This window comes from Aythya marila (assembly GCF_965140915.1).
Source record: "Aythya marila genome assembly, chromosome: 1".
NCBI lineage: Eukaryota > Metazoa > Chordata > Aves > Anseriformes > Anatidae > Aythya > Aythya marila.
The window spans coordinates 201106450-201313895 of NC_139042.1; the positions used below are offsets into that span (position 1 = coordinate 201106450).

The 207446-nt window shown below is 41.4% G+C and overlaps 3 protein-coding genes across 14 annotated transcripts; 1 reads left to right on the forward strand and 2 right to left on the reverse strand.

The window, feature by feature from the left end:
* Nucleotides 1-5341: 5341 nt before the first annotated feature.
* On the reverse strand, nucleotides 5342-30796 carry PROSER2 (proline and serine rich 2). 2 transcript variants are annotated; one of them, XM_082759952.1, is made up of 5 exons: nucleotides 30532-30796; nucleotides 25735-25885; nucleotides 20639-20855; nucleotides 9788-10040; nucleotides 5342-8938 (listed from the first exon to the last, which is right to left on the reverse strand). In XM_082759952.1, exons 3-5 carry the CDS (start codon nucleotides 20771-20773, stop codon nucleotides 7953-7955), a joined length of 1374 nt encoding a protein of 457 aa, XP_082616078.1. In that variant the 5' UTR covers nucleotides 20774-20855; nucleotides 25735-25885; nucleotides 30532-30796; the 3' UTR covers nucleotides 5342-7952. The 2 variants fall into 2 exon arrangements, with proteins under 2 accessions (XP_082616078.1, XP_082616077.1); XM_082759951.1 differs by lacking the exon at nucleotides 25735-25885.
* An 8978-nt stretch (nucleotides 30797-39774) lies between these two features.
* Nucleotides 39775-196269, forward strand: USP6NL (USP6 N-terminal like). 11 transcript variants are annotated; one of them, XM_082771968.1, is made up of 22 exons: nucleotides 39775-39976; nucleotides 40055-40200; nucleotides 42619-42688; nucleotides 43515-43578; nucleotides 44073-44141; nucleotides 46620-46820; nucleotides 64665-64777; nucleotides 67195-67287; nucleotides 82821-82910; nucleotides 134028-134101; nucleotides 135129-135211; nucleotides 152405-152444; nucleotides 156857-156937; nucleotides 165472-165579; nucleotides 168128-168237; nucleotides 170940-170988; nucleotides 172832-172952; nucleotides 178566-178660; nucleotides 179768-179833; nucleotides 179926-180025; nucleotides 182184-182336; nucleotides 192605-196269. In XM_082771968.1, the coding sequence occupies exons 9-22, from the start codon at nucleotides 82907-82909 to the stop codon at nucleotides 194044-194046; spliced, it is 2526 nt and encodes an 841-aa protein (XP_082628094.1). In that variant the 5' UTR covers nucleotides 39775-39976; nucleotides 40055-40200; nucleotides 42619-42688; nucleotides 43515-43578; nucleotides 44073-44141; nucleotides 46620-46820; nucleotides 64665-64777; nucleotides 67195-67287; nucleotides 82821-82906; the 3' UTR covers nucleotides 194047-196269. The 11 variants fall into 11 exon arrangements, with proteins under 11 accessions (XP_082628094.1, XP_082628095.1, XP_082628096.1 ...); XM_082771969.1 differs by lacking the exon at nucleotides 44073-44141; XM_082771970.1 differs by lacking the exon at nucleotides 44073-44141 and having other exon boundaries at nucleotides 43515-43574.
* Nucleotides 49075-56594, reverse strand: ECHDC3 (enoyl-CoA hydratase domain containing 3). Its single transcript, XM_082772057.1, has 5 exons — nucleotides 56304-56594; nucleotides 55926-56047; nucleotides 53565-53662; nucleotides 51974-52174; nucleotides 49075-50442 (listed from the first exon to the last, which is right to left on the reverse strand). Exons 1-5 carry the CDS (start codon nucleotides 56432-56434, stop codon nucleotides 50113-50115), a joined length of 882 nt encoding a protein of 293 aa, XP_082628183.1. The 5' UTR covers nucleotides 56435-56594; the 3' UTR covers nucleotides 49075-50112.
* Nucleotides 196270-207446: the final 11177 nt, after the last annotated feature.

A 207446-nucleotide genomic window follows, 5' to 3' on the forward strand; every position in this document is an offset into this window, starting at 1 on the left:
AACTGAGGTCTTCTGTAACATAACTTCTGTTGTCATACGCAGACGGCGGCTTTGAAAGAGATGGCTCCACTGCTGGCTCACCTACAGCAGCCAGTTGTTGCCCTCTTGGGGTCCTGCAGCTCCACTGTGAACCAGAGCAGAAGACTGACCCGTGTTAGATCAAGGTGCTGTTGGGATTGTGAGGAAGGTGAGTTCTCTCTTGGCTTCTTGCATCGCTTCTCAGTCCGTGGGCTAGCCCCTGACAGGGTGAAACGCTGGTGGACCATACGTGGACTGACACGAGGGAAGCAGAACTCCCTTTGGTGGTAAATTCATTTGAAGTGTCAGTGAAATTGTGCACTGATGGCGTTTGTTGCCATCACCTGATGGGTCTAAAATAAAGACAGCATCTTCAGTTTTGCCTAGTTATGCTGTTAGCTCAGTGAGTTTTAAAACACATAAGGTTCCTGATGATGCTTTGGAGAGAAGAATTCAAGGTTTTGAAAATACACCTACTTAAATGGTCTTTAATCATGGAATTGAGCACTTAAAGTAGGGAAAAAACTAATTGTCAGAGCAATTTTAGGTCTCCTCCTTTGCCTGCATGTGCTGTAACAGCATTTGGGGATGGGGAAGCACTGGAATGGTCTGTGCACAATTTCCCTGAGGACCTGGCTGGACAGCATAATGGGATGCCATTACACAGCTTCCAGTTTGTGGAACATCACCTGAAGTTTAATTTAGAGCATCCCACACAGATGTATTTCTCTAGATTTCTGCCAGGTTTAGATCTCATTTGCTAAGCAGGCAGGTATTCTGAATATGCACAGTCACCTCCAAAAAATCCGTTCAAAAGTGTCTCCAGCTGCTGTTGTCTCTGCACTCAGAGAAAGTAACTTCCACATTGTAGCTGTGGGAAGTGAAGTGCCCCGCAGGGAGATGGAGTCTTGGTTTCAATTTTGGTGTAAGAACAGCATGTGGAACTATTTTCATACCATTTTTTTGCACTTTCATTTGTGCATTTACTAACCACGTTTATAACTGAGCAATATGACCATAGAAAGATTTCCCCAATGGATAATTTCCACTTCTTTGATGTAGGATGCCTACCAGTTCCTAATAGTAAACTCAGCTTCTTGTCTTGGATTCTTTGGACTGATGGCAACATTTTTTAAAACTACTTGCTGACAACAGCGTGAGGTCAGCTGGAGGTTTCCTTGACTTCAGGCTGAAATGAAGTAAAACAAAAGCATCTCAGTGAAACCTTTTGTAAATGAATTTCAGAATAAATTCTTCTGTAGTTCTTGGGGAAAAAAATCTCCCTTTGATTGTTTCACTTGCAATGATTTCAGTGTTGAACTTGTTCTCATAGGGTGCAAGGATGTTCAGATGTTGTTTGTTGTTTGCTTTCCAGTTTCCTGGCCCTCCACCAGGCTGGCTTCCTGCTTCTTGAGAAAGTTTGGCTCCCAGGTTCACGTGCAGGCTGTTGCTGCAGGGTTTGTAAGGCTGCCTTTAACTCTACACCATTAGAAGGGTTTGTCTGCCTTTCCAGGTTATCTGATCACCACGGTCAGGTGTGCAGTCTGGTTTTGGTATGGGATCAGGGGATAACCTGTACCAGTAACCTGCTCTAGTTGTGCCCCAAACCAAGCACAGAAAAGCGGGTTTGTATCTGCGGCTCGTGATGCTGGAACTGCGTGACTCCCAGCGTGAGGCAAGGCACCGACTGCTTTTTGTTAGATTATGGCATAAAGCAGGACCTGTCAGCATGGGGAATGGAAAAAGCAAGTTGCTCCAACCATTAGGTAATGGGGATCGAAGATGCTCCTCAGCAAGCAATGCTGAGGTCTGCTCGGGGGGGTCTGCAGAGTGCAATTAAACAGAATAATTTGAGTACCTTAAGAGTGAATTTCTGAGTATTTTAATAGTGTTTTCAGTAAGGTCATGTCTAATACAATCGATCATCTCTTGCTACAGCACGGTGACCTCCAGGGGCTCCACAATGTCACCAAGGACTCAGTGACAAATTCTCACCCCGGCGTTGCGTGACGGGGGCAAAGACGTTCCCCTGGGAGTGCTCCTTGAGGGACGCTGGCTGCGGGTGTCCCCACGAAGAGGATTTCTAAGCAAGCATCCCTTAACCTGCACGGAGGTAGCTGAACGCAGAGCACTTTCCCATCCGGGAAAGCACACGTAGATAAGCGAGAAATTGTTTCCCGTCCTTGATTGCGTAAGGGATTTCTCTGCTATCTTATCTGTCTCCGGAAAGAATTTGGAAAGAACTTAGGTCCGGGCATTTGAAGCTGAGGCTTCACCATGGTCAGGCTCGTTGAGCTGGCGTGCTGACAAGCAGAAAATGTGCTGCATGATTTATGGCACGCTGGCTCAAAGCCTATTTGAGCCGTGGTGCTGTGTTACTCCTGGCTCCTAAGTGGAGCCAAAATCTGCAAGTGCAAGGTTTGCTTGGGAGCATAACTGTGGGCAGCACCTTGAGCCTCAGCTGGTGGTGTTTGCCCCCTTTTTCTACCTTTCAATGAAATAATGTGTTAAAAATGGTATGAATCCTTTTTGGTGCATTGCTGGGTTTTCAGACTTGCTACAATTTTATTAACTGTGCAGTCATTCCGGGTAAGCAGTCAGTTCTGTTTGCCATGTAAAGGGAATTACTGCATGAGAAGCGTTTGTGCATGTACACCGATGCACACAAGGTGACTTGATCTATAGGAAGGCTTAGAAAACCAGTCCTGCCTTGCAAAGACAGCCTGCTTTGCTGGAATTTTCAGGTTTTTTCATTGCACTTGGCCCCTTCCTTGAAGCAGCAGCCCTGAACTTGGCAGCAACCCCCCTGGGAGTTGCAAGGAGCGGCTGCTTTAGGCTCTGGCAACTTGCTGGGACAGTGTTCAGATGGGAGCAAATCTGCCTTGAGGAAACGTGGTGCTGGTGACCAAACACTGATCTCCCTGCTTGTTTCTGAATACAGACTCCGCATGCTGGTGGTGTGGCGTTTCCCAGCCCTCCCGCCTGCCTGGCATGGGCACAGGGGCCCAATGTATCCAAAAATATAAATAAGTGAAAAAATTGGCCAAGGGGCTTGCTGATCCCTCACTATTGCCCACCAGAGGTGGCACTGTGGCCTCAAGACTCCACCTCCCAGCCAGGTAAGTGAAAATTTCCAAAATAAACACACTGCCACCACCACCACCAGCCTGCTATTGCCCTCAGGAAAGAAAGACTCGGTCGTTTTGCCTTTTCTTTTGAGCTCCAGAAGGTGTTTTTTCCCCAGTGATGTTTTTTCTCCCCTCCCATGCCCTTCTCCCTGCTGAAGACGTTGGGCCCAGGTGGCGCTTCGCTGCCGCGCCTCACCCCCAGCTATAAATAGGGCTTTCTAACCACGGCTAAGTGGTTCCAGGCGGGCTGCGAATAGGAAACTATTTGGGCAAGAATCAAACAAATGCGTCAATGTCAAAACATTTACTTGTATTGTTTGAATTATAAACTCTGCTTTCAAGTTGTTATTGCTGGGGTGTGAGCGGGACACTAAAACACGCGGTGTTCGTGGCCCTCGTTGGAAGAACAAACGCTGGTTTGTTAAAGACTCCTTCCTTCCTTCCTTTCTCCCTTCCTTCCCTACATTTCCTGGATCCGAGCTCTCAGGCAAGTAAAATCCAACAAAAAGGTTGTAAAACTTAAAAAGGAGGAGACTTAGGCTTTACGAACATTTATTTATTCTTTGGTATTTGCCTGTCAAAGCGTGTGGGGAAAAGGGGAACCACTTTTTTTTTTCTTCTGGAGGTGATGGTTGGCAGCCCAGGAGCTTGAGAACTTTGTCATGCTTTTCCCTTAACTTTCTGCAGTGTTTTTGGTAGCACCTCAGGGCTGCTGTGGTAAAGTCTCCCCTGCTGCACGCCTGTGCCTGCATTTCACAGTGGCTGTGCTCCCGACGTGGGAGCGGGGACGTTCGATGGGATGCGCCAGGCACACAGCGCCCAGTGCCTGGGCTTGAACGCACCAGAAAAATCACGTTGCAAATAAAAATGAAACCTAATCAGGCGCACTAAATCCATTTAGGAAGGCAGGAAATGTTCCCTAGTAATGAAGTCTGTCTGGGTCGTGAAGCTTTAAGCCCCTGGTGATTCTCTACCCCTGCGCTGCTTTGTGCGGTGGAAATAGAGGCGCGGTGACAGCCGCTTCCTAGTAGAGGTTTAAATATGAAAAATAATCCCCCTGCTGCTGCCTACCAGCTTGTATGAATGCTGCTTTCCTTCAGGTGTCATTCCAGGCCCTGGGCATCAGTACAAGGGAGTCGGAGCTTTGTTAGTCAGTCTGAACAACTCCTCGCATATCTGAGGCCGTCTAAAGGGGACCATGGGACACTCAGAGAGGAACAGGGACTTGGGGTTAGTGCATGAGCGTTACTGAGGGAGCTTCTGCCAAAGTTATGGGAAAAATAAATACAGCAGGGGTGTTGGTGTGACCTCCCGGGCACTCTGAGGGCAGTGACTTGCACAGGAAGGTGCGGGGGGTGATGCTGGAGCACTGCGCTGGTCACTGTCAGGAATTAGTGCCCTGTGCGTCTGTAACAGCTGGGGGCTGTGAGGCTGATGCGTCTTCACTGACTGCCACAACCTCCAAAAAGGATTTTGTCTTTATTTTGCTGGTTGCAAGCAGCAGGAGGTAGTTGTGACCCAGTGGGCAACCTGCAGGCTGCAAGGTAAGGGCTGGCCCTACAAACAAAACCGATAAAACCGATCTTTCCTTCCATCTCCCTTGAAGCCTGGGTCACAGCCGAGCATCCAGGGGAGGTGTCAGGGATGCAGCAGCAGCTCTTTGAGCAAGGCATTGCCTCATGTGGGAGAGGTCACTGCGCAGGGCAAGAGAAAGCCCTGGTCTGGGGGGAAAAATTGAAAATTAAAAAAACTTAGCCAAAGAGAAGGGCGTTCCCTTGGAAAGGGTTTGGCTCCATCCCGTCTGAGGACCCTCCTTACCTCAGGGGAAAGATATTTATAGCTGGGGAGGCGCCTCCTAAGGAAATGCTCAGCCCTACGTGAGGGAAGGAGTTCTTTGAAAGCGAGACCCTGGGCAGGTGAAGGTTGGGGCAGAAGCAGTTAAAGGATTAAATGGGACAGGCCCCTGGTGAGGGCCAAGGCCAAAGCTGTTGGTTTTGGTTCTGGCCCATTCCCTGGTTGAAACAAGACAGGACCAGCTCTGCTTTGCACCTCCCCAGCTACAAGAAAAGTTCCTACATCTCATCGTGAAAATCCTGTAGTGAGTTTCCTGCGAGCCATTCAGAAATGGAGCATTCCTCTAGGAGCGATGCGCGGTACAGGGTGACAAAGAACGACATTCCACTTCCCATCAGCCATCGTCTCTTTGGTTTTATCCCACTTTAATAGAAGACTGATCAGCTTTGTGCAAGACAGGTGCTTCTAACAGAGAAAAATGAAGTCACAGTAGCGTAGACACAGAACGAGACGCAGCAGAGCGAGGGTTACATACAGGCTGCTAGCAGCCGCATGGAAGCAGTACATGGCTTTACTTACAGCTTTAGGCACAGAGAAGAATTCGCCAACAGGACAGTTGCTATTACAAAGGACTACAATAAATACCTCGTCCGAGTCCTCCCTGGGCAAAATTGGTTTAATTTAAGAAGCTCCAAGTCTCCTTTCCCAGCAGCTGAGAACAGTGCCCTACACGAAGAGTGAAAGAACAGGCTCCAGCTAATCCAGCGTACTGCAACTTTATACTTTGGATATTACGCTTTTATTATTTATTAGGGTTACATTAGAGAGTTAGCAAATGGGGCTGAATTTCAGCGAAACGATGTGTGGCAGGTGGCCCCCTCCTCGCTTCCCGTGGCCGCTCAGCTGTCAGCAACTGGTGAAGAGCTGGAAGGAAGCACTTCGCTGTGAAGACTGCTCTGTGTGCACGTCCCATTTCTAACAAGATTTTCTTTAACAGGATTTAAAAGCACAGAGGCCACAAAACATTTCAGTTTCCTCAGCAAGTGAAATTAATAAATCATGATGCATTGGCACCACGTCACCCACGCGCGGGACTTCACAGCAGGTGCTGCGCTGTATTTATGTGCTTGGGTTTCCCTCTGATTTACCGCTACAGCCTCAAAATAAGGCTGTGATTTACTTTCAGCATCCAGGCAGCTTTTGTTGTTCCAGGAGTGCTTCTCACACTCGATTATGCACGCTGAAGTGCTCTGCCAGACCGAGGCACGGCCGCATTTTTAATTACTGGTTGCTTGTGTGTAGTGTGCCTGGCACAGGGAGGAACATGATCCCAGTAAAAAGGCTGAAAAAGAATAACTCCGTAACAGAACCCAGAGACCATAACACAATTAAAAATTTAAAGCAGGAAGCAGATAATTTAAAAACAAAAACAAACAAACAAAAAAATACCCTTTAACTTATGAGGCAGGTTAATAGCTATGAAAAGATTTTTTCCTTCACGCCGGCTTCGTTTACAAGTACAGCTCAGCAAGTTTGAAATACTTTATCACAAGGAATACAAACGTGTTTATCACAGTTATGTCAGAGCTCCTCTCTGGAGGGTGGGGCAGTTTCTATTATCGCCACTCCCCTCCTCCCTGCCAAGGTTTAGTACTCAGCTCCTTAGGGAAACGAGGGGGTTGCTCGAGGCTTTAGAAAGTGCAGAGAATAAAGGAGATTTCTCTCTTTAGAAAAAAAGTCTGAGAACTCTTAAATGTGCAGGGGTAACAACGAGGAACGGGGAGGGGCTGGGTTTTGGCATTTTGGTTTAAGATGGCTGGTTTTGATGGTGGCAGGTGTACAAAAAGGGAGGGAGCTTTACAACAGAGCAGCAGCTTCGCCATACGCACAAAAACATCAGCCCAAGACAGACATTTGGGGATTGTCATGAAAAGCGTGGCTGTTAACTAAGGCAAAATACACCGCCAGGGAGCCTTCAGGAAGGACGTGCCCTTACACACTGCTCTTGCCTGCAACTCCACTTCGCCTGCAAGACTTTTGGCTGTAGCTTCTGTTCGGTGTTGGCAGGGTGGGATTGAATAAGGCTCTGAGCAGAGGAGGAGGAAGTCTGTCAAACCAGGAGTTAGAAGTAACAGCACCTGGACCCAGCCAGTGCAGCACAGCGATTGTTTGAGGACTAACAGCTTCTTCACAGGAACATTACGGTAAGAGGCAAGACTTTTGAGTAAGGTTCTCACATTTGGTACGGAGTGGGCTTGTTCCTATGGCTTCTCTGCTCTACCACCCCCCGGTACAGAACAGCGGGTTTCAGATTGTCAGGAGACTTTTTGGCTGTCGGCACAGAGACCAGCACGCCGCGCACACCCTCGAGGCCCCTCTGGGGCCTCTCACTGGACGTGGAGCTTCCTAGGAGAAAGGTCAGAACCCAAACCAACCCTGTGCAGGCTGAAGTGGAGTGGGCACAGAGCAAGGAAGCAGCAGCCTTCACCACGGGTGAGGGAATAAAGCAAAGCCGGATAATACAGACAACAAAACAACACAGAAGTGCATCACCGAGATCAGAAACATCAGTTCTGACCCATCTCGAGCTCCCCTGGACAGACAGACACGTGTGCAAAACAGAGCTCTCGGTTTTGGCTTTAGAAAAAGAGCAAAAAGGAGGCTCCTCCGTTCAGCGTGCCCCGTACAACGCTGCACTGGGCACTTCCCTAATGCAGTGCCCACTGCTGCAGGCCAGCATGACTGAAATACATCTCTCAGTCACAAGGAGTAACAGATGAGCATCTCTGCAGGATGGCGGGCTGAAACCCGCCCCTGTAGGCAGCATTTTGTGCTGCCAGTCTCTGAGCTAAACGCCAGCAGTCAGTCCAGTCCCAGTACCTCCTGAGCTCGCCCGAAGCTGAGAACTTCCCCTTTCTTCTTCCCATCCGTCTGATCCCAAGCCTGTTGGGATTGCTCTAGCGCAAAGCCAAGCTTGGATTCCCCTCCGATGCCACAATGCCCCCCTCCCCGTTACGCCGTCTCTTTCAGCAGTCCCAGTTTGCGGAGTGCCTCTCTCCTGGCTTCTTCTGTTGAGCCACGTCCAGCAAACTTGACGGTGATCCCTTGCGAGCGAAATCCCGAGGGTCTGGGCAGCGAACCCGACCTCCTCCTCATATCCAGGCTGAGGTTAGGGGGCTTGTAATCATTAAAGCCCTTCGCTGTGTTCTGCTGAGCGGCCTTGTTAGCAGCAAGAGCTCCCTCTGGTTTGATTGTCACAGTTTTGCCCAGAGGAAGGAAAGGGCTGGGCTCGCTTTTTAAGACCTCGTGGATGTTTTGGTACCCGTTGGGAACGGCGTCTGCCTGCTTGGGCTGCGCATCAAGACGCTGAGTGCTCGGGGCATGATCCACTTGGTCCTGAGCTGGCTTTCCCTTAACGAGACCCAGCTTTGTCAGGGCCTCATAGCGCGCTTGCTCGGAGGAGAGATCCCGTAAGGAAGAGCTCCTGTTGCGTGACAAGAAGTCGTTCTTCTGCAGCTTCTCCTCCAGCTCGGCTGCCAGAAAGGCTCCGCCGTTGATGTTGGCCAGCACCTGAGCTCTCCGCTCCTGCACGTTAACGGCTGCCTTGGAGATGGTCTCGTTGAATTCCTTGCCGCTGACGTTGGTTATGTTGATGTTGCTGGGAAAGCGGTGCAGTTTGGGGGCGGGTGCAGGGGGGTGTTTTGGAGCTGCAAAACAATCACCGTTGGCTACGGGGGTCTTCTTCCTGTCCAAGCTCCCTTCCTTGAGGGCACTGGGGAAGCGCACCCTGCTCTCCGCTTGCTGCTCGGATATCTTCTGGGCCATGATGAGCGGGGTGGGGATCGAGCGAAGCAATTTTGGATGCTGCACGGCAGGAGGGGGTGGAGGAGGAAGAGGAGGAGTCTCACAGCTCAGCAGCTGCGACACCGAGGGATGCGAGGGAACGTCAGCAGGTGCAGCTGGCTTAGGGCTCTCTGCTCGCCAGGTAGCATCCAACACTAAGAAGAAAAGCCAACAATAACCTCGTTAAGTCTTTGCACAGAGCACAATACAAGGCTTTCTCTCACCTAGGATTAGCAAGCATCAGTATTACCATTCCCAAAACTTTCTAGCCCAGACTCAGCCCACTGTGCCCATAGCTAACAATAAGCAATGACACCTTGAGGGCATGCTCTAGTTCAAAGCACCATATTTATCAGTCACTAGCAGCCTCCTTTCTGCCATTCATTCACAATCTGGACATTGGCTTTATTATGTTTAAAGGCTTCTTCTGTAGGTTTTGCATGTTCTTATTTTTTATTAGAACAGACAGGAGAGGACACGTCACATCACAACCTATGTACTAGCGATAAATCTTCTCCAGAAGCAGGGAGAGCAAACCATGGGATGAAGAAATCATTCCGTATGCTGTATTGTCCCAACTTTTTGTTAGAAGTATGTGCCTTGGTCCCACCAAGTGACACTATAACTAATTTGCCATCTTAAAACTCTTAGAGAGCCTCAAGAGGTTTCAGAGAACCAGAACGTGAGCACACTACTGTGCACCAGTCTGCCTTGCCGTGATGACTCTGTTATACTCAGTTCTGTTACAATTTAATTACAGTAAGGGACTGAGACAGCAGTCCAACAACTTAATCATGAGAAAAAAAAAAAAAAAAAGAAAAAAAAAACAGCTTTAGGAACAGCAATTTCAGCAACCCCTCAATTCCACATCAAGTTACAATCATGATCCTCACGGCTCCTGATGTGTAACAGATTGATCTTGGGGTAGCAAGGCAGGCACAGAATTTCTTTAGCTGTCATGGCTGAGTCAAAAGGAAAACCACACTTCCAAGAAATCCTGCTACCTGGTTCTGCATCTTTGCTAGGAGGGCCTTCGTGGTCGCTGCTCTCGGGTGTTGACTGCACTAAGTCAATGATATCCTCGGTCTCCGAATGGCTGGACACGTTCTCTTCTGTTGACCTTGAAGATTGACAGTGGATGCCACTGTCGTGTAGGACTGGTTCCTCCAAGTCATCTTCTAAGGCATCTATAGTTTCCTCGAAGAACATGAGAACGTCCTGCTCTTCGTGGGTTAAGTACTTCATACTCTCATCGTCCTACGTGGGGGAAAAAAGCCACAAAGATTAACGCCCTATAGATCAGTATGGAGAAGTACACTGACAGCAAACACAGCACCCTCTTTTTAGAGAAAGAAAGAAGCACGATGTAGCTGGCAGCATTCACATCAGAAGCATCTCCTTGCTGTTTCATACCTTCCCAAAGAGGCATTCATTTACTATAAAACAATAAAAGCCGGGAGTTTACAGCACACTACTTTTGACTGAAACACAGCAACTGGTATTTCATCCTTAGAAATACTTTAATTCAGCAATGTCCATTTGAGTTGGAGTAAATTGGTAAAAATATTATCAGAAAAAGATGAAAAAAAACAACAACAAAACCCACCCTACAGCCCTGTGCCTGTAGAAGAGCTGTGATAGCTTCTTCAAGCTCAAAACTGGCATTAGCTGCTTCAGGTGTGTGTCAGGTTCAGGGATGAGGCTCAGGAGCAGCATATGGACAGGGGGTATTCAAGACAGGCCAACAGGTGGCTTGGCTCCGTTTTTGCTCTGGACCACAGGGGGACTTCGTTATCAGAAAGGCAGAGCTGGAACTGAAATACAGCTCCCTGTATTTCCACAACCCCCCTCAGCCTGAATTCCCTCACAGCTTAAAGGAATAATAAGGGGGGAGAAGGTTTCTGAAAATTTTACCTCTGAGTTACGGAAAGAAAAGAGTTAGAACACACACAAAGATGTGTTCCCCAGCAGTAAAAGGCCTCGGGCTATTTTCTCCGGCAGGAAACGCTCCTGTAGAGCACAGGAGTGATAAATAATCGCTGGGATCATCTAGTCTTCATTTTCTGTGAGTCACTGCTCTTGATTAACTTGATTAGCACAACATCACTGTGAGAGCCTAGGCAGCAACGTGCAAACTCTTTTCCCTCCACCTCCACCCTGGGAAACACTCACTTTTCCAGAAGCTCAGAGATGACAAAGAACAATTAGGAAAGGCACCGCAGTAAGACCATGGATCCAGGAAGGACGTTTCCCAAGAGAGCTATATAAGTTCTGGAATGTAATTAAGTGTTGTCGAGAAGTGAGGTTTTCCCTTTTCTGGATTCAGTTTCTCCCCTACCGTGGACCTCCGCAGAACAGTGGTGCCTACAGATTTAGAGCTCTGAAGCACTGCCTCGTACCAAGTGGCAATTAGTGCCTAAGCACTTAAGAACACTGCAGACGAGAAAAATCTGTGCTTTAGGGCTCTTAGTTGCCTTCTCAGTGGTCAGGGGAACGTTTCATTCATTTATCTACAGGGAAATGAAAGAAGAGAATCACACAGCCTCTCAGCCACTCTCAGCTCTCCCACTCCTCAGGACAGGTTTGCTGATTTGGGGCTGTGATGATATAGATGCTGCAGACGTCAGCCACAGCTGGCAGCTCCCTGTTAAAAGAGAAGACTGAAACCTCCCAGGGAAATACAAAGGTGGTTCAGCAGCTCACGGTGCAGCTTCTTGTCTAGAGATTCGCATTCCTTGTCTTCAAGGTGAAAGTGGCTGGGAGAGGAGTACAGAGGTGAGGATGTTTGTGTTTTAATCTTCCCACCCGAAATGCACTGTCAGAACGTGTAACAGTCCAGCTTCCAGCAAGGCTGCTCCAAAAGCCCGGAGTTGGATGCCATTTGCACTTGCCTGTTTCAAGCACTGACTTCAAAGGCTGACGCACTGCACGGCTCGTACCCACCGCACGGCAGAGCTCAGCCTTCAAAGTCTGAGAAAAGTTTTACAGCTGCGCTTGAAAAGCCAGAGACAGACAAGGCTTCTTTTTTTCCCATTAATGGATGTTGCAATCTCCTTCCTTCCCCACCCAAATACTCACTCGGCTGCTATGTCTAGTGAGGGAGAGAATGACAGGAAAAGAGCTGTTGTGAGGTAGGTCCTCGCTCCAGCTGAGCAGGACTCCGGGCAGCTTTTGTTGTGGGTGAGCTCACGGCGAGGACCAGACTTCCGCAGGCAGAGAAAGGGCTTTTTGTTTAAGGGCTTCGTGGTGGCAGCAGACCCAGCAGCCCTGCAGTAACTGCATCACACTCCTCGTTTAAAAGAGCTGCTCCCACGTGAGCTCTGCTCATTTGGCTGGACAAAACAGTACGTGAATTGAAGCAGAGGCTTCCAGAAGCCCAGAAAACTTCCAGAAGCTCTGTGCTAGCAGACTGAGTGCTTCTCCATGCCCGGTTGGATTTGTATGGCCAGAGCTCTGCCAAGGTTACCACCCCTCACTGCTCCTGCTGAACTGAGCAGCTTCCTTTTTTCCAGGGAGGATCTGAGACCAGTAGCCACCCCTTTATAAATACACCTGGGGTGAACGGCGTAGCGGGGTCTGAGAGGACAAACTCAGCTCAGTTAGCTCTTCGGTTTCCTTCCTCGTTTCCTTTCCAGATGAGCAATGTCACACCTCAAAGACGTGCTCTAGGGGACCCTGCCGGGCAGGGGCTGGGCTAGGAGCAGTGTTACAGAGCTCCCACTCGTACTGCTTGTAGCAGAGCTCCCAGAAAGATGCGAGGAATCTTGTTGTGGTTAAGCGGTGCCAGTTATAGCTAAGGTTACCAAGCCTATTTCAAATACTTGAAATATGTGGAAAATGAACTCATCTGAGCAGTTCCTGTTCGTTCTGGGATGGTGTCCCAGCATCATTTCTCCTTGAAGAATCTGGGTTTTTAGCAGCCCAAGCGGAATCTCTGCAGTTACTCAAGCTACTCCCTTCCTTCCACCAACTCTCCTCATAAACACACCTCCCAAGCCAAGCCTACACACGCACAACACTGCCCACCTTAAAAGCCACTGGCAAAAGACAGCCTCCATTTGAAACCTGAAAACTGTGCCTGAGCTGGGATTAAAAGAACTTCTTGACCAGAAGAAGTTTAGGATGCAAACAGCTGTAATAACTAAGTCTGCTCAGCTGCCATTAATATTTTAGAGTCCTGCGCAGCCAAATGTTTCCTCCTCATGCCAAACAAGAAAGGCTGTGAAGGAGGATGGCTTTTTTCTTTTGTTTCATAGAAAAGATCACTGTCATGCCTGCTCATTACAGCTACTGAATATCAAGGGGCCACAGAAAGCTTCACAACACCGATTCAGCTGCTCCTACCAAGCACGTGCAGTACAAGGTGCTGTCTCTGCCACGCTGAGTTTTGTTTAGTAAGAGGCAGTTCAGCCCCGGTGCTCCTTTGGGGGAGGAAGAGTCAGGAGATCCTGAAGCAGCCTGATGGTCACACTCAATTAATCTGGAGTCCATCCATCACTGAGCCCAGCAGCCTAACGCTAGCACAGCTTTAACAGAAAACAGAGGGGGAAAATCCCAAGCCATCTGCAATGGTTAAAACATTAATAATTAATTATTCTGGGAACTGCTAGGGAACCGAGCAGCATTACCCGTGTCAGAGAGCTACATCTCAACCAGCAAAATCCCACAGAGGTGGGTTCAACTGACTCATCTGTCACTTCCCAGTGCCACAGAATGAATGGGCACAGCTCCACGGGAGAGAGAGAAGTGCCTGGGTGCTTCTTAGACAACACAAAGGGAGCAAGCTATTGAAATATGTGAGAAGAGACCCGTGTAGTACCACTGGAGCCCCAGCCTGCTAATAACACGGCAGAGAGGTCTACTAGTAAAAAGAAATGGGGGAAATAAGACAGCGCTGCATGTAGGAACAGCGTCAGAACAGGTACAAAAGCTTCAGTGCAGAAGAAAAAGGAAATTACTTCTGGTGTATTAATAGAAAGGGGAAGCAGGAGTGTACAGCTCCACTGTTTAGGCTGGAAGTGAGTGAATAAGAACAAGAAATGCCATTCAGAATCAGACCAGAAGGTCCATTTAGCTCGGTAGCCTGCCCAGAGCCACCCCTGTTGATGCCCAAGGCAGAGGAAGGGGGTGAGGAAAATAGCACTGGGGTGCACTGGACGGACTGATCTTTTTCCTCCCTACATCCTCCCAGCTTCCAGCAATACACAGCTCGAGGAGTTCCCATCTACGTGCTTAACAGACCATAATAAGCCTTTCTAGCCCGAATTCATCTTATTGTTTAAGCTTGTTTAAACGAGCGACATTCACAGCATTCTGGGGCAGTGAGTTCCATACTTTAATTGGGTGCTGTGTCAAAAAGCACTTCCTTTACAAGCCGCCAGCTGCTTATTTTGATAATACCATCCCATTTGGTGAAGGGCTGTAATACTGCCTGTGCTTTTCTGCACTTTGTTAACGTAATTGTACCCGTGTGCTCCATGGTTAGCAAGGCGCGTAATCGGTTGTAGGTGGGGAAACAACCGATCCAGAAGCATTACAGAAATAAACTAGATGAACTAAAATCATGAACTAGCACGATAAAGGTTGAACCGGGTGATCTGAGAGGTCTTTTTTCCAAGCTAACTGATTCTGTGATTACTGACTACATTAGACCCAATCCACTTTTAGAAAGGCAATGACATATCTACTTCAGCTTCGAAGATCTCTCTCTGGTTATCAAACACAGATTGATCGGCTTATAATTTCCTCTTCCCTTTAATTTGTTTTAGAATACCATTCAAAAAGTTTGGAGGAACTTTCAGGCCAAAGCCACTAACTGTTTTCACAGCAATCAAATCATTTCACACCCATCTAATTTCTCCTGAGAGAGCTACTGACTTGGCCAAGGGATATAAGCACAAGATGTGATACACACTGATTCGAAGTCCCAGAAAAGTACAGCAATAGATGAATAAGGAATCCTAGATGAATGAGGAAACCTAGATCAAATTAGCGGAAGGTGCCTCTGTAACTGGGGTTGGGGAGGGAATTATGTTTGAGAAGTCTTGTTTCATTATGCAGTTTGGGATACAAGCCCTGAACAAGCTCCTCTACACCTCTGTTATCTGATAGTTCACTACCTGAACACAATGAACTTGCTATCTGTTGATAGAAGATGTAGCTGCAAGAAGCAGGCAGGACAGAAGACTTTCATGAGCCATATAAATGTGCTAGTAGTCCACAGGATGAATTTTGACTGGAGAAAAAAAAAAAAAAAGCCACAATTACAGAGTGATGAAAAAGCGGTGATATAAAACAGAAGGACCTGCAGGTCAGTTTGAGCGCTGTAAAGAGGAAGTGGAAAAAAAAGAGTGCTGCTCAGGTATGTAAGTGTCATCCTGGGCTATAACAACCAGGGTGATGAAATCACTGCACATCCTCACTCAGAACACAGAGTTCAGATCCACTCGCTGAACTTTCAAAAGGATGCAGCCAAGCTGGACTGGCTCCAGAACAAAGCCAGGAGTGACGAAAGTTTCGCTGCACAGGAAGCTTGGAAGAATGGAGTGTGCTAGGTTTTAAAACACTGAAGAGTGGGAGGCAGGCAGACACAGCCCTGTGTGTATGCCAGGATGTAAGAAGTTGGCCACGTTACGTCATTACAACAAATCTCTTCTATATCCACCGAAGGCAAGACGTGGAAATCAGATCTCACATTTCAGAAACTTGAATTCAAGTATCCATGGAATGAGAAAGGAACAGAGTACAAGAAAGACTGCTCTGGAAGCCCAGGAATGCCCATCAGGGAGGGTTAAAGAGCAGATTTACCCACCTGCTAGAGTAATCATCTGCTAGGTTCTGCTTTAGTTTGAAGAGAAGGCTCAGGGCAGACCTTATTGCTGTGCAACTGCCTGAAAGGAAGGGGTGGGGAGCTGGGGGTCGGCCCCTTCTCACAGGTAACCAGTGACAGGACCAGAGGGAATGGCCTCAAGTTGTGCCGGGGGAGGTTCAGGTTGGCAATGAGGAGACATTTCTGCTCAGAAAGAGCAGTCAGGCACTGGGACGGGTTGCCCAGGGAGGTGGTGGAGTCACCGTCCCTGGGGTGTTCAAGGAGAGGCTGGACGTGGTGCTTGGGGATATGGTTTGGTGGTGACAGTGGTGGTTGGACCAGGTGATCTTGGAGGGCTTTTCCAACCCTAACGATTCTGTGCTTTGAAGCAGAGAAATGCAGTTTATTGATCATGAAAGTAACAGGCACTGTGTGTGCCCCAGGAGAGGCATTCTCCCCAGCACATTTTACAGCAAGGCCACTCTTTACCCTCCTTCTACACCCACAGTCTGAAGCAAGCAGTTCTCAAGCTCCTCATCCTCTCCAACTGCTCACTCCACTGGTAGGAACAATGACTTTTTTTCCCTCCCCAAGGCCTACTCCCTCCAAGTCACGCTAATATCAACCTGAAGCAGATGAAGCTCAGCACAGCTCTCCATGCCCCACAAGGAACAGCTGCCACCCACCCAAATGCAGCCATGGGGGTTGGGGAAACACAATCTCCCTCTTACCGGGATGTCCTAAAGGCACATTGGAATCCCAGGATGACAGAATCAAACCAAGTCTGCCGAGTCTGTTGCATTTGAATGATCTGGACTGATCCAAAAAGGGTAAGGTCATAGCAATTATTTTTTGGGTATTAAATCCTGGTAGAGCCACAGAGGAAGCTTGTTCAAAGAAGTAAAGAGTAACATATATTTAAGAATCATGACCATCTGCCAAATCAATGACCACCCACCACCCGCCAATTAATTTAAGCCACTTGATTAGCGAAAGAGTCACTTATCAAACTCTGGGGGTCACCACCACCCCAAAAGAGCAGCAATTAACTGTGGCATTCACCAGGGATCTATCTGAAACAAATGGGAAAATTAGAAAAAGCAGAGCAAGGCCCGTTGGGAGCAACAGGAAACCCACTAGCCCTCAACAAGACATGTTGGGATACAAAAAGTACTGAAGTCACATCAACACATCCAAGATACCCGTAGAGTTTGTCACTAGTGCAGTTCCAGGTCAGCAGAGGCCACCTAAGGAACACCCAGCACCTCCTGGTATGATCTTAGCAGGTGATACCATTGTCCTAGCACGTAATTCACACCTAGAAACTAAAGCAGTTGCTCATGGCTGAGAACAGACACAGCACAACTGCAGGAATGAAGCAGTCAAAGAGACTGATCTTTAATAAGTCAGCCTGCACACATCTGTTCTAAGAGAAGGGAAATTATTTCAAAAAAAGCTAAGACCTAGTATTATCTCCAGAGTAAACAGTTACAGCAGCTTAAGGACATATTTCATTGCAGGTTAATTCTTACACCACCTATTCAAGAATGGCTTTTGGGATTTAAAATTGCCGAGCAGAACAGAATGTGCTTGTTCACCCTTCCTCTTGCGCAGGGTAACTGATCCCCTGCATTGAGGAGGTACACCTGTCTCATCCCTTTGCCAAGGATATGTTTTAATACCATCCTCAATACAAAGAGGTCAGAATATACCTGCAGATTCAGATCCTCATAGCTTTTACGGCTATAAGATGCAGCGAAGTTGGCGGTAGGAAAGAGGTTTAGATGATGGTGGGATATGGAAATATCAAGGCAAACATTCCACCCATCTGAACGTAGGCTCTTGTACTTGTCTTCAGCTGCTGTGATAAATCTGGCAGCATAAATCCAGACCTGAACATCTGATTTCTACAGAAAATCCTACTGCAGTTGAGACAGAACAGACACCAACACCTTGTTTTCCCATTCAAAAATGTGTCTTCAAGGACTGCAATTGTCAAAGATTAACTCAGAGCACCATTGCATAGATAAGGGGGTGAGAAATGTGTTGAAATTAAACTCATCAGCCAACAGCTGACTTCAGAGTCACGCTGACTTTGTTTTAAGCACATTTGGGCACCTGGAAATTCGTGTCCATCTCCTAGCCGTCGCTAACCCGGTGACGGGTTCCACGAGGAGCAATGCCAGCGCAGACACGCAGGGTGCAACAGCAGCCAACAGTCAGCCAAACCAGCTCAAAGCTGTCAGCATAGGCTAAAGCCAGCCCAGGATGCCGTCTGCATTATCACATCCCCAGGTTTGTTTGAATTCCACAGAGGCAATACAAAGGTTATGTTTAGTGACTAATGTGGTTTGACACTGGGAAGCTGAAGAGCCTCTTTTTCGTAATCAAGTACGAAGAAACCTGTACAACGCTGTCGTAAAAACAGGGCTACGTTTTTTTGTGAGGCCGTCAGAAGAAGTCCAAGTCAACCCTAAACTTCTGTGCTGTGTCCCCAGTTGAACAGATCCAGGAAAGAGATAAATGAAGAGTCAAGTAAGTTCTAGCTGCTTCTGTTTCAGAACTAAGAATGTCCGGTGTTCCTGGAAGTCTGACCCTCCCTTCCTCTCTCGAGATTGGCCCGGTAAGAAATTATTTATCTTCAAAGTTCACTATCCTCTCCTTCCCTTTAGGCCCCCAGAAGTTTGCTCCCATTTGCTCCTCACAAGAAGGAGCAAAGCTACAGCAGGAAGAAGGTAAGGTTGGAGCACTTTCCCAACAACTAGTTTTTCCTCTTATGAATCCCCTGATCTACTTAGTGGAGCGTAAAAATCTTGCTTCTAATACACAGTTACACAAGAGCACAGAAAGAGAAGTATCTGATGAATACCACTCTTTATCCTGAGGATTTCTAAAGCCTGTTTCAGCAATGAAAATGCACAAGGTGCAAGACAGTAGAATATTGTTTTCTTACATCAGATCACACACAAAAAAAAAAATTAAAAAAAAATCTGAGGAGCACTGAAAACCCCAGTCCTAGTTCCAGGGTTACAAGTGGCAGAATTCTATTGCTGTTAGTTCACAGACCCCCTCTCAAACTCAAACTGTGATTATGCCTTTACTCCTGACATTCTGCTCTCAGTAATCTCTCTACTTTTACTGAAATGTGGACAATGAACTGTTCTCTACATCCAAAGAAACCTAAGGGCTATACCTATTCCCCTCCCCTCCAAGTGAAGGGGAACACCCATGCCCCAGATCTGTCCTTCCAAACACCCCAGTCAGCAGCCTTATTTACCGGCCACGCCACCCACTCACTGCTAGAACTTCCACCACTTGCCATAGAAGGGTATCTGTAGCACCAAAATTAACTCTCAGCCTATACTTCACTTCCCTCATGCACAAGCTCGTACCAAGTAAAGGACTAGAGGCTTTAGGAACTTCTCCAGCTGATGCATGAGTCTGATGGGAACTGCCTCACCCCGCAGTCAGGTTGTACTCCTATAAACGACTCCAGCACAGACTGAAGGGATTCTAATTCTAGCTGATGCATCATCATACGGGTTATCACATGGTAAGATCTAGTTAGATTAAGGTAATCTATGTCATTTCCTGACACAGCACACTCAGGATGAGGCTGTACAAACACACCAATTTATATATAGCCTCGTTGTTCAATACCGATTTTCTCAAACGACCAGGCTTGTGCTTGCTGCCACAGCCAGGAATAAAACCCAGGGAAACATGACTTGCTACTAGTTGACACACCGGGAAAAAATGCAGTCAAACTATTGCATAAAATTAACTTGTAATTCGTTATTAAAGCACAACTCCCACTGTCATTCTCTGAGATCCAATCAGTTTCCATAGAATAAGCAACATACGCTAAATATCCCAGCCCAAATGGCATACCTGGCTCTTGTCTCATCTCTCTCACCCTGATGCTTCCTTTTTTTTTTTTTTTCCCCTAGAGCAGATCAGAAACAGTTAAGGGACTAAATGTAGTACTGTTTGTTTTGCCTTTTTACTAGCAATACAAGCTGAAGGACAAAGCAGAATATTAACTAAACTGTGGTATTTTTGTTAGAAACAACCAAGAACAAACACCTTTAGGATTACCTCCAGCTGCCAACAAGCTCATGAAGGAGCACGAAACAGAGCATTTCTGAATTATACAGAAAAACACAGGTACCAACTTGCCAACTTATTCTTTCACAACAAGCTACTTCCCTAAAAGAAAGCTGGCAGGGAGGGCAGAGGGGAAAAGATGGAAAGCTTAATCTCATGTTTAATGCAAGAGCGAGATTTAGGATCCCATTTGGGGAAAGCATGTTTAGCAGAGTGCTCTCTCCCCAATTAAAAGCGGACGCTTTCCAAACAGCTGTGATAATGAAGAAAACGCACAGGGAACTGTACCTGCTTTCGAGGCTTCGCATGGCACGGTACAAACCATCCTGCTGAGTTCACTGCCTGAATCATCCTGCTCATTAGAAAAAATGCAGACCTGCATCCTACTCCCTCAATTACTCACGCGCTATTTAAATGGCCGCACACTCATATTCGCTAATGCGAGGACAGCTTTGTTTGTGGTGAGCTCTTTGTTACTCACCTAATTACACGAAGGAATAAGCTGAGAGCTTCGTTCAGTAGTGTCAACAAAGACCTTCAGCAAGGAACAGCATATTGAGCCGAGCACCATCCTTGGGCTCCTTTACCCTCGCTTTAAGTCATTCCTAGAGCTACACCGAACCACGCACCACATGAAGGTAGTGGAACAAAGCTACCCAGTGCAATGCACATCCTAAATGCTGCTCCCAGTTCCCTGGAAGGGATGGCCAAGCAAAGGCGCTCTGCAGGCTCTCTGAGACAATCAGACCAGAATTTCAAGCTGTGGTACCAGACCAGAACACTTCTAGCCTTCCAGCTGGTTAACAACCAAGACCACAGCCAGCCATTTAGTGCTGGAACTCGCAAAGATCAATGCTTAAAAAAAAAATAAATCTTGTGATGTGAACAAAGCTACTCGTGTGGTTTTTATCGCTAAGCAGAAGGCTCATTAAGCACTTACCATAGCAAGATTTTTGCACCTCGCTTGGTTGCCACGGTTCTCCACGCTGCTGCCCCTCTCCATGCTCCCAACCGCGTGCTTTGGAGAGATTTCAGATGTTGCTTCAGGAAAATCTGAGAGGAGATTTCTAGGCATCACACCCTCCTGGACTTCCTGACCCCAGCGCAGCGCAGGATGCCATCAGCACGTTACGTGTGGTTGCTAGCTGTGCTCATTTCTGAAAACAGAGAAAAGCATGTTATATTCAAACCTGTTCTTAAAATAAAAGGAGGAGAATAAGTGGTAAGAAGATCCTAGCGAGTTAAAATAAGGCTCGTCTTTAATGCTCTGGAACACAGCTACCACTGATGGTCATCTTTTTTAAAAAAAAGATAAACCAGTAATAAAATCCCAGAGGTTGAGACCAACAGCCCCAGTTCAAACACCATCTTTTATAAGCTTTTAAACAGTAATTTATCAGACAGTGTTTACTTATAAGAGAAACAGAATCCAGTTCATTTCCTAACACAGTTGAAGTTAACTCACTTGTTCCTCAAGCTGCTTTATGCTGACTACTTCTATTTAAAGATCTAGGAAGAGAACGTAGTGCCATTTTTACACCATCACATTACATAGCAAAATTGCATTTTAAAGTTTACAGAGCTTTTATTTCACTCAGCCATGAAGAAACAGTGCTTGCACATTTGGGAGGTGCTCACTGGAACAGACACACACCAGCACTTACCAGAGCAAAAAGTCCTCTGCTCTTTAAAGCATTCTAGAACCTGTTCTGTTATATCATAGGATCCCAGAACGGTTTGGGTTGGAAGGGACCTCAAAGCCCCCCCAGTGCCACCCCCTGCCATGGGCAGGGACACCTCCCAGCAGCCCAGGCTGCCCAAAGCCCCATCCAGCCTGGCCTTGGGCACTGCCAGGGATGGGGCAGCCACAGCTCCTCTGGGCAGCCTGGGACAGGGCCTCACCACCCTCAGAGTAAAGAATTTCCTCCTAATATCTAATCTAAACCTCCCCTCTTTTAGTTTAAAGCCATTCATCATGTCCTATCATTATCTGCCTGAGTGAAAAGTTGCTCTCCATCTTTTTATAAGCCCCCTTTCAAGTATTAAAAAGCTGCAGTGAGGTCTCCCCGGAGCCTTCTCTTCTCCAGGCTGAACACCCCCAGCTTCCTCAGCTTGGCTCCACAGCAGAGGGGCTCCAGCCTCTGAGCATCCTCGTGGCCTCCTCTGGACCTGCTAACATCCTTCTTGTGCTGGAGCCCCAGAGCTGAACGCAGGCTCCAGGTGGGGCCTCACAAGGGCAGAGCAGAGGGGCACAATCCCCTCTCTCCCCTGCTGTTGCAGCCCAGGGCCCAGTTGCCCTTTTGGGCTGCAAGCACACACTGCTGGCTCGTGTCAAGTTTTTTGCCCAGCAGAACCCCCAGGTCCTTCTCTGCAGGGCTGCTCTCAAGGAGTTCTCTACTCATTCATGTCTGGGATTGCCCTGGCCCAAGTACAGCACCTCACACTTGGGCTTGTTGAACCTCATTAGGTTCACATGGGCCCACTTTTCTAGCCTTGTCTCCCAAAAACACTCCAGCAGAACTTCCTTCTTCGTTTTCCAAAGTACCACAAAGACAGAAGTCATCCTTTTGCACTGATAGCACAAGCAGGAAAGGGGCAGGAAGGAAAGAAACTGAGCTCATCTTTCTCCAATAGCTTAAAACCATCATTCACAACAAGAAAGAGCATTGTGCTGAGGATTGAGCCACCTTGCTCTTCACCAGCCCATCCTTCCAGGCACCCTGCAGGTGGCTAGGAATTAGCAGCGATGCATTCCTCAAAGCAGCTGGTGCCGAGGTACCACGTTACACGCAACCGCTGGGCAACCAGACACCGTTTCAGTTGCGTGGTATCAGGGTAACGAGATGGTCCCACTTCCCAAGTGCTTCTCCCTTTATTCTGGTTCACGAGGTGACACGAGAAGCAAAGCCCAGTCCGCATTTCCAATTCAATTGGATTGCTTCTCCTGCCTCCCTACCCCTGCCAGCCCCGCACTGAGAAACCCAAGCCTGCCGGTCAGCCGATTAGCATCTCGTGGTGGTGAGATAACATCTGCTGATACCGAGCAACAATTCCATCCCGCCGGTCGCTTCCTCTCAGGAGAGAGCTATGACATTACCAGAGGCACAGCCGAGCACTCCCTCCTCTGTTCTGCAGCACCGACGAGTGTCCCGCGGGAAGGCGCCCGCACAATGTCTTGGAAGCACAGCCCTGCACTGCCACAACTCGAGTGGCTGGTAACTGTCAGCCCTAATGTTCAAAAAAAGGGTGAGATTTAACCTTGGTTTCACCTACACGTTCTTCCTTTTCTCCTATTAATATTGTTAAATATAAATAGTCACAGTGCATCCTCAAGGTCCTTCGGTGATACCACAGAAGCAGAAGCACGCTCTCGGTCCTGGGTTTTGGAATCACACAAGGCAGGTGCACACGGGAGCCCTGCAGCAGCTGCTGCACCTCCGGCTGCCACGTGCCAAGAAGTTATGCCGCAGAAAGCTAAACCTGAAAAGAACACCCTGAGAATAAAACATTTCCTGCAAGAGGGGCTCCACCTCCAACATAAAGCCTGCAGCACCCAGAGGAAAAACAGAGACAGTTTTTAGAAGGCATCTTGGTGTCCTGTATAGGCTGGACACGCCACATCTGGTCCATCCCTTGGTGAGGCATTACAGACGACTCCTAAATTTCTAGAGTTCCACTCAAAACTCTTTGTAAGCTTTTTATAGACTAGGCTACCAGGAGAGGTCAGAGCTCACTGCTTCAGGCTACAGTCAATAGCATAACTGAGACTGAAATTTAAAGACTAATGTAATGAAAATACTCATCCAAGTTACTGAGAAACCAACTAGCCAGCCAAAACTTTGGGGAAAGGAAGTATTTAGGAGCACTGCTCTACTTCCTTCAACAGCAAGACCTTAGCAAAAATGGGTCCAAGCTTTGTCCAGTGCAATAGAAGTAGCCAGACTCAGTAAAGAAATAAATGTCAAAGCCACAAGCTGTAAATACTCCTGTTATTCATCCTGGAGTCCAGGCTCTGAGGTTTCACAAAGCTCCTGAACAATGAATAAAGGCAGCAAGTGCAACTGGTTAGGAGAGCCTCCCCCACAAGATCAAGTAGCAAGCATTACAGGATTGGCTCTGCCACTGTGTCGCAAGGCTTTGGAGGTTTCACTCGTTTCAGAAAGTCTCTTGCACTGCTCCTGAGCTGTGAGCCTGCAGAAAGGAGGTGATGGAGAAAAAAATAAGAGCCAAAACCACAAAGCGAAAGGAAAACACACTTCCTTCTTCAGTCCTTCACATCACCTCTAACACATCAGAGGTCATTATGATCATAAGCTGTTCACAAACATTATTCCTTCTCCCCTTTCTGTTTGTGTGCTTTAAGGGAGAAGCTACTCCTACGTGTTTGTACAATGCTTAGCACAGCTACAGCTGCGTGCTGCTGTACACACACGTTTTACAGGCAAATTCCCTTCCTAACCACAGCTGACACAGGAGACTGCACTCTTTTTATGCCCCCTTTTAGGTGAAAAACTTTATGGATTCGAGATGGGTAGAGCCAAGTCTAATGAACTTCTCTTGCTGAACTGATAGCTTGTTTCACTAGGATTGCCAAGGTAACCAGCAAAGGTTCAAAAAAAATACAGTAGCCATCATCAGAGCAAGTGAGAGCAGCAGGGCCACAGGCAGCTGCTCCTCCTGCCCTTCAGAAACACAGCAAAAAGGAAAGTTGCTTACAAGAGGATTAATTTCTTACTCTATTCAACATATTAGGTTTCTTATTGCTTTGTTTTTCAGGTGTACCCCCGTCCTGTTATGGATTAAAAGTCAACTAATCAGACCGTGACACAAGAGCACAGAAACGTGACAGGAGCAGTACTGCCTGGGGAGAAAACCCCAGATGTTAAAACAAAAGGCATCTTAGGGCAGCTGCGATTCTGTCAGTGGAAACGATCAGTTACACTAGCACTAGCTTTCACAAGGTATTTAGAAGAACACAATTCAAGTATCATGCATATTTGGCAGAAGGTAGTGGGAAAAAAAATGAAATATATTAAAGTTAATATTGAATTTTTACCTCCAAAGATTTGATTTTACTTTGACAGAAGTACACAGTTCAGAGAGACTGCATGAAGCTGCCAAAGATTTTTTTTTTTAAATACACTATTTTTTTTTTTTATTTTTACTGACTGAGATTACTTCTAAATACTAGAACAGAACTTCAGTCAGAAGTAATTGTTTCTGTAGTAGGGGATTGAAAAAAAAGTGTTTGTTAATAATCCTGTTTGAAAAATACCTTAATGAACTAAAGATCAATTCCACAAAAATGGAAGATACCAGGAGGCCAAAAGTCAACAGCTGTATCAGCCAGGAGCTGAGAGCCAGCAAGCAGGCAGCAGCATCCTATTTCCTGCACCATACATTCACAGTAAATAGAGCCAACAATTTCAGGAAGCTATCGCATGTTCCTAAAAGGGCACAGCATCAGTCTTTTCCTCCCTTCACTACACATACAATTTCTAGAACGCACTTCATGAGAACAGTTTCTAAAGCCAGATTCCTAAGCCTAGACTCAGCACCACACATGCTTTGCCAGGTTCGAGCAGTTATTTCACAGGGAAACAAACTGGCCAGTGAACTTCAAGGTTTGTTTCATCCCCCAGCTGTACACAGACATATGAACACACACACAAAGTGTACAATGTGCAGTGTCATCTTCTACTAAGTGGCACTGCTTGAGTTGAAAGCTATGGATCTAAAAAAAAAAAAAACAAACAAAAAAAAAAAACATCTGAAAGTACTCTGAGGTCATTCAGAGAGCCACTGTGGGGTAGGTTTTATTAAAAATAATGGTACAGGGGCAGACCAGAGACCTTGTATCACAATTAGCCTCTGACAACAGCCACCAGATGCTGAGGGAAGGGCATATAAAACAAGGCAAGCAGAGCAGGAACTCAGCCCATCTCCTGCACGTTGTGGTCAGGGCCTTCCAAAACCAGAGCAGGTATCTAACACCCTGATTAGGTTTTCCCTGCATTAAGTGCTCCTGCTACATACCTTTGAGCCAGCTGTACAAGATCACAGGTAAACAAAACAGACTGGCCCACGACACGTTTTCATTGTGCTGCTGTTGTTACAGACTGCTCAAAGTTGGCTGATCCGGTACGGTGGATTCATTTCCTCCTTATGAACAGCCCTCCTTCACTACCTGAAACACAGAGCAAATTCTGGAGCTTTAGAGGTTATTTATTTCCTACTTCTGTGATACTCAGTGCATTTTAACCTTTCTGAGTGGAAGAACAGACTACGTGACAGTGCTGCCCAGAAGGGACATATCCCAGGCCAGTTGGCTCACCAGGAGCACGCGGGATGGCCTGAGGCATCGCTCAGCCCTTTGTGCTGGCACAGAAAAGCCCTAGGATCAGGCAGAAAATGTAAAAGCCTTTCTCATAGAAGGAGCCAACAAAACTGAAGTAACAACCAACAAGGCTAGTGTTCAGGAGCCAAGGTCAGTTGAAATTGGCCAACGCGGTTAAACTCAAATTTCTCCTCCAGATCAGAAGCACAGATGCTACGATGCATGCTCCTCAACTGCACGCACAAAATCCAGGCTGTCCAAACCTGAGTTACAGCAGCAGCAACATTTCCTGCCCTTGTTTAGAGAGGGACTGTCATCACAGCACAGCTGGCCAAACAGAAATGCTGACCCCTAAACAGGGCAGCGCGGCTCTCTAAACAAGGGGCAGAGGAAAAGCACTTTGAAAGACACTTGGATCTCAATCCTGATGACAATTTTCAGAGTAGGTGGAGAATAAATTCAAACATGCTTCACAAACTGGGAACTCGGGATGCTCTCGTGGTACTGCAGCAGCCTGAGACACGTGTGACTCCCCCCCAAATAATTTCAGTGCTAACAGCCATGTGACACTCCCAGAATTGAAGGGACTTCGAGGCAAGCAACCCAAATATTTCGATTTAATCTTCCTGCATTTCTACAGTGCACTCTAACAAACTTTCAAACTTTCCTCCAAAGCTACAAAATCCGTTAGCTGTAGGACTAAAAACAAAGATTCCCTCAGTCTTCTGAACCTGGAGCCTCAAGAAACACACTGAACGTCATTCATACAACTTGCACTAGAATCTGCGAGAGCTGCCAGCAGTGAAATAATTAATCCTGTGTACAGAGGTTTTGAAAGAACGAGATGGGCAAGGCACCAACTCAGAGAACTCAAATCCAGCTATTTCATCACAGACTTAAATAGTTCACCAAAGTAGATCTCAAACTGAATGTAGTAGCCCGCTTAAAATGATCACAAACCAACATTTTCACTGGTTCCTAAGCGATAATTCAATTATTACACTTTTTCTGAGCACAATATGATTTAGAAAATTCAGTGCACTAGGTGACACCTCTGACTATGTTAATCCAACCCTCAAGTTAGCAGAAAGAGAGGGTTCAATAGTGTCCTTCATTCTTACCCAGTCCTTCTCAATACTCAAGAACAGCCTTTCTATTTTATATTTTTTTTAATAATAATATACTTTGGAAATTTTGTTAAGTGAGACAAGAAACCTTTTGAAAAAGCCTAGATCATCATCATCTCATCGTTCTCTCTCCACTGTCTGGGACATGCGACTTTTAAAACAGACAGCAGAGCATCACTACCAGATTTGACAATGCTACACACATTCATCCAGCCTGAAGACAGAATTTATCTGGGAGGAGACTGTAAAACAGATTCTTCTGCATCTTAGCCTCATCCCTTGCAAGCAAGCTTTGTTCCAGCGCATGGCATCAAGAGCAGCTCCAGCTGAATCCCATTGCCTAAAGGTAAGGCAGCCACTGGCATGGGTTTGGATATAACACTGCAGGTTAAGCTACCAGAGAAACATCCCTGAAGTGCTCTCAACCCTCCCCCCCTCAACTAAAAATAAAACTGGTCAGTGACAGGTAGTTACTTTTCTTTAGATTAACATCTTAGGGGAGGATAAGGCTCTCACTGGCAGCCTATGGTTGAGATTTGATGATCGGTATCTGCTTAGTGAGAAAACTGCATACGATACCCATGGCTATGTAGGGCAATATTAGCTGGGGCTTTAAACACATCGAGGTGATGCCTGAGGTCTCCGCTGACTTCAAATGTTCTTATGGAAATTTCTGCAAAGAAAGCATCCGATTCTTTTAAAGTTACTCGCTTTAAGTCTCCCCTCTTAAAGTCAGGGTGGTGCTCTCCATGAGAGCCACCACTTTGGAAACATGAAATCTACATAAACAATTTTGGGCGCAGACTCCTCTGTAATTAGTCAACTTCTGCCTTGTTACACAATGGAGCCCTAACCCCAGCGATGCTACACCTGTAACAACTGCTACAGTCAGAGCAAGGGTGAACCAAATCCTGTTTTACAGCGCACTTAAGAGGACAAGATAATTTTCAGCCCCAGTGCTTCTGTGTCACTTCGCACACCGGGATTTCAAGTTCCTTGCCTGCATCTGCCTGTGACTGCTGTGATGGCATTGGGAAGAGGGCAGAAGCCATCTGAAGCACAAAGCAGAGATGTTTACTTTAAAATGGAGCTAATTTAATGCACATTTCATTCCTCTGCGAGTACATAAAGGTCTGCCTGCCCAAGGCAAATTGAGCTGAAAAGAGCAGAGGCAAACCAGAGCAGTAAATTCTTACCCTGTACGTTCATTGGTATAGCAATAATCAATACATACCTAACTGAGAGGGAGATCTTTAAGCAGCTAGCGACACTGGAAATTAAAATTCCTCGCTTTTATTTTTTAATTAAGGAAGGGGAGGGAGGTGGTAACAGTATTTGACGCAGCCTGTCTGGCTGGCTTTGAAAGCTACATTCCTATCATCATTTATTTTCACGCTCCAGTATTTTCGAAGGTCAGCCAGCTTGTGACTTGTCAACTGCTAAGGAGTGAAGTCGCTGCAGTTACTACATCCAGCCAGCAAGCCCCTCCACCGACACTCTGGGTTAATATTTCTCTCAGAGGCATGCATATAAACAAGGAAAAGCAACTGTGGCTGACAGAAAAAGAGTTTTAGGTACACAAAGTAAAGAGATGTAACATAGCATCTCCCTCATTCTATTTCAGACACTATTAACACTTTATCGTAAAACTTTGTTTTATTTATTCACTGCTGTAAGTAGTCTAAGCAAACCTTCAGTGAGGAAAACACCTCTGAAGCAAATCTATTCCACTTCTGAGAAATACTTAGTATCTTTGTTTCTCTGAGACATGAGTGATATGATGTTTTTCTTTAGTGCTTTAACACCAGCTTTTCCCTTATACGGGGATATTCATTGCAAAGGAAGGAAAAAAAAAACCACAATCATTGTTCTGAACTATGGTAGCTGTACAATAAAGCACATCTGCAATGCTGCATTAGTCAAAGGACCCACAGAAGAGTCTTAAAATAATACCTTTTTATTAGCCTAAACCAGAAATTGCAAAAGCTTTTAAGACATGCTTTAGGGTTTGGAAAGAAGGTCTTCCTTCTGTTCCCTTCAGAAAAGGGAGGGCACAAGAAAACAATTGTTACATTTATGGTACTTCATTTTTTATAGTTTAAAATCCCAGCAATTAAAAAAAAAAAAAAAAAAAAAAGTAGACAGCCTCCCTCCAAATTTCTTGCCTATTTCATCTGCGTACTTCTTACAGCAGGCATCATCATACACCCACATACAGGACCGAGCACAACAGAGCTCCATTTTCAGCTGCCATCCCAAACCCAAAACTACTCAGGAAACATGCCCTTAAGAGCCTCGATTACTGAAAATCCAGAATCCGGAGTGTTTTAAGGGCTGTGGTTTCTTGCACACACGCTAAGCCTCGCCTGAACTACCTGAGATCCCAACCTGACGAAGCAGCAGCCATCTCACACATCACCAGATGGCACAGGCACCTGACAGAAGGGAGGCAAAATATTTGCAGCTAGGATCTGCTACTGTTTAAGCCAACAGTTTTTATTTTTTCCCCCCAAGTGTAAAATTAAATTGTGGAGAGTCAGGAAGCTACGAGGAAGAAAAAACCAGCTCCTTGCCATCACCCTTAATCAGTAATGCCACACATCCAAAGCCAAATAATGCAGTATGAGACCTTTTATAAACGCTTTCCCCATACATTTTTTTTTTTCTGAAGTTGCCTGTTTTTACATGCAGCAGCAAGTTGTTTTTAACCAGAAGGGGCTGGGGAAGAAAAATGCAAAGAAAAGAGAAAAATAACCCTTAACGCAGCTCGGCTAAGGCTCGCATCAGGTAGCAAAGAGGCTGGCAAGAAGTTTTTCCTCCTCTCCTTCGGGCACAAAACTGCGTGGAGCCCAGAAACACCTCTCCTGGGCTCTGAAGCCTCTTTCCTCGGCTGTTAATGTTACACATGCTGCAAATAGGAGCTCAGAGCCGCGTTTTGGCAGCTCTCAGAGCATCGCACAAACCTGCCTGAGGGAACTTTAGGGGCCAAAACCCCAAGGGAGCAGCCGCCGTCCCGAGTGCTGCTTCTGGAACCGCAAAAGCTGACGTGAGAAGGGAAATATCCCATTAGTGAGTAACAAAACCCACGCCGGATCGCTCCCACCGAGGGCTGAGGGCTGACAGGAGTGAGGGGAGCCCCGGGGCTTCTCCCCAAGGGGTCGCTGAGGAAAAGGGAGCGGGGAGAGGCGAAGCTAAGCCGGGCTCGCTGCCCTCAGGGGAGAACCCCTCGAGGAAACCCACTGCAGGCGCTTCCCGAGCCCCAGAGCTCCACACAGCGCTAGAAATCCGCCTCGGTAGCTGGTAAAAAGCCGATAGAAAGCCGGTCCCCACGGGCAGAGGAGATTCCCTCAGGGGGAGCCCCGCGCTCACCTGCTCCGGGCAGAAGTCCGCGCCTCTCCTGGCTGAGGCAGCGAGGGGACAAAAGCGGGGTGCGGGAAGGACACCAGACGAAGGACAGCCGGTTCCCGGAGTAACCTCAAAACCCAAAGCGAGCTCTGCTGAGGAGCCGACCCCGCTCTCAAGCGCACTGCGCCCGGCCAACACCCACGGCGGGCGGTTAAAGCGCCGGGCGGGCAGGGGCGGCTCGTCCCGGGTGGGGAGCGGCGCTTGGGCACGGCTCCGCCTAGCCCGGGCGGGACGGCTGTGGCGGTAGAAACGCAGCCGCCTTTGTCCTGAGCCCGCTGGGCAGGGCATAGAGCCGATACTCCTCCCTCCCACACGGCCAAGTGCGGCAGGCTGCAGCGAAATGGGGTCCGGGAGCGAAAAGGGCGGAGAGGGAGGCGAGGGGGGGAGCGCCGTGGGGCCGCCATGAGGGCCCGCTGTGGGGTGGGGGTAGGGGTGCCCGCTTCTCCTGGAAATCCTGAGGTAAATTTCTGCCCAGACTGAGCACTCGGGGCTGTGAGGGCTGTTTTATGTTCTCTGGAGGGTTCTGGGGGTCTCCCAACTACTTTTCATTCAGCACTGGAGGTTGTGGGGGAAGTGGGGAAGGAGCTCAGTTCACAGTGGCTTCGTGTCTGTGGGGCTGTCTCTCCACTGAACTACAGGGGAATGTTAAGGGAAAAAGAGGTGAAAACAGCCAAAAGTTACTAGCCTGACCCCCTGCCTCCTCACCTGGCTGCATACTCCTTTCCTGAGCCTCTGTCCTGAATGAGGTAAGGGTTTTGTGTGCCTCGTTACATGGTGCCACCCATAACAGCTCCATTACACACACGCTCTATCTGTACTCTTATTACTAATATATCATCATGCTGGCAGGAATTTATTTATAGAAGGTAGTCATTTGTGCAAGGCCACGACAGCCATCAGATTAACAATTCGATTCACATTCCACACCATTGTAAAAAATTCAAGCCACTATCAGGAGGGGACTTTGAACAGCTCTTGCAGAAATCATTATTTCTTGCTCATGCTGTGGTGGCAGAATTATTTCTAGAGCCAAAAGTCCTTTGAAGTACGGAAGAAGGAAGTGTTTCAAAGAGAGGTGACCCTAACAAAAATAAGTGGTGTGACAGAAGTGGAAAGGGGGAGCTGTGTGATTTAGGGCAGTGCGGGTTGGGAAATGGTGGCACCATGGCCAGTCTGCAGCTCTGTATTGAGCGTCATCCAGGGCCACAGGAGTGGTGTCTGGGAGAACAGCAGGTGGTTGGGATCCCAGAAAGAGATTCCCCTTACGTAATTTTGGTTAAGTTAAAGTTGGCATCTCTAATCTAAACTGTTCTTTCTACAGTCAAGAGAGATGGTGTGTCTCCAGTGGTCTACGACAGGCTGGACAAACCACATTGTGAGGAAACATCTCCAGTGGACAGAGTAATGGCAAAGCTTGACCAAAGTCCTACCTGTCCTTCTTGACCGGAGGACTACTTTATAGCTTGCTAATGTTAGGTTAGATGAATCCCAGCTCTATTTTTTATTGATTCTGCCAATGACTTGGTATGGGATCATAGGCTATGACTATCCCCTGCAACATTTGTTACACAACATGACAGGGGAGGAAAGTGCTTCATTTTGTAAAGGAGTGATGTGGGAGTTGTGTCTACTCCATATAGCATGTAGACCCTGGTTAACGAAAACATCTTTGGGAAACGCATTTAATTGGACAATGTACTTAAATGCAAGCATGTACTTTACTGATTTCCTGTGTGGGAACATCAATGAACAGATGCAAAGTGCTTTACTATTCATCAGTGTGGGATGTTAGATAACGTCAGTGTGTTATTCTGACAGCATTATGTGTAAGTACATGCTAACTCTCCCTGCTAAAGAGCTAAAGCTCTCTTTGCTGAGTAGGAGATCACCTTGAGGATGATCACCGAGTCCCAGAGCTTTGCCAGTTCCACAATGTTATTTTCTCTATTTCTTGATTTACCCTCAGCACCTTTTGATAGCAGGTCTAGCCTCACATTAAAAATGTGCTCTGTCTACATTTTTCTACCCCAGGTGTGTCCGAAAGACTTTTTTGTCCTTTTGATCATCGTTTGTATGTTTTTTCTTCTTTCCTCGTTCTTCAGTGTTATTGACTACTAATCCTGGAACTAACTTTATTCTGGGGAGCAGCTGTGTGTTGACACATTCTGTCCTGAAGGTGGGGAAATTTATTGTGCACAGTTCCAAGTACACAGCCTATTACTGTGTATTATGGAGAACTTCCCTCCTCTGCAGTACGGAAACTTGTTATACCAGTTTAAAGATATGTCAAGTATGCATCTCCTTCCTCAAACATTAATCATTAATTAGCATGTGATACTGACATTTCTGGTTGCTACTTAATAAAGCAAGACAGTATTTTATGTGCATTTCTAAATTATATCTTACTCCAGCATCAACAGCACAGCACCCAACTGCCAGTGTCAGGACAATCCTATGTATGAGAAGCCCATTTGACAGCCCGTCTGGAAATGTTGCCAGAACCAGAGCCACTGGATCAAGCTAATGTTTGCAAAACTCCTCTTGGCAATTGAGCTCCTTTTCCTTGTGTTATGGATCAAAATTCAAGTTTGGCTTTTTTTTTTTTTTTTTTCTCACACAGAATGTGCTTTGTTATGTTTATTACTGCAAATAGCTGAGACTGGACACACTGAACTAAGGAACTGTGGTCAAAGAGGATCTTATTCACCTGTTTTGGATTTTCTTCACAAATAGTTTTAATCTTGGGTCTTTGTTTTCCTCTACAAATGACCTGGATTTAAAGAGCAGGACTGAGCAGTCAGAAAGAAAATGTAAAAAGGTGAAAAACTATTTGTTATTTATTTGAATTTATGTAGGCTTAGGAAGCTCTACAGTTAAAATTCAGGGCTCCATTATGCTAAGCATGGGATATAAAGTCAAAAACATCCCTGCTTTAGAAAGCTGGTAATTTAAATTTTGACTGCAAGGCAACACAAAACAAAAATAGGGAATAAATATGTAGTGGGATATAACTATTAAGTAAACCAGGTTTAGCTGAAGTAAAGTTTGAGTTACTTTTATGGTCATTGCAGTTGAGTTTCTGTTTGTGGTAACTGTGGTATTGTGGTTTGTTATTTGTACAGATTGGCAATTAGAAACCTCAGGACAAGATAGTGGCTTATCATACAAAGTAACAATACAAATACCATCTAGTTAGCATTCCTTGTTACTCATGTTTACAATCACTGATCCCACAGGAGATAAGCTTCACAACTCTTTTATACAACTTTTCCTAATGATTGGCCATGTCCTTGATTTCGGCAAGGCATTCCTGGCTAGTGCCCGGATTTGGTGCCCCAGCACACTTTCTTTTTCAGTGCCTAGCTGCCAGGATGGAATCCAAACAGCAAGATAAATTTACAGTGGTAAATTTGGGGATTTGTCTGTGAATCAGCAGCAGACTGACATCCCAGCCCAGATGTCACTGCTGCCTCAGTCGTGCCAGCTCAGTGGCTTTTGTGCACTTTTGTGGTCAGGTCTGGGTAGTGATCCAGATTAAAATTTTATTTTATTTTTTATTTGGGTAGGTGGGGAATCATTAAAAAAATATATATAATTTTGCATTTGGTTTAGAGCATAATTGGACAAAAATCCTTCAGGTTTAGGGAGACAAACAGCAACCTCTGAAACCAGATCCTCTGCCATGGGGATTGGGATGCGGAACTCCAGAAATGTTGATCCAGGGTGCAAAAGGACGAAAAAGCATGAACTTTCTCAAAAGATGGAAAGTCTGAAGTCCCATCCTTCTCTGAGCTGCAGAGAGCAACTCCCGTTCCTTCCCCAGGTGATCGGGGTATGTGTGTGTAAAGTGAGAGATGAGTTTGAATGGTCTGAAGGTTCAGGGACAACTGAGCCTCTTAGCCTGATGCTTCCTAGACAAGGATCTGAGATACCATCACTAGCTGTAAAAATGGCCAAGATAGGATCTGGGAGAGCAGAGGCAGTCAGCATTTATTAGGCGTTCTCTAGGAATGCCTTTAGCAGTTAAAGGCATTCTTCTGGGAGTAAGCCAGAAGAATACCTGATTTTTGAGGGATGCTCTAGCTTAACTGGGAAAAAAACCTGAAGCTGCAGTGGCCAGTGCCATTCTGTACCTGCACAGAAGCAGAACTGGAGGCATTGAGAGTGTCCACAGGCCATTTCTTCTGCCTCTTCCATGTCACCCCCACTCCACCCCTGCTTCTTGACCCACTGTTTTTCTCCAGAGCTCCCTGTGCTGCCTTCTGGCTCCATCAAGCCATTCCCTTCTTGTCCCTCTTCCGTGCTGCTGGCTCCAGATACATTGAGCCTGATCTGATAGGCACACTAGTAAGTTGTCTAGTAAGTTGCACTTAATTTCTTTCCTTAGCTTCCTTTTGATGTTGGTGCATCACACTGGTGAGACGAGATTTGCAGGTATGAGGAGAAGTCGACGGAGGAAGGAGCTCCCCAGGGAGCTGTGCCATTCTTGGGGTTTGTTTGTAGTTCAGTGGGAGGGGAGAGAAAGGGGAGCTGGGGGTATTTTGGGAGTTCAGTACCCCGGTTGCACTTAAACTTCAATTTAGGCACTTAAATCCTTTATTGGTGTAGTTGTTAATCCTTCCCTTCAGCAGATCCTGCTCTTTGAGCAAATTCTTCCCTTTCCTATAGGCTTCTATTGCATTCATGCTGTAGAACAACCTGACAGCTGTTCTTTGATTTCTGATATTTAAAAAAATCTGTTTTCTGACATTTTCTGGTAGTTTGTTCTCCCATACCTCCCAATGAGGACAGACAGCTAGATATTTTCCAGAATCAGCAGATCTGAAATGGATGTGACTTACATTGGGGAATGGAAGAATATGCCACTGACCTGAGCTTAATATTAATCATGTTATTTCCAAAGGGGAGGAATGCAAATAAAATCAAAGAAATACATAGAATGATTTATTCTAAAAGAGCATAAAATGCATACACTCAGAAAAAAAAAAAAACTATATTTATTTATTTTTTTTTTAGATTCCTGTTCGGACTGCAAGTTAATTCTTCTAATGGCCCTCCATTGGCCCATAACACAAGTCTGGATGATCTTAATTCCAGTTCCCAAGGACAGAGTGTCCTGTGGCACGGTGAGCTGTGCTTTGCACTTGAGCTGTATTTTCTGTTTCAGCAGAACTGAATGATTTGTGGAGAAGGGCAGCACGGAGGGATTTCTCATGTTTGAGAGAAGTGCTTGTCATTGTTATCTGGGATGTTCTCTGACTGTTCTGGAAAGGGATTCTGACTGTTTTTTTTTTGGTAGGGCTGTGGGCTCTCCCCAGAGTTGACTTCAAAGTCAGGGGAGCAAATCCTGGTAATTTCATTAGGAGCTGAACTGGGCCTTTACTAGATCAAGAAAAGGGTTTAAATCTCTGTAACGGAATGTAAGTGGACTTTAGACATTTAAATTTCTTCTGCAATCCAAACAATCTCTACTTATCAGCCAACTAAACCTGCATCTGCCTTATCTCTGTAGGTGCCTGTCTGTTTGATCTGAAAGTTTGCTGGTTGCACATTCTGTCTGAGGTGAACAGAAAGTGTCAGCACAAACTTCACCTTGTTCAACATCATGGCTTGCAGGTTTTCCCTCCTCGGTGTAACTCAGGCTCAAAGTGCCCAAAATGTGTTCAGGGGTACGTGGTGTTATTTACTTCTGAACGGGGTTTCAACACACTGCACCTTCACAGAAATCAGGCTGGTGGATAACCTTTGTGGGTCAGAAAGTGAGAGCACAGATAAAAGCTTGTAATCAATACGTTACAGTAAGATGAAAGGAAGAAAGAGGGATGGAAATCCTCATCCCTAGACCTTCAAGGACAAATCGTGTGTTTTACATCACCATCAATGGATTAAAAAAAAAATTCCCCATCGTGGCAGTCCTCTAATACCTTGGGACAAGGCTATTAGGGGATAATCCTAGCCTAAAACACAACCCTCTGCTCAAGCATTGGTTCTCCTAATGCTGCAGGATACAATTACAGAACAAGGCCTGGAAACCACAGCCTTTGTTCTGCCTTATTGCTTAATTGTTTAATGAAGTATTCACTTCATCTAAGTGAGTGCTTTGTAATTTGGAAGTTGCATGCAGCTGGCAGTCGCAAGAAGCAAAGAACTGGCTTTTTTACAGAATAATTTGTTCTCTTGGTAAAAGAAGGAACCATTAAAGATATCTGGCTCTGATAGTAAATAACCTGAGAGATCTCCCCATAAAAGGGAAATCTCTTCCTTAAAAGTGAGGAAGGAAAGCATAATTCTTACTTTTTTTTTTTTTTTTTTCCTTTCCTCTTGCCCTTGTTGCTGTGCAAGGACAGATGGAAGCAGTGGTTTTACCATTAGGAACTGATCATGCCTAGCAGCTCAGTTCTTAAGGTCAAGACACTGCTGGGACTTGAACCTCTAACACTGGAATGGGAGAGACATTTCTGATCAAAAAAAAATCACAGGTAGGCATATCAAGATGGTTGCAATATTCAGGCCTGTATCAGTCACCATAAATAAACACAAAATAACATTTTTAAAAGTGTATTTTAAACTCTTTTATGTGTTTTAAAAGAAAAGCAGTAGCACAGTTCTGCTCTTGAAGATATCCCTATGCTCCAGCTCCCAAGGTCAGCAAAGACTTCATTTCCCTACTGGCTACTGCTAAGCACCTCCCAACACTTCAGGTGTTTTAGATCACTCTTTTGAAGCATTTATTTCTCTTTATGAACTGCAGAAGGAGCTTAGACCCTTAGCTCTGGGGTTGGATTCCATTTTCGGCCAAACACCAGATACCAGGAGTCTATTTGCAATAGACTACTGAGAGAATGTGACTCTGGGAACAGGAGAAAAACATTTGAATTCTGAAGCTTTCTTGTAATCCAGCAATGCAGGGTCTCTTGCAAATGCTCATTACCAGTCTTTAATATAGAATTTTTCTTTAATAGCTAAAAAAGTGTTTTGTGAATAAGATTAATACACAGAACAGGTGAGGTCACCTGTGCATGAATTCCTTCTCCTGCCACTTCTGACTTTTGGGAGGTCGTGTCTGTGAATATTTTGCTAGTTCTCACAAGGAAGAACGCTTCTTCACTGAAATCACATTTCTAGGGGAAAATAGCAATGGAAGGGGCAAATTACAAGTTGTTCTCTTGTTGCTTTCCATGCAGACTCTGCTGTATGTGCCGTTGTGAAATCCACAGATGACGGGAAGGAAGCCACTGTGCAGCGTCCCTGGGAGCATCAACAAGCAGTGTGGTGCAGGGCACCTGCATGCACATGGTAGATACATGTGGGTATAGCTTACACACTGCTCTTGGCCCAAAAGGGGTGACAAGTGCATGACTTCTAGTGACTGGTTCAATTTAAAGAGAAGTACAGTGCAAACCTTTTGTTTGTCTGGACGCTTTGTAACTTGTTTTCACGAATCTTCTCTTTTCAATATCATTTAACAAACTATTCCACGCCTCTTAATAAATTATAGTCATTAACCTTGCCGAGGGCAGGATTTTAATTCAGACAGTAAAGAATCTGTCCTCCAGGCATGAATGTTCAAGAGCACAAGAGCGTCAGAGCTAACATCAATTCAAGGACCAGCAGGACCCAAACTGGCTTACAGCCATCTTTTGTACCTTTGCAGTGCTGACCGGTTCCTGCCTGTGCCAGCATCCACAGCCTCCCCATCCTGCTTTTATTTGCGCTCTCTTCAAGCTGCCCCTGTAGTCTGTTCGTGCAGCTGGAAGAGGTAAGGCATAGGAAGCCCCTTTTTACATTGCTTTGCCTTTAAGGATGTACCTGCCAGCTCTTCTGCAGGGAGTTTCCTACAGAAGGAGCTGCACAGAGGCAAGGCACTGACTCATGCCTGAGAGAGACACCTCCTGGAAGGGCTGGCATGGAATAGCCACAGGCCCTTCGTGAATCAGTCCTGAGCAGTCTCATTAGCACCTGATTTCTTAATCGTATCCCTAATATACTTCTGCTAGCAGCTATTTTTGTATCCTCTGTGCAACTACCACGTTAACAGGGACTCTCTGTCCACATGAAAGAATGTATTTTTAACCTGTATGGGAATGTTGGCATATACTGTTGTATAAACCCTTAAAGATGAAAGTTTTTGAGAGAAAAAAGTCTGCTAAAATCAGATGTTCAGTACCTTTTTCCAAAAACAAACAAACAAACAAAAAAACTAGATTTTACCTTCTTTGAAGAGAAGATTTTGAAAAGGTTGCAAACAACTTTTTGGATTAAAATACTATCTTGCCAGGTGTGGTTATTATAGCTGCTTATCACTCTTACATAACAGCTGTGGGTTTTTCTTTCAAAGTTTCAATTGCTTGCTTTTAGTGTTACTGCTGGCTGTGGCTCAATTTCTGTGGTTATGGCTTGCCATAATCTGAAATGGTTTCTGCCTGGCGTACGCTGCCACGCTGAGTCAGAGAAGGCTCAGAAGTGGCAGGGAGGAAATCGAAAGAGGGCACAGATCGCTTCTGTCTCAGCTGGGTAGAAGCACAGTTGTACGACAGGGCTGAAGGTTGTCCAGTGGAAAAGGCATTGAATCACGACTGGCAGAGATGACTCTGCTCTGAGTGGAGTCTTGGCAGCAAAATAGTGACGAAGCAGCATCTCGATTACATCTTCCACCTGGTCTGCTGCTGAGAATTATCCAGAAGCTGCCTGGCACAAAGCTAACATAACCTCTACCCGGTTGCCACTGGCTGCTGGAGGTTTAGGCTGGGTTGGATCCCACTTGTCGCCCTGTACTCTTATCAGTGCGCTTGTTGACCTGGCTGTGTTCACTGCATTCCACAGCTGATCATTCAATATTGTTTATTTGAATTCCTCTGCAGGTTCAGCATGGCCTGATACACTCACTGTTTTGTGCTTTAAGCAGTTACAGGCTTCCCTCACTGGGGTGGCTTTGAACAACGTAATTGCTCCCCATCCTTTTCCTATGGTGTGGGAATCAAGGGAGGACTGGTTAATTCATGCTGATAAGCAGTGTTCCCTGAAATTCCAAGTATTATAAATGCTATCAGTGTGGTTGGTCATGCTTTCTTGCTTTTCATGAGGTCAGACATAAAACTGAAGCTCAGATAAAGAGACATTTGGCATTCCTATTCTGTAATATTTACTACAGTCTAATGATTGCCATTACAGATTCTTGCAAAGCATTCAGCAGCCCTGAGGGGTGGAATAACTCGGCAGGATATCTGCATTACAACTGGAATATTGTTCCTGCTGGGAGAGGACCTGAGGGAGTATTTTTACTTTTCAGCAGCTCCTGCCGTACCTCGGTGTGCACAGTCCACCTGGACTAACTCCTTCAGCACTTCTCCTCTCCTGCCTGGCAGACTGGCGCGGCGGTGTGACAAGCCTTGTAGTTCATCACGGAGCCGTGAGTAACACAGCTGATTGTTTTTTATCATTCACTCTTCCCAGTGTGTCACAGACCAGTCCGTAACTTCCTTTACAGGTGGGGAAGTTGAGTCACGGAGAGGTGACGTCCTGTAGGTCACCTGGTAAGCAGGGTGGAAGAGGTGAGAAGGAGAAGCTGGCTGGCTGAGCTCAGGCTGGGAGATCCGTGTTCTGATTGCTGCTACCTCTTACTGAAAATCTGAGGTATGGTGGTCACATTCTGCTTGCCTCGTCTGCCTGGCTTGCAGGTCCAGTCTGCTGGAAGGTCTTTGCAAGTCTCTTGTTCCCTCCAGAACCTCCTAACAATCTCCAGAACTTGATTTGTATCTAAAATAATTGTCCAGAAAGCCAGAAGCCAGGCCTTCAGAAACTGTGCTCTGCTGAACGGTCCAGCTCCCCAATCACATCTGTATCTCTCACGCGTGTATTTGTTAGAACAGAACAAGGTGTCCTCCTGCTTCCAAAAATCTGAGAATTTGGTTTCAAGAAGCACATCTTGACTATCAGATCACAATTGGTCCTCCAGCATAATCGATGTGGGTTCAAAGATGGGGGCTGCAGTGAAAGTGGAACAGAAGAGAACTTAGAGCTGTGGCTGGCATGACTTTGGGAGCGCTTTCTCACACGTGTTACAACTCCGAGAGCTGCGTGATTGAACCAAGGGCTCATTCCCCTTGAGCAGTCAAGTAGAAACACCACATTGGCAGCTTGGTAACAGAATAACCAGGAATTGCTTCAAGATTTGAGCTGTTATTGCCCTCTGCTGACCGTTTGCTATATAGTGCCAGCACTTTATTTTCTGCTAAGGTGCAAAGATGTCTGAGAATCTGTAGTAAACTGAAGGAGCCTCTCTTGGACAGAGAATTATTATTTAATTGTTTCATATTTGGCTTCTCAGTGTTGTAACTGGGTGCACAGCACTCATTCCTCATCACAGGTGAGTTCAATCTGGGCAGTTGTGCCATGGCCCTGGCTGCACACATAGCGACAACCAATTTTCCCCTGCAGAGCTTGCAGTCTGCAGAGACAAGACGGGAAAAGGACAGGAAAAAAAGAATGATCAGCCCCGTTCCGTATAGTTGCTGAGGTGCTGAAAGATCTAGCTGAGCTCATGAAAAGGGGCAGCTCTCTTACCTTGCTTGGAAGCTGTTGTCAGATGAATTCAAAGCAGAAATAAACTACGAGTTCTGACTACAAGGAGAATGGATCACACTGTTGGCATCCTTCTCCTTCTTTTTCTTTTTCTTTTTTTAAATTTTCCTTCTTCCTTTTTTTTTTTTTTTTTAATTTAAATTTTATTTTTTTCCCTCTGTACAAGGTTAGATATTTCCTTAGCTCAACCAAAGTTGCGATTGAGGCAAGTACCAGTTAGAGGTAAGCAGGCCAAGAAGCAATAAATAGGAGGTTGGACCAGACAGTCACATTTCTTGGGCATTAGCTTGCTGAAGGTCACATTGGAGTTTTGTGAGAAAGCCAGGAAGTGAATCTTTTTTTTTTTTTTTTTTTTTTTTTTCTCTCTTGTCCAGGGCTGTAAAAACATTTTTTCCTCTTCTTTATGTTTCAGAATAATCTAACAAATGGCTTGTAAAAAATGTATTTAAGTGTTACAGTGATGAACAGGGCAGAAAGATCTTGGACTTTTTTAAAAGATTGCTTTAGCCAATGAATTGCTACTGAGCTGTTCACTGGGACTTTTGCTGTGGTAAATTTACTCTTTGGATTTTGCTTCTTTAGTGGTTACGAGTGGGTAACTGAATAAATTGGTGCTGTATTTCAGCCATCAAGCACATCAGACAGGTTTCTGGCTTTCCATTGAAATATTACTAGACTGTCTACTCTGAATAAATGCTGACATGAAAAACCACTAAAAGCATACAGCTTCCCACAGACAGCACACAAAGAGGACTGTTATCTTCCACAACTTCCATTTTACCACACTAAATACGTTGTTTATTTGTTTTTACGGTCTACATTAGAGGATAAGTCTACTCTTGCTGCCAAGCAAATGCTATTCCCTAACTCACACTGGAGAGGCTTCTAATTTCAGCAATTAAGACCACAGTTTCCAAGCCCAAATATGGAGAGGAGACATTAAAATTTCAGTTTCTGAACTGTAGTGGTGTTACAATAGGTTATAGCAATAATAATAGCAATGATAATAATAATAATAGTAACAATAATTAATAGTAACATTGGGCCAACGAACAAGGGGCTGATTGTCCTTGATTGGATATTCTTGCTGGTTCCATCGAAAAAGGGGTAAATTAGGTTAGTTTTCCAGTCCTCTGCATTGGTTAAGTGTTATAATATGGAAATAGCACAGACACTCAGTAAAAAATCTTTACAAGCAGTACTGAATGGGAAATGTAGCAAGATCCACCTGTTCAAATGGAAGGATGATTGTACAAAAAGAATTGTAGGGGCTAGGGAAAACATGATAGGAAGAAAAACCTCGGGGAATGGGAAGTGGAGACAGGAAAAGAAAGGTACTATGGAGGCAAACTGCAAGGTAAGTGGCAGAGAGTGCTCACCAGGAAGTGAAGGTGATGAATTCACCTGGTCATTAACACAGCCTAATGTGTTAATGCCGTTATGTTTTGCACTGTGCACTCTCCACACTAGGAAAAATCCATGATGAAGCTTGGAAAAGTCTGCTGGTGCTAGATGGGAGAGAATGGGCAGGATGTATGTGGTGAGTACCTTGCTGTGCAGATGATCATGCATTTGCAGTACATCCCAATGCCCTGAGCCTGTGTTGTGAATACAGTCCAGTTGTGAATATAGTCCAGTTGGTAAAATTGTTTTTTACCAACCATATCCATCCAGTTGAGTAAACTCTGGTGTAGAAATCCAGAGTCGTTTCCCTGCCCCTCAGCATTTCTCCTGCATGGCCTTCTTTCAGAGAACCAAATTCTCTCATAACTCTGCTCTGTCATCTGTTATGCCTTTCTTTTTTTTTTTTTTTTTTTACAGAGTTTCCGTTAAAACCACTCCCCCACTCCAGTATTTATGGCATTGTCACCAGTTGTTAAACTGCGACATGTGGTATTTTGTAAAGCTTTCCAGATTTGTGTACTTATATAAGAGTCTTGGCATTCATTAAAAAAGTTATCCAGCTAAAGGGGGAGGGAAAAAAAGGAAAAATTGTTTTGACTTTGCACTAAGGACTCAAAACCAAAAAAGCAAGAAAAAGCACACTCATTTAAAAATATTTTTAATCTCATCTAGTGAGGTCTTGAGAAGGAAGGGAGACTAACCCATAAATATTGGCCATGATTGTTTATACTGTATCCTAACACTCAGAATAGACTTTTGTTATAGGCTTGACTCCCTTAAACAACAGATGATAATTTTTTTATGTCATGAAATATATGTTTCATTAAAAAGGTATAAGAATCAAAACACTCATATTTAGACTGAAGGCCACATTAGGAGAATGATTTCATGTATTCAGTTGCTTTCTCCTTTCCCCCATGTTCTTTATATCTCTTACCAATTTCTTCATTGCTTCTTTACAGAAGTATCATTCAACGTCCATATGGAGAGTGATTTTGGGCCAGGAAGTGGAGAAGACCGGAGTAGGTATATAGCACATTATCCTTGATGGGGGAGAGTTGACAAAGAAAACACTCATCTTTCCAAAAATGATTTCATCTGCTGTAATTGTTTATAGGAGGACAGGTCTGGAACAAAACCTGAGTGCCACTTTGGAAGACCCTAATGCCTCCTCAGTAATCAGCAGCTGAGGCAGCCCAAACGTCTCCTGTTGCAGTTAATTTGTCCTTAAAAACTCCTTCAGAAAGCAGACGATGGCTGGAGCTTCTGTTCTCTTAAACATGACCCATTACATCAGACCCCACTGACATACTGCTCTAATGAGCCAAGCTGCAGATAGTCTGAGGTGTTGCCATCCATACCTGTCCTGCCTTTTCCAGAGGTGACTTTCCTTCAGCAGAGTTGGCAAAGAGATCAATACCTACCAAGGTCCAACAGGTTAACTTGCACTGCTGTGGAAGTTAGTTTAAAACTTGTGGTTACGATTTAACCTAGGCTACAGGAATGTTTCTTATTTTCAGATAACTTCAGGGCATTGCAAGTTGCAGTCTAGACAGCCTGAAAACTCTGTCCTACCTAAGGGGGAAAAGGTAGGCTCCCTTTTACTAAATAGCTACAACAAAACTATGTTAAAATATCCAGGTGTCAGTTGCTGGCCTGCACAACAGTCGTGAATCAGGATTCCAAAACCCATAAAGCTGGCTTAAATGTTAGTAGTAGATATTCAGTTTGCTACATCATCTGGTTTTGGTTTCCATTTTTTCTCTTTCACAACCATAATCAATAAAAAAAACACAGTAGCCCTGTGATGCTCCCATTATCCTGACTTCAGAATGCAAATATTTAATAGTCGTATTCACGTTTTAAAAGTCATAGAATGAAAATTATTACAGTTGGTTCATGGATGGTTGTCCCCTTTTTAAATACGCTGTGGTATTAGGGGTACAGTTCTACAGTTTTCTTTTTATGAAAGCTATAGGATTGACCAAAAGGAAAAAAAAAAACAAACTCAAAACAAAACAAACAAACAAAAAAACTAATACTGTCAGCAAACAGCCAGGAAACAGTAGGCCAGTGGAGAGCTCTAATGCCTTTGTGCCCTTTGTGAGTCTCCTTCAAAAATGTGTAAAACAGGATGGGGACGCATTACTCTGTGGCTAAATTCAGAATTAGTATGATCGAGGTGCAATGCCATTCAAATCAAGACAAATGAATCCTACTCATTGCAGTATGAGTTTTGTCCTGTGGCTTGAGGTCTTCATGGAAATCTAACCATTTGTCTATTGCCCTTATTGCTTAGAGGAGGCAGCCAGCATTTCCATGAAATTATTTTAATGTAGAATTATTAAAACATTTTGCAGCTACAGAGATAGATGGGTTTTACATAAAATCTCTGCTCTTTGTAGCAACCCGATGTGATATTGAGCAAGATAATGGTCAGAAAGAACACTGCCAGGCTCCTAATGAGAAACTGTTGACAGTAAAATTACCCCAACATTCATCAAAAAGCCAATAAATGTCAAGCATAGGGCCTTTGATGCAGTAGCTCATAATTCCTGTTCAGAAGCCTTTGCAGGCTTTTCAGGGCACGTGACCGTCCTGCATTTCTGCTGATTTTACTGAAACCTTTGTTGCTGAAGAAGTACAAGGAGCAGCTGTTCACATTCTGGATGCCATTGTTACAGTGCCCCTGGCTTACTGTGGGACCTCAAACAGAGCAGGTTTGGCCTCAATTTCCCCATCTGGAATATGGGAATCACCATACAGGAATTACCCACAGGCAATTCTGTACAGGACACGGTGTTGCCATCCAAATGCTCAGAAATCATGAGCTGGACCACAAAAATTATGATCCCAGCTTTTGCCAATGAGTCAGTCATCCAGGTTTTCGTGCCGTTGTAGTACATGTTCTCAAGCTCTCTCCTCCACAGAAACAGAAGGTTTCTTCAAACCAACACCAAACCAATTCTCAGTCAGTTGAATTCCAGGCTGGGCTGCCTTGAGAAAACCATGTGAAGCTCATACAAAATGCCCAAATGAGACCGTCTCCCATTCTGTTCTTTGGCTCTGTTGAACATGAAAGTCATAAACACCTTGTCCAACTCCTGAGTCCTCTGTCCAACTGCATCTTCAGCATACATCCCCAAAATGAGGTGATGAGGGACAATATTGACTAGTCCATGAATTAGGAACAACCTTGTGCTGTGTTTATTCTACCTATCTCTGCACCCTGGCTTGTCCATCTTGTTCATGAGGGGATCGCATCCTCCAGATTTTGCCTGTGAATCTTTTCTAAAATTTCCACCTAAAGACTGAAAGGACTCTTTATAAGGCCTCTGCTTCACTGACACTTTGAGGTCAGTGTCTGGATGGTTCATTACATTCATCCAGGCAATTCCTCGCTTGCATTTACTCTACATTTCCATACTAGCTGCTCCCAGAAAACCTGTACCTTTCTGTCATTTGCAGGGATGAGCTGCATCCCAGCGGCTCTGCGCAGATGGAGGCATACTTAGTTTACAGAGAAGCCTGAGTGCATGCCACATGCTATTAGGGTCACTTGAAACTAGGCTAATTACCTGGCAGACCGCTGCAGAGCAGACTTTAATAAAAAAGAGTGGGTGACAAGGGCTAGACTCCTTGCTATTTTAGGATAGACTCTCCCTCAGGCAGCAGATAGCCACAGCGGTAAGGCTCCCAATCTATCATTTGGTTTGTTGTTTCTTGGCTATGGAACATAATTAACAATTCTGGAACCGTTCTGTTTCCCAGGACTGGCCTGTAAATCTGTTAAATTAAACAGTAAAGGCAGATGTGGGAAAAAAAAAAATTACAAGTCAGAAATGAAAAATGATGTTGCTTTGTCAATCCATAGGGGCCAGTGCAGGAATATTCTAAAGCCTTCTGAAGCTCTTCTCTGTCTAGCAGTTCAAGCAAGAGGGAAATATTCCTGCCATTTTTGGAACTGATGATCGCTAATTACATAATTACTTTATTGCACAAAATAGTACAAACAAATACTGTGGAAGCTGAGTTAAAATGCACTAATAAATATTTTTCTCTTAAAGGTCAGGAAGATACAACACAACCATTTGTTGTATCTCATAATATGCCAGTGAATTAGACTGGAAAAGACCACGACCCTACAAAAGCGGTGTTCTTAAGGACCTGACCTCAGCCATCTCCAGCTCTGTGCTTCCTGAATGTCCATGGATTTGACTCGTGGAGGAACTTGAGGCATTGTTTGTTTTTTTTACATGGAAAATAAGGTAACACTGCTACCCTCTGCGTATCCTCTAAACAACCAGTCCACCATTTCTGATAGTTAACTTCTCTCCCATCACCATTTTGTCTCGTTAAAGCATGCCTGTTCTTAACTTCACAGAGCACTGCTCACTTCGAATAACACTAAGGATACCTACATGCCTTTGTAACACTAGAGTCTCATGAGGCCATTCAAATCCAACAAATCAATGCACAGGAATAACAAGACCAGATTCAATTCCATTTCAGTAAAAAATATTTCAAATAAAGCAATTATTCTTTTAAAATGCAGAAATTTTCCTCAAAACTTGTAACTGTCAATTAACAGGAACGAAAACCCTGCCTTTTGTGGATGGCAATCGATTGCAGGAGAATTTCTAAATATCTGAAAGAATGTGCTCATCTAAACTGTCATTCATGTTTTAAGATGGCCAGTGAAACCATTTTATTACTGCATTTAGTTGAAAAGAGCACTGTTCTGCAAAAATCAGATAATGTACTTATTCCTAAAAGCCTGGAACAAAAGAGCCAGTAGAGATTTGCTGAGTAGTTGCAAGGTAGCCATTAAATATAAATATTTTTAAAAACAATTTACTCTTTCCTAATGCTTTTAGAGCAGCATGGGGGAGCACAGTCTAAGTGCAACATCTTACTGTATTGAAAAGGACATGATGAAGGTTACTGGGCTCCAGATTTAACCCTTCTGTCTCTTAACTGTTGTGGTTTATTGCGGCAGGCAGATAAGCACCACACCAGGGTGCTGACACCAGGACAACTGTTCATAACGTTTTCTTACCAATATAAACTGGGATCTTATATAAAACATATTCAACTTTCTTACTGATTACAATGGAATTTTATATTTTTAAAATGACTGTTCCCAACAATCTGCATTTTTCATATTCCCATGGAAATGAACTATTTGTAACAGTGAATTGAAGTTTACGTTTCTCAAATTAAAAATAGCAGCAGGATTGGAAATTGCTTTCTTTTCATCCTGACCATCCATTGGGGACAGCAGAGAGAAGTGCTTTGTGGGGGTGTATACACAGAAGTGATGCATGTTTATACCAGCAGTTTGAATAAAAATGTGTGGGTCAGTTAGAAAAGAGGTATCTTTGGTAACCAAACTAGCCAGGTATGGTTCCCTAGTGTAAGGACAAACAGAATTTCACTCTTAGGAAGCAAAGTGTCATTCAACCCACAGATCCCAGCAGTGCAGCTGGTAGGAGTACAGCCCGTTGCTGCTCTATGGGAGGCAGATTGGCTGAACTATGAGACCTCTTCCAGAAGCAGGGAGATGCTACCAGAAATGCCCTTTGCAACAAGATCCTCATGCTTAGGTCATCCTGAAGCAGACTGGCTACAGCTACATTGTATAGCACTTCACCTGGGTTTCCTCTAGCTCCGTTTGGCAACTTTGTGGCCCAAACCCCAAATTGCTGACTTTCCGTTGTGGCAGTGTTTCAGTTTAAAGCGCCTGGAGAAACAGGCAGGCCTGCCAGGAGGACTTTTTTAGCCTGATGCTGGGGATGCTCAGGAGTGCTGGGCAAGGCTTACAGGGTCAGCATCAGGGCAGTGGGAAGGGCAGAGGCAGCCAAAGCTGCTGTGGACTCATCCATGCTGGCTTGGAGGAATGATCAGCCCCTGGAAAGAACCATCCCAGAACTTTACTGGGTAAGTCACTCACTGCAGAGAACTGAGAAACAAACTGACACGTGCACCAGCAGGGAACCACGCACTAAGGAGTAAACACACCTGAGTGATGTCCCTATTGATTCATACTCCCCCATCACTAACACACCCTCAGCAAATTTGCAGGTGATCCTGAGCTGGGGAAACAGGTGACATACTGAGTGGCTCGTCTTCAATCCAGAAAGGCCATGAGAAGGATTGCACCCAGGGAAGAGTGACACCAAGCACCAGAGCCAGCTAGGAACTGCCAGGCAGAGCAGCAGCCTGCTGAAACCCAGCTTATCGTGGATGCCCAGCTGAGTATGAGCCAGCAGTGCACTCTCATCACAAATAAGACAAAATGCACGGTGAGCAATAGCAACTGGCTCAAAGTGGCCAGCAGATGGAAGGAATATTTTATTCCCCTCTGCTCAGCACCGGTGAGGCCATATTTGGACCATAGTACTCTTTTGGCACAGCCAGTGCAAAAGGGATGTTGAGAAACTGGAACTCATCCACCAGAGAGTCAATTATCTAGAGAACGTGACCTACAAGGAGAGCTGAGGAAGCTGGACTTGTTTAGTCTGGCACAGAGGAGCCTAGTGTGATCTAAGTGCAACCTGTGACTGCTTGAAGAGGCATACAGAGATGCTGGAGCTGAAGTTTTCTTAGTAATGTCACATAGTGCAATGGGACAACGTTTGAAAAGTGATGCTTTGAGGCTCAGACTGGAGCCTCAAAGTTAAAGATTTTTTTTTTTCCACCAGGAATGTTGGACAGACTACCCAGAAGAGGAGCTGAATCCCTGTTGTTGGAAGATTTCAAGACCTTAAATCCAAGGCTGACCTCTTCCAGTGCTGGTAAAGACCAGCTCCAAGCACAAAGTCAGGCTTACGTGCACAAGATTCTGTGATAAACTGAAGACACATAGCCTAAAGATTATGACTGGGTCAGAACATTGCCAGGTGAATCTCTGCTGAAGCCCGTAGGGAGTGCTTTTTGCAGCGTGCCCTTTGTGGAAACCAAACACCTCAAGCCAGGCTTAGCCTCCCTGGAGTCAATAGCAAAATCCTCTAGATTTTGCAAGTGCTAATTTGGACTGATGGTGAAACAACAGGATTTGTTGAGGGAGACAAACTAATAACACACACAGTTCATAGGCAGGTGTATTTATAACAATGAATGGGTTAGTGTTACTGGCTTCTGCCTGTAACACGCTGAACTGCATTGGAATATAAGTACTCCATCACCTCTGGAATGTGTCCAAACCCTTTAATTCTCTATTAATAACAACCAGAACTAGGGAGACAGGTACTAAACGGGGTGATCCGAGTTCTCTCCCAGTCCATGTGATTCCATGTATAATCTGGGACATGTCAAACTGATTTTTGTAGCACTGTGTTCCTTCTGAAACCACAGAAAAGATTCATTGCTGAAAAAAAAATAAATATTTGGTTTGATTTTTCTTAAAATTTATTATATATATACTTAGAAATAATTTATTGTGGCTTTGGCATAGGTATGATAAGAAATTTAACTTTCAGAAAGAAGAGAAATATAGTTCCCAAAGGCAACTGCGTGAAGAATTACGAAGCACAGCTAAGCTTAGCTTAGAAACAGTATTCATTTCTTCTCATCCTGAGAATGTGACCAGACAGGCTTCCGTTTCTGAATAAAGGCTTCAATGCCTTCCTGCCCATCCCTCAAAGTCAGATTGTCTACCATGACCTGAGAGGTTATTTTGTAAGCAGTATCAAGGTCCTGTGCCATCTGTCTGTAGAAAGTGGCTTTCCCCAGTGCCAGGACGGATTTGCTGCTTTCGCATATCTTGCGAGAGATTCTCATGGTCTCTTCTTCTAGCTTGTCTTCTGGTACCACCTTGCTGACAAGGCCATGCATTAATGCTTCGTGGGCAGAAAGAGGTTCACCCGTGAAAAGCATCTCTAATGCCACCTGAACAAGAAAAGATACCACATTAAGTCAATTCCACTGCTGTACTGCTTCTGTTTGGGGAATTTCAGTCTCCTCATTCAAGTATGAATTACTCTTTTGGCAAATTTGAGATTTAAATCTGGCTTCTTAAACAGCCAAGGAAATATTAAGAGGTTTCTACAACGAAAAGTGGGTCTAGAGCTGGCCTTTTTTCAGACCTGCCCATTGACTGCAGCTTTTTTCGCCTCCAAAAGCCCAGAATCTCTGGTGTTTGCAGTAGAAATCAAGAAAGATGTGGATGGTCCACAAAGTCAAATATCTGAACTCCATATTTTAAGCTGAGCATGGAATAATAAACAAACTAACACCTAATAAGTCAATGTGCAGTTTTTGAAAATACCTGAGTTTAAGTTTGGTCTGGGTGTTTTTAAATGTGTCCTTCTTACAGCTCCATCTACTTCAGTCTCCTGTTGCACTCAGCATCTTGTGTTTGAGGTTTCAAATTAAAATATCCCCCAAGTGCTCACTGACCATTCTGTGTTATTTCTCAATAAGATTTTTTTTCCATGACTCTTCATGCAATTGACTGATACCCAGAATCATAAGAGCTGATTATCCTTTTGGTATCTTTGCTTTGGTAGCTACAAACAGTGGCAACATTTCATTTGATAAAAGGTAAAATCAGCGATCCTGAGCACTGTAGGGAACACACCTGCTACTTTGAAGAGTGGCACAGAGAAAATTATGTTCCACAAAATTTAAAATGGTAATTGTAAAAATCATAAATACTAATTTAGAAACAGTTATAACTGTACACTATAGCACAGTTAAAAACCAAACAACGACAAAACACACAAATTGTATTTGAACTTGATGGTCATACAAGATAGGAAATTTAAATTTGAAGGTTTTACCCAGCAACTGGACTTGTCCTTAAACCTCAGGAGAACCCTGCTGGGCTTGGAGAGCCTGTCCACATGAATCTAACGGGATCACAACTTAACATTCATTTTCTCAGTTCTGGAGGCTTTACAGGTCATACTACTGCTTATGCAGTGAGAAATGTATAGTAACAATCAGTAGGAAATAAACCAGGAAAAAGGTACGGAAGGGTTTTAGATGCTATTTAAAGCATCTTGATCTAAATGCAGGCGGATCATGCTGGTAGTGAAATGTCACTGCCTGGCCAGAATTGATAGCTCAGTGGAGTTGATATCCTGAACTTGCAGGGGTTTCTCATCAGGGGGAGGACGTCACTGTCTAAAGCACAGAGCTGTCTGTTGGGAAGCAGAGGGCTCACTGAGCTGGCGTGCTGCTGATACGAGTTCCTACTGATTGGAATCAGATCAGTAGGAAGCTGCTTTCCCTAAGCAGAGGTCATCCCTTTATTACTTTTCCCCCAGTCCAAAGTGTTACGAAGACGTCTTTGGCAATGAAATATTTTGAATGTTGTACTGCAGGAAGATGAAGTTAAGGCAATGGAACTAAAACTCCTAGCAAGGGGAACCTACTAATTGCAAAATTAAAAAGAGTGCCTGCAAAGGAAGCCTACCTTTCTTGGAAGAGATCTGCCCAAGGCCACAGCTGGTGTGGAGCAAAACAATCCAATGTTTACTCCAGGAGTAGCAAATTGAGATTTCTCACTCGCCACCGCAATGTCGCAGCTTGCCACTAGCTGACAGCCTGCTGCTGTAGCCAAGCCATTTACTTGGGCAATCACCGGTACTGGAAGCTTCTGGATTAAAGTCATAACCTGCCCAGGAGAAAGCGGTCAGTCAGTCCCTGAAGTTACGTCGTGGCTGTTCTAAAACTTGCACGTGCTTCACAGACCTGGTATCACGGTGTGCACTTTCCACTTCCATAGACTGGAGTTTAAGTCCTCGCTGCAGAACCTGCTTTAGTGCTTTAATGCACAAAACCACTGCTGTTCCATTCACTGCTCAGCTGTGTAGCCAATTACGTAGGTTTATGTAGCTAATTTTTCCTGTTTGTGTTAGACTTAGGATGGGTAAACACTCTTGTGCTTTCACTCTTTCAGAGGTGGGACATCCAACTTTAGATAGGTGAAGTTAAGAAAGACAAATTTGTCTAGCTCTTCTAACTCAGGTTCTCTTTAAATACAGTAGGGATCATCAAACTAATCTAATTTTAATACTTGCAGATAGAGAATGCTATTTAACTGATTACTGTCATCATCTAGATTTTAAAAATTGTCACATCAGCACAGTGTAGCAAGATAACAAATTTTAATTTTCTACTTAAATTTCTCCAATAGATGAAGTCAAGAAAATGTTACATCACTTAGGTGAAGTTACATAAATTCAGTTTTGAATTTCAGTCTTTGTCTCATCTTGACTCCTTTCTGATGCAGGGGCTAACTTGTCATTGAATCGTATTTGTGCTTACCTCTTTGTGGACAGCATACCAAGATGAAATACAGACAAAGCTGCAAGGATGATTGCTATGTCTCATACCAATGGGCCTTCAGTAGTAACCTTCAAACCATGGCTTTTACAGCATTTGTTAAATATGAGTAATGTTAGCTTGACAATGTGTATAGAGATCATTATTTCTTCTGGAGGAACTAGAACAAAAGGTTTCAAATTTTTTGTGATCACTCTCAGCAGGATTAGGGGGTCAAATTCTAATGCCATTAAAATCAAAGGGGTTTTTGACCATTCTCTCCAAAGGCTCCAGGATCTACTTTAACATCCCAACCTTCAGGTCTATGCTTCTGCAATAAGAAGATCTTGTATGGTCTGCTGACTGGGTACCAGAGTCAGAGATGTATTCAGATTTTACTTTAACATTGTCTACTCGATGTTTAAGCCTGTCTTGAGTTATTAGCTAGATGCCAGGAAAGATCCTTTGAGCACAAGTGCTATGAAGTTGGTTATGCCTGGATTTCTGGGAAAGGTATTGCCCAAATATTCAGCTGCAAGAAGAACTGGATAAAATAAGGAACGCACCATGACTTCACCCAGTAGCAAGCATGCACACTGGCATTCTAGGATTTTTATTTGCACATAGAGAAATCCAGGGAAAATAGAAGTTCACCAGGATCAGGTGTTAACTTAAACCAGTATCACTGCTAGCTCTTAAAACCAGGCAAAAGGGGGTGGCACTTATGAAGAACTGCTTACCTCTGCACATATTGCAAATACTTGGGAATGATGCTTCACATCATCTTCACTTGTCAGTTCCTTTAAATCATGGCCAGAACAAAACACAGGGCCTTCAGCTGCAAAAAAAAAATTAATGAAATTCTGTCAGTCTGAACTAATCGAGAAGCCAAGTGGTGTATCAATACCCCATTTAAAGGTATAAACGTGTCAATGATCAAAAAAGAAGTAGATTAGTAGAGGGAATTTTACACTCAGTTCCTAAATATTGCCTTCTGAGCTCTGTAATACCTTTGAATTGCTGCAATAAATGATTTAACCACACTAATGCCAATAAATATTTTAAAGGCTTAGTTTTACTTCCACTCCAAGTTAACTCAGTTAAAAATAAGGCTCTTTACACCTCTCAGCCCAGTCTTTAAAAGAGATACAGTACTGAACTGCTCTTTGGTACAGTGTAAACTAGTTAGCTGGAGTGACAATGGACTGCTCTGCTCTCAGACTAACAAATACTGTTATTCCCTGTTTATTGTACGCTAATGATTAACTTTTATGAAATAAGCATCAAGAATTTAGTTATGGTGTTTAAGGCAACAATGGAAAAAGAGGTTCTTCTGCTAGAGAAGGTTTTTCTGCTGTTATGGCCTCTGTTCCTCCGCTGCTAACACTCATCTAAGGAATCCCAAAAAGTTTCTCCAGGGTTTGGGTAGAAAAAGAGCAAGATTCTGGAGGTGTAAGTTTTAGATTTGCTTTCCTCAAGTGGCAGCTATGATCAAAACAACCTCTACTTACACACTACACTCTACAACAGTTTTCCTTCCTCGGGAGACACCTGCCATAAAAATAAACTAATCTGAAGCTTTTTAATCCTTCAGATCTCCTCAGATATTTGCATGGATGCAACATTTCCATCTACAGCTATGAAGCCACCACGTTAGCTATGCATTTGCTTCTTATGAATCAGCTTATTGTTAACAGTCTGTCTAGCAATAACCACACACCAGCAATCAGCTCACTGGATCAGTGATACATTATCTGGAAATTTAATCAGATCTGCATTTGTGCCTCATTAAAGAAGAATCCACTGTAAAGTCTGTGTTAAAGACTCAAAGACAAGTCTGTTTCCTGAGATTTCTTGTTTTGCATTCCATTCAGCAATGGAATTGGAAATCAGCAGGAACATGCAATTTATTTTTAAACTGAAAAACAAATAGGCAAGAAAAATAAAACAACCAAACTGTACTCACAAACTCCCAGAGCACCATATTCTCAAAAAGTAACCTGAAGCATCTTACAAAATGTGTAACTGCTGTTTGAAATACTGAATACATATATTTGTCACTGCTGTGAAGTTAATTTATTTCCACTCTCATGTGCATGCACACTTACACATGAGCAATGTTCTCCTCTCAGTACAGGAAATCCCAGCTTTCTAAATTAGTAAAATTAGTAAATCTATTTCTCCAAGATGTTTGGAAGGAGAACAGGGGAAGATTATCTTAAAAGGACAGAGGAAAAAAACGGCTTAAGAACATCTCAACTTTTATTATCTTTAAGAACTCTACAGGTTAATATCTAAATGGAAGAGAGGCTCTGAGAGATAAAATTTTACACTTGCAGGTTGCAGGTGACTGCAGTATCAATACTATGGTCTCTTCTTCATTGAAGAGTTTTAGAAAGAGTTTTGACAAATCAGTGGCAAAAATAACAAAGTCTGATCCTGGCTTAGAGCAGGCAGAACAGAGCACAAGAAACCCTTTGAACCCTGTTTACTACCTGTAAACATTTACATTTACATTAAACATTTACAAATCTGTACCTGCCACTGAAGGCAACAGAAGCTATGCAAGCTCAGCCTGCTTCTGCACGAAAACCATTACCTAGGAGTGTTTGTTCTTCAGCGTAATGACTATCAGGACCTGAATTTATTGTTTGAGCTACTGTTCATATGTAGCTTTAAAAACAATCATTTCACTTGCTGCTTACTTTTACAAAAGGAAAACGAAAGCTTATCAACTCTGCAAACACACCAGGCAACCTGACTGAAATACTAACATTTTGAATACTGTTTCAACAGCGTTTCTTTTTAGATGTGTTAATTATCAACAGAAATATAATAGAACCTAGTCAATTATTAAGGCTGGCTTCAAGAATGAGGAATTAAGTGTATGAAAGTGGAAAGCAGAATGAATATAGAAGGGCAGCGAGGTCTGAGTGGGAAGGCTCACATGTGGTACTGTTTATATTCTGGCAGGCTGTAAGAAACCAGCTTGCAAGTTCCTTCCTGCCCCGTTTTCTATAGTTCAGTGATATTCTGAGCTTTAAGCTCCAAATTAGCCTGTTTCTTTTTATTCTCTCAGCCATTCCTCTTCTGTGGAGTACCTGAAATGACGATAACGCGGAGCTCTTTGCTTTTGGCGTCGTGCAGCAGGTCCTCCTTCAGAGCCTGCAGCATGGAGAGGGACAGGGCGTTTCGCTTCTTGGGGTTGTTCAGGACAATGCTTCTGCAAAAAGCCGTTAAATACAGAAGGTTAGCACAAGGCAAACAAACAAACAAACAGAAAACGAGCAAATTTTCAAAACGACTGATGAACCCCACACGCCCCAAGCGTGCACACAGAAACTCCGTGAGGCTCCGCGCTGCGCCCACAGCCCCTAACCCTTCCCCCCCGAGTCCCCGCTGTCAGAGCCGCCCCAATTCCCACCCACCCGCCCTCAGAGCCCCCCATTTTCTCCCGATTCCGTCTCTCCGCAGCTCACCGGACCCCCTCCGCCTGCCGCCTCAGGGTGAGCTTCTCCGGCGGCGCTGCGCTGCTGCTGCTGCTGCGGGCTGCGGCCACAGGCCCGGCCAGGCGCCGCCTCAGCCTCCACAGCCTGGCGGCCGCCGCCATCTCGCTGCCCGGCTCGCTACTGACCCCTAGCCCGGCTCCTGCCCGGCCTGGAGCTCAGCCCCGGGGGGCTGAGGGAGGGCTGGCAGCTTGAGGGAAGCCGGCCCTGGTTGCTTATCCCTCGGGGAAGCCGCTTGACCCGGCTCGGGGCGAGCGCCCCCCACCCCGCTGGGCTGGGCTTGGCTTGGCCGGGCTGGTTGGTGAAAAAGGAGTGAAATGTCTGACTGGAATGTGTCCGCCCGGAGCCTCAGAAAAGGGAGATGTGCCCTGCTTTGGGGTTTCACCCCGCTGGGAGGCTGTGGGCTGCTCAGGAGGGGATGAGCAGTGTCCCCTCCTGAGGCGTGAGGGGACAGAGTAAAACCCTGCGCACCTTCCCCCACCGTCCTCGCCCGTTCTGTTCTCCAGCCAAAAAAAACCAGATTTGCCCAAAATGTTGACTCCGAGATGAATAAAAAGGGTGAAAAAAAAAGAAAGAAACGTGGGAAATTAAGAATAAATAAATGCAGTGCGTGTGGAAGGGACCAAATAAATGCTGTGGTTCCACCAAGGAACAGACTGATGTGTGTTAACAATACACAGCTCATCAGTTCTTCTGCCTCTTTCATGTAAAGATTTGGAAGACATACATTGTACTGTGCTCTTCTACACTGCAGACCTGAATCTTTGAAATTGAGGACTGCAAGAAAAAAAGAAGTGAAATGTCTTCTCCAAGATTAGCTGGCACATTGCTAATGCAGTCAGGAGAATGCTCCACTTCCTTGCTTCACATAACCCACTAGATATATTCTCCTGAACGAAGTGGCAGGTATGGGATTGAGAGCGGACTGGGGTTATCAATGTGTGATAAAACCACTGGGGCTTCCTTGGATACTCTTGTATTAGAAGACCTGGGTGGGAAGGTGGCATTCATTAATGGGTATACTGGGGGTGTTGGAGGGCTGGGAGGACTTAAAAATATTGACATTTCCACTACATTTTCTATGTTTGCATGTATGGCCATGGGAAGAAGATTAGGACTGTGCTGAGAAAACTGGTGACACTTAACCTGGGATGTATCATTGACACTAAAGACAGTTGTGTTGTACAGAAAGAATGAGATTGCTTTGAGGCCTAGAGTAATTGGCACAGGATGAAATTCAGTGCTACAGGGTTTGGGGTCGTATACTTGGGAACTAGTAAGATCATCTTTCATCCAGTGGTTGTGGAGAAGCACTCAGGTGTCCTAATTGGTTCCACAGAGTCATTCTGCAATCTGTACATACAAAGCATCCAAGAAACAAAAAGGGAAATGAGATTTTATGATGATTCAAAGCATTTTAGGGACATATAGGTAAAGGTATATTCACAGCTTGTCTTGATTATTGCATATGCTTCGCTCTTCCATGTAAAAGAAGCCAAACAGTAAGAGGGGCAGAGAGAATAGAGTTGAATCGAGACCCTCTGTTATGAAGGATGAGAACAGTGTTATTTCTTATGTCCAACAAAACAACTCAAGGGACATAGGACTGCTCTCTCCACAGGGTGGGGATTTTGCAATCTGAGAATTCAAGAAGCTATGCAAGATGGAGAACTATGCTGGCACTGTAGGAAGTGGCAGTAAACTGAACATTAACATATTCGAGACCTTTTTTTCTTTTCTTTCTTTTTTTTTTTTTTTTTTTTTTTTCCTAAGATGGAGCTGAGCAGGCTTCTGAAAAAGGTTTAGGATGTGCTTGCTTAGGTTACCAGGGAGATGGATTTGGGGAGGTGGACCCCTTTCTATCTGTCTTTCTGCTGAACCCCAAAGCTCTCCTTTGCCACTTCTTAGTGCTATGCATAGTAAATCTTTCTAGTCTGAGAAATGTGCAACTCTCTGCAGACCCTGATTACTTAAAATAGTTCTTCAAAAAATTGTTGCTTTGCAATATAACCTCTCACATTTCTTTCATGTTGCTGTTCTCTGTTTACTCGCGGGAATGATGACCTCTCTTTCTTCACACCTGGCTTAGGCAGTCCTCCTGGGAAAGAAGCAGCTGTGTGGATGAGGCAGCTAGCAAACAATCTCATCTGCCATGGGATGCTGACAAGCCTGAGGACTGAGCAGCACTGTTCAAGGAGATGCAGGGTGCCCCAGTCATGATTCCCTTGTCCTACTTCCTTATCACATCTTCTCATCACGTATCCTTTCCTAAATGCTAGTGGAAGGTATTAGTAATTCAAATGTTTTCTGCACAAGTGAATCTTCATTGTTTGTGCTCCATTTTCTGTCAGAGCCATAGGTACTCTAAAATCAAATAAATATATGCCCAGCAGAAGTTCTCTGTAAATGTAGATCTGTGTTTTTGCTTCCTCATCTCCCCGTTGATGGGCTTTGTGGCCCTACTGTAGTAGAAATAGTGGTATGTACATTTTATAAATGTTGAAGGACAGTGGTATGTACATTTTATAAATGTTGAGGACTCTGAGAGCTAGGTCTGGACTTGACTTTCCCCAGTTGCCTATTTATGTTTTGATATGGTTGGTGCTTCATGATCATTCACTGAAAAGTTCTTCCAAATATTACTTTTAATATATGATAGGAATCTGTGGCAAAAAAAACGCTCGTTTAAAAGAACACCAGATCATTCTAAATTGATCACAGCAGTTCTCAGAATCCTTGCTTGGCATGGCAAAGGCCAGCACACAGAGAACATGACGTGTTCCAGCTCTGGGAGGAGTTCACATTCCCCTGCAACACTGGCCAGCAACTTCTTTCAATCCCTATGTCTTCAAAGTTGGTATTGTAAGTTGCAGTCTTTTTTTTTTAATTTTCTTCCAGTTCCCTCTCTTACTACATATTGTTGTTCTCTCCATTTCCAATTAAATATATTTTTCGGTCTTCTCAAAATAGCTTGTTTTTAATATAGCATTTCCAGCTCCCTGGAAATTCTGTTCTTTCTCACTTTGATTGACAGCCTCATGTTTCCTTTCACACCCTCCTCCATCACAGATTTTTTTTTGGCTGCAGCTTCCCCAATGTATTAAACAGACCTGCTGCTGCCTTCTCTGAGAAAGTGTTGAAAAAAACTTTTCCAATTTCAGACAGCTTTCCTTTTTATAGCATTTGCTAGCAGCATTGCGGTTTTGGCTGAGTTCACACTTCCAACTGGAGACAATTAGGAGCCAGGATTGCAAGTACCAGGCAGGGCTTTTCTAACCTTTATCTTTATTGATCTTTCATATAAAATAAAAAGGGAGATGATAAGGGACTTAATGCAACTTTATTTTTAGATCATTACAGAAACTTCTCAGGGTTTCACAGGGTGCTAGGAAAAGACGTTTCAAAATTCAAGTGTGTTTAGTTGTCACAATGCACTCTTGGGTCCCCATCCTAATTTTGTTAGGTAAAATGCACAGACAGCAAAGATAGCATACAGAATCCCCTTTTTATGCGGCACAACTATTTATTTATATCTTTATTTCCTTGGCTTTCAGTGAGCCCAGATGTGACATCTACCTTTTAGGAGTGCCTGTTTCACCTCAGTGGCCAGTGGTGGCCAGTCTAAATAGCAGCTCATCCAAGAGTAAAGGCAGACTTTGTGGAGATGAGGCTGAAATGTAAAACTGCTAACGGGAAGCTGTGTATGCCTACACATATATGAACAGGAGTAAATACATGCATAAAGACACTTCTACCTATTAATTGGGTTGCTGTGATGGAAACATGGGACTAGTCTATGGAACATAAGGCAGGCCTGTTCCCTGCTGAATTTCATGCAAATTATTTATCTTGAAACGTACCAACCTGCTATTCCCAGGGGATCCTGTGACCTGATTTTCAACACTTCTGAGGGCATTCAAATCCCACTGGGAGCCAGTTCAGCACCTTTAAATCTCAAGGACTGCTTAAATTCTGGGCAGGTGTGTAGCAGCTCCACAACAACAGGGAGAGGAAGGCCCTGTTTGTACACCCAGGAGAAGGAAAATAATTTGTTTTCCTGCTTTGTGTATTCTGCTAGCAAGGAGATAGATTAGTGCATAATGGTTTCTCTGATGTGGAATCCTGCGGGATTACCTAAAGAAAAGATCAAAAAAGGTTTTGCATACTCATGCCTTTTAGCCAAAGGTCTCCCAGCTGAGACTTCCATGATTGTGCTGTCCATGAAACATGTTTTACTGTATTCTTAGACAATTGGCTACGTTGGTATTAAGACAGAAACAGTACAGAAACTTCAGGACAGTACTTGCTTGGACTGGGATTTTCTAAAGACATGATGCATTTCCTCTGCCCACTGCTGGAATTTATATGACATTACTACCTAACCTTATCTGGATCCTAGAATTATTATTTTTTCTTTTTTTTTTTTTTCCCCTTTGAAAATACATTCTAATTTTGTTAGTCACAGAAAGACATGCCATGTATTCATCTTCTAACTGAGGACTAGCTTCTTTCTAATAATTCAAAATCAGTTACAGAATTACTGTATAGCATACATAAAAGCTTAGTCTGTACTCTAAGAGAAAATGATTTTTTTTTTCTTTTTTTTTTTTGGTTATTGATCATTCTGCTAAAAGAAAGGGCTTGAATCCAGTTTTAACTCTGTAACTACTATTGATGTTTTGTAATAAACTGAACCAGGGTGACTAGCTCAACACCTGTCGCTCCAGCCAGGCTCAGAGTAGGTATTTATAACATTGCCTCGAGTAATTACATTTTGCATTCTTTCAGCAGACGAGGCAGTGTCCTGTTAGGCTCTGGCATTAAACAAAGCTCCCGGTGTCATCACTGCTGCGAAGCTCAGAGCTTTTTCCCTGTCACTGTGTGGCAGCACTGCTCCACATAACGCATGCTGCCTATTTCCCTTCAGCTTCAAGACCAGGTGAATGATCAAAGCCCTTTTGTTACTCGACCTCTCCCTCTTCATCTTTATTTGCTGGTTTTCTCTTATCCTCCCCATACTCGTTTTTCATCCTTCATTGTCCTCAGAGGTTTCAAAGTGATTCATATTCCCCTGGCTTTCGCATTGGATTTTTCTTAGGTGCCTTCCAATTATGAGATTCTTAAGATGTGAACAAGGATCATCATTATGAAATAACATTGGATGCTATGAGAGACGATATAAAGAAGGCATTCATTCCTGTCCTGTGAGTATGTATCTTGAGGTCCCTGATGTAAATACTTAACCTTGCAAGGCTGCCTACACAATCGATAGAGACGCGCGCTCCTCTGGAGGGCTGGTCAGAGCATCTCCACGAGATGCCTGCTCCAAATGCCTCTCAAGGCTGCCTGCTTCTCTCTACTGATAGCGTAGGGAACCAGGGGAACGCAGTCAGATGCCTCTGGCAGATGGTGCCAACGCTCCCCTTGCCCCCACAACAGGGTACAAATCCTGGTCTCATCCAGGCACCTCGTGGAAGAAGGGAGCAGGAGAATCCTCTGAGCCCGGCTGTCCTCTAACCTGGTGTCTCAGAGCTCACTTCCAGATGTCAGCGACTCTCTGCTGTAGGATTTTTATCCAATACGAATACGAATCTTTCAAATGAGTGTGATTTTTATAGGGAAATGGGAGAAGCAGCAGAATCCTAATAGATAGCAGCTCCTACAGGCAGTACCAGCAAAGCCAAAATTTTAGTGGGGATAACACCAATGAAATTCACCTTGGCTAGAAGAGTTAGTGCAGTAACTGAATTAATTTGGTGAGAAGCTGCAGCCTGGCACATCAACACTAGATGGGGGCTGCAGGAGGAATGGGTCCTCAAGTGAAGCGTTTCTTGCTAGGGGCTTGATCCAGAGCAGTGCTCACTAATGGGTTATCAGTGACTTTATCTTCATGTTGACCATCTTTGTGCTGTGTCTGATGTATCAGCCAGGAGGCAGGACAAGGAACCACCAGAGAAGCTGCTCACTGTGTCTTTTCTTCTCTTGGGCATGAGGAACAGCAGGCAGGACTTTAGTCTCAGACTATAAATCGGCACAGGACCCCGATGGGGACTGCAATACGTGGTCTTCTGGGCACAGGTGACACAACCCCAGCAGCAGCAAAGCATAAACCGTTCCTCCTGCTGAAACCTGTAATCTATAACCCATTGATCTTATCGATGTTTGATCTTATCAATGTGTACAAATACCCGAAGTGTGGGAGACAGAGGGATTTGGCCAACCTCTTTTTAGTGCTCTGTGGGGACAGGACAAGGGGCGGTGGCCACAAAATGGAGCCCAGGCAGTTCCGCACCAACACGCGAAAGAACTTCTTCACGGGGAGGGTGATGGAGCACTGGGACAGGCTGCCCAGGGAGGTTGTGGGGTCTCCTTCTCTGGAGATATTCAAGGCCCGTCTGGATGCCTACCTGGGCAGCCTGCTGGAGGGAACCTGCTTTGGCAGGGGGGTTGGACCCGGTGGTATCTGGAGGTCCCTTCCAACCCCTTCAATTCTGTGATTGTGTAAAAAAACCAAACTCTTCCCGCTGTGGGAGGATGGGGATGGGGACCACCAGCCTACAGTGCTGAGACACAGCTCCTGCTGGAGCCAGAGCTGTATGAATCTGGCATGTGAGGACTGAAAAGCTCCAGTTGGAGCAATGTGGCCCGATCTGCTGGCTCTAGTACCATCAGGGTCAGGAACTGCGGCACTGTTTTATCTTCTCAAGGCCACACGTGTAAATTCACAGTGCGCTGGCACTAAGGAAGGGGCGATGGCTCGATACAACACAGCTGTCTGATATTGTGGAGAAACATCCTGTAACTCTCTGTGTCAAAGTGCTCGTGTTCCTGTTTCCAGGCAGAGGAAGTATTAATACATAATGAGCGAAGAAAATTGTTCTGTATTTAGAGGATACTAGCCCACAAATTAAAAGGGACTTTTAAATTTAATAATAAAAGATTATTTTCATTTTATTTATAAGGAAAAGAGGCTTCAGGGAATTATGCTATCTGCCAGTCACCCAGTTCTATCAAGGAGGTGGAAAGAAAAATGTAAAGGCTTCAGGAAAAGTTTGCTGAGTGGAACAAAAAGGCAGAAATTAATGCTTGCTCCGAGGAAAAGGTAGCAGTGTGAGTTCAGTGGCCACCTATCTCGTGATGTACCAGCCAATTTGCCAGCGTGCACGTGCCAATCGATTGGCATAGCTCAGAGCCAGACACAGCCCTACCTCTCATGTGTCAAGTAGAAATACTTTGGGAGAGGGGATTTTATACAAGGGGAGACTTGTGTTGGGACAGCGTGGTGCTGAATTTGTAGAAAATAATCTTTACCTGTTCTGCTGTCAAAAAAATAGCTTGTCCCTGACACTTTGATTCACCTACCCTCTTACTGCCCCCCAAACCTCCAGATCTCCCCATCGCCCGTCCATTAATTGAGCAAGACGTGCCGTGATGTGGAAGGTGCAGGCTGGTGGCAGGTCAAACCCAGCAGATGATTGCTGAGTGAACTCCGCAGCTTTTCTCTTATTAGGGGCAATAATTTGGGTCTGTATCTGGCCATCAGTGCTCTTAAGGCAAGTGGATACTGAAGCTCACTGAGAACCCTAATCTGCTGTCCGATGTAGTAGGAGACAAATTGTATGATCACCTTTTCAAAGGAAACCAAGTTAAGGTAACCTCCACAGTAACACCAGTCTCCTGCATTTAAAATGATGCTGCTGTTTTCATGAAGAATGAAAACTCCTGCACTACAGTAACACTGCAGTAAACCAGTGATGTTCATTACGAGGTAACTGTTTTATTGAGAGCTGAGCTTATTAGTCCTGGAAGATTCTCAATACGGCAATGGACTTATCAATTATCAATGCCCGTTGTAATGAACTAACCACATTAGTGATTTTTTAGAGTTCCATTTATTTTAAGCAGCCGACTGGCTAATTTATCTTTGTTTTCATTTTCACTTTTTCATTCTGCTTGTGTGAGAAACTTTTGCTTGGGTTTTGCAAGGCAGCAGGAAAGAATGTGTGCACACTGAATTTCCCCTCAATTCTCATCAGAGGCAAGGAAATCAAGTGTTTTCCTGATTTACAGCCTACTTAATCCCACTGACATTAATTTACTTAAATCTGGGTACATCACTTTTCCAATGAGATCTGTACAATGTGCAAAATCGGAGGGTTTGGTTAGGTGCCTTTGAAATAATGGAGTTTAATGTATCACTAATTTTAAAACATGGCTACCTACATCTCTCCTTCATCAATATTGATGCACTTAGTTCTGGAGGTAGACAGAAAAAGTCATTTCTACCTCTAATATTATTTAAATTCCACTTTCTTTCTTTTTTTCTTGTTTTAGTAGTACCTTGGTGCATAGCTTTCGTGCTATGATTCTTGACACATTCAGCCCTTGGAACCTGGGCACCTCAAGAGCTTTCACGGAGATGAACAGCATATATTTGGACATCTGAGGTAAAACAAATATGTTTATATGAATTAATTGTGGCTGTGAAGTTTTTCAGGTTCTTCATGTTTTTCATGAAAATACAAATTTGGCTGTTGACAGCGGCACAAATTTTCATTTGAATTGCTGAGGACGTAGCAGAGTCTGACTTGCAGGCCAGCTTAATCTCAGTCCTGTTTCAAGTTGATGGCTGGATTCTTACTGACTGCATTGGCACAGCGACTCTCAAGCACTGAGACTGGTGACAACTTATGACAGTCCATGAAGGCTTTCATGGACTTCCAGCTTTTGGATGGACAACTCTAATAAAACCGTGCAGGTTCAGGGCCACAACAATACAAAATGGAATTCAGACACCATCTTTGCTCCCCAGTGCTCCCAAAATTGCAGAGCAGTGTAAATACATAACTGCACATCTTTAGTATCTTTGATACTAAAAGACCAAGTACTTTCATCATTCAGTTCATATTAACATTGCTCCGTAGTCTAGGTCTGGATCAATCCATATAAGTGAAATTACAGGGACATTAGGAAGATAAATCATGTTTATTACACGAATGCACAAGGCTGAGAAAGTAATAGGATCCCCCATGCAAGACACTACACTCTCTGCTCTAAAAAAGCTCAGAGCTGGAGAAAAGCAGCTTAATTTACATATACAAAGTGAAGGTGGCAATGTGATAATAGTAGACATGTAGGCTATGTAAGCATGTTGGTGATGTGAGACAAGTTGTGAGAATACAAATGGAAAGAAAGGAGGATTGTTGGAGTAACAGTATCAGGAGGGGAGCAACAGCCAGTGAGCAGGGCTGAAAGCTGAGCCAAAACTAGAATGGTTCTGGGGGTGGCTGTCACTCCTGCCTCTGCAGCTGCTCTGAACGGTTGCTTTTTTCACTTCTCAGACTCCGTTCCCCCAGAAATGGGGTCTGCTGCCATTTTAGATGTGACCCAGAACATCTCTTGTTTGTTTATTTTTTCTTTCTGAGGTTTCTTTTTAGGTTGATTAAATGCATATTACATTTCCAGTAATATATTGAAAATACTGCCCCAGATCTTTAAATTTAGGAACCCAAGTTAGGTATCTACAAGTTAATTAGAGCAAACCTAATGCTAGTTAAATCAAATGTGGCTGCCCACAACCTCGTGGATAATGTGACACAAAAAAAAAGAGACGTTTTGATGCCCCCTTGTTTCTTCACTACATCAGCTCTATGCCACCTCAGGATTTATCCTACACTGTGGGAGTTCTCATGTAACACATTGAGCTGTCTGTTTGTTTCTTCCATCTGCTCATATCTGCTAGAGGAGGGATTAGAATTCATCTTGAGGAATCCCCATTTTCTTTTTATAGCTCCACACTGATTTGCCATGGTTAGGGGTTCAGGTATGAGAAACATTACAGGCTGTGAACCACCTCCTGCTCAGCTTTACACCTACAGCTCCTTCTCATTCCCAACAGACTGACGTGCATCCAAGAGGACAGTTTGCTCCTGTTCAGGATATTAGATCTGCACAGCTTGATATTGCTCAGAAATAGTTCTGTACATTTTGGATGCCTGTTATTATGTTTAGGAGTCTCTTAGTAGGAAGACAGGCTTTTGACAAAATAATAATTCTCCTCTTCATACCCTCAAGCCTACAGTTCTCCTTTCAGTTATGTCCAAACTTGACAGCTGGAACAAAAGAGCTCATCTATTTTCTTTGTATGGAGAGGTAATTTGTAGCTGCATTTTGCCCAAGATGCAGAATAAACCAAAAGGTGGTGCATTTTTTTTTATTTATTTCTTGGATCAGAAAAAAATCTGTCCCACAAAAGGAAATAAAACAATGTCTGATCCTGCGAAGAAAACTGTAAGAGATAAGATATTATTTTAATAAATTTTTAAAAAAAGATCCCATTGCTTAGAAACTTTAGGTATAGCTGATCCAGCTGGGGGTAGGAGAATGCCATAGATGAGCCCATCTCAGTGTCCCTTCCAGCTATGTTTTCTATGATAATATGATTGGGAAGAGGATAATTATCAGCAATATCCAGTGTGAACACAGGAGCAGATTTGGAGTGCTGCCTGATTACAAGGTATTTGTCTAACACTCATCGTCATTGTATGAGAATGCCTTAATTAGCACTGAAAACATTTAGTTACATAGACTATCTCTGGTAAAAATAGATTGTGCTGCTGATGTTTTTTACAGTGCATTAAATGCTAAGTATTTAAACCCACACAGGCACACTCAGGTGTCATCACCTGAGAACATTAGAATCTATAAATCCCTGATTTTCATTTGCAACTGAAATACTAAGAATCATTAAGATGAATTGTTAATTTAAGCTATCAACCATACAACAGATTTCAACACAAGGTAAACACCTTTTTCTCGGTAAGAACAAATGATCACAAAGTGTGTTTTATCTACTCAAAAACAGATAATCAGCTTATAACCATTAAGAGGACAAATGATCCTGATCTATTTCTACAAAGGCAGATCCTGTTCTGGCTTCTGAGCAACTGAGTAGGAGGTATGTATATAAAGATATAAAAAAAAAAAAACAGGAGACTAGATACCGGACATACAGAACAGATTCCTGTTTGGCTCATATGCTGATTTATATTCAGTTCTCAGTGTAGTTGAGATTATATTTTCCAAACCCTTTGCTTCTCTTCAGTTCATCAAAGTCATTCAAATCCAGATTTTAAACCTGTGTTTCTACAAACCTGACTGGGAGCAGATTCATTTACCTAATGTGAAGGTTAGGCTCAGCACGCAGATTAGGACACCTAAATTTAGGTGTCTGCACGTAGGTGTCTATGTGTGAGGTAGCTGTTGCGGCTCCCATCGCAGTCAGTGGAGGTACCTGCATTTGGATAGCACTCAAGATTCATTGAGCATCTAGATGCTGATTTGAAGGTACGTTATCAGGTGTCTCAAACTAGAAACTGAACTCAAGGTCGGGTATTTATAAAATAGACATCTAAACCTGAGCAGGTATTTATCAAGTGGCTTCCCAGTATAATCAATGAAAAAATGGTCAGTAGAGCTTAGGGTGTGATTAATCTGATCAAATATAAGTGTCTATTTTATAATGAGGTGAATCGTGACCTAAACTCATTTGACTAGCTCTCCAGCTACTCTAATGGGAGCCTAGACACCTGGCTTGCATATAGGCACATACATTGCAAACTAAACTTACATTTGTGTGATCAGTCTGATCCACGTGGCTATGAAATGATCAGATCATCTCATCTGACTTCCTGTGGAACTGTGGAACTGAGTTAAGAGGTCTCACAAAAATGTGACCCCCCTTACCTAGGGCTTATCCAGAGACTTGGCATGTACCAGGCATTTCCAAGCTCTTCTACAAACTCTGTGCAGGGAAGAAAAAAGATTCCTGTCTGCACAGCACGTGGGGTTACCCAACATTACCTCCTTCCCATGGGAAGGGGTTGGGGGGTAAGAGATGCAGGGCACAACATAATTAAGCCTTTGCACTTCAATGCAAATGTTCCAGAACAAAATTATCAACAACAACAACAACAAAAAGATGCAGCCTGTGTGAGAGATTTTCATGATTGTACAGAAAATCCAGGATGTATTTTAAGTGTCAAATTGTGTGTCATTCAATTAACTAATAGAATGGATGCACTGATCATGTCTGGGGATATTTCTAAGCACTTTTTATCAACTAATTTTAGTGGAGAGACAGTACAATGAACGAACTCAATTTTCTGTGTTTTCCCAAATGCGTTTTCACCCTTTATCCTAAGTGGGAGCAGCACTTTGTATTTCCCATCACCTCCCCTGCTTCTAATTAAAATTCAGCTATGGGTCAAATCTTTGTCTGGAAAGAGTGTATGCAGACCAGGCTCTGCCTTGTGGTAGAAAGTTACAAAAACAGGATGTATTTTATTTGACTGGAGTGAACTTAGTGGTCAGGGGTCATTTTCATTTAAGAAATATTTTTTTTCTCATGGTTTTCAAATGCATTCTGTCTCTTAAAAGGCAGTGAAAATAAAATGCATTTTTCTCAGCATTTTTTCTTAATGATCTCAAGGCACTTTACTGGCAGTAGTTTGCTCAATCTTGCAGTAGCCCTACACAGTGCACATATCACAGCTTGTTTGATCTTTCACAGGCTTCAGTTTTATTTTCTTCCAGTGTGAGGTAAGCACCTAAGTGCTTCCCAACCTGTAACTATTAAGAGGGCACAAACACCATATGTTATAATGTACTAGATATTTTTTTATGTTACTTTTGTTTTTTCTTTGTACCTCTTCCCAAACTGAGACTTGGTAATGGGTTCTTCCTTTATTTGAGTGGCATGCCACACTTTTCCCTTGTTTTTAGCAACTCCCCAGTGAGTCTCCGGTTTGCCCCATTCCATTGATTCCCTCTGAAGTTTTGAAAATTCACTTCAGGAAGATTTCATAATACGAACTTAAGGAAAATAATATAATCTTGCTTTAAAACACTTCCTTCCTCTGTTTTGCTGATGAATTGCAACAATTCACAATACCATCTGGCTAGCAACTGGTACAGGACTTATTTCATTGTTTTAAATGTATGTGTTTCTTTTGGTTGTAGAGCACATAAAATGAGGATTCCCTAACTGTGATCAGAGAGGTCCATGCTGTAATGTTAGATCAAGATGTCCCCAGACTACTGGAAGTGGGCTACAAATAGCTTTGGAAATCATCTGTCATGTCATAGTGAATTGGAATGTGAGTCCTGTGGTGGAGTATGAAATCGAGGTCTGAATTTTGCAGCTTGAGGCATTTTCTAAAATCACAGAAAAATGTACAGAGAAATCTAATGTTATCCCACCTAAGTGGACAATATAGAAACTTCTTAAGCTCATAAATCAAACTCAAAATGAGAAAGGAAACTGTTGAATCCAGCTTTGTTGTAACTCAGAATAATGGAAATATAGCTAGTCTAGAAGCTTTTATGAACTTTCTATGACCACAGCTTTGAGGAGTCTCACTGAACAGGGTGGGAAGTTGGGTGGTGCTGAGTAAGATATCCACCATTCCAAAATCCAAGTGACAAAGTAAGCGTGGTACAGTTCTGAATTTGACCACGCATAGTCCAGGAGCCTTGTTGATGATATGATGGGGAAGCGCAGCACCTGAACTTCTCATGAGATCATTTGAAGCACTTCATGCACAAGGTGAGTGAGACTACAAGGTTTTCTAGGTCTCCTTTCAAGCATATTTGGTGTACTTGTGAATAACAGAGATTTAGTACGTAATTTGAGACCTGATTCAGTGTGGATCCTAAGGTGGTGCAATTCCAGTGAAATTACATCTCCTTACCTTACACCAAAAATTCATTTAATTCATTTAATTCATTTGTGTGTTGTTGTCACAGGAAAATGAAGTAACAGTCGAAACAGTCTCTAGTGATTATGAGTTTCCCTACAGCCCTTACTCTAAAGTGCATGTTGTCCTCTAAATTTACAAACTACTTAGCAAGAGAAATTCGCTGTCTGTCTCATGAACAGACACTAATCTTCAGCGTCAGTGCTGCTCCAGCCAAAACCTTGCAAACTGATGTCATGTTTGGTTTGATTTTTTGATACAGATCTTTTGATCGTCAGCTTTTTCTAATAAGCTGTGGCTTATAATAAGAGACAAAGGCGAGCTTCACATTAATGACATGGCAGGTAAAGTTCTTACAATTTATTTTTAGTCCCCCAAACCATCCTAGTCCTCAGATTTAGATCCTTTAAAGCAACTGTTGCTCAACACATGATCTTTTCTTTCATGTTGCTTCATTTATACATGCTCATACAATTTCTGTCTGAACTAGAGCATATCATAAAGCTGTGTCATATTATTTTAATTTTTATACCGAAGGGTTTCAAATGGAACCTAACATAATTAGATTACGTCTAATCTCTTCCCATTTTGATCCTATTCTCAAGAGTGTTTGCAAAGAAGCTTACTTGAGTCTTAAATGCACAACTTTAAATCGTGCTGACGGTGATAAGGGAAGCACACTCTTATGAAAACATACTGACGTGTAGGACAAGACCTCATGACTTTATGAAATGAAATGGGTATCTCCATTGGCAGTGTCTGTTTAGAGAAGCTTTAAAATCCTTGATAATTTTTTTTTAAACTTCCGCAGAAAACCTGTAACAAGTTGATTCAGAGCCCTTCCCTGTTCAGTCCTCCCCTGAATCCCCACTAACCCTTATTAATATCTGCTTGTAACAGGGGTCCCAAGGAGATGGCATAGCTTCTACTAAGGTGTCAGCCTTCAAGATAAAGTGCAGTTTAGAAGTATTTTCAAAGAGCTATCACCTTCCTGGTAGTATATTAAAAGAGATTATGCGTTGCCAGAGACAGCAAGCCTTGTCAGGTCAGGGCAAAACAACATTTTAAGCCGATTGGCTCATATATTTCAAGGTACGTGTGTCCTTGCACAAATTCACTTTCCCCTCAGCCCAGTATTTAAGAAAATCCACTTTTAATGATGTTGATTGATCCGAAGAATGGTCATATTGAACCCCACATATTATTTTGAGGTTAGGGAAGGAGAAAAAAATCCAAGTGTGATAGTAAATTATTGGATTATAAGAAATCTTTGAGGAAAAAAAGCTTTATCTTTGGTGTCTGGTGCCTCATCTTTCCTAAAACTCTGCTTTGCATGATAATTTTGTGATGGGATAAAGCTTGTTTACACTCCACGGGTATTTGCCAAATATTTGGGAAGATTTGAGCTGCTTTACAGCCTAAAGCTGGCTTTGTTTGCCAGAGCTGAGGGGTGCCTTTAGTAATGACAGTCTCCCCCTCTAAAGGGTCCTGTGGCTTCTTTACGGGATGAAATTGGGCAACTAGTAAGACCTGGTGTAAACACCAGCCCCAGCAGGATCTGTAAGTGCATTTCCTTCATCAGCCAGGAATCTGAGTTACCCAACAGTCCCCAGATTTGGGCAGTCTTACTGCCAACCATGTGATGGCCCTACCTCTGGAAATGAGCTCAGTTGCTTACGGGTGGGAAACATCCTGCAAGAGCTCAGCCAGACAGCAGTCAGCCTGTTTTGTTCTACTGTTGCCATATGGGCTTGGTCTGGGAAAAGATAAATGGATAAGACTTCCATTTTCCCTGGCAAGCTATTTCTCCTGTTAGAGCTTTGTAGGTAAGCTTCACGCAGCTTTAACCTGAACAGGAGACCAACTGAACACGGAGTAGCTCAAGGCAACGGTGGAAGAATGTGCTTCAAAGCCTAACCTGCATCCCTCACTTCGTGCTGTGCTATATCAATTCCATATTACATGCAGCCTGGGAAAAGACTGCAAATACCATGCTGCTGGGAAAAAAAAAAAAAAAATCTTTTATAAAGAGCTTTACCTGAACAAACTGAAAATATTTCTTTTCCATCAGTAATTTACACTTCTTTGTCTGCTAGTTTCAGCAGCAAATGGAAAAGGTCATAAAGATTTAACTTTTGCACTACCTTAGACAAGTAATTACACCTTTGTCAGGATCCACTATTACAGCTTAGAGCATCTTCACATTTTATGACATGATCCTGTTTTCATTTGCTTGTAACTTGATGAAAATGTATCTCTTTGAAGTTTTTGAACTTGTTGGTATCTAATAAGTTATACTATTTCTGTTAACTTTGGGTTACTTCTGACATTCTGGTAGTTACAGGTGAATGATAATAAGTTTTACTCGAATAGTGACTGTGCTCTGAAAACTGTCTATAAAAGTGTCATGAGATTGCAGGTTCCTTATTGTAACTCTATGTCAGATCTTCAGGGTTTACAAAAACATTATCTTCCAATCATTGTCTTCCAACTGCTGTCCTGGAAAACCACACTAAGGCAGACAAAAAAAAATTGAGCTAATGTTTTGTTCTGTTGTGCATTGTTGCCAATAACAGTTAATCTTCTGTCTTATTTGTTTCTTTTCCTTCTTCCTTCTGACTGTATTCTATGTTTCCTTGGTTTGAAAGGTAAATGATTTGATTATAGATTTTCTTCTCTTTCATCTGATCTCTTCTGCTCTGGGATCAGGCTCAAATCTGGCTAGAAAAACACCCCAAATTCATGTTTCAAGCACTCCAGTTTTCGTACAACCACACACATCTTCCTCAGCCAGGTTTTCTAATTTTTGTATTTTCTATTGTGACGGTTTTCAATTCATTGAAAAACTGCTTAGTGTTAACAAGACATTTTAAAATGTAGTGTATCGAGGTATTATGCTTTGTTCTGTGTGTAGTTTTCATAGTTAACAAAAGAATGCTGGAAGCTAAATCAACATTTAAAAGAAGAGAGAAAGAAATGAGACAATTATTGAAGTAACAGAAGGAATAAGACAGAAGGAGGCTAATGGAAAAAGCCAATAAAGTGCTAGAGGAGACAGAAAATTGGGGGGAAATAAAGGAAGGAGATGAAGAAAATCTGTCCTGACAGACAGAGGGGACAGAAATAGCCAGCGACAGAAAGCACTGTGTACTTTCCAACCTGATTCACATGGCAGGAGCCACCAGCAGCAGGAAGAGAGACTCGAATCTATGAAATCCTCAAAATCAGAGCTGGGAGACAATAGGACTGGGTGAGGACAAGTGAACAATCAGAGCCAAAAGGAATGGAAAACAGTATATTAGGCAGCCAGAAGAATTACAGCTAAGGGCTAACTCCCCTGCTTAGAATCAGAACTTCCACTCCTGATTTAATACGTCTCTTTCTCAGGATTTTCAGTACAAGATGGTGGGCTGATGCTGCCACACACGTACAGACAAACCTCTGCCTCCTCGCACATCACTGCTGCAGAGCGGGCTGGTGCTAAGCTCCTGTAAACATCTACGATGTGATCAAGCAAGTGATGGACCGAAAGTAACACCTGCAGCACAGACACCACAACTTTCATTTGGGGGAAAACAAACAAAAGCAAAAGCAGCAGGTGGCATAACAGCTGAGTACGTTTAATCTTATAAAATATTGATGCACTTTACTGCATGATACTGGGAAGAATAGCCATCTGGCACCTATTGTTCATAGGCCTATAAGCACTTCATATCAAATCAGATATTTTGAGTGATATCCTTTGTAATGATGAGAGTAGGTTGTAAAAAGTGACGAGCCTCAAAGGTTGAACAGGGAACTGTTTGAATTTGAGACTAATAGACAGGTTTGGGTTTGTTTGGATACCTGCGGGAGCTTCTGAGCCACTCACTCTCTGGGGTACATGGCTGTGCATAAATCGTTTATATTTTGACTGACACAGAAAAAATATCAACTCATGCCTTAAAAATGATCTGTAGGCAGGAGTGGAAATGCCATATGCTACAGAAAATATGTTGAGTTCCTGAACCACAGAAGCTAAGCCAAACCTATACAGCACAAACACAAATTGAATAGGAACAGTCCCACACCAGGTTTTAACATTATTTTAGGACCAACCTACTACCTGCTGTCTTTTGAGTCTGCAGAATACCTAATTTTGTGAAGTAAAAGCCATTCTCTTCAGGGCAGCACTCATGTCCTTATATGAACTTGTAACTTTAGCCCAAAGGTGGTTAGGGACAGGCCGTCATAGCAAAGTACTATCCTCCAAAACGTTCATGGACTTTTACACTACAGTTGCCAATTTAAAGCCTACATCTTTATTTTCAAAGCCATCAGCATTCTGAACACTTGGTCTGTCGGGGATTAAAGCTCCATCAATGAATTGTCGAGGCAGTTGACAGCAAAAGATGTAGTGCTATCTGGAGTCTGATCGCTACCCAGACACACTGCGAGAACTTAAATAGTTTCTCACCTGAAGTGGCACCAATACGCACGCTGCCTGCAGAGCCGAGCATGTTCTGACGACTTGTGAAGCCCAGGAAGGAATTTGGATGGGTCACCAAATTCATTCCCTTATCCCAAGGCAAGATTTGAATCTTGCAAGGCTGATTTAGCCAGGAATCCATTGATATAGCAAAGGGAGGCTGCAGACATAACTAACAGAGAGAAATTTATCTCAATGAGATGTTGCAGTTGGTTCCTATCATTCCGCACATATGCTTTGTGTTACGCTTAATTTTTGTAAATGGTGTTTTATGGAAGAGAATGGGTTTCATAAGCTTCGTAGCTAAAAAAACAAAAAACAAAGGGCATGGTACATTGAGAAATAATTGCTGATGAAAATCTCGTATTTTTTACATTATGAATTCTTGTATTCCTTTGAAGTTCAGTAGGAAGGATTGCGATGTTACAAGGAATAGGATACTTTATAAGGGAATGCCACTATTCTGTTCTTTTATCTATGGCTTTATGGTATTGCTGCCAAATAATGTCAGTGGCCATGCAGAGTGCTTGGCATCTTACGCCCTATGTCTTAAGTGCGGTCTTGACAAGATGAATCATTAATTTGTGGGGGGTAATTTGTGAGTATCTTTATTTCTGTGACTCCAGTCACGAATGTAGGTGGCTAGTACAGCATCTGAACTTAAACACAGAGCAGGTCAGCTTTTCAGGTAAGTAACTGGACGTTCCCTGACATGAACAGATACCTCAGCTCAGAATGTAATTCAATGGAGACATCCAGACTGTATCATAGATGGCAGTCTGCAAAGACAGCAGAGACACAGGCGATGCCTCTTGCATGTCCATGAAAAGCCCCATAGACTTTTCAGCATTATAAATAATAACGATTGCATATACCTTCACAAAGAACCCTAATAAAAATGGAGCATTGCTGGAAACGCTATCACAGGATTCGTATGTGGGAGTAGTGATAAAACAAGTATGATATCACTGTCAGCCGCTTGGAAAGCTGTGATTTTAGAACCGTTCCACAGCCTAGTTGTAGTATTACAACAGGAAACAATGAGCATATGGGAAACAAAACCGATGATATATAGTTTGAAAATGTATGAAAGAGAGGAGATAGTTTCGATGAAGTAGAGAGCTCCCTGTTGAAGACATTTATCTTAACTAATTAGCCATTTGGGGAGGAAACAAATCCCTAGCTTGAAGAAAGCTAAGCGTGTTTTTATATTCCAACAGCTTCTAAAGTTTTAAAAAAGACAATTAAGACTTTAAATTGAAAGGACTCATATCCAACCACAGTGTCCCTCTTGGGATTTATGGATGCTGACAGGCTAGTTAATCGCTATTACTTTCTGAAATGTACTGCAAAGCAATAAATGATTCATATTTTCTACTATTACACTTCCTCAGCACAAGAAGAGAGGAAACATTTAGACAAAAGTGATCCAACCTGCTACTGTCTTGCTACTGTCTTACTACTTTTAGACGTTTTCTTCTACATAAAATGAATGTCAAATGCACATACACAGCTCTGTACATTTGCTAGATTCTCAGAGACCATGATGTGTTGGCATGGGTATTTGCCATTTCAGGGGATCCTGCTTTCATTGTTCAGGCTATTTTTCCTCCAGAATGAGAGAGAACTCTGAGGACAGAGAGTCTATTAAAAATGTTAATATCTGTGGAAAAGATTTAGTGATCTCAGGCTAGCCAGTCAATAATTATTCAGCTCATCTAATCTACCTCGGAATAATGGAGCACTGCTTTCTCCAGCTTGTCATGAAATATTCTTGGATTACATATTTTAGTAAAAATTAATGTCAGAAGGTGCCAGCCCCCACAACTCATAGTGCAAGTTGTCTGGAACTGCTTATTTTAAAGAGTTTGTCTTTAGTAGATTATGCTAAATTCCTTGGTTAGTATTTGAATAGAAAGCATTTAAATGTAATTATTACACAAACACTGGTTTGTTTAAAACACTCAAAATATTTACCGAGCGTCACTTTTGTTTGTACCATTACTGGATGTCTTTTAGTACTACATTTTAATTACTGTTTATTTAATCTGTATTTTTAATGTGAAATCATATTTTATTGCTACTTCAAATTCCCTCTTCACTGCAATGCTTTCTTTTTGCTCCAAACCAGCCTCTTTCCGGTAACCACTTCACTGTGGCATTTGAGACGTCTCAGAGCATAAAGCAGCTGTCACATTTCTCTGCTTCTTCCCGTCAGGTTTTGTTTGTAACTCAGCTGAGCGCCCCATGCAAAGCACGGCATGCATACGCATATGGTGCCTGCACACCCTGAGTGGGAGGACTCCGGCATGGGAAGCTGCTTAAGGAAGGGGTTGGGTTGGCAATGAGGAGCCATTTCTGCTCAGAAAGAGCAGTCAGGCACCGGGACGGGTTGCCCAGGGAGGTGGTGGAGTCACCGTCCCTGGGGGTGTTCAAGGAGAGGTTGGATGTGGTGCTTGGGGACACGGTTTGTGGGTGACATTGGTGTAGGGGGGGTGGGTGGACCAGGTGATCTTGGAGGGCTTTTCCAACCTTAATGATTCTGGGATTCTATGATCAAAGCCATCTCTCTTTTGATCCGAGGTGGAATGTGCAATCAGGTTATCCATTTTTTTTGTACTTTTATGCATGGGCTTGTGGAGTTCACCCATAAAGTTGCGTTTCCTATCAGTATCCCATGGTGGTGGCTTATCAGACAGAACCAAAAAAAGGATGGAGTTTTAAAAATGAGCGTCTTGGTAGCTCAGGCAGCACAGCCTAATAGGTATGACGGAAAGGTGGTAGTCCTGCTTTGTGTTTTCCACCTTTATTTCTGAGATTCCTCCTCACGCCCAGTGACACACCAAGGCAGCGGCGCTGGCAGAGCAGGTACTGGCTTGACCCTGGAGCCAAACCCCACAACCCCACCACCTTTCCCACCCTGAAACCCACACATAACCCAGCCGAGGGCCACCCCAATTCACCACCCGACCTCCCCGACCCCTCTGCTTCCAGGGGGGCCTCGCTGAGGACCCCAAAACGGCTGCGGAGGGAGCAGGGAGCGCGGCCGGGGCCGGGCAGCTCCGCGCCTCGTTGCGAGCACAAAATGGCGGCGGCGGCTCCGGCTCTGCCCTGAGGGGACGGCGCCGGCCGGGGAGGAGAGGGGAGGGGCGGGGGCGGGCAGGGTTTCCATAGCGGCGGCCGCCGGTGTCACACCGGGGCGCTTCCTGGTCGGAGGCCGCCGAGCTCCGGGGCAGCGGAGCGGGTAGAAGGAAGGAGGAGGAGGAGGAGGCAAGGACGGAGGCCCCCGGGAGGAGAAGGAGAAGGAGAAGGAAGGCGGCGAGCAAAGGTAAGGGAGAGGAAAGGTAGGGGCGAGCCGGCCATTGCGCGCCCACCCCCATTTCCCGAAGTGGACCCGGCGGGGTCGCTGGGCGGACGCTTCCATTCGCGGGGCGGCGGGGGGGGAAAAACTGCGGACCTCGCCGTTGAGGCGAGCGGGGTGGGACTGAAGTTCCTCGAGAGCCCGGGGGGGGGAGGTGGGCGCTACCATCCTCCCCCGCAGGGGGACCGCGCTGAGCGCACCCCCCTCCCCCCGGCGGGGTCGGGAGGTGGAAGAGGCGGGAGCTGGCTCCCGTAGGGTACTGAGGTGCTGCGGGCTGTTCCATTCCCAAAGCGGGGGGGGCCGTGTGAGGAAGGACCCTCCTATTCCTGCCCGGGGGGGCGGTGGGCATCGTGAGGGGAGCCCTGTGGGGTGGGCGCCGTGAGGGGGGTGGCTGAGGGAGCCCCACCTGGAGGTGTCCCGGGGGCTTTTTGTGAGCTTTTAGTGAGGCTCCGGGGCTGTGCAGGGGGAGGAGACCCCCTAAAGTGACCCTTCAGTTTGGTGAGGGGCGCGCAGCCCTGTGAGGGGCTGTGGTGGTCGCCTCAGCCGTCACTGTGGGGTCGGAGGGGGGGCTGTGAGGGCAGCCTGAGGGGTGTGGGGGCACCACACGGGGTGTGGGGGCAGCCTGAGGGGTGTGGGGGCACTAAAGGGGGTCGGGCAGCCCCTTGGGGCTGTCACCACACGGGGACTGACTCCCTGAGGGCCTCCGTCCTGTCAGGGTGTCAGGGCCTGGGTGCGCTGCGAGGCCGTGCCGCCACCCAGGGCAGGAGCGGGGAGGTTTGGGGTGGGTGAAGTTTGGGTGTAATGGGACTTCTCGGCACTGCTGCTCATGTACCTGCTGCCTCGGCTGCTTTTCGTAACGCCTCAGGTATGTGGAGAAGAGCGCCAGCCTCAGAGCTTTCCACCAAACTTTGGGCTCCGCGACCCTCGGTCTGTGCTGGGACTACCAGCGAAAGGAGGAATTTATCAGATGTTTGGCGTCTCTGGGCAATGTGGGTGGTTGTCGGCTGCAGGAAACCACCGCAGTGATTGAATGGCAATGGGAGCGAGACTCAGGTGGTGGCTGAAAAAGCTGTTGCTGAACTCCTGTACCAGCCCTGAGCCTCTACACACCAAGAGTAACTTTCTCTGTGCAGCTTTCTGCTCGGAGCAGGGGGTTGTGCAGAGAGCTGTCTATTAGTACAAAGCTCATTTTTAGCTTTCACTGAGTCAAAGTGGAACAAAAGTGTGAGTCTGCCTTGCTCACGCTGAGCGTATTTTGTGGAGGCTCAGTTCAACGAGAACACTTCTATTAACTCATTTCTCTGTGTGGTTATTTAGTTTGATGCGGAGCCTGCAATCTAGGGCTGCTGCGTGACAGTCGAAACTCAAACTCTCGCAGGCGTGTGTGTTAGGCACGGCGGCCAATCAGCAGTGCCTGAAACCAAAAGCAATTCGCTTGGACGCTTTGTAGTGTAAATATTCCTGCAATGAACAAAGGGGAGGGTGTGCCCTTGTGCTTGTTTCGTTTGTGTTTCTCGGTGCTTCCTCATTTGTGGCCAGTCAATGATTTGGTGAAGGTTCTGAGACAGCAGCAGCCCGACTTTGTTGGGAACGTTGCATTCTGGCTGTAATGGGCATTTTACTCAGCTAGGATGCTCAGAAGCAAGGTGCGATGATCAGAATTTTTATTGTCTTATTTTGCTAATAGCCGTGCTGTTAAATGGCTTAGTCTTGCTTCTTTGTAGCTTCTCTTGTTACTGATTATAACTTTGAAATTAACTCAGCTGGGATGCAGTGGAAAGTCAGCATTTAGCAGAACTGCCTTTTAACCAGCTGTTCATTTGCCCTCAGTATAAGCACGGACACCAATCATTTCGGACTTAACGTTTTGCCAACCAGCTAGCTCTAAAGCTTTAAAACACGTGCTTCTGAAATCTCTGGATCTGTTTTCTTTGAGGGGCACTAACGTCTTGGTTTAAAGAAGAAAGTAAATGACAGTAAAATGCTGCTTTGTGCAGGCAGGCTCCATGTAGATTGTTTTGTCTCTTGTGCGTGCACGTGTGCTGTAAAAGCAGTGCAGTCGCATGCTGTTCCTTCAGTTTCTGGGTCTTGGGAACCAGGGATATAAATGTTTAGTGTTAACTCCTTTAGTATCTAAGTTAAATTGCTGCTACAGCAATGCACTCACAGACTTGACTTGAATCTTTCGCTGATAAATTAAAGGGAATCTCTTTCTCTGGATAGAGTCACTATACGTGGGCTTATAATATGCTGTAACTTCCTTTTACTCTGGTTTTACTCGTCATGCTGAGAATATTGGGTAAAACGGGGACCTGGAATCAGGTGTAGAAACAGATAATTGAACGTGTTATTAAGTATGCTCAAACTTGAAATTATAGGGAACTTTTCCCAATTCTCATATCCCATTGCACTTTTAATCAAAATGCCAGTAGTTTTGCAACTATTGAAGCTGAATACCACGGAGGGCTAGGCAATGTGGTGTTAGTAGGGGAAGTACTGGGTTGGATGCAAGGGTTGCTCTTCAGGAACAGAGAAGGTTCAAAGGTTGGTGCGTGGGTTTTTTATGGGCTTGTTAATGGCAAGAGGATGTCAGCTACTGTCTTGAATAAAAATACAGTTTTTCAAGATGGTATCTGTAAGCAGGACGTTCAGCAGGAGCATTCTTTCTTTCTCCTGTTGCATAATATTTGGTAGTGTTTGTGCACAGGAGAGAACACCACGAGCATTGAAAGCAATCAGGTGGTTGGTTGAGAAAGCGAAGTGACAGCAGTTTGCTTTCCTAACACGCATCCTTAGGAAAAACTTCAATGTTGTATTGCAATAGAAGGTACAGACTTTCTGGTGCTTGGCAGTGCTGACTTTTCCTGACTTTCCAGTACTGCTTGCCGTGTTCCAAATTGCAGATAAAAAAGGAAGCTTTCCTTTTTGGGGAAGTGGGCGCTTTCAAATGGTCTAAGAAAAAAGCCTGCAGGAAAGTGCTCAAGTTAGGAACAAGGGAAACACAAAGCACTTAAGCAGCGATATTTCAAATAAAAAATAAATGTAACTGGAAACCTTTATTGGCTAGTGAACAGGTATTAGCAATAGCTAAACAAAAGATTTAGAGGCAGAAGGCAAAATTGCAAGAACGTTTTATGTATGGAGGTCTGAGTTCAAGTCACCGCAGTATATTGAAACGTTCACTTCTCATAGTTATGGCACAGTTTTGGGTAGCATATAGCTGCTAGATTCTTCACCGCTCGTTTCCTTAGTTTTACGTGACTAGGTTTTATGATAAGATTAATTATGCTATTATTATCACGAAGTGTTTTTCAGAACTGATGCTTTGTTTTTTCCTTATGAGTAGCCTTTTCCTGTAGATACAGACAATAAACCGTCACCTAATGAGATGTCTCTGAGGCCAGGTCGTACTTACAAAATAAGGTGAGGCTGTACTGTAGGAAAATCAGGTTGAATTGGAGAAACCAGTCTTCCGGTTGACTCTGCATAAGGCTGAAGAACAATTTGGGCTCAAAAGCCGTGTGGAGCTCCAACCAAAAGTGCTTTGGACCTGGGTGGCGTGCCATCTGTAAGGCTCGTTTGATGTTCTTAACATAATAACTGTAATTAGGCTGGTAAATGGTTAAATGTCCTGGAAGTTATATTTGCTAATTTTGACATCAGCTGTCAAAAGAAAACTGACAAGGCTGCACTTCTAATGATACGCTTTAACCAGCCACTTGATTTTCGATTAGGCTGCGCATACTTAACCGTTTAATTTAGCAGCCGCTCAGGGAGAATTGACAGAACCTGCAATTCAAACTGTTGCTCTTCAGTGATTGCACCATCTAATGGCTTTGTTCCTCTTTTTTATAATGTTTGCATACATGTTTCTGCAGCACGATACCGTTTTCTTCCCCTATTAAGCCTCTTCCCTCCATTACTTTTAAAAACGTTTGTTGTAAGTTTCAGTGAGTTCTGAAACAGCTTCCTTTTGGCTGTCAGAACATTTTTTTTAAAACTGTTTTTAGCAATTGATATTATCATCTTCTTGTGATGTCAGCCCAGTCCTATGAAAAGTCATCAGCTTCTTGGCACGTGCTGTAAATCTGTCTTATTGTTGTTATTATTTTTAAGCCTTAGGAGATCAGGAGTGTTGAGACTTGAAATCTGAGTCAGCACGAGATATGATCTGCCTGGCTGAACACAGGTGGTCAGGTTCGGCAAGTTCTCATTGGTTTGAAAAGAGGAAATAAATCAGGCTATTCCTTAACTCTGTGCAGGTATTAGAGGAAAACTTCATGGTTTCATAGATACGTTTGTCTTTCTTTTCCTAATCTCAACTGTGAGGTGAAGTTATTTCAGATTAAGTGTTCTATCAGATTGCTTTTAGCAGCAGGATACAGATTATGCAATATTTTGTAAAAAATGTTCTTGCTGTGCTGTCGTTGTAGAAGATTAAGTCCTGCATGTTTCGCTCCAGGGGAAGCCAGGCCTATTGTTAGCGAATCCATAGCTGCCCTACTTCGGTGCCTTTTCCTCAGTTCAATTAGACTGAATGATCCCATGGCTTACAGTTACTAGAAATTGTAACTTTTGCAGGTTTTGTTTCTGACGAAGTGCAGGATGCTAGTGCCAACTCAGGTTTATTTAGTAAATTTCTTTGTAGCTCTTGTGTTTCAAAGAGTATCTCTTTTATTGCATCTTCTTGTTAGCTGAGGGCCTTGAGGGAAAATACCACTTTGATAGTGTTTTTAGTTACTACGTCTATATCATAGTCTTTTATTTTCTTGAGAATGTTTCTTATCTTTTGTGTTACTTTTTTTTACCAAGAAAGATTGAAAATATAGTAGGAGAGAGTTTATGTATAACATTTATTTAAAGCTGAAAAATTATTTCTCTCTTTATTTTCCTGCCATCATCAGGACATGTATACCTCTGAGAAACCTTCTCCAACAAGATACCTTGCTTCAAGACCTGCCTTGGATTATATGCAAAGAAGTTTCCAGTCATGAGTGAGTAGATTCCTTTATTAAAAACAAAGATTTTGCTTTTAGTTGAGAAGAAATTTTCTTCTGTAATGAGTTTTGGAAGGTGGTCCTTCCTTCAGAATATTCTACTGAATTTTGCTTCTTCAGTCCTTTGATAATGATGCCAAGATTGGCAGATACTCTTCTTAACCTGCAAAGTTTTGATCAATGTGTGCTCTGTAAGGCTTCTGTGTTGGTAGCCTGGTGTTGTTCTCAAGAAGGTGAGTGCTGAAACAAGCTGACCTTTGTTTCTTTTTTTCAGCGTAAATAAAATACCCAAATGTGAGGGGAAAATGTCTTGGGTTTGCTTAAAAACTCCAAAATATGTGAATGTCCAGTAAATTCAAATAGCTGGTAAAGATCCAAAGTAAAATGAATGGACTTCATTTTATGGGGAAAATAAATTTATTACTCAAATGCCAGTATAGAGGTCTGATCCCAAAGGAATTTTGGCATGTGTTAGAAAGATATAAGCCGCAGAAAACTGTGACTTAGGATCTGTTTTGGTGGGGAAAAGAACTTGAAAACAGAAGTTCTGTTTCAGACCACAGCTGATGGTTAAGATAATCTCTTCTTAGCAAACTGTTTTGAGTGAATGTCTTTCATAAGTTTTTGTAGATGTGAGGCTACTTAATATAAATTGTGGCAGCAATGTTACCTAGCCTTGCATCGCACAGGAGTAATGATATAACTTCCTGAACATGTGAGCTGTGCTTATAGTACAGCTTAGTTTCAATACAACTAAATCTGTTAGAGAATAAGCATCTAATTCATGGGATAATCATATCCTGTGTTAGTAAAATGAGTCTGTTTGATTTTCTGGCAGGAAGTAACTAGAAGAAAATTGTTGGTTGAATTTCTTGTCAGGGACAGTCTTTGTTTTTTTTTAGCTTGACATCTGAAAAAAAAAAAAAAAAGATGGATGAAATGTTTGGTAATTACAGCAAAGAAAAAATACACCAAAAAATGACCGAAAGAAGTGGTGAATTTCAGGGTCCATGCTTAGAGCAGTTAGCACTGTTTTAGTACTTTAGTAGCATTATATCTGTTTCCCTTCATATTGCTGTTCACACTTGTTTATTTCCTGATGTTTAAAGTATTTGAAGTTGGGCATAAATGACGACTTTACGAGCAGTAATTCACGTACCTGAATATCCTGACTTGTCAGACGCTGCTATGTTAATCATCATTCATTTTTAGAGCATCTCATGCTGTCATCGCCTAATGGATAGTCTTAAATATATTTGTCTTTTTACCTTTTGAATAATAGCTGCTGTGTTGTGTGACTCACCACGGTTTTGCTGTGGTTTGAGTATAACAAATGATGTCATTACTTGAGCAAAACACCATTGATTTTGATGAGATTTTGACATGATTTTAGATTGGAAAGTCTGCTCTGTATTAGGAAGAATACCTGTGTTCAAACAAAAGGTAACACTTCAGCAGTGCTTTTTGTGGTGGTTAATGATAATGTTAAGCAAAACGCAGTCTCCTGTTTGTGGGAAGAGCACCATGTTCCTGAGCTAGATGAGCCGCTGAAGTCTGTGCTGAGTGATGGGCTTCAAGGACACTACTTGAAAATGCTGCTTTTTTTTAAACATTTGAATTAGAAGAGATTCAATATTTACATTCAGCTGTTCTTGGACTTCTTAGCTTACTGTTTATTTCAGAGAAACTTAAACTACAAGCTCAGTATTTGTAGTTTTGTGCTTCTTTCTACTAAACACGTTATTGTACAAGGTATTTATCATCTTAAGAACATACATTTGTCTGCATACGTGCAGACATGAAAACTTATACATAAAAAATGTGGCAGCTAGAACAGCTAGAAGTGTTAAAGTGATGAGAGTCTCTAACACTCCTGTAAGTCATCTAGTGTAATTCAAAATGAAAATCTATCTAAAAGGAAAACCTAAAATGTCAGGACATCAAACCTAAGAAGTTTAATGTTGTGCTGTTCAGAAAATTCAGACTACTGTTGTGTACAGACTACGTTATAGAATCCTACTTGTTATTTTCTTGTGGTAGAATCACAGGGTGGTTTGGGTTGGAAGGGGCCTGAAAGATAATTTAGTCCCAGCCCCCTGCCATGGGCAGAGATACCTCCGACTAGCCCAGGCTGCCCAAAGCCCCATCCAGCCTGGCCTTGGGCACTGCCAGGGATGGGGCAGCCACAAGTCCAACTCTTCTAGTTTAAAGCCATCCCCCCTTGTCCTACCACCACACCCCCTGATACAGAGTCCCTCTCCAGCTTTCCTTCAGCCCCTTCAGGCCCTGGCAGGCTGCTGTGAGGTCTCCCCGGAGCCTTCCCTTCTCCAGGCTGAGCACCCCCAGCTCCCTCAGCCTGGCTCCACAGCAGAGGGGCTCCAGCCTCTGAGCATCCTTGTGGCCTCCTCTGGACTCGCTCTGGTCCATCCCTGTCCTTGTGCTGGGCCCAGAGCTGAACGCAGGCTCCAGGTGGGGGCTGAGGAGAGCAGAGCAGAGGGGGACAATCCCCTCCCTGCCCTGCTGCCCACGCTGTGTTGGTGCAGCCTAACACACGGTTGGCTTTCTGGGCTGCAGGCACACATTGCTGGCTTGTGTTTGGCTTCTCATCCACTAGCAACCCCAGGTCCTTCTCCTCTGGGCTGCTCTCCATCCATTCCCCACCAAGCCTGGATTAGTGCTTGGGATTGCCCTGTCATTGAGTGTGACCATCCAGCTAGTTCCTTACCTGCTGACTGGTCCATCTGTCAAATCTGTGCCTCTCTAAGTTAGAAACAAGGATATCATGAGGAACAGCATCAAATGCTTTGCACAAGTCCAGGTAGCTGATGTCAGTTGCTCTTTCCCTACCTCCCAGTGCTGTAACCCATTGTAGAAGGCCACCAGATATGTCAGGCACCTGCCCTTAGTGAAGCCCTGCTGGCTGTCCCCAGTCACCTCCTTATTTTCCATGTGCCTTAGCATTGTTTCCAGGAGGATCTGCTCCATGATCTTGCTGGGCACAGAAGTAAAACTGGCTGTCCTGTAGTTCCCTGGTTCTTCCTTTTTTCCCTTTTTAAAAATGGGGGTTCTGTTTCCCCTCTTCCAGTCAGTGGGAACTTCACCAGGTGGCCACAATTTCCCAAATGTGGTGGAGAGTGGCTTAGCAACATCATCCACCAGTTCCCTCAGGACACATGAATGCATCTCATCAGGGCCCATGGACTCGTGCACCTTCAGGTTCTGTAGCTGCTCTTAAACCTGATTTTTCCTATACCGGGCAGTTCTTCGTTTTCCCAGTCCCTGCCTTCCCCTTCTGGGGCTTGGGCTGTGTGGCTGGAGCTCTTGCTGGTAAGACTGAGGCAAAAAAATGTCACTGAATACCTCAGCCTTCTCCACATCCTGGGTAACTAGGTCTCCTGTCTCCTTCACTTGATGCGATGTGTATTTCCACTGCTGCTTGGGAAGGACTGGTCTAGAATCTCGGTCCTAAAATGAATCCTAAAAATCACTTCTCTATTATCTGCCCTAAATTTATTCACAGGCAGTTCGCAACCGTTTGATTTTCTGCCAATCTTAATTATTTGCTTGAAGATCTACTTCTACCTTGCATCAAATTTGTTGTTCTTGTGGTTTGTTAAAAAAAACACAGTATTTTATTGAAGCAGCTTCTAGAAGCAACCTGTGCTATCTTGGTACTTAAGAAACACATCTTAACTAGTCATTTGCTTAAAAATAAGCTTAAATTTATTCAGAAAGTGAGTAGGGGAACTCTTGCTGTTGTGTAACTTCGAATAGTTACCAGGTGCCTGGGTAAGTGCCTTGGATCCTGCTGTATTTGATCATCTGCAGGACTGGAGAAGAGCGCTGGTAGAATTGCCAAGCCCAGCATCCATGGCAGCTGGCTTTTGTTCATGGGCAGTACAGAGAAACTGAAAAGGTGCTAAAATGGACGGGCTCTCTTAAAGCTTTTATTTCTGTGGAATGCCTTTATAAATGTCTGTTTTCATAAATAAGGCGAAGATTAATCCACATTTCAAATTACACTGTGGCTTTGTGACCTCATTATCCTATGGGGCACAGTGTACCCAGGCTAGATCTTGATTTATTTTATGCTTAAAGATAGCCAGGATTTCTCTGAGAAGCTGTATCTAACCTGCCAGAAGTGTCACACCACAGGCAGAGTTGGTTTAATCTCTTACATTTTCTCCAGTTGTTGACATTTGGCTGCCAGAAAATGTGTAGTGTCATGATGAAAATTCTTAGGCTTATAAACAGTGCTCTTCATGTTTGGGAGTTTTCCTGTGCTTTCTCCTTTGAAGAAAGGTCAGTGCGATGAACTTGCTTGAGCTGCCTGCAATGAACTTGGTTTGCAAACAATTAAACTAAATGTTAGTATATACTGTTGCAACAAGCTGCTGACATCTTCATTTTTTTCCCTTAAATGTATAGGATAGAGTGCCAAGTTTTTTTCTGTATTTTATTCTGCTGTCATAATAAATTCTACAGAATAATTCCTTCCTGACTTTCTTTCTTCTAGTTTTGTTTCCCACACCCTTAAAACTTACACTGCGTGCAGTTGGGAAGTGAACCTGCTACTCTTCGTGTTTCAGTATAATCTGTTTAGGTTTTCCTTGTGACTGACTGAGCACAGGAGCACGTTTTGTGTGTTTGGAGAGACGCTGTGCAGCGTAACCTTATATTTGGGAATTGGTCAGTGTGGTCTGGTAATGAGGTGGGAAACCTTTTGCTCTACCAGTTCAAATCAAGACCGTATTGGTGTGATTAAAGGCTGCCTCTCTTTGATGGTTGCTTATTTTCTTGACCTCTCATTACAGCTGGCTTTCTAGCTTGTGTTTATGGAGAAACCTTAGCTTTTGTGATTTTGAAAAACAAAAACACTCCAAAACCCACATTTCCCTCCCTTTCTGAGTCCCTGTGGCGTGTGTAAAGAAATATATTTGGCTGTCAGCTTCTGTGTTCGTGAGTAATAAATTTGGGAATTAAAACAAATGACCTGTTCAGGTCAACCTTAAACATGTAATGCTTTAGCAAGTATGCATTATTATATCTCTGTTTGCAACTCAGAAAAGAGTCTTTTGGGTTTATGCACTCCTAAAACTCCTAGGCTAAGAAAAGTGCTTGGTTGAGGCTGCCTCAATTTCCTACCACCCCCTTCAATCTGCCCTCCTTTTATGCCAGAATGAATTGATAATGAGCTGAGGAGCAAGTCAAACGCTTGATAAAGTAAATGCTGAGAAATGGACAATGACCTGTACCTCAAAGTGTAAGGTTGTTACATGTTTTGGATAGTCTGGAAAAGTTGTTGCCAATAATGTTAAGGTTGATTCATGCAGCTTAAGAGGCCTTTTAGTCATCGGTTGTTTTCAATAAGCCGAGATTGAAAGAAGGGAGAAGACTTTGTGATTCATGGACAAAATTGCCTGCTGGAGGAGGAAAATGCAAAAGTAAGCTAAAAGATGTTTCTAATGAATAGCTACGGGATGTCGGATTATTTTCTTATATTGCAAGCTAAGGTTTTATTTTTTTGAACTGAGAACCCTGAGCACCCATTTTCAAAATACAAGCTTGAAGATGCAGAGTGTGAAGTGTTTTCTGTAGCAATTGTTCTGATTTCACAGGAATTATATTCTAATCTCTCGAAATACTGTCATTTGAGAAATAGTGAAGAAGCTATCGCCTCCTGGGTCATCTTTACTGGAATTTGCAGTAGTAATGCTTTATGAAAACCCTATTCAAGGTCTGAATGATAAAGAGCCATAATGCACGTTTCAAAAAGCTTAATTTGAAGACTCAGGACGCTTGAAAAAATATCTTTAAGAGTTAAACAGTTGAATCGCAGGGCTTTTTTATTGGTACCTGGAAGAGAATGAAATCCACAAAATACTTCTGTGAACCAGGAGTCTCTTGCATGTTGCTGACTCCTAAAAATTACCTCACTGATAACATTACTGTTTTTCTTATATGTGCTCTGCGTTTTCTTGAAGCTATCGGGGTAACTTGGCAGTTTGTATAACTGTAACGACATGTGTGAGTTCTTGGATTGGAAGAAGCAGTGGTGTAGTAACTTGTTTGTAGTGGGAGGATGAAGCATGAAAAACACACGTGTACTAAGGTGTCTAGCTCTTGAATCTAGCAGTCAGGAGAAATGCTTACCATTCTTGATCTTGATTCATTGATACTCTTCTGTTTTATCTATCTATATTTTCCACTTTTATTTTCTTCAATTACAGGTAGCTAATGCTATGTGTATGCTGGGTGCACTCCTTATTGTGCAGCTAGTCCTCAGGGAGGCCATCATCAAGCGTGCAGGAGATGAGTTTTCTGGCTCGAAATTGATCTAGAGGTAACGGTTAATGAGTTACAGAAACTTCTGGGAACTTGCAGGAAAACTTCTGATGAAGTCAGATTTCATTTGAAAGGTATGGCTTGGAGAGAAAGCCAGGACTGAACTGAGGGGCTTCAATATTTCATGACCCCTTTGCGATGTTGCCATAGCCAGTAGAGATGGTGTTTCCCTGTCTCAATTCCTGCGTTCTTCCTTATTGTGCAAGCATTCATGAGGTTGAGTTGAATTGGGTGGGCTCCCTAACCTGTGTACTACAAAGTTGCAGCAGTACAAACCATTCATGCAGCTCACTGAGCAAAGCACAGGGGTGAGAGTAAGTGGTCAGTGGGTGAGACAGTTCTCTCCAGTGTAAGGCTGTCTTTACCTTGCTTGTTGTGTGCGTGGAACCATCGTAACGTGGAACAATGCTCCAGTTCCACCATGGAGTCATCTCAGGCTTCCTCAACACTAAGAGAGGAGAGGCATCTCCAGAGGGCTAATCAGATCTTAGATGACCCAATTTCTCACCAGTGCTGTAATTAAACCTCTCCTCTAAATACAGAGGGCTTGTTAGTCAGAATAAAATATAAACCACAATACTTCGCATGCACAGCGCAGATGCATCACACTGAGGAAATGTAGGCATGTTAGTAAAAACTTGCTTGTTTTCTTAATATTAACATTTTATGATATTGGATTTCTTGTTGCGTTGTTATGTCAATTTATTTATCTTTTGAGACCCTGTTACTCTTTTTGGCTGATAGATTTAAATAACTGTACAATCAGAACACAAATGGAAAAAGCTTTTTGAAATCTGCCTGCATTTAAACTGACTTTTTAGATTAACTTTTTCGTAATCCTTCCTTTTACTTTTGATCATTTCAGGGTATTTAGGATTGCTAAGTTGCGGCTTTCCTTGCATTTAGTCTTTATTTTTAGGTTGGGATAGACAAACGTTTTTGGGTTTGTGGGATTCTTTTGTTCTGTCACTTGTTTTTTTTAACTAAATGAAATAAATCATCAATCTCCATAGACTGGAGTGAAGTCAGTTTCTTTTCTTAAGTCTTGCAGGAGGCTGCAGATACCAAAACAACAACAACAAAACATTTATCATATTCAGAAGCTGTGCTTCCAGGTGGTATATTTAAGTTCCACAGTCTGACTTTTTATAAGACCTTGTCAACAAATAGTTATTGCTTAGTGTTTTCTGTTTTATTTAAATTAATGTATTATAAAGCTAATTGTTTTAAAATCCATTGCATAGATTTCCTTTTTTTTTTTTTAATTTTAAAATATTAAAACAGTCATTTTATTTATATGTGGCTGTCATAAAGAGAACTTTCGATATTCTTTCAGCTGTGGATTTAATTTGATGGTTGATGGGGTTTGTTTAAATAAGTTAGTGCAATATAACACCTACATTTAAACTAACATAATTTCTGTTTGTAAACCAAGATGTTGGCAGGAGCAGGAAGCTATTGTTATCTTTAAACTGATAGGAGAGCTGTGGCAGAAAAGTTACCGTTGTGAATACTCCTGGAGAAAGCCCACTTATTGTACACCAACTTATTGGTCCCTTTTTGGATACTTTCACTTCACATATATTCTGTGTTTGCAAGGAGAACTAAGGTTGGGTTATTTAGAAATTATTTATTTTAAAAAAAGTAACTCTTTTTGTGTGTGCACCCCCATAATGGCAAAATTGACTTATGCATTATGACAAATTATAATATGTATGTTTGTAAACATATTTAATAACATTCATTACATTTTATATACTTTTGTATTATTTTCTGTTTATAAATCACATTACACAGACGCTTCCCTTTATTTATATCTATATATAAAGGGAGAGTGTCTTTTTTCTTCTAAATTTGTCTTGCAGTTTTCATTGATGGCCAGTAAGGACTACTGAACTGAGAGTTATGACAAATTGGTGTACACAGACGTACATGCCTTTGGCAAGATAATACTCTTCTGTTACATTTTTTTCATTTTAAAATGAAAAAAATCTTAGTCTCTGGGCCTATGTCTGTACTCCCTTATATAGAGCATTGCACAATGATGCCTTTATTGTGGATCTTTGGTATTCCTGCAGCAGAAGGAGCGAGTAGCAAGGAACACTGTAACCTTGTTCTCTGGAGTGAGTATCAAGTATCCAGCGCTATGTAAGCAATTCATACTTCTCGGATCCTATTCATTCCTGCGATAAGTTGAGTGTGGTGGTCAAGTCCGTTCCAAAGGAAAGGATGCAGAAACTCTTTACTAAAATATGGCCAAAAACCAAGAGCTGGAGATGTCTGGGCAGGCACCCACCCCTCGCACAAGGCACCGTGCAGACACAGAACAATGTTGTTCTGGTTGCTGCAGGGAGGACTTTGCGGAGGCTCCGTACTAAGCACCATACTGTTGTAATTTCCTATTGAATTAGAGGATTTGCAAAAGAACAGCTTAGTCAGATGAAGGGTTTGAAACGGGCTGAAAAGGAATTCTTCCAGCAGCAGTGCTGAGAGGTATTTAAAAGACTTTCCTCGCCTGTTGTGAGTCACGGCGTTTTCCCTTTCCATACAATTGATGGAATAATATGCACTGCCATGTTGGAAAAATGAAGCCATTGCTGCTCAGTAGTGTAACTTTATCACAGTTGAGAAAAATGTGAGCTGTTGCCTCATTTTGGACTATTTCTCCTATATTCAAGGAAAAAAAAATCCTTGATTTATAGGGCATGCGGTTATTTTAAGATAAATTGACCATGTTTCAAGAAAAACTACTCTGACATTATTTATGCACTTTCTGATAGGAAACAACTTTGATTTGTAGCATGGATTGAAAATACTTGGGGTTGTTATTATAAGTGAGGTAATACAAGTAATCCCAGCAGGGTTACTGGCTCTGGGAGTAGCTCTGTATTTGTTTAAATTTGAGATTTTTTTTTTTCCTTCACTTAAACTGTCCAATCTGTTGTCACTTCAACAGTTAAAGGATATTTGCAAATGTTTGTGTAAACAAAGGAGCTGCACTTAGGTGATATCCTATCAAGCAGCTGTTTATAAGGTTCATTTAATCTCTGGATGCAAAAGAACCCTACTATAATTAAGAGATTTTCATTCTTAAAATGATGTGGGAGTCTGACAAGATAGCAGTGGATTTTTCTTGAGGCTATAGGTATCCCTGTACCTATCCTGCTCAAGATTTCTGAAGTAAGCACCCTCCCCCTGGCCATATTTTATGTTGCATAACACAATCAATTATTGTCTGGGGTAGAAGGCATACCAGCGTGCTATAAAATCTGCAGTGCTTTTGGCCAACGCAGTCATTAATCTAATAGAACATTAATATAAAAGGGCACTTTGTTTTAATAAAGCACTTCGCTTTGCCATATGAAAGTATTCTTGAATGCAGTCTTTCTCTTTTACCATTGAAAAGGTCTTTGAACATCTGTCTAATTCCATGGCAGAGTGCTGAAAGGCTCACTCAGAGCTTGTTCTCGGAGCGGGAGTTAACTTCCCAGAATTTTTAGAGATGTAGGGGAGTAAGTCTCCCACCAGGATGTGTTTTGCTGCATTCAATATAAAGCTTTTTCCTTCTCTTTAGTTTGTAGCAGAACTTCTTTCAGCCTTTTACGAGGACTATTGTTTTGTGGTGCTACTGTTTGAGTTGTGCAAACACTGTAATGACACAGCCCTCCTTCCCTGCCCTCACCCAAACTTACTTTTTGGAAGTGATGCTTGCCAGGTGCAGCACTCTGTTCTTATCAGGGATGCTATGTTATAGCCATACTTTGTCTGCTCTACAGACCCTGATTGCCTTGCATTCTTAGGAGAATATTTCATATTTCCTATATTTTATATTTCTCTACGTCTGGTTGTAAAAACTATATAAACTTGTAGCATCTCTCTTTCTCTTTTTATTTTTTAAACATAGTTACCATAAAAGTTTTTGAAAGAAGTAGAGCTTGGTCTTGGGGGATGAGAGAGGAAAAATTAGGTTTATAGTTAGCCCTTAAAAGATGAGGTACAAACTGAGAATTGTCACTTCTGCTTTTTATTTCTCCCCTTGCTTCCTCCCCCTGCCATATTCCTTTCTATGCCAGGAACAGTGACAAAAACGGCCACAGATTTCCCTTTAGCTATGTGGTAGGAAAATGTTTCTTAGAGCAAAGGCTAATGAGTCACTTCTAGTGACGTTTCAAGATTTATTTATTCCCCAAGCATTAAAATAAACATAAAGAAATAATATTTATGTGAAACTCTCTGAGACTTTTTTTTTTCCTTAATTACATCAGTCATAAAGTGTGACATCCATTTGGAGAGCTAACTCCTAATCTGTGTTCTTGTACAGTACTTGAAACTCAGTGATCCTGCTAAACAGTATGCCAAGGCCTGCCTAATGGAGCAGCTTAAAGGCTAGTCTGCAGCAAACAGGATGATGGCACTGCTTTTTGTGTACCTCTAGCCCTGGTACAGAGGTACAGTGCCTGACTAACTGGGTAGAGTGTTGCAGTTCTGTCCCTCATTCAGACCATGGACAATGCTCGACTGAAACTTGTTGGCATGAGTTTAAATTTTCTATGGAGAGAGCATGGAGAACATTACATGCACTACAGTCTGCTAAAGTTGGGACTGAGGCACTTCAGCCTGTACAATTCCTCTACTTTTGCTCTTCTAACAGGTAGTAAGATGCTCTTCAGTTCAATAATGTGGTTGTCTTAAAATAAAGCTGAGCCAAGAAGCCTGTTTCACACTGCTGCTTCCTGCCTCTGCCTAGCACTGGTGCAGTTTGTCTGCAAGTGGTGGGGCTGAGAAGCCCAGGTGTTTCCACCAGGTTTTTCCATTGGTGGGGGAGTAGAGGAACTCTTTGGTAACAGCTGTCATGTGTGTAAATTACAGGAAATAGGACGGGATTCAAAGCAAGTGTAACATGCTACTTAGAGTGCTCTACGACGTTAATTCCATTCCTAAGAACAAAAGCAAAGCAGGGAGATCCCTAGAGATAGCCACAGCTGGCCACTGTCATACATATCAGCCATAACTCCAGGATTAGCTTTAAGTAGTCATGGTTAACATACTTGTCATTTTCGACTCTAATTACTAAGCCTGGCTTTTTAAATACATCAGTTAAGTATATTTTAAAGACATGTTTTCTGAGTGAATGTACAAGGAGAGATTTAAAACATGGCTGCAGTAAACAAATAGATCTAGGCACACTTCCTTACGGAGGGTGGATCGTTTCTGATACGTGTGACCCTCAGGATAATTTCCTTCAGTTACTTTTGAAGTACTGAAGTCTTTCAGTTTCTGTTTACAGCAGTATTTTCATCAGTAGTACAGCTGTTTTTGTGTGAAAAGATATTTTGTTATTGCTAGACTAGCCCAAAAGCGTTCAAAAACTTGTAAAAAGTGTGAGTTTATTACAGAGAGCCAGTCCTACTGTAGAATATTTGGTACACAAAGTGACTATGCAGGCTTAATAAAAATACTGTGTATTTATGCAGTGGACTAACAAGGTCTGCTATTTTTCCTGGCGGCCATAAACAGCTGCATTTTTTTATTTCTTAAATACCAAGATGGAAATGTTGGTAAGGATTTAGTCCTGTTAACAAAGTGATGCACAGAGTTTGTTGGTTTTCTTTGCTTCAGTGAGACGGGATTATTTACCTCGTTTATATATTTTTCAACAGAATACTGGAAAGGGATTTAAATTAAAAGCAAAGGTTTTTTTGGTTTTTGTTTCTCTTGAATTAAACATACACTCAATTTCCTTAATTTTTACCAGATTAAATTATTATGTGTGTCAATAGTCAGTATGATAGTAATAGTTTTGTTTTTTAATATTGTAAAATGACAAAACATCTCTTTTTAATGACTAATGTGGCTTCTTTCCATTTGCTGAGGTTTAGGTGAATAATTTCAATAACATTACTTAGCTTGAAGATAAATGTCAATTGATACTACAGCTATGACCCAAATCCAGGAAATGCAAAATTGAGGAAATGCTGCATCTTCTGTTTGGGAAAATCTTTTAAAATGTTTCTGTTGGTTGTAATTACAATTTCACATACGTGTAATTTCTATTTGAGAGCTCTAGCATGGCTTTTGTCTGCAAAATAAATATGTAGCTAAAAACACATAAAGATTAGGACTATAATATTAGAGAGACTGAGAAATTCTGTGGATGGTGTACATTTGCTGCGATGAGAGCTTGTACTGACTTTTTTCTCCTGCATTTTAGAAAATATTTCATCACATAATTGAAATGAGGTCCTTAGATATAATTTTTGCTGGGGGAAAAACACCACTTGCTTTGTTGGCACTTTCTTTATTTACTCAATGACTCTACATTACGTGGTGGCCTTTTGTCTTTTGAAGGACAACATAGGCACGAGGAAGAGGAGAAAGCAATATGACAAATGTTTTGAAGGCTCATAAAAAGAATCTGAGGTTCTGTGGTTGCTCTTCATCAGGACATCTGTGTTGCTTGCTTAACACAGCCCTACTCACGTAGTTGCAACACTTCATTTTGGATCTGAGGAGTTCTGCACTGTGCGCTACCCTTTTTAACAAGTTAAAAATGTAACAGGTTAAATACCCAAGAGCTTTTGAAAGCCTTTTGAACTCTTGCTGAACCGTGTAGCTTAGTTCAATAAAGATGTTGAAAGTACTTAAACACATGTGTATGTCTAGATTTGATGGTACAATTTTTATGGGAAATACGTGCTCGTAGACTAAGCAGCGTCCTTATTTTGCTGGTAGACGTGATACGTGTAAAACACACCTGTCGGGAGGAAAAAACAGAATATACCTGATTTCATATTTTTTGAAACAGTTAATTGAGAAATACTTGAACACAAAGATCTGATGCTGTTCTCCATTAGTGCGTGATGTCTGTTTGCCAGGGTGACTCTTGTGGCTCTGGGAAAGTCGCTGTCTGTCATGATACCACCTAGATCCACTTGCTGAATGCGTTGTAGCAAGAGTTACAGGGTAAAAAGAACATGAATTGAGTAACAGGCAGAACAGTCAGGGTGTTGTGCAGTTGCAGGATTTTGCAATGTGTAGTTTCTTTCCTTAAAACTTCAAACCCTGCAATAATGGCTGCTGAACTTCACTTACGCTTCTTCTTCCTCCTTAACTTTCATTTTTTTCTTCTTTTTTTTTTTTTTTGGTTTGATATAGATATATGTACTTATATTTGCCTGCAATAGGTAGAATTAATCTTTTGGACCCTTTAATAAAGTTCTGAATGTAATGAACAGTTTTCTTATATGTTTAAGTCGAAAGAAAAAGACATAAAAGATGTGAACAAATGCCTCTTCCTTAATCAGAATGCACTTCTAGCTTACTGTTACAATTATTTATTACTTCTCCAGCCTCTATCTAGACCAAGCTTCTTTCTGCTCCCAAGATGACTTCTTGTAAAAGAGGATCATCCGTTGACCTCAGTTTGTTTAAAAACTGTAGCCATGCTTTCATGCTTTGAAAATGGGGGCAGAACTGCCAAAAAAGGGGAAAAAAAAAAAAAAAAAAAAAAAAGAATCTAACTGAATGCAAATTCCATTGAATTAAGCAGTTAATGACTGCAGAATCATACCAACTGAGGCGGAATTGTTGGTCTGCTAGGCAGGAGCATCGATCTGCTTGAGGGTAGGAAGGCTCTGCAGAGGGATCTGGATGGGCTGGATCGATGGGTTGGGTCCAACCACAGGACATTCAACAAGGCCAAGTGCTGGGTGCTGCGCTTGGGGCACAACACCCCCAGGCTGATGCAGGCTGGGGGAAGAGAGGCTGGAAAGCTGCCCGGTAGAAAAGGACCTGGGGGTGCTGATCAACAGGAGCAGGGAACTGATCGGCTCCTTGTGCACCTCAAATGTTGTGTTCAGGTTCGGGGCCCTCGCTACAAGGATGTGGAGTTGCTGGAGTGTGTGCAGAGAAGAGCAACAAAGCTGGTGAAGGGACGAGAAAACGAGTTATGGGGAGCGAGTGAGGGAATCAGGGCTCTTTGGACTGGAAAGGAGGAGGCTGAGGGGAGAACTCATCCCTTGGGGGTGTTTAGGACGTGTGGATGTGGCAGTAAGGGAGGTGGTTTAGTGGTGGGACTCAGTAGGTCAGGTTGACAGTTGGACTGGTGATGGAGGTGGTCTTTCCCAGCCTAGATGATCCTACTATTTAGAAGACTGTGAGCATATTTTATTTATTTTTATGCAAAATGCATAGCCAAAAGCAGTCATCCTTGAAAAATGAATGCCTTGAATAACAAGCAGGGTTTCTGTCACTAGCGCAAACGGTTTCCCAGGAAGGGCTACCAGAATGCCAGAAATGATGTCTTGAGAACATTTGGTTTTCTTTGCTTCCCTTTTCATGGTTCCCTTTATTACTGTCCGAGAATACTCTTTGGAAAATAATGAAGATTCAGACATTCGGTGGGGGTGGGGGTTAGTTATTGATGTGTGGAACTCCAAAATTCTCCTGTGCCAACTGGACCTGACTATTGATTACCTAACGAATGAAAACTGTAGGCTTCAGGTTATGGATTGGAAAATTAATTCAAAATATTAGTGAGAAAGGATGGATAGCCTGCTTTACAGCTGCTCTAGGAGTAATTTGTATCATGATACAGTGCCTGTCTTAGAGCTCAATGCTTATTTATTTTGAGATATTCATTTGAAGACCAATTGTGACAGGGAAAGTCAGAGAGGAGTATTGTAAAACAAATTGTTTCTGTTGATATTTAAGGTATTGCTGTGACTTAATTCTTGGGTAGGTTGTACCTGATTTTATCACTGTTCTCAAGAAAGTATGTACTGGGAAATTGCCATGCAAATATTTTTAGAATACGTTTTTCCTTTTTTCTGGTATTTAAAGAATCTTTTTCCAACTACCGTACCTTACTTGCATTTCCTTAATCCTTTTAAGCTACTCTAATTCCGAGAAACTTTTTTCTTGCTTATAAAACTTTTGTTGCTCCCTGTAAGAAAATCTGCTTCATTTTCCAAGCTGCTGTGTTAAGATAGGAGGGGAGATGAAGCAGTTCGGCCGTGTGTGGCTTCTGAAACTGCAGCTTCTAAAGCAAACATTCAAATTGGTCATTAAGAACATCTGCCTTCGCTGCTGCTGGTACCTGGCTTTTTATAGCCCTTGTTATGAATAGTCCTACTGACTCTGAAGTGTTTAAGCTTTTTTTTTTTTTTTTTTTTTTCAGATGTAGAAAGAGGGGTTCAAAAGGCAGATGGACCTTGACTTTTGTAAATTCACATCTATAACATCAGGCTTTTCTCTTTTGCAGAACTAAAGAGATGTCAGATGAAATCTTTGATGTATACAATTATTTAATTTCTAGATGGTGATGGCAAGCCTTCAAGCTTGATTCTGTATTTGTTGAAACGGGTAGCGACAGGACTGGATCTCAGGCTGATACCTTGCCATGGCTGCTTCCCCCAAATTTCTCTCTGCCCGTTATGAACTGTCTGTTTCTTTGGGTTTGTCAGCCTGTAGATATCTTAACCATGTTTAGAGTCTAGCAGATAAGGAAAAGGACATGAATAATTCTGGTCTGCTCCATAGGGAACACAAGGTAGGATTATGAAGACAGAATTGCATAGGTTTCTGTGGAGATGTGGCATGTAAACTGAATTCTAGCCCGGTCAGACTGATGTGAAATGGAAAAAGAATGGTCAAGATAACTTTGCATCTCAAATAAAAATGTGTACAGGCCTACTGCTCGTATGAATGAATTCCCTCAAGCCATTTTAGTGGTGGGTGTTGGTGTTGCTTTTTCTAAGTAGCTTGTACATCCTCCTTTCTGCAAACCAGGGCACAACAAATGGGTGTGTTTTGGGGTAGTTTAGCTGCAGTGCTGTCTGGGATTACCCTGAGGGTTCACAATGTGTGTGTGTGTGTGTGTGCGTTTTATTCATGGCATTCTGTCTAGGCTTTATAACAACTTCAGATTATAAAAAGAGAGCGATGGGGGGGAAAAAGTTTTGCTTAAACTTAAATTCTGATTTTTTTCCCCCTAATTGTTGTTTGACAAATATCCACTGAGCCATAACTTTGCAGCATCCTTTGTGCTGTAAACTCGTTAGCTCCTGGCAGTATGCTTTATGAAAAAACTCCTTTCAAAGACCAGCTAACTATAATTACATTAATAGAAACATTGCTTATTTTGGCAGCCAGCTAATCAGGATGCAGATCTTTCTTTTCTGTATAGTTAGGAGAGGTGAAGAGGTAACCACCGTGATCCATAAAATCCAGTCCTGGTTAACTGCTCCTTCTCATACAAAAGTATTTTGTCAGGGTTATAACGTGTGTGGTTCCTTTATTTCCTAAAGTTTTGAAGTTAAGGAAGAAAGGCAAAATGCAAGAACAGTAACAAGCCCATATTGCTCAGCTAACTAGCTGTTGAAAATGCAAGTGATGAGTGGGAATTCACGTGATATGCACCAAGATGTAACTTTACTTTTCTTCCTCAAGCAGAGCCTGCTTAAATTCTTACGCTAAGGTTATGACACTTGGTTTCGTTTTGGTTTATCTTGTGTATCCATCTCTTCTTGCAAACAGGATGTTTAGTAAACTTGATTACAGTTTCTTAAGTTCATTTTAAAGCTTTTTTTTCTTGTTATAAATTACAATTTCTCAAATAGGACAAGAAGGAAACTACTATGTATGCCATCCTTTCAGACTGTTTCATGCTGAGGGAGGCAGGTGTATATGAAAATGATTGCTAGTCCTGAAGTGCTTGTGAACCTCCCTTTAGGAGAGAGAGACACTGGTGAACACGGGATAAAAGCCTTTTTCATGACTGTTCTGCAGACTTTTGTAGGTGCTAGTTTTGTATTTTTGTCATAGTCCAAAAGACCTGAAAATCACAGAATCACAGAATTTTCTAGGTTGGAAGAGACCTCAAGATCATCGAGTCCAACCTCTGACCTAACGCTAACAGTCCCCACTAAACCATTTCCCTAAGCTCTACATCTAATCATCTAAGAAACCTTCTCCGGTTAATCATCTGGGGGAAGAAATCGTTTTGAAGAAAATGGAGCAACTTCTGTTTTCCCAGTAGGGAACAGCTGTAATCCTTTTTTGGGTGTTAAATGCAGCACTTCAGTAGCTGTGATTTCTCTTTTTACTATTGATATCGCTCCCTTCCTGAATCGTGAAAATAATGGTGGCATGAAAGCAAGCAGAAAATATACCTTCTATTCCCTTCTCTCTTGCTACATTCCCTCTTCTCTACTGTTGCTCTTTGTCAGCCCACCGTTCTCTTGTTTCTCCAACACTTCAGAACCTTGCTGTAGATTAATCTAGTTCAGTTATAAATCACCTTCAGGATCTGTAAGGTATACTCACGTGTTAGTTGGTTAAACATTTATTCAGTTATTACTGGGGATTTTATTGTACGGTGCTCCTCTTCATTTTTTCTGTCTTTAATATGTGTCTGTTAAAGACAGAAATAATTCATAGTGCTGTAAAGATGGTTGTATGCTTATGCAAACCATAAACGTGGTCAGCTTTTCAGAGTAAATTTACAATGTCATTTAGCTGTAAGCAATGATATTCCTTTGAGTTTATATCTGTAACTTGCAGACAAGTTGGTCGATAACCCAACTAAATTAAGAACAAACACATCATGGAAATATAACAGTGGGAAAGTTCTTACAGCAGAAATGTAGAGGTCCATATTATTAACAAGCAAACTTTATCAGGCAACCCTGTATATTGCATCTTTAAATAAATGTTTTGAAATTAAACTTTTTTTTTGTTTCTTCTGGAAACATCTATTTATATATTTTTTTTCCTTCCCTCTCTACGTATAAAGTAATTTGTCTGAAACCTGGAATTTAAGTTTATGTATAGGAGTTGGAAATTATTCTCTATGTGAAGAGCTAGACATTTCATTTCAGAGAGCTTGAAGAGTCCTCTCTTGGGAAGAGAGAAATTCTAGCTGCACAGTAATAGTCTCCAAGCTTCCCATTGAGTGGACATATTTGCAGGGTGGGAAAAGAAATTGGATGGCTTGTCAGAGATAATGATTTTAGTTGTCTTTGTTTTGCCAAACCAAATATGATAGTACTCGGGAATGTTATTACTTCTGGCAGGGGTGGATTAACGGGCAGAATGTAAATGAGCCTACCAGAAGAGAAACAGTTTGTTGTGCCTACACTGTGCGTGTTTCAACAGACCAACGTGCATGTGGGTAAATACGCCAGCAAATCTTAAATCTGACATGCGTGTGATCAGCAGCTGGAAATGGAAAGAGATGACCTCTCCTCCCAACTCGTAACACTTAAGCAATGGGAACAGAAGGTCTAAAGGCCAGAGAATGCATCTCGTGCCTTGGTTGGTTGTGGCCTGGGTTTGTTCTGATGTTATGGTTTACAGAAAACGAAGTTGGCTTTCTAAATTGCTCTCTTTGTGCAGATGAGGCCCTATGATGCTGTGTAGGAATTCAGTTTCCAAAAGCATTCACAGAGGCTCTTCGGGGCTGACAGTTATTTAATGCAACCGTATAAAACATGATTTCTCATGATTCTTTTCTTTCTTAGCCCTGTAAAATCTTTGACAGGAAGGATTTCTGAAGTGCCTTTGTACGTTTTCCAAATGGCATTAAAAATGTTGTGGGACACACACTGCCATTTGTCTGCTTAAAATTACCTGCCAAAAGTAATGATGGTACCTGAGCTGCAACTGTTCTCTGGGCCTCTGGTGGTGAGAGAGAGAACTCCTGAAATGCTCCCTGGATTTCCAGCTTGTTTCCTGGTGTGCAAGGATTCCAGTCACGTCGGAGGGTGTCAGAGGTGTGTGTTCGGGGGGAGGAAGGGGAGCCAAGTGCCTCTTTTTAGCAGGTGCTTGCTTATGCCTGCTGGAGTTTAGCAAGCTAGATTCAATTTGAGTTCTGTTAGTAGGTCTGACGCTGTCTCTACCCTGCACCAGTAGCTCTCTTAAAACATGATGTGAAATTTCATGAATCGATTCAGACTTGAAAAGAGGATGCAGCCCCACTTCTTAGGTGGGTATGCCTGGGGGAGCACGTTGCTGCAACTGGCATTCGTTTCAAGAGGTGTTTTCTTTACTTCCTGGTGTGAACGTTTCCTTTGAACTTTATTTAGAGAAATCGGTATGCATTCTCTTCAGTAAGTAATTTTTAAAATGTTCTGCAGAAATACGTTTAGGACTGCTTGCAGTTTTTTGTTTCCTTGTGCTGAAGTCACTTTAAATCCATCACCCCAGCCTGGAGAGTCGTCAGGCAGAAATCTTGCTCTGAAGGTAGCTGAGTTTTTCCTGCATCAGTTTTGCCTGAGCATTCAGAAGACAGCCATGTAATACTGTGTAGGGATGAAACCTGTTGGAATTTCGGAGGCGCATCCAGTCTCTTTTGATCCTACTAAGGAGCAATGATTCAGGTGCTACAGATTGTAAAGGATCTGGTGTCGCCAGCAAGACGGAGAACAGATGCTGCTAAGAAAGGTAAGCGCAGCACTGGGTTGTATTCAGTGTTCCGAGTAATTTACTATAAATCTGAAATATGCTGGAGCTTGGTTATAGTTGAATATTTACTTAATTTTCTGTGGCATGTACAGCTCCCATAATCTAGCTTTGAACTATATTAAGCCTAATTATGATCGCTTTGCAACTGCAGCTTTCCCAAAGAGAATCCCGATGACGTTTATTATGCTGAAGATGGAGTTTGTCAGCATTTGTAACTGCTACTGTTGTTCTGAAGATCTTTTCCTTATTTTTCTGGGCTAAAGAAATGTTTTTCTTGTCTGGGTAGCTCAGGCTGTGAAAATAGCAACTATATTCTATATAATCCCATCAGAATAGTTTTTAGAAGCTTAAGTATTCTAAATGAGAATAAGAGCAAAAATAGGCTTCTTCAGTGCTTATGGAAATGAGAGAGACTGAACATACACAGCTGCACTGCTGTTTAGGTTTCAAAATTAGATTATTTCTAGACTTCAGCTAACTTCAAAATCTGAAATGGCTCTTGCAAGTGTGCAAAACATTACTTGAAATAATTATTGTTTGAAATTAATTGATGTTAAATGCTTTTTTCTTTGTTCTCTTCAGTGTGTTGGATGTTTGTTTCTATTTTTTTTTTTTCCTCCTTGAAACTAGTTCCATCCTTTGCACTATCTGGCATACTTATCTAATTAAGGACTAATTAAACACTTTTTTCCCCCCTCCTACTGTTCATTGTTACTTTTACATCTTAATTATTTGCAATTGCTGAATATACGTTTTGTAGAGGAACAAAATAATTCATAAAGCTGTCTTAAAAATTGCACTCCTTTATTACCAGAATTAATTTTCTGGGAGCACTTTATTTCCTGCTGAATAGGTCATGAATAATATACAGCCCATAGCGTCTGCGTCTGCCTGTTACTGTGGCATTGTTCTCTTCTGCCGTTACATGTAATCTGTGGCTAAAGGCAAGTATCCTTAATTCAGAGCACTTATCTAATCATATCAGGCTGCTGTAATTCAAAGGAATTAGTTAACAAAACACCACTGTAAGAAAACAACATGAGTGGAGGTAGAATTGGGACCCACTTCTATCATCTCTATTCTGGGGAAAAGAAAAAAAAAAAGGGTGTGCATTTCAAGAAACCAAACTTCCTAATTAATTCCTTAGATTTTGTAATGACTGTCTGAACGTCCCACCCAGCAGTTGTATAATATCATCACAGTGAATTACTCGGTATCAGTTCTCCGTTCATCTTCAGGTTTGGATTTGTTTCCTTACGCTCCACTTGTTAGAAGGATGAAGGGGACGGGAGTTCGTGTCTGTTCCGAGTGTAGCTAACTAGTCAGGCTTGCTTTTCAGAGAAGAGCTATAAGAACTTACAAAGGTAACACAAAAAAAATATAAAAACTTGTTTATTGGAACTGATTCAACTGAATTGGAAGTGCAAGCCTTGAAAAACATGAAGAGATGCTCAGAATATGAGTTGCAAAGCTTTGATTCCTCCCCCATGCCCCCCACCAGCCACCCCCATTTGTTTCAGACCCCTTTTGGCCATTGTTTGGACAGTGTTCTCAGGGTGCTAGCAGCTGAGCTAATTAGATATTAGCTCTTGGAGAACTTGGTAGCAATTTTTTTTATGAGCAATGTTAAGATCTTAACATTAAAAAAAAAAAAAAAACAAACTGAAACATTCTGAAGGAAACGATGCAAAATGCTGGCAGACTTCTGTAATAAATACAGCAATCTGAGTAGGCATTAGTTTCCTCGTCTTCTTTCCTCACAGCATGCAACATTAGGCATCTGGTGTATGTGAGGGGCTGTATTCTACAGAAATGACTCATTCTCAGCATTGTTTTCAGTAAATGGAAAAATGTATTTGTAAAGGAAGAGTTGCTAGGAAGCCCAGTGTGAATGCGAGGTGAATTCACTGAGACAGGAGGGCTGGTGTGTGAAAGGTTTACAAATGTGCTTTCAAATTAGTGTTGGTAAACATCCGATGTTTTTAATTGCATTCCTCAGGTGAGCCCTCTATTTCTTCTTAAAAAGTGCGTTCATCCTTAAAATATGTTTTTGGGTAGAGTTTAAAGTTCATTGGTCTCATGTTGCATGAATAAAATTTACTGTAAGAACCTGTCCTTTTGTCGTGAAAATCAGGAACCCAGGAAAATGACACTGAAAATACCTGGGCTGATACTTGCAGGGAGCACTGGACCTGTGGAGGGGAGGAAAAGTGTAGGAAGAGTGTCTCCCTCAGTAGGTCCTTAACTGATGTGGGGGAGACATTTCAAAGTAGGGTAATGTATTGCATATTTCTTCTGCCGCATCTAGTTTAAAACCTTGTCTTTGAAATTGAGTGTCCTAACTTTATAATTACTTTCCTAAATAGTGTGCAAGGTTATGGGGGAAAGGATTCCCCCAGCCTTCAACTTCCCCAAAGCTCACTTTCAGCTGAGACCTAGAAACATGGTTATTAGCCAAGAACACGTCCTTTTTGCATTTGTGGTTTCACAACAGAAGCTTATTATAAGTCCTGCGGTAGCGGCTGTGGAGAGGAAAATTCAATCCCTGCTGAAGAAAGTCTTGAGGAATGTTATTTAAAAGGAACCGTTCTTAATGTTTCACGGGTTGAGATGTGAATTTAATCGGGTAGTTGAGCAGCTTGCCAAAGCTGCTGAGTCTAATTGTTTGTTATAGGCCAGAGTTTGTTTTCATTGTGGCTGTGACTCACGCCTCTAGTTAAATTAGATTTCACTTTCTATATCATAAGAGGGTGATTAAATGGTTTACAAATACAAGGCTAACTTCCGCAAATAGAGTGCTCGTCTCCCAGTTGCAAGTCCTTTAGTTATGATTTTGTCTTTACTCTTTGGCTGTTGAAAAGGCTCACATCCCCCAAATTTTTCCCTAGCCCTGTGAGGTTCTTGCTTAGTGATGGATATAATGAGCTAAACAGTAAGTTTTGCTTTATAATGTCTAACAGCTGTTTTCATATATATTTTTTTGTAATGCACTGATTAGAACTTGAGTCCCAAGAGTTGTATTTATTTTTAAAGTAAAAAACCAAAACCATTTATTTGTGTCCAGCAATCTTCCAATTGCTGTGAAAGCTGAGTGTGTGTTTTTTGGGGGGGTGGTAGTGGTGGTTGCTTTGTGTGTGTGTGTGTTTTGTTTGCTTGTTTTTAATTGGAAAATCCAGACCCTTACTGTATTTAGATAACATCAGGTTAGTTAAAAAAAAAAAAAAAAGTTCCTAATCCATTTATTGGAGCAAGGCTAACACTTTAGCTTTTTACCATTTTCTGTAACTTTGAAGGTGAATAAGAAGTTGCAAATAAATAAAGAGGTTGTCACTATTTTATTTCATAAGGCTTTAAAAATATATGTATATAACCTTGAAACCTTGGCTTTGGATAAAGTCCAAAATCATGTCAGGATGAAATTCTCTTGATAAGTGTTCTCATTCAAGGCCATGTATTTCACGAGATCTGAAACCTGTCTGTATTCAAACAAATAGTTCTAATGTTATTTCTCCTGGAGAAATCAATGTAGGGTATACATGTATGGTTTATTTTCTTTTTTTTTTCTGTGTCTGAAATCCAGGTTGAAATCAAAATTGTTTAAAATAAAAAATATTCTTGGTTTACCTCTTCCCCCCTCTTCCTTCTTACAGATGGCTGCAGCAGAGCATAACTGGCAGCATCACCTTGATGTTAGAATAGAAAAACGACGTTGCATTGAAATATGTTCATCAGATAAGACAACCGAATTACAAAGTGTGCAAAGTTCAGTGTAAAAGATGACTAATGGAAAACTTAAGTCTGAGGTTGTTTTTAGAGATTGCAAGAGGGAGCATATGCTTGGCCACTGCAGTATTTGGGCTGTAAGCCACCGGTACTGCTCCTTCAGGAATCCCCTATATTTCTTTGGGGTACATACCGTATCTCAGCCATCTAGGTTGCAGACAAAGCTAATAAATATCTTCAGTTTCAAAGTTAATTTTCATTCTGGAAATATCCCAGTAATAGCTCACACTCGTGAAGATGCTGCCTGAATTTGCTTGCAGATGGTTCTCTGGGAGAACCTTATCTCCCAGACTTTGCAAGAAATCTGTGGTCCTCCTTCTGGTGTATTTCTTTTGAAATAGGTTGTTTATTTTATTTTCTCCATCTTGCATCTAAAGGTCCTGCAGCAAGTTATTAGCGTTTGCTTTCGAGTTATCTTCCACGGGAATGCACGTGAGCTGGTTGAATGCAGCGTGCAGCCTAAAGCTTGAACAGTTCTAGAGGAATTTGGGGGCAAATATTTGACTATCATTGCCCAACATTTCATTTAATAATTGTGGAATCACAGAATAACAGAGTTGGAAGGGACTCACAAAGACCGTGGAGTCTAATTCCTGGCTCCACAGAGGACCACCCAAAAACCAGCCCATGTGTCTGAGGGCGGCGTCCAAACACTCGTTGAACACCGTCAGGCCCAGGGCCGTGACCACATCCTTGGGGGGCCTGTCCCAGTGCCCGACCACCTCTGGGTGCAGAACCTTTCCCTAACCCCCAGCCTGACCCTCCCCTGTCCCAGCTCCATGCCGTTCCCTCGGGTCCTGTCGCTGTCCCCAGAGAGCAGAGCTCAGCACCTGCCCCTCCACTCCCCTCGTGAAGGAGCTGCAGGCCGCCATGAGGCCTCCCCTCGGCCTGCTGTGCTCAGGGCTGAACAAACTCAGCCACCCCTCATACGTCCTCCCGTCTAGACCCTGCACCATCTTTGTAGCCCTCCTTTGGACACTCTCTAACAGTGTTATGTCCTTTTTATACTGTGGCACCCAAAACCACACACAGAGCTGGAGGTGAGGCCACCCCAGTGCAGAGCAGAGCAGGACAATCCCCCCCCATCACCCAGCTAGCAGTGCTGTGCTTGAAAAGGTGATGTGAGAAGTCACTTGCTTACCATGGTCTTCTCTACCCTTTAATCTAGTTTGACCTCTTGCTTGAAGGCAGTCTGACTCCAGCAGTTGTCCTTATAGCCAGTGGTAGTGCAGTTCACGTGAAATAAAGCTGTGCAGTCAAGTATTTTATTGATGAAAGAACAGTTATTACCCAGGCTGGGGATTTTAACTTGAGAAACGCTGTATAGAAGGAAAGGCTTTCTTCTATACCTGTACACCTATTTTTTAAATCAGTTTGTTTTTTAGAGCTGGAATGGACAGGGGAGAAAGTAGTGATCTTTATTTTCTAGAATAAAAATGATCTTGGCAATTGTTCAATGACAATTTTTTTTTTGTCATTAAAGAAGAAATTATGGTCACATCAGTCAGGATCATTGATTGTATTATGTAGCTCATCAATATGTACATACACAGCTTTAATTATTATCTACCATAGCTAAGGTTGTATTAGGGTGATAAAATTGAGCTGTATTTGCGCAGGCTCTACTGATATTATTGTATTTTGGTTAAAGTTAGGCGTTTTGGCAGTGGTTTTACAGGCAACTAGCACTAGCATAAGTGTCTCTTAAAGATGCCATCCTGCCTTGTTTCAGCTGCTTGTTTTGTCTCCTCATCCCGATTCAAATCACTCTTACAGCTTCATGGGCACTTGTATAGTCATGTGGTGATTCAAAGCAGGAAACTGATTTAAACTAAATTCTAATCTTATTTCTGATTGCGGTAGTCTTAATCTTGATCTGCTTTTACCAGATTGCAATGCATGCCAGCTCCAGGGAGGACACAGCACTGGCATGTAAATAAATCATACAACCATTAGGGTTGCAAAAGCCCTCCAAGGTCATCTGGTCCAGCCACCCCCCTACCACCACATGTCCCCAAGCATCACATCCAACCTCTCCTTGAACACCCCCAGGGACGGTGACTCCACCACCTCCCTGGGCAACCCGTCCCAGTGCCTGACTGCTCTTTCTGAGCAGAAATGGCTCCTCATTGCCAACCTGAACCTCCCATGATACAGCTTGAGGCCATTCCCTCTGGTCCTATCACTGGTTACCTGTGAGAAGAGGCCGACCCCCAGCTCCCCACCCCTTCCTTTTGGGTAGTTGCAGAGAGCAATGAGGTCTGCCCTGAGCCTCCTCTTCTCCAGACCAAACACCCCCAGTTCCCTCAGCTGCTCCTCACAGGACTCGTGGTCCAGGCCCTTCACCAGCTTCATAGCCCTGCTCTGGATGCGCTCCAGGGCCTCCCTGTCCTTCTGGTACTGAGGGGCCCAAAGCTGAACGTGGTATTCAAATGTGGGGCTGGGCTTCCTTCCTGGCTGAGCCAGTGCAAAGAGCCAGGTGAGCGCAAGAGTCCAAGTTGTTCTGCCTCAGGGTGATGCATACACAAGTACTAACACAGTTGGATTGTTGAACAACTTAAAAATATTTTTCCTCATTTGTGTAGTGTCAGATGCAGTGATTAAGAAGGGTCGTAGTGCTGCTTAGCCATACGTAGCTGTTGATGGCTGACTTTGCTGGCTGCTGATTTAGGCCCTGACTGGTAGGTAGGTAGCACCGTTTAACAAAATATTTAGATGTTGTGTCTTGGAAATTGACCTACGACTTAGCAAAATGAATTCAGATCACTTGAATTTGATTTAGCTGTAGGAGGAACTACAGAAAAATGAGGTACTTCTGTTCCTTTATGCAGTAATGTTAGTTAACTGAAATGAGCTGGTTTACAAGAAGGACAGTGCAGTAAAGGAAACAGCTCTCCAGCTTGGTGCTGTGATCTGATATTCTAATTTGTAGTGTTTTTTTGGGGGGGGTGGGTGGAAGGATGGGACGACAGAGCAGGTACCTGAATCCATGAATGGTCAACTGACAAATTACAAATACTCCTGAAAAATGCAACCTTACCTCTCTTTCTGTAGCAGTATAGGCAATATAATAGCTTAACATAATGCTCCTGTTGAGTAAAGAACAGTGCAGCAATGAGAAAAACACAACAGGTTCAGTGTTGTTTCTGCTAGATGGGACAGAAATTCAGTGTGGTATCAATCAGCACAGCTGTGTTGGCATCAAGAAACTGATCTGACTTGGTGCAGTGCTTTTTTCCTCTCTTTTTAAAAAAGAAAAATGTATTGTTTCTTTTGAGTGTGCCTGTAGGTAGCTGAGAGTTCACAGTTGTAATCCAGTAGATAAAATAGCACATTAAAAAAAAAAAAAGGGAGTTTAAAGAAGAAAAAGAAACTCTGTTAATAATCATAGTTTAGTGCTTCTGACAAGATGTTTGACATTGTCATTAGAAAGCTTTAGAACCAGGCATATTACAAATAATTGTTCATGGCTTCAGCCACTAGCTACAGCTGCTGTTTGCACAGCCTGCGTGGCTGTGTCCCCTTTTCTTCCTTTGCTCTCCCCGAAGATGTGTGAAGGCTGTTTGAGGGTGGTGAAGTCCCACAAGTTCTGATGCCCATGAAGTAAAATAGTCTTTTTGTAGCTGTAAGGCCGCAGGGGTGGGCGGGGATAAAACCAACCTACCAAAACCAACAAAAAACCCCACCAAAGCACAACATCAACAGAACCTCTGCTATTTCCCTGACAGGCAGTGCTATAATCTTGCTTCTTTGATTCCAGCCTTCTTCTGGCATGCACTGTACTTCTCTGGTTGCACTGACCACTTCGTCTTGGAGCAACTTTCAGCAGTGATAAAAACCGAATATAGGTTGTCTGCCTGTAACTATAGTCAGAGCTTGATGTTTCATTCACTTGCTGGAATTACTGACTGCTGTGATATTTTTTCCCCAATCTGATGTTCTGCAGTGTGTCTGGGGTAGTCAAATGTGAAGCAACAGTGAGCTGCAAGCCCCAGACTGTCTTCATTTATGTAGCAAATCGAAACAAACTTTTTTTCTTCAGCTAAAGTCCATCTCTAGTGTAAGTATAGTTTTGGTTAAAGCTTTTATTGACACAAAATAGTGAAAAAGTAGAAGCAACCACCTGTAAGCTTTAAGGCTGCACGATTATATATTGTTGTAAGTTGCTGTTTATCCTCTTCTGGTAATAGGCTGTCTTGTGGTTTTAAATCAGGCAGACAGTGGGATGCCTCTGTGGCCTTCAGAGCTTTTTTACAGTTGATACCCGTTGGTTTGGTCCTAGCTGCTGTGCTTGAGTTGCAGGGAAGGGAAACAAAGCCTCCTATTAAATCCCTTGGAAATATTCTGGCGTTGGGGACCAGCTTCATCTTTTCCAGCTGCAGCATGCTGCTGTGTGCTGCTAAGTCCAGCTGGGCTCAGTCCATCTGACCTGGAGTAGCAGTGCTTGAGGAAACTCTCCTGCCTGATTTTACCCCAGCAGAGGAAACACAGAAGCTGGGAGTGAGACCTGCTGAAAACAAGGTGGCTTTCTTGGGTTTCTTGAAAGAAGAGGGCAGCTGTGTGTGGGGAGGTGGTGATGTATCCAAGTGTTTGCTTAGCACTGCAGAAGGTTAATGGGTTACATAGTTTTGAGCTTGAGCTGGCGGGATGAAATGTTTTTGGTTTTCTGGTTTTAGTGATACTGCAAGCGAAACTGCAGCTCTGTTTGCCCTGAGGCATTTGTCCAGTAAGTTCGGAGCAGAGACAAGGGCTTGGCCTGGACCTGAACATTGGGGGAAGGCTTTTTGTGTACCTTTCCTTCTGTAGCAGCTCTTTTCTCTATTTATTGTGACGTGAATTTCACAACTAAGTGCATGCATCTGATTTGTGGAGACTCTTGAGAAAGGGCTGTGAAACCTGGGTTTGATATTTATTCTGTATGCAGGATCTAGAAAAACAAACCTTGTTCCAGCTTGTATTTTCATAGTTCAAGGGAACAGATTTTTCTGACCTTGATTTCAGTAAGATCATGGCAATCGTGCATATGTTATTTTAAAATGTGTACAGCTTTTTTCTTCTTCTGGGCTCTTAAAGTATAATGTCAACTTTATTTGACACTGAAAAGCATACTTTTTTCATAAACCTGTGCTCTGAAGATGTGCACCCTTAATGCAATGAAGAATGACCTATTTTTTTTTTGCCTTAAATTGTTCAGTTTCCAGTATTTTATCCTCATACTTATGAAACTTGGAATCTAATGTTAAATATGGATGTTAGCTTCCATGTTCATTGGTTGTAAAACTTGCACAGAACTTATTTAATACATTGAGAGCTTAAGAAGGTGACAGTTCTGTTTGTTAAATTGCAGTGGATGGGGATAAGTGACAGTGCAGAGATGGATGCTAACCAGTTTGCCTGTTTAATAACTTTAAATGTGGTGAATGTTTCAAAGTGACAGGGTCTCAGCTGGACATTTTCTGTAACAGATAATGATGGCAGTCTGGTAGCTTAGATAATGTTTTGGTGTATATCCACAGCTCACAGATTTCCTGGACATTTTATCTGGCTTTTCTGAGGTATTTTTGTGTCTTCTTGAGCTTGTGGATCTTTAGGTATAGCTTATAAGCAAAACATCCAAACTTCTCAACTCAGATAACATATCCAGCTTTTTTAAAAAAGCTGTATCTAACAGCAAATAAAAATATTTGTTTCCAAGTGGAATAGCTTCCCTTGTTTTGTCCCTCTCATTGCATGTACAAGCAGCTAACAGGAATTATCTGCCAGTGTTGGTATTAAACTACCCATAAAAATGTTAATTTGAGCTGAATTTCCAGATCAAACAGAAAACTTAATTAATGTCAGTTAATTAAATTCTTGGTGGAAATGAGAAAATAAGTACACAGATGCCCAAGACTGCTGCTCTTTGCTAATAAAGCAGCTAACAAAACAGTTTCTAGCAGTACCTGGAGGAAGGAAGTCCTTGGTGGGACCAGTTCCTCGAGGAACAAGCGCCGCCCCCTCCTGCGTCAAGTCCCAGGTGATGCAAGTTTCTCTCTGCTGCTGTTATCTCCTGTAGCATTACTGTATGGCAACAAACTCAAACAAACAGAGAGCCATGTAAGTACAATCACATACTTGATTGCACGCAGTCCTTTCCAGAAGAGCGACGCCCGTATCAGATGGCACAGTTGTTAGTCACGGTCACTTAACTCCTCACCGCAGGCCGCAGAGATGAGCACAATATAAATCTTGCAGCCTGTCAGCTACGAGGGCTCTCTGCACGCACGTGGGCTTCATTTTAAGACAAGAAGAGGCTCACTAACTGCAGCCCTTGTGAACAGACTCCGTCCATATGGAGAAGCTCATTGATATTCAGAGTGTGGAGTCCTTCTATATTCCTGTTTGCCAAATATTACTGCAGTAACTCTGCTGGATTGCAGGTGTTTTCTGCTGCCACTTGGAAGTGGCTCAAGTGTATGCTTTTTGATGAATTTGCAGCTTAAGCAATAAATTTACAAGAGTTACTTAAGACTTGTATAGGATTAATTTTGCTTTCACAGTGTTGTGTCGGCTTTGGGGGTTGTGTAGCTCTTAAAGGAGGTATGATCGTGATGCAGGAAGCTGAATCCAGTTGTCCCTGGGGAGATAAAGCTGTGTGCTATAGCGGGTATTTCTCCTTCCCTTCTCTTCCCACTCTGTTTTTTAACCATAACCCTTTCTCATTCTTCACAGGGCATCGTTTTGCTTTCAGAATGCTACATTATTAAAATGTAGATGCTCCATCCCTACTACACAGCAGCAGAGAATCTCCACTCTGTGACAGTAGTCTAATGCATGTTTTAATTAAATATAAATGGGGTGGTAGAAAAGGAAATATTTGTTTTGATTCTTCATTGTAAAATAGATTTCTATTTAAGAATATCAAAATCATCTTTTTTTTCTCATCATTCCTATCTTAGAGATATCTCTGATAAATGATATCTGCATCATCTTCTTCTTGCACTGTTGCAGCCACCAGTTGTAGCTGAACATGAGGTGCTTAAAATGGCATCTTTCTCTCCATAATTTCTTCAGAAGCAAGTGGTGGAGGCCTGTAACCTATCGATTAATCAGCTTGCACAAAATTTGTTGCATTTATTGACTGGCAAATATTTTTATTCCCTGGAAATTCATGGGAGCATTGTGTTTTTTCCCCTCATTGTTCTTATATTATTTTTAAAAATAAGAGTCTCATCCAATGTACCAGGCAAAATATGTAAGCACTAGGAGAGGAGGATCTAAACATATGAATAGGCAAATTTCACTCTGTCTGCTAGTCTACCCTATGTGTTAGATGTTCCCCCAAACATTCTGACTGAAGAATACTCATTTCCATGCCATTTCCCTTTTATCAGTGGTATTTTCCAGAGGTTAAGGCTAAATTTTAGGATTTTTTTTTTTTTTTTTTTTTTTTTTTAAGAAGTATATCCTTTAAAATTTTAACTTTAATAATTCTGGTTCGTGGATTCATATCACAACTAAAATGAAAGTATACCTCTTTTGATAAATCTCCGTTCTGGGTTGGAAAAAGCAGTAGTCTGAAGGAAATATTTATAGTGCAGTTCATAGGTCTCAAGTGGAATGTTGAGGAGCAGCCTCAATCCGAGACCTTATTTTTTTGATAGAAAGGAAATACTGTTTGTACTAACGAAAGGGCTTTGGTAACATGAAGATGCTGTGATCTTTCATAGATAAATATTTTCTATTTCATTTGAAGCCATCGTTATTTGGATTAGTGAAACAATTCATCATTCAGAATGAGCTTTTCAAATGTTGAGCTTTTTTTGGGATGCTCCCAGAGCTCCCCGGTGTGTGATGTGCTGTTGGTTTCAGGTGTTGTACTGCACTGTGTGAGAGGGAAAATGGCAGCACTGTTGCTTTGCATCCTAATTTTTCTCCTTGAGAAAAAAACAAACAAAAAAAACCAAACACAGAAAACCACCAATTCTCCCCTTTTTGTCACAACAGCTGTACATTGAAAAGACTTCAACGTGTTTTGCAAAATTTCCTCCTCTCTGCTGCAGCTGCATCAAGTCCTGGAGCCGTGCCTCATCTCAGTGAAAGGAAAACGTTACGTTCGCAGACAGTTGTGTGGAGCCTCTTCTACAAATCAAAGGAACGTGGATCATTAAAGATGTTTCTGTCACCGCTGTGCTGTGAATTAGTACCGTGGTTAGGTTTAAAAACAGGTGGAATGAAGGCTAGTTTGGAGCTGGCCAAATCCATACACAAAACTTTGCAGAAGCTCCCCGGATTGACGTTTGCATTGCTATTTAGCTTATGGGCATGGGAATGACCTTCTAAACTGTGCCGTGATAATTGCCTGTTTTACATTATGTATTAAGCTTCAGAGAAGAATATCCATGGTGATGGAAAGTATTAAAAATCATTGTCTGGGAACTAATAAGAATGTAAAGCCCTTCTATAAATAGCCCAGATAGGCTCTAAAGGGAAAAATGAGCAAATACGCTTAGGCAAATCGAAGGGAGAGGGGCTGTGCTGGGATCGGGCTGTGTTTAACACAACAGTGGCCTGCAGTCTGTGTTAGCAAGTGGCACGGCCCAGTGCTGATGGACCTGGAGAGGAACAGGGATGGTGGCCTGACATCCCACTGTGTTTCAGTTGTTTTTCCTGGCCAGCTCAAACCTTGTCCTTGCTCTTTGGGCACAGCATGAGGTAGTTAGGAGTGTGTCTTGCAGATTAGTTTAATTTGGAAGAAGCCCAGTTTGCACGCTCCCTTGCTGCTTCCCAGCCCAAACTGAAGAACAGTAAATAAAGATAGAGGTGAGCTGGAGGTTTCTTCAAAAAGTACCCTTCTGGTCTAAACCAAAATTCATTTATATAGTTGTGGGAGACAAAGGGATTTGGCCAACCTCTTTTCAGTGCTCTGTAGGGACAGGACAAGGGGCAATGGCCACAAAATGGAGCCCAGGCAGTTCCGCACCAACATGTGAAAGAACTTCTTCACGGGGAGGGTGACGGAGCACTGGGACAGGCTGCCCAGGGAGGTTGTGGGGTCTCCTTCTCTGGAGATATTCAAGGCCCGTCTGGATGCCTACCTGGGCAGCCTGCTGTAGGGAACCTGCTTTGGCAGGGGGGTTGGACCTGGTGGTATCTGGAGGTCCCTTCCAACCCCTTCAATTCTGTGATTCTATGAATTCCACAGAACATCAGTTGCCTTCTACCCCAGATTTATGATCTTGACAGTGGGTAGACTATTGTAACGAGTGTTTTAGGAAGACGCAGAACAGGGCTGATGTCTCACAGGCAGAAAGGGGATCTAGAAATCGTGCAGTCAAATATTAAAGACTGATGTGTATGACTCATGGTTGCATACTCTCTGACTCTCAAGTGCTAAATTCATGGGAAAATGTCCAGTTGGGTTTGTGTGGCAAGGTTTTGAGAGTGGCAGTCTGCAAGGGTGGCATCTGTGAGAAGAGACCAGGGGCTGCCCCATGTCAGACATGGCCAATTTCAGCCAGCCCCAAAACATGTCCCATGGGTGCTGCAGCTGGGTCCATCAGCAACACTGTTGGTGTCTCTGTGGTGAAGTATTTAGGAAAAGGGTAAAAAAAAATAAAATGCTGTGTGGCAGCTGAGAGAGGAGTGAGAATAATGTGTCCACAAGGTTGTGTCTCACCAAGGTGGTGCAGAAAGAGGGCAGGGGCTGCTCCGGGTGCTGAAGCTGAAGTTTGCCTGTGGAGAGGCCCCTGGTGGAGCAGGCTGTCCCCCTGCAGCCCATGGGTCCCACATGGAGCAGATCTCCACGCTGCAGCCCGTGGAGGAGCCCCTGGTGGAGCAGGTGGATGTGGCCTGGAGGAGGCTGCGGCCCATGGAGAGCCCCCGCAGGAGCAGGCCCCGGGCTGGAGCTGCAGCCCGTGGACAGGAGCCATGCGGGAGCAGTTCTTGAAGAGCTGCTGCCTGTGGGAAGGACCCACCCTGGAGCAGGGGAAGGGTGTGAGGAGGAAGGAGCAGCAGAGAGGAACTGCTATGGGCTTACCACAACCTCCCACCTCCATCTCTGCTGCTCTGCTTGGGGTGGCAGAAGAGAGAAGACCAAGGGAGTGAAGTTGAGCCTGGCAGAAAGGCAGGCTGGCGCAACCTGTCCCAGTTTTATCTGCTTCTCACCATCCTACTCTATTCTTAATTGGCAATAAATTAAATCAGTCTTCCCCCAGTTCATTCTGTTTCGCCCATGACAGCAGTTGGTGAGTGACCCCCCTGTCATTATCCCAGCCCAGGAGGTTTCTCATCTCATTTTCTCCCCTGTCCTGCTGAGTGGGAGTGAGACAGTGGCTGTCTGGCAACAAGCTGAGGTTAACCCACACCTGACATGGACAAACTCAGGCATTGGAAATGTGTTCCTGCAAGATCCCTCCAAGTTCTATTAAACTGCCCATGATGCTAGCGTGAACTCATCTGCCAGTCCTGTTTTTTCTTGTGGATCACACTGCCTGCACACGATCCTGTTCATAAGCACAACCCAGCGCAGTAACTTCCAGCAGAGCCGAAGAAAAAAGAGCGTTGACACGTTCAACAAGCACTGTAAATACAGGACAGGAGGCCTGAGTGATGCCCTCCTAAATAATTTTTCCTTTGTGCTCCCTTTATGCCCTACCCCATATAATCTTTTCACATTTAAATAAATGAAAAGGCTTTTCCGACAAACTTCTGAACATTTCGACTACAGCTTGGTAGTTGGGAATAGTATTTATTGGCGTGCCAGCTGATACTGAATGATTTGAGTTGGTAAGTGGTAGGACTGTTGAAGTCATTAGTGACAGTAAGAAAATTGAACTGCAGTTCAATTGCATCCTAACTAGGGGAAGGACACAATTCGGGAAGGTTTCAGAAGAGATGGTTGAGTAGGAATTAATGGAGATAACACTTTTGGAATACGTGGTGTTTGTTTTTTTTTTTTTTGGGAGGGGAGCAGTCACGGATGGACACAGGAAGCAATATTTATTTGACGTACCTTAAACACTACTCCTGCTGCAGGGTTGTTATTTAATAGCTATTAGATTTGGGTGTTGTATTTTGCCTAAGCTGCCATTCTTGGCGGTTTCTGATCCCCTCTTAATTTCACACAACTTTGCTGCAGTATTTTGCATGAGCTTCCCCTCCTTAACCTCTTTTTGCCTGCCTTTTATCTGTCAGGCAGCTTTCAGCACTTGAGTTTATAGCTTTCTTAGTAGAAGGAAAACATTTGGTTCCAATTAAAACTTTAAAAAAAGGCAAAGAGAAGAATTTATTTTAATACGATGTTACAGAGTTACTACTATGAATTCAAACAATTTCTATTCTCTTGTATTAATTTGAGTGATCTTTTCCACAGTTGAAACAACTGCAGAGGAGTGTTTCCAAAGCAGCATGAGACATTCATAATTCTTCGTTATGACACAAATCTGAGAGCTGCTTCAGTTAAAGTTTGTACTAAATCCTGGATGCCCATGTGAAAACAAGCTCATGTGTCCTGCTTCTTTTCATTCTAAACCCCTGCAGTTATTTTGCCTCTGTAGTCACAGAAAGGAAATTTCAACGAGTTTCCTTTTAGGCTTTTGATTTTTTTTTTTCCCCATTTCAGCGCTCTTTTCAACAGGGAGCTGTAAAATACTGCTGATCTAATGTACAGATGTGAAGGAGGAAAACAAATGCAGGGTAATAGGAAAATTGCCACTCAGATGTGATGGAATTCCTTGCGTAACAAGATAGCAGAAACCTGGAACAACTCTGTCATTTGTTCATTTATTTACTGTAATTTTGGGGTTGCTTACCTGTAGTTTTGTGCATTAAAATACCTGCGATGCACAGCATAGTTTTAAAATCCCTTTCTGTTAGCTTTAATTCCCTTATCCCTTAGTGACGATGACCCCTGCGTACCTCAGCCTGACAGCTCAGCGCGTTCTGTACCTCATCCTCTTACACTGCCCTTCCCTAAAGCCTGCGTCACGCTTCCTCCCCCACCCCTTCCGCATCCTCCTGTCGCCGCGGTCACGTTTGGGCTTCTCGTTAGGCACGGCTTTGACATTGTCACTCTTCTGCTTTTCCAGCCTCAGGAGGTGTGACGGTGCTGGAGAGCAGCTGCACGGGGTCGTCATCGCCTGGCTGCTCTGGGTCGGCGTGCAGGTTGTGGTGGCCCAGCTGAGCTGCAGCGGTTAGCCTGTGCTTCCCCCAGCTCTGAAATTCTGCCTCATGTGGCTGTCATGCAGCTTTCACTTGCATCTGCAGCTTCAGAGTAGATTTGGACTGCTCAGAACAGCAGTAGCGTTTTATTAAGCTCCCATTGCAGACTTCTGACTTAGCAAAACCTGATTAAGTAGGTGACAAATCCACACATTCATCTTGCGCCTCCTCAGGGACAGGTTTACCTACCTGAAAAAAACATCGCTCAGTTTGTATTTGAGTCTGCGATCCAGTGAGCCACCACCTGGGCTCAGCAGCACCCGGAGAACACCAGCTGGTTGTGGTGCTGCTTTAGGAAGGGAGAACTTCCTCAGGATGAGCATCTCATTCATTTCTCAGAAAAACCTGCCTACAATGCGTGAGCTGGCTTGAATGCTACCTTGGGATTAGCCAACTGTTTGTACCTTTTGGTACAAAGTGTTCTTGGATGCTTTTATTTTTTCTATATTTTTATAGTACATAACAAAATAATGGGAACTGTTGGTCCTTGTGTCAAGTTTTAGGTTTGTGCTCTTTCAAAACAGCTGCTGATGGCAAATAGGGTGTGTGTGGTATCCCTGCAGTGGGCAGGGTTTTCTGCTATCACAGAATCACAGAATCACAGAATTTTCTAGGTTGGAAGAGACCTCAAGGTATGCCACAGAAGAAACTGAGGCACAGACGGCGAAGCTGAGCTAAATTTTGAAACCCTAAATAAAGTTGGTGTTTGTCGATGGCACACACCAAAAGTTGTTGTCTTTTGTGTGGTTTCCATTAAAATAAATTCAAGTTAAAATTTTTCTCTCTCTCTTCCCAGCCTGAAGTTAGGCTGCGTTCTTTGTAAATTCCTCTAGGAACTTGCTACAATAGCAAAAAGTTTGACGTTGGATTTAACAATTTCTCCTCTTTTAGAATATTTAATGTTAATTTTCCCTAATTCTGACTTCTTTACATGATGGCAAATGATAACTGTACTTCTGCTGAAGGGGAAACAATTGATGAAAGGCTGTTGGATTTTCATCTAGGTTGAAGGCCCAGGAGTGATAACTCAATCCTTCCAAAATGCCGTAACTAAAACAACATTTGTTATGTTCAACCTCTATGTTTTTTACCCTACACCTAGATTTTTGGGAATACCTTTACAGAGTTAATGCCTTGGCTTTTTGTATTACAGTGCCGTGTTTTAAGGGGGCACATCACCTGTCTTTAGAGTAACATCGGAAATAAATTTTAGATTTTCACGTGTACTAAAGAAGTGCCTTTATTGGTAAAGAAATAAGTAACCAAAATCTGGAATAAATATATTTTTTAACCATGCACTGACAAGTTATTTTAAATATAACTTTGCTAGTGAAAATTGAAGCATGAACTTGTTGAACTTTGGTGTGAAGTCGATGAGCTTTAGGATGAGGGAAGTGTCCTGGTGTGACTTCTGTGGTGAAGACGGTGTCAAAATGAGAACTTTGAAGGCAGTTTAGGCATACAATGTGCTCTGACCAATTTGTTTTCTTATCTGCAGCTTCTGGCTGTAGTTAGACCTCAAAGCTATCATGGATATGGTTGAGTTGATGTCCGGGTCAGCACTCAGCCCTCTTGTTCTGGTCTTTCCATGTTCTGGTCTGCCCTTCTTGGGGAGGATTTTGCCTGGTAACAATTTACTGTGGATTTTGGTTCTGTGAGGGGTAAGAAATTTGTCGAGGTTGAAAGCAATCAGTTTGGAATGAAGTAGGTTACTGAGCAGGGCTGAAAGCTGCATAAGGCTTTGTTTATATCTTGTCACAGAACCGATCCTTGCCAATTGCAAGAGGTATTGCCCAAGTGTTGGTGTCAGTGCTGGGATTGCACAAAGCAGGCTTTCTGCTCTGTACTGAGTTCAAAAATCCTTTTAACTCTCTGCTAAGATATGAGAGGCTATGACAAATGGTCAGATTTTTGTGCTTGTTTTTTTTTTTTAACAAAGCATACTGGTAAGAAGTGGATCTTCATTAGTAGGTTTACTGCATCATTGACTTGAGCATTAACAGATAAATCGATTCTGAGCTTAATGCCTGTGTGCCAGGCCTAGCCTAGAATTAATCTCATGTGGTTTTGCATTATAACACAAACTTCTTAAGGTTTTTGCAGCGTGTTTGTCGCTCTTCATCTTGCATTAGTCCTGAAATAAAAATGCTGACTCTGAGAGAAGTAGCACTGAAAAGTTGTTGGTAAGCTTACAAGTGCCGTTAAGGTACATCATGGTTATCTTCCTATAAACTAGTATTAACGTATACCTGCTGGTGTTCTGGTTACTGAAGTCACTGTTGCTGTCCTGCAGCAGAATACATTAATAATTGGCTTCTTAAGTGAACACGGGATATTTGTAAACTATTTTCAGAACATCCGAAGAACGATCCAAGTGGTACGTCTCTCGGGGATCCGTGCTACTTATTAGGCATAGGAGTGAGGAGTGTAACCTCCGGAGATTCTGTTCAAATTAACCTGTGTTGTTCTTTAAAATCAAATATTCAAATAAGCATTTTCACCTCTGTTTTGTGTTCCTTTACTACTGCAGCTTTGTGCTTGCCTCTCAGTGACCGTGCACTGGCACGGGACCTCAGCATCGTCTGTGCTTTACTGACCTGTCCCATCTCCCCACACTGAGGCTGGGGGAAAAACCCAACGCTGCTTTGCTAGACTGTGCTAATGTACAGGGATAAAAGCTAATTAGTTGTTTCCTCTAGCAAAAAAAACTCAACACTGAATTGGAATAAAAGTGATGGATGGGATGTGTCCAGAAAGTTTATTTTACTGGCACAGCATTTTGTGGATAAACAGCTACGAAGTTTGAGAGATTAATCTCTTTCCCTTAGTGCTGATTTAACCAAACTGAAGTGGTTTAATAAATATTTTAGCTGATGCAAACTAAATGGATCCAAACAAACTTGTACTAGTGTTGCCAAATATCGGTGTAATCTGATTTATATCTGTTAGGTGTGCAGCTTGGGCTTTATCACGACTGCTCCACTGCGTTTCCCAGAGCTGGAGGCCAGGACACGGAGTACAGGGCAGCCTTCGAGCCTTCGTTCCGGCCTCGAAAGGGAAATTCCATGACTCTTTAGTTTGTTTTGTTTACCAGTCCTCGAGAAGTGAAACTAAAAACAAGAGAAACTGGCTGCCTATTGCCGACTTCCTTTTCTCACAGTGGGGATGAAGAAAAAGCTGGTGTTTTCTTCCCCAGTTACTGCTGGTGCTGAACAAACTAATTTACCCTTCAACTGAGTCTCTTATTCCTCTGGTCCTTCCTATACCACTTTATAAACATCAAAACCCACAACCAAGCACTTTACTTAAGGTGATTTCAAATGTTCAGAAGGGATGCTAGTCCTTCCTCTACCAAGTTGCCACTTCATTTTTAATAAAGCAAATGAGAGATATGTTGAGTAGCTGATCTGATTTTTCCAAGTCTCCTTTGGGCTGTGTAGACATGACTGCTGTTGTAAGCAAGCAGGTATCAAATGGGGGGTTGGACCCGATGATCTCTTGAGGTCCCTTCCAACCCCCTACAATTCTGTGATTCACTGAAATTTGCCTTGATGTCCTCCTGTAGTCTTAGTCAAACTTAGAGTCATTAAGAGTAGGTTTAATGTCGCAGAAGCTTCTTTGTGCCGTTCGGACTTCTTGTAGGATTTCCTTAGAGGATGATGATTGTAGCTGTAGGGTGTTCACACAGTTGAAGTGTTTATCTGCTCGAAGATGGACCAGTATGCAGGAGGCTGAAGTTCAAGGGTTGCCAGAGGCTGAAGGCTTGGTTTCGCCTGCTTTTGGGGAAGGACTGATGGCTGGGTGCCCTCTGATCTCTGCTTCAGCAGAAGGGGGAAAAAGACTTTTTTATGTACGCTTGGTAAGAGGAAGCTGGGATGCAATCCTATCAGTAGTATAATAACTTCTCATTTTTTCTGAATCCATTCAAATATTCCCTATGTAGACAAACAAAACTTCATATTTTAGATGGCAAAATGATACAAATACAGATCACTGCCCCCAGTTACAGTTACAAAAGCCAAGGAACACGGCTTCCCTGCAAACAAAGAGCTGCTTCTGAACATTTCTTCCCCTCTACGCCTGAGCATGGCTTTGGTGATGCTTTAAGCTGGGAATAGACACCACATCGTTAAGGATGAATTTTAAAACAGCATTTTTGTTTGCTCCATTAATTTTGACTAATGTTGAGATAAAAATGATTAATCAAGAGACAACATAATTAGTGCAGTATGGCATCTGACTACTTATATTTAAGTCTGCTAATGTGGTAAGCATAACTCTTGGTAGGAAATGTTCTGGCTCGTGTCAGAATCTAAAATATTACGACCATTTTTCTCTTTAAATTGATACTGCAAATCTTAGCGCTGTTAAAATGTTCACGGTCTGCTACTGATTGAAATGTACAATACAGGAAATTCGAGATTATGTTGGAAATTGTCAGAAAATTTCAGCTAATTTTTTAAAAAAGTGTTATTTTGATTTATGTTACTGGGAAAAATGACTTTTACTTGTCACCCTGATGTATGGCATTGGGAAAATGAAGAGGAAACTGTTTGTGGGGAACTGTTCCATTGAATCGTGCTGAAAGATCATTTAGCTTCTGTATTTACTAACCTGTAGGGGTTGAAGGAGCTGTGAACAGGTTTGCAGAACAGTTTTTAGCTTGGAAAACCTCTGAGGATTGGAAACTTGTGCCTGCACTAATAACATACTTCTATCTTAAGGTACGAGGGATCCAAAAATTGTCATTTTTTGGTGAACTTGCTTACAAAGTCATAACTGATACCTGGAAAAGTGCTTGTGTGGAAAGGATGGCTTGACTTACAGTGAGCAGTAGGTAAAATTCCTGAAATACTCCTGGTTTTCCGTCCAACAATACTGCTCCTGTGGTCGTGTGTCTCATCTTTCCATCTAATACAGCAGCTGCTTTGCAGAATATTATGTTTAGACATTAATTATGAAGACTTGGACTGGTGCTGGGAAAGGTCATGAATTTGTAGGGGAACGTGGGCGTAATGTGCACGGGTTGTAGATGAAACAGCTGACATGTTCTAGCAGCGTCGGCTGGAGCCACAGGAGGAGTTCCAGGAAATGTAATCTTTGGAAGTCTGTAAAATGCCTTCTGTGTAGTAGCAAACCTCCTGGTATTTCATGAAGATGGGATCTTTCTAGTTGCTTTTTTGGTGTTTGCATTTCCTTTAAGAATAATGTATAAGTGATTGACCACTTCTTAATGGTCGTAGTGCTGCCTTTTCTTAGCAGCAAGGAAAGAGAAAAATACTAATAAACTCCTGAAAAGGCCAGGCACCAGCTACACCCTTGGGAAGAGGAACAAAAGCTGACTCAAGCAGAGCCATCAGACGTTAGCTAGTTGTTGCACAAGTCAGACCAGTCTTCACATACTGGCAAACCCCAAATTATACCCAGCCCAAGCCTTTAAAATGATGTCTATTAAAAGCTGCCATAAAATATTTGGGATTGTATTGGCAAGAGTCCTGGGCAGGAGTGTGGCTGGTGTTGGTTTTGTACCCACCCTGCCTTCCAAGAGAGGAGCATCGTGCAAAATTGGCTGTACTCTTTTCAGCGGAGCTTGTCAGAAATTAGTGATTATGCTTTCTTCTGGCTTTGCACCCTATTGTTCACCTCCCATAAATTAATCAGCCTGTGGCTTGTGACTGCACGCACAGCACTCGGTGAAGTGGAATTGCCACAGATCCCTGCCAGCTCCTGATGCTCCACTTCGTAACCCTCGCGATAACGTCTGTACGATCGAGGTGCCAACATGAGCCTTCAGACTTCAAACATCCAGCTGGGTTGGTTGTGGGCATGGCTGGTGACGATGACTTAATTTTAAGGTGTGTTTGTTTTTGTGAAACACGTACAAATAATTGTGAATAAGCAGATGGCTGAGATGTGTTTTATTAGATTATATTTTTATTTCATTTTCTTGCCGGTTTATTTTGAATTTTGTTCTGTCAGTGCTCTTATTAACTAGTAAGTATTAGTAAGGCTGTATTATTTCACAGAATCACCTAGGTTGGAGGAGACCTCCAAGATCACCGAGTCCAACCTCTGACCTAACACTAATCAGTCCTCCACTAAACCATATCCCTAAGCTCTACATCTCAACTTCTTTTAAAGACCTCCAGGGATGGTGACTCCACCACTTCCCTGGGCAGCCCATTCCAGTGCCTCACAACCCTTTCGGTAAAGAAGTTCTTCCTAATATCCAACCTAAACCTTATTATTTAAAAAACATATAAAAAATAATATGTCCCTAGACATATTGTAGTAGTTAATTAAAATGAGTAGAATTCCCGTAAGTCCTTTCCTCTAAGTCAATTGCTGCTTGAAGATGGCAGATAGTAAGAGTGGGTGTTTCAGTTCTTTGAGATACGTATCGGACTCCTAAATTCTAATTTCATTTTTTGACACAAGCTTCCTCTGCGGCATATAACTTAGCAGGCCTGCCTTGGTTTCCTTGCTCTTGCTTTGAGTCCCTTGGGGATTGCTTTCAAATGGCTTTGAGGCAGCTTTTCGTGGCAGTTAACTCAGCTAATTTCCAAAGTGGCCATTTTCCGTCGGTGACTGCTGCAGCTCGTAGGGGATCCTACAGACCTGCAAGCATTCTGCTGTAAGGAAACGTGAGTTTTCATTAAGGTGAGAGTTCAATAATGTTTCTTCAGGCAAGTTCAGTCTTTGCTTTCATATCTTCTACCTCTCCTCCTCATACAGTATAACTACAACTGGTTGGACTCTGAAGAAATACTGATAAAATACTGACTTTTAACAGTGGGAAGGGGAGAATGGTTTTTGTAGTTGGATTTGTAGTTTGTTAGTTGTATTATGAGAAAAATTGAAGACAATTCTTACATAGCAAGAAGATCACCACTGTGTAAGAATGTCAACAACAAGAAAATGTCACATTAGAGGGAAATGTGCTTAGAGGCAGGGCAGTGCACTCACATTGTATCGGCAGCCTAAATTATTGATGCTTGGGTTTGGGTAGGGTCTGTAAGGAGTAAATGGTGATGAAGGACAAAGGAGCTGTTGCTCATTTCCAGGCTTAGTGCTCTGCGAGGCAATATGAGGAAGAAGATTGAAACAATTGAAGGAACTTCTTTTTTTCCAGTCCCTTGGGGAAAAAAGAATGGTTTTCTGCACTTGATCAGATCTGTTCCTGGCATTTTAATGCTTCTCAGAAGTCAGAGTCCCAGGATGGCTGAGGTGGGAGGGCACCTCTGGGTCCATCTGGTCCCACCCCTGCTCCAGGAGGGCCACCCAGAGCAGGGTGCCCAGCACCACATCCAAGTGGATCCAAGATCTCGAAGGAGGAGACCCCACAGCCTCTCTGGGCAGCCCGTGCCACTGCTCCGTCACCCCCACAGCACAGAAGTGCTGCCTGGTGGTCAGATGGATCCTCCTGAGTTCCAGTTTGTGCCCACTGCCTCTTGTCCTGGCACTGGGCACCACTGAACAGAGCCTGGCTCCGTCCTCTTTGCACCATTCCTTCAGGTATCTCAGAGAATAAGATCCCCCTGAGCCTTCTCTGGGTGAAACAGCCCAGAGATTGTCTTTCTGTTGGCTTCACGGAGAGCTGGAAGCCCACACAAGACTTTCAAGCCTGGTTTGGCGGTTTTACCCCCTGACTTTAGGTTAAGAAATGAAATTGGTTGTTCTAGGCAGGTTCCTGGCTGTAACCACGGCACAGCAGCTGACGTTTTGCTTGAGAGAGACAGTCTCTGGGTAAGACTAAAAATTATGTAGGAGAGGGGCTTGATCTGTGTGAATATTTGACACGGAGATTTGTTTGTCAGATGTTGAGGGTGCTGACCGCACAGCAGCTGTCAGAGAGCAGAGCAATTCTGACAATGTTAAATCTCGAATTTCATCGAGGAAAACATTCTTAGCAGCTCCTAACGTCCTCGATATTTCAGGTCCCCAAGTTCTCCTCAACAATAAAGTAGCTCTAAAAAAAAAAAAACAACCCAAAAAGCCAGATTCCATCCACTGAGCAGGGAATGCCAAACACTTCCAGAAATCTCAACTATGTTTTTACAAGCTTTCATTTCATGGTTTCTTAAGAAATAAGCCAGGAACGGGATACTTTAAGTCCCGTTTCTAGTAAGTTATTCAAATAAGATGCTTTTCATGCAGCTCTGGGTAAATACCAGGGAGAATTCTTCCCCACGAGCATAACAGGGATGTGTTAGAGGAGCAGCGGCCTGTGAGGCCGTTTGTTCCAATCCCCTTGTTTATTATTAGCTGGAATGCCAGGCTGTAGGCTGCAGAGGATAACACGAGCGTGTCGCCTGCATGACACTTCTGGCTAACAAATGGCAGCTTTGTCTGAGTAGCTGCAGTTTGGGGAGCTGCAGAGGGGCCATGCCTTGGAGAAAAAGAAAGAGGGAATGGCAAGTAGCTCGGTTACATGCGATGGTTGCTCCAAGAGGAGGAGGAGAACTTTCCCCAGTTACTTTCTGATGCAGTGATTTCAAATATGATCTGGAAATAAACAGGTTGGCTTCATGAAGACTAAAACTGACTTTTACAAGGACTGGGCTGAAAACCACGATCTACAGACTGGTAAAATATCTTTATTTTATATACTGCTCTTTAATTGTTTAACTTTTTGCAGATAACTTTGTACTATTTTGCTTCTCTTTACCATCTGATGAGTGATAATTTTTAATACCTGCTATGCTTAAGGTACACGATTATGTTTAAAGGTGGAAGAAATGTAGCTCAGTTAACTAACAGTGGTGTTTTTTTCGTGAGAAGTCATTGCAATGTAAAAGGGATTGCTTTTCTAATGTCAACTATTTAACTCCGTTTTCACTGCCTAAACTAACACTCATGGAAAAAAAACAACAAAGTATAATAAATATTTAATCTTTTCTTGTGTGTGTGGTGCAGGTCTAATATCTGTGTGCAGGTATTTACCAAGTTTTTCTTTAAACATCTACCCACAACAAAATACTATTAAGCCTATGTCATGGCTTTTGTTTCATTGTCTGTGCGAACGGACTCGAAGGAAAATAAACAGCACTGGTATTAAAGGGGCTTTCTGAGATGACGAGAGGCTTAAAAAATGTTTTGTTTATTGCTCCGATATGGGCCTTGAATGTGCCGATGCACAGCAGCTGCTGGTGGTGCCTGTGGACGGGAATTTGTGCCAGGGCAGCTCTTTGTGCAAGTGGAAGGCGTGATGTGCCAACAAGCAAGGATGCGAGGGAAGTAATAGAAAACAAATAAATGCCCCCAAGTCTTTGAGGGGGTTCAGAGCACTGTGCAGTCGAGGAGGCGGTGATGGTGGGTCAAGGAGCAAACCAGGGAGAAATCTTTTCAGGATTACACGGGATGGTAACACTATGCGAACCCTCAGCTGCACAGAAGGAGGCGTTACTGAGGTGTGTGGCACAGCTGGAAGAAGCAACCTGCTGTGTTGGTGCTAAGGCACGAGCCCTGTGATGTACCTACAGGTTCCTGTGAGATGTGTGAAGAATCTCTGAGGCTCTCGGTGGCGCTTTGTGCTGCCCTGATGGAGAAGCAGGTGCTCGGTGGTTTCTGCCTTTCCCAGGTGAGGTGTCAAACAGGGCATTTTTGGGTTGTTTCAGGGAGAAGTCTCAGTAGTGAGTTTGTCAGCCCAAGGGTCATTCACACTGAGTCGTTGGGCTGTTTTTACATGGGCTAGAAGCTCAGTGGCTTGCGGATGGATACCACTTTTGAACATGGTTTGTTCAAAGCCCTACTGGTTTGCAGCCTTGTAGCTGAGCAGGACTGGAAGCCGTGCAGGATTAGGTAAACAGACCAAAATACAGAGTCTTAGTTAAACTTCAGCAACAGAAGCTTTCTTCTCCAGGGCAAGAACAGAAAGCTACCATCTCTTGCTGATTCCTCACTCGGCTGCAACAGCCTGGAGGAGCTGAGCTGGGTGAGAACCAGGTGCAACTGTGGGCTGTTGGGGTTCACCCCCTGACCAGGAGGATTCAGGGTGCTGTTGGGCTGTCGCAGGCTGTTCCTTGGCTGCTGGAAACACGAAGGAAAGTGCTGCTCGTTCTCATTCCTGTAGTTTGGAAACCTGAGTTACTGCTGAGGCTGCAGGAAGGGTCCTCCATGTTCAGGTGTTTAACTTAAATGAGTACAAAAATACATTATTACAGATTTTTAACCCCCCCAAATTCAAGCAAGCAAACTCTCAAACAAAAAATCAAAACCAACACCACCAAAACCAAACAAACATACAAACAAAAAAACAGAGAAACTTACATTTTGGGTGAGTAACAGGGGCCCTCAGATCTAAGGTTCCTTTGCCTGCACATGTATACATACAGCAGCTAACGTTTCGCCCTGTGAAATGGGAGGGGGAAGATGGGATGAAGGAGAGAGTAGGGCAGGATTATTTCTTTTTGAGTTGGTTAGTAACTGTCAGAAGTGTAGTTTTGTATTAGTATCTTGTAACGTTTTCTGTCCTTGAAAAAAGTTGATTAATAGAATTTAATGTTTACATCCATTTGTAGGGTACATTATTGTTTCACTTTAAATGGTGTTTATTTTTACTTGGATCTATTGTTTTGCTATTAAACTGCTATGGCACTTGGTCCGTTACAATTAGTCTTGCATTCATTAGGGAGCAGAATATTTTTTTTTCCCTTGCATTTTGTCTCTTACTATTAGTTTCTCTTCTCTTAAATTTTACTGTCCTTTCTTCCTTAGGATTGGAAAAATGTGGAATTTAGGAAAAGTAAGGTCTAAGGCTTTGGGAGACTTAGAATTGCGGTTGCTTAATAGGAGTGGGGAGTTTCCAGCAATTTTTAAGTTTGTGTAAGAAGCCTGTTTGTTATCACCTTAGGAATTTAAATTAATGCAATGTTTTTCAATTCTTATACCAATAGACCAAACTGGGCACGTGTTTTGAAGTTTTGAAGAAGCTCCAACTTTCAAAATGTGGAGTTTTACTTTACATGGGGTTTTGATGCATGGCACCTGGTAGTGGCTAGCAGGATCACATCCCTAATTCACCTGTACATTTGTTGCCTCTAAGTAATGCTGACATCTCCAGATCACTGATCTTTTGCAGAAGATAAACACTGAAGACGAACTGGGATTGTGTCCTTGTGATAGGACTAGCTTAATTTTTTGTTGCCTTTGTCATTTAATACTTCTTATATACCATTCCCTTGCTCTGTTTCTGAAGGCACTGTCCTTTTCAGTCCTTGGATAACTGGACTGGTGAGGAAGTGGGTGAGGAAGGGAGACACTTGTTGGAGTGATGCAGGCACAAAACTTGTAGGCAATGCTTTCTTCTTGCCTTATAGGGCTGATGGCAGCCTACAGATGTCTAACTTAGCAGTCCTGGCTCTATCAGTTTAAAGTTAGTGAGTTGCAAAATGAGACCAAATCTCATTGCAGCCTTAAGTAATTTTCTGAAAGTTCAAATCCAGCTGCTTGCCAGTCACCTCAGCAGTGCTAAAAAGTAAAATAATCTGATTCCCAAGGTAAAAGAAAAGCAGTAATCTGGCTGTTATGTCAGCCCTTTTTAACATCATCATGGACTGGGATTTCTGTCCAGATTTTTCTGTAATGATGCTTCAAATCCTTTGCGTGCTGCCTTTCAAACTCTATAAATTTGTAATATTTCTAAAGTATAGGAAACTGTGTGACAGCATTGAGGAGAAAATACTCTATAATGTGTTTTGGTCCCGGCCTTCCTTTTTGTGATTTATCTCCTTCAAAAGCAAGGTGCGTGACATTGCTGCTGGCCAAGTTCTCTTCTTGTACCCTGTAGTGCCAACCAATGATGTTAGGGACTTGCATGTGCTGCCTGTTGTGCCATCATGGGCTAATTTTATCACCATCGATTCCACTTCTTTCATTTTTTAGGTTGGTGATAATATGTTTCCCCAGGTTTTAGTCAAATTCAGTACTCTGCACTACTCAGTTGACCATAGGTTGATGTCAGCTTCATATGAGATTGTGTTGTGTGCTGTAAAATGTGGTGTTGATCATATACAATGCTAATTTTAATTAGGAAAATTAATCACGCTTGTTTCACATCTTTAACTGCTCTCAGTGAGAGCAAACTGATAACCAACTGATATTCTAAAGTCTTCGTTTTAATTTTGTGTAATGCAGCGATATATTTTGCTGCCTAGGAAGGTTATTTCATGATTCGTTCCCATATTTAGCTTTTACTTCATCAGGAATCACTGTGCAATTTCCAACTTGCAGATATTTAAATAATTCTTCTTATAAGAAGCATATTTTATGCTCATCTCCTGCAATATAACCTCTTGTCCCCGTCTCAAGCTGTTTTTGAGTTTTCAGCATGGCTGGATTAATGTAACATTAAACCATCTCAGTGCAGCTAGAAGGTTAAGATAATTTTGGCAGCAAGCGAAGAGGATTACTGGAAAGGCAACGAATATGATAATTTCCCCACCAAATGTAATTGAATTGTCATGAGGCATTGAACATGTCAGACTTAACGTGTTACTAATGCAGGACAGGAAGGTAAGCCAGGGCTGTGTTTTTGGCATAAATCAGGACCCGGTTTCTGTTGCAAATAAAGTTCTGCATTATTTTAATCGTACATTTAAACTTTGTTTCAACTTGTGCCATTTAATCCATCCATGTTGTTGAAGAGCTGTGCATGCCCTTTTGAGGGTATTTTTAAATACAAGCAGTAATCTATTTTTGAATTCTATTAATAAAAAACACAGTTCCTCCTACTTGTTTGGCTACGCTTTATCAAATCAACCATTGGAGAAGGAAAGATTAGGGTTGCTCCCTATTTGGATTTTCTCATGGAGTAATGGCTTTCCTAGCAAGCATAAATTTACTTTTAAAAACTTGTAATTGGTTTCCTATAAAGATTTGTTTGTGTCTTTTAAAAGCAAATGCAATTTGGTTTTGATTATGGTTCCTATAGCTTCTTAATTGCAAAGGACTCCTTGGCTTTGTCAGTGTAGGCTTGGGAGCTTTAAGAGGACAATGTCAGTTCAGTAGGTGCAGTACCTCAACTAGTAAAGGATTAAAAAATGTAGTGATATCATCGTGTCAGGAATATGTAGCTCTCAAATGTGCTCGGAGAGTTCAGCCTGTGCCTTTGTGTGGTGACAGTGCTGGGAGGAGATTCTAGAAGGGCATCGGGGCTGGCCTCTAGGAGTTGGGTCCTGCTCACTGTACAGGCAGGTGGCTGGGGTAACGGGCCCACAGGAACCAGAAAGCCGTCAGACAAAGCCAAAACCAAAGCCAAACTGTTTTGTGTCTTGCAGTCCTCTGTAGGAATGGCTAAAGGCGGATCCAGCACCTAGAGGAGCCAGAGGACAGCGCCCTGCTTGGATGGCACTCAAGGCTGGCAATATGAAATGAGCCAACTCATTGAGCACCTTACAGGGAGGAAATTATTTATCAGTGTCGTGGCACAGGGATGCGTAGCTTCAAAATACAACAGATGCACTTCTTAAATTTTAAATAGTCGCATAAATACATGAGGACTGGCTCTGGTGTACGTTGGGGAAAATACAGCAAAGCCTGATTTCCTCACTGATGAAAATAGAATGAGTAGAACAAAGTGTAAAGCTTTTACTCATAATCTCCAAAAATCAAAAAAGCGGTCAGACTTTTCATTAGAGAAATTTGGGACGAGCATCGTTGTTGCCTGTACGATGTGTCTGTGATGGGGCATGCTGGGTTCTGTCTGCACTCCCCCTAAGAAACTTTGAGGGAAAACACGTGGAGAGCAAGCACAAGCTGTCATACAGCATAGAAAGCCACTTTGGCACAACTTCTCTAAATATCTGAGAAATATGTAGGTAGGCTTGAATAAAGAAATACTGGCTTTGAGCAAATAAAACTGTTAATAATGTCACATGCTAAAAAGAAGCCCATAATATCTGATCTGTTCTCATATTTTGTGGTCCAGATGGTTGATAAGTACATCTGCTGAAGAATTAATGCTCAGCAGATATGATGTTGCCATGAACTAAACAGTAAATTAAAAAATACGTCTGGATTTACTTCTATAACAGTGTTTGAAAATTATTTCATGGCTTTTTAAAATGTTGCTTTATCCCCAACTCATTGCTTTTTAATCATAGAAAAATTGAAATAGGGATAGAATCGAATTAGAATTGAAACAAATCAACTCTTGAGTCTTTCACAGTCTTATGATGGGCATCAAATGAATGAGGCAAGTCAAACATTGCCCCTCAAAATGTGGAATGTTGCAGTGCGTTATGTTCCTGAATATTCAAGAAGCATCTTCATGACTTTCCCTCTCACAGTGCCCATGTACATTCCTATCCATGATCTAGGGATGTCTTCTGCTAAGGGAATGATGCTGAGGGACCTCAATAAAACCAGATTTATCTAAACTTTAACTCCACCATTGTAATAACCTCTGCTGCACTTGCAGTGCAGTGATGTCCAGTGCTTACCTGTGCATCTGTTTTTCTTGCTCATCAGTCTTCTGTTGTGATAGTCTTAATGCTTCTTTCAGCTCTGGGTTGCACAAGTAGCAGGTCTGATGCCACAGCGCTCTCCTTCCTTGTTTTCTGAGAAATGAGTTGTAGGCAGTTTCTCATGTGAAGTCATTCTGAATCAAAGTGCTAGAGGAGATGGGGTAGGGAGGCAGAGAACTGCTGGGCTTTCAGTGCTGCTGCAGCTGCCTGGGAGAAGTGTTTGTTCTTGCCTTCATTGCAATTGGAAGCTGAGATTTTATGATAATATATTTCTACATACATTTTTTTCCCTAGCATCTCATTTCAAAATGTGTTGGCTTAGAAGGTGAATTATTTTCTCCATACCTGTATTTGTGTGGTTAGACATGATGATCTAAGAGGGCTTTTCCAGCTTAAATGATTCTATGATTTCTTGAGCATTTAACAGTATTCTAATCCTTCTGTATGAATCCTGAAAACGGTTCAAAATTAGTTTGAAAACAGTAGAGTACATTTTAGTTTTCTTCGGCTATGTAAACATTTCCGGAATGGACAACTGGTAGCTTTTACTACTTTCTTCGGTCTTTCAGTTAGTGGGTTGTGTGATACTATTTTTTTAACTTTATTTAATAAGTATTTTATTAGAAAATGGGGAACATTATAAATTCAGCAGTTAGAACACTATCCAATAATTGTATTTTACTCTTGAACAGTATTCAGGAGGTGTACCGTGGTCGTATTTTGCTTTAATATAATTGTTTTGGCATTTCTTCATCCAAGTAATCTCTCTGAAGTTAAGATCTATTTTCTAAGCATCTAAGTGCAGTTGTGTTCGCAAGGGAGAGAATCTGAACGGCGTTATCTTAATCCTTCACAGGTGCAGATGCCGAGCAGGATGCTGCTGTCAAACTTGCCCAGGAACGAGCAGAGATAGTTGCCAAGTATGACAGAGTAAGTGAACATGATCATGATTTAAATACATCTTATAATTCATCTTCATAATATTTTTATTAAAAATATGAATCATGGTTTCCTGCTAGCTTTTGTTTACAGTACTCTGTGTAGTACTGATCTGAGGGTTTCGTGATACACTGGCTTCTGGGTGAGCTAAATTCTCCCTCCACAGGGGATGTTCTCGATAATAACTCAATCAACTCATTTTTCAGGTGCACGGCAAGTTGCTTTGGGGCTATTTTAAGTAATGTAATGTTTTTAGAAGTAATGAAAATAGCGTGTTTGAGGATGCTAAGTATATCTGTAAGATCAGAGGAACTCTTACTGTAGTTTTTATTGAATTCTGTTATGGTGATAGAAACACCTAAATCATTACAGGGAACTTAAAAGATAAGTAAACTGCATTCATAGTCAGATTGCTGCGAGGGATTAAAGAAATATTAGGCATTATCTTTTCCTTAAGCTACTTGTCAAGTAAAAGCCTAGCACAGCACATACCTAGAATGCCTACACTGCGTTCACATATTCTTCTAATACTTGAGGGCTTTATAATTGCCATTGGGGTAGTGAGCAACAGACTTGTTTGTAGAGTTGGAAACATTTCAGATATCAGACATAGGGGTATCTTGCACAGGGTGTAGTCGTATGAGTAGCTTTGTATTTTAATAAGGGAAAAATGTGTGTATGACTTTTGTTCTCTCTTCACACCCGGTAACATGTATGTTACCAATCTTTGCTTGGAATCAGTAGTTGAAATTTGTTTTGTGTTCAGCAGTGACCAAGAGAGGTTTCCTGTGGTGATGATAATGCTCACAGTGGCTGAGGGAGGCGTGCTACTTTGCTATTTTTGGTTCATCAGTTTTGGCCTAGTGTTCTCCTCCTACTCCTCTCTACTACCATAGTGTCCCAGAGATTACACTTCAAATGGCTCAAGCCTGTCTTCATGTCTGAGCTTTTTGTGTCTTAGCTTATTGTGCCATCAAACTTAATTTGACCCTTCTTTTTTTTTTTCCTTCTCCATCAGGGACGAGACGGTGCACAGATTGAGCCATGGGAAGATGCTGACTATCATCTTTACAAAGTCACAGATAGATTTGGGTTTCTACAGTAAGTAAGCTATAGTGAAAAGAAAATAAGGTTAAGAGTTTGTTCATTTATACTTTTTATTGTATTGCCTATTTGGGGAAAGTATTTATTATGCCTTTTAATAGATCTTTTGGGAACTGTTTGCTGTGTAAATCTTGGATAATCTTTCACTGTGGTTTTCAATTCCATTTGTAGCTTTTCTTGTGTGTTGTGTAATGTGATCCTGTGTAGAGAAGGAAATATTTTGAATATTTTATTTGGGAATAAAAATTGGTAGTCTACCAAAAGATTTTTCCAGCTGAATTAAATAGCAGATAAATGTTATTTTTACGTAATTGTGTTATATATAAACAAGCTTCAAGTTCTTGGAAGAAATTTGTAAGTTTTATTATAATGTTGATTTTTACAAAAAATAATACATAATAGCCGTATTTGAACAGCTGTGTATCCTCATCCTTCAAAAATGAATCTCATTTAACTTGATATATTTAGAAACCTTACTGAAGTCTCTGTCAGTTTGAGACCTAATGTTGCATTAAGCGAAGTCAGAAAATGCCAGAAACCAGATGGAATTCCCCTTAGGTACTTATTTGTAACCCAAAATCTCTTTTTGGTAAATAAAGGTGATAGCGTTAGGTTGTATTAGAACTTTTTGTTTGGCAAATGGAAATATCCAACTTGCAGAACCTGAACACAAACTGATTTGCCACTTCTGGTAATAACCAGTCAAAACTCTTTGCCATTCTTGATATTTGACATTTGTTTGAATATGTGAAGTGCAGTTAGGTTCTCCAGGAAAAACAGTGATGAGTGGAAAGCTTAATTACTAAGTATGCACTTACTTGGTGTGCATGTGGTTTGCTTTTTCAGGGTTTTTTCTTCTGTTTTGTAATGTCATTGCTTTAGTAAGTTGTCAATTAAAACAGTCACCTCTGCTGGTAGATAGCATCGACTTCATCAGGGTGAGTTTGTGTGACTTCCAGACAGTTCTGCTTTACGCAGAGAGGTTTTTGTATTGGTAAACTACAGCTGCACCAATGCATGTCAGGTATTGTAGCTGTCATTGTAAGTAATCTTAGTGGAGAAAGGATGTCAGAATTATTTCTTGTGCAAAAGTAATAGAAGCCACTGCTGCCTTCACCACCGATTTCAATGGGAACAGTCAAGTAACCTCAGATTTGCAAGTGGATTCTTGATTTAGATATCTGTGCAAACTCCTGAACTTCCCCTGTTACATGCATTGCTGTTGTTATACAATGACATTTATTAGTGTGTGTGTATATATATATTGTTCTATAAATATGTGCATGTATATATATATAAATGGAGTGTGGAAGAATGTTAATGACTGCTACAATTGCTCCTGCAGTTGGTTGCTCCTGTGGTTCAGGAGTCTTGGATTTCATGTCATAGTGGATTTGAGATAGAGGGATGTGAGTACTTGGCAAAATAATGTGCCAATTTCCAGGCTCCTGTAGTTGTACTTTTGAGCTACAGCGTGCACTTTTACCTGGTATTGCAGTTACTTTTGTGATGTGGCAGAGTAGATGTAGCCTAGTCATTAGACTGTAGCTGCTTTCTGGTAAAGTCATTAGTCACTAATATGCGAAGCCAGTGCAGAATTCATTCTCTATATATCCAACTCCAAGGGATGGAATTGGAAAGATTAATAATACACAAGCACTGTACAAATTAACAGTGTATGTAGATATCCTGCATATTCACTAATTCTATGATATTCATTGCTCATATGCTGATCTATGGCTCTTTATAAGGTAGGTTTCACCTGGGAGTGCTCTCAAGGCTGCGTTATGATTCTTTAAAGGAAATTCATTGCAAATGACACTTCCCATAGAAATAAAATTTCTCCTGGTAGGAGAAATACTATTAGGATAGGCATACTAAATGTCTTTTCAGGGGAAGACAATTTACATTGCACTGTAGACTAAGGCCTGGCTTCCTTTATACTGCAGTGTTGAGCCTGTGCAATTTACCACTTCTGAAAGAAACTCCCTGTTTCTAAGAGAATTTGAAACTAAGCAGCATAAATGCAGCATGTTCCAAAAGCCTCAAACAGTTGGCTTCATGCTTATCATCGAATCCCATTCACTGAAACCTTACAGGTGCTAGATCAGCACTGCAAGGAGCAATCAGTGGCACAGTTAAAAACCTCCAGCTGATTGCTTGCTGAGTGTTGCCGACAGTTCCTTACTGAGCTGTCAAGACTTGTAATCCCTCCTAACCTAGCTATCCTGTGCTTACAGGGTGAGTTAACAAAAATCTAATATATGTTGAAAAATGAAGATCTGTGGACAGGATCAATCTGTTTATAATCTAGTTAAGATGAAATCTGTGCTGATGATCTTGTTTACATTGACATTCTAAAATACTAAGTAGCTGAAAGATGTCTCTTGCATCAGAAGGCTGCTGAATATGGGGAACCTACCAGAAAATTAGGTCTTGCTTGCTCAAGTGCAGCAGGCCCTGATTATCATGAGTTGTTTTGTAAGCTCCTCTTTCTCCTTGGTGTGATCTGTTTGCAGCTTTCCATGTCTCTCTGAATGTGCATCCAAAGTTCAGCTGATTGCTGATAGGGCAGAAAAGATAAGGTGTTTTTGAAATGAAGCACTCAAGCTGCCTCTGTAATGTGCCACGTTAAAGCTAGAGAAGGTGGTGGGAGAAAATGAAGATGAGGGACTTCTAAAGAGCAGTTTTGGTCTGGATCTAGGATTCCTCTTTCATCCTGGTGTCAAACTGTGAATTAGTAAACTTAGAGAACAAGAAGAGAGTTGCACTTACCTTGTCTTCCTGTGGTACTGGTAGAATTGGGTAAAACTCTTTAGATTTCCTTTTGACAACCTACTGAATAGCAGAGAAAAGGTGCCTTTTTAGCACAGTTTTTAACAGTTTCAAAGTTCTCAGTGATTGGAAACGAATATGAAATATCTAACCTTAAGGGTAACCTTCATTTAAGACCCACAATTGAACTATCTGCTGGGCAGCTTTGGTCAGTTCTAATGCTTGTTGTGGTGTTTATCATTTATGATATTTAGGACCATCTTTACCTATCCCCTTGTGAATTTTTAATAACTGATGCCTTAGGAACATAATTTAAAGTGTTTGCTGTAGTACCGTTTTTTATTTTGTACTTCTGCAAATGACTTCAGATAGTAAAAGGAAATTGGTACGGCCAGGGTATTAAAACAAGTATTAAAACCAAAGCAGAACAAAAACCGAGTTAGTGCCCAGTGAATTCAGGGAAGAAGAAACAAAGTTCAACGAACCATACAAAAGCATCATTATAAATGTGGATCGTTTGAAATGAATAAGGGGAAATTTCAGAGGGAAGCTGGATATGGGGAAAGAGGTTTCCAGCAAACATGCTAAGCTGTGAAATGACTCCATGGGGAGCTGAAGGGGCCGGACTCTGAAGACGCCGAAGTTGAGATTGTACAAAACAAAGCACTGGTAAGAAGTATTGTTGATGGGACTGACTAAATTACATTGGGAATGTTTTCAGTAGTTAATAAATTATATATGACGATCATGTATGAACCAGAAAAAAAGTTAAAATCTCATTATTGGATAAAATGTAGAAAACTTTGCCTTACTAATTACTCTTACTGCATGGAAGTGGTAGTGGTCATAGTTTATTCCAGCCATATGCTGTGGTGGAGGAAATGGTCTCAACTTGGGTAATTTTTTTACTTATATATTTAATACAATTTATTGCCAAAGAAGTTATTTTATTACTGATTTGGGTATTGACAAATGCTTTGCCCAAGTCCAGGTAGCTGATGTCAGTTGCTCTTTCCCTATCCCCAGTGCTGTAACCGCATTGTAGAGGGGCACCAGATTTGTCAGGCACCATCTGCCCTTAGTGAAGCCCTGCTGGCTGTCCCCAGTCACCTCCTAGCATTGGTGAGCTGGCATTGATTCATCTTGATACCTTTTAATTCAATATTAATTACAATAGCATTGCTCATCTTAATTGATAAAGACTGGTTTTGATCGAGTACTTATAACATTTCTCAGTGTCATTTGGTGTCCTTGGATCAGTGCCTAATGACACTTTATTCTTCAAGTTTGTGATGTTTGTCTCCAGAAGCCCTCATTAGGGACATCATCTTAGTCTTGAAAGCGAGTCTTGAGGTAACAGACCAGTGCATGTTTTCCAGGCACATTACAGTTACCTGTAATCCTAAAAGTACCTTAATTAAAGAAAAAGTGACATCATCCCTACCCCAGAGAAATTGGCCACGATCCCCATTCCATAAATTCATCTGTACAAATCCCCGTGGACTCCTGTTTTCTCGTTACAGAGCCAGAATGCTGAACAGTAAGGCTGTTGTGAAAAATGCCAATCATTTTTAAAAGGAACATTTTTTCCTCCAGGAAGTCTAGCACCAGCATTTCTATATACAGTCTGCTAGTATTTTGGTAAGACTGAGTATTCTCTTCTAGAAAACTTGTGCTTGAAATCAAATCTGACTGATACTTGTTTGGTTTTGTAGCTGATGTACAAGTCTAGCCCACCATCACAGGGAACCACCTCAGTGCTCCGAGAAACCTTAGTCTTTAATGTACGACTCTTTCAAGCAAGTAGTTTAGGAATGGGAGAAATGTCTTGGATGTCTTCACAGGCAGTCATAACACAAAACTGTTCCAGCTGTTTTTGGAAATGGAAAAGATCAAATGTGTGTGGTAGGAAAAGGTTGGTTGTTTCATTTTAATTTTGTCATGGATACGTTATGTTTCTCTAAGTCAACTGTGTGTCAAGATGCTTCTTTTTTTCCTCCATATTTAATAAAAAGCAAAATTTTATGTGTTCTGGGTATGAAATTAATGGACCAGAGCTTTGCAATTAAAAACAAGAACCAAAACAAAAAAACAAACCTGCAGATAACAAAGCTCTAAATGTCCTGCGCCTAAAAAAAAGTAATTCCTTTCTCTATTATCTTGAAGCCTTGTTAAATTTTAAAGAGTTCTTAAACTTTTCACTGTGGTCTGTTCATCACAGATTCTTTACTGCATGCACACTTCTTCTATTTGCATTTTTTTTCTAGCAGCAATCCCTGACAAGGGAATAAGTTCAGTAAAGAACTGTAAAGAATTTCTTCGTGTCCTGAAGCTCATAGCAGACATTCCAGGAATGCTTTGGGATCCAGGATTTCACCCTTGCCCCTTGAATTCTTCAGTTGATTTGTTGCTGTTTTGGGATGGTTAAAAAAACAGGGAGGACTAATACATGCTCCTGGGGCAGTGGCAAGTCTTCCTCCACTTCTCCTAGGAACATTTAAGTATAAACATACATATAAAAATATCTTTGCTAATACTATATATGCATATTATTAAAGGGCATGGTTTGCATAATATGGAGATAAGTGTCTCCATTTGTTTATATCAAAGTGACAATTATTTGATTTATTTTTATATTTAAAAATGCATTAAACATTCCAAGCAACCAAAGAATTCAACAAATTCAAATGGCTTAATAAGTTGAAAAGAAATAAGAATTTAAGCTTTAACTGAAGATCATGGAAGCACATATTTAAAGATACATTTTTGTGAGTATATTCTTTCATTATTTATTTATTTTTAACAAAACTCTTCAGCTGTCTACAAGGATGAAGAAACTTTATTTTTCTTATTTTTTTTTTCTCACACCCCTGTATAAAGTTAATCTCAGTGGTCATGTGAGGATTAACTGACTGGGGTTTGCAAAACAGCCTCAACTTTGTGCGTGCTCCCAAAATAGGGTAGAAGCTGAAAGCAGCATTTTGCAACTCCAAAGGTCAGCAGCAGCTTCATGCAGTAGCTGGTGCTGTTTCCCTCTCTGTATATCACCCATTTTCTTTTATAAGAAAGCTCTTTAAGACTATACAGTTGTGTTTTTCTCAGTAAGAAAAAAAAAATTGTCATTGGTTTTTGGAGTTAGGGCAGATACACCTCAAGGCTGTGTTTATTTTTTAACCTACTTTGGAAAGCACAGATTATGACTGACCAGCATGTTAACTAGCATATAACATATTGTGGAAAACATAATTGTTTAGGTCTTAAGGCACAAAATGGAAATAGTAGGAAAAAATATATAGTCTGTAGCTTTTCAGAAACTTTTCATCATTCATTGATGGATGGCATCAACTGAATTGTCCTGTTTAATACAGAGCTGTGAAAAGTTTAAGCTTCCATGACACAATTTAAAAAATAAATCAACAATTATTTTAAAGACTTTCTTCAGTTCACACAATATGAATTATTTTCAGGTATTAATTGGCTACTAGCAAATTGTCTTGTATTAATAATTATCTCAGACCACAAAACCTGTTAATATTGGTTGTTGCTGTAACTTGACTGATTTCACTTAAAACAGGTTTTTCTCTTCCTACCTCTTCAGTAAATAGAAGCTGGGGCTGTACGCGTGGTCTGGCTGATACTGCAGTGGGGACTAATATCCAGGGCCCAGCATCGTGTTGTTGGGTAGATTTGAGGCTTATTCTGTAGAGTAAAGGGAAGTTTCTCCCTAGTAAAGGGAGAAGAGTTCAATAAAGTGCTAATGGTAGATTTTTTTTTTTTAAATGAAAATTATTAAGAGAGAGAATTATTAAGAGACCTTTATGAAAGCTCTCTTAATAATTTGAGTCAGATTATGGTGCTGCTCTCAGAGTAGCTCCACACTGGCTTTCATGGCATTGCACCAATTTACAGCAGCTGAGAATCTGATTCATGATTTTACTCTTTATCATGAATCTATTAAAGCAGTGAACATAATTTTAGAATAGTTTGCTAAAGCTAGATATTATTGGGATGCCAGATGCATGTTTCAGATAGCAGAATTCATTATTCTGCCTTTTCCTAAGATAACGTAGCCTACCTGCTCCTCTCCATCAAACTTTACTCTTTAAATGCATTGTATTTAAAAAAAAATGAGGTAGTGGAGCAAAGTGGAGAGCTCAATCAAGAATTGAGATACTCCATTAAATGTTTCCAAATATATATATTTTTAAAGTTTCTTACTTTTGCCTATAACTTTTTAGTAGGGAGCAATATGATGAGCAACAAGTTAATATCTCGAAGTTTCTTCCTATTCTCGGTAGTTTATACAGAGCTTTGCTGGAAAACATTACTTCATCACTAAAATATTCTCCATGCATTCCTTAATACTTTCTACAACCCACTGATTAGAACTGTGTGTCCAAGAACAATAAATCTTAGTTATGCAGCTAACCCTGCTGGCCTGGATAGGTACACAGGTGAAGTCTCTTCAGATAAGAGATTTAAGGACTGGTCACTGAGGGTTCTCTGCAAAAAAAGAAGTTACTGAGATGCCAAAATACTCTGGGTAATAGAATTTAAAGAGAGAATTATGGTGGTATGTAATTATTACATACTGTAATAATGTACATTATTTGGTAATAATGAAACAATATTCAAGCAATAGGGATTTTAATGTAATCTTAATTTTATTTTCAATTTTTTAGTGTGTATGTCAAACCTTAAGGAAAGAATACCGAGGTTATTAGGCAGGTTGAGATGCTAATGGGACCTGCAGCCAGTTTCCGTAGTTCTCTAGGCACAGCACTGCCAAACTCATTAAGTGATGCAATGATGTGCTAGAGGAGCAATGCAATGTTCCTTCTTAATGGTTCAATTATAAATGTACCTGTTAATACATTTCATGTGCTGTGGCCATTTATTAAGGGCTTGCTGTCCTTGTTGTGCTGTCCCCTCTTGTCTCCCAAGCTTTGGGAGATGGGGTCAGACCCACTTCTCGGGGTAGCGGCTTCACGTTGCCCACTGCTGGGCAGGAGATGAAGGTTCAGCCTACCTCAGCTGCCAAATCAAGTTCCTATTCAAAAAATAAAATGCAAATAGTCAGATCTCAATATTAGAGAAGAGGTATGTTTCTCTTAATTCCTTTTTTTCCTACTAAATAGATGAATATACCTCATTTTGACTATGTAGAATTTTTTCATGTGTGTTGTGAAGATTTACTATGAAAACTCAACTCTCATTATAATCCTGCATTGATGGATTCTGCTGTATGTGTGCTGCATTTCCCTGGACTGATTTAGCTCTGAAATATTCATTGCTAATCAAGCTACTGAGGAACTGCTATTAAAAAAAAATAAATTAAATTTCACCTCTAAATAATCTTCCTTCCTTATTGCACCGAGAATTGTTTTTATTTAAGGAGAGAAGTTGAAGTTGTATTGGGTTAGTAACTGAGATTCAGAATGCTTTTTCTAGTTTAATCTTCCTAGCATTAGACAAAATCAGTATTTTTTTCTTGCATGCTTTCATAGGAAACAACTACTAAAAGAAAATTTTAATTGCGCTTTGTATGGTGAAGCTTAGTTTAAAAACATGCTAGTGATTGACATGTACTAAACAATAATGAAGGGACTTTACAGATTTTGGGACCAGATCCTATTTATTAGTTGTGTATAAATTAAAATGAATCTCTGCTTGCTATTCAACTGTGAAGTGATGGGGCCTGTGAAACTGTGAACTTGCAGAGACCTGGGTAAAAATAGGCAATCCTATTTCAACAGAACCAACAGCCAAACAGTATATTGAGCTTGCTGGATGTTTTACTTTGGTGTTATCTGTTCTGACACCTTCCTGGACTTGGATGCAGACATTTGTGTCCAGTCGCAGTTGCATTGTGATCTTTTTCTTTCCACTGATGCATTTGAACACATTTCTAAAAGTTGCAACTCCGGGATTGGTATTTGTAGCCCCAAAAGGACAGTAGTAGGATTTCAGGTACATCTTTCTCAGTCATATTTTTAGTGTCTATTTAATTTTGGCTTCCAAGGGACAATAAACAACTTTCCCTGTGTGCTGTGCTTTCATGGCTGCAATAGCATTTAAATCTTTTTGTATCTAGAAGTTACTGATAAGTCCTTGTGTGGTTTTGGACTGCTTATTTCAGCTCCTTTACAAAAGTGTTTCAAATGTTCTTTTTAATTCAGTCTTGTTCATCTTAGTAAAAGGTGTATTTTTTTCCCCTGTCATTTTTAAGGAAGTTTAAAACTTGTTTTTTCCTCCTCTCCTGCTATCCTGATCGCAATCTAATATATGGTTGGTTCTGCTACTCTGCAGGTAGGATCTCCCCATGGCAGGAAGGGGCGTTTTGCTGTTATTTTCTATCATTCAGGGCACTGTGGATTATTTTCCAAAACTGGATCACAGATGAACCCCTTTCTTTAGTTTATTCTTAGGACTGGAGTCGAAATTTGAATTTTAAATCCCTTCCAATGTGTTAGTGCAGGCTGTCACTTCCACGATTCTCAGCAGATACAGAAAGAAGTGAAGTGACTGGAGCCCTGCAGATTTAATTGCGAACACAAGTAAAGCTGCAGGAGAAATCTGCCAGCTAAGGACAAACAGTGTGCTTCTGTTAACATCTTCCATTTCTTGATTTGAGTAAAAGATCACCCACTGTGTATTGGGAATTCGTGAACCACTTCTTGTTATGAGAAGAGCTAGTAGGTAGCACACCTGAAAATGTCAGTGAGTATGATAACATAGGATTTAATTTATACAAAATATATAAAGTGCTGTGCTTTGGTTTGAAGTTACTACTCAAGCAGCATGTAAAGATTTAACACAATCATTATTACCTACGTTTCCTACTATATTTAGCGTTTATAGAAGACTAAAGGATGTAGGGAATGGCCTGAATATGCTTCATTGACAGTGATTATTAAGAGTGCTGAATGAGGTCTAGGTGATGGATGTTTTTTTTCTTGAAGTGCAGTGATGCTGCTGATCTTGACCCAAATGAAAGACCCTCCAAAGCAGAATCTTAGACTGCAGAATATTGTTTTATAGAAGAAGCAAGTGTAGGTACATAAAACGTTGAATTTCAGCAGCAAACAAATTTGTGCTGCTGGAACACTACTGTCTTATTTCATTGATGTCAGAATATATGTTGCATAGCACATTAGTTTTAGTACAGATGAAGCTGCCAACATGCAAGTCCTGGATTATTATTAATACATGATGTAAGTGATCTACATATTAACTACCCTTCAAGCAATACTTAAAAGCAATCTACATATATAAGGAAAAAAAAAACCACTTTTTTATACATTTATATATTGAGTATAAATCAAAGCAAGGCAAAGAGATTTATTCTTTTTCATTTGTCTTTAGCCACTTTAGGGCTATAAGGTGGCTTTACCTTTTTGTATTTTTTCTTTTTTTTTAAATTTTTTTTTTCAAGACACTTGGAATTTGATTCTGAGAAGACTTTTTTAACCTCAGTGATTGCATATATTCAATTAAAATGACATCAGATAACTAGAAATGCTGCTCTGCTCAATTATGTGGATTATAGATTTTCTCAAAGGTCTTCTGATTCCAGGCTGGAAAAACTTTAAAGTTTCTCTATAGAACGTACCTGTCCCTAATGATAGAGATTTAATGGAATTTGATAAATCTTTTAATTTATCTCTGGGAGTTTGCTGTGCTGCAGACTTCTGGACAGGGGCTACATATTCATGGCATTGTGCTGTGCTTGTTGGCAGCAACGTCAACAGAATCCACAAATAATAATTGTAACTAAAATCTAGTCACGAAATCACATCTGATCCAATCTTTTGCCAGCACTAAATTCTTTCTTGCAGCATATTTCCTGATAATTATATTGTGGGATATCACGTTGGCTTATCCTGTATGTTAATTAATTGCTTTGGCTTGCTTATTAATTCTAACAAAACTTTGGAAAGCTGTTTTCTAGTCTGCTGCAGACACCACCCCCATACTGTGCAAAGGTTAGCTGGTGAAATTTAGAGTGGATGGTAGCAGTAGCAGAGCTCCAATTATTTTGATAGACACACAATCAGAATTGTGATTTGTATAAATAAAATACGTAATGGGAAGAAGGAGGAAGTGATCCATGGAGTTCTATCTGTAGAAAATCCATCATTTAGTTTCAAACCCAACTTGCTTTCTTTTTAATATTCTCAGAAATCTTTTCCATGTATTATTGGTTTTGAAAATGACACTGTTGCCTTTAATTTCAATTCAAAGGCTGGAAGATTAAGTCAATTAATCAAAACCAGAATTTTTCCAAAAATTAACTTGTTTAGACTAAAAGATGTGAATTCAGTGTTGTCTGAATTCTGCTTTAGATTTGTGCTTTAAAGAGTAGAACAATTTAATCCTATGTCTAAAGAAAGGCATGGAATTGAAATACTGTTTTGGTTTTACTTGTAAGGATTAATTAGCTTTTTTCAGACTTCATAAGACAGTTTGCTTTATAGTCCATATCGTGGCAGTAATTTAATGGAGACAGGGAAATAATCATTCTAAGTAGCATTGTTATGTGTCTGGTGGTTTACGCAGCCTTATTTATCTTCCCTACAATAAGATGACTGTGCAGCACTTGTCACCTAACCTTTGAACAGAGATCAGCAGCTATATGGTATGACGTGAGGCAGGAAGAGCTACCTGGGCTGATATGTAGATATAGGAAATAAGGCTGCATTCTGTTGCAATGCACAGTTTCACATATTCATAACATATTTTTTTATTTATAGGTGTTCCCGGCTATGGCAGGGAGGTTGGAACTAGCTGATCTTTGAGGTCCCTTCCAACCAAACCATTCTGATTATTGCTTTGATGGTTTTATGTGCCCTGTATCAGAAGCTGAAGGAGAGGCAGACCTAAAAGAGCATCTAGTCAGTGTGTTTGCTGTAGTAGAGTTGGTTTCCCAGTGTGAAGATACTCATTTTTTGCCCAGTAATGCTATAGACTTGTACAACTCACTCCCGATGAATTATTGCACAGCCTAATAACTGTTCATGCCTGGGAAGATTTACTTCTTCCTAATATAATTAAGTTCCAAAATGTTGTTGCAATTTGTAACTCAACCATTTGAGTTATGTATTGTACAACATTTTCATATGCACTCAGACTTTTCGTGTTCAAATGTAAATTGAATTCTCCCTTTGTTCCCACTTTTCATAAACTTAACTTGATGACCCCTTTGGATTTTGGTTCTACACTATTATTTTTTTTTTGGTAGATATTTCACTCACATATTCCTTGATCAAAGCAATTTCAAAAAGAGTCAAAACCCAAGGCTGGATTTTTTTTCGGAGTTCCATCCAATTCATTCTTCTGGTTGGTAGCAAATGTGTTTTCCTCTTGGCTTTAAACACTTAACATTGCATCACAACTGAAAAAGTGAACCCACTGCATCTACTTCTTTGTGATTGAGTAATGAGACCTTGAAGATAAGTGTTCTGCAAGAAACATTTCCCACGTTGTATTTAATATGTGATGCCAAATATGGTTTCATAACACTTTTCAGTTAAAATGTGCATGCCAGGTGATGCTTTTGCACTTAGTAATGTGTTGAGGGTAGCTTGAGAAAATAATTAGGAAATGCTGTGAGAAGCTATTTTATGGAAGGACTGCACCACAGCTTTTATTTTGCTTTTTTGTGTCCTTTCAGTACTTAAAGGGGTCTTATAAAAAGGATGGAGAGGTTCTCTTTACTTAGGCAGATAATGATAGGACAAGTCTTAAACTAAAGAGGGTAGTTTTAGACTAGATATTAGGAGGAAATTCTTCACTCTCAGGGTGGTGAGGCCCTGTCCCAGGCTGCCCAGAGGAGCTGTGGCTGCCCCATCCCTGGCAGTGCCCAAGGCCAGGCTGGATGGGGCTTTGGGCAGCCTGGGCTGGTGGGAGGTGTCCCTGCCCATGGCAGGGGGTGGAACTGGGAGGGTCTTTGAGGTCTCTTCCAATCCTAACCATTCTGGGATTTTATGAGGATTTGCATTTTTTAATACACATGTGATAGTGAATTCAGCAATATAGGAATATGGAAATTAATTGACAAAATTTGATGTATTTTTTATTTCTTTTCATTCTAAGAATGACTTGCAAACATGAATATTTTGCAACACTTTCAGGTTGAAGGAGCCCAAGGCTCTTCACAGGGCACGGGCTAATTCTGGGCTAAGCAAGGCTACAGCAGGTAGGGAGGGGGATTAAGAAGGTGGTGGGTTTAGAACTAGGAGTTAAGAGATGAAAATTTTTCATGACATTTTCAGCAAATAAATTTGAATGTAACTGCAAACAAGCTTAGGAGAAGAATAAATCTAGTGAGTGAATTACTATGAGGAAGTCTTTCCTTTTGTTTCTGTTGAACAAATATATCAGTGCTATTTAAAGAAGGCCGATATAAGCGGCAGCAGTTGGTGGGTGACTGTAAGCCTGTGAAGTCTGAGACTGTTTTCAGCGTATTTCAGCTACTCATTTCAGCTACTCAGTAACATACAGCTTAATGGTCAAACCACAGATCTGCACATGTAGCTTTTTGATGTGTCAGATCTCTATGTAATTCAGATTAATATTTCTTTTTAACAGCTATCTTGAAAAAATGCGTGAAAAACTGTATTAGCCATCGTGGCAGAGATGTAAAATCCATCTATCATTTGGAAGCTAATTAAAACAAAACAAAGCCTGAGCATTCTCAATCAAATCCTTACTTGCCCACATGAAATCCTGGTTATTTGGACTCTAGGCTGCTTTTCCTTCACATGAAATTCTCCCAGGAAAGCAGTAGGAGGCCAGATTGCAGGCCAGGAGGAGCACTTCCAGCAGGTGCTGCCAGTGAGGACCCCGTGTATGGGCCCTGATCCCGGTGAGACCCCACAGTCTGTTCCCTATACATGAGATGTCTTTGAAGGGCCTTCTGGTAAGAAACCAGCACACCTCCGTGTGGGCTGTCCTCTCTGTCAGAGCCGGGATTTAATCTCACCTTTGTGCCTGGGGTGAAGGCACGGACCAGCCTGAACAATTCTTGGTTCCCATCTGATTACGTTGCATTTACCCAAGTTAGATCTTCCTTGACTCTGATCCATGTGGTGCTAAGGCTGTGTTTCTGCCAAATGACACCTTATGTACATGGGTTCAGTTAAAAGCCGCCCCATGCCTTCTCTTTCGGATTTCAGGTACTGTATGGTGCTGAGCTAATTACATTAATCAGCCCTGCTTTTCTTCTCCATATCCCCTGTATGAATATTACTGGAGCTATTAAAGGGAAGCAGTCCTCTCAGGCCAGGATGTGGCTAATTTAATACTGTTTGCCACTCACCTTAGTACTTGGTGAAGAGCTCAGATAGAGAAATGCAGGTTTAAAAAGGCTGTGGAAGGAGGGAGAAGATTCAATGTTAAATAACTGAAGGTTTAAAAAATGAGATGGAGGGGGAAGATTGGAACACTTCCAGTCTACTAAAATTAGGTTAATAGATGGGACTTTTGTGTCCGAAGTGACACAAACAAATCTTTTTTTAGAGAAAAAATGATGCTTCTGCATAGAAAATAAATACAGTAAAAGGAGATGTATTTATTTCAAACTTCTTTAGCAGGTCGAGAGAGTTTGTTTGCTCATTATGCCTTTCCTTAAGTCCTTACATGACAGATTTGAATATTATGTATGTGAGTACGTGGGCGTCATCAGTGCAGCCTTGTTAATTGAGCACGGGATCTCCAGGAACTCCCTCCTGCGTTCCAGGCCCGTGAGTTACGGAGCAGCCCCGGGCAAGGTGCTCCTCCGCTCCCTGCTGTCGTCCTCCTGCTCAGCTGAAAGCAGCATCTTGGGGAATGAAAATCAGGGCCTGCGTAATGTGCTCCCATGGCATTTCGATGCCTGAAGTGTGTGGGTGCTTGGTATTAGCGCACAAGCAATGTGATGATAAATTTGCTGCTGGGTTAATACAGCCAGGCAGTAGGGGATCTGCTTGCCGGGACAAAGCACATCCAGCTATGCCTTCTGTTTGTCCCTCTGGGGTTATTTTAAAGCTAGCAGAGAGCATTTCCATAATAAATTATTGTGAATTGTCCATTTCTTTGTGAGAAAATGAGATTGGACTAATTTCCCATGTGATTACTTTCCATGCCAGATTAGAAAATGGGCAGCTGAGCTGTCCAGTGGTCCCAGTTCAGCAGAGCAGGAGCTGGGTCCTGTGTGGGTATGCAGGGACCTGGAGCCATCAGCTCGGTGCCTGACATGCTGGTGACAGCACTGGGGAAGAAAAAGAGTCTCTTGTGCGGGCAGCCAGCTGCTTGTGTGACCTTGCATGGCCATGAAGAATGCAGTGCCTGTGCTCCTCTTGCTGCCTCAGTGAGCCTGACTCTTCTGGTAGCGTAGCTCAGTTGGAAGGGACCTTCGAAGATTGTCTAGTCCAGCGGCTCGCGCATGCAGCCACGGGGATCACTCAAATTTGGCGTGAGGAGAGGAGAAGAGGTCATTAAAGAACTGAAAATTCAAAGTAAAGTTGAAAGGCGTAGCAATCTGTGTAATTAAAAACAAAAAACTAAAGCAGATTAGCAGATACATTTTTTTTTCTTCCCACTTGCTCATTATATTAATGTTTTTTCAACTTCTGTTCAGATTTCTAGGTGATATTTGGCATACACAGAGCCTACTTTCAGTTTGTTAGTTTAATTATGTGGGGATGTACACAATGATGCACATCACATCTTCAGGTGGTACTGGATGTAGGCTTTTTCTAGCATATTAGACACTGAGACTTCCATCAGATTATACTGGGTTTTGGTGTTACTCTTCAAGAAAACTCTCAGATACTTGGGAAGTGCTTCAAAATGAACTGATTATGCTTTTTGCTGGTCAAAAGATAAGCTCTGCTGGTTTTTAAATTAGTTCCTAATGTATGTACTGGAAACTTAGACTTGTTTGGACTCCAAAATTTGTTTTTTTGTAGGCTCCAAAATGTTGATTTGAACAAGATTTTTCATTAGGTAAAGTAACTCAGATATATTTCATTATTCAACTAAAACTTCTGAATTTGAAACTGCATCTCTTAAGTCTTTAAATGAAATAAAATATAAATATAACTTAAGTGTTTTGCGTTGGACTATTCTTATATTGGCTTCATCAACATAGGAGGGAAGGCAGATTTCAATTTCCATCTCAACTTCTGTAGTTTTTCCCATTAAGGATATTTTTCACCCTTGCACAAATTTAATACTGGTCTAAACTGGTGGGTTTTAGTGTCCTTGCCACAGACAGCTGTGATGATGTGAGTAGTTATTCTTTCAAAATATTAAGACTTAGTAAGGACTCTTCTTTTTACTCTTCTATTTTTTCTTGTTCTTATTGGGAAGGATTTATTGTCCCTTTTCAAGGTGGGTTTTGTTGGGTATGTTATTTATCTGATCTGTAGAGCAGAAAAGGGGAGCCTTGCTGCTTAGATGAGCTGCTATGTTTTCAGGAGCTGCAGACGATGCATACAAAGGAAGGAAGTCTCATTTGGCATCAAAGCGGTTTAGTTACTTTTGATATGAAAAACATAGGTTTCTTTGATAAGAAAAATATAAGTTAGAGCCCTCAGAATGAAACTAAAATAATATAAAGCCAGAAAATATCCGATAAAAGGCTGCTTTTCAAGTTTTTTCTTCATAACCCGTCTTTTTAGTTAGGTTAAGAAGTGAAATAAATTTATTTTAAAATATTAATTAGATACCTACTAATAAAACTTTTTGTCACCTTCTCCCTGTTCATCAGAGTGAAAATTTTAAACTTAAAAAAAAAAAAAAGTTAACTCTCCTAAGTCAAGCAAAGTCTCTGTGCCTTTCACAGGGTGCAATAGAAAAGAAGGGAAAACTTTTTAGGGGTATTTTAATTATTTTAATTATATGGTCAAGTAAATGAAGCTGTTTAGGTTAAAAATGCATGGAATGGGGTTCGGATTCTCAGGTTTGGGAATAGCTGGATTTCTAAAAAATAAAGCTGCACACAAAATATGCAATGGTTTGAAAAATTTTCATTAAAGCAACTTTTAATTTAAAATTGCTGTGTATGTTTAAAGAAAATTCTGGTTTCAGGTGAGTAGTACAGCCCAGGGTACTTTAACAGAAAAATTATCATGATTATGATGATTATTATTATTAATTATTATTCTGGTAAAGTCCTCTTCTCTTGAAGTTCTACAGTCTGTTCTGATTTAGAAGTTTCAATATTAATTTTATTTTTTTTACTTAAAACGTGAATCTTGCTGTGTTTAAAAACTAAATTCCAAGGGTACCATGTCATACCTGTCTGAAGCTGAGACTTCTCGTTTACTCATTCATTACTACATATTGCTATTATAGAAGATCACTTGTAATGTGACCTAGAGAAAATGATTTTTTTTTGTAGATTAATATGAATTTTTTCTTTGTTTTCAGTCCAGAAGAGCTTCCTGTCCATGATGCAGCAATAGAGAAGGTAAGTTCAGTGTCCTCCAGTTTTTTAACTAGGAAGCAAACTCTTACAGATTCCGGATTTTTTAAAAATATAAATTGTTGTGAAATTAGGAGATGAAACATTTTAGTGATTTGCATTCCTGGAGAAACATGATGGAAGTCCCAGAAGGACTATGTCCCTTGAGGCCTTGTTAACTAGCCTCCAGATCCCTTGGGGGCCCACACGATAATGTCATTACTAGTCGCAGTGAGACATAGATTTTCCTCACCCATCATGTGATCGAGCTATTTATGTTATTTATTTATGTAAACAGAGCTGTTTAACAAATTCTGCCCAGCCCTGCCCTAATGGGGACCCAGCTGGCAGGCACTTGTCCGGGGTGAGCAGCATCATGGCGGTGCCACAGCTGCCGTCAGCTGCACTGCCCGGGGGATTTGGCCAAGTGAGGTGGCACCTCTGGTGCTGAGGCATCTGCTGCCTTCCCCTGGCATGTGCAGCGTGCTTTTCTATAGAAACAGTGATGGGTGACCTGGATGTCAGTCACTGCAGCGTGATTACAGCCTTGTAATGCTGAGTTGACAAGCCAGGGGTGTTGTAGATGTGTAAGACCTGTCAACAGGCAGTGCAGGCCGCAGTCCAAAAGGCCTCCCACTGAGGGAGGATGCTGGAGGACAAGTCTGGGAGCTGACCTTTCGATTTTATTGAGCTTTTATTAAAATCACTGGGAACAGAGTATCTGCTTGTCTGGGCCTAGATGTGTGCCTTTCAATACTGTGGGCATTTTCTGTCAGTCCCCTTCTTATCTCTAGGACTTGATCAGATTCGTGCTGATCTGTATCGTAAGAAAACTCATTGTGAAACGCTGAAAGCTGTAAGTTTAATTTAACTCAAAACTGTAAGTTTAGTCCTCTCTCTTGGCTGCACAAATCATTAGAGTGTTTGGAAGAGGGGTGGAGTGACTTGTCTTAAGGAAGCTCAGCTCTGAGGACTTGGAGCAACATTTCCATATGTGAAGTACTTTGAGCTTCTGTGGAGAAGTCAACAGGGGATCAGTACAGGGCTAGCAAGAAGCATTTCTCAGAAGTGAACTTCAGAGTCCCTTATGTTTTGCATCAGTTCAAGTGTATTTCTGCATACACAGCCTGAAATAAGTTGCATTTTCCTGCCATGTTCCATTACATTTAATAACACAGTAAGACTATATATAATTTCATTTCCATCAGGACACAGCAGGGTGGTGAGCCTATGAGCATAAACATTAGACAGCTTGCAATTATTGTGGTACATGTGTTTTGAAGCTCTGTTTCGCTGTGACTATGTTGTTAGCCTTAAATTATTGGGTGAAAACAGTGTCTCAGTTCTTTGTCCCATATTTTATTCATGCTGTCTCAGACAAAATGTCAGCATAGAAACTGTATTTATTGAATCAATGTTAAGTTGCAAACCTAGTTTCTTTTTATAATTGTGCAGTAATGCTCCTGTGTTAGACTCCTGGTTGTACTCCTGATGATATCCTGACCTCTGCTGGTTTGAGGCTTATCTGCCTTCTATCAGTGGTGGTTGAGGCTTTGCTATTTTCAAATACCATTCACAGGACAATGAATGTGTCATGTTGATAGAGGCTAACACTGGAAGCTTTCTGTGCAAAATCTGTTAAAGTTTTTTGCTTTTTTTTTGCTTTAACTCTGAATTAAAAACAAAACAAAACAAAAACAACACAAAAAACACGAGTTCCTAACTCATGCTTTGATTTAACTTGCAGCTTAGCTAAAGGGTTGTGCATATCCTTGTGACTTTTAAATCTCCATTCTTCATATACATCCTAATGTCAAGCTGAAGCTGAGGTTGTGCACACATTTGTGCTCATGTTTTTGCCTGTTATACTTTTAGAATAGGCGTTATTGCTGTGAATGCAATGTACCTTTGATGCTTTGTTTACCTCGCTGGGCATTTGATGACTTAAATGTGCCAAGCCATTGTCCTGCTTTATGAACTAATCTTCATGTGAATCACACAGCACATCTGAGCTAAAGCTAGGGGAGGAAAGATGAACCAGAAGAGAAAGGCGGACAGGGAACTGACCTCAGGAAATCTGGAGTCTGTGTCAGACTGTTTATGAAGTGCTATGAAATGCTTTGTAAGGCATTTTCAGTGGTGTGGGTTTTTTGTCTTTGATTTACTTGATTGTACATCAGAGAGCAGGTCCAGTGAGTTCTGGTTTTGTTGAGGCTCCTGCTGCAGCCTTGCTGTAAGGCTCAGCTCTAGCACGCTTGCCATTGAGGAAGGAAGAGCGCTGCACAAAAGATGCAGCCAAAAGTGCTTGCCAGCAGAACTTCACGCTTCGTGTTCTCATTAGTGTATTATTTACTGACACGAGAGTGAGAGACCTTTTCTTTTTCAGTCAGGGATTCTGTTATTCCCTATGGCAAGAATGCTTCAAAGTGGATAACGTACTCAGAAGGGAGATAAATGGATTTTTTTTTTTGGTGACAACTACATGGAACTTGCCTAAAAGAGCAGCAGCAGCAGCCCTCTATTCTGCAATGAGCTGCTTCAGATCTATCCGTGTATTTGGTGGCGCACCTGCTAGACATGAAAGTGAACATAATTCAGCCTTTAAAAAAAAAAAGCTAAAAGTTCTCAACAACCAAACACAGAAAAAATAATTGTTATTTTGAGTACGGCAGCATTGCTTGAGTACTGGGATAAATTGACACAGAAGGCATAAAAGCTTGAACAAACATACAATTGAAGTGAGCTTCTGGCTCAAAAGACCAAAAATCTTCAAAGTAGATCAAACATGCAAACAAAAAGACTGTAGGAGCAGGTAGATTTTTATTTTTCTTACCAATTATCTAAACAACCTGTTGAGGGCAGAGACCTTTTCTAACTTGACAGCAGTGTTATTCGAGCAGTGGAAACTATGCCTGGGGACCATCTACTTCTGATATGCTAAAAATGCTGATTTCTCACAGAGGTTCAGAGTGTGGAAGAGAATCAGAAGCAATAACATAAAACCTATCAGATTTGGGAAGCAGTACTTTTTGTATGGTTTCCTTCTAACCTAACTCTTCAGAAAGGGCTTTAAATATTATTTGAAAAAATAAGAAGTACTTGAGACTTTCCTAAATACAGCATGGAGCCTGAACAAGAATGTGAGCAGTTGATTGCAACGTGAAGAGCTAGATAAGTAAGACTGAGATGGTAGAAGGAATTATTTCCACATAACTTATACTTCTGTTGGACAGGTGGAAATAAAAATAACTATTCAAATAACAATGACAAAACACAAAACCAAAACCCCTTTATTTCCAAGATGTTTTACGGACTGAATCAGGGTTGGGATGGATCTAGGCAGGCACTGATTTGCAATTTGTTAGTTGAAGGCTTTGTGCTCCTGGATTAAACATTCCTTTCCCATTTTATTGTGTTGGTAGACAAGAAAAAATACATAAAATCTGATGGGGAGTAAAAGCTAGAAATACATTTAAAATTCAGTTGAGACAATAAGTAATAGTTTTCATTTATATTATCCCCCACACTTCAGATATAAAGTATTAATAAGTTTCCAGTGTCCTGCAGAAATTACTCTGAATATTCTTACATCAATTTATCGCTGACCATATGAATCAGAACATCCTTCCTGTCTTACCAAGAATTGAAGTGGAGGAGCTGAGCTTTACCAAACCCCTGAATATTCAGGTTTGACAAGAAAGCAGTAACCACAGACAAGTTTTCTGCTTCAGCTTTTTCACTGTTCCTGGAAAATCCTCAGCTCCAAAGCATTATGCAGCAGTTGAAATAGTTTCATAAAAAACAACCTCACTTCCCCCACAGACATCACAGTTAATAGTTAGCTTTCTAGTGTAATTAGGGAGATGTAGCCTTCTTTACAGTGTGTAAAACTGGGCTGTAAAAATACTACCTCTTCTTATCATCCAGACTCACTTAGTATGGATTTTTGACTGTGAAAAGCCAAAGTGCCAGGAAACTCTAGGAACTAAAACAGCTAATTGTGTCTTGATTAAAGAAGGCTCTGATTTCAGAGCCAGCTAACTTAAAATGCTTGCAGCAGAAATTGCAGCCTGAAACATTACTGAGTATAGGAGCAAGGTTTTTTTTTTTTTTTTTTTATTTGTCAAAAAGGTGTAGAGAAGAAACTTCTACAAATCTTGAACTTAAAACATCCCCAAAAACAGGCAGCCAAAGACCAGCAGAAACCTTTGTTGTCAGCACTATGTAAAATAGTACTTTGTAAGAGGAATTTAATTTAACTGATGTTATTCTTTGTTGCTGTTCTTAGATGTGAGGAGACCAGAAGTTGATGATATTATAATATTTTTTTCTCAATATTTTAAAAAATACATTAAATAAATAATTTTTAATGTACTCATTTTGAAAAGATTTTTAAAAATATTCTGATTTCATTTCAGCAAAAGCACCTTGAAATCGAAAGAACTACAAAATGGCTTAAGATGCTGAAAAGCTGGGAGAAATACAAGAATAGTGAAAAGGTAAAGTTACGCCTGCTTTTTCTTTAGTTATCGCTTCCAAATGAATATGTAACCTTAAATTAGGATGTCTTATTTTCTGATTATAAAAATACACATTTTTTTTCCAAATGCAAGGAATTTTGAAGGACAATATCGTGTCTGCTCATCATTCCCAGTAATAGTGTGTTGTACTGCATTGTGCTTGTGCTGTGGGTTCAGAACTAGGGTCACGTAGTGTCCTGCATTCATAGGACTGCAGAATAATTTGTGGAGCAGATGAAACCTTGCCTTGTCTTGTCTTGCAGTTAGTTGGTGTGTATCAGAAGTAGTATTTGATTACACCTTGAGAATGGGAAGGAAGGGAAAAAAAATGAAGATCAGTGTAAGCTTGAAAAGAGAGAATACATTTGAACGGGAATAGCTGAACTCTGCAGGAATCATACAACCCCCTTTCAAAGGTTATGAATTTTAACGTGAGGATGGTTTTTTTAATTAATTTGTATGCTGGATATTGTAGTAATTAATATTTAAAGATATGCCACCAGTACCTCAAAAGAATCTTACTAAGATCTGAGAGGTTTTTTATTATTAATCTTATTTTCTTCTGTGGTTTCCTTTTTATTTATTTATTTTTTTTGCAACTTAGGTTTACTGAACAGCCTAGGGTGTCTTCTGTTCATTGAAAACTGCCTTAAATAACTCTCCAAGGAAACTGATTAGTCATAATGTGGGGTATTTTGTGGGGCACTTGATGTTTACCTTTTCATGCTTGCCAGCAGAGATATCTTAGGATATCCCAAGATATCCTTTGCTAAAAGGAGAGTTTCACTGCGTAAGCTTCAAAGCAAAAAGTATAGGAAGCCATCCTGTGCCTTATCATCCCTTACAGGAGGAAAAAGTCTGTTTTTCTGTAAATCATCTGCAACACAGCATTCATAATAAGAGAAGTGATTTTTTTTTTGATAGCATGAATGGGATCTGCTTTTCAATAGAACACTTTCTATCTTGATGGGCTTTTATTTTGAGACCAGTATGAAAGAACTGTTCAGGGATAAATCCCTGACTATGCTGGCAGCTCCTTACCTATACCCAGCATTTCTGGATTAGAAGAGAACAGTGACAACAACAGAACATAAAAGGAGTGAAACGACTTTCCATGTGAAATTATGGGTGAATTTTTAAAGTAATTGAATTATCCATTCATGCTCTTAAAACTGCTTTTGGGGTTTTTAGTTCCAGAATTACTTTGAACCTACTGGATTACAAATAATGGTCAGGGAGTAAAGACAGAAGTTGGGTTATGTTGGGTATGCCATTAAGTGCTAAGTGCTTTTAGTCACTTTGAAAAGTAAGTCAAGGCTATCATATGAATAGTTTATTTGCTGTAAATATACTCTTGATCATCTTAAAACTGTTCAATAGTGAAAGCATGGAAGAATTCTGGCTGGGGAAGATCTTCCTGGAGAGGCTGGGCTCCCAGCACTGTGCTCTGAGGAGGTTTTCAGAACAAATCCTGCTCTGGCTGTCTGGTGGTTAATGCACAGGATACGAGCTTCCCGGAACCAAATTCCTCTTCTCCTCAATAGGGCTCAAAACTTGCATTTCCTATTGGAGCTCTGACACTTCTGGTGATGTTGTGCTTTGCAGGGGACTCCTGCTGCTCTTTTGCTGACAGCTGTGGCACATCCCAGCCACTGCCTGGATGAGTGGCCTGCAGACTTAGCTTGCTCCCTTAGTGGAACAAAAGGGTAGCAAATTGTTCTGTGCAACGTGGAGGAGCTTTGGATGGAGAGATGGAGGCAAGAATGCTTGTTACCATGAAAAGCAGAGAAATTAGATACTCCAACTGAAGCAGAGGAAGAACTTTTCTCATGATGTTCCCCACGGATGCATGCATGCTGCCTTCGATTCTGAGACTAGAAGCTCTGGTACTTTGCTATTCTTAAAAGTACCAAAAGCAGTTATTGATGTTTTTCAGGATATTATTAAAAAGTTAGAGGATTTTTTTTTTTTTTTAATTTATATTTATTTATGAAAAAGTAATCTTTCTTTTTCCCAAGTTTTTCCTACAATGCTACTTCCTATTCCTGGAAGAAAAAGCTAGAGGTTATAGCACTCCTGGTTTGTTTCTTTATTGGGGTGATTTGAAGATCATTTATGTTCACACAAATCAAGGGGATAGTCAAAAAACCCTGTATAACAGCTACTTAGTTTGCAGAGAGTATGTCAGATGTGACCTTTCAGGTAACACAATAGCTGTGCGTTGTCCAAGCAGCAGCAGCCTTCGTTTTCAGCTGCCCATGATGTCCGTCCATTGTACACCAGTTTACCAGAATAATCCTCTGTTCACCAAGCATGCAGAAGGTATAGCAGGTCAGCTGAGCAGAAGAGGCTTCAGTTCATGTAACAAATTATAGACTGAACTATAAATAGAGGCAGGAATAATTCAGTATGTTCCTAAAAGGGGTGAACCTTGCTGGAGGCTAGGAAAAAAAATCAGTGATTGCTGAGTTCTGATGGAGCACATGAGACTTCAAAAACAAGGATGTTATTGTTAGTCTTTCTTGCATCTGATGTGGTAAGTGAACCAGAATATAGAAAATAAAGAATCTACCCCCTCCTCCTCCTTAACACGCAGTGGAAAATTGGACATTATTTGTTGCTGCCCTTTATGGAAAGCCAGGTGATGTTCTGAGGATTGTACAAAATTAGCAACTAACGACAGTTTCCATCTGAAAACGGACTGGAAGAAGGCACCAGTTTCCCAACCCCACTTTTTGAAGAGTGGAAACAGGTTGCAAGAACAATTCCTGCCTCTTGTTTTCTGCCTTCGCTTGAAGGATGAGGTGGTTAACACTAGAGGAACAAGTTACTAAAGAAAAAGAACAGCCTGTGTCTTACAGGATTCACTTCACTTTGTGCTCCTGTGGTGTCTGTGCGGTCAGCCTGCGCCTGAAATCAGTGTTGTTTTGAAACAGCACTGAAGGGAGCATTGCTGCAACAAAAAAAATCAGCAGAAACAATAATTGTAGGGTTAGAGATTATAACTGTAGTGCTGGTGTGGTTTTGGAAAATGGCATACTTGAGAGAGGGAGGAGAGAAAGTACTGGTGTCACAGGTAGGTGTTACAAAGTATGGGACTTCAGAGAGCCCTTCTGTAATGACCCTTCACAACATACAGCTAAAATAGCTTTGGCTTGGAGAAATCTGTTTGTACTTTACATATACCATAAATGAATCCGTAAATTTGATTACAGTATCCCAAGCTGACATATTCCTAATTGCAAAATGCAGTTTTCTTTTAGTTTGCTTTTGCAGAGATGCCCTGGGGCTGCTTCCTTAATTTTTCCCTTCATAACTCTGCAAGGAGAATTATGAGAAAACGTTTGCACACTGATGTGTGTGTGCACGAGATGCTTCAGTTTACATCTTCCCCTGACATTTATTGCAGACGAATATTAAATATGCAGAGGTGGGGGCTCTGGGGGTTCCATCCTGCTTTCCCATTAGGAATTCTATGCCTAGGAGGAGGGCAGCAACGTGTGACCACGAGCAACTGGAGAAGACTGAACGAGGAAAATGCCAGTCTCTCCCCTATTTGAATAACGATTTATAGGTAATGAAAGCCAACATAATGGAAATGAACCCGAGTACAACTCCGTGCAGGCTCTTTGATTCGTGCGTGATTATTTAGGCATCTTTTCAGTGCAGTCATCTCGATTCTTACTGACACCAGTCTCTGAAAGGTGGCACTGTCCTCATGTCTTTGTTCTGACAAATAGCAATCACACACAGCTTGCTGCTCCCCCACAGTCACTTCTCATGCACGGAGTGTCACAGAGCAGCAAAGTTTGTGTCTCTGTGTCATGTTTCTCTAGCTTATGCTTTTATTTCCTATTTGTATTCTGCTGCTTAATAGTCCAGGGCACGATCAGCTACCTCAGATATTGAATCTTTCCTGTCTTAGTATGATCATAACTTTCAGGAAAGATTAAATAAAACCGTTATATTCCCATCTGAGTATTGCCACCAAAGTATTGCTGTCTTTCACTGTCTACCTTCATCTAGCTGTGACTGAAGTTGCCTAAATTGAGAGGGAAAGGAAAAAGAGAAACAATCAGGGTAGCTGGCAATTTCCAGCTGTTCTGGCATTCACACAGAATATAATAATCAAGTCTCCACTTAGTCTGGAGTCTGAACACCGAGCCGTAATGAAGAACCCTCTTCGCACTCCTCAGATTTTTTTTTTGAATGAGATTTAGCAACTCTTGTCTTTGCACTTCTTCCTTTTATGCAATCGACAGAAGCTGAAGAACCTCTAAAGGCAGCAGCCTTTATAAATACACATTCTTTTCATTATAAATATACTTTCTTGTGGGACTTCAGATTTTAATTCTCGTGCCTCTCATCACTGATTCTCTTTGAGGTGGCAGAGTCCCTCTGCGTCACGTGCAGCTCTTCCTGACATACCTGAGAGCTTGCTTTTTGAAAGCTGGCCTTGTATCTGGCAGCAGCTAGACTGCCAGTCTCTGCTCTTAGACCTGTGCTGTGTGATAGTGGCCTCGTTTCTTGGCCAGGAGTCGGGTGGATGGATGAACTTGGAAGATTGGGGCAGGGGAAGAAAGGGCAGGCTGTAAGTTTCCTTTTTTTATTTTTTATTTTCATAGAGTTCACTTTGAATAGTGGGTGTTTTGGACTTCGTTATTTGAGAAGATGGCTGAGATTTATTTGGGATATTCCACATCTAATGGACTTTTTTTTCTCTTTTGTAAGCTTTTCAAAATTCGTTCTATCTAGGCTCATTTCACTGTGGGAAAATGCAATGTGCAGGAGGTCCTATCTCTTTTGGCCCAAGAATCTCCTTTTGAATTCGCAGGTGATAGGTTCCCTCCATGTGTGCGTGTGTCCTGTCTGCTACAAAATCAACACCATTAGTAATAATTGCAAGAGTTTATAACAACTCTGTCATGCTGAGCATGGCACAGAATTTGACCCTATATTTTTAAGTTGTGTTTACATGATTCTATCTCCTGAGGATGTCTTTTTTTTCCCCATAAGGCCCTATGCTGATGGGAACATCCCAGATGCCATAACACCATTCTGTGGATGATGCCCATTTTCGTACCACAGTTATCTGAATTATAAGCTCATCTGCTTGAATCTTCCTTAGAGCTACTATCTTAAGAAAGCCTAACTTTTAATGAGTTCGTTGAAGATTGACTGATTACTTTCTCTTCTGCCTCTGTGGAGATTAAGGAAAGTAACTTGCTGAGTTTTCTACTTATTTTAATGGTTACTTTAGGGAGAGCTGAAGAATTGATTAGGGGTCTGCAAGAATACAAATCCAACCCAGCAGTTTTCAACGTAAGTTAAACTTATATGTGGAAATAAGAGACAGCAGAGGGCAGTAGTATGGTACGTATGGGAAAGAAGTTCAATTGGCTAATAATCAGGTTGCTCCTTTGTATATTCTTTAACTGTTTGGTGACTGAATGGTTACCAGAAATGAATTTTGCTCTGAAGCACGTGTTTCCCCCAGCCCTGAGATGCAGCACATGGTCGTTTGCCATTCCGTGGAAAGAAGCATTAACAATTTTCTACATTATTGTTTGTGCAATGGAGCCTAAGCCATGAAAGAGCCTCTTCTTGAGTTACATTTCTCTGGTCCATCCGGCAGACAGCGAAAGTTCCTGATCTGGTGTTCTGCTGAACCTGTAGCCAGGATCTTGTAACGTTTTGGGCTGACTGAGAGCTTGCTGCTTTGTCTAACTAAAAGAACAGGCTAACAGCAGAGTCGACTGGATACAGATCTGAAATGGTTTGTAAAAAGCTCTGAATGTTAGTTAGGTTTATTCTACCAGGTAGTGCACTGTTTCTGATCCCAGCAACTGAAAATACTTCCTCGCTTTCTGACTGTTCACAGAATTACAGTGGGACATTGGACCTGCCAGTGTCTGTGTGCTTTCCAATCCTTTTAAAGTTACATTTTCTAACTCATTTTTCAAACTTTTCTTTTAAAAGTACTTCCAGTGGTCTCTATCTCGGTTTTTACTTGCTACTTCAAGAACTCGAGTGTTTGGTTGTTCCAGTCTGAGAAATCCAGAGGATGGGAAAACAAAAAAGTCAGCTGAAAAACCGACTGTGCTCCTTCAGCTTTGTGTCCTAAGGAAAAAAAAAAAAAAAGAAAATCCACAGTTTGGGTGGTTTGAATTTGTTTTAATGCAATTTCAGTAAGAAACTAGTATCACCACGGCATCTTTTTGGCCTCTAATGCCCACCTTAGCCTTCTCCAAAAATATTCATTTAGAACAAGAATCATCTGGAGAATTTCTTCTTTTCAGCCTATTCTGTTCACCAGCAAGCTCTCAGTTGTTGGAGGCATTTGGTAATGAGTTACACAATGATAATGGACTGGGGACAATGCTTGTTATCAAGATACACTGTTGTTGTACTGTGGGTCTGAGGAGCACAGCTAGATGTCGTTGGGGACTTGTAACGCTGCTGCGTCCTTTCAAGTTAGCAGATAAGGTTGGCAAATTTGGCTCGTTCTGGTTTCCAACAGACAGGCTAATCTCTCTGCAGAATGACACCACTGCAATTGGTGTTGCTGAGCTTTCAAAAGACTGAATTATCCTCTCACAGGCAGTTATCCTTGTGTCTGGGTTGACGAACACTGAAATTCCCAATGAAGTCTGGATATACATCTGTAGGAGCGTGCTTTGTAGCCCTGTGGCTTATTCTTTTTCCTTGCAGGAAACTGCTGCTTAAACAATTTTAATAGCAATAAAGCATCAAAGCCTCCTCAAAAAGCTCATACCTCACAACATTTTCTGTGTGGATGGCCTCCAGGATTGCTGTAGCATCTTTTGCGATAAAAAAGGGATGGAGAAAACAGTTGTAACCCTTCTAGGTTGTGTTTCCCTTGGAGAACCATCAAAAGACCTGTGGAAGAGGGAGGCATTCTAAAATCCAGATAGGGATCCTTTCTGGCCTTAAAAACACTGTCAAAGATCTGATATATCTCAAACTATGTGAGGTTTATACACATGCTGCAGTGTGTGGGTCATTAATCTTTCTGAACTGGAGACATGAAATATGAGAGAGAAAAAAAGACCTGTTCTTCGGGGGGGAGGGGGTCTTTTAAAGTATTTCTTAGGCTATAAACGTAACTCTTCTAATTGTTTAAAGGACATGATGGCTTTGTCATTTGAAATTTAAATTCTAACTTGCAGGTTAAGTAAAAGAATGGTTCATTTGGGGAGGGGTCCTGCGTATTTTGTCCTTTTAAAGAATCTGGTTGTCACTGTGCCGCTACAAAAATAATGGCAAAAGCAGAGAGCGGAACTTCAGAAAGGTTCTTTCCCTTTGTAAGAGTTGTCTGTTTTTTTGATAAAGATGCTAACTTTTATTTTTTTAGAGTTCCTAATGCCCCATCGGTCCGAGGCTTTGCTTGCCTCGGGTCTCTCCTGGCTGCACGAAGCCAAGACTTAAGAGAGCTAGCCTGTCTTTCTCTGTTTAGAGGATCTTCGTGCTCCTAAGTGCTGCAGCAAAAAGAACTGTAATTGGAAGAGAAGCAGGGAAGACAGTTGTCAGTGCTGCTGATTTTTCAAATAAGCCCAGTGAGAACCAAACCACTGAATCAGAGTAGAGGAGCCGTGACATGTCAGAGGCAAGACTGACACGAGATAGATAGTTTATATAACTACTCCACTTCGCCAGGTACTGAGTCGTCCCCTTCTGACCCTCAGGAAGGGGAAATTTTAATTTTATATTTCAGTGCCAAAAGTTGTGCTCTGAGCAATGTTGTTAGGTCACCCTGTAGTCTTTTCTGTAGTCTTAGAAACTATAGCTGGTATGTACATTTATTTCTTTATTTATTTTTGTGCAAATATGTTTTAATAATGCATTCAGGAAAAAACTCATTATCTTAGAAATATGGTCTGAACTCTTTAGCTTGCACTTGCCGTATTTCCAGCAAGCTCATGTTCGTGGCATGCATGCATACATTTCAGCGCGCTGTTATGGTTCTGCAAGAATTTGAAAATCAGTAATGTGTTCTTTTTGTTTTTTTTTTTTTTTTAACTGTTAATTTTTGGAGCTTTGTGATGCTGCTGATTGCCTTTCACCGTTCCCATTTATAGCTGATAATTACAATGAGTTATTTGTGGCTTGTCCTGAAACCCTTGTGTTGAGAAAAAAGAAAAAAGGAAAGTGTAAATTACCAAATTTGCAGTTGTCTTCCCAATATTTTTAGAGTAAGCTCAGCACAGCAGAGGTGATACAGTTTTGGTAGACCTGTCTACGTGCTGGTCTGACTTGTCAGCATCACCTGTGTGGATGATGCCTTGGCATCCATTTTGTTCCCTGTTCCTCTGCCGATCCCATCAGCAGAGGTCCCAGATGGTGTCTCTAGTCTCATCCTCAGCAGGTTGTCCCTTTGCCAGGAGAACTGCCATAATTTGCTTTTTTCTCGTTACCGTGTTGTGTGTCACTGTTCCTTTTGTTCGGAACTTTGTAGATTGTGCTGCATTCATGTTTTCTTTTTCTTTTTACAGTTCCACAGGAGAATTTATAAAGGGATCCCGTTGCAGTTCAGAGGACAAGTTTGGTCTTTGCTACTTGATGTCCCTAAAATGAAAAAAGAAATGAAAGACTTCTACAATGTGAGTTAGAAACATTTCCACTTGCTATTATCATTAATTTAAGAATATCAGGTACTATATTTACAGGTTTTATTAAGCTTTTTTATTATGCAGTGTTTAAAAAAAACACATTTAGCTAGGAAAAAGGCCGTGGATTGGAAAGCACTTTACCAGCTTATTTTTTGGTTCTGTACTGCATGTAATTTATTTGATTTTCTTTCCATTTCCTTTCCCGTCCTCAAATCCTTGCAAAAGCCTTTCTAAAAGTAAAGCAAAACAGAATAAGACAAAATCCTGCTCCCAATAAGAAGGTACAAACCTCTGAAACTACGGCTCTCCTTTGAGAAATTTCTATTAAGCAAGCAGCGCCTTTGCTGAATATCAATCAGGAAGAGGAGTTGCAGTGTCCTGAAGGGGTGTGCGTTGGTACCTTCTTCATCTGGTCAGAGTCAGGAGGGTCTCTGACAGAGCAAGCTGTCTACCTTTCTGCCACCTCGTCCCTAAGTGAAGCACGGAGAGCCCTTAAAAAGCAGCGTCCGTTTAGTTCAGTGGTATTCTCAGAGGTGTGACTGATGACAGGACGTTAACCCTACCGAATGCTGCAGGCACAAATTGACCAGCTAACCTATTCCTAATTAAAATGTGAAGAAAAACCTATATGTTAACCCTCAGCCCCCACCCTCACGCTGGGTAGCAGTTAAAATCACCTTTGAATTATTCTGGTTATGTTCCTCTAAACTTTTCTCCTCTATCTCTACTTTTTCTGATTGCCACCTGAGCTAAGCTTCAGGCTCCAAACTGCAGAGTGAGGTTGATGTGTAGGGGGTAGTAGGGCAGAAGGGGAACTGAATTTTAAATGTTCTGTCTTTTCCTCTCAGTTTGTCTCTGTGCTAAGGGATTAGAAGAGAGTTTAGCTGAACAGAAAGGTAATTTAGTATTGTAGAGCATTTGTTTCTTAAAAGGCAGCAAACATTTAAATTCCTGTGGGGGGAAAAATTCAACTTCCAGAGTTTTAAGGAAACACATCGCTGGGTTTGGCTCTTGGTAATTTTTTATAGCACTCTTTAGGAGCTGAGACTCTGGGTCTGAGCATAAAAGGGATCTTGTAAGGTCATGAAAGAAGATTGATGTTATCGCAATTTTGGTCTCTGTGATCTTCCTTTCGAATTATTTCTTACTCCTTAGTCTGATGGGTTGCTCTTTCCGACTGGTATATTTTGTTTAACTTCATAAGCAAGACTAGAGGCAAAAAGGGATAAAAGGGATAAAATGGAGTTCATGCTGAGTAATGTAGTTGTGGGAAAGAATAGCGAATATAACTAGAAGCATTTAAAAATATGTTAATTCATCTTCAGAGATTATTAATGCCATTTAGTGCTAAGTGCAAAACAAAAAATGTCTTTGTAGACTTTCTTCCATCATTATCCTAGCTTGTTTATTTGTGATAAGCTCATTTAACTGCTGTCTGCTTTTCCCATTTCCTTAAGTGATATTAACACTCCTCGTTACAGTTCTCACATACAAATTTCACACCTTAAAGTTAGAAGGAAGCTGCACGCTTTTGCTGTAGGTCAGACAGCTTTTTACAGTTCTCAGTGCAGGGTAGTTACTCACCAATTCTTAATCTTTTGCCCTTTCTGTTTCTCAAACTTTGGGTGCCCACACTAGAGCCTCCCATCATAGCAAGGGTGCTTCTTTTTCTGCAATTCCAACAAATCGTAGACTCTAGGTCTTTATACCATCTTAAAACTCTAAATTTTCTGTTCTCTACTTCTTTTCTGTCTGGGGGACAAATCATTCTGGATGTCAGTGCTTTAAATTATACTGAAAGGTGCATGAAATTGAGACTGTGATTTGTGTTGTGTTCGTTAGTGACTGCTGCCAATTGATTCCTTGATTTACAGGTAATTCCTCGTTTGCCTAAAGCTGCTGATGGTATTCAACATACTGAATGGCTGTTATTGTATGCTTGTCCCTTTATTTTTCTTATTTTTGTCTTTAAATTTCATTTGTTTTCTTGCAACTGGAAGCTGTGGAGTTCTGCCTTATGAATGATTATCCCTGGTATTCTGTAAAAATGCCTTTTCTGACATAACGTTTTGACCATACCATGTTGAAGCGAGCTAGAAATGTCTCACAAACTCGACTTTTGGGTACAGAAGTAAGAATGAATGAATGTCAAAAGAAAATTACCATAGGTGTAAAAAATATGACAGTTCAACCTGTGCAGGCTTCCTAATGTATTCAAGTACAAAATTGGATTTAATTGTAAAACATTAAAGCAAGTGCTGAAGTAGAGCTGTTCTACCACTAGGTTGGTCAGAACATAAAGACAGAGGGGATGACTAGAGAAGTGTTTTACTTTTGTGCTGTGTGAATGTGATAGACTCTACAGAATTCATGTATTTATATGCATGTTTTGGATATTGTTGTCTTCAGAGTTGCCATTCTATATTAAACATTTGAAATCACGAGATGACAAATACTTCAGTATAGCTGTACAGACAGGCAGGTTTCTGCTATTTTAGAGCTTGCAATTTTAATCTTCTGTTCTGTACCATTTTCCTAGGAATTGAAGTGTCAAGCACGAGGGTCTTCACCAGACATTAGGCAAATTGATCTTGATGTAAATCGAACATACAGGGATCATATCATGTTTCGAGATAGATATGGTGTTAAGTAAGTAAATTAAATGTTTTGTTTTGTCTTACGGTTCATTTCTGATCTGCCTCTAACTTCTTTGATCTGTCCGAGAATGTTGAATGTAAACTCCAAACTTTCAAAGCAGAGTTGTCTGTGTAATGATGTAATTAATCAGCATTATTACTGCAAAACCAGATGGTCACTTCCAACCAACCAGTATTTTTGTATTATGATGTAGTCAGTATTATTCCAATGAAAGACATTTCTAAACAGATTGTTACATGTTAAAAAGCAAAAAAACTGTTAGAAAGAATGGAAATGCCAATCTAATAAATTCAGATTTATTACACGATCATTTTATTTAACAGTGTATTTTTAAAAACAAAATAATTTTTTACATCTGATATCTTTTATCTTCTCAGAGACTTTAGCTTTCCTTTGTATTTTACATCCCTCCTTTCTTACTTTCTGTCTCAGAACCAAACAGAGCAATATTTTAGATGCGAGCATTTAATTATTTACAAATGCAAGCCTTAATGCTTTTGAATGTCTTCAAAATGTTGTTATTCCTACTGTCATTGGATGAGGAATATTAGGCAGCTGTCATCACTAAAAATGCTTAATAGTGAACTAAGTAGCAATACAAACATCAGCATTGTTGCTAGCGTGCCACATCAGCACCCTGCTGAGATGAAGAGGGTATTTCTTTCCCTTCTGTGACTGTGTTAGTTCACTTTAATCTCTTTTTCTTTCCAAGGCACATTCTACAGTAGTCTGCTGTTTTCAAAAAGGCAATACTCAAAGAGTTATGGGCTTTAATGTGATAATGAAAGAAACATTTTCTTATATTATTCTTCCAGGTATTTTGCAGACAAATTCTAAGCAAGCATGGGAAATTTCTGCAATGGCTGCAGCACAGGATGGAGTACAAAGCAGAAATTCCCAAGCTGAGAGCACTATTCTGTGCAGACCCTGTAGTTTTGATATGTTTCTGCAGTGCTATCTATATTTGAGCTGACATGCCTTGCCTCTCAGTAGTACCGACACAATGACAAGCAAAAATGGCTGTCGTGCTTCTGGGCCTCAGTTAGTTTTTATGGACACATTTTAGGTTTAAGCAGAAGCTCACTACCCCATCAGTTTGGGGTTAACAGAGGCAGAGCCAGCTCCAGTCCTTATGGCTGTGTTGTAAGCATGTCCTCAGAGTCCACAAAAAAGCCTTTGGCTGCACGAGGCAATTTCACACTTGGAATAGATCTTGGAATTACTGTACATGTATTATGCATTTCTAGTGATGGCAATGAAAATTCAGAAGTCTTGCTATATAGCAATGAAATAAGGTCTCCCAGGCAAATCAATAGCTTGTTTGACTTCTTGGTAGACCGTACATTTTGAAGGGTCATTCTTTTGCAGGTCTTTAGGGGTATCATCTACTGTAAATATTTCTGAAATTACCATTATTTTATGTATCTTACTGTGAATGAGATTATGCTCTTATATTCGCTTTCGTACGGTGCAAATTCCCTTAACTGATGACAGAAGATTTGTGTCCTGTTTGGGACCTAACTATTAATTTTCATTTTATCCTTGTAAAATAATTCTCAAGTTTTGTATCTAGGACTTCAGTTTACACTTTTCTTTGGTTACTAAAAAATGGGTAAGCTCCAGTTTCTGCAAGAGGGTGAACAAAAATGCCTTCCTTAATCTAGATATTTTGGTAAAATTCTTCAAGTGTTCATCCTCTTTCTCAATAGAAAAGACTCAGCTTTTTTGCTTAATCTTTTCTTTTATGACCAGCTAGCTTCTGTTTCTGGACACTTGATCAGTGACAGGCAGAGGGAATTTGACTGGGCGCAGAAGACAGCGTGCAAAACTCAGCAGCTAAATTTTATCAGTTGTAGTTGAAAGTAGTCATTCATGTTTCCAAGTTCTACTCACAACAAATCACAGCAAGTAGGTGTGAGTTTAAAAAAGGGGGGAAAAAAAAAAAAAAAAAGAAAAGAAGAATTCTCCACCATTATCCATTCTGATGTCCCATTTTGAGAAGAGTGCAGTTCATATATTTTTGTCCTACTACTTTCACAATTTAGTACCAGGTGACTTAATCTGTTTTTACAGAAAGCAAAAGACTTATATCAAGCTGTTTACATACTTCAAAGTTAGAATTACAGAGATCAGTGTGCTCTGGAGGACTGAGCCATAGGATGGAGAGTCAGAGTTGGAATTGTTTTCCTTCAGTTTGACAGAAAGCAGTCACAAAAGCAGCTTTTAATTTGGGTACCAAGATTAAGACACCTTTGTGCCTGCTTTGTGCATTTCAGTTGTACATGACTGTTTGCAATCAGTAACAGCTGTTAGCGTTCTGCAAACAGAAATCAGCTGTGGGGCGCTTAAAGTTTGTCACTTAGGATAAATCCATTTGAAAGGAGTCCCATCCTGTGTTTTCACTTTCCCCTGCTTGTAAAAATAGTGGTCTGATGCCATTGTCTCCTCCAGGTATTGTAGATGAGATGTTGAATCTTTCAACATGCAAAAATCAGAAAACTGCTAAATGTTATGTTTGGTTTACAATCAGAAGCACGCAGAACTGTAGGATTGGTTTTTGTCCTGCTCTTTAGTGCTAGATGAGTTAAATTGGAGAAACAGGTTTCCAAAACATAGTTCACTAATTTTATGTGTTTCTGTTTTTACAAAAAAAAAAAAATTACAGCATTTTCCTTTTCTACATCTTTCTCCAGGCAACAATCTTTATTCCACGTTTTAGCTGCGTATTCCATATATAATACGGTAAGTTGTGTACTTTCACACTTGGTTTCTCTGAACATGCTGTAAGATAATTTGCAATTCTGTATCCTCTTTCTCCCTCAAAAAAACACATTTCAGAGACCTTTGGAAGTACAGAAAAATACGTGATTTGTCTGTAGACATGTTTTGAGCTACTGAAGTTAAAATGAAACAAAACATCTTGATTATGAGTATCGTAGTGGGCAGACTGAACAGTGCACACACTTTGACTGCAATTAAGTATCGTGTCTAATAAGAAAAATGAATTTGTGCTGGGGTTTTATACTACTGATATTTTCCCCTATTGTATTATACGCCTCCAGTTAAGATCATGTGAATAATGGGAGGGAAAACACGCTGCGGAAAGGTTGGAGTAAGCAGGCATATTTTGTAGCCTGGAGGGTTCTGACAAATGGAAATGGTTTTAAAGGTTGCATCTTCTTTACTTAAGCCCTCTTTTAGATATGCTCCAATGCATGTGTCAGAGTACATTCTGGTACTAAATTTGGTCTTGGCTGTAATCCTGAATGAGGATTTCTTGAAGTGGAGTTTCTAGACTATGTCGTAAGGGTTAGAAACTTACCTATTTTGTAATGTCTTTTGGCTGTATGCTAAAAATAGAAGAAAGAGAAATACGATCATGTCCACATTTAACTGTGTTTCATGCACTGCCTCCTGCCTTCACTGTGTCCATTTTGATTATCTTTGTACATCTTTCATTTTACATCCATCACTGACGCCTTACAATTTGATGTAAAATACATAATGTTAAGAGTAAGGAAGTGAAGCTAAGCACTAATTAAATACCACTTCATTTCATTTTTCAAAGTTCTAGGAAATGTGGCTTTTCTTTCCTGCTTCAGTTTGTTTCCTCACAGTTCCTTAGCCCATAAATGAACTTTCATTGCTAGAATTTGTTGTCTTTCACTTACTGAGTTACCTCAAGCATTTTGTTGCAAGTTTCAAACACTGAGAAATAAAACTTGGGAAGGAGGAACTTCCTTTATATATCTTTGGTGGAACATTGGATTAATATCTTCAAATTGCATGAAAAATACTGCTTAAAATCAACTGTTACAATATAGATGATGGGAATACTGTAGTGAGTTTTGAGTTTGCTTTTATGTTGCATTTTTCTTAATGTGTCACAGTTCTCTTATGCTTTGGTTTTATCTCTAGAACAAAGCTCTTTTTAATAAGATTTAAATTTGAAAACCCTTATTCAACTATTAATTCATTCTCCTTAGAAATGTTTTATCAGTGGGGCTATCTGAGCAGTGCAATGATAGTGACAGTTGGTTCCTGCCGTAAGAGTCAAAATTAATAGTGGAAGGGATGCTCAAATTTATCTCTGGAACAAGATTTCTTTTTCTTCACATTTAATAGCACATTGCTGCTACACTTGAACAGGTTTATAGTTATAGGTCATTCCTGAAAACTCCTGTGTTATCAAATGGTGCCATGACTGTAAACAAACCAAAACAACTTCCTCTGTTCCAGAGGCAAATTGCAACTAAACGGAAAATACATCCATTCTGAAGTAAAATGATCTAATTACTAGAAATTATTAATAATAAAACTGATTTTGTGAATCAATAGAGGGTCCTAATGACCAATCCAAACCTAAAGTTTACTTTTCAGATTGATGGTTGTATGTCATCCCTTCTATCTATCAATATTTTAAATATTTAAAAGTTAAATGTTTGTGCTGGCACCAAGGTTAGAGAATCTATACCATCAGGGCAGGCAGCTTCTTTGCTACCTTACTTGAAAGAAAACTTAACAACTCATAGGTGGGGGTCTTTTGCTTTCAGGATTTTAATATTTCTCATTTTCTAATTTTCAGGAAGTTGGATACTGTCAGGGAATGAGCCAGATCACAGCTTTGCTCCTTATGTACATGAATGAAGAAGATGCCTTCTGGGCCTTGGTGAAACTGCTCTCGGGTCCGAAGCACGCTATGCATGGTACGGAGTGTCACATCACTTAGTATATATTAGGTTTCAACCAACCCTATTTAAGTTGTAAATTATTTGAAAATGGAGCTATGCTGTTCTATGTATATGTTCAAAGTAAGACATAACTGGAGCTTTATCCTGAGGTGACACTGGATGTTACAGAAGCTCACTCATACTTCTAAGTAATTGCTTTTGTACGGGGGTATCTTCCAAATAGTTCTTGATGAAAATCAGATGATGCATTTCTTAATCTCTTAAGAAAATGTAACTAGTTGAAAGCTGGTTATATAGATGTCTATATAGCAGGATAATACTAACAGAAACCCGATACAGAATATGTTAAATAGCATTTTGGCTATGCCATCATTTGGCATGACGGGAATCCGTAGTTTAAAAAAATACTACTAAAAAAAATATATATATACAAAAACCAGTATCATAGAATGGCTTGGGTTGGAAGGGACCTTAAAGACCATTTAGTTCCAACCCCTCTGCCATAGGCAGGGATGCCACCCACTAGATCATGTTGGCCAAGGCCCCACCCAACCTGACCTTGAACACCTCCAGAGATGGGGTGCCTCACCACCCTTATAACGAAGGATTTCTTCCTGATGTCTAGTCTAAATCTATCCTCTTTTAGTTTAAGACTACCAGCGAAGTCCAAGGCAAAGTAGTTTTTAAGTACCTCAGCTTTCTCCATGTCTGTTGTTACCAGTTCTCAGTCTACATTAGTCAGAGGCACTACACTCTCCCTAGTCTTTCTGTTGCAGCCAGTGTACCTGTAGAACCCCTTCTTGTTACTCTTTGCATCCCTTGCCAAATTTAGTTCTGTCAGTGCCTTGGCTTTCCTGATCCCATCCCTGCACAGACAGCGTTTCTGTACTCTTTCCAGGGCACCCAGCCCTGTTTCCACCGTCTGTGCATTTCTTCCTTTTGCCTCAGTTTGACCAGCAGATCCTGCTTCAGCCATGCCAATTTCCTACCTTCCTTGTTTAATTTATTACATACGGAAAAAGAGAGAGCTCTTGTGCTGCAAGAAAAATATCCTTAAAGAGGTGCCGTCTCTGATCAGATCCTCTGCCCCTAAGGATCGTGTCCCATGGGATCTCATCCACTAATTCTTTGAGCAGCTGGAAATTCACTTTTCTAAAATTCAGGGTCTGACTTTGCTCTTAGCCAGGCTCGTATCCCTTGAGATCACAAAATCAACCAGGGCGTGAGCACTGCAATTTAGGCTTCCTTCAGTCTTAACCTCTTTAAAGAGCTCTTCTGCAATGGTGAGCACCAGGTCCAGTAACACTTGTCCTCTGGCTGGGTTGTCTAATACCTGGACGAGGAATTTGCCCTCTACACACTCCAGAAGTCACCTGGATTCCTCACTGCCTGCTATGTGGCTTTCCCTGCAAACATTCGGGTGGTTGAAATCCCCCAGGAGGATGACAGCCCATGAGCATGATGCTTCCCGGAGTTGGAGCAAGAAGGCCTCATCAGCAGGCTCCTCTTGATCGGGCGGCCTGTAGTAGACCCCCACCACAAGGTGTCCTTTGGTCCTCCTTCATTTTTACCCACAGGCTCTCATCCTGTTCTTGGTTGTTTCTCAGAGGGAACTCTTCACAATCTACCCATTTCTTTACATAGGGGACGATGCCCCCACCTTTCTTTCTCTGCCTGTCTCCTGTAAAGCTTTCAGCCCTCCACTGCAATGTTCCAGCTGTGTGATTCATCCCACCACGGTGCCGTGGTAGCAATTAGATCATAGATTTCTAATTGCACCGTGGCTTCCAACTCCTTCTGCTTGTTTCCCACTGTGAGCATTAATCTCGGCTTTCTTGGTTTTCTCTTTCCCTCATGCAGCATTTCCTGCTCTCACTGTCTTGTTACTTTTGTGTTATTGGTTGTTCTCTCTTTCCGTGTGAAATTCAGTATGACCAATGCATATTGCAGGGATAGAACAACTCTAGGAATTCCAGCATCTGTCATTAATGAGTGATTCAGAAAGCTGTAGCTCTTGGGAGCTTGAAAAAAAATAAATGTTATTTAGCGTTTGGGATTTTTAACATTCCCAACAGGCTCTGGTTCCTTTTCCCTGCTTAAGACTTTCACATACCATGGTAGCTTCCTATTTTGTTCAGAGTTCCTGGAGTCCGACACGATGTGCTACTTGGCTGTTTTTCTGTTTGCACTTCCTCAAAGCCATTGCCTTTTTGACCAAAGAAACTGGGAAGAAAAAAAAGTCTTCTGATGAAGAGATCAGTGTCATACAAGAAATTTGAATTCAAAAAGAGCCAAGGACTTGCTTGGAGATTTACGCAATGGTAACACAGACTAAGACAATCTTACAGAAGCCAATATCTCTAGATTTAGTAGTAATCAAAACCTATAAAAATAAAACTGCGTAAAAGGATTCTTCTCAGTGATGAAGATTTTTAATTTTTTTTGGAGAAAGTGTTTAGATCAACTAGTATACCAAATCAGTTGATCTGATTTTGATACATGGGAGTTTCACATAGATGTAGTCACCTTTTTAAGATGCTATAGGCTGTTAAACAGGATTTGAAAACTTTTTCCAGATTTTAAGTCTTAGTGGTTGGTCTACAACTCTTTTTTTTTTTTTTTTTTTTTTAAAAAAAAAAAAAAAAGAAAAAAAAAAGAAAAGAAGTCCTGACCTTGGAATGTGATGGTAATGGAGAACTCTACCATGAATGTCCCTTGCTGATTTTTGTAGTCACCATTTGAACTTGCTGTGGTGAACCAAGAGGGTTCATATGGCCGCTGGTGATGTTAGACAGGCAGGTGTAGTCATTCTGGATCTGGATAGGCTGCACCGATGGGCTGAGGTCAACTGCATGAAGTTTAACAAGGCCAAGTGCCGGGTCCTGCACCTGGGGCGCAATAACCCCAAGCAGAGCTACAGGCTGGGAGAGGAATGGTTGGAGAGCTGCCAGGCAGAGAAGGACCTGGGAGTGATGGTGGACAGTCGGCTGAATATGAGCCAGCAGTGTGCTCAGGTGGCCAAGAAGGCCAACGGCATCCTGGCTTGTATCAGGAACAGCGTGACCAGCAGGGCTAGGGAGGTGATTGTCCCCCTGTACTCAGCTCTGGTGAGGCCGCACCTCGAGTACTGTGTTCAGTTTTGGGCCCCTCGCTACAAGAAGGACATCGAGGTGCTTGAGCGGGTGCAGAGAAGGGCGACGAAGCTGGTGAGGGGCCTGGAGAACAAGTCCTACGAGGAGCGGCTGAGGGAGCTGGGCTTGTTCAGCCTGGAGAAGAGGAGGCTCAGGGGTGACCTTATCACTCCTTTTAGGTACCTCAAGGGAGGCTGTAGCGAGGTGGGGGTTGGCCTGTTCTCCCACGTGCCTGGTGACAGGACGAGGGGGAATGGGTTTAAGTTGAGCCAGGGGAGTTTTAGGTTAGATGTTAGGAAGAACTTCTTCACTGAAAGGGTTGTGAGGCACTGGAACAGGCTGCCCAGGGAAGTGGTGGAGTCACCATCCCTGGAAGTCTTCAAAAGACGCTTAGATGTAGAGCTTAGGGATATGGTTTAGTGGAGGGCTGTTAGCGTTAGGTTGGAGGTTGGACTCGATGACCTTGAGGTCTCTTCCAACCTAGAAAATTCTGTGATTCTGTGATTCATTCACTGTTTATATTGAAGAAAAAAAACAAGCACCTTGCCTATATTAGTAATGTGCAACCTGACATTTAAATTTGTGTCTCTGAAGTACTAAACCTGTATGAATCAGGGAGTAAATTTTATAGCTTATAAGCTGTGTGCTGAATTGCGTAATTGGTAACTAGAAAGAACTGGCTTTTGGTTGCTTTTTTTTTTTTTTTTAAATCCTAGGAATATTAAGTTGCCATACTAAATTTATTTAGCCACATTCCCTTTTTCTCATGGTGACCAGCAACAGATGCTCATGGAAGTTGGCTTTTTCTTTAGGTGATCTTCCCTCTTGGCTGATCTGACCTAGTATTATAATCTCATTGACACTGAACTGGTTGTATGCGTTGATAATTTCTGTCCCTTCTTAACCTTTCCCAGATTTTCCATTACTCTTTCAGGATGGCTAGGACTTCAGCTTGCTCACAATGTGGACAAATGCCACACGTCAAACAGCACAGAGCCCAGCACAAGCTCTTCTGTAACTTCATGGGTCATTACTCTCTGCTGTGAAGCTTTTTTGTCTCTTGCATTGTACTGCCTATTAACTCATTGGATAAGCTGCTTTAGGAGATGGACTGAAGAGATAAAGCCACTTTGCTGACAGAACCGATCAAGTACCTTTGGAAAGCCAAGTAGGCAATATCCACTGCTCTCTGTCTTTACATGCTCCCTCATTTCTTCAAAGGAAGTCCTGTAGATTTGGGACATGATCTCTTTTTGTAAAAGCCATATTGATTCTTCTCTGATGCTCAGTATCCATCTGTGTGTCCACTTTTCCCTGTTGTAATAGTTTCTGCTATTTTTCTCTTAACAGATACTGGAGTGAAAACTTACTTAAAATAGGTGATGTCATCTCAGCCACTTTCCAGGCCTCTGGTATTTTAAGCAAGAGATTTCATAAAATAGGTTTTTCAGGTAGTTGATTCTTCAGTTCTTTTAGAGTTATTTAGGATCCTGACTTGGGAAAATCTTCACTGTCTTCCGTACAGAAATTTAACTTGTGTATGGGCCTTATCATCGTTGAGCACTTTCAACAAGTCTTGATAAACAGTTGAACCTACGATACTCTGTCAAGCTTTCTGCTTTGAAGGTGTTTGAAAACAGGTTTATTAGTATGGTTTTGTTTTTCCTTTTTTAAGTTCTTTTTGGAGGGAAGCTTACTTCTTCATATTTTTATGCTGCTGGTGTTTGATCATTACTGTTTTTCTGACTTGAACATAACTTCAACTTTTCAAAAGATCTTCTTTGAATGGTCTTTTATCCTGCAGTGTAGCTGTGTTTTACATTTCTCAAGTTGTCTGAGTAGTATTATGATTTTGATCTGAGTCTTTCTCTTAGCTTTTCTGAAAACAAGTGGAAGAGGATCTTAGCGCTTTACTTTTCTAGTATATTATCCATAAAGCTACTCAAGATTTTATATATGCCCTTAGTTTCACTTGTGTTAGCAAGCTGTCTTTACATTATGCTGTAAATTTGTGATATTTGCCTTGGTAGAATACCCCTCGTCTGTCTTTATGACCTTTTCTCCTGTGCAGGCATTTCAAGTAGCTGCCTACACTCTTTGCTTTTCTATCGTGAATTTGCAGGGCATATTCCTGGTTTATGTCTTTGTGCTTTTAGCAGTTTAGGGTTTCCTGTTTTCTTAAAAAATAATTAAAATTTGGGTTTCTGCAAATCCACGTGAAGTAGACAAGTGTATGATTGAAGCAAACTGAAATCATCTACCATCATTAATCTGATAATAGTCACCAAGCAAAGGCGTTGATGTTTCACTGTAGTCACTTAGGCAGGAGTATGTGTGTATCCATACACGGACATAATAGTATTGCTATGAATATCTGTTCAGATCCAGTGGTCTGTAGAAGAGTAATGTTCTCAGAGCTCTGAATTTCTTTTTTGCCTTATATTGCTGTCATTTTTATGGTACGTAAACCTGTTACATGCTCAAATTCTTCTCCTAGGTTTTTTTATTCCTGGTTTTCCAAAACTGTTGAGGTTTCAAGAACATCACGACAAAATACTGAAAAAGTTTTTGTCCAAACTTAAGCAGCATTTGGTAAGTAGTTACAGCACAATAAATGGAATACTATTTTACAGCTTGCTGCCTTATTTTTAGTCTCTATTTAAAAAGTTCTTATAAGAGGAGTTGATGGTCCTTATAAAATTTGGACAGAGTAGTATTTTCTCAAAGGTAAATGTTGCACAGCATCTCTTCTAATGCTCTTAAACAAGAAATAACACTTTATTTTTTATTAATTTTGTCTGTATTTGTTCCAAACAAAGAATAATGGCCATATTTTATTTTTCTAGTGGGAAGAAAATGCTCTCCTTAGTCGTAAAGAATTTTCTTTTACAGTCTGGTTAGGTCTGCAAGAATCCTTCTCCATATCTTAAACAGTAGTGTAAAAACTGCTCAGCTGCAGCAACATCTTCAAAGAGATCACTTTGAAGAGAGCTGTTTACAAACATTGCCTTCCCAGGACTATATTATTTTCTGTTTTGGTGTTTTTATCTCCCTAAGAAAAAAAAAAACAAATTTGAGAACAACCTAGCACCTTGGCAGTGATAAATAGCATCTAATGTGTGCCTCATGTCTTGTAAACTAGAATTTAATATCTTTTTTAACAACATGCTGTAATACTAGCTCATAACATTGAATTAGGCAAATCTGGTTTAAAAAAAATAAAAAATGTTAGGAGGTCAAGCCCAAATTAGTCCTAGAAGACAATCTTGTACTTTTTTAAAAGAAAAAATCCTTTAGCAAATCCTTGCAAAAATTTTAACAACAACAAAAAACAGCAGTTCTGTAACTGACTTGGCTCTGAAATGGAAGTTGTAATTTTAATTTTTAAAGCACACGATAATGATTCTTATCAAAAAATGTTGTAGTACTCTGATTTTTGAGATTTTCATGTTTCAGGAACAAAATATATAGCAATCCCAAGAAGATTGGTTGATAATGTATATGAGTGCTGAAAGGCCTGTATACTAACTGCAAATGCAAAAATAATTTCATATGATTGAGGTGATACAGGTTATGGCTGGCATAATATCTGGTTTTGTATATTGCTTATATATTCATTATTGCTGCATTTAATAATACAGAAGAACTGTTTTTTTTGTTCGTTTGTAAATATTTTTAAAACTTTTGTGTTTTTTACAGGACTCACAGGAGATGTCCACTAGCTTTTACACAACAAAATGGTTTTTCCAATGTTTCCTTGATCGTGTGAGTATACTTTCCATTTTCTACATCTTCTATTTCTAATCCAGGGTTGGGACAGACTGTTTTCACACTGTTGCTTGTTTCTTTCATTGCAGACCCCCTTTACATTAAGCCTCAGGTTATGGGATATCTACATACTTGAAGGAGAGCGGGTTCTCACTGCTATGTCATACACAATTATGAAGCTACATAGAAGTAAGAAATCTCTCAAATATTTGAATGCTAAACATACATTCATCTGGTTTCATTCTTATTTTGTGTAGCCTTTGTGTTAAAATCTTAGTTTCCTGTTTGCTTTATGCTATTTTTTACAAGCGTCTTTCTCTCCTCATGAAAAAATAGAGCAAAACCTTTCTTTTATTAATGTGTGATTGCCAAAGAAAAATTGTATTATCTTGGCAGCAGGCTTCTAGATGGTGTTACACTTGCCTAAAAATCGTAATTATGTTAAATGATAAGACAAGTACAGTTGAGCATAGGACTTTAAAAACTTAAATATTTTTTTGTATTCGTATTTGAATGCAAGTGACTCAGAGAAATAAAATACCTATTACAGAAAGAAAGTTAATTAAACATCGACATAGGTTGAGCTGTGGTGCTGATTAAAAAATGGGAAAAAAATAATCTAGTTCCATGGTTTAGAAATGGCTTGCTAGCCACTACAGGATTTCATTTAATAAAATAGTGCTAAAAGAATCTAGAAAAGGTGATGTCTTGTGCCCATAAATACCTGAAACTCTATCAGCAAACAATTCAGCAGTGAAGAATCATCAGTGTATATCTAATTTTTATACTGATTTTTGTCCAAGAACGTCATTAAAATTCAGCTTTTCTGTAGGTTGGATGGCCTTTTCTTCCATATCTTGCCTACAGGGAAAATAAGATAGGACTTTTGAGCAGAATTGTCCAAAGCGTTTATGCCTGCATGGCTTCCCATAGTGATTTAGCACATTAAGCTCCAATTTTGAAGATCCGTGTTACCTTCTAAATATTCTTGGGCATTTCTCAGGAGACCAAGTTAGCTCAAGTTTGACAAAGTCCTGTGGGACTTTGGCTTTTTATTTCACAGAGAGTCATGTAAATTCAGAGGTCAACATGGAGCTCTTTGCAGAATTGGAGTTTTGTTTGCTAGCTTATCCTCCTTAAACTGTAGTAACGCTGCATCATTGTCTCGCTGCAGTGTGTTCATTAGGATGTTCATAAACAGCTTTGAAAAACATTATATTTCTTAATTGTACTTTGAACAGCTAAACATTTGGGGGCAAATTGTTAGGCTTAGCATTTTGATTTATTGTCTTTATTTGCAAATAGACATCTGCTTGAAATTTTTCTGTGTTCGCTGTTCTTCTTATGGGAAGACCTGAGCAAAACTTCTGGGTGGAGGTTTGCTTTCTTAGCAAGTACGTAGCAACTTCCTCCATGATCAAAACACCAAGAGTTATTTTATGGCAACAGAGGAGAGGTGAGAGGACTTGCATAGAAGTTGACAGAAGATGGATTCTGATCTATTTTCCGGTCTTTACTTGTATTATCTACCATTAAAAACATTGAATGTATGGCTGTGCAATCCAAGTTCCATTGTGTAACACATGTCAAGAGAATTTTTATTACAGTGGCAAAAGCATTTTTGATGGTTTGTGTATAGAAGTTTAGCATTCTGGAACTTTTGATGGCATATGTAGGCTTAAAGTAACAGTATGGATATGGGGTTACAGCCTAGCAAGCAAGATATGTTTGTGTGGGAAACATGGCCTTACAACTATGTAAAAGGGGGAGAAAATCTGATAACTGTAAAATGACTTTCAAAATATAACCTGTATTAATTGAAGCAGCAAAAAATGCCCAACGCATTGGTACTAAAGTGTGAACTGCCACCATCATTTCATTCGAAGTTTAATTCAGTTGTGAATCAGAATACCTTAAATGCCAATTTTTAAACTGTTTTACTGCTTTCAAACCTTTCAAACAGAGATGATGTATATTGTAAAGGTCTATGCCAGTGTTGTGTAAGTCAGGGATGCAGGCTGGAAAATGAAGACCTGAAACTATTGGATATAACTTAAGCAGGATAAAGGCAGATGACTTGCATTTAGTTGTGTGAAGATGCCCCTTTTTGGGAAACGTTGTTTCTAGCAGAGAATGATTAGTAGAAAGCACTTACATTTAAAGTTGCAAGTGAATTTCTGATGCATTCTGTAGATTTTTTAATGTAGAATTCTATTTTCTGCTTAACTAATAAGCCTTTTCATTCTACTTTGACAACAGGAACATCTAATATTTTACGTACATTTCTGAAGTTTAATGTTCATAATCACAAGATATTTTTGTTCATAATACTATTTTCTTCTTGTAGAGCATCTGATGAAATTACAAATGGAAGAGCTTGTAGAATTTCTGCAGGAGACTCTAGCTAAGGATTTCTTCTATGAAGATGACTTTGTAATAGAGCAGCTCCAAAATTCTATATCAGAATTGAAACGAGCGAAGCTGGATTTACCAGTAGCTGGTAAGACACTTGTACACCTACATTTTAGATACTTGGAGCTTTTCACACGGTGCCCATCTTAAAAATGCTAAATCATGATGTTAAAGACTATGGAAACAGTTGTCTCTTCATCACTGCATAGTTATTTCTGCCAAAATATTTTACCATTTAAAATCAACACTCTTCATTTTATGAGTTTGCTTTTTTTGCTAATGGCAAAGCACTTTAAAACACACCAGGTTCTAATAATTTTATTAATTTGGTTTTATGAAATGGAAATATCCGTAAGATAGAAGATTAAATATCAGGGTTTCCAACTGTTTGAAGCAACACTGTTGTCTGAGAATACAAATTGTTTTGTAGCTTGAATAGTAGGTATGGAACAAATGTCAGGCCAAATAGTTTCTTCTATCGGTCCAATCCATTTTTTAGAATTCTTTGCAGGTGATACACCTTTTGGGTGTTCAGCTGAATTATTTTCTTCATTTCTTCTTAGCCTTTGTGTTCATGCATTTCAGTTGCAGAGCAGAGACTGTAGTTTCTCAGGACACTACATAAGATGTGTCTATAGGGTCTCTTCTTCCTGTTGAGAGATTATTTTCTATTACTGCCCTCACAATATTTAAATTAAATTTTCTTGTGATTATTCTTAGTTCTTTTTTTATCCTTGCTCATTTGTAAAATAGTATGTGAGAAAGAAACATGCCTTAAAATTTTAAAAAATATGGCAAAAATGGCCTTAACATAACTTTATTAAGTTGTTATGGTTAGCTTACAGAAGTTCAGAAATGTCAGAACAAAGGTTGCCTATGTAGTCTTGTTGTGATAGTGTAATCGTGAAGCTCTTCCATTTTAGAACTTCATTTTCTGTTCTCGTATTTGTATACACTCATTTATTGCGTGTAGTATTGGGCTGTTTCAGGGCTCCTCATCACAAATAGGTACCTGTTCTAGTTCTAAAGCATGCAGTCAGATGCCTTGTGTGTCTGTTTCCCATCATCTTGGCTTCTTGTCCCAGTTTCTCTTGCTCCTATTCTTATGTTTTTCCCTCATTCTGACATTTCTCCCAGCACACTTTATCCCACCCACCATAGGTCTAAGTCTTGTTCTCACTTATCTCATCTGCTCAGTTTTCTTGTTCCTTGTAACGCACACACTCCATGTCCAGTTAGTCTGCAGCTCTTTTCCTCATTACTGCTTGTGCTGCTTCTTCCTCTTTCTAATCACAGCCTTCCCATCCTGCTTTCTCCTCATCCTTTTTCCCCAAGCTAGGTTGCAACATTTTCTTATTCTTCAGAGCAAGTTGCTCTTTTCAGCACCACTCTTCAGTTGTCTGCTTTGGCAGACATCTTGTCTCAGCTGATGCTTCATCACGGTGACTGGCGGTGGATAAATATGTTAATGGACAACTTTGTCTTTTAGCATCAATTCCACTCCATCATGCTAGAAGAAGATAGGATCATCAGAGTGCTCCGTTACATTTTAAATACTGTGTTATCCGTGATTGTGTGTGAAGATTTTTTGCCCCCTTTCAGAAACTCAATGTACTTGTAGTTGGGTAGGTTTTTTGTGGATGTGGTAAAGCAAATTTTACCAGTGGGGAGTTTATTTTCCACTTGAAAAGTGGAAAAAGCGTGGTACTGAAAGAATTATGAAACATTTTGTAGTTTGATATGTTTGAATGAATTAATGCTTTTTTTTTTTTTTTCCACCCTGGAAAATCACATATATGCAACTTGTGTTGAGAGTTTCTGTGGCAAATACAGAATTTACTGTAAATTTTCTTGAAAGAAAAAAATGAAGGCTGTTCCAGACTGACTTATGTCTTAAGGCTTTTCTTGTGAGAGAAGGCAAAAAGTCTTCAAGTGAAGTTATGTTTGAGAGTACTCCTAGATCTTGAAACAATTAAAGGAGGCTGTACCTGACATTAAGAGCCACAAAGTGGTTATCTTGCAATGCAGTAACAGAAAGTGTGAGGCACAGGGAGTTGTCTTGTGGAAACAAAAAACAGAATTTAGTGAATGCATCTTCTTGACATGGAGTGCAAGTTGTGTGGTTTCATATTTTGTACGTCTAGGAGTGACTCTTGATGTGACTAGCTGGCAAGACAGTAATTGTTTTAATCCGTATAAGTTCGTTCTTTTAGAAAGCTAAAGCAATGTCAGTGTCAAAACATGTCTTCTTTTCCAACACGAGTGAGGAAGGTTGAGTATTAAAATACAAATAAGAAAAACAAAGCCAAAGTAAAGTATATTTTGGTGCTGGATGAGGAAGTGAGGCTTTTTCTTTTTCATTTCAAAGTAGCCTGGGAAAGCCTCTCTGTGTAGTATATTTTTGCCAGGGGTAAGTGGGAACATTACTTAACCTTTCACAAAATAAATATGAAATGCCTTTATCCTAATCCTTGGAAATCTAGCTGATTTGTCTGCTGTTATCTGTAGTTGAGTGAGGCTGTCTCATTTGTTCTTCATATGAATTTCACAAGCCTTTGATTTTTTTTTTTTTACTGTTCATTTTGGTTTTACTAATCACTGTCTTCAGGCAGTAATATTTTTCTGCAGGTTCTCAGCATTCTCTAGACATTCAGCTTCAGCTTTGCTTATGTGTACGTCTGATTACTCTCTCTTCTACCTTGAGTGTCTTTACTATTTTTCTTTTAGTTTCACATAAAACTTATGAAAACATTATACATCATGAAGTAATACACACACAAAAAATCAAACTGTTCATTTAAGTATCCTTTGTAGCTTGAGAAAATAATGTTTATTTTAGTTTTCTCAGCTGAAATCAGAACACTACTTCCTGTCTTGTACTTTTTTGCACTGAGCAATAATTACACCTTTAATAATTAAGAACTAAAGTAAAAATTAATGTTAGAAAAAAAAAATCTTCATCTTACAGTTGCATTAGTATCAGTCATCCAGGAATAGCAGTGAGCTAATTGAGCTCTGTGGAATTTTCCATCTGGCATCCTTTGTTAGGCTGTATAGATTTTCCTGCCCTAGTAGGGTAAACTGTGGTAGGATATTAAGAGGTAATAATTTTTGTGTTGCTTTAAAGTGGAAGTCTGCTTATGTCTAACGTAGCTTTCTCTGGCTTGCTTCTTCCAGGGAGGGAAAGGACTTGATTCAACGCTTTCTTACTGATAAAGCCAATAAAATGCTCAGCCAGAACATTTGACATTCCAGGGGCACAGTTGAATTGATCATGCTAATTTTGGATGTCAGCTAAATGGCTTTGCCAGTATTAGGACTATTTTGCATAAACCAGACCACAGATTTTTATGCCTTTCTGTAGTAATTTCTGGTGTAAGTGCTGTCCAGAATAGGATAGCCTGTACCGAGTGGCTGCAAGCTTCAAAGGATGGCTCATAACTTAAATACTGTTCTCAAAACCCAAGGTAGGCATCCATGTTTCAGTGACTATATGGAAACCTCAGAGTGTATGGGTAAATGTGCTGCTTGTTGTCGAGTCCTCAGAGGGCCACGATGTGACAGCTATATGTAGAAACGGTCCTATAAGGTACTTCTCCTCGAGTTTTTTTAGTAAAAAAAAACCAACAGATTTTCTAGGTTGACTGGAACATTATGAAGTGTGGTACCAAAGCAGGCTCTTGAGCAGCACAGTCATATGTATGGTTTAGGATTTACATCTTCTCAAGTAGCTAGATCTGACACAGAGTGGCCAATCTCTTCCTTAATTCCTTAATTCAAGGACTGTGAAAAGAATTTCATTGGTAGATGCCATTGTTTCTCTTTTTTTCTTTTGTTGGTTCAGATACTTTCCTTGTCCAAGTTCTTGAAATGCTCACCCACGTTTTGATTTAAGATGTCCTGAAGGACAGAGAGATCCTGGGTCTTTTTATTTTTTAACTGAAAGTTAAATAGACCATATAGCAATGGAGAAGGCCTTAAATTTGAGGCGCAAGACCTGGTTTAAAGAAATATTGCCAAATTTGAAAGCTGCCATTGTCCTTTTGCTGAACTTAGTGCATGGTAACACCTCCTTTAAACCCTCAGTTCTTTTAGTTCTCCCAGTCTTTCCTGTATTTAGGGACAACTAGTAAAATCTGAATCTTTTATTTGTCATAATTTTTTAAATGTATACCTGCTATTTTTCTTTAAAGGTATATTTTAGTAAATTTTTATGACTACCTTTTATTAAAATCTTTATCTATTTTAAATACTCTTTGGTACTCAAATAATGTCTGTTTTCTGCTCTTAATACATATTTTGATGGCCAAAATAATGCAAATATGTAAGTCAGCTTGACTTTGTTTCTGATGGTGTATCTCTTTGGGTTGTGTTTTATTTCAGAGGAACTTTGGATTTTTCACTTGTACTTGAAGAATACACAAGTAGCTATTTCATACCACGTGCTTTGCATTTTAATCAACTAATTTTTCTGCCTTGTTTCTTGTGTGTTATGACTTTTACAAGATTATGAAGGAAATTGGCCTATGAAATTATACTAATACATATTATTTTCAACCATTTTAGACATTGGCTTTGCATCATTTCAAAATCTTTACTGCTTAAAACTTGCATGCTTTTGTTGAATAAGATCCAGATAGTTACATTGGTTATTTTTCACAGCCTTAGCTTGAACTGAATTTTCAAGAAAGTTTATTTTATGGAAGAAATGTGGAGATAGGGCTATGAAATGAAAAAAAAATGAAAAGTGGTTAATTTTAGAATTTATTTATTTTTTTACAAAGACCACTTACAGACTTACAGCTAGTTACCCGTAGCTTCGGACCGATGACCAAGTTTGTTATATTTTTCTATTGTTTCACTAAATGCAGATATTTATAAAGTAAGGTTTTGTTATTGTCAGTACTACAAAAGTATTACACAGCAGCAGAAAGACAAAGAGTGTATTTTGCTCTACCATCATCAAGTTGTCAAGCAAGGTTTCATTTCAGTATCTCCTCCCTGGCATATAAAGGAGGAGGAAGAGAGTGACTTTCAGGCAGCAGCTTGAGCTTCTTGTGCAGACACTTAAATTTCTTTAAAATTCTCTTGGACTTGTAAACAGAACAAGTAAGATGGGAAGTCACTGATGGAAAATAAACACAAAATATCAAGATGTCATTTTAAGAGTTGTTTTTATGACCATTACCATCCTTGAAAACTGTGTTAGAACAGTCAGAGTGCATGTATTCTGGTCCTGAAATTAAGGACTAGACTGTTATTCACCAGAGAGAGCACTTAAAGCACTTTACTCCAATTATATGTCTGCTATTCAATGCATGAGGCTGTTAGTGCCTCCTGGAGCAATTATCTGTAAAAGTCTTGTAGTTGGGATCGACTTCCACTGGGTGGTGACCAAGACTTGCTAGAGCAAGAGTAAGTGAGTAGACTAAAACTTTCTTTAATATCACTTGAATTTTTTATCTTTTGGTCAACAGTCAGATCTGCTGATATTTGCTTTGCTCCTTGTCATGTCAGGTAATATGTTTATCAGCAGAAAACGAGCACCTAATTGTTCTTTCTTCATTTAAATTCTCTTGCTCTACTTCCATTTCTCTCCTTTCTCCCCCATTTTTCTTTGTTTCTTCTTCTCTTGTACTTTTTTTCTCTTTTCTTTGTTGTTTGCTTATTTATACAATATTACATCCAATCAACTAAATCACAACCTTTCTTTTAAAAGAAAAACATAAAATCCTATGGTACCAGCTCTACATATTCTAACATAAGCTGTTATAAGCTTTCCCAAAGGACACATATAACTTAACTCTGTCTAGGAAGCTGTTTTGTTGAAGGAAGCTGGGGAGAAAAGATGCAGTTGGGCATTTTCTGATGGCCCAGTTAGCTTCGGAAGACAACGGCACATTCAATGATTGTTGAGGTTGCTGCCAAAACTCTCACCAGCTGAACTGAACATCTTTGTCTTAAATCCTAGTTGGAAGTGCTTTTAAACCTTGTGTGTAAACATCGTAGATTGTGTAGAAGATTACTTGTCCCAGGAATACATTTTGTAGGACTCAGAAGTTCCTCCCTTGTTATTTCTTCAGACAGGAAGGTATGCCCAGAAAGTGAAGTAGCTCAGACTTAGGGCCAACAGCACAAACAGGTTCAGTTTAATGGCCTTGAAAACATACAAATAAAATTTCTGCATGCTCAGATCTGAGAAATTCGACCAATGAGTTGAGCTGATGTAGTAAAGATGATGGCTAAGAGCTGCATGAGAGGCTTCAGGCAGAGCTGGAGTGGAAAATGGGTAGATAAAAGATACGCAGCTTGTTAGAAGAATCAGTGTTTTTGCATGCTTCTCTGGCAAGCTATTTATGTACCTCTTACTAGTAGAGATGTTTGTTGTGATTTAGTTTCTTCTGTTTGCTTTTGAATTGTGGTTTCTTTTCCTTTGCTTCTTGCTTTTATTCCTTTTTTCTTTCTTTTCTTGCCAGCATGCAACATCACGGTTTTCTTCATATTCTCGCTAATAGCAGGCTGCTTGAAGCATTCACAGGCATAGTCTGCATGCTAGTTTGTGCACTTGAGAAGCATTAACGTGCATGCTGATGGATTTTTGTTATTTTCTACCTCCTTAGTTTTGTGGACTTCTTTGAACTTCATGAGTTTTCATCTGTTTTTAAATAATAAAGTACTTTGATAGCTCCACGGGAAGTGTCAGCTCTGTAGATGTGTCTATATGTGTTTGTATATTAAAATTGGAATTAAATATGCTTTTTTTGCAGTTTTAAAACAAATAGGTTTTACTCTAGGAGGTGATCAGTTTGGGGGGATGTCTTTGTGCTCAGCGCTGTGGATCCTTGTTACAACTCCTTTCCTTCCAGTGTTTGTTATGGCAGGAGGTGATGAGAGCTGAAGAATTTTTTGGAACAGAACTAGGCGTGTGCTTTGTAGCTTGGATTAATAAACAAATATCTCTAGCAATGTGGCCTTTCCTAAAGTTTGATGCAAATGTGGTTGATTAAGCAAGCTGTGTCAGTTGTTTCAGACCAAGGTCAAGTTAAAACAAATTCAGTGGAAGCCTTGTGGCTAAGATTTAGAGCTGTATTTCTTCTTTTCCTCACTGACCCTCCTTCCACACATACACATTGTTCCATATTTTTGCTTCCTGTGAAAGCACCAAGCTCCAATATTACCGGCCTGTAAAAAGCTGGAGGTCTGGTATGATGCTGTTAGAATGCAAAGGTTTGCTTCTACATGAACTATGGTTGGCTTGGAACTCTTTGCTTATTGCTCAGTGCATGAATTAATTCCAAGTTTGAACAGTTTCACAGCAGACATGGCAAGGCTTCTCTGATACTCATTTTACACCTGTAATTCATTTTACACCTGTAATTCATATTACAGCAATACATTGTCGAAATAGCATGGAGCACATGAGTTGTAGTGTTCTTTTACCCTCAAATGGGAAGGAAAGATGACAGAAAGCAATCTTCAAAGCAGCCTAGATAGAATTCAATAAGAATGTCTGCACTGTTCTCACTTGGGTTTTATTAGAGCTTAAGGGTAATTAAGAAACCTTAAATGTATGAAATTAAAGAAACAAAAAACTCCAGCAAACCCCACCTTTATTGTACGACCAAGTATATTTCAAAGGATCTCATATTGCTCTGTGTGCATTTCTTAAAGAGTAAAGGCTGAAGGAAAGGAAATCCATTCATGGGTTTAACGTCTTTATGACAAAGAAGGAAGCATTGCAGGCACTAGAGGATCTGGTCTTGTCTTCTTTTTTTTTTCCCCATATAGCTTGAATACTTGTATTACAAGCATGGAATTAAAATAATACATTTTTTTTCTAAAACATTTATGACACACAAGGACAGAAATTAAATAATTTACAGACGTTGAGGAGACATTTTCTTATATCATCCCATAACTACCACGATAACCTGGAGGTTATGTGTGATTCATGATTAGCAGCATATAAACGCTGCATTCTGTTTAATTCAAATGACAAATTTTTGTTATATACTTTCGATATTGTTTTTTAATTCAGACTTCATGATGTGCAAGTCTGCAAGTCCATGCTCCAGATTTTAGCCTGGTCTCTGAATCACGAGGCCCCACCGAGACTGAGAACAAACCACGAAGCTTGTAATTTCAAGACCCACTCACTGGTGCCTGATGCTAAGGCCCTACCCCACCACATAGCCTGCTGCTCTGTCTTGCATATCTTCTTCATCACTGAGTAAAGAATGCCAGGTGTACAATCCTGCAGGATGATTTAACTTGTGGAAGCACAGATTTGGGGGCAAGTAGTTGGGGAGGGGGCTTAGCATGGGTAATTTGTTTGCTGAGGCATAGCAAGGTGGACAATGAACACCCTCAGTGTAAGAGAAGAGGTTTAAATATCTAAATAATTGTATGATCATAACTGATGAGTAGGGAAAAATGAGTGGAAGGTTTTTTTCTGCAGAAAACGAGTAGGTTGGATTTATTATATGTAAACTGAGGTTTCTGAAGTTGTTAATTTCTAAAGGAAAGGGTGCATTTCCATATGACCTCTGGCCTCCTGTGAAGACTGTGAATATCAAGAAAAGGGTAGTTTAATTGTTTGGCAAACCCAGGCTATGTGTAGTGGTTTTTTTAAAGTACTTTTTATTTAGTTATCTTGTCATGACACACAGCACTGTTGTATTTCTCTCTGCTGTCTTCCTGCTATGTCCTAGCTGGCACAAACTGTAAGTTTTCATTTAGTTTATATAGCAACTGATCCGTGATGGTAGTTTGTTATGCTGTTGTAATAAATAACACTGACCTTGGCTGCTGGCTTTCCTCTGTGTACCTCTAGCACGAACCAGTCATCAAAGACTGAACTCGTACTATTGACTGTAAAAATGAACATGGCTTTCTTCTCATTGCAGCGCTCACACCAGGGATAGAGACGTTTATATGTATTCACCATGTGAGCCCATATAGACACTTAAAGGGAATTTTAATTACAAATACCTCGCAAAAGTGAGGCTAACTTTAAAATCTTCAAGATCTTAACTAACCTTAAGATCTTTGGTGATGAAGGAAGATTTTACAGTTCTGGTCTTTTAGGAAGAAGCAGGAATTAAAATTGTTTTATGGCTGTTTTATATATTTTTTTATTTTGTGTAACGTTTAAGAATAGCCATTTCCTTTTTTTCTACATACAGTAGGACCTTTACTTAATAGACTGATAAATAGTTGGATTTGTTTGGCTGTGCTGACTTTATAAGTTTTTTTTTAATTGTTTTTCTGGAAATACAGAACATCAAATAAATAAAATGTAGATTAATAAATTTAATGAGAAGTATGTGACCTTTTCAATACATAATGGGAGAAATGAGTGGATTACACAAAGTCACATGCAAGAAGATGGTGGTAAAAGACAATGGCTAAGAAGATGAAGGACGTTGAGTGCTAAGGGGAGACTGGTGTGGAAAATTCAATGTAAATTTTTCTGTAAATAAAATTCAGCAATGAAACACTTCTTTATACTTTCTGTAGTGGCACTGTGGGCTGTTCTCAATCTCCGTTTAATTGATGTTTAGCACTGGCTGTTGTGATGTGTTGAGCTCAAAATGGGAGAGCTTGCCAGTTGTATCCTGGTTCTGTAACTTGAACGCTCATTTGAAATCATGATATAGACAATTTCAGCATTAGCTACTTAAGTTGTTCTATAGCTGATAGAAAGCTGAACTGAAAAAATGGTGATTCTGTGTAGAGTCTTCTTGTTACGGTGTCACTTTCTAATACAGAGAATGACATCCCCTAAGCAGGGGCTGAGGAAGAACAAGGGCATGACTGCAGATGTTAACGGGAAGCAGCACTCAAAAAAGAAGTGAGAGAAAGTTCAGAGATGTCTGCTAGAGAGGTTGCACATGTGAGGGCAGAGCAGATAGCATGGCTTGCCAGCAGTGAACAGCAAAAGATGACTGAATGGAAGGTGGTGGATTGGAAGAGGGATATCAGAAAGGATCTTTAAAGTGGAGAAGTAGTTTATTTACTGTGATGAGGACAGTGCAAGGAGGGATATGTACAGAGTAGGTAAGGTAGCCAAAATACCATCTAGGAAAATGATTATTTTTTTTTCTTCATCAGCAATGTCAATGAGGAAAAGCTTGACAAGATCGTATCGGCTGAAGAAAGGAAGACTAGAGTAACTGGTTGAGATGAGAGCCTAAACAAATTCTTTGTTAAAATACAGAAAAACCTTTAAGGTCTTTGACAGAATGGTTATCCAGAGAGAGGCTTGGATAATTTAGTTATTTTTGCTTGCATGACCAATAGATCAAAGATGATTTCTATACACATGTGAATTTGTTATTACTGTTCTTTCTTTAGGTAAAGAAGATGAATTTCCAAAGAAGCCATTGGGGCAAATTCCATCAGGACCTCAGCCTGCTATGCCTAATTCCACTCCAATGCTTAATGGACAGAACAGCACTGGTACACAAACAGTGAGAAGGACGGAGAGGAGACCATCCTCTGGAGAAGAACCGGAAAGTTCACCAAATAACCGAAAAAGAATTAATTCACTGGAAAAACAACCTTCCTTAAAACAGCAGAAGTCCCGACCGATAGACACACAGAGTATACAGTCTAAAACTGAGGTAGATGCTAGAAGAAAGCCTCAACCCATGGGGCAAGACAACTCAAGGCAATATGATAATGCAGCTGCTAACCAAAATTCTAACGCTATTTCAAATACAAGAAGGGAATTTGTACCTAAGTGGAATAAACCATCCGATATCAAAATAATGGAAAAGACTATGAAACTTACTGCAGAGGTGAAAGGAAGGCCAATAAATCATTCAGTTTCAGGCTCACCACCAGGTTCTGCAGAAACACAGCCTTTGAATGTAAAGCAAAAGATGAGGGTTTTGGATGCTGATGAAGGTAAGCGTGGGTCTAATGCGTCACAGTATGATAATGTTCCAGAAGCTGATATTGAGAATGAGAATTTTGTTGAAGAGATGCTTGAGAGAGCTCATCCACAGAGTCCAAGGCATGTAGCATATTCAAATAGTCCAAGAAAACAAGCTGATAAAATACCCGCTCCATTAAAATTATCCAACAATTATACCTTCACTTCCCAACCCAGATCTCCAAAATACTCCTTGCCCTCTGATGGACCACCTCATGGACTGAATGTAAAACAGCCACTGCCATCTTATAATAATCCACCTACTTACCATGGAAATTCTCCAAAGCACGTTTCCAGTATAGGCAATACAAGTTCCATACCTCTGCACTACCACGGGAATCGAACCAGCCCTTCTGGTAGGCCATATGGTTCTTTTATTTCAGCAGATTACTCTCCAGATAAATTACAAGTGAACTCGTATCCTGCCAATCGCCAAAATCCTCTCTCCCCAGCCCCTGCTCGGATAGAAGTAGCCCCTGTCGATGCCTATACCAGCAACTTGAGGTCCCCCCCAGGTGTCAAATTCATAATCCCTCCTGTGGACTATTTACCAGAAGATAGAAAGTGGCCCGATGCTGCGTATATTTATAGACACGAACCGTACAGGCAGCCCTGGAACCAAGACATTAACACGGGTCACTTGGATAACTTCCAGAAATACCAGCATTTTCAGGCAACACCGTTTCAAGACCACGCTTTTCCTGCTGTTTCTGTGGACGGTCCAATAAGATACAGGACTTCACCAAACTTTGAAGAGCATGGTTCACCACAATACCAATATTCAGGTCCATCAGCTCAAGCCCAACACTACCGAAATCGAAACGATGGATTGTCTATGCATGAGTCTGTGCTTCTCTGAGAATCTGTCTGTACTTACTAAAGTGGCAAGAACCAAACTCAGTTATGCATTACTGTGTTAGCAGTAGTCCACCTCATTTCCTCTATGAAATGTGGACAATTCACATGACTCTGTCAAAAACAACACTATTTCAAAGATGTTTCAGGCTTTCACTGAAGGCTAGTTGAGTTTTTAGACTTGCATCGAAGCTCTTGAAAGTGATCTGATGCACATAGCCGTAGCAATAGCAATAAGATCATATACACAGGATAGCTAATACTGTCATTTTCCCTCAAATTTAAATAACTCGTGTTATGATCTTTCTGCCTAAAACCTAACACATTTACAGGTTTTATTTTTGACTGACATTGTTAATGCACTGTATAGATGTGTGGGTGCGTGTGTGCGAGTGTGCACTTACACGAATGCATATGAAAAAGAGCTAAAGAGTTTAAATGTAAATTGCATTTAACTTTGGGCAAAGCTTGTGAAGTACTTTTATTTCATATTAATTTTTCTTTATAATTTATTTGAGAAGCCATTCATTTTGAATGGGATTTTCTGTCATTGTTATACAGCTGCCTCAGTATCCCGGTATCTGTTCTGGGCAGGGGAGATACTTTGGGATTATTAATTTAAATTTATGTGAGAGTTAATTTCCTCTCCTTTGACTACTGTTCGTCATTTTCCTCAGCAGGAAGGAGCAGGCAGGCAAAAGCAGAAACCCAAAAATGTCTTTATAATCTGGCTAAGAAATGGTGCTGAAAATTCAGGGCAGTCTCCAGTTTCGTAGGTGAATTGAAAGCGGAGAGTTTTTACCTTTGCACCCAAACCTACCGTCAGAATGTCTGAAATCTGAAAAACGTTGGGGCACGGTGGGAGCAAGGCCAGATCCAGAAATGGTGCTGCACCCTTCACTTTTTGCCATGCCGTGCTGTCAAGCTAAACAAATTGGTTGCAAGGCCAAATCTCACAGGTATCAGAACTCCCAGCTCCTTGACGCTCTTGAGAAGTACACGCAGGAGGCTGAGACTTGGTCGTGACTTGATATTCCCTGAGCCATGCGCATATGCAGCGTCCCTTCCTTTAAGCTTTGTCATGTCAATTCCATTTTGGTTTTGCCCTTTTTTTCCCCAAAGAGCCAGCAGGTTCGTGCCTGCGATAGGGCACGTGCTGCTGTGCTTTCAGGCTGCTGAGAGACTGTTGTTTGTTTTTTTTACACTAAAACCATCCTGACTGTTAATAGGAAGCTTAGACTCCAGGTAACGTATTTTTAATTAGCGTTTGCAGCCTTTTTTTTTTTTTTTTTTTTTTTTTTTACTTTGTTTGCTTTTCCTTTCGTTGACTGTGAACTGGGGGTGACAAAAATGAACTGGGGGGTGACAAAACCGCAGGTTGAAGTGGCACGCGGAGGATGCAGCCTTGTGAGCTGCCAGGGACCATGCAGGCAGTGCGGGATGCACTGACCTCTCCTTGAAACCAAGGGGACCGGAGGCGGGTAAGGATCTCGCCAGAAGAGGTCCTTGGAGTGCTTAGCAGAGAGATTTTCTAATCCTTAAGTACCTAGCATCGGTAGCAACATCGGTTCTGGATGGATTCGAAGGTTGTCCTGTTCTCTTTTGTAAGATTTGTTAACTGAAAACGTAGAAATGGATTTTATTTTATTTTCCTTTAAAGAATGAGCTTTAGTGCCTCTTATTGCTGCAGGTTGGCTCTGTAAGTTTTAAGGTACAGAAGTAAAACAATTTTTACAAATGGAAGTAACATTTACTTAGTATATTTCAAAAACCTTTTTTTTTTGTTTTGTGTATATGATGTGTCTGATGTAATTTTTAATGAACTGGGCAATTTTATATTTGAAGAGTCGCAAACTGCAGCGAAGTAACAGTAGCAAAGCACTACACTGAAACTCTAAAATTGTGAAGATAAATATGACTTGGGCTTACCTTAGTTCTGCTTGCTTACAGCAGCTTAGAAATGTATGTACATAATATCGTGGCTCAGTGTAATAATCGCAGTGTTTAACGATGGTTCTGTAATTCGTAACAAGGCTGTACAATTCATTTGTGCAAGCAACACAAAGCTCTAAAATATGTATCAGCATTAGTAAATACTGTAGATTTTTATATATAAAAAATATATACACATTATTTTCTTATGTCATCTGCAACAGTTTTATAACTGTGTATCCTATTTTGATGTGACTGTATTTTTAACGTTAAAATAATAATAATTAAGCCTCTGTTGTTTTGTCTTTATTTTTCGTTGTCTAATTAGCTCAAAACTGCACAAATGGTTGTTCATAATTGTGTCTCGATATATCTACATGTCCAATTTGAGTTGTTTATATATATTTATTTTTTGACTAAGCAGTGGGGATACGGGCTGTACAGTGCTTTTGCACTGCTACAGAAGTAGCAAGGTTATTGATTATAGTTGACCACACCGCTAAACATGACCCTGTCGCTTTGTGAAAGCTAGGAATATAAATTGTGATGATGATTTTCTGGTTTTGTTCCAATAACCTCACCCAGTACCAATTCCAAAGAAGAGGATTGGTATTGTATAGTTCCTTAAAAACAGCCTCGTGCCCCAAGCCTGCAGAGCAAAGCACGCTTTGGTTTCCATCGAACAGGACAAACCCAACTCAAGGCAGTGCCAGACTGAAATCCGCGCGTCGTGCCGGTAAGAAGCACCCTCGCTGCGGGGTGCAGTGAGACACAGCCGTGCCAGTGTCTTGCTGGAGGAGGGAATCATCCCGGCGTAATGGATTAGATACCCTCCAAAGAGCTCTTCTGTCACTGCTTGCTTTGATCTGAAAACAGTCAAGCAGGAAGTATCAACATAAAATACTTTTTTTTTTTCCTTTTTTTTTTTTTTCTTTTTTTTCCCCACGGTTTCTTAATAATTTTCTAGAATTTGCCTGCTTTGAGCTGTACAAATTGTAGGTTTCTTGTGGAAGGTAGCCGTCATGGCCCTCCTTACGGGCAGTGAGACAATTTCAGGGTAGAGGTTCGGAGAGTGAGTTATCTCCACTACCACAAAGAACACAGCAGACTAAATGAGGATAGATGTCTAACCTCTGCATGGCAGAAAATAAGTGAGATTAATCAGAATATAAGAGCAAAAGGAAATCACATCAGTCGTACGCTGTGAACTTCTGTGCTTGCTTTTCCTTTGACACTAGATTAAATCTGAAGACTTCACTGCTGGAATGTACAGGAGACTGAAATCCTTCAAATTGTTGGGGCCCTGGGAAAAAGACAGGAAGGACTGCAGCTATCGCTGCTACTCCCAGCCTTTTCCATGAATGGGATTTGATTATGTGATCAAAACCGCTTCTCTCTAATCAAAGCACGCACGCTACAAGCGAGGACAGAAGTCTTCCTGCTCCTGCTGGGACCCGCGGGAAGATTCTTGTCTGACGTCAGCTTCGGTGATGAATTTGGATCTAAGCATCATCATCACTCAGGCATCCGAGGAAGAGAATATGACTTCGGGAAAATGATCTTAATCTTTCCCTCTCCCCGGATCCAGCTGTGGCCTGTCTGTACCGCTTCAGGGAAGGTGACACAGAGGAAAGAGAAAACTCCTTTAGCCAGAAGTCTATTAAGGAGAGTATTCCCTCCTAATCCCCGCTGATGATTACCCAAAGCCTCAAAGCATGATATTCTTCGCAATTGTTTGAGAATGATCAGATCAATGCAGGCAATTCTTTTCTTTTTTTTTTTCCCCCCCCCCAGGGCCATAAGGGAAGGTCTTTCACACATGTAAATGTTGCCTGCCTCCGTAACACCTGCCAGCAGGATTAATCCCTAACCGGAAAGCAATTCCTCGCTACAACTAGAAGTTGCAATACGAATACTAAGGGATTTCAGAAATCTCGGAGGTTGCAGACAAGGACTAGCTTACTGCTAGTCGGATACACCTTTGTCATAAACCGCTCGCTAGCTCCAAAATTAGATGCAAGGAGTAAACAACATGGAAATGTTGAAAAACAGCGCAGCCTTCCAGTGTGGAGAAGCAAATCCAAAGATTCCCCGAGGTGCGTACGCATTTTCCAAGGAGATTTCTCTCAAGAATCCTATCCTGAATTTCACATCACACTCCGATATGACTTTGAAATGGACTTGCAAATTACAGACTTTTTTTTTTAATCTCCCCCTTGGGTGGCATTACATTCCGTGCACAAAGAGGAATGCCAGTTAAAATATGCCATCAGACGCCCACCGTTTCATCTCCAGCAGAGTACATTCTGCTGTCGGTACTTCAGTGAGAGGAAAATATAATCTTTTTCTTTTTTTTTTTTTTTGTAGCCCTTCATATTTTATTTTCATTTTTTTGCAGAGCTCTGTGAATGTAGCATAGTTATAGCTCAACAGTTACTTAACCGAGTACTGTTAGGTTGCTCTTTAGATGATGTGAAGTTACTGAATAGTTTGCAGCTCATTTATTTTTTATCTTTTTGTGGATTTTGAGACAATCCAAATGCTTTTAATGGCAGAGTTGCAATGAGGAGATGAGTAGGCCAGCAAGTGCAACCAGGGGTATAATTGTGGTCACTAGATTTAGCCTTTAAATGGCTGCCAGATGTGGTGTAGGGGAAGATGACACTGTTTTCTGGTCCTTGTGCCAAGAGGACTTCTTTCAGCATCCCTCTGCTGAGCGATGTGAGTCTCCCAGCGAACGCCCCCTGCCTTGGTGCTCACAGAGGTAACGTGCTAGCAGAAAATCAATGGTGATTTGTGAAGATCTGGGAAAGAAGAGTTCAGAATAATCCAAAAATGAACCTAACTTCTTCTGGCTTTTCTTTTCTGGGGGACGGGGAGGGGGTATGTTTGTTTTACTGAAGATTTTATTGTCAGCCTTGTCAAGGTGAGCTGTGCTCGATTCTTCTGTCTCTTTCCTTGCTCTGATAATATGCCAGCTCTTGTTTTCCTGAGGTTTTGTGATGCCTTTTTGCTGCTGTTCATCGGGAACATGATAAAGCAGTTAATAACAGAGGTTGCTGTTTGCCTCTTTGGCTTTGCCTCTCTCTAGACAATGTGCAAATTAAAACAAATCAGTTATCTGCTCAATATCATACTTGGTCAGAAATTCTCCAGGATTTTTTTTTTTCTTTTTTTTTTTTTTTTTTTGACAGAAAGCAATTTAATTTAGCAATTGGCGAAGGACACAATAGTGTAGAGGCACTTGCATGGTCTCGGCCATCCAAAGCCGTGGGTTGCTTCTGCTCAGTATCAAGCAACAAAGGCGATCTTACACGCAGGACCGATCAAGCGTTTTTGCACAATGCTGGATCGTGCCACAGAAACGTGCCAGCTCAGACTGGCAGCAGGTCAGATGTAGCTACAACATGCTTGGTTTGGTTAGGTAAATGCCTCCTTGTTTCCTGATAATACAGCGCTTTTGTCAGATTTTTCTCCTTGAAATGAGTCGGAGAGCTGGAGCTGGTGCTGTGAACCAGGACGGCCGTGCTCCCGTCCTCACTTAAGAAGACTGCAAGTGAAACTTTCTCATTCGAACCATCCAAACTTGGAGCATTTTCCAGTTCAACAGTATCTTCTGGAATCATCTTCAGTGTTATCCCTTAGGAAAAAACAGATCATACTATTTTTCATAACAGAGAAAAGAGCCCTGTTAGATGATGTACTCCAATCTATGCCTTCATTTGAAGCCTACCCCTTCCCAGATGTTTCCCCCAAAGATAACTCTGACAGCATGGGCTGTGCATCCCTGGGAGTGACACCAAAATCAGTGAGCGATCTGCGTACTGCCACCAGGTAGGTCGTGGGGCATTTTTAGGCAGGTTGGCACCCAGCTATTAAAAAGGGGTTTTGCAATATGGCTAAGTGGAAAGCTTTACTGCCTGAAGAGTCTGCTTGAATCCAGCAGTAATGGGTGGTTTTTGTATTAAAGATCACAAAGCTTTAAAGCAAACGGTCTGGATTTTCAAAGGTGGTGATACTTAGCTGCCTTCCTTTTTGGAATGGGGTTGGATTTCTGTGTAAAGTCCTTTCCTAATAACCCCTGGGCTTTCTTTCTCTGAGAGTCTAACCATGTCCAGGCTGAAGTGTGTTATGGAGAACCCGCACTCTCAGGGGAGGAGGAGTTGATCTGTTCTGGGAGTCAACAGTTCCCAAGTTACTGGGCACGTGCTCAGTAAAAGTAACGTAGAACGAACTGGGTATCTTTTTAAAAAATGTTTTTTGAAAAATAATAATAAAAAAGGCTATAAAAGAGTCCTGTTGCCCTCAGTCTTCCCTAGAGGCAACGCACTGGTCAACTTCCAAAGCAAGTAACCGTGTTAGATCATCTTTATTGAATGTGAACTAATACTTCTGCCATCAGGCAGCCTTTGTTTGTTCAAACTTTCTGTCTGTAACTCCTGACACCCTTCACAGCTCTGTCCCCTTCTGTTCCCCAGGTTTTACAGTGTCAGATCATTTCCCTCGCAGTTATTTCAGCTCCAGCGAATGCGTTTTCTTTCCAATTCTTATGTCACCTCATCGTGGGCTCCCTGCCCTGTATCAACTCATTGTGTTCTCCACTCCATCTCAAAGTCTGTTCTCAGGTTGCAGTGCTTCAAATAAATCACTAAAAAATATATAAAAAAATAAAATAAACAATTTTGAGATCACAAAACAGAAAATTAGTGCATATGTGTATAAAAAAAAAACAATCAAAAATGCTTTTTGAAGGCCTCCCTGGTGGCTGTGCTGTGCTTTGCAGTATGCAGCACCCATGTCACATCTCCTTGGTCTGAGGGACTAGGACATGAAGTGGCTCACTGAGCTTTTCCCTAGGCAATAGCTGGTGTATTTTTTGCATTTTTTATTGTTTTTGAAACCTGGAAGTTTTTGCCCCTCATTGGAGGGCTTTGTGCTGGCCAACACATAGGAACAAGCCAACCTTTATTGGTCAGCTGGGCTCAGTGCTCTTTGCATATATTTCATCACACACAGCGACCAAAGGAAGAAAGAGCAGGCTCTTAATCACAGAATTAGTGAATTGCAGCTACCCAAAGTCATTTGTAGTTGCTGGAGTCCGCCCATTGTTCAAAGCTGCCCCTTTTTGATGCTGTAAATCGTAATTTTGCTATGTAACGTGTAAAAAATGTAGCGTTAACCTCAGGTGTTCTCTTTCCAGTAGTTACGCAGCCAGGTTGGCAGCACCCGGCCTGCCTCCAGCAGTTGTTTCACTGATGTGCTCAGTTTCTGCTGAGCCCACCCAGGCTCACAGCGGGTGAAACGCGCCCCTCGCCTCCTGGGAGTGTTCACAGCTCCTCCTGGGTGATGTCTGTGGGGTTTTATTTGGCTTTTGGTTTTGGGGCCATACTCAAGAAAGCGTTGAGTTTTCACGCTTCTCCTCTCCCACTTCTCCATGCTCTGTTCAAGTCACACCAAACACTGATGAAGAGGGGAAGAGCATAAATTCTCCTCGGTTTAAGCATCTGCAGAGTCAGCCCACTGGAAGTTGTGCAGTCTGTCTGCTCCCCGCGGAGAAAAGTCCCGATGGCACAACTTTCAGCAGGGAAGAAAATAGTTTTGCTCTTTAAATGCCATTATGGAGGGAAAAAAAAAGCAGCACAATTTCAGTGAACGGTGTCACTCTAGGCACGCATTTATCATTGTAAACGTTATGTCTGAAATGCTTGGAAATGCTTTCAGAACTCGTGATTTTGGGCATATAAGCAGATCACAATTGTTGTAACCCCTCTGTTACGCTCCATAGGGTTGGTCAGGTGATATTTTTCCCTTTTAATTTAAGTGGTTCCTTACCGAGGCCTTCAAGTTCTGAAATAACATTTCATGCCACCTTGATAATTACTTGATTATTAACTCTAAAGGCAGACTCCCTTGCCTGCCTCCCCCTTTAGAAGTGAATCATGTTCTGATATTTAGAATGACCCTATGCAGAGACCTCAAATTTCCTTTCCAGCTGGACTAATGGGGCTTGTAGGAGGGAAGCCAAGCTTCCCCGACTTCTAATTATCATCAGATTGGATTAATAAAAGAAAATTGCCTAACTACCAATCCAAGGATGGAGAGTTAGGTGTACCTTTAAAAACGCTTTCGTGTCAGCCGCTGACAAAGTAGTTGAACTATTTTATTTTTTAATTTCCTTTGCTAGCTAGTCCTCCGAGTACCTTATGCAGAAGGATTTGTCCTTGTGTGCACCGTTTGCTGGAGGGGAGTTCAGCAAATCTTAGTCGATAAGTTGGCCGCCCCAGTGGATGTCTCCAGAGGTAAACTTTCAGGCTGTGCTTCCATCTACGAGCCTCAGCCGCGAGCTGGGGAGGTCGCTGGGTGGCTATAAGTAATTTTTTAAGGGTTTTCTATTCAGAGTAAGGAAGGTGAACTGCCTGAACTCCTGTCCTGCAATTCTTTTCTCTTTCTCTGTAAGCAATGCGGTAGCAGTCAATTGTCATGGGGTTGGAATTGTTTCCAGCCATAAAGCAAACACTCAAAGCTTATGCAGTGCTGAAGGAGCACTCTCCATGACAGTACTCCTCTGAGGAAGTTGGGTCTAATTATTTTAAATGACTGAAGCAGGTCAAAGAGCTCGTGTCCAACTTTTCAAGTGACTTAGCACCTGCTATTCTTCATAGAATTTGAGGAGCCAAGGTCCAAATTACTTATGAAGGCAAGGAAGAAATCCTATCTTTATATCCTTGGCATTTAACAGATGCTCAGTTTTGCCATTAGCCTGCAGATGAGTCACTTCACAAAACCTCCCCAGCCTGCATCTTCTGCCCAATGCTTATTTTCTGGTATTGTTTAGACCAAAACGCCGCTATCTTTTTATTTGTAGCTCTGTGTGTTAATGGTGGTGACTCTTAGGGAGAAGTTCCCCCTTTGCTTTTTTTGCCTTTGCTGGGAAAAAATAATAAATGCTTCCCAGCTTAACAGGACTCTTAAAAGATGTCTCTCTTTGCAAGGTTTAATTCCAAAGGTATCTTTGTAGCTGCACAGAATTTCTCAAATAGTTTTTATCCGATCATTTTGTGATAACTCTAGTCTGACCTTTTGGACTTGTTTTTGGCTTGAAGCATTGTTTTTTGTTGTTGTTGTTGTTTTTTTTTTTTTTTTTGGTCTCTTAGCTGCTTTGTTCCTCTACCAGCTAGGAACTGAATTAGTTTTCAGGAAGCTGTCGGTGCTTTGAGGTGGAAATACCTGAACCTCTCACCACGGTGAGCTTGCATAACAAACCGCGAATGGCTTTCTGAATTCAGAAGCTTTACTAGAATGTCAGCCAGAATGCTTAATTATTTTAATTAGAATTCAAAGTGACTGGGAGAATTCTTAAACATTTATGCACTCTCTACCCTTGCCCATTATGTCTCTTCCTGTGCTGGTCTTTTCCACCAGGACTTACGTCAACCCTGCACTTTCTCTGTCTTGTTGCAAGCTCTGAGCAGCCCCTGCTCTTCTTCAGAGAGTCATCACCCTTGGATGTCTGCTCCCTGCCCCTCTCAGAGGGTTTTTTACTCTTTGCACCCCTGCTAGTCATTCCTTGTCCCCTTCTGCTGCCTGCCCTGCTCATGCCCTTCTTAAACACACAAATGGAAGCCATCGGTCACAGATGCACAACCAAGGTTGGTTCAGTTTTGGATGGCTCTTCTTGCTTGATGTCTTCAAGCTTTCATACTTCTTTGCTTGTGCTTGGTTGGGGCTGGGGGGAACCTTTCTGGGCTGGAGAAAAAAGCTGCCTTCAGCAGATCTTCAGTCCTCCAGGACTACGGTAATGATTGCACGAACCTACTGAGCTCAGCAAAACAGGAATAGATATCGCTAAGAGTCGAGCCAAAGCCGTACAATTGATGAGAGATTTTTTCATAAACAAGGTGAAAAATTCATCAGCGTTTGCATGCTTGGTGCTTGAGACTAGAAACTTTGGAGAAGTCTTCGTATCTGTTGGTAATGCATTTCAGGCAGGGGTGGCACTGTACAAACAACTCTTCTCATATCTGGTTTTCTTTTAAGTTATATTTCGTTCATTTTTGATGGCATTCTTTTTTTTTTTTTTTTTTTTTTTTAGAGGGGGGATTTATTTATTTATTTTGTATACACAAATCTGGATGATGATGCTTTCATGTCTGTTCAGAAGCACTGAATTAAGTGATGGTTCTCTCTGAGTTTCTGTGCCTAATGCCAAATTTTTTGTCTCTTCGAGCTAGATGAACCTGTTGCTCTGTGACTCGTTTATTAATTCACCCTGAAAAACATTTTTAGGAGTTTTCCTTTGTAAAGATGTTGTCTAAAAAGCATCTATTTGAAATGAGATTGCTATTGTAACCGCTCGAAGAGGCTCAAAAACCTCATAGCCTTGACATCTAAAGTCTTCCAGAAGAAGATAAGTGGGCTCTGTTTGAAGTGACAGCACAATGCAAAGATGCAGCAGAAGGGAAATGAATTGTATTAATTCTAGCAAACTTCAAGAAACTTATTATATCTCTGAAAGTTCTTTACAGCTTTGGTTCAGAGGTCTCAGATATAAAGGAGCATTGAAACCAAGGACGAAGATGCCAACAAAGACTTGTGGAAGATGGAGGACCCAGACCTATGAAAGTGACACTTCTTCATTCAGGCTTCTTTCAGAGAAATAGCAATAATAACAATAAAAAAAGCACTCGGCAACATCTCTGATCACAAAGGCTGAATGAGTTTCTGGCCTCTGAGACTGAAAGGATTTTTCCATTGATAGTTAAACATAGTCATGGGCAGCTGTCACGCAAGGTACAGTCTGAGGCTATGGCAGTCAGCTGAGGCCATAGCTCACCAGTGTACAGGCAGAGTCCAGCTGTGTGTACCTGTTATATATGCATACATAAAAATTATTGGCCTGCCTTGCATGTCAGTTTTTTTTCTCAACAGTACTTAATATATCTTTTATGAAAAATGACAACTTTCAAGAACAGATCTATTATTTGACTGTAAAAATGGGAAAAAATCAAGAGAATTTGTACATCTTCAAGTTGTCTGCTTTTAATTGACTTATCTTAAAAGTTACAGCTAATGCTTTTAGATATTGTCTAAGTAAATATATTTCCAGAGTTGAGAATGGATTTACAAATGCACCAACTTCCAAAGAGCTGCTCCTGGCATGCAGGTAAGTATGTGGTGCCTTATTCTTTTTAAAAACAGAAGAACAGAAAAACGATATCTCTTAGCCGAGAGATTTAACAATGAGTTTATTGTTCCTAGTTCTAGGGGTTGCAAAGTTGAGGATGTATGAGCTTTTCATGCTGGTGTGTGAATGTTTTAGAAGAGAATAAACTGTTAATATACATAAAGAGTGCCCATGTAGAGCTCCTTGGGAGCTGCTCTGTGCAGATGCTCACCTGGGCATGCTCCGAGGATGCTTCCCATGGTTCCCAATCTTCCTTGTGTTTGGCCCTGTAGAAGGTACCAGCCATTTGCTGTCCTATTTCTATAATTAATGACTGTTAGACTGGCAAGTCTGGGCAACGTATCACAGGTTTTCAGCATTTTATTTTATTTTTTATCTCTAATCCAAATTCTTTGGATCAAAATTTGTGTTCATACCACAGAATAATAGAATGGTGTGAGCTGGAAGGGACCTTAACGATCACCTAGGCTACCCCTCTGCCATGGACAGAGCCATCTTTCACCAGACCATGTTGCCCAAAGCCCCATCCAATCTGATTTTGAACACTTCCAGGGCTGGGTCATCATCCAGTTTCTCTGTGCAACCTGTTGCAGTGTCTTACTCTCATCATGAAGAATTTCTTCTTCCTTATACCCCATCTAAAGCTATCTTCTTTCAGTTTAAAACCTCTGCCCTTCTCCTGCCTCTTTCCCTCCCCCTCTTTTTTTTTTTTTCTTTTTTCTTTTTTTCTTAAGCACCCAGGAAACGAAACTCTTGTTTTCCAATGAAAGATCAAATGAAACTGAACTGAGACCCCTCCAACCGAAGGATTTCCTTGCATTTGGTTATGTTCAAATTGATTTCATTGTACTGTGATCCTTTAAAAAGAAATACTTTATTTTGTAAAAGCAAGTTCTTATTATTTGCTGCCACCCAATCTATGTCATCTACAGAGATCTTTTATGAAAATCCACAACATTGATAAGGCATTAAATAATATTGATCTAAGAGTTAGTCCCTGGGGGAATTTGCTAGAAAAAAGCCTCCCTGATTCATATCTCCCACTGGTGCTCTTAAATAGTGCTGCCTTTTTATATCATTGCTTGCAATGTTAACATTAACATCTAACAATAAAGCTATATCTGACACCTGGGGTTTTATTTTTTCAAGTTACTTTTTTTTTTTTTTATGCTTAATTCTTGGAGGTTTTTTTTTTTTTTTCTTTTTTCTTTTTTTTTACAAAGTTTTGATTGAATTCCATTGTCTACATTAAATTTCGTTGTCTATATTTTAACCCTGGTTGGCACTCTTTGTGCTTCCTCCTTTACTTTTTATCATTTATCTTTATTGAAGTATTTGTTCCTTTTAACTAGTTGGCTTTTTGCAGAGCATACCCGCTGTTTTTGTTTAGTTTTCTTTTCTCGTGGAGGAAGACTTTGAAAAATTTACCGTTTTTATCAACATCTCCATCTCTAAATGTAATGTTCCCAGTAAGGTATGCTAACAATTCCCTTGTGCTTTGAAAAACTCTGTCCTTTAAAAATTCCCAACCCACGTGTCAACAGCATGCCTAGCCACACAGAGTGAACAGCACTAAATCACAGCCCCTAGGACTGAAGTCAATTCTAATTTCTTGCTAAAAGATTTACCCCTGGGAATTTAATCCAATTGAGCTGTCCCTTGACTTCACATCATGAAGCATTTTTGCTTCTCTCTCTCTCTCTCTTTTTTCCCCTAGAAGCTCTAAATTTTTTAGGTGGCCACAGGATGCCAGTCTTTTACTTGTAACGTTTAGTATTCCAGTGCTTCGGAGTCTGAGTTTGAATGTCTCAGAGATGGAAGGTGGACACGTGTCCGTAAGGAGCTGAATGAACACTTGATGATGATTTTGAGAGCCAAACAGCATAAGAATGGTTCTATATTCTGCTCTACTCAGGATTGTGAACGTGAGTAGAAGATGGCTTCTTGCTGGTGGTGTGCTAGGAGGCCCTATATATGGTATTAGAAAAAAATATATGAATTACATGAAAATATTTTTAAAATGGTATGTGAACATGTAGCACAGCTGACATTTATCCAAAACATTTTGCATAATAATTGCTGGACTTATTTACCCCCTCCTCCTCCTCTGGAGCTGTAAAACCACTTGTAGACAATGGCGTTAGAAGCATCCTCGCATGAAAGCGCTGGGGGTGTGTGTGTGGAGGGAGGAACTTTAACCCTCATCAGCGTTTCAATGCAATCTATACCCATCGGTGCATTGCCCAGCTGTGTCTCTGGGTCCTTGGTGGCATCCAGCCCTCCAGGTG

Bases quoted from the DNA above. Each gene is read 5' to 3' on its own strand.
- PROSER2 (XM_082759951.1), bottom strand. From the start codon at position 20,773: ATGCCTAGAAATCTCCTCTCAGATTTTCCTGAAGCAACATCTGAAATC. The intron at 10,041-20,638 runs GTAAGTGCTTAA...TCCCCCACGTAG, and splicing joins GGTGCAAAAATCTTGCTATG to GACGATGAGAGTATGAAGTA. The intron at 8,939-9,787 runs GTAGCAGGATTT...TTTTCTTCTTAG, and splicing joins TAGCAAAGATGCAGAACCAG to TGTTGGATGCTACCTGGCGA.
- USP6NL (XM_082771964.1), top strand. From the start codon at position 102,629: ATGATTCAGGTGCTACAGATTGTAAAGGATCTGGTGTCGCCAGCAAGA. The intron at 170,989-172,831 runs GTAAGTTGTGTA...TCTAATTTTCAG, and splicing joins CGTATTCCATATATAATACG to GAAGTTGGATACTGTCAGGG. The intron at 180,026-182,183 runs GTAAGAAATCTC...TTCTTCTTGTAG, and splicing joins AATTATGAAGCTACATAGAA to AGCATCTGATGAAATTACAA.
- ECHDC3 (XM_082772057.1), bottom strand. From the start codon at position 56,434: ATGGCGGCGGCCGCCAGGCTGTGGAGGCTGAGGCGGCGCCTGGCCGGG. The intron at 56,048-56,303 runs GTGAGCTGCGGA...GGCTTTTTGCAG, and splicing joins CGGCAGGCGGAGGGGGTCCG to AAGCATTGTCCTGAACAACC. The intron at 50,443-51,973 runs GTAGGCTTCCTT...TTTCTTGTTCAG, and splicing joins GCAGATCTCTTCCAAGAAAG to GTGGCATTAGAGATGCTTTT.